The 288,358-nt window shown below is 42.2% G+C and overlaps 3 protein-coding genes across 7 annotated transcripts; 1 reads left to right on the top strand and 2 right to left on the bottom strand.

The window, feature by feature from the left end:
• Positions 1-53,690: 53,690 nt before the first annotated feature.
• Positions 53,691-81,010, bottom strand: MOGAT1 (monoacylglycerol O-acyltransferase 1). Of its 3 annotated transcripts, XM_030576504.1 has the most exons (7): positions 80,487-81,010; positions 66,764-66,942; positions 66,092-66,296; positions 61,074-61,248; positions 57,921-58,120; positions 54,750-54,810; positions 53,691-54,267 (listed from the first exon to the last, which is right to left on the bottom strand). In XM_030576504.1, exons 1-6 carry the CDS (start codon positions 80,578-80,580, stop codon positions 54,782-54,784), a joined length of 882 nt encoding a protein of 293 aa, XP_030432364.1. In that variant the 5' UTR covers positions 80,581-81,010; the 3' UTR covers positions 53,691-54,267; positions 54,750-54,781. The 3 variants fall into 3 exon arrangements, with proteins under 3 accessions (XP_030432364.1, XP_030432363.1, XP_030432362.1); XM_030576503.1 differs by having other exon boundaries at positions 53,691-54,810; XM_030576502.1 differs by having other exon boundaries at positions 53,691-55,130.
• Positions 81,011-94,776: 13,766 nt separating this feature from the next.
• FARSB (phenylalanyl-tRNA synthetase subunit beta) lies at positions 94,777-144,806 on the top strand. 2 transcript variants are annotated; one of them, XM_030574962.1, is made up of 17 exons: positions 94,777-94,872; positions 96,130-96,185; positions 97,123-97,277; positions 98,315-98,387; positions 98,924-99,039; positions 99,572-99,722; positions 100,977-101,085; positions 104,493-104,563; positions 106,525-106,586; positions 106,675-106,726; positions 108,377-108,438; positions 108,866-109,073; positions 109,486-109,566; positions 113,508-113,600; positions 115,324-115,441; positions 125,243-125,395; positions 144,536-144,806. In XM_030574962.1, the coding sequence occupies exons 1-17, from the start codon at positions 94,782-94,784 to the stop codon at positions 144,685-144,687; spliced, it is 1,803 nt and encodes a 600-aa protein (XP_030430822.1). In that variant the 5' UTR covers positions 94,777-94,781; the 3' UTR covers positions 144,688-144,806. The 2 variants fall into 2 exon arrangements, with proteins under 2 accessions (XP_030430822.1, XP_030430823.1); XM_030574963.1 differs by lacking the exon at positions 144,536-144,806 and adding an exon at positions 125,824-125,895.
• A 9,268-nt stretch (positions 144,807-154,074) lies between these two features.
• On the bottom strand, positions 154,075-231,507 carry SGPP2 (sphingosine-1-phosphate phosphatase 2). 2 transcript variants are annotated; one of them, XM_030576547.1, is made up of 5 exons: positions 231,307-231,507; positions 200,055-200,213; positions 172,705-172,878; positions 167,083-167,172; positions 154,075-157,201 (listed from the first exon to the last, which is right to left on the bottom strand). In XM_030576547.1, the coding sequence occupies exons 1-5, from the start codon at positions 231,493-231,495 to the stop codon at positions 156,659-156,661; spliced, it is 1,155 nt and encodes a 384-aa protein (XP_030432407.1). In that variant the 5' UTR covers positions 231,496-231,507; the 3' UTR covers positions 154,075-156,658. The 2 variants fall into 2 exon arrangements, with proteins under 2 accessions (XP_030432407.1, XP_030432408.1); XM_030576548.1 differs by lacking the exon at positions 231,307-231,507 and having other exon boundaries at positions 200,051-200,121.
• Between the last annotated feature and the right edge of the window lie 56,851 nt (positions 231,508-288,358).

Raw genomic sequence — 288,358 nt, forward strand, 5'->3', positions numbered from 1 at the left:
GACATTCCGCTAAGGGATTCACTTGTTTCAACAACTCACTCACTCACTCACTCATGCCCGTCACCCCAATCGGGATATGGGCCGCCAACAACAGATCTCCAGAGTCCTCTATCCTGCACATGCCAAATTAAAGACAATAGATAGGATGTGAATACAAAGGAGAGAATTCAGAGTTGTGATGAACTCTCTGGTTTGAACTCCTGGTCTTTTAAATTTCTCTTCAATACGGCAAAGGACAGTTCCAGGATGAATCAACAATAGCTATTTTATGTAAACAAGACAAGACTTCACAGGGTTCAGACTGCAATCAGCAAGGGAGAGTGTCTCCTGCATTATTATAGTTGGTGTGTGGATGACAGAATGAATCCCAATATTCTTGTGCTTACCTATGAGTGTTCTGTAAGCAATGCTATAACAGAAGAATAGCCACGCTGGGTCAAACCAATGGTCCACCTAGCCTAGGATCCTGTCCTCCGACTAGTGTTGCCAACCCTCCCGGTTTTGCCATGAGTTTCCCAGAATTGGGCTTTATCTCGCAGAGGCTACTGAAATCAAACTGGGAGATTTTAGGCCCTAAAAGTCCGGCAGCACAGCAGTGCTAAGGCAGGCTTCCTGCCTGCCCTGGCCCAGCACTGCTTCCAGAAGCAGCCAACACATCCCTGCAGCCCCTGGGGAGGTGGGGGGCAGCAGGTCTCAGTGCACTGCCCCTGCCCCTGCCCCTGCCCCAAGTGTGACTCTGTAGCTCCCATTGGCTGGGAACTGCGGCCAATGGGAGCTGCGGGGGTGGTGCTTGTAGGCAGGGCACCGCATGGAGCCCCCGTCTCTCCCCAGGGGCTGCAGAGAAGTGCCGGCCACTTCCAGGAGTGGCATGGGGCCAGAGCAGGCATGGAGCCACCATGCCACCGACCAGGAGCCAACTGAGGTAAGTGCCGACCAGCCAGAGCCCTCACCCCCTTCCACTCCCCAACCTCTTGCTCCAACCCTAATCCCCCTCCCAGAGCCAAAGGGTAGGGCAAGGGTGTTTGGGTTCATGTGATTAGACAGTTTGCAAGCCTACTTCTGCCAGGTGCTTCAGAGAGAATGAACAGAACAAGTACTCATTGTGTGATCCCTCCTCTGTCGTTCAGTCCCAACTTCTGGCAGTCAGAGACTCAGGACGCCCAGAGGATGGGGTTGCATCCCTGACCATCTTGGTTAATTGATGCCATTGATGGTCCTATCCACCATGAATTTATCAAATTCTTTTTCAACCCTGTTATAGATTTGACCTTCACAATATCCCCTGGCAATGCGTTCCACAGATTGAGTAGGCACTGTGTAAAGATGCACTACGCTGAGTGAGAGACTCTGTTCCAAAGACTCGTAGGACTCTTAACTTAAAATTAGAAATGGCCCTGACCCAACCCCCTGGATTTTAAAACTACTATTTCCTTAGGAAAGAGAGAGTGAATTTTTTACTCCAAATCTGGATCTCATTCTAAAGTTTGTTTCTTGTCCACGTCTTTATAAAAGGCTGAACTAACATGCGGGATCTAAACTTGCCTCAACTTTGAAATCCAAACGCAAACTTTGTGTCATAGACCCATCTCCACTCTAAATGGAAACTCCTCAGGACAATGCATTTATTATTTTTTCCTCACACCATATGGCAATATCAGGATTTCTAAAGATTACCTCTCCAGAAAAGCAAGTCTGAGAAACTTTAGTAATTTAGGGCCCGATTTCCAGATATGCTGAGTACTCAAAACTCTCATTGGCTTTATTTGGACTCCATTCAACAGAATTTTGTGTACATGCACAGACTGTACTAAGCAATCTCTGCTTTCTGTAGAATTGAAGGGAGTGAGACAGCAAAACTAGCCAAAGTTCCACTCTACACAGCTGCAATACTCTGATCAATTTGCACTCCTAACACAGAATCCAGAGACTCAGAATAGATACTATAGTTGGGTATAGATTGCTTTCAGAACAGTGATCAGAGGATCCAACCCAGACCAAATCTTCTCATGTGCAGGACCTCATGCCTGGCAGGCATCCATTATGAAGCAGCCTTTACATCCCACAAAGGCTGTCCAGCACATTGAGGCTGAAAACTTAGTAAGATTCAAAAAGGAACTACACATCAATAATACCTAGACTTAGTTAATGTTAAATTTTAGGATACTCATACTTCAGGGTTTAAACCAATCTCTAACTAACAGGGATTAAAAGGACAAGTTAGATTATCTCAGATCTGCCTAATGAGAGGTTTCTTGCACTGTCCTGTGAAGCATTTGATGTTGGTCACTGTTGGAGACAGATTACTGAACAAGATGGACTACAATCAATGCATTCTGGCAGTTGCTATGTTCCTAACTCAGTCCAACCTCTGATCAGAAAGATTACCTGGTACAAACTATGCATGCACACAAAATTTCAGACATCTGTATTAAAAAAAATCTGCAGTGTGTTTGAAATGGATTTCTATAGGAACTTAAATTAACTCCCCCTGCAGCTCAGGAACCTCTTTGGAAGTTCATGATACTTTTATGGAGAATGGGCAAAGTTCTGCAGCCAAAAAAGCACTAGATCTCTTTGGGTACATCTTCACAGTGATTAAAAAAAAACCAGTGGTTGGCCTGGATCAGCTGCTTCAGCCTCTGGGGCTCAGGCTGCAGGGCTAAAAATCACTGTGTAGACATTCAGGCCCGAGCCCGAACATCTACATAGTTTTTGAGCTTCACAGGCCAAGACCTGGGAGGCTGAGAGAGCTGACCCGCTCTAGCTACAGCCATGCTGTAGGCCTTTTATCTCTGTGTCGACATACCCTGTGTTGTTTTAAGGCAATTATTCTTATGGCTAAAATGCACTGCCTGCTTATTTTAACAATCCCGTGACTACGCAGCCTAAAAGGTTGATACATGAAATCTGGAAGAGACCTTTGTTCAGTTCCTTGGGTTATACAAAGTAATCAGCTCAAGAAAGGGAAAATGTTAACTGTGATTTCACTCTCCACATGACTTTTTATACTGTTGTCCATTACTGTAGTGTCTGAACACCTTCCATGTAGCAAGATCCCTAGTGGACTTCATGGAGTCTGCCACTTCTCATTGTATGGGGTTTGAACTTTGCTTGGAGTAGCTTCTCTTTTCTTTAGTGAGGACGACAGTAGAATAAAAAGCATGTTCAAAATGTGAGTGTCACTTGTGGCGGCACCACTTCCTCTAAAAAAGAAAGGCTTTGCAGTGTTTCCTAAAGATGGTAAGACTCTGAGCTGACCTGATCTCCTCTGGAAGATATTGATTGCTTTGCAAGTTAGGACCCAGGCCTTACATGGGCATCACATGCTGATTGGAAGCCAGCGGAAGGACTTGAGCACAGGCCTGATGTGTTCATGGGGACTTGAGTTAAGCGGAAGGTGAACAGCCATTTTCTGTACCAGCTGAAGCCAGTGCGTCATCTTCACAGTCACCTTCAAATACAATGCAGCCTGGAGATGAGAAATGCATGACCAGATCCTCATCTAGGATGAAGGGTTCAAACCCACGTGTCAGCCTGTCGGTCCACTGCTTGATTATACAGAGTTTAAGGATTGGTGAGGTAAATGGGGAGTTTTTAGGTTTCTCAGGACAAAGGCCAGGGGCAGCTCCAAGCCCCAGCATGCCAAGCGCATGCTTGGGACGGCAAGCCACGGGGGGTGCTCTGCCAGCGCCGCAAGGGCGGCAGGCAAGCTGCCCTCCGCAGCTTGCCTGCAGAGGGTCCGCTGGTCCTGCAGCTTCAGCGGACCTCCCGCAGGCAAGCCGCGGAAGGCAGCCTACCTGCCGTGCTTGGGGCGGCAAAATTTCTAGAGCCGCCCCTGACAAAGGCAGTTGGGCTTCCCTTTGCTAAAACATTAGAAATGTTCCTAACTTGGAAAGCATCCTGCAGACTGTGCATATCTGCCCAGAGAATCAGAGACAGTAACCAGCTTCCCCTCTCTCTGCTGCACCAAGTGGCAACTGAGCTCTGGGCCTTAGAATGGAAGTGTTAATTTTATACCATATCTGTTATCAGACCCTAATGATTAGTCAGCTTGTTACTTTGCTGTCTGAGGGATTACATTACGAAGTGTGAAGACTTATAATGGATTTAGACAAACTATTTCCTTTTATGTTCATCTGATACTATCAGTCCATTTAGATTAAATATGGACTATATTGACCATGAAATCTTGGATTAAGATTTATTGAAAGATGCTGCTATAGACTTCTGGAATTTTTTTTCACATTCATAGGAAGTGTATGAGCTGTTAATACTACCACAAGAGGCAAACATATTTCCGTGTACAGCTAGATGAAATAGTTACTTAGAATATTTGTGATTCATTTCCCTGGCATCAATGATTTCAAGTACCAGGAGGTGGGAGTTTCTCTATATAAATGAGAACAAAATTGGGATTATATTGTATCATGAAAAGATTACTATATATACTGATACCTAAATTATTGTTTCTTTGTGATGTCAATTTTTCTTTTTCATCATTGGAAAATATTAATATAAGGGGGAAAATAACTGGTATTTTGGTCAGAAATAAAGTTTTTGTTAAGTTTTAAATGTGTTGAATAACCTTGGACATTTTCACTGTATGATATAATGGTTCTATGCTGAATATTCATAAGGAAACCAAAATAAAAAACTGGGAATTTGTTATATTTGTAGTAAACAGAATTACTAATTTTTAAAATAATTGATAATCTGTATTTATACTTAAAAATCTCAGATGTACAAGAGATATGTACTAGTACTTTGGGGAAACTCTGAAACTTACCTTCCTTCACAAACTTAGCAAGAAAACAATGAGAGAAGATCAGAGCTGGATGACAAACTAAGTATTAGCACAATATTATTATAAACCAAAGATGAACATGATCTTGCAAATGAAGAGAGTGAGTGCAGCTCTTATATTATTCTTGAGTATTCAGGCAATCAAGGGATATTTGTGAAAATGTTCATAAATCCCAAAAGTTGCACAAATTTTAGTACAAATATTCATCTATTGGAAAATTTGTTCTAGAAGAGCATTTTTCACTATTCTTATTTCCTGTTATAAAAAGTTTCAGCCATCCAGTCGAGGAGCAAAAACAACGCCTTGTGACTTGAGTGACCAACCACAGAACATGAATAATGAATAGCTAATAGCTCATAAATATTCTTAGATTGAAAATTATCCTGAGTACTTACAAACAACAAATACATTTAAAGAAAGTCAGGATCAGTAAGCAAACAACTTACTCTCCAGAAAAAGGGACAATATAACAAATATTATTTGTTACAAATAATTTGGCCAGCTCTACATTAATACACTGTACACACAAAAAGCAAAACCAGGAGCCGCGTTATGAAACCAGGAGCCACATTATGAAACAGACTCTGTGAATGGGAGAATACACATGAGAAGCTCTCAACTAATTCATTATGAGCAGAGTGTGCTATATCTTGATATAGAGAGAGTTCTACAGTTAGAACTAAATAGAAATCCAAACATCATGGCTGCTCATATATGAGCCCTTAAGTAAAAATCCAATGAGGGACATAGTTGAACAAAATTAAGTACTTTAAGAAAGTAAATAATAACTAAAATTGCAATTGGCAGAAGGCATGTAGAGCATGGTGATGATATCATTTGAAATAACAGACAACTAAGAATGGGTTGGGTTGAGCAGGGCTAAGCTTCAAGCCTGGATAGGATTTTTAATACCCCTGAAAACTTCTGAAGGGAAAATGACTGCTATTAGCAATCTTACTATATGACTCACTGGATAACTGGACAATACAAATGTTGGAGCATTTTCATATAATGTCTCATAGCACCACAACAAAAAAAGCTTAAAAAATGTAACACATACTAAGTAAACATTTTAAAAGCAGAGGTGTCAGATTTCTTGAGATTCAAAAACATCAGCTTTCTCAAATGTATACACATACATACACAATCAGACTCCTATGAAGTTTTCATTTAAACAATCACCCTATTATAAAATCCCATTCTTATGCAAGGGGTCCATTTCCAATAATGTTCTAATAATTTGACATTTTAAATTTTGCATGTCCTTTTGCAAACTTTAGGGGGCAAAGCTAATACTGAGTGTGTGGTATAAATCAATTGGGATGAAAGAGAATGAAGAATTATGGCAGCAGGGACAAGCTGAATTCCCGAACTTCTTCATTTCCAGGAATGTTGTTATTTAAAGGGAGAGAGAGGTTGTTTGTTTAAGTATGTAATTTTTTATAAAGGAAGTAATACAGTTTGTTAGCTGGTCAACAGTGAAATATAAATTCAACTACTTTGCTTGCTTGTTTGGGAAAGAAGTTTTTTGTCTGCAAATAAACGAACAAATGAATGAATCTCCAAGTATGATTTAGAGACAATGAAACATTCTGGCAATATGCCCAAACCAATTCAGTATTTACTATAATATTTAGTAATACTTTCCACATATTCTAACATAGGACTCAGGCTAATCACACCCCTTTATTTTTGACAGAGAAAGACATCATGAGATTTGTGATAAGGTGATCAATGGCTAAGTGCAGAATTTAATAATCACTTGGCACCAAAAAGGAAGAGTTCAGTTTTGATAATGTTTAAGTACTTAAAAGTTCTTTAGGTTCCTTAAATTCATCTCATAGTCTCTAATACCACAGATATATTGCCAGACTAATGCAAATAAATCAGAATGCCATCTGTATAACAATAGTATGTATAGTATACTAATATAACCCAAAGAGACTGAAATATCTACCCAAGGGAAGTATATATATTCTAAATAGGTTGGGGACTACAATAAAAACCTGAAAAGCACAACATGGAATGTTGCCATATTATCAGAAATTTTGTCACCAAAGGAAATGGGAGATGGCATTAAAAATAAGATGTAAACTGTTCGGAACATTTTGCATGAAAGCCTCAAATAGTTATTAAACCAATCCAACTTTATAGTTTGGTCAATACCATCAAAAGCAAAAGAAGAATCAAAGGCATCAAACATGAACATTGACCAGTGTCTGTACAGAGAAGGCAATAGTGACAGTCTCTGGACAAAGACGTTTCTGTTGTATGCCCATCCTGAAAATCTGACTAAAATTTGTCAGATAGAAGATGCCTTTGTGTGATGGGGTAGAGGATGAAGTCCTGAATGAATGGTGTGTGTTATCGTCTGTCTGACATAGTGCCAACTGGCCTGCTTTAGAGAAGGAAAGTGTCCCATTGATGGGATTGAGGGTAACTGGTCCTGAGTTCATCACATGCCAGAGAATTCTAGTTAGGTCTATTAGATAGCTGTTGATTTGCCATTTATATATTGGAGAATGAGGCAGAGTTGGAGACATACCTTCCCCCAGAACACACCTAAACCCACCTATTCCTGTACAAAGCACCGCTTTGCATGATACAAAAAAGAAAGGGGTCACCTGATGAAATTAATAGGCAGCACATTTAATGCAAACAAGAAGTACTTCTTTGCACAATTAACCTCTGGAACTTATTGCCATGGGGTGTTGTGTTGGCCAGAATTACAACTGGGTTCAAAAAAGAAGTAGATAAGTTCATGGAGGAGGTCCATCAATGGTTATTAGCCAAGATGTTCAGGGATGCAATCCCATGCTCGGAATGACACTAAACCTCTGACTGGCAGAAGCTGATAGAGGAAGACAGGTTGATCTCGCCAAAATTGTCTTGTCCTGTACACTCCCCCTGAAGCTCTGGTACTGGCCACTGGTCTGACCCAATATGGCAGTTTTATGTTTTTATGTTCCTGGGCAACCTTGTTCTTTGCTGGACTTTTGACCAGATAAAAATGGCACGGTATGGTAATAGTATTATATACAGAGACGGAGACATAATTGTGTTTGTTATGTACAAAAAAGTTGGTTATAACTAACCAAGAAAACCTTTCCCGCCACAGTAAAGTGAAAGCTGATTGAGCTTTCAATGTTTTGTTATGGGTTTTTATTTACCTAACTACTCTGAGGTGTTTTCCTAAAATAAAAATAGTTTATATGACTTAAATCTGGAATCAAACAATCCTTACCAAGACTTTCCAAAGTAGAAGCCTAAAGTTGATCTCCTAAATAAATAGGTTATTTTTCAACAGTGTAAATCACCGTGACACACTGGGTCCTCAGCACTTCTGAAAATCACACCAGTTAATCAGGTATCAAGGTATGAATTTAACTCTATTGGAAAACTTGGCCTCTGTATCTTACAGCTTTATGCAGACAACCTACAGTTGTGATATATCTGCTTCATTCCAACTTATAATAGAAAAAAAGTCAATTGTAAACCTGTAATAAACCACAGTTCTCAGGAAACTCTTTTTCAAGTGAGGCGTCAACACTATGTTTAGGAAACTCCTTCAGACATTTACATCTAACAGGTTAGTTAAGACTCCTCTTCAGACTTAAATTATACTAGGCGTGATACTCATGAGCACAAAGAAAATTTAGGGCCTGAAGCCAAGTCAACAAGCTATGTCACAGTAAAGGGGATAAATGAATGCATTTCCTCTATCTAGAGAGAAGGAGAAGTGGCTAACAATATAGACACTTTGGAAGTGACAAGCACTAACCCAGATCTCAGATATAAAGCTGTATTATCAGATATAAAAGAGTGGAAACCATTTACAGTGAATTAGGACATTGTGAAAATGAGTATATAGTGAAGTAGAATGAAAGTCTTGAAATTTTTCAAAGCATCAGAATGTGCAAATTGCAGTTCTGATGAACCTCTGATTACAGTGAAGATGTTCCTGGAAAATAATACGACTTCCCTGTCATGATTCAGCTGTGTTCTCTATTTTGTGATGGAGATCGTTTTTGAGTCCCAGCCTGATTTTTAGCCCTTTATAACTTTGACTATTAAAAAAAAAATTGGTTTGGCTTGAAAATTGCCAGTTTTCTGTGAAGGCTAAAATGGATTTTCCTATAAAGTTGGGGGAAATGGTAGAAGTCCTGAACTAGCAGGTCACTAAAAATATACTCGGATTTGAAATATTGGCTTTAATTATTTGGTATGGAAAAGAATCAACATAAAACTAGAAATTGGTATAATACTTGTTTTTTTGGCTGTGCCAGGTGCAGATAGAGAGAGATTAATGATTTTGGAACAAAACTTCCAATATTAGAACATCCTCTGTAGTTCATGTATAGGAAGTACAAAGTGACGCCCTCCTCCCCATGCATAAACCTCCCTTCTCTATATGTGTAAGCAAGTTATTATTCCTAAATTTCACTCTTCCACCTTTCTCATCTAATTTCCTAACTCCCAAATCCTTAGGCTGAACAACAATAATTTCCCACGTCACTGGACAGCACAACTAGTAACACCCAAAAGCCTGGAATGCCTGCCATGAAAATGCTTTAAGAAGTATGTCATAAATCCCGTTCCACAGGTTGGGTTTTTATAAGACTTGAACTGAATAACTAAAAACATGGGAAAGGGAGAGAGCCACACAAGTATTTTATAACCAATTTCTTCTTGTCTCTCTCCTTTACAAGGCAGGAGGCTGACACAGAAATGACACTTAGGTACCAGACTTAATCCATTCGCAAATATCAGATTTTGAATAATGATCCCCACTATTGGCAACAGATAAACCAAAAAAGTTAACCATTTCCTTGCTTTTATTGGACTACATGCAACTTCTTATTTTTAAGTTTTTTTAATATTTAAATAAATGTGTTGCCTTTGTATGAGACCTGAAGTCCTCTATCAACACCACCAGCACAGGCACTTGAAGCTTTCTTCCACCCCATCTGCATCATAGTTGGGACCTGATCCAAAGCCCATTAAAGTCAATTGAAAGACTTCAGTAGGATTTGGACCTGCCTTTGTAGAGGGATTATCTCTAAAAATTAGAGGGCAATTCAGTTTCATGCTCATTTATGGTTTCTCTATGGAAACAGCTTTACATGTGATATACATTTTAACAAATTTCATAGGTGGCCTGTTCCAGCTCCCACTGAAGTCAATAGAAAAATTCCCACTGGAGTTCAGTTAGAACTGGATCATACTCTAAAAGCTCTTTCAGTTAGGCACTGAGATCTTGTACTGTTTTTCATTTGATTAATTTAATCTAGACTTACTGTGAGAAAGCCCAACAGCTCAACCACAAGATATGCAGGCACCCAGTGCAACTGATTTTAAAATAGCCCTTCCTAGAGAGGTGGAAACCACATAGTGCCAGAGCAACTCACAGTGCAAGTATACAACAGTTGTCTTTTAACATACCTGATATGTCAGATTATCCTACATAGTTTGGCTTATGTAAAGTTGCTGAAGGGAAAGATTCCCATTATCAGAGGTATTAATATAAACGTTTTGACTGGCTCACAAATCATTATGGTTATAAAACTTGAAATTTCATAACAGTTTAAATCCTCAAGAGGTGTCTGTCTGGTTCTCTCTCGTGCGCTCTCTCAAAAAAAGTATGTAATGGAAAATACCAGAGGAAATAATTATGAAGGGTATGATCTAAAGCCCATTCAAGATAAAGGCAGTCTAATTTAGGGGGGAAATTCACCTCCTTATCAGTTTCTTTCTTACTTTATAGATTTCCAGTACTTGGGATACTTGTAAAGCATCCCCAGAAGAAGTAGGAAGTGACTATGATCAAGACTATTATAGCCACACATGCTGCTTTCCAGAGAAGAGCTATGCTGGAGGTTAAACTGTGTGTCAGCTCCCTGCCGCACCACTCTATCTTGCTTACCAGTAAATTGCTCAAGGCTCTCCCAACCCAGACATAGCCCAGCAGGTAACAATCAGTAAGCTACAGTCCCAAAGCTTCTTAGAGATGTTTCTCTGCAGTGCACAGCCCCTACAACTGTGCATTCACAGAAGATATTAAATTTGCTGTTCTGTTAAAAAGTCAGTACATAACAGTTTATTATTTTAACTAGGGTAAACACACCCTCTCCTTCAAACACAGTGCTGAATTTGTTTACAGTAAAAGTTAAACAAGTGTATTAACAAAAGAACATGGATTAAGTGGCACCAAATAAAACAGATAAAGGTAGAAATGGTTACAGGCATAAGCGAAAACACATCTATAAGAATCTAAAACTTAATCTAGCAAGATATAGTTTTTGTTTAAGATGGTTTCTCTCACCTACAGTCCCCTTTCCAGCTTTTTACTGGCCAGCCTGACCAGGACCCAACACAGAGATCAAATCGCTTGGTTTCTTTATCTCCTTAAGGTGAAGGAGCAAGATAGAGTCTTTCTCTGTTCATTATATTCCCAAAGGGAATCTGTTTTGCAAGTCAGAAATGAGTCCTAAGGATTCAGTCTCCTGTGTCTCTTTGAGGCGCATGAGCTATGTTAATTCTCAGTCTCTTGAGTTCTGGCTCAGGACAACCTCTGCTGGTTTAGCTTGAGAACTTTGCTTGCAGCTAATATGTAAAGTGAGGTAAACCCACATTCCTTTGTTTAGGACAGACCTGTTCATCACCTTTATCTGGGCTAGGCTGTCTTGTCTTAAACATGTTCTAGTAACTTCATACAGAAGAAATTCATAACTTAACATATGTTAACTTGTGCATTTTACAATTATATTAATAACCAGAGAGTTATTAAGCTTTCATATGGTATTTCACAAGGCATATGTGGTACAAATATTATTGCAGTAGTGTGTAGGGAGAGAATACCGGGGTGCCTTAGGTCACAGATACCAAATACTCTACACATTTTGAATAAATAAAGCATTTGTGATAAAGTCCTTTGCCTTTACCTTTGCCACTTTTAATCTGGCATTTTTAACATAAGAACAGCCATACTGGGTCAGATCAATGGTCCATCTAGCCCAGTGTCCTGTCTTCTGACAGTGGCCAATGCCAGGTGCTTCAGAGGGAATGAACAGAACAGGTAATCAAGTGATCCATCTGCTGTCGCCCATTACCAACTTCTGGCAAACAGAGGCTAGGACAGTCAGAGCATGGTGGTGCATTCCTGCCCATACTGGTTAATAGCCATCCTCCATGCACTTATCTAGTTCTTTTTTTCCCCACACACATCAGTTCTATGTTCTACAGTTTCGGAGCAAGAATCAGGCGCCGTTGGTAGACGCATCCCGATAATTCATTTATTCGAGATTGGACTATGAAAACATTCACTAAATTGATTTTGAATATGGGACACTTCCTAAATCCTACAACTTAAATCTAGTTTCACATTTGAAGCAACAAACAAATCATTTTAATCACTCATCCCACATCACTGGCTTGTTACAAAAGAAACAAGTTTACAAAGAACATTTGGATACCCTTTAGACTAAAGTGATGGAAAAGCTTGTGTAAAGAATACAAATAATTGTATGTTCTGAGATGATGCTTTTCTCTGTGGCTGTCAATGTCTTTTATAAAGGAGGATAGTTATAATGATCCCCGTTCTCTAGATGGAAAACGAAAAGCTAATATTCTCTTCCCCAAGATCCCACAGTGAATCTGTGGAAGAACTGAGAATGGGACCCAGGCCTCTGGTCCTGACTGCGCCTTCATAGACCATGCTGACCACTACTATATTGCCTGCAGCTACTTTACAATGGGCAAGAGCTTGTTGCTTTATTCCCTTTTAGTACCTTTGTACATCAAACCACTGAAAGCACTATTATTTTAGGGACATACTGGGTAAGCAGTAGCAAAATAGTAAGCAGACTGTGTACATGAATTTTGGCAGTGGATGTGACTAATAAGTTAACAATTTCGTTGCTTTTATTGGTTTGCAGATTAACGTTAGATGCATACACACAATAGGATAAATTTAATACTGTTAGTCTGTCTTCCAACAACCTCTTTTGCACACTGATAGAATTTCAGTACTGCTCAAATGTGAGATTATATTGCCCTGTAGTGGTTATATAATACAGACAATACAAGCCTTACTACTGTGACAAGCATGAATGACTCCCATGTTACTCCTAGCTAACGTTAATAGGACTGACATTTATGTACTGACTGGAGGATATATCCACTTGGAAAGCTGAAAACCTGTATCAGAAACATCATAGACAATGGAATATTGCAGGAGTTGGCAACCTTTCAGAAGTGGTGTGCCAAGTCTTCTTTTATTCACTCTAATTTAAGGTTTCGCATGCTGGTAATACATTTTAATGTTTTCAGAAGGTCTCTTTCTATAGGTCTATAATATATAACTAAACTATTGTTGTATGTAAAGTAAATAAGGTTTTTAAAACGTTTAAGAAGCTTCATTTAAAATTAAATTAAAATGCAGAGCGCCCTACACAGGCGGCCAGGAAGTGCCACTGAAAATCAGATCGCATGCCACCTTCGGCACCCATGCCATAGGTTGCCTACCACTGGAATATTGCATTGCTAGTAACTAGGATTTTTCTCAGCCTGATAAATGAGTAACTTCAATTCAATGACTTCTCAGAGCATCTCAATGTAATATTAAAGCGAGGATCTTAAGTTAAAGACTTGAGAGAGAGTATAACGTTGAATCAAGTACTAGCACATTTAAATAGACTTCAAAATTGTACCATTCTATTTAATATTATAAGATATGTCAGAGAACACTGCAAAATATAGAACTGAATGCTTATGGTACCAAGACAAATAGGAAATATATGGACAAAATAGAGAATCTAGATTCAAACACAAGACTCATAAAAGGCCTTTTTTGTTTAACCTGCAGTAAAATGTGCAGAGAGCACTTTTGTATGATCATTATATGCTGACATTATCACCCAATATTTGAGAAAAGGCATTAAAATTGAAGGCAGTTGTGATTTAAATGATAAAGGTGTTGCAACATTCTGTGTTTAGATACAGCATGGCTTGGTCTGACCCAGTATGGCTGTTCTTATGTGTATAACACCCCCCTTGTAATTCTGTGTATAAATATCTTAATGTTCACAACTTTAAAAGTTTCATTACTGTTTTCATAGACTTCTTCACTAAGCATCCACACTGCCAACAGCTGCTGAGATAAAGACTCAAATTTTGGGGAGTCATGTTGATGTAGCATACTACCCCACCCTCTCTGAGGCTGCCTTCAGTTCTCCAGAATCTAAAAAACAAAAAACAAAACCAAAAAAACCACAGCCACAGATCTTTGGTTGTTATGGCTGCAAAAAAAATTTTGAAAATGTGAGCCAAGTGTAACCAATACAGCAATTTGCCTGAGTTTACAGAGAGTCTGAAACAATAGTTCTGAGATATGAAATGCCTGTTCATTTCAGTGGATACCAACTCAGATGCTTATGATGAAACTTTAAGTATCAACATTTTTAACAATTTCAGTGATCATCAAAATATGAAGAAAAGTGAAAAAGTATCATATTATGAAGATCTACACAGTTTATTCTAACTGTAGTTTACCACCAGTTATTTTTAATCCTAGTCATGAAGAAACCAGTGTAGTACAGGGGGAATACACAATCATATTTTGAACAGCTATACAATCAACAGAGAGCACAGTCTTACTTTGTTGTCCCAAATGGATGCAGTTTATGTATGTTATGGTTAGAAGAGTACCATTACTCTGTGGTCCAAATTCAACTCCTGGCTGAGTTTACAAGCACATGTGATGAGTAAATTCCCTTTTTCTCAAAATATTTAAGAACAGACAAGAATGACATTAATATACAAATTCTTTTAGGTTTATGTATTTCTTCACCCAGCTGTTTCACAGCCCACTTCACTGGAAGTAACAATTAATTAAACAGATGGCACTTAAACCATGAAAATAGCAGTTATTTTAGAATGATAGAAACTCCAACTTACAATCTTATTTTTTCAAAGACAGGCTTTGATGAGCTACGCTTTACCCAAATGTTTGTAGAATAGCTTTCATCCTGGTACAGGTTAACTCCTGTCACCATTTCATGTTAGTAAAAATAATATCTGGTATTTACATATAGCATCTTTCATCTTTAAGGATCCTAAAGGCCCGATCCTGCAAGATGCTGAGTGTCCTCAAGTGTCACTGAAGGGCACCTCTCACAATGTTGCCAGCTCACATGATTTTATCTTGAGTCTTGTGAGAATAGGTGCTTTTCCTAAAGCACCAGCTTCGGAGCCCGATGAGTATGAGATACTTTCTTTAAATCTGAAAACAGAGATTAAGTTGTTGCGGCAAAAAGCTCAAAAACAAATCTTACAGAAACCAGAAAACATATTTTAAAAATCCAAAATTTCATCTTCTTGGGCTTGACTCATGATTTTTTGAATGTTTGGGGTTGGTTATGCTGTTCTCAGGAGGCAATCTTTATTTACAGGGCCAGGGAGTTCAAACACACTTAAAATTCAGTCATTCCAGTCATGGCAGCTGTGGAACAACACATACCAACATTACACAACAGCCTAGGAGAGGAAATGAAGAATACTATAGCCCAATGAAACGTAGGAATAGTATCACTTCAATTGGCAATTTGAAAAAGGAAGGACTGTATTAATACAAACTGTCCTTTAAAAACATATGCACAAAACACATGCCAGGAGAGAGAGGCCAATGAATGAATAGGCATGAGGATGAAACTGTGATTATGGCACATGAGAGTAACATGTAGTTATATTCCAAGAACTGGACACACCCAGGAAATTCAGTATTCAGGAGTTGGTAAAGTACATCTTCTTCCCTTAAGTCATCGGCTTGCATCACATTTCAGCTGGAAGAAAACATGGCTGTAAGATGCTTCTTCCTCCTCAATGAGTCTCTGTAATAGCTTAGTGAATGGAGGATGGTTGAGTGATAATTTAGTTACTTAACTCTTGATGTAGAATAAATTCAAATGCCAAGAACACTAGCTGATCTGAAGGGTATCAATCAGTAGGAAGGGGCCTATTTAGATTGTAAGCTTCTACTTAGTTTGCAAGCTTGTTGTGGCAGAGAAGATCATCTTTTTGTTCTCCATTTGTACAGCACTTAGCCTTGTGGGGGCCTGGTCCATGACTAGGGCTCTTAGGCAGTCCTGCAATACACATAATAATGTTATTTTATCTTACAGCTGTTAGGCTTGATTTTAGTCTCACTTACAACAGTTTTACATCAATGTGACTCCATTGACCTCATTGGATTTACTCTTAACTTACACAAGTGTGAATGAACTGAAAATCAGGGCCCCTACCTTTACTCTGGATTTCTTTACAGTCTGGAATGATAGTTGCACACCATCTTGCCTGGAATGTTGTCACTATACACTTCTGTTCTTCCCGGACATGCGTCACTGATGTCACTCTACTATTTTCCAGCAACAGCAAGGGACTAGAAAAGAGAGCCAAGCCTGCTTGCCCTATTCTCCTTCTTCCTCGCACCAGCAGCACAAGCTGCCCAAGAACACTGGATTCCAGGCAGCCCCAGCATCCAATAACAGATCAAGACTAAACGGGGCCTGGATCCAATCCAGCTATAGGATCCCCTACACACACACAAACATGCTCATGGAGGTTCTGACTTCTGCCCATCAAAGCTGTTTCCTGTTCCTTCAGCATTCTCAGATGGTGGGCCCACCCTTGGACCCATACTTTGTGTGTGTACAGACCCCTCTTCTAGCTCAAGGCCCAGATTCACAATTCCTGTCTTCTTCCACTCCAGCCAGCACCTCCATTTCACCCACCTGCATGACTTTTGCTGCCTACTGTACTCTTTTCTGCTCATCTTGCATCACATCCCTTCTGTCCAGTACTCCTTCCATTCAGTTTCTTCCTCTCCATCTCCATCTCCTCTTTAACTCACATGAATTCTATTACTTCTCTCCTCCCAGCATTTTCTCTACATATTTCAACCATTGCAAAACACATTATGATAATCATAAACAACTTTATGAAATGTGGGAGGATCTGGATGCTTTTGTAATTTAACCACAGCATCCACTTGACCTTACTGGTGTAACCCTTATTCTTTTTCCCCTCCTTCTTCCCTTTGTTAATCTGTATCACTTGTATTATGTGTGACCTGGACCTTGATCCTGCAAATAGATGTGCCAATGCAGTTAAAATGGGAATAAAGGTTCATGCCTATATATCTATTTGCAGGAGAGTAGCCTTAGATTGTAAACTCTTTCTAGCCAGGGGAAATATCTTTATACATCTGTAAGGCCTCATGTACACTTGTGGTACTGTACAACTAAAACAAGCTTTCACTAATACATATTGACTCATCGTCTTCATCAGTTATGTCATGTATCTTTATACATCTGTGACACAGAAGCCCATTGGTGGTTCCGTGCTCTGTGTCAGCACCTCTTATCAGGCCTGGCATATTCAGTGCACTCCGACACACTGTTGTCATGACATATACCCAAAAGGTGGCATGTAATATATCATTGGAAAACTAATGACCCACTGACCATTAAGATTCTGACACGATGTATGCATGATCAGTCCACAAAGGACTATATTGAAATATGCTGCAAATATGCTTTTAAAATGCATTTGTCAAACAGTGCCTAAGCCACACTTGTTCCAAACAATGGAATGTAGTTCTGCCTGCTTGAATGGGTTTCCAATGTAAATTAGGCAAGATGTGATCAAAGACAAATTAAAAGACATTTACATACAAGGCAAACAAAGCCATAAGGAGAGCACATGGGGAAAGAACACGACCTAGCAATCTTGATGGTGATTGCAGACAGTACCCATGGGAAACCTTCCTGCCTCTTGAATCAGGGTCAGGGAATCTGGGGAAGATGTAAACAGAGAGAAAAAGCCATTTTGGCATCCTTCACCTGAAGAGACAAAGGAACCAAGCACTGAGATCTACAGAGGGTCCTGGCCAGAAAGTCTGGTGAGCCATGCTGGAAAAGAGACTTGGTTGTAAACACTTCTTTGCAGAAGAGAGTTTAATTTGTTAGATCAGGGTTTAGTCTTAGAAATATATTTTTTATTTTTGTTTGCTTCTAATCCTTTCTATCTTAATTCCTTATACTTGGTGTCACTTAATCCTATGTCCTTTTGTTAAATAAACTTGTTTCACTTTTAATATAAACCAGTTCAGTGCACTGATTGAAGGGAAGGGTGTATTAACCCCAGTTAAGCCAACAAACTGTAATGTGTTGTCTCTTTAAAGGAGCAACAAACTGACTATAATCTGAGTGGGTTCCAGAAGAGGGCTGGACATTGCTCGCAGACAATTTCAGAACTGGGTGGGTGCTGGGGTCATGCTGCAAACAGTAACTGGGTGGTGAAAGCCAGGGTGTGACCTGCATGTTTGTAGGCAAGCTGTTGGTGTCCAGGCTGTGAGTCATATTAGCATGGCATTTAAGGTACCCAAAGATGCAAGGCAGATGGCAACACAATCTCTTATTGGTCTGGGTTGAAGCAAAGCATCGCAACATAAACACTTACGATGGTGTCAAATTAATAATTCCCTTTCCCTGTCACACACACCACTTCCTTCTATTTTTACTTAAACTGTGGGTTGAAATGTCCCAAGAAGGCAATAAGAACTAGCCATGCATCTGCTGAACTGGAGAGCAAGCCTGCATGTGCAGGAAGTGTGATGCTTTTAAAAACAATACCGCAGTGCCCCATTTGTTTCATACTCATGTTCATCAATACTAATTATAATAATAACTCTCCTTCATAACAGGCTTAATTATCAAGTCTAAATGACTATATCTTCTTCCCTTTAACCCTGTTATTCAATTCTCCCCTGCTTGGGCGACAGATTGCTAGGGCTGAAATTAGAAGGAAGAAGGGTTACCAACTGATGCTAGCTCTTTAACTCTTGTTGGCTCAGAACAGCTCTTGCTGTTGGTTTTTGTTCATTCATTCAGTGGATAGTTGAGATGATGGGATAATAGGCCTTTGATTTGTTCACATAAATAAGTTCCTGGCTTTCTGAGACTTGTAGCCAGCACTGGCAGAAGAATATTTTTCTTTGGGGGTCTTGCTGTTCACAGAGTGAAGGTATTGCTGCCCCCAAAGATAGAAATTCAGAAGTCATATTTAAACAGAGAACTATAGATGAGGCCAAAGGATGTCATACTCAACATTTCCTTTCTCCTGCAAGTTCCACTATAAATGACACATACTAACTACAGGCTAAATTCTGTAGTTCTTAATCAATCAAAACTCCCATTATCTTCAGTAGTTTTGCCTAATAAAAAAATTCAGAATGTGGGACTGTTTCAAGACCTAAATATCAAATCCTGAGGGAGTAAGAAGTTCATTTTCAAACATTGTTCTGTTTATTATAATGATCAACATTTTTACCGAGGATGGATGACACACCCCATTCTCTGTATCATCTGCCTGGGACTACTTCTCCAAGTAAGTACTCACCAGTATGAGTAAGAGCTCTACAATCTTCCCCATCTACATTAATTCTCCACCTACACACACACACACACACACACTATTTAAATCAGAGTAAGTTGCACTGGTCACCATTTCCATCATTGCAGCATGTCTATACAGACACAGCGTAACTACAACAGTGACTACAAACCCAGTGTCGACAAGGCCTGAGGTACATAAATAGACTGTAAAAATGTTATTGTACATAAGACCAAGAAGTTTACATATTGCATTTACTATGGGGTCAAATCCCAAAGTCCTTACATTTTTCTCATCCCTAATTTAAGAAAACTTCCACTGAAGTCAGCAGGCCAAACGCTACACTCAGCTACACCAATGTAGGTTTATATTGTAAGTACAGGTAGGGCTGTACATCTCTGACCTCTGCTGAAATATAGAACCATAATTTGAAGCTGGGCTTTCCTTTTTACAGAGCTGAATTAAAACACCATGGGTGAAGTCATCTCCCCAGTGAAATCAATAAGAGTTTTGCTAATAACTTCAATGAGGCCAGGATTTCACCCCAGATCCAGACACCTCCATACTTGACGGAAGTTCAGATCCAGGGCTGACACACCTTTCTGAATGTAAGATATCTCATTTACATCCAGGATAGAACTGTTCAACTTCATTGTAGCTTTATGGTCCGGAATCTAAAATTGCTGTTTCATAAGATTTTGTAGAATTAAGATTGTCTATAAATTGGTGGTTTTGGATCACAGGGGTTCATGCAAACTTTATTCTCAGTCTTTGATTTAAGTGGAATGATCCCCAAGAAATCAAAAAGATCAAGGAGTATTTGTGGCACCTTAGAGACTAACAAATTTATTTGGGCATAAGATTTCATGGGCTAAAACCCACTTCACCAGATGCATGCAGTGGAAAATATAGCAGAAAGACATATATATATATATATATATATATATATATATATATATATATATATATATATATATATATGGAGAACATGAAAAAATGGGGGTTGCCATACCAATTGTAATGAGACTAATTAATTAAGTATTATCAGCAGGATGCCCCATTTCAAACAATTGACAAGAAGGTGTGAGTAACAGTAGGGGGAAAATTAGCATGGGGAAATAGTTTTTAGTTTGTGTAATGACCCATCCACCTGAAACTGCTGCCATTCACCTGGTTTGCAAAACAACTCACATATTCAACTAGCCATGAAGCTAGGATCCAGATCCGCACTTTCACAAAGCTCAAAGGATTGGATGGGGAGTTCCAATTCAGCCTCATCTTGAATTCTTTCTGCAAAACCATTCATTTGTCCAAATGTGCTTGGAGCCAGGTTCATGAACTTTTTGAGGAACTTGGACTGAATTTCAAGTTTGTAATGAAACCCCAAACCAGGGGAGTTTCAAGTAGTTTTGTGTTTCATAGTGAAGTTTCACCCAGCTCCACTCATTATTTAAGTAGAGGTACCCTTGGGACACTAGTACATTCATTCATATTAAAAAGATGCAACTAAGCCAAGATCAATGATAGTTGTTTCCACACCTTTGGCTGATTAATTTTTAATCTTAGAAATAAACCAATTTATTATTACTAATTCAGACTTGAAGATAAATATTTTCCTGCTGCACTCAGATTATTTTAAGGTATTACTTTCAAGCAATAAACTGGGTGGAATCAAGGTATTTTATAAAAACTCATTAATCAAAAGCTCTAAAATTGGTTTGAGAATAGAAACTAGATCAAGATTCCATTCTTTATCATATATCAGTTGGACTATTCACATGCATATAAAGTTGCAAAAGTCTTTGCAGGCTCAGGAGCTTAATTATATCCCCCATATATGATCATTTTCAGCTGTAGATCACTACCAAAATGTAAAGAGATGGCTGAAAACCTCATTTCAAGCATGAAGAGAGCCCAGAAATATGCTCCAACTTTTGTGGCTTTTTTAATTTTTTAAATGTGTTAAAAGAGGAAAGTTGAAAAATCGTGCCATAGACTAAAATATAATGTTATATCCAACCCTATGCATGCTATTTTAACATTACCATTCCAGAGTCTGACATCTCAAAATGCTGCATTTCTAGAGAACCCACAACTGGCACGTAGGCCTTGTCTACACTACTGGGCTAAGTAGACCTAAGTTACGCTACTCCAGCTATGTGAATAACGTAGCTAGAGTCAACTTAGCTTAGGCTGATTTACTCTGGTGTCTACACTGCACTGAGTCAATGGGAAAGCATCTTACTTACCTTACTTCTCTCATTCTGGTGGAGTACCGGAGTTGACCAGAGAGCACTCTGCAGTTGATTTCACTAGACCTGCTAAATCAATTACCATTGCATCGATCACAGCAGCATCCATCCCTGGTAAGCGTAGGCATGGCCATATTTTCCTCCCTGAGTTTTAATTAAAAGCCCTCTAAACTCACAATACCAAGGAGAAAATAACAGTGTTGGAATTTTGCTGGGATTGAGCCATGCTACTTTAAAAACACACCCTTATACCTTTTATGCTTTCATGATAGAAGGCAAGATTAAATTATATGGAGCTCTCCACAGGTTCTAGCAACTGAGTTACAACTCTGGACAATAGCAAGTATGCAGTTTTCACTTGGACTCTGCACTGCAGTTTAAAGGAGCCAGAAAAAAATCATATATACTGTTAGAACTAGTGAGAAAATAAGCATGTAATGTCTTGCAGCAGGTGGCGATGGGGTGGAGCACACTAACTATATCAGGGGCAGGGTTACATTGTACTCCAAACAATTTTCATTTTTAATGTAATAGATTAAAAACACAGCTGTCCAGCTGCTTTCCACTCTCACAACACCAGGCATTGATTTCAATGGCTTGGCCATTCCATCCAAATGTTCATTCTGATGCATGATTTCTAAAGGGGAGATAACACTAGGGAATGTTAGGTGCTCAGATTCATAGATTCCAAGGCCAGCAGGGACCATTGTGATCATCTAATCTGACCACCTGTATAACACAGGCCATAGAACTTCCCCAACATAATTCCTAATGCTTATCTTTTAGAGAAACATACAATCTTGATTTAAAAATTGTCACTGATGAAGAATCCACCACGACCTTTTGTAAATTGCTCCAACGGTTAATTACCCTCACCGTCAAAAATGTACACCTTATTTCTAGTCTGGATATGTCTAGTTTCAACTTCCAGCCATTGGCTCATGTTGTTACCATGTTACCTTTTTCTGCTAGATTGAAGAGTCCATTATTAAATGTGTTCCCCATGTAGACACTTATAGACGTAATCAAGTCAATCCTTAACCTATTCTTTGTTAAGATAAATAGCTTGAGTTCTTTTAGTCCATTATTATAAGTCATGTTTTGTAATCCTTTAATCATTCTTGTGGCTCATCTCTGAACTATCCAGTTTATTAATAACTTTCTTGAACTGTGAGCATGAGAACTGGACACAGTATTGCAACAGCAGTTGCACCAAGGCCAAATACAGAGGTAAAATAATTTCTCTACTCCTACATGAGATTCCTCTGTTTATGCTTCCAAGAATTATGTTAGCTCTTTTGGCCACATTGGCACACTGGGAGCTCATATTCAGCTGATTATCCACTCTGACCCCCAAATCTTTTCACAGTCACTGCTTCCCAGGATAGGGTCCTCCAGTCTATAAGTATGGCTTGCAGTTTTTGTTCCTAGGTGAGTACATTTATGCATAGCCATATTAAAATATATTTTGTTTGCTTGCACCCAGTGTAGAAAGCGAACCATATTGCACTGAATCAGTGACCTGTCCTCTTCATTATTTACCACTCCCCCAATTTGTGTGTCCTCTGCAAAGTTTATCAGTGATGAATTTTATGTTTTCTTCCAGGTCATTGATAAAAATATTAAAAAGTATAGGGCCAAGAACCAATCCCTACAGGACTACACTGGAAACACACCCACTTGATGACTGTTCTCCATTTACAATGATATGTTGAGACCCCTCAGTAGCCAGTTTTTAATCCATTTAATGTATACCAAGTTCATTTTATATCATTCTAGTTTTTTAATCAAAATGTTGTGTGGTATTAAGTCAAACACCTTACAGAAGTGCAAGTATATTATGTCCACTATCACACTATCATCCTTATCAACCACATTTGTAATCTCCTTCAGAAAAGATATTAAGCTAGTTAGACAGGATCTATTGTTCTTAAACTCACGTCGATTTGCATTAATTATATTACCCTCCTATAATTCTTTATTAATCGAGTCCCATGTCAACCGCTCCATTATCTTGTCTGGGATTGATGTCAAGTTGACAGGCCTATAATTATCCAGGTCATCCCATTTACCCTTTTTAAAAATTGGCACAACAATAGCTTTCTTCCAAACTTCTGGAACTTATCCAGAGCTCCAAGACTTATTGAAAGTCAACATTAACAGTCCAGCAAGCTCCTTGGCTTGGTCTTTTGAAACTCTTGGATGCAAGTTATCTGGACCTGCTGATTTAAAAACAAGTTAATGGGAGCATGTGATGGCAACATGGCACCCGTATACTGGAAAACAAGCAAGGGGGCGATTGGGTGGGGTGGGGTGAAGAGTTGTACCTGTGTGTGCACTTCAGAAGGATACATTTTAAAGGTTTATTGGACTATAAGAGGAAAGGAAAAGAACCCCTTTGATATCCATTTCACCAAGGAACACCCTTAGTGGAGTGGGGGAGATTCATTAATGATTCAACTTAAAATCAGCAAGCTCTGCAAAGGACTTTGAGGGTGAGAAACAAAAGAGTGTAGCCCCATGGTCCCCAAACTTTTCACGTTGTACCCCCATGCCCCAGGAGCCACAATCGGGAGCCAAGAGTCAGGAGCCAGGACCCCTCCTGGGAGGGATGTGGACAGGGTTAAGGGGCCCAAGGCTGGGGTCAGATCCACAGCAAGCCAGGAGTCAGGGGCTGAGGCTAGGGCCCCAGCTGGAGATGGGTGTGGGGCCAGGAGTGGGGCTGGGGCCAGGTTATGATTGGGGGCCAAGGCTGGGGGTGGTGCTGGGCCTGAGAGCAGAGCCATGATCACGGCCATCAGCCAAGGCCAAGTTCAGGTGCAGAGCCAAGACCAGATGTTGAGCTGAGGCCAAGAGTGGAGCTGGGACCAGGAGCTGGGGCCAGAACAGAGTTGGGACCAGAGCAGGACTCTCTCCCTGTTCTCTAGATGAGGATCAGCAGCTGCACTGCCAGCAGAACAGGAATTTTGAAAGAGGTAGCAGGCACAACGAAAAATCACTGTATCTTTTGGAGTGGGATCTTTATCTTAGCAGTAGCACAAACTGAAATCATGCATGCTTGGAAAGTTCAGTTTGTATTTGTAAGCAGAATGGTTGGGCTCATTTCAGAAAGTGTTAGCAAGATCTTGTGATCGACAGCATCATTGCAAGCTGGAGTCAATACCATTGCAAATCATACTTATCTGATGTAGTTGTGTTATTTATGTGGCAAAAAATACAATAGAACATTATCAGCAAATTTAAAGGAAAATATGGATAGATAATGTCCACACTGTTGTCAGACACTGTCCTTAATTATACAGCACAATTTTGATCTGCAAAATTCTGCACAGTTAAGATACTAAGGTCTACAGCACAACCAATAATGCTCTACTTCTAATGAAGAAATAGAAAGGATATAGATGCCATTGACAGAATATAATAATGCTTAGGATTTGTCTACACTTAGTGGCTGCTGTAGCACTTCAGTGTAGATGCTACCCACGCAACAGAAGGGGTTCTCCCATGGGTGTGGGTACTCCACCTCCCCGAGAGGCTATAACCAACAGGTTTAGTACTATCTATTCTGGGGGTTAGGTCTCTATAGTTGTGTTTCTCAGGTGTGTGGAGTTTTCACAACCCTGAGAGATGTAGCTATGCCAATGTATGTTCCTAGTGTAGACTAGCCCTTAGTATTTATGTAGTGCTATACAATCATCATTCACAGCACCCCCGTGAAGTACCGCAGTACAGTACTCTGACTACATCTTCACTGTTGGGCACCTAGATCCATCTTTAGGCACCTAAAGTAGCCAGTTTTTCAAAGCTGCTGAGCACCTGCTACTCCTAGTTGCTTCAGCATCTCAACCAGGGAGCAAACTGCAATTTAAACAGCATGTTTGATTGCTAGGCTACCAAGGGGCAGTACCTCCAATTGTAAAGATTCAATATGGAGTAAACAAACTCTAGTTTCAGATTATAGATTAGGCCCTGTGCCTTCAATATACCTGTAAAACATTTAGTACGTTCTGAGTGCTACATAAGTGTCTGAACCTGATAAAGAGAATACTAATTTTTGACTGGGTGCAGTAGGTCAATTTCTCTCTTGTTATGTGGGCGTGATGTTTTAATTTCATCTGAGTTTTCTTCTACTCCTCTTCCCACCACACCTCCCCCTTTCTGTATACATTCCTTGCATCACACTGTAAAGGACAGGCTGTTGTTCCAAGTGCGAAAAGTTACTAAAGTGCTTATGCACGTTAATTACTGTGCCTGTTTAATCTCACATAGTGCAGATTAGTGCTGTCACATACTGTTCCAAGAGTAATTCATGGAGCAGGCAGATGTGCTATCATTCAGTTCTTTTAATTAGAGAAACCTCTGCATTAAAGAGCAGCAGAGTTGCTTAGCTTGAAGTTAGAGAATGCTGAATGATACCACAAATGGAAATGCATCAAATTGAGCTACAAATCAGTATGTGGTGCATGAATACAAAAGGTAGGTCAAAATATTAAGATTGTAATAGAAATAGACAAACAGGAAATTATACAGGCAGGTTTTGGACTCATGTTGGGACTAGAAAACATAATGAACCATGATTCAGTTTTACTGGTTGAAAACTTTTTTTCAAGACTCCACAGGTAGAAACAGAACAGTCATACAGACGCTGCCCATTGATCCAAGGAATTGCACAGCTACAGAAGGCAACATGACAGTCATGTCATCAGTTTCATACTGAATCCTAAAATATGTATTTATCCAACTGGATACACATGGTTGCATTTATTTATCCATTCTAATGGCAAAAACAAGTCACTAAACAAAACAGAGGGGAAAAAAATCAATATCAGCTTTAAATCTGAATTCTTTAGCTTTTGTCAATTTGAGTTACTAGCATAAGTCTATTTAAATATAATGAAACCACCCCGACAGGTAAAACTCCCATTGACATTTTTCTGTATATAGGACCTATTTATTCGTAACCTTTTTCTAAACAAAATGTGCCAAATGCATAACTGTACTTTATCAATGAGCTACAGTATTTTAGGACTTCTAAAAAGTAACTTTTCTGCTTTTGAAGTGCAAACAATTCTACTATTTTTTTGCTCTTAAATAAATGGCAGCTGGAACAGTATTTCACCTCATAATATCTGTAACCCACTGCTATGAGATGGACATCTTACAAATCATGCAATAATAATTCCCAGTTCTTCTCCTCTAATCTCCTGTTACTTAACAATAACTAAGCAGATATTTTCCTCATCAGCAAATGTTTATGGTCAGGTTATAAACCACTACTAATTCAGAGTCTATAGCCAATAAGTTGATAAAACTTTGTTTTAAAAAGTTAATAGTAACAGTATATAATAATATTATTAGCAAATAATGCTAGTTTGGGGCCTTATTAGGTGTGAACAGAAACATGGGATAATACAATGTATGTATTGTTTTTCATTTAAATGTGTAATTCCTTTCCCAGGCTATATATATTATAGTTGTAGTTAGTGGAGCTGCATTCTTTTAGGATAACAAAAATATAAAGAAGGATAAGAAAAGTAATGGTATCATCTACATTTGGGGCAGAGGGGGCCTGGTTTTGGAAACAGCTATACAGTAACGCCTCACTTAATGTTGTGGTTATGTTCCTCAAAAATGCAACTTTAAGTGAAACGATGTTAAACGAATCCAATTTTTCCATAAGATTTAATGTAAATGTGGGGGTTAGGTTCCTAGGAAATTTGTTGGGGGCAGGCAAAAGGCATTATATACTGCTCAGAACTGTACTGTACTATGGTGGGGAGGTGCCCCTGGCTTACCCGTGGGGTTCCGGGTGGGGGTGTGGGGTCAGGGAGGGAGTTAGGCTGTGGGAGGGTGCTCAGGGTGGAGGTGCAGGGTCGGGGAGGGAGTTAAGGTGTGGGAGGGTGCTCAGGGTAGGAGTGCGGGGTCGGGGAGGGAGTTAGAGTGCAGGTGGACGCTCAGGGATGTGGGAGGAGGCTCAGGGCTGGGGCATTCAGGAGGTGCAGAGCACTTACCTGGGGCAGCTCCTGTTTGGTGCAGGGAGTGTGCAGGTGGCTCTGTGCAGCGTGGCACCACCCCTGTGGCCGCGATTCTTGGAGCTGCCCACCCCCCCCCCAGCAGGCAGGCCCACCTGTAATGCAGGGGCTTTAGGGGCTGCAGGGCCCTGGGCTAAGGGGCCTCCGGGGCCCTGGCCTGCAGCTCTAAAGCCCCTTTTGGAATGCAGCCCTGTGAGCATGGGCTGCAGAACTCAGGAGCAGTGGGAGCAGCCAGCGGACAGAGAGAAGCGGCACATTCCCCTTCAAAGTGCTGCTTTCCCCTTCAAAGCACCGCTTCTCTCCAGCTGGCTTTGAAGGGGGAAGTGCTGCTTCTCTCTGGCCTCTGGCTGCACGGCTGGCCCTGCTCCTCCTGAGTCCTCTGGCCTGTGCTCATAGGGCCACATTTCAAAAGGGGCTTTAGCCTGCAGGCCAGGGCCCGAGGGCCCCCTTAGCCCAGGGCTCTGCAGTCCCTAAAGCCCCTGCATTCTGGGTGGCCCTGCCTGCAGGGGTGGGGGGGGCAGCTTCTCCTCTCACTCGCTTCCTCCCTCCCAGAAAGTCCTAAGCGTCGCCAAACCGCTGTTTGGCAGTGGGGGAAGCACTGGGAGGGAGGGAGGAATGGAGGGAAGGGGAGGAGGCAAACAGAAACTTGCGCAATGCTCCCTTGTAAAGTCAGCCAGATGACATTATAAGGGAGCAGTGCACAACTTTAAATGAGTATGTTCCCTAATGGAGCAGCGACGTAACTTCGAAGCAACATTAAGTGGGAGGATGTTAAGTGAGGAGTTACTGTACCAAGTACCAGAACATGTTCAGTGCACCAGCTAATCTCTCTGTGTTTGTACTTATATTGCCCTCCAGTGACTGGCTGTCAGAGGATGTAAGCCTTAATGCAGAGATGCTAAGAGAGATTCTCTTTTCGCGTGTTATAAAGACCAGTGTTGTTGCTGCTTACAGTTTTGAATTCTTTAACCTAGGGATGCCTTGTTTGGAGCATTGCTCTGGGAGTCAGGTGTCCTGAATTTTATTCCTGATTATGCCAGCACATTTGAGCAAGATATTAAACACACCTGTTCCACAGCTGAAGGTGATCTGTAAAGAAAAAAAGGCTTCTGCCTTATATATTTAATGTATTTGTTGTTGTTCTTTACAAGCATAAAGAAGGGATGGACTCTGTTATGGGGTGCGGTTTTGGTCCTCTCTACAAATTGGAAGGAGGTGGGGGTTTCCACTTGGTTTTTACATTAGAAGTTCAGGTGATCTTTACCCTGGAGAACCAGGGCTATTATGACATCCCAAGCAGGGACAGCAAATTTGCTCATGTCTCCTCCCCAACTCCACCCCTTCCCCAAATCCCTGGCCTGCCTCCTCCCCCAGGCGCACCGCACTTCCCTCCTTCCACCTCTCTCCCAGGCTTGCCGCGCGAAAGCACTGGGAGGGAGGGAGAAGTGAGTAGCAGCGTGCTTGGAGGAGGCAGAGGAGAGGTGAGCTGGGGCCCACGGAGTAACCCGGGGAGAGGGGGCGGGAACCGCTCCTCACCCCAGCTCACCTCCGCTCCACCACTGCCATCCCCTGAGCGCCACAGGTCCCCTTCTCCCCCCTCCCTTCCAGGCTTGCCACGTGAAAGCACTGGGAGGGAGGGAGAAGTGAGTAGTAGTGCACTCGGAGGATAGCAAAGGTGACCTGGGGCTGGCGGGCGTGGGGAGTAACTCTTCGAGGGGGCAGGGAATTGCTCCCTGCCCCAGCTCACCATCACTCCACCTCCACCATCCCCCGAGTGTGCCACAACTCCCCTTCTCCCCCCTCCCTCCCTGGCTTGTCACGGGGGAGCGGAGGTGAGCTGGCATGGGGGGGGAGGGACGGCAATTTTTTGAGGGCCTAGGGGCGGCAAATTTGTTAATTTGCCATTGATCCCAAGAGGTAAGACTATAAATGCAGAACAAGTAGCTGGAAATTTTTAGTCTCAGTGTCAGAATGCTTTGCATTTTTTTGGGTAGGGGGAGAGATTAACATCTATTGAACTTCAATGCCTAACAGACAGAATGAAGAAAAATCTCTCTCAAAGGTTCAGCACTCTGCCCCTTAAAGCTCCCAGTACACACCTCCAGAGACTCCCAGGAAAATCTCCAGCTAGACCAAGGAAAACCAAACTTGACACTTCTAATGTAACATCTGCTCAAAAGAGTCCATTTGTGCAGTACTCCCACTCTTTTGGACCTAGTGAGAGTGGCAGAACTTACCAAGCTTTTGGGTGGCATGGGGAGTTAACGGGGGTAGAGCACAAGCCTGTCATTGACATGCCACAACACCCTTCCACTATAATAGGGCTTTCCTTCCGACTCCAAATGGGTTCCCTTTCCTCTGAGAACTTTTCAGTCAGTTCCTTCCTGGTTACACTCATTGCAGGAGCTGCATTTCACTGGTGTCTGTCCCAGCTCTTCTGCATATGTTCAAACTGAATTTTAATACTGCTGCTCCATGAAGAGTGTGTAAAGAACCTGAAATACTTGTTCATTATGTTTAAGCTGAATATTTCCCATGACCCTACAGGCATCAATGTAGTGTATTTCTGTTGTGCAACCATATAATGAGATAAGTTATTATAATACAGAAGGAGGGAAAGTTGACCCTGTTAAAAGTGTGTTAACTAACTGAATTGCATAACTTTTCTCAGTCAATATGAGAAGTTTAAACTACGTTTGTTGTATTCAATAATAAAAGAAGTGTGTATGTCATTGAGAGTTAAAAATAACATTGATTTTATTGCAACTCCCCCCACAAACAAAACTACCATTGTCATCTGGGAATTTACTAGAACATCCCTTTCTCTTCTGTCTATCTTTAAGGGCTAGTCTGTATTAGAAAAGTTACACCAGTATGACTAGGCTGGTTAAGAGTGTGATTTTTTTTTCTGATATAGTTTACTAGTATTAACACCAGTATGGATGCAGCTATACTTGGATAGCTTTTCATTTTCCAAATCAGAATAACATTCCTTGCTAAGCACGTTTACTTTTATAGATATAACTGCTTCCACACTAAGGAGATTTTGCTGTTTTAACTATGCCAGTAGTGTAAACAAGTCCTAAATTCTTAGAAGCAGAGAGTATCATTCTTGTTTTGTGCTGTATAGTGCTGAGTACTTTGTCAGCATTAAACCAATGTATAATATCTGCGCCATCAGTGTGCATGGTGTTTGAGAGAAAATGAGAACTACAGCTCAGATGCTCAGCTTTAGCTGATGTATAGCTATACAACTGCATTTACCGTAATCTGCTAATTTACACCATTGGAAGTGCTGGTCCGTTTTTTATATTTAGCTCTGCTCTAAATAAATGTATTATCCAGAGGGTGCTCAGCTATTGCTTACCTATTCCCCTTTCCCCAGGGCTACAGATTCTCTTCAAAGATCAGAGGTAGGAGATGTGTAATAGTGTGGAGGTCACACTAGCATACCCCCCGTGGCCAAGCAGGGCACTGCAGATAACTCCCTGACTCAGTTTCCCCTCACTCAGGGTATAGATGAGTCTAGGCTGATCTTTCTAGTATTAAAGAGAGCCCTATTTGGAGGGTCTCATTTATCTAATGGATAGCAGGATAAAAAGGAAAACATAAACAAAAGCTTCAGTCAAGCTACTCCACTGGAAATGCTCCGGCCTGGGTTAATCAGACCTATTTCTTCTACCTCTAGGCCCAGAGCACTCTCCGGCTCAATTCCCTGCCTGGATCTAGGGTTTCTGTAGAGCACTCTGCTAGACACCAGTTGTCTCCCGACAGCACATCACTCTTTGCTGAGTCAGTCTCTAGCAACTCCGCAGGAAGTCCCACAACCAGTTCATTCTCCGGGGCAGCTCCAGTACCTTGCCTAGAAGCACAATCTCCCTGGGCCTGTTCCTTCTCTCTCTGTTGGGTGTAGCTTCCCAGCCAGCTTCTTTACATTAATTAGTTGTCTATGTCTATTTGCTCAGAAGCCTCCTCTTCTCCCAGGATAGACTTTCTGAACTCTCATAAGCCTATTTAGGCTCATGTGCTCTTTATCTAATTAACTGCTGCCCAACTACTTAGCCACCTAACTATCCACAGGTGGATCTGGATTGGCTCGTACTGCTTACCAGAGCGTGTCACAAGTAGGCTGGTACTGAAGCCCTCAGGGGCTAGCCCCTCCTCAACCCCATTGCCAAAGTAGAAGGAAGAGTTTAATGGAAGTTTCCAACCAAAAGAAAAAGCAACTAAGTTAAGGTGGTAGAAGGAAACAATCAGTTTCACACATACAGAATGGGAAGAGACTGTCTAGGAAGGAGTATGGCAGAAAGAGATCTAGGGGTCATAGTGGACCACAAGCTTAATATGAGTCAACAGTGTGATACTGTTGCAAAAAAAGCAAACATGATTCTGGGATGCATTAACAGGTGTGTTTTAAACAAGACACGAGAAGTCATTCTTCCGCTTTACTCTGCGCTGGTCAGGCCTCAGCTGGAGTATTGTGTCCAGTTCTGGGCACCACATTTCAAGAAAGATGTGGAGAAATTGGAGAGGGTCCAGAGAAGAGCAACAAGAATGATTAAAGGTCTTGAGAACATGACCTATGAAGGAAGGCTGAAGGAACTGGGTTTGTTTAGTTTGGAAAAGAGAAGACTGAGAGGGGACGTGATAGCAGTTTTCAGGTATCTAAAAGGGTGTCATCAGGAGGAGGGAGAAAACTTGTTCACCTTAGCCTCCAATGATAGAACAAGAAGCAATGGGCTTAAGCTGCAGCAAGGGAGATTTAGGTTGGACATTAGGAAAAAGTTCCTAACTGTCAGGGTAGTTAAACACTGGAATAGATTGCCTAGGGAAGTTGTGGAATCTCCATCTCTGGAGATATTTAAGAGTAGGTTAGATAAATGTCTATTAGGGATGGTCTAGACAATATTTGGTCCTGCCATGAGGGCAGGGGACTGGACTAGATGACCTCTCGAGGTCCCTTCCAGTCCTAGAGTCTATGAATCTATGATGTGGAGGGCACAAGAAAATTCAGCAAGATATGATCTTGCCCTATTAGATCATGTTGCTCTGGACCACTCTGGAGCTAATACCACCTGGGATTAGTTGGAAGTGGTGGATAGATACTCAGAAATCACCTTGCTAGAACACAGCAGTTGTACAAAAGCAGCAGTCATGCTATCTGCAGCTTGCAAGTCTAAAAAGTCACAGCAAGGCAGGGCATAGGTAGTGGCTCAGAAGATGCTGGAAGTGGTGCCCAGAACAGCTGGTTAGGGACACAATTGGCAGGCAACCACCTGCTACTCTGCCTTTATTATAGAAAGCACTAGAAAGAGGGGCTTGGAGGCCAAGAGGGATACTTCATGATCATTCTGAGGGTTCACTAAATAGATGTAGCAGCATCTCTCATACCCTAGAAAGTTTATAGATTAAAAGGACAATATGGGGATTAGGACAGTTTAGAGGAATTAAAGGGGGAGTGGTGAGGCCTAAGAGGTAAAAAGTAAAAGATAAAAGGTAAAAGAGTAGGGATAGAGAGAATGGAGAGTAAATCCTGCCCAATCAACAAATAAGGTTCTAGTAGATGGTGCTGATGAATATGCAGCATCCTTTGTAAGTTATCTAGAACCAAAACAAGTTGTTATACACTGCAAATGGCTTCTAGTGTTGCTTATCAATTAGATCCCACAACAGCAAATGTATTTCTTCAGACTGATAGTGTTAAGGTCTCCCTTTCCAGAAGGAAATTGGCTATAAAGCATTATAAAGAGAGGAAGTTTCCAACCAAAAGAAAAAGCAACTAAGTTAAGGTGGTAGAAGGAAATATACTGGAAGCAGGGAGAGCCGTTCACTAGAGGAGGAACAGCTTCCCCTATAGAGGAGTTAAGATTCAAAACATGAGGAGGGTTAAGGAGTCAGAGTTTACTTACTGAGCTTTACAAGCTGCAGTGAGTCTGTCCCGTGGCCCCTTTAAGCAGAGCAGCATCACAGGCCATCCTTCCCTGTCATCCAGTCTGTCCCACCTCACTTTGTTTCCTATTTCTTCAGGCTCTGAGTATGAAGACATGCACCTAGAATGCAGCAAAGAACTTTCATGACTGTCTGCAAAAGTAGCCTCTGAGTTTGGATACCTCCATTTCCAGGGGTAGATTTTCAAGTACTCATTGCTCTCTCAATTGACGTCAGATTTTCGGATACTCTCAGCACCTGGAAGCTCCCATGGTGATGACAGTTGGTGCCCAAGTGCTTTTTTGAGAATGGGAGTTGAGCACTTTTGAAAAATCTGGCTCCAGAACCTGGTCCTGAGTTCTTCGGAAAATCTGGTCTATACATTGTAATTTTCCTAAATTCTGAGCACCCAAAGTAGCCATGGAGTTCAGTTGGAGTCTTTGATGGCTCACTTTCAAAACATCTGGACCTTAATCTTTCTGCCTCTGCTTTATCATGTGTCAAATTATCTCACAGGGGATTTAAGGATGAGTTGGTATGAAAAGTGTTATGTAAATGCTAAATTCATGCTCTTTAAAGGAGGTATGAGTAGCTACCAAAACAAATGAATACTTTACATATTTTTTCCTTTCCTTCCTCTTCCTCTTAAGTGATTTCAACATAAATTAAATTTTGTAAAAATAAATACAAGCTTGATCAAAGTTCAGATTTCATATGCAAATTTAACAAGTGAAATGGTCACATGGTCTAGTGGAGCGAGCAGACCAAGTCAGGGGACCTGGGTTCTAGTCCCATCTCTACCACTCACTTGCTGTGGCAATGGGCAAGGCACTTTACTTTTCTGTGCCTTGGATCCCCCATCTGTAAAAAGAAGTTCTGAAGAAGGTAGAGTGACCAGGCAGCAAGTGTGAAAAATTGGGATGGGGGTGGGAGGTAATAGGAGCCTATATAAGAGAAAGACCCCAAAATTGGGACTGTCCCTATAAAATCGGAACATCTGGTCAGCCTAGGAGAAGGCTACAAACGTGGAAGTGCTTTGGCCCAGCTCTTCTAAGGTATTGAGGCTCCTAACTTGGAAGTTAGGAGCCTCAATACCTTGGAGGATCTGGACCTTTGGGGATCTATGGATAAGAAGCACTGTATAAGCATTAGATTAAAATTTAATGATATTTCAGAAAGGAAAGTTTAAATGTAAACAATGAGAGATTCTTAATAGAGGCTGTGGTATAATATAACATTCTGCCCTGTTCAGCAGCTCTAATATACTCCACATTTTTAAAGAGTTCTAGCTGTGAGATTCTTTTAAAGATTACATGCTGGGGGGGGCGGAATTCCAGGGGTGAACTGTTATCATACAAAGTTTAGTTACTCCAGATGAACCCAAGATCTTTAGGTTTTAGGTAGTGAAATATGCTTACAAAATATTCATATTGACTTGATTGGCAAAAGAATTCCCATTTAAATCTCCCAATCCCCATCCTCAATCCACTCTCTGGCAGGTAACACTTGTAATACTACTTTGCTTGTACTTCATGAAGTAAACAAAATCAAGGCCAGAGTTTGTGACAGCAATAGGAGATCCCAGCCTCTCGTGATATTTAATAGGTACTGTAGCCGTGTCGCAACACAAATTGGACTTCATATGCGATTTAGGGGCCCCTAAATCTATAGTATCCAAAGGCTTTTTACTACCATAATCCAGCCCTGAAGTAAATTGCACTCAGTGTGTTCTGCCTTAGATATGTACACACATGCATGTGACTCACATTGGCAGCCGGCACTGAGGGTGTTTTACATATATCACAAAGACAAGATTATACATCACTATCTGTGGCAATGAGAAAAAGAGAACAGGCTTAATAGTGAACACCCAGGCACTCTTTGTATACTAGGTTATAGAAAAGCTAAAGCAAACAGAAGCTGCTGCGGGTTTTTACACTGCCAGAGACATAACTCACTGAAATAAAGAAAGGACTCTCTGTTCTCTTAGCCTCAGCAGTGTGTAGGACAAAAACAAGGTTCATGAACCTTCACAAAGTTAAGGCCATGCTATTTGTTAAAGGTAGAGATGACATTTTTGATTGATGATGTGTTGTTGGTGACTATGGGTGTTTGCATATCCTGTCATGGAAACTTCTCTTCTGTTGCATATCATAATATAATGGCCACAGTCTCCTATTAACACAGTATTACAGTTGACTGTTGAAGTTTACACAGGATGTCATGTACCTAGGGTTATCAATCCTCCAGGATTATCCTGGAGTCTCCAGGAATTAAAGATTATCATGTATTGAAACCTCCAGGAATATGTCCAACCAAAATTGGCAACCTTATATGTACCCGCAAACAGGATTTCATTGACTTACCCCAGTGGTCCCCAAACTTTTTACCTTGTGCCCTACATTGCCTCTGTCTGTGCTCCCTCTGGGGGGTGGGAATATGTACATGGGTAAGAGGGCCCAGCCTGGGGCCACAGCTGGCGTGGGGGGAGCAGAGCCTTGGCCGGGGGCCGAGGCCGGCAGCCGGGGCCCTGGGTGTGGGACCAGCAGCTGAGACCAGGAGCAGAACTGGGTGGTGCTCGCTCTCTGCTCCACATAGGGGCTGGGCCAGGTCCCAGCTGTGCCCCCCAAAAAAATTTCCCCTGCCCTCTCCTGTGGGAGATGCCTCATAGTTTTGGGACCTCTGCCTTACCTTGAGGCTTCAAGAAAATGGTACCAGAGGATGAGAAAATAAATATCATTATACAGACATAGCCCCACAATTTCCAGTTCTCTTCTCTCAAAGTCTATTGAATCAGTTAGCAGCAATGATAAGAAATGAAAGTTGAATGAGAGATGCCATCTAGTGGAATTGGAGGGACAATGAAAGAAGGCAAATTTTGTCCCAGTATTTGCACAGAATAATACCCTTATGTGATACTAACCAAGGTCCCCTTGCTCATTTACAATCGTGTGTGCTAACCCAGTTCTCTCTTTCACATCCTTTGCCAATTATACAATGTGTTTAGTCACAACGTGTCACTCCAATCCTCCCTCCCTTTCAGCTGCAAACATCTGCTATTCCTAATCATTCATGTAGAATGTGCCATGCTCAAGGTGCACACACACAATAATCATTTAATGAGGCTACTGTCCAAAACCTAAAAACTTTTCAAGACCCAGTCTCACAGGGCCTGAATCTGATCTCACTTCCTCCTACGTAGCTCCCTTGGCATCAGTGAAGCTACTGCTAGTTTACATCAGTGTTAATGAATCAGATCAAGCCCCCAGTATTCAAGGTCATGCTGAAATCAACAGGAATTTGAGAACTAAATATAGTGAGTAAAGTTTGACAACAAGCCACGTACCATAGTTTCCCCAGTCAGTCTGCAGTACTGTTTTAGCAGCTTTATCACTCTGAGGTGTTCATAATCATATGTATATGATATAACAAGTAAGATAGTATAGTAGGAGAACAAGCCATGCTTCATTGCTTCCCCAGGCAGCTCCAACATTCTCCTATTCAACCCCCAATCTCCTCCTTTACACACCTCTGTTCTTTTTCTAGCTGCCTACATACTTGAAGTTGATCCCTTAGTGCCTCAGTCCACTTTTTACTTACCTTGCTGATTCTGTCCTTTCATTTCCCACTTTGTCATTGTCTTGGGACTCTCAGAGGTGTGACGGTGGCATGTACAAATATATCTGAGCTACCTTTGGTCTAGTTAGCTCAAGTAAAAATAGCAGTAAAGCCATAGTAGGTGGGTGGCAGCACAGGCTATATAAGCCCACCTCGGGTCCTGCGTATGTATTTGAGCGGCCACACTGCTGTTGTTACTCAAACCAGCTTAGACATGTCTGTGCATGCTGCAGTCACACCCCTGGTTGCAGACATACCCTCAGTTGTGCACAATGTAGTATATTTTTACTATATAAACATATCTTGACATCAGTGGGACTCTCCAAACAAATGCTGTCCTATGTAGTATGCTAATAATTATATACTCTCTCTTTCCTGACTGCTGTTGGATGTTCCATCTGGGTCCTCCATTTGCTCTGGGCCTCTCTCAAACAATCTCCTGCTACATACCAATGAATATGTAGAATACAGATACAGGAACTACATTAAAACTTGGATTGTAACAAAGTGAACAAATTCCAACTTGGGTAACTAAATTCAGTTAACCTAGTATTTTGATCAATCTAGTTTTCTTCTTCAGTGCTTGACCTAAACTGTTTAGTGTAACTATTAAATACATGCTGCATTTTACCCTAGAGATGGATGCATTTGTCGTGAAAGAAATATTCCCAGTGTATTAGTGTGACCAACTACCAAGGCATATACACTAAGCTCTAGAGGTCCCCGATTTGATCCTGCCCGCCAACAACTGGGGTGTTGGTGTTGGTGTTACATTAGCTTATAAAGCACTTTGGAGATTTTTCAGGAAGAAAGGTGACACATAAATGTAAGCTATTGCAAAACCTGTACGTGTATCATTTCTTAAGGTGTTTTTTTTAATCAAATCCACTTCTTGTAGAGCTTTTCTAATAGTTCTACAAGCTTTTTTGTAACCTGAGGTATCTCAGTCTTTTTGTGAATCTAGACTACTGCTCTAGACTGAAAAAAGACACTAAAATGGCATACAGAGGTTCTCTGTTCATTGTCATTTAATGGCTCCTGATCAGTTTTGCTCAATTTATTATTAAAAAGATTCATAGAATCATAGATTCTAGGACTGGAAAGGACCTCGAGGGGTCATCGAGTCCAATCCCCTGCCCTCATGGCAGGACTAAATACTGTCTAGACCATACCTGATAGACATTTATCTAACCTACTCTTAAATAACTCCAGAGACGGAGATTCCACAACCTCCCTAGGCAATTTATTCCAGTGTTTAACCAGCCTGACACTTAGGAACTTTTTCCTAATGTCCAACCTAAATCTCCCTTGCTGCAGTTTAAGCCCATTGCTTCTTGTTCTATCCTTAGAGGCTAAGGTGAATAAGTTTTCTCCCGCCTCCTGATGACACCCTTTTAGATACCTGAAAACTCCTATCATGTCCCCTCTCAGTCTTCTCTTTTCCAAACTAAATAAACCCAATTCTTTCAGCCTTCCTTCATAGGTCGTGTTCTCAAGACCTTTAATCATTCTTGTTGCTCTTCTCTGGACCCTCTCCAGTTTCTCCACATCTTTCTTGAAATGCGGTGCCCAGAACTGGACACAATACTCCAGTTGAGGCCTAACCAGCGCAGAGTAGAGTGGAAGAATGACTTCTCGTGTCTTGTTTACAATACACCTGTTAATGCATCTTAGAATCACATTTGCTTTTTTTCAACAGCATCACACTGTTCACTCATATTTAGCTTGTGGTCCACTATGACCCCTAGATCTCTTTCTGCCATACTCCTTCCTAGACAGTCTCTTCCCATTCTGTATGTGTGAAACTGATTGCTCCTTCCTAAGTGGAGCACTTTGCATTTATCTTTATTGAACTTCATCTGGTTTACCTCAGACCATTTCTCCAATTTGTCCAGATCATTTTGAATTTTGACCCTGTCCTCCAAAGCAGTTGCAATCCCTCCTAGTTTGATATCGTCTGCAAACTTAATAAGCGTACTTTCTATGCCAACATCTAAGTCGTTGATGAAGATATTGAACAGAGCCGGTCCCAAAACAGACCCCTGCGGAACCCCACTTGTTATACCTTTCCAGCAGGATTGGGAGCCATTAATAACTACTCTCTGAGTATGGTTATCCAGCCAGTCATGCACCCACCTTATAGTAGCCCCATCTAAATTGTATTTGCCTAGTTTATCGATAAGGATATCATGCAAGACTGTATCAAATGCCTTACTAATGGCTAGGTATATCACATCCACCGCTTCTCCTTTATCCACAAGACTCGTTATCCTATCAAAAAAAGCTATCAGATTGGTTTGACACGATTTGTTCTTTACAAATCCATGCTGGCTATTCCCTATTACCTTACCACCTTCCAGCTGTTTGCAGATGATTTCTTTAATTACTTACTCCATTATCTTCCCTGGCACTGAAGTTAAACTAACTGGTCTGTAGTTTCCTGGGTTGTTTTTATTTCCCTTTTTATAGATAGGCACTATATTTGCCCTTTTCCAGTCTTCTGGAATCTCTCCCGTCTCCCATGACTTTCCAAAGATAATAGCTAGAGGCTCAGATACCTCCTCTATTAATTCCTTGAGTATTCTAGGATGCATTTCATCAGGCCCTGGTGACTTGCAGGCATCTAACATTTCTAAGTGATTTTTAACTTGCTCTTTTTTTATTTTATCTTCTAAACCTACCCTCTTCCCATAAGCATTCACTATACTAGACATTCCTTCAGACTTCTCAGTGAAGACTGAAACAAAGAAGTCATTAAGCATCTCTGCCAAAAGATGTTTCTTTTAGCTGTCAGGACAGCTAACTCAATCTGGAAACAGAAAGTCAAGCTAGATTCTTTCTGTTTCATGCATCAACACTACCTGGCAAGCCAAATTAGGCCTTCAGTTGTAGCTGTGTAACCCACCCCTACTCCCTTCAAACCACGCTCTCAATTATACCTGTGCAACCTATTATTTTTTCATGGGGTCATAACAACCGATGATGTAACAGCGCTGCAATTTAATTGCTAACTTGCTAGCCACTCTGTTAATGTGCAATGAGGAATTAAATCCAGCTCCCTCTGTCTTTACTGTGATGGATCTCAAGCGCTAATAGAAGTAAAAAATAGTTTAACTCTACATCAATAGCTGTTAGGACTTTGAATACATGCAGGGAGCCGATCCATTGAGTAAAATGCTGTAAACTTGTACGTAGCTACTTTTCAGAAGAGAATGTCACATTAAAATTATTCCTCAGTAGTCTAGTGAGAAAATGGCAGGGATAAAATTATATGATGGTACCATTGCATTTGATAATATGACATTTGGAACAGATTACATTTTTCATATTCTCCACTGAAATACAAAGGCGCTTAAAGGAACACACACAATATTTCAGTCCCTATGATTTAAAGTAGTTTCATTTCACTTAACATTCTTCTGCTGATAGGTGGAGAATGTCCATGTTTAGTGCTAGAGTGGGATCCATTTTGTAATACTTAAGGCTAGAATCAGATCCAAATAGAAATTTTCCAAGTTCAGATCCAGTGTTTGATTCAGGGCCATTATCATTGTAGTACTGTGCTTTACAACATCCATATAAATAATTTTTGAACTCTGGCTAAGAATGAAGACTGCATTGCATCTTCCCTGTTACATATCCAACCAAGGAGGAAGAAGGCTGGACAAACATCTCTGGATAAATCTGAGCAGAGAGAGGTCTCAAAGGGACTGGGTCAAGAGAATGGTATGCAGAACACTGAAAGAGGGTGTCTAGAAACAGTAAAAGTTAAAACACCGCCTGCCTTTCCCACTCTTTGAAAATCACCAAAAGATCCTTGATTGGAACGTATGCTCAATGATTTCATCAGGAGATGCAGGAAATTCCATTTGGATCAAGTAATCACTGGAAAACATGAAAATTATTCTACAAAAGAGTTTTGCCAAAGAGCTCTAGCAGAGAACAGTCACTCGTGGAGTTTAGTGAATTAAACAGAAAACTCATCTCATGCTCTATAAGTAGGAGTGTTAGCAACATATGGAAGATGAAATTTTCCTTTGAAAAGGATAGTTGGAGGATACTTTCATGTGAGACCCAAGGATCTCTTGATGCCAGCTGGCAGAGGATATATGAGAGTTACAGGTATCCCCTAGGTCTGGTATCTACATACTAGTCCACCAAAGACTGACACATAAGGTCTCTGTTGAAAGTCTGTGTCACATTGATCATCAAAACCTTTGGGAAATATATGTGCGGATAATATGTAAGGAGATATGTATATAGGAGATCATGTTTTTAACGTGAAGCTAAAAAACAGATCATCCAGAGGTAACATGCCTCAAACAGGTTCCACCAGGCAGGAGGTGGGAGACACTTTTATCTTCCTGGCTGACCAATGGAAACATTTTGCATACTGACTCAAATGCTAATGAAGAAATTGCAGGAACTTCAGGAGCAGAAATTAAGACTAAGAAGTGACCAGGGAGGGAGGGAGCCCTGTTTGCAGATAAAGAACAAAAGACTGGTCTAATATATCTCGGGCTGCAGAGCGACGCTTGGGCATCCTTCGTCTAGGAACACAATCTGCCAGCATGCTGAGCAGTACCTTGTTTAACAAGAGGGCATCTTGTTAGTTGACTTTAGGTTCTAGAATGTGTGTTATGATTTTGTTTTATAGAGAACCATTTGTTTCCATTTATCCTACTTGTTTCTTCTCAAATCTCTAGTCTTTGTTAAAACAAACTTATTCTTGTTTCCACTACAAACATATCCAAGTGCTTTGTGTTAAGCGGAGCTGTGATCCTGAGGTGAAACTGATAAGCTGGTAGTACTGTTCCTTTGGGAACAGCGGACCTGTGAATTCTGAGGGTGTCCAGTGGACCAGGAGCCAGACACACCAGAGGGACACTCAGAGGACTTGGTGTATATCTATGGCTAACCTACAAAGGGACAGTGGAGCCTGCTAAGAGGAGAGCACCCTCCCTTCTTGCATGGAAGGTGTCAGCCATTAAAAAGCAGACAGCAACAATTCTGGACAGAAACTGAAGAATAGCATCTATTGCAACCCCTAGTCTGAAACTGATGCAGCATTCTACTTCAGCTTGGTGCAGAGAGAGGTGAATTTTGGCCTAAAAATATCTTCATTGACATTATTCACTTCTAGACATGTTATTGAATGTATGCTATTTTTTTAAACAGGATGCTTGCACTGGGAACACTATGGAAGACATTTCCAAGCTCATTTCTGCAGTGAAGCTACTTTCCCTTCCATTGCCATCGGACTGAGCACAACAGAAACGTCAGCAGAGGAAATGATTCAGCCAGCATATGGTTATCTGTCCTAGAGAACCTTCTCAAAGGCTTTGAAATCAGTTGCTTGTATGAGACATGTTACTCAAGTGCTGAATAGCCCCAGTCATTTGACTTATTTACTATGGATACTTTTGGCTTAATTTCATTTTGAAACTTGATATGCAAGTTGTCTGACTCATGCTACTTAGTAAGTCGTGCAAATACTCATTCAAATTTCAACGTAAAATTTCTGCAGCTAACATCATTCCTTTATCTTAATGCCACACATACAAGAGAGTCCTTAGTAGTGAGTACCCAATAAAGAAATAATTCTGTTCTCTGTAGTAATACATGTGCTAAGAGAGCATGTACCCAGCTAGCAGATACATAGTCTTGACCAGATCAATAACAATGGACTAAATCTTGGCCCCGTGATTTGTGTCTGCTGGAGCCTGGATGGAGCTATGTGGCTGAGTTGGGCTCCATGACCATAGAGTGCTGTCTGTATTTTGTGAAGTATGTAGATACCCCCATCTCAGGGTTACAGCATAGTGGCTCTGCACTTCTCACTCCCTGCTCCCAAGTGCCTGACTGCACCTGCTGAACCTTTGGGAAGTACATCAAGAAGGACAGGACCTACCTGGCTCTGCAGACTAAGGCAGCTCTCTGCAACTGACCGTCTGACAGTCCACCCTGCAGGACCATAAAGTGGCTGCCTTACCCCTTAAAGTGTGGAATACTGGGAGAAGCACAAAGCCCATTCAGCTAAAGAACACATCACACCAGCAGCTGAGTTACAGAGGGGCAGGCAGGCATGCAAAGATACATGCCACAACAGGTAACAAGAAGGGAAAGAGCAGACCAACTGGGAAACTTGAGGACATGGCTCCTGCCTTTCCCTCACCCCTGAAACAAACAGCAGAGACTCCTGCTGTCAAAAGAGAAGGGCAAGATATTCAGAAGGCTACCAGGTGGGTGCTGAGAAAACTCATCTACATGTGCTGGCTGCTCAAGGGGTTCTATATTCTCCTTTCTGCACAGTTGCTGCACTGCCCTGAGTACTCTGTGCACTAGACCCTAGTGGTTCAGGATTCACTGAGTCATTGCTGAGCTTGGTTCTGCTGGTGCAAAGGGTTACTGCATCTCTTGCTCTTGTTATACCAGGGGCCAGGTTTTGACCCCTCAGTAATACTCACACCTTATACCAAGCTGTCCATTTTCAAAACACTGTATAAAATTAGTCAATCTATAGATATTGAAATGACCATGCGGAAAATTTGCTTTCTGTTCAATATAGTTGAACAGCTTTGATATGAGATTTTGCATGATAGAGAGTCCCTCAAACAGATAATTAATAATATTCTTCTTCCTGTGGAAAGGTAAACTTTGCAGATAAAAAGATCAACATTAAAACAATCAGTTTCCTATATGAAGCAGCAAAAAAGTGTGACCTAAAGAACACAAACAAATAAATATTCATTTTTAATTTTCAGTTATAAATGAAAGGACATGTAAATGGAAAGAGAGAGAATTCACCCTACCTAGCATTTTCCCATTATTTTGTTATGTTCCTTTTATTCATTGGAGAAACAGTTCTGTGCTAACAAGGAAACTGGAGAAAAAACAGTCTCAAGCTTGTATAAAGACAGCAACAAGTCCCTGGCACTTAACATATTCTCAGATATTAACTTCTACAATAACTTTTTTTTTAAATCAACATTGTATGTTTTTCAAAGCCTCGTAGATGTCACACGTCCATCATATCTGGTTTTGACTATTGAACTTCCCCAAAATGTTGTTGTGCTTGTGAAAGATGTCAGATGTAAACCAGCGAGCCTGAAGTCCTCCATTTATCTACACCGTGGGAAATGGCAGCGTAAGCTTCCCCTGTCTAGAACACGTCCCTCCAGGAGTGAGAGAGTAGTTTGGTCTCCATTCAGCCTTTGACTTATTTACTGAGACTGGCAACACCACTGCCTGGTACTGCCCAGGTATTGCCTCTTGTGATACAAATATGTGTCTAGCAAGAGGTGAATTAAGGCTACCAATGAGTGGCTGCCTACTTAATAAAATGGTGTAATATTTACTTACCCACCACAGAGGATTAACGTTTTTACAGCACTTTGACAGTATAAGACACCAGTCACCCTCACTTCCCCATTTTTCTCTACTTCCCTCATTCATATATACTGCTTACTTTGTATTTATACAGAACCAAGACATGATGTTGATCCACTGTTGTTAAAGCTGAGTGTTTGGTACTGTAATACCACTGTTGTTTTCATCCATCCAAATAGAATGACTCAGTATTTCAAATTGACATTTGAAGGCATTTGTTATTGTTGGGGTTTTTTTTAGTTTTATCAAATCTTTCCTTTCTTAATGTGCATTTCAGCTTGCTGTATAGTCCAATAAAAAGAATACTGAAAAAGACAAACACCCAAATCTTAAGCGGACCCTGAGCTTGGGAAATGTCTACACATGAATCTGGTAGAATGGTTGCCGCTATAAAGAGCTTGTAATTGATATTACAGTAAAGCAGCAGTCCGAGAGAGACATGAATTTCTGTCTCTTTCTTCTCCCTTATCAGTAGTAAAGAGTATGATTACAAAAGGTCTTATCCAAACCTGTGTCAAACCCTGCTGCTTCCCCACTTCCACAGCTATACAAAATTTCCCACCTGATGCTTTGTAATGACTCTCCCTTTCAAGCACTGGTTTATTAACCTAGAACAGTTCAAACGATTTCCCAGCCCACTTCTCCAGATTCAATAGTTCATTAGGTGCTTCCTGGGTTCTGCAGGCCATTGCACTTCTCTAAGGGGTTTTGTTCTTGAGTCTGGCTACAGATTGCTCCAGCTATGGAGCTTATATGTATGACTCCTTCCTTCTTTGCCTCTGGATCCCCTGCAGGAGCCTCACTTCAGGTCTTTCTCACTCCTCAGGCCACCTGTCTAGATCCTAATGTGCCTTTAGGGCAACTCGCACACCCTCACGTGCTTCTTTGTCTCTTCCAGAACCCAGCAGGCTTGGTTCTGTCATATCGGATGACCATTTGACTCACTCTTTTTCCCTGGGGAGGTGGGCTAAACCAGGCACAGGTGACAGCAAGATAACATTTAAATTCAGCTAAACACAAGCCTACTTTTGTACAAAAACAAGTACTTCCCCATATCTCCCACCCAGTGCCATAAATTATAAAAGAAACAATATAGGGGCAACTGAAATTCATATCTCAATTTCCATGACACACATGATGGGTTAAGAAATAAAATCCAGTAGGGGGAAGAAGGATCAAAACTTACATTCAAAAGTTTTTGCAGCTTCTGTTGGGTGAACTAAGATGTTATGACCACCATCCACAAGGGAATAATGGGCATTAGCAACCCGAGCGAGTAGAGAAACTGCAGATTTTGCAGTACTTACTTCCAGGGTATAAAGGAAGGCAGGCTGTCCCCTTTATAGGAAATAGCCTTCTCAGTTTCAATGAGACTACTTGTGCAAGTAAGGGTTTGGCTACACTGGAGAGTTGCAGCGCTGGTGGTGGGTTTACAGCACGGCAACTTACTCACCGTCCACACTTGCAAGGCACAATCAGCGCTGCATCTCCCTGGATGCAGTGCTGGCTGTACTCCTGCTCTGCCTGGGGTATAATGATTGCAGCGCTGGTGATGCAGCGCTGCTCCGCCAGTGTGGCCACCAAAAGCGCTGTAACTGGCCTCCAGATTGGCCACCAAAAGCACTGTAATTGGCCTCCAAATATTCCCGAATGCCTGTTCAGCCACTCCCAACAGCGCTGCAAATGCTACAAATGCAGCCACACTGCAGCGCTGGTAGCTGTCAGTGTGGCCACACTGCAGCGCTTTCCCTACACAGCTGTACGAAGACAGCTGTAACTCCCAGCGCTGTACAGCTGCAAGTGTAGCCATACCCTAAGACAAGCAGGATTTGTCTGCTAGAGTCAAATCCCCATTGCATTCACCTGGAATACATTTCAGCTGCTAGCCCTGCAAGGTTGTTAGCAGAAGCTGTCAGTGAGTGGGGACTTTTATTCCAGCTCTGGAGCCTATTCTTAGAGAGAGTGGGACTGATGCCACCTGTTTGGACCAGTATGGTATGCAGGATAACTGTCCTGGCAATCTGCAGTCCACTCATGCATGCTAAAGCAGGCTGTGCATGTTCAGGGGTGCATAAGAACTGAGCAGTACGCACACCTGTTTGGAATATGGAGGCATCTTACTCCTTGAAAGAAAGACCAGTTTGTTCATTGGAAGTGGTAAGCAAGTGGCTTAGGACCTAGGGATTCAAAACTTTCCACAGTGCTGTATTGTATTTGGCTGGGTGCAGAAGAACAAGTGTGGAGATAAGAAAAAATGAGGTGTGTCAGGCAGATCTGAAAACTCCAGCCTGCTAAGGTGTAAAAGGAAATAGTGCTAGCATAAGAACTGTGGATAAGCTAATAAGGACCAGAGAGGGAAAGGGAGAGGAATCAGAACTGCAGACACCCATTAATGGAGCAGAATCCTTGGGGAATGACACCACAAAACCATGCACAAACCAATTTTTTTTCCTTCATACACCAAAATCAATGCTTTCTCCCTACTCTTCTCACTTATCGATTTGCGGATCACTAATTTTCTTATTTGGCCTCCTTCTCTTCCTTTTTTGTACCAAACCTGCAGCAAACTAACAAGGAAATAGCAAAACTCCCATTGACTTCAATGACAGTAGAATCGATGCCTGGATTTATTTTACAACCCTGCACTTAGAGTGACTGTTCTGACAGCTAGCTTGGCTGGCTGAGGAGCAACAGGGCTGACCATGCCAGGATTACAGGGCTGTTGTACTGACTCAGAATGGCAACAGGCATTGCTTACATGCTATAAGGTAACTTGCAGATTATTTTTAAGAGAATAACATTCTGTTTACAAATAGCTTGGGGGAAATTTGGCACAAATTAAGTGGAACGTGTGTTAATCAATTGTAGATAGAACAGGATCTGCACAGTTCATGTGGCTGTCAGTGAACAGCACTTGATAGGATTGATTTTATTTACTCCTCTCTCCCTTCTTGTTTTGTAATTAATGGAAATACCCTGCTGCCCAACTGCAGTAACCTGATTCCTACTTAGTCTGATTGTGCAGCTCCCACCAGCTCTGTTGTGCAGAGTCCAAGATTAACCTTCTGATTTAAGTGAGAGGTGAATCTGTCTCTTATACCATGCTGATCAGATATATCCATTGGAACCAGTACTCATGTGTCATAGAATCATAGAAGATTAGGATTGGAAGAGACCTCAGGAGGTCATCTAGTCCAACTCCCTGCTCAAAGCAGGACCAACCCCAGATAAATCACCCCAGCCAAGGCTTTGTCAAGCTGGGCCTTAAAAACCTCAAATGATGGAGATTCAACCACCTTCCTAGATAACCCATTCCAGTACTTTACCGCCCTCCTAGTGAAATAGTTTTTCCTAATATCCAACCTAGACCTCCCTAATTGCTCCTTGTTCTGTCATCTGCCACCAACTGAGAACAGCCAAGCTCCATCCTCTTTGGAATCCCCTTCAGGTAGTTGAAGGCTGCTGTCAAATCCCCCCCGTCACTCTTCTTTTCTGCAGACTAAATAACCCCAGTTCCCTCAGCCTCTTGTCATAAATCATGTGCCCCAGCCCCCTAATCATTTTCATTGCCCTCCACTGGACTCTCTCCAATTTGTCCACATCCTTTCTGTAGTGGGGGGCCCAAAATTGGACACAATACTCCAGATGTGGCCTCACCAGTGCCAAATACACTGCACTGAGTTCGTTTATAGTAAAAATAAAACAAGTTTATTAACAATAGGATGTAGGTTAGGTGATGTCAAGTAAAAAGAATAATGTTAGAAAGGGTTACAAGCAAAAAAAAGTGAAAATGCATCTAAAAGCCTAAAACAATCTAGCAAGATACTGGCTTTGTTCAAGATAGTTTCTCACCTATATTCAGGTCCCAGACTTCAAACCTCCCTTGGTTGAAGGACCCACCTTTCTCAAATCACAAGAGCTCTTTTCCCTTGTGTCTGTCTAGTGATGGATGCCAAAAGATGGCTTCTGTCCATGCTTATATCTTCCAAAGTTCAGTGACTGTTTCAAGAGGCAGGATGACCTCCTGTTGTTCTTCTCTTCCTGTGGGCTTCCCATCCCCCGGTACGTAAATGGAGCGTCCATTGTTCTGAGTCCACCATGCTTATTTTGCATAGGAGACGGGTATATAGCTGCCTTTGCTGCTCCTGTCTGGGAGAGAACCTGTTTCTCCCTGTTCAGCCACAGGCAGTAAAACATAAATATCATTAAATATCCATATTTCCTCATATAGTGTGAATACACACACTTCAGAGTTATATTAATCACTAGTGTGTCATTAGCTTTCAGAAAAGACCTCACTCTACACACTTTTATAATACAGTAATATGGCATACAATCATTCGATTCAATTGCCTAGCACATGAGGTTTAGCCCCTGACTTTATAGTCCAGTAAACCTTTGCAATATAGTCTTCTGAAGTTTATCCCTCAAAGTAAAGATTATTCAAGCTGTGAGGAAGATTACATGGAATCCGGTAGTGAAAGACGCTCTATGCTCTTCCTTCCCCTACCTGTGGTTGCTGAAATGAAAACTGTTCTGTTTCTTGCCATCTCCTCCCCCTGCTCTCTTGATGATCCTGTTTACTGCTTATATCCTTTGTTTATGATAAACATGTCTAACAACTCCTCCGACATACTTGGTTTACACACACTTTTGTCATATTTCCAGCATATATTCGTAACTCTGACTACCCACCACCTACATACACCTCTACCCCAATATAATGTGGTTGTGGGGAGCCAAAAATCCCTACCGTGTTATAGGTGAAACGCTGTTATATCGGGGTAGGGTTGCAGCGGTGATATAAAGGGCCCGGGGCTCCCTGCAGCAGCTGGAGCCCCACAGCTACCACGCTATATGCAAACCTGTGTTATGTCGGGTCGCGTTATAGCGGGATAGAGGTGTACATCACAGAAGGATATTAATGAACAGTGAATTATGAGTTTTCAAATGATACTTCACAAGGCATATTCTGTAAACAGATTATTACAATAGTGTATATGGTGTGAATACAGGGGTGCTTAGTGTCACAGAATTATACTGGATTCTATTAACTAATTGCAGTCGGTTTGATGCTGGGTGCTTCTGTATTTGTAGTCCCTCATGACAACATGTGTCTTGAAAAGATTTTCTCTCTTTTCCTCCTACTGTTTTAACCCCCACATGAATCACAGACGCTATATGGGAGGGATAGCTCAGTGGTTTGAGCACTGGCCTGCTAAACCCAGGGATAGGTTGTTGTTAGTTCAATTCTTGAGGGGGCCATTTGGGAACTGGGGTAAAAGTCTGGCTGGGGATTGGTCCTGCTTTGAGCAGAAGGTTGGACTAGATGACCTCCCAAGGTCCCATCCAACCCTATTTTTTTAAAAAAAAAAATCCTTTTGCTGAGACTCCTTTCTGAGCCTGTCAAGCAGCTGCTTAATTGTCCAGTGATACGATGCATTCCCTACTTTTGCCCACCCCAACAGCATTGCCTCCAGAGCATATCCGACGGCAGACAGTCCCGGAAGCAGAAGCCTTGGACTGGAAATCAAACTCAGGACTCATGCACAGCTGGTCAGAGCTCATGAATGAGGTCACTAATTTATGTTGCAGTTGACATCAACAAGTCAGAGAACTATTTGCATTGAGGCAAACTCTTTTCAACAAAACTGCAAACAAAGGCTTTCCTCCGTGTACATATAGAAAGCATTTACAAATATTATATATATATATATATAAAAACTTTCTTAAATATCAAAAATATTAATATAATTCTCTCCACCAAACATCATTATTTTTGGGACCCAAGCATTAGGGTACCGGAGAGTTAGGCCAAGATTTTCAGTAATTGGTGCCAAAAGTAAGGCTTCAAGTATACAGACACCAAATATGTGGCCTGATTTGTGGGGAACATATCTCTTCAATCTGATTAAACTCCAACATTGTGCTCACGATGATTAGACACTTACAAAACCACAAGACATCGAGATATTACAGCATTCAGATCATGCCCAACCCCAACTTTTTTGCTGTCTCATTAGTACTTTTTTTCCTATACCACCACCACAGAGACCTAAAAATCAGACTAATTCTGCAGTATATAGAAGCCTGCAGGCTTACATTTTATTAGGAAGAAATTCATGCATCCATGAAGTGCTAACCTTTTTTCCTGAAGGATGAATACAACATATAGCATGGAAGTGAATGTCACGGCTCTGAGATTGTGGGAATGGAGCAGCTTACACTTTCCCAGGATCTGGACATGATGTTATACCAATTATATTAGATCAATAAAAACCAGCAGGATCTTATTAAAGGGGACAAGACATTTGTCACATTTATTGTAAATATCATAATAAAACAAAAGTTAACAGTAAACAACATTGTTTGGCTACTTATTCCTATTACTACTTACTTATTTCTTATACACTTTGTGCAAATATATATATATATATATATGTATATATATATATATTCGCACAATCATTCATACACGTTCTGCATAGATGTTATAGTTACCAGCCTAAACATTCCTTGTGACAGAATACTGGCCAGGTATCCTGTACAAAGAGTGGAGCCGAGTCCGGGTCAGGTGCGCACCTGATGCTCCTGGAGGGTGATAGCAGAACCAGAGACTCGAAGACTTTATTCTTCAGAGTCCAGTTTTATAGGAATTTATCCCTATGTCAGTCCACGAGAGTTGCTTCATTCTGCTGCTGTTAAATCAATCAGCAGGTGGCTGGCTCCATGTTGTCAGATGTTTGTTTTTTCTTCCTTTGAGGTGGTGGGGTGGATTCCAGTTTGCCCTCCGGGGGTCATTTGGTTGACCCCACTTGACACCTTCTTCGGTGGAAACTGAATTTTTCAGGCTGGTAACTCCCTAACCATTCATTCATTATTTAAACTAGGCATTCATTCACATACATTCTCTATCTTAATCCCATCTAGTTCACTGTCTTTTTACCTTTCAGGGTGTTACCAATTTATGTGAGACTCCCTGTCTTTTATCATTCAAAAATAAAGTGAGATGAAAACTTACAGAGGGTGGGGGTTTCTATCTATGTACTATAACAGCTACTGTTTTGGCTCATAGGCTGTTACAAAGTAAAGTAGCGACTACAAAGTGTCACTTAGAGAATGGGCACTTAGAGTCAATTAACGTTTAACAAGTTTTATACAAAGTATTTCTTTGACAAGGCTTCACACAGACACAGCTGGTGGCTTGCAGGTTAGAGGCTAAATCTCGGGAATTACATTTATTTCTAATATAAACCTTTAGTTATAAAGTATTAATTAACAGTAAATCATTTCTAACAATAAATCATTTTTAACAATAAATTATTTTTCATATAAACCATGTCTAATATAAACCTTCTTTAATATCCCTGCAATGATAAAAAAAGATTTCCATAAAATTTTGATGATGCAAGTTGGGAAAGGCTCACTAGATTATCCCATTTTCCTTCCAGTGCAGGCCTTTTGTGGGGTCAGGATTTTTCTTTCAAAATATAAATTAGTACAAGTCATCCCCATTTTGCTCAGCACACTGTTCCAAAAGGTCACTTCTGGTGACAGTTATGTCCCTAAAGTTAAGGCATTATACTTTGATAGTAAGACACATGACTAATGTAGGAGTTTTACTGTTCATAACTCAATTTCAAGGCTACCTAGCCAGCATTTCTTTTAACTCCCAGAGCCCAGTTGTCAGTTCTGGTTGAGCACTGTTTGGTGCAGGGAATGTGTGCGCTGAGCACTGTTTGGTGCAGGGAATGTGTGCGCGTAAAGGGGGACGGGGATCTCTTTCTCTCCAGCTCTCCCGACCATCAGTTGATTCCTTGATCCACAGTCAACCCCATCCAACTGATCCTCTGCTCCTCTCATCGACCCTTCCTCCCAGGTTCCCCCAGCAAATTCATCTTCTACCTTCCCCCCTTCCTCCCCAACAGCAAACAGATCCCCTTCTCCACTCTCTAAAAATTCATCCTCGCTTCATCCCCAAAATTAATGCTGCACCACCAACCCTAGCAAATTGATCCTGTATTCCAGGCTCTCCCCAAGACAGAGAAGGAGAGGCAGTTTTCATCTGCCTCCCATAAATTGGCTGCCATTGCTCTGTAAATTGGAGAAACATCCTGTGCTGGGCATTCTCCTCTCTCATTGGGTACAAACAGAGCCAATGGAGCAACTTTCCTTGAGCACTGCCCAGCAAGAAAGCAGGTAGGTAGCAACTAGAGTAGATCAGCCAGACCCTCCCTTCCCTCCTTGCTCCAAATCCAGGTAATGGCAGGCACCCAGTGGAGTCACATATCGAGCAACTGCAGCAGTGGAGAGAAAGAGCAACTTTTCAGCATGATCACCACTCACACAGAACCAACGGCAGGGGAGGAGAAAGTGGCAACCCTTATTGCCTCCCTGTCTAATGGGCCTGCCACTTTAGATGGAGAAACTGAGGCACGGGGCAGTTAAGTGGCTTACTCAGTCAAACAGCAAGTCAGCAGCAGGAATAATATTTCAGGATCTGATTCCTGGTCCCTTGCTCTAGCTGCTGAACTCCAATCTTTTTCATCACCCAAAATAAGTATAAACCAATATGTTCTCTCAGTTATGTTTCAGAATTGTACTGAGCAAAATGGGGGCAGTTTTTCTTCTCTTAAAGATGCCTGACCCTGACCTAAGAGTTTGGTATTCATTTGTAACAGTCACAGCCTAGTCATGCCAAAATTGTTATGATTCCTACAGGTCTCCTTGGTAAAGTAGCTCCCAAACAAACAGCTGTTTACAGTATGGTGACTGCCTGTTCCTATAAAGTTATTGTATTTTAGAAACCGATGACCCAAATTTCAACCTTTACTAAAACTTACTGTTCTCTCCCATCATGCAACATATGCATGTACATGTACACACACACATACGCAATACTAAAACCCCACAAAGCCCTATCAGCCCTTCAAACTGAGGGTTGAATCTGTTAAATATCTTACAGTCTGGGTGAACCACTTTAGGTAGGGCCCAATTATAGGGTGACCATATTTTCCAAAAAGGAAAATAGGGACATCTCTGGGCCAGCCCAAGCCACACCCCACCCCTCCCATGCGGGGCTGCCCCTGGCCACCCTGCTGCCCACCCGCAACCCCCTCTCCCAGTCTGAGCCCCTTTGCTGCCCTCCCTGCCCCGATCCTATTGCTGCCCGCTCACCCACAGGGGCTGGTGGTCTAAGCCCCCACCCCCTCTCGTCTCCCTGCACACAGGGTGGGGTGGGCTGGCCAGCCCAAGCCACTCTCCTTAGCTCTCCCTCCAGCGCAGGGCTGGCATTGCCACTCAGCCTTCCTCCCGTACCCCACTAGGGGTCCCATGTGCAGGGGGGTCAGCAGTGAGGTGAAATGCTGCTTGCAGCCTGCTCCCCCCACTAGGGGGCAAGTAGAGCCCCTCTATTCAGGAGATTAGAGATCTTCCCGCCAGCGCTGAGCAGGGACCCCCATCCCCACAGGCTGCCCCAAGCGCCAGGTAGAGAGCAGGGGTAGGTGCACAGAGAAGGGGGAACATGCCCTGCCCCTGCTATTCACCTGTGCAAGGCGGGAGCTGATGGCAGCACAGCGGGGTTGCTTCCCAGGAGGCACGGGGCACGGCAGGAACCCAGGCTGCTCCTTTCTGGGCATGCTCTCACTGTCCATCCCGGCACTGCTGCTGGAGGAGGCAGGCAGGGAGACTCTGGTGCTGGCACGCGCTGGGGAGAGTAAAGGGGGGGGGCACAGCCACTTGCTGCCCCCCACTGCCGATTCTGTTCTGAGATCCCAGAAAATATGGGACAATATGCCTGTATTTAACAAAAAGTCAAGACACCTGTAAGAAGGCTTAAATACAGGATTGTCCAGTTAAAAACGGGACATCTGGTCACCCTACCCATTTAGGACAGCAACCTCAAACTATCCGTGGTTTTGCATATTCAGGTTCTGTTCTTGATGGCCAGGAGCACTATACACACAGCTTCATTTCTGCTGAAGATTAAGATGTGTTTTTCTTTGTATTCAGAGAAAAACTCAATGTCACACTGAATACAAGTTTTGTAAATCCTCTAACCTTAAATTACACACTCCTTGAGTAAAAGATAGGAATAAAGTTGCTGCAATCAATGGTCTTGTCTACACTAAAACTTTTCCCACTATTGATCTAGCACCAGTGCAGCTCCACCTTCTGAAACTAGAGCTGGAACACATGATGGTAAAGACACCTGTGTTCTGTCTACACTAGCATTCTCACCAGCAGAGCTGCTAAGCAAAGAGTGAGAAAAGTACTTACATTTTTCAGTGCTGATGAAGCCAAAGGGACACTCACACAGATAGGTTTGCAGGATCAGATGCTAAATGAAGAAGGATTTTCCATGACTAAGAAGATAGGAAGGAATTCTACTAATTTAATCTATCACATGCACACATTTTTCTTATAGAAGAGCGGTTGCAAATTGAGAAATGTTTTGTTTCATCACAAGGCCATTGTCTTATATCTGGACATCCTGAATTTGCAGTTATTTAAAGATGAGCGATTCATGGTCTGGTATCCCATATTTTTCCTTGTGGTCTTCAAATAATTTACTTAGTACTCGCAGGTATGTTTGATGCAACTGCTCAATCTCTTCAAGAGTAGGATTCAAATTCTGTTGTACAGTGATAGGTTTCCCCACTGCAAACAAAACAGCAATGACATTAGCTACACTGACATCTATTTGCTGCAGATAAAAGTACTCTTCTGTATTGGCCAGATGCTTAGTTTTGTTGTTTTATAGATGGTGGATGAAATACTGGCTGTATTGAAGTAACCAGCAAAACTCTTTGATTTCAATGAGGCCAGAATTTCACCTAGTATTAAATCAGCAAGCAGGAAGTCTTGATTTAAATTGATCTTAATCTTGTTTTGCATTTGTACTTTTTAGTTATTTTCCCAAGAAAAGCTGATTTTCAATGGTTGGGAACCACTGAGACATGCTAACTTGCAAATAAATATAGCGTTTGCACTAAATTTGGTGCTTCTTTTTGCTAATCATGAAGATACACATTTATTTATATAGCTTAACTTACAATTGTTCAGATTCTTAACTTTACATTTTTTATTCTTAGAAAATGATGAATTATTCATTTCTGATTTACTAGATGGATCATTTTTTACTTATGATTTGAGTTAAGCTCTATTTGGATGAAAATTCAAATTCAATTAAAAATGCACAAAACCATCATTTTAAAGTTGTTTTTTATTAATTGAATAAAACTAATCAAATGTGCTGGACACACACAAAAAAAGGTTAATCTAAACATATTTTGCATTTAAAACTAATTAAACAGAAGAAGTATTACCTGTAGTTAGTGAATTGAACTGATTGTTTTGGGTCACTATATCCTTCAGGATTTTAGAACTAGTAGATTTCATCATCTCACACCTAGTTTTTATTCATACATTGGAAGAGAAAAACAAGTTTCCTGATTTTTAAACTCTCAGTTGGTTGGGTTTTTTTAACTTTGAATGAACTAGTCATTGCACTAAACAAGTAGATTATAGTCTTCATTTCAGTTTATTTTCTCTCATCAGCAGAAGAGGATACTGCTGTCCTAAGACAGTTTAGCACTTGAACAAACTCTGGTTCCAGGTGATTAGTCAGTGACTTCCGCCAGCGCAGTAGTCTGATTTTCTTTAAAATCTGGCAGCCAACATACTGCTTTTCCCCCCCTTCATTTAAATGAATAGATTACAATAAGTTTTGGTCTCAACATGGGTTGTCATAACTACAAGTTTAAAAATAAACCTATTTAAAATTAAGAACATAAACCTCTGTTTTATTTAAATAAACAAGTCCCCTTTTTTTTAAATGAATCAATCCCCTCCCACCCCACCCCCTATATGGGCAGACAGAACAGGACACAGGGAAATACAGACTGACTTGTACAATGGAATTCAGTCTTTATTCCAGAGGTAGGCAACCTATGGCATGCCAAAGGCAGCACGCAAGCTGATTTTCAGTAGCACTCTCACTGCCCAGGTCCTGGCCACCGGTCTGGGGAGGTCTGCATTTTAATTTAATTTTAAACGAAGCTTCTTAAACATTTTAAAAAACCTTATTTACTTTACATACAACAATAGTTTAGTTATATATTATAGACTTATAGAAAGGGACCCTCTACAAACATTAAAATGTATTACTGACACGCGAAACCTTAACTTAGAGTGAATAACTGAAGACTTGACACACCACTTCTGAAAGGTTGCCGACCCCTGCTTTATTCCAACACCCTAGAAAATGGCTTTACCTGATAAATATCTAGGTTTCCAACCATTGCCTTTGGGTAGCTTGCAACATGACCATGATTTAAGGGTGGGATTTTTCAAAAGCATTCAGCATTGGCTTAATTCCATTGAAGTTCATAGCAGTTCAACACTCTCTTTGATGAGAGAAGAGTTGGGCCAATTTTGAAAAAAATCCCCCAAAATTTGATCTGTCAACACTTTATATAGGTTTCAATTAACCATTAAATCATCTGTCCATTAAAAACTCTTTTTAAAAGAAAGAGATGATTCTATGGAGCTAGAAATCCTGCATACCACATGCATCCTGCAAATGTGGAAGAACCTGAAGATTCAGAGAACAGAGATCCAGAACAGAGATTGCAGGGGCTGGAGGAGGCATGTACCCTGCCCTGGGGCTGTGCTGTGTGCTGGCTTCTGTGTTTTACTGTGGATGGGGTGGGGGCCTGTGGATCTAGCTGCCAAACTTGCCCAGGGAGAGAGATGAGGGGCTAAATATCTTCTGATGAAACTGCATGGCTATGGAGATGCTCCATTGCTCTTCAATGGATTGGAACATCTCCCTGACTTCCTTAGGAATTCCTGAGCACTCAGCCGTCTCAGGTGGGCTGCACTGAGGAAAGGATTTGGGCAGAGACTGAAGTGAAGGGGAGTGCAAACAGCAGAGGGAAGTCCCCCTTTCCTCATTTTGGTTTGTGTAACCAGTGCTCCCCCACACCCCACCCCATGGCTGATGCAGTCAAAGTTCCCCCTCCTGTTTCAATGTATTGTAATCACTTATTGTGGCCCAGTTGGCATAAATCAGGGTGACGTCATCAAGAGGCGTCGCTGCTGAAATGCCGCAGAAATTCGGCGGCATTTCGGCAGGTGCTCCACTGGCACCACGGTCCTTCGTCTGGCGCCTGCCAGACGAAAAGGCTGGGGACCACTGGCATAAATTATTTATAAAGACTTTTTCCTTTATCTCCTCCCCCGGCCAACAGAACAGAAAAGAACAGGATAAAGACATTAGGAAAGACAAACATTTATTTCAAACCCCACCTGCTCGTGTTTAGATGCACAGCAGCCAGTTCTGTCTGGCAGAGCAGATTTGTAAAGGAACACCATTACTGAATTCAACTACAAATAACACATTTTAAACATTCCCGTAAGAATGACAGAAGCCACTAAGGGACTTACCAACAGTGTGAATAGGTTTCCTGTAAGGCATCAAGCCAAAACTGTACTGAAATATTCCTCTAGCATGAAACAGAGGTAAAGTAAACCCCACCATCTTCCTCAGTCTCTCCTGTAAAGTTCTGAGCCACGATCCTTTGGGGTTTGCAACTTGCTTAAACAATTCATTTTCACCAAACGAGAATACTGGAACCAAGTGAGCCCTGTAATTAAACAGAATTAATAATCACAGGGCACTCAATGAAGCATGACTTGCAACTCACATCTACAGCATGAGGAGTCACATTAATCAATGCAGGTAATTTCCTCAATGCTTATAAAATTCATCAGTATTTGCATTATGCATTCAACTCTTCACTGAAATGCAGGTGAAATGCTTCTTTGTGCAGCTGGAAGGGGGCACAATATTTATTAAAAACAAAAACCAGGCATCTTCTGCCTTCTGCGCAGTGTTCACACAGTAGCAAACCTAAGTGAAGGTTTCCAATAAAGACAGAGGAATCCCTTTTTTCTGATTTTATGGCAGCTGCTAAAATCTTATTCATGACAAACAGCTGTTGGGCCTAGACCATCACAGTTTCACTGAGTTTTCTGTAGTTCCATAGCACCTTCTATCTTATAGGTGACATTCAATGGGGGTTGGGTGTCTAATTCCATGTAGTGCCTGTGAAAATCCCAGTGTTGATCTTATAACACTAGCAGCTGAATCTTGTTTGCAGGAGTTGCTCTAGTAGTCTATTTCAGTTTAGAACTCAGCCTCTTCGCATCATAAGTTCTTGTTCTTCTCAGTGGGGATCTGTGGCTTGGAAGGAGTTATATAGCACCTGCAAAAACTCTCCAAATTCCACCCCATTCTAAGCGTCGGAATTGCAATGGTTCTGCTGTTGTCGTCAGGGTGAAAGGGGAAACCTTTATTGAAAGCCCTGGCTACTACAGCTGAGGTGTCAGTCTGGTAAACTTATGTGGCTGTTAGAAAGCATGGGGAACCAATACAATACTATTGTATAGAATTAAAATAAAGAGTTATCTTAAGTGGTCTCTCCAGAAGTTTAACAGCTCCCAGTTTTCTTGCACTAAAATCCTAGGCAATCGCTACGTTTCCTAAACATTTTCATCTTACTCTATGTTTGACAATCTGTCTCTATGGTGCACGGCTGTTAAAATGGTAGTATTGCAGCAAGGTTACTCAAGGTGAAGAGTACTTGGAATGCATCAGCTGGATATGCTAATAAGAGTAATGAAAATTAATCCTCCTGAAGCAAGGATGCAGCTGTCTGGTCTGTACAATGGATAGTCATGAGTTGCTTGCATGAAACTAAGATAAATAGTTATGTGGCTTTTTAGACTCTGGGATTCATAAGAAATACCATTCCCTACCCCACTTCTGCTGGCCCGTCGAATGGTGTCTGCCTGGCCTAAAATTGTGTGGCAGGTTTCTCAACAATGACAGTTCCGCATCATACAGCTGCCACTGAAAGAAACATCTGAAGACTCTGTAAGCAGAGTGGATGTATAGGCTGCCAAGTTTTTGTTAGACCATTAATGATGATGAACAGGAAACCCTTGTGGTGCAATGGCATTTCTCTACATGCCCTGTGAATCTATTAGCTTTCGTTTTCATCTGAAAGACTTCCTATAGAGGGTTGATACACTGAAATAAATAACATGGAGTTTTGGTTGTGAAACTCAGAAGAAACTAGCTTACCCTCTACTTGTGCTGTGTCATTATGATTTTTCTATTTGTATTTAACGTTTGTATGATCTTGAATCAACTGTCCTTGCCAGTAGACCCATTGGAGTGAATGGAACTACTGAAGTGCTTAAGGGACTTGATTCATCTCCCACTGAAATAAGTGGAAAAAGATTCCCTTTGATCTCCATAGCAGTTGGACAAGGAGAGCCGGATTTGGCTTCTTATCTATAGTCCTGTGTATCAGGTAAATAGTGGTACATTTTGTGAGCTGCTTTGGCCAACTCACCGTTGTGAATGAGAACACAGAGCCACACTGTATCACACAGAGCTGCTATTGGTTTAAATGAGAGCTTCATATAGGAGTAGGACGGGTTCTCAAATTTTATTGCACCGCAACCCCTTTCTGACAACAAAAATTACTACATGATCCCAGGAGAGGGGACCGAAGCCTGAGCCCTGCCACCCTCGGGGGGAAGGGGGCAAAGCCCAAGCCCCACTATCCCAGACTGGGGGGGGGGCCAAAAACAAAGCAGGCAGGGGCCCATAACCTGAGTCCCGACACCCAGGGCCAAAGCCCAGGGGCTTCAGCTTTGGCCCCAGGTGGTGGGGCTCGAGTTTTAGTTTCAGTTTCAGCTCTGGACCCCAGCAAGTCTAAGCCAGCCCTGGCAACCCTATGACCCACTTTGGGATCCCAACCCAGAGTCTGAAAACCACTGGAGCAAGAGGATAGACCTTGGCCTCTATTTTTGATGATTTCTTCTGGTTAAACAAGTTATTAATATTACTACTATACAGACTTATGAAGAAGGCCTGAAATGAATCTGTATGCTTGGCTTTTCCCTCCCCCACTTTGTGGGTCATCTTTAAGTGAAAAGGAGGCCCTTTTTTCCCGAGATTGCTCTGTTTCTCCAAAGCACTTAAATCCATCCCTATTCATCAAACACAATGCTGAATCTGGACCTAATGGTTACCACATCTCTTCCCCTAAAATCATGAGCAAATCAAGTCAAAGAGAAGAAATACTCTTTGAAATCTGTAGTGTTCTGAAGTACAGGAACAGTAGGCTCAGCAGAACTGCTATGAGACAGCCAGTAAATAGTGTGTCTGAATGATTCAGCAACACAATCTAAGGAACTGGAAAATGTTACTACATAGAGAGTTGCACAGTTTATTTGCTGCTGTGGTTTAAAACAAGTCAGTCAAATCACCAGGATGTGCCAATACCTCCACATACCACTAGATTATTTCTGTAAATGATAAGAAAAGGGATTTCACATCTATCCCTGTATTATTTCTCTATTCTGTTTTAATCAAGATATATCAGTTCTGGCTCTTATTTTAGACATCTGCATCCCATGTCAATGCACAAATAACCTTCTCAGATTCACACAGTTTCTATGCTGTATTAACACTACAAGAAGTGCAGTTGCAGTCACAGCCAACAGTGCTAATGGAACACCTACCCATACTTCAAAGCCATTTTAATAAAACCTCTCCTCTTGAGGATATTCAGAGTTAAACTTCCAGGATGGGCATCCAAAGACTCTTCTGCTCCTCCAATCACAATCACTGCAACGTTTCCACCTCTGTCATTGTTCAGCACATGAGACACACTCTTCTTGGAGGCTGACACCACTCCTTAAGGATCAAACGTTTGTAACAGAGGATCAGTAAATCATTTGTATAATACCAAGAGAAGCCAGAAATAGTTTTAAAATATTTTGAATGGCTAAGGCCCAGGATGGAGTCAAGAGACACAGGATTTGATCCTGGTTCTGTAACAGATTTGTATTTGACAAAGTCCTCTGTGCCTCTTTCCCCTTTGCGCTAAATTCTATTTTCCTGCCATGCTGGAACATTGTGAGATCTTCAGAGGGGAGGGGTCCACACAATGTCAATACAAATTCTTAATAATCAGGCATTTCTCATCTCAATGATTCTAATAATACATTTCCTTCTCAGAAATGCGAGACTACAGAATCATGTGGAAAGAGTTACAATGGAGAGAGTCGACAGGCTGAAGCTAAAGCCATGGCAGGTGGAGGGTTTAACTGGGAAGCAGGCGCATATAAACAATAAGAGAGAGTTTGGGAATGTTTGGGAGTTTGAGCAGGGGGGATATAAGATGTTGCAATCTAAACTAGGACCCATAGTGCCAGAACTGAAGTCAATAGAATGACAGTGTAATAAGGACCAGAATCAGCTCACTTAAACTACTTCATTAGCTCTTCCTTGAGGCACCCTGGCCATGCCACCTCCCAAGCCTGTGCTGCCCATCCCATTACTTGGGCTGCACTAACTCTCTATATAACCCCTCCCAGGCAAAGAGGAGGCCTTGCCTTCTTCTCTGCTGACACAACCAACCCCTCTTCCATGGCTGACTTTCTGCTGCATGGGCCCATCACAGCAGCTGAAGCTGTGATAGACTTGGACTGAATCTGGCCCTTTGAAGCATGAGAATTATAGAAATTACAAAGGAAAACATACCTCTGCCTAACTCATCTCCTGCAGGATTCTGCCCCACAGCATTATTTACTAGTACTTTGTGCAATCACGCTATTTTAGAGTCATTTTTTTTAAAGAACAGTCTAGGAATGAAATCCAGCTTGTTCTTCTTTAAAGCTGGCATTGAATGCCTTTGCTTCTGGATTCAAATAAACAAATGGCCCAGACTTGAGCTGCTGTTTCCCATCTTTTCTGCTGTTGGGGAAGTTAAAATGTGAGAAAAGTCATGCAATTGTGTTGCTACTCTGGGAGCTATATACTAAGAGAAATATCTTGCTAACAGACACAGAATTAAGTTTAACTAATGTTCCAGAGAGACTTGCAAATATGACCAGAAATAAATTATCTGAACAAATGTGCTTCAAACACTGATAGGAGAGCTCAATGTACAGATTTTTCTGTATTCTAGCTGTGACTTCACAGAGTACGCAGCAGTCATTACATTGTTTGAAATGGGGGAAATTCTATGGCCTGTATTATACAGGGGATCAGACGAGATGATCACAATGGTCCCCTGTGGCTCTAAGACCTGTGTGTCTATAAAATCACTCAGACTATTCTACAACACTGGCAGTTTTGGAGCATGTCAAAATTACTTCTCATCGAGAAAGTAAAAGGATTGTCCCTATGGGTCAGAATGGCAAAGCCAGGTGGAAACACTTCTGTATTGACCTATATTTAGATTGTGGATAATATTCTGTCAGGTCAGATACGCTCAGTTTCCACTATCACCAATTCCTGACCTGTGCAAGTGTAACAAAAATCCCCTGAAAAATTCTATTTTGGTGGAAGGTGATTCCTTTCTGATGTTATATGATTATAATTGGACGTACATTCATATTATGTGGTACTGTATATTAGGTGTTTCTCTTCTCACATTTAATAATTAGTTCATTTCATCTGCAGATCTCAGCAAAAAAGCATACAGATAGTCTCATTTTAGCAAAGAGTGAATGGAAGCACAGCAAGGTTGAACCACCAGCCTTAAGTCACACACAGTGAATTAACATCAGAGCCAGGAATAGAACTTAAGTCTCCTGGCTACTGGCACGGCACAGCACAGCACCCTGCCCACTAGGCCATTTTGCCTTCCTGCTATAACTTCATGAACTTAAATAAAATAACTCCTGATATACATCATGGCAAGAGGAGAAGCAGGGTCATGCTTCCTTCCATTCCTCCCACTTTTACTATTATTTACTATTTGTATTGTGGTAACACCTAGGAGCTCTAGTTATGGACCAAGATCCCATTGCACTAGGCGCCGTGCAGACATGGGGTGGGGGGGAAGATAGTTCCATCCCCCAGAGAGCTTGGGTTTATGGTGTAATTACATATAAAACAAAACAAAACTGGAAGTGAAGCCCTTCGGACCCAGGTAAGTAATCAAGTCCTCCACTGGAATGATGTTTGTACAGAGCAGGACTATAACGTTCTTGGGAGAGGAACCATCTCCAGGCTTGTTCTTCAGCAGCACAGAACATAGTATCACTGCTTAATAAACAATACTGTACTGAACTCCACTTGCCCTATTCTTCCCATGTAACCAGTACTAAGTACTAGGGTAAAACAGCTCATGGGTAAGCATGGGAAAAGAAGAGAGAAATCTTAGTAAATAGTCAGAGAGGAAGGATGGTCCAATAGTTCGCACTTAGCCCAGCACTTGGGCTCAAGTACCTGCTCCATCAGAGACTTCCTGTCTGACCTCAGGCAAGTTACTTTAGTCCCTCTCATGCCTCAGTTCCACATCTGTAAAATGGGGATAACAACACTGCCCTACCTCACAGGAGGATTTTGAGGAGAAATACTAGAACTGACTGGAAAAATTCTGATGAAAAGTTTTTTTTGTCAGAATTTGTCAAATCATCGAGATCAAAATATTCTGCGGAGACCGTTTCATTTTGATGAAGTTCCTCTGGAAACCAGGCAGAGTTCCGACAGAAATCTGACTGTATTCTGCCAACCCACCTCCTCAGTAGTCAATGTGGCAGGTTGCTGGGAAATCCACATTTCCAGAGTCCATGGCCCTGGGGCAGCCTGCCCTGGAGCTCCATCCCTTATTGAGGAAAGTTTTGAAATTTTTGGTTTCCATTCTGAATTGGAACAAACCCAAATTTAGAAATAGCGAAATTCTGCGTGAGACAGGTTAGCTTTCCCTAATAAATAAAGCTCTGATAAATACATCAAAAGTTGTGAGGTACTTAGATATTGTAATAATAGGGAGGCCATACAAGTACCTAACATAGATAGTTTCTCCTTCAACTCAAAAATTGATCCCACCATAAATAAAAGCTTTACACTCCTATCCTGCAATCCGATCCTTGTTGATGGACCCCTAAGCCCTGCCAGAGCGCCACTAATTTCAATGGGCAAAAAGGTCTCCATGCATAGAACAGATTACAAGAATGTGGCCTTGTAACAGGCTGGCTGACCCTTTAAGGGGAATCAGGCCCAGCCTCACCTGTAACAGGTCACCTACCTTCCCAGCTGATCCTGATCATCCAAGGATCAAATAGCCTGTTCAGTTAGACCTAGCTGGGGAAGAGGGCCAAGGGATGCCTTTATAGAGTGAGAGAGCTCAGATAGTAGGGGAAGTTGCAGAATGGTTTCTGGCTCCTCTGGTAGACCCTGAGGAAGAGTATCTCTGAGGTAGATGGCCTGGAGGAGGGAGACAGGCTGCTACAGTAGGCCCTGAAGCAGGAAGGACAGAGAGGCAAAGGGGAAAAGCCCTTGGGACCTGTAGCACAGAGTGGGCTGAGGAACGGTTCTTGTGTTTGATGTCTGCCTAAATCGTACGTCTGGAGAATAAAACTGTGTCTGGAAAAAGACTCTAGGTGTGGCAGTGAGTTCTTCCTGTGCAGGTGAGACAGGCCTAACTTATCAATGTGCAGAAGGTGCCCAACCCTGCTACACTTATGTATGCAGTCATATTGACCACGATGGGGATTACTTTGCAAAGATGACTCAGTTTAGTAAGGGTCTGGATGAGCCAACTGAACCTTGTGTAAGCCAGTGCAACTCAATAAAGTAAATGGACTTGCACCAGATCTGAATTTGCAGCTGTAGGCAACTGGTTAATTCTTTTATGGTCAGCGCCCTGCTCCTACATAATGTGAAATATTATGGTATTCATATATTATGATTTTATTTTTTTGAATACTAGCATCTACTGCCATTATATTATGAATGACATTTTGCATCTAAGTTTGTCTCTTTATTTACAGACAATGCAAAAATACTAAATAAAAATAGCTCAGTGGTTTGAGCATTGGCCTGCTAAACCCAGGGTTGTGAGCTCAGTCCTAGATGGGGACATTTAGGGATCTGGGGTAAAAATTGGTGAATGGTCCTGCTTTGAGCGGGGGTTAGACTAGATGACCTCCTGCGGTCCCTTCCAATCATGATATTCTATTAAAAGAAATATTATCTATCATGACCGGTGCCTACACAACCTGTAATGACTTCTTGGCTTTCACTAAAATTAAGTTTTAAAAAATTAAAGATGCATTGCTCAATCAAAAATTCTTCTAGCTTAGCTCCCTCATCTAGTATAGTCACCCTTTCACCAAAACAACCTCACTGCATGATAGACTTGCTATGGGCCTGATTCTGCTCCCTTGACAAAGCTCTCATTGACTTCACTGGTACAGAATTGGGCTGCATAACTGGAATTACAATTCCCACATTATAATGTATTAAAATAATTCAGGAATTTCATTACAAGTCACTTTCAATGATGATTCACTGGTTTATTAAAAGTACAACAAAGCCTTCTGAATTGCTTTTGAAACACTCGTTCACTGTGAACAGATTTTCTATTGGGCCAGTCCTGGTCCTATTGAAGTTAAATGGCAGAACTTTTCATAGACTTCAGTAGATACAGGATGAGGCCCTATATCGGAGACCACTTTATACAACTCAATTTAAATATATGCCATATCTGAAGCAGTGGCTAAGAGATCTTAGTTCCACCTACCAGTACTCAAAGCATAATCTCTGAAGAAAGGGCATCCGAACCAGAAGGGCAAGATGTGAAGATATGGAGTAAGACCAGGGAATAATTCTTTAAAACCTGTATATTCTGTGCAAAAGTTTCCAAAGGCTCCAGCAACAAGAATACCATGAGGGTGAAATCCAAACAGATAGTTTTGGCTTGGATCCAAATCTGACGTTTTTATGAGCTGAAAATAATATAAATGGAGTCTGAGTTTACAACTATTTTAATCACAGTGGTTCATAAACACAGGAAGAATTTCAAGAGTAGGGAGGCTGCATGTAATAGCGTGTATATCACTGATACTTTATTTCCCTGTTATGAGCATCTTAAGTGATCCTAAGCGAAGTAAGTATAAAGAGCTCAGTTCTGTCTCAGATTAATAGTTCTGTAATCTCTACAATATCTGAGCTTCCATCTTGTGGCTAGAAAGGTTCAGCTCAAAAGAACCAGTCCCCAACTATTCTTCCTGTCACTAACTCCAGATTTTCTTTATCTAAGCTTGATTTACAGAAGACAGGTCAAATTCACTCCTGGTATAATTCCACTGACTTCAGCAGGGCTATGCCGGAGATGAATCTGGCCCAAAGCATTCATGATAAAGAGCCACCTTGATCTGCATTTTCACAATTCGGTGTGAAACTTTTTACTCACATGAATTGGAAAGTAATCGGTAAAGTACTTCCAAATTGTCCAGTTTCTGACCCACTTTGATCTTCTCCCTCCAGTTTGGGGGGTCTCCCAATCAAGATAGAGCCACAGTGCATAGAGGACAGGTAGGAACCAGTAGTTTCCCAAAAGCAAGATGATGAAGACTCCCCAGCAACACTGTGCTACAAGAAACAAAAAGAAAACCACAGTGAAGATTATTCATTACTATCTCACTATAGGAAAGAATCCTTGGACCCAGTTTTGTTTTCATTTACACCTGTGTAAAACCAAAGGAATTCCATAGAAGTTACTTAAGGGTAGGGGGAAGGAGGGAGCAAAAGTGAGCAAAGACTTCATATATTCTGGTTGGTGAGGGGATGGAGCAGGGCCGACTGAAAGGGAGACATCATGGAGGGAGTGGATAGAGCACTGGGCTGGGACTCAAGAGACTTGAATTCTATTCCCGGCTCTACCACTGACCTGTGGGGTGACCTTTGCAAAGTGCCTTGAGATTTACTGATGAAAAGAGCTAGGTATTGTTACCGAAAAGGAACCTAATTTAATAAGAGTCTACAGTCTTGCCACGAGGAGCAAAAAATCAAACCAAACCAACATTTCTGTGGAATCACAACAGCTGTCCTAACCCAGCTACTTTCAGAATAACAGACACTCAAATTAATGAGAAAGCAATTGTAACATCCTAATATAATTGCCACAGATAGGAGCCATATTGATACCATTTCCTAGTTTACTGAATCATGTGGATTTATAATATGGTATTAGTCGGGATATGTTAGCGTTAGTCCAACTCTTGCAATCTTTACTCAGGAAAAAGTCCCAGTCATGTCTATGGGAATATTTCCTGTGTAGAGCCTGCAGGATTTGTCCCTGTATTAAGCAGCTCTGGGATAACTCTGCTTGTGATGTACAAAGCTGGTTAAAAGGAAATTCGGGGCCACATGCTACCCTCTACTACCTGACACAAAGAGTAGCGAATTGTGGGAGGAATTTAGAGTACTCAACAAGACTTGCACAAAGGGCATTGCTTATAGAGGGTAGAAAGAGCTAAACTTGGATTGTAAACTCTTTGGCCAACAACTGTGCCTTTGTATGTGCTTGTATGGTGCCTGGCACCATGAGGCCCCAATCTTGACTGCAGCCTCTAACCATTACTGTGGTATAAAAGAAAATAAGCATTACCTTGGCTGAACAAGGGTATTTTACAAACCAATTTTTATATTTCATCTTTGAAGAGTAAAATAGTTTGTGGGAACTACATCAACCTGGTTTGAAGCCTGGCACCTTGAAGGTGAGGATTTCACAGCAGATGGTGAATCACTCTAGAGTAAATAGGAAAAGTAGATAACAGTGAGAAACGTTGAGCTAATTCAGGTTACCAAATTCAGTCTGGTCTGGAACCCCGCTGTGCACAATGATGACACTCACACTGCGGGCAAATCAAAGCTTTAACAATTTTATAAGCATAATTAGTAAGGTCACAAATGCTCCAAACCATATGAAAAGGGCGCAGTAAACATAGACTTAAGCTAATGTTTTGTATCATTCCTTACATGTACTCACACCATCTCAAGGAGCTCTAGTGGTAAGAGACAAGTGGTCATCCATGAAGTTCCAACCCTGTCCCTTGTACCCCATAGACCTAGCTTAGCATTTCATTTGGCAGAAGGGCAAGAAATCTATGGGCCTATATCCTGTAAGGCAGTGCTTCTCAAAGTTGGGTTGCCGCTCATGCAGGGAAAGCCCGTGGCGGCTTGGGCTGGTTCATTTACCTGCCACATCCGCAAGTTCGGCTGATCGTGGCTCCCACTCGCTGCAGTTCGACGCTCCAGGCCAATGGGGGCTGCGGAAAGCGGTGCAGGCCGAGGGATGTGCTGGCCGCCCTTCCCGCAGCCCCCAATGGTCTGGAGTCGTGAACCGCAGCCAGTGGGAGCTGCGAATGGCCAAACCTGCGAACGCAGCAGGTAAACAAACTGGCCTGGACCACCAGGGGCTTTCCCTGCATGAGCGGTGGACTGGCTTTGAGAAGCACTGAAATAAGGCATTATCTTAAGCAGCAGACTTGTTTGGCATGCCATGGACAGAGAAAGATCCCTCATGGATGACTGTCTCTTACCACCTGATCCCCAAGAAAGGGTGTGAGAATATGTAAAGAATGGTACAAAATATTAGCTTATTATATTACTGCTACCTTTTTATGTGGTTTGGAGCATTTGCATCTAATTGTGCTAATAAAAATTGCTTAAAGTTTGGCTTTGCCTTCAGTGTGAGTATCATCATTGTGTACTTCGGGGTTCCCACCCAGACACTGACCTTAACCTGAATTCTGTTGTGCCTGATTCTGGACTAGAACCCTCAGTACCCATTTCTTTAGACTTGTAATTAACTGGAAACAAGTAATAATCAATAACCACTAAAGAACTGGGTAACACCCTGGCATGCCAAACAAGTCTGAGAGCCCAGATCTCCCCCTTACATGGTGGTGTGGCCTAATATAGGGACTAGTGGTTATCATGAATATTCATACAAATGCCACCCCTTTGTCCATATCTAACTTCCTCACCCTAATAATGTCGGGGTGTCTTTATCCTCCTACAGGTTAGTATGTTAATAATTTGAACTTACATACATCAATTCATCCCCAAGGCAAGTTTGTTGTTAAGCATCTGCCAGTATTTCTATCCTAAAGTATCTGTCAAGCCTGATTCCCCACTCTGGCACTTTGAGTAAGAAAGTGGGGGCCCGCAAAGGATCTAAAAAATTAATACTTGCCACTCCAGGCTTGTATTAAACTCCCAAGGTTACAGTTTTTCTCTGACCTTGGATGGGAAGATGCTGCCACCACCCAAGTGCAAACACCCCCATTGGAGAACCCAGAAAGGCGCACTTGGGAATTCCTTCCTGTGGGGTACCCTCAAGCCCTTTCACACACACCCCTCTGGGGAACAGCTGAGAAAGAAAAACAAAGGAAATCAGCTGTTGCCACCAGGGCTTTGGAGCTGTGCTCCGGCTCCGCTCCAGCTCCAGGCAAAAAGCTGCAGCTCCACTGCTCTGGAGCTGCTCTGGGCTCCACTCTGAAGCCCTGGTTGCCACCAGCGATCAAACCTCTTAAGGACACAAAAATTCAATCCTGTTCTTAAAAAGGGTAAATTTTATTAAAAACAAAAAGAAAGAAAATACATTTGGAACTTAGGGTTTTTGCTAGGTTTAAATAAATATATAAATAAAATCACAATTACAAGAATTAAGCATCAAGATAGATTCTTGAGGTCCAGCTGAAAGGTTACAAGCAAAACAAAAGCACCTGGGGTTAGCGCAGAGGAGTCCGCAAGCCATAGAGAAATAAGAGAGAAACCTAATGGCATCTTCCTAGACACTTCCTGATCTACTTACATATCTGGGGTTTCAAATGAGCAGTTTCTAGGTATGATCTGATGATTTTCCATACCTGGCCAAAGCTTTTTATAGCACAGTTCCAGCCTGTCTCTGCTCTGTCCTCTCTCTCTGGAGACAAAGGGAAAGTTTTTTCCCCCAATTTTAAAAAATTCTAGCCCTCCCATTGGCTCCTTTGGTCACGGGCCCACTCCCTTTCTTTTACCTACGCAGGGAGACTTTTTAACCCTTTACAGGTTCTCTACTTGCTTTACAACTACTAAAAGGGATTTTATAGCTAACTGGCTGGCTGGGTGACCCTCCCCCCAGTTCATTTATCACAATATCCAAGCCTAGTATCAGTGCAGTACTCCTGCAGTTACCTGGTATTGTTTTGTACAAACCCTCCCCCGAAGCACAACGTTCCCTGTTCACCAAAACTCAGGGTTCCTGCTGGTCCACTTTCTTACGCTAAGGCTCAAAGGCCTTAAAGCCTTATGCTAACTGCTTACGCTAATGCTTTACATGGCATAGATCTATAGGTTTCTTGTGTTACTTATAAGTAAAATGCCTTTAAGCTAGCTCTATGGCTACAGTAAGAACGCTGGAAAACACTGAAGACAATGGAAATGCTCCCTGTAACAGAATCCCTGGGCTGCAGCCTGGGACTATTGGACCACTGTGCCCCCTTAACTCTGCAGTCTGGGCTGTCTCTCACAATGCTTTCCTAGTGACAAGCAGCAAACCCCTCCAGGTGCTGTTATCACTCAGTGCAACAGCATGTGGAGCCCTGCACCCAGCTAGATTGCAGAAATGCTCCCAGAGCCACTCATGAATCACACAGAGAAAAGCATCAGCCGAATCCCCCCAGCTCCCAGCTGAGGAATACACCATTTTGCACTGCTCAAGATGAGCAGTACAAATTTATTAATTGGTTCTCCACTTCATCAATGGGAAGTGGATATACATCAGCTTTTGCAAACTAGAGCAGATTTACCACACACTTCAGGCAAACTCACTGGTAAAGATAAACAGTAAAACAAATGTATTGAATCCAAAAGATAGATTTTAAGTGATTATAAATGATAGGCAAAAAGTCAGAGTTAGTTACCAAAAGAAAATATAAGCACGCAGTCTAAACTCTCAACACTATTAGACTAGGCAACATCTAGATTAAGCAGTTTTTCTTCACTCCAGTGGATATTGCAGTTCTTAATATACAGATTTGTCCCTTAAACCTGGGCCAGTCTCCTCTGCTGGAGTCTTCACTGGGTGTCCTTATTGCTTGCAGCATAGGTGGGGGAAGGAGAAAAGGCCCAGCAAGTGGCTACTGTGTTCTGTTTTATACCCTTAGCCCCTGTGCTTGGAGAACACAAGTCCAAGCACATCTAGTGGGCACTGCTGGACAATGGCTGTTGATGGGTTGTTTGACACCCCACCCAGGCATTGGTTACTTTCCTTGCTGTTGTCTCTGAGGGGCTAATATCTGGCTTATTCCTCAATTTACAGCATGTTTTAGTGATAACCATACAACACAATCTCATAACTTCATATGGACTAAAGATATACATATTTAGATAGAACAGTGACTTTCAGCCAATCATAACCTTTCCCCTCCCGGCATGCTTTATATGCAATATCACAATTATATATAGATGAGGAATATGGGGGTTACAAGATGCTCCCCCAAGATATAGTATGTCACACTCCCATTGAATTAAGCCCACAGATAGCAACTGTCATCCAGGACAATTCTAAAGCACTTTCTAGAAAGAAAGGCAGCAACTTCTGAGTGGGATGAAGGGGCTATTCAGCACCAGCAACATTATGCAGCAAGGAATTTAGATGCTTTTAGGAAAGGATGTGAACATGTCCTATTCAACATATTCATAAATGATCTGGAAAAAGGAGTAAACAGTGAGGTGGCAAAATTTGCAGATGATACAAAATTACTAAAGATAGTTAAGACCCAGGCAGACTGTGAAGAACTACAAAAGGATCTCTCAAAACTGCGTAACTGGGCAACAAAATGGCAGATGAAATTTAATGCGGATAAATGCAAAGTAATGCACATTGGAAAGCATAATCCCAACTATACATATAAAATGATGGGGTCTAAATTAGCTGTTACCCTCAAGAAAGAGATCTTGGAGTCATTGTGGATAGTTCTCTGAAAACTTCCACTCAGTGTGCAGCAGTAGTCAAAAAGGTGAACAGAAAGCTGGGGATAATTGAGAGATAGATAGATAATAGGACAGAAAATATCATGTTGCTTCTCTATAAATCCATGGTATGCCCACATCTTGAATACCGTGTGCAGATGTGGTTGCCTCATCTCAAAAAAGATATATTGGAATTGGAAAAGGTTCAGAAAAGGGCAACAAAAATGATTAGGAGGTATGGAACAGCTTTCATATGAGGAGAGACTAATAAAACTGGGACTTTTCAGCTTGGAAAAGAGATGGCTAAGGGGAGGTATGATTGAGGTCTACAAATGACTGATGTAGAGAAAATAGATAAGGAAGTGTTGTTTACTACTTCTAATAACACAAGAACTAGGGGTCACCAAATGAAATTAATAGGCAGCAGGTTTAAAACAAATATAAGGAAGCATTTCTTCACACAATGCACAGTCAACCTGTGGAACTCTGTGCCGAAGGATGTTGTGAAGGCCAAGACCATAACAGGATTCAAAAAAGAACTAGATAAATTCATGCAGGATAGGTCCATCAATGGCTCTTAGCCAGGATGGGCAGGAATGGTGTCCCTAGCCTCTGTTTGCCAGAAGCTGGGAATGGGCGACAGGATGATCACTTCATGATTACCTGTTCGGTTCATTCCCTCTGGGGTACCTGGCACTGGCCACTGTCAGAAGACAGGGTACTGGGCTAGATGGACCTTTGGTCTGACCCTGTAGGACCATTCTTACGTTCTTAACTTTGCCGTCTGAAATGACAGGGGAATTTTTAGGTACTGTGATCAGAGTTTGAGTCTGGCTAAGCAACATCGTTCCTTTCGCAAAAACGTCATAGGGGTCTTTAATTACCACAAGTGGATGGGATTCCAGCTTTAGGTCTCATCCAAAGGGTGATAAGCAGAAATATTTCTCAGTGTTGTTCCTGAGAGGATTCTTGGCACAGTAATGACCCTGTGCAGTAGCATAAATAGACTTGGTAACTTTTCACCTCCTTGGCAAGCTACTCTATGTCAACTGTATGTAAGTTAGAGCAATTATGAATATCATCACGTAAGACTATTCAACACTATGCAAAAGATCGTACCCTACAGAGATCAGTACGCTTACTGCTTTGCGTTTTCTAAAGCAGGGTCCAATCCTGCAAGGTGCTGAGCACTTCGAGAGGTACTAAGCACCTCTTCTCCTATCAAAAGCATTAAAGAGTGGGCCATGCCCAATGGGAGTTGAGAGCGCCTGGTCAGTACCTCTCCTGCTGCACCCTGTGTTGGTATAATGCCTCTTGTACTTACAGTGGGATAGAGCACACAAATACCATCAAACCACACCTGCTACATTAAATGCACTAATGGTCTATAAAGAAAGTTAATGTGTAAACCACAATGACTAAGAATTCTAACCAGTAAGTCTCTAAGCACAAAAAGGGCATTTTTCTCCAAGGGCATTGGTTAGAAGGAAGTCAATGAACAAATGACAATGACCTTAGACAATCTCATAAGCACATTCTTGGCAGAAGACAGCTGGCTGTAGGACTTGCCATCTCGATATAGACTCATAGACTAATAGGTCAGAAGGGACCAATCTGATCATCTAGTCCGACCTCCTGCACAAGGCAGGCCACATGTCCGAGTCCAAGTTTGCTGGCCTTCACAGAGTGGTGTAACTGTTTGTTTGACCTTGGATATGGAAGGTTTTATTTATGAGGTTAATTGGAATGCTTGGTAAAAGGGAGGATGTGTTACCTAGTGGGTACAGTACTCAACTGGGGCTCAGGACACTGGAGTTCTATTTCTGGCTCTGCCAGTGGGTTTCTAGGTAGCCTTGAACAAGTCACTTGACTCTCCCTGTGCCTCAGTTTCTCCATCTGTAAAACTTTATAAAGTGCTTTGGGATCTATGGATAGGAAACCCCCACACTATGTAAGAGCTAGGTGTTATTATCATCATCACTATCGGTACTATCCTCTACAAGCAATACTGACTGAGTGGTTGATATTACAGTGTGTGTGTGTGTGTGTGTGTGTGTGTGTGTGTGTGTGTGTGTGTGTGTGTGTGTGTGTATACATACGTATACATATATAATGTGCCCAAAGGCTACAGCAATAGGAATGTAATAAATTGTTAAATAACCAAATATCACCAAGAGATCTGGAAGCAGGAAAGCAGGACAGCACAAATAAAACAATGAGAAAGTAAAGGTGACCCAGAAAATTATTAGCCCAATTAGTGGCTCAATAGTAGGTGTAAGACAATTATCCTTGCTTGGATGACAGTTTGTTTAACCTAAGTTGCTCTTCTTTTTACACCACTTTCTACATGGTTTATGAGTGAATAAAGAATTTAAAAGAGAAATGCAAGAATATGAGCAAATGAAATAAGTGAACGGCATTCTAGCCAGACACTGGGAAAATGCTGCCATTAAAAAAAAAAAAATCACGTGCAGAATCTAGTGAGAAATAATCAGAGCACCCTTACCACTTTAGTAACATAGAGATGGGCCCGGGATGCAAAATTCAAAGTGGGAGTTGCCTCTCTGCAAAGCTGGGGCTGTTTGAATCCCAGCTTTCAGGTTTGTCTGTTTTTTTTAAAGAAACATAATCTAGAAATGAAATGGACATCTCTGCATTAACATCCTAAAGAAGTTTCTTTGTTAAACCCAAGTCCTAGGCACTCAGGCCTGGTCTACAGACAGCTTACGAATTGGTAAAACTATTTCAGTTAGGGCTGTGATTTTTTTGACCAAAATAGTTATATCAGTTCAATGCAGATTTACCAGTATAAATTACCTGATACTGGTGTATCTTATTCACCTACCCTTACCAGAATAAATTATGCCATCGTAAAGCACCTTATACTGGTATAGCTATATCCACACTCAGGGTATATCTACTTTACCTGCTGGATGGGCAGGCAGTGATAGATCTATCGAGGATCGACTTGTCGCATCTAGTGTAGATGTGATAAAATTGATCCCCGCTCGCTCTGCTGTCGACTCCAGAATTCATGGCCAGGTAAATTGACCTAAGATACGCCGACTTCAGCTATGCTATTCGCGTAGCTGAAGTTGCACATCTTAGGTCTACCCCTTCACCCCCAGTGTAGACCTAGCCTAAGGGAGTTGTACCACTATAACTATACCAGTATAGCAAACATTGTACCACGTTACCATGTAGATAAGCCCTCAGATACAAATGGTTTATAGTGTAGTATAAATGCCTAGATTAAATGCCTAGATTACTACAAAATTGGTTTCAGAGCTTAACCAAGCACATTTTCCATTGACATAAATACCTGTAGCTAGAAGTACAAAGCTGTAGACTGCATGGCCCTGATTCAGGAAGCACATAAGTACATGCTTACATACCCATCCTGAATACGGATGCCTTCCTGAGTTGCCGCTTAAAAATTGGCAATGTAGGGAGGCAAAGAACAAAATCAATACAAGACAATAAAATGTTGTGAACAGTTGGTGAAAGGGGGATTGTTCTTTGCCTTAGAACATAACATTGTTAGCCGCCTTCTTTGCCAGTTAAGGGAATTATTGTTCCAGCAGCCATAACCAGCTCCTGGGCAAATCTTTCATCACTTTCATCATCCCCTTTTATGGACGTCAGAGCCACAACACTGGACTCTGTTTCCAGCTAAATCCAATTAGTGTAGTGTAGTTTCATTCTACACTCTACCTGGCTGCCCAAAGCCAAGTCTCATCGTCCTGCGCTGGGGGCCGCTGTGAGCATGCTCTAGGCTCCTGAGGAGAAGGGAGGCACAAGGGGAAAAGGGATGTAGAATGGGAGAGGTGGGGCCTTAGGCACAAGGGGAGGGGCCAGGAGCAAGCTTCCCCTAATGGCTGGGTCACCGGCCACTCATGGAATTAGGTAAATTCACGAAGGATAGACCCATCTGGGGCTATTAGCTAAGACCGTCATGGATGCAACCCCATGCTCTAGGTGTCCCTAAACCTCAGACAGCCAGAAGATGGGTCTGGATGACAGGATATATATAGATCACTTAAATTGCCCTGTTCTGCTCATTCCTTCTGAAGCACCTGGCATTGGCCACTGTCAAAAGACAGGATACTGGGCTAGATGGACCATTGTTCTGACCCAGTATGGCCATTCTTATGTTCTTAATGTCTTTTCTGCTTTAGGATAGACTTTGGCAGCTTAAAATACAGGAAAAGGGAGACAAAGAAACTTGGGTCCAAAATTCTGAAGAGGTTTCACTGGCTTAATTAAATGGGTTAAACTAGTGGTTCTCAAACTTTAGCAACCTGAGGACCCCCATTTTGATTTAAATTTTTTTGCAGACCTCCAACCCCCCCAGCTCAGCCTGAAGCCCCAACCCTGCCCCACCTCTTCCCAGCATCGCTCCACCCTTGCCCCTCCTCTTCCTTGTCTCTTTCTGACCCTCCCCTGAGCATGCCCCATCCTCGCTCCTCCACCTCCCTCACAGCACCTCCTGTGCACTGCAAAACAGCTGTTCCGCGATGTGCAGGAAGCGCTGAGAGGGGGAGGAGTTGATCAATGGGGCCAGTGGCCCCAGACATGATTTGAGAAACCCTGAGTTAAACCATATGGTATTAGCTAGTGTTGGGCATGGACAAACTGCTTTATACAGGAGAGGTCCCGTCACTGCAGGATATCTGGGATGACAAAACCTATCATGTGACCAATAGCATGTTACCCAGTTTTAAACCTACCAATAAAGTAAAATACGCCACTTGTTCTAAGCATGGAGGATGATTCATTTTAAAAAGGCATTTTTGAGACATATAGTTCAAGAGCTCTTGAATGATTAGCTCATGGCATATCTATATTTGTTCAGAAAAAAATTATCTACTGGACATTCAGGACAGGAAAGAATGAAGACTGTACTCAACTCTATGCCTCATTGTTGGCCAACCCATTATGAACTGTCTCTCCGCTCTCATACTATCCACCCAACATTTTTAGATGGATTAGAGACATTTGATTAAGATTCAACTCAGATAAGACCAATATGATGCTCCTGGGTAAGGTGAAATATTTTGAGGATAGTTAATAACCTGTGCTTCCATTATGCAGGGAGTATGGACACAAAATGTGGAGGTTACCTTGACAGCTCTCTCAGCATGGAAGTTCTCCCGGCATGGCACACAGTGGTGAACTTCTATTATTGCCACCTCCAATTTATCCAGAATATCAGATTGATTCTTGCTAGCATGACCCTTTTCACAGGCATGTGTGCATTTGTTATATCCAACTGAGACTACTGAAATAGAAGTCTAACTGGACTTCCCCTAAAATTGATCCATGGGGTGCAGCAGTTGAAGAACACAACTGCCTGCTTGTTCATAGGATTGCAGCAAGGAAGTTGGTTATACCTCTGCAATCTACACTCGTTTCCAGTCTTAGGCGCTGACTTCCCCTCTGCCTGGTGGGTGCTGGACCCCCCCAAGCCCCACCCCTGCACCGCCTTCACCTCACTCCCATTCCACTCTTTCCCCAAAGTTCCCGCCCCACCCCGCCTTTTCCCCACCCCAGCCCTGCCCCCATTCAACCCCTTTCCCCAAAGTCCCCACCCCTGCCCTGCCTCTTCTCTGCCTCCTCCCCTGAGCATGCTGCGTCCCCGCTCCTCCCCCTCCTTCCTGGAAAGTCCTAAGCACTGCCAAACAGCAGTTACTTTGCAGGGTAGGAGAGGAGTGGGGATGTGGAGTGCTCGGGGAGGGGGGAGAAAGAGGTGAGGAGAGGGGAGCTTGGCTGCCGGTGGGTGCGAAGCACCCGCTAATTTTTCCCCGTAGGTGCACCCACAGTCAGCACTATGTTTCCAGTATGCCAAAAGGACGTGATCTACTGTATCTGTCTTGGAGAGTGACAGATCCTCATTCCATGGCCTTGGACAGAGAAAGGATTGTGGATTCCTCCTACAACTCCAGCAGATTTCCACTGCACATGACATTTATACTTGGGTTGTATGAAGGTTCAGGGATTTGGCCCAACGCTATAAAAGATGCACAGACAATGGGCAATTATGCTAATATAGGTGTAAACTGTTCTGTCATAAATAGATAGCTAAGGGTTAATGTTCTTTTACCTGTAAAGGGTTAACACAGGGAACCAAACACCTGACCAGAGGACCAATCAGGAAACAAAACTTTTTCAAATCTGGGTGGAGGGAAGTTTTGGGTGTGAGTTCGTTGTTCTTTGTCTTGTGTCTGTGCCCTCTCGGCTCTGAGAGTGATTTTTCTATCTCCTGCCTTTCTAATCTTCTGTTTCCAAGTTGTAAGTACAAGGATAGTAAGACAATAGGTTTATATTGTTTTCTTTTGTATTTACATGTGTGTAGTTGCTGGAATGTGTTAAATTGTATTCTTTTTGGATAAGGCTGTTTATTCATTTTTTTCCTTTAAGCAATTGACCCTGTCTATTGTCATCTTATTACAGAGACTATTTTTAATGTCTTTTTCTTTCTTTTTTTATATAAAGCTTTCTTTTTAAGACCGGTTGGAGTTTTTCTTTAGTGGGGACTCCAGGGAATTGAGTCTGCAGCTCACCAGGGAATTGGTGGAAGGAAAAAGTCAAGGGGAAAATCTCTTTGTGTTAGATTTACTAAGCCTGACTTTGCATACCCTCTGGGTAAGGGGGAAGAGAGATTAGCTCTCTTGGTACTTGTGTTTCCAGGACTTGAAACAGGGAGGGTAGAATCCCTTTGTTTAGATTCACGGAGCTTGCTTCTGTATATCTCTCCAGGAACCCAGGGAGGGAACACCTGGAGGAGAGGACGGGGAAGGGAAATGGTTTATTCCCCTTTGTTGTGAGACTCAAGAAATCTGAGTCTTGGGGTCCCCCAGGGAAGGTTTTGGGGAGACCACAGTGAGCTAGGCACTGTATAATTCTTAGCTGGTGGCAGCAAATACCAGGTCCAAGCTGGTAACTAAGCTTGGAGGTTTTCATGCTAACACCCATATTTTGGAGGCTAAGGTCCAGATCTGGGAAAAAATGTTATGACATGTTCAGACCTCAAATACATTTTTAATGTACTCTCCAGTTTACAAATAATTGTAAGGGGCTAAAGGCAAATATGTAAAGGTTAAAAAACAAATAATACGTACACACACAACTGGAAAAAGGATTAAATTTACATTTTTTCTTCAATCCCTTTGTTTGTAGGTAATTAGACCACACCAAATGTCTATACTGATCCAGAAACAATTTTGGGAATTAAAATAATAATAATAATATACTGGCAGGATTTGTAAGGAAGATGTTTTTGTAAAACTCAAACTATGGGAATACTGAAATCACCCAGTAACACATAGAATTGTGAGCCTTCTCAGTGGAGGCATCAGTGTACTCCATTGATTTCAGCAAAGTTATGCCAATTTATATTATCTGAGAATCAAGGTTTACCCACATGAGTAAGATTTACTCCTATGGTTAAACATTTAATGGTGGGACTCCTAACTGAAATATTAGGGGGAAAATCACCATACAGTAACGTTAGTCTGTGGAACTAATTTAGTAAAATAACGAAGTATCAACAACTAGGTTAATTTGAGATAAAAATAAACAAGCACGTGAAAAACATGAGTCCCATCTCCTGAAGCAGCAGGTTAATGACAGAGTAGTCCCTTATCAGTGATGATTTAAGTTTGATTTGCACGGAGATTCACCACAGCAAATTGTCCTACAAAAATAGTTAATAATCAAAGCTACATTAATCATAAAAATCTTTACATCTGAAATTCTGAATTGTTTTTTGTTGTGGGGGTAGCTATTAGTCATCATAAATCTAGCTCGGAGTGGGGAATTTGTTTTAATGGAAAGATACTGTCATTGAGAAATTCATTTGTAACTGTCTTTTAAAAAAAATATCCATGCATAACAAAAACACAAGTAACAGAAGGAAAACAGCAACTGCTTTTCAGACAGCACAGAGCCAACAAAATCAGAAGTGATCTCCTTACTCCTTCTACTCTGAAATGCCCTGTCTATTTGACTGTGAGTAAAATACTATAGTAAGAAAGCACCGTGGGAATTCACCACGTGGCGACTCAGTCTGAAGGAATCCTGCCTGTTGCTGCTTTTTTACCAAAAAAATAAAAAATAAAAAATAAAGATTAATCATTTTTCCTCGAAGACGTAAGTAGGAAAAAGGCTGTTACCTAGTAAGAGAAAGGAGAAGAGCCACTGAATCACTGCAGCTGTCTGAATTCTCCTGGCTAGGGGAATGTTGATGGGAGCAAACTCGACCTTCATGCTGTGTCTCTGTCCTGCAAAGGTAAAACCTTCGCTCTTCCCCGGGGAGGTGAATAGCAGCAGAACGAGGAAAGCAAACGACCGACTCCCAGCTCCGATCCCGTCAGGATTAGAACAGGTCCTCAGTGCTCCGGCTGGCCAGCGCTGCCAGCAAGCTGAAGTCCGGGGAGTGAAGGTTCAGCTCCGGGGCGGCCACTGAGCGCGGCCAAAGCCCCGGGGCCTGCGTGTGACTCAGCCAGGCAGCGCAAGAGTGGCAGAGTCAGAGCAGAGCCCGTACTCACCCCGCCTTACGGGAACTCGCTGCCCTCGCCCCGCCCGGCAGAGAGGGGGCAGTCCCGGGCCAAGAGGGCTGCCCGCAGCGCAGGACGGGACAGGCTGCAGTTCAGCTAGGCTGGGGGAACCGCTGGCTGCTGTGCAACACGAGAGCACTTCAGGCCAAGAGCCGAGCCCAGCGGGGAGGGACAGTGCCCGGCCGGGCAGATCGGAGAGGAGATGGTTGTGATAAGATCTGCCTTGTCAGTGCAAACAGGAGCCAACAGGTGATCCCTTCCAGTGAAGCTCTACCCCCCACCATAGAGTAACTGTGAAAAAGGTGCCTCATGTGAGGGGCCTGGAGCCAACAAATATGAGCAGAGTAAAAACAGCTGAAAACAGCATAAGTCTTTCCCCATAGCTTTAAGCAGCCGCCTCAACATGTTTACGGTCACTGAACAGTATTGCCAACCCCAAAGGTTCAAAAATCACAAGTCAATCTCCAAAAAATCATGAGATTTGCCCAAATATGATTTTTTTTTAAATTACACTGTAATTTTGGTCTGTCTTTAAGTTTTTTCAACTTCCTCTGCCCACCCTGGTGTGTGTGCATGCAGGCATGTCCAACCCAGGGGGTCTGGGTCCATTACAGTATTAACAACTCTCCCTAATTTACAGCTTGGCTATGTAATGCTGTCAAATGAGGGCCCAGCTCTTGCCAAGGCTTTAGGCCCTAGCCAAGCACTGACAAATTCATTGCAGGAAGTCAGGCTGTTTCACCTGTGTGTTAATATGGCTAAGGTGGGTATTGAACTCATAAGGTTGTGTTTAGTGTTTTAAGCTTTATGAAATGCTTGTAAATTGCTGCATGTGTTAATCTCACTTCTATCTTTATCACTTGCTGTAAGGTAATTAAGTTTTTGCTTTATAACTGTAAAAAAAGTTTGCTCTGGAACTGTGGACATGTCAGGAAAGATTGTCTCCTGCTCATCAAGAAAGCTATCACAACTAAATGGGCCACTGTGGGACATCACAACACAACGACTTTCTTAATTGCCTCAACACCCAGGAAGAGGCTAAATGAAATAGGGCTCCTCCTATCAGCTTGAATTCTGGAAGAAAGAAAGAAATATATCTGGTAGGAATTTTTTTTCAGTTTCTCATCTCTTTTGTTGTTTGGTCTCTGACAGGGTCAGAGCCACGAAACAGAAGCAGAGACCCCCAGGGTCAACCTGGATTAGCCCTAAAATACATTCAGAGCTGACAGGTTACTACAACATTGTCACCTTTTAAAACCACAGACGGTAACTCATTTGTGTATATAAATTTGCTTGCTTTAGCCTTGTGGTTACTATCTCATCTGATTACATTTTCCTAATTAATAAATCTTTAGTTAGTTTAATACTGGCCTGGCTACAAGTATTGTCTTTGGTGAGAGATCTAAAGTACAAATTGAACTGGGTAAGTGACTGGTCTCTTAGGACTAGAAACTACCTGAATATTTTTTGATGTTTGGTGTATAGTAACTATCAGTAAATCCAGCTTGCCTAGGTGACAAAATAGACTGGAATGCCTCAGGGGACGGTCTGTGACTCTATGGTAAGCCTGTTATATTGCTTTAGGAGTTCACATTTGTTATTGGGTTGGTGAAATCTAATTATAAAACACAACCAGTTTGGAGTCTCTGCCCTACTTCTTTGACAGTCTGCCCTGAGGGTTAGGCACTAAGGTCCCTGAGCCAGGACGGTTCCTAGTTTTCTGGGGGTATGTCTACATCTACAATTTTGCAGCGCTGGTTGTTACAGCTGTATTAGTACAGCTGTATAGGGCCAGCGCTGCAGAGTGGCCACACTTACAGCAACCAGCGCTGCAAGTGGTGTTAGATGTGGCCACACTGCAGCGCTGTTGGGCGGCTTCAAGGGGAGTTCGGGGAACGCGAGAGCAAACCGGGGAAGGAGACCAGCTTCGCCGCGGTTTGCTCTCGCGTTCCCCGAACCTCCCTGCAAACCGCAGGGAAGGAGACTTGCTTGCTCGGGGATTCGGGGAACGCGAGAGCAAACCGCAGGGAAGGAGACCTGCTTGCTCGGGGATTCGGGGAACGCGAGAGCAAACTGCAAGGAAGGAGACCTGCTTGCACGGAGGTTCGGGGAACGCGAGAGCAAACCGGGGAAGTAGACCAGCTTCGCCGCGGTTTGCTCTCACGTTCCCCGAACCCTCCTGCAAACCGCAGGGAAGGAGACCTGCTTGCACGGAGGTTCGGGGAACGCGAGAGCAAACCGGGGAAGGAGACCAGCTTTGCCGCGGTTTGCTCTCACGTTCCCCGAACCCCCCTGCAAACCGCAGGGAAGGAGACCTGCTTGCACGGGGGTTCGGGGAACGCGAGAGCAAACCGGGAAAGGAGACCAGCTTCGCCGCGGTTTGCTCTCGCGTTCCCCGAACCCCCGTGCAAACCGGGGAAGGAGACCTGCTTGATTACCAGAGGCTTCCTCAGGTATGCTGGGATACCTGCTTATTCCACGGAGGTCAAGAAAAGCGCTGGTAAGTGTCTACACTTGATTACCAGCGCTGGATCACCAGCGCTGGATCCTCTACATCCGAGACAAAACGGGAGTACGGCCAGCGCTGCAAACAGGGAGTTGCAGCGCTGGTGATGCCCTGCAGATGTGTACACCTCCTAAGTTGCAGCGCTGTAACTCCGTCACCAGCGCTGCAACTTTGTGATGTAAACAAGCCCTGGGGCCTTAGGCTAGCTACAAAACAGGAAGAGAACTAGTTTAGCTTGCCATATATTTCCAAAGAAAGAGAGGGGATTATTTCTGTGCAAGACAGACAGACTTTGACTTCTTATGTGGGAGAGACATTGCTGTTATGTTGTCCTCTATACAGAGCCATAGCTTTTATAAAGGATCAATAACAGCTTATCATTTTTATGGATAAATGATAAATCACTATTGGAAGACCTAATTTTTGCCAATGACATTGTTCGGCTTAGTTTAACATGTAACTTAATGGAAGAAGAGACCCAGCTTTGGCAGGTACGACAAAACAAATTGGTCTGTTCAGCATCAAGGGGAAGACAAAAGGAACATAAGAATAGCCCTACTGGGCCATCTAGCCCAGTATCCTGTCTTCCGACACTGGCAAGTCCCAGGTGCCCCAGAGGGAATGAACAAAACAGGTAATCATCAAGTGATCCATTCCTTGTCGCTCATTCCCAGATTCTGGCAAACGGAGACTAGGGACACCATTCCTGCCCATCCTGGCTAATAGCCATTGATGGACCTATCCTCTAAGAATTCATCTAGTTCTTTTTTGAATCCTGTTATGGTCTTGGCCTTCACAACATCCTTTGGCAAGGAGTTCCACAGGTTGACTGTGCATTGTGTGAAGAAATACTTCCTTTTATTTGTTTTAAACCTGCTGCCTATTAATTTCATTTGGTGACCCCTATTTCTTGTGTTATGAGAAGTAGTAAATACTTCCTTATCTATTTTCTCTACATCAGTCATGATTTTATAGATCTCAATCATACCTCCCCTTAGCCATCTCTTTTCCAAGCTGAAAAGTCCCAGTCTTATTAAACTCTCCTCATATGGAAGCCGTTCCATACCCCTAATCATTTTTGTTGCCCTTTTCTGAACCTTTTCCAATTCCAATATATCTTTTTTGAAATGGAGCGACCACATCTGCACACAGTATTCAAGATTTGGGTGTACCATGGATTTATAGAGAAGCAACATGATATTTTCTGTCCTATTATCTATCTCTTTCTTAATTATCCCCAGCTTTCTGTTCACCTTTTTGACTGCCGCTGCACATTGAGTGGATGGTTTCTGAGAACTATCCACAATGACTCCAAAATCTCTTTCTTGAGTGGTAACAGCTAATTTAGACCCCATCATTTTATATGTATAGTTGGGATTATGCTTTCCAATGTGCATTACTTTGCATTTATCAGCATTAAATTTCATCTGCCATTTTGCTGCCCAGTCACCCAGTTTTGAGAGATCCTTTTGTAGCTCTTCGCAGTCTGCTTGGGTCTTAACTATTTTTAAGTATCAGAGGGTAGCCGTGTTAGTCTGGATCTGTAAAAGCAGCAAAGAATCCTGTGGCACCTTATAGACTAACAGACGTTTTGGAGCATGAGCTTTCGTGGGTTAATACCCACTTCTCAGATGCATGAGTCAGATGCATGCATCTGAGGAAGTGGGTATTCACCCACGAAAGCTCATGCTCCAAAACGTCTGTTAGTCTATAAGGTGCCACAGGATTCTTTGCTGCTTTAACTATTTTTAGTAATTTTGTATCATCTGCAAATTTTGCCACCTCACTGTTTACTCCTTTTTCCAGATCATTTATGAATATGTTGAATAGGACTGGTCCCAGAACAGCTCCCTGGTAGACATCACTATTTATCTTTCCCCATTCTGAAAACTGCCCATTTATACCTACCCTTTGTTTCCTATCTTTTAACCAGTTACCAGTCCATGAGAGCACCTTCCCTCTTATCCCATGGCAGCTTATTTTGCCTAAGAGCCTTTGGTGAGGGACCTTGTAAGACTTTCTGAAAATCTAAGTACACTATATCCCCTGGATCCCTTTGTTGACCCCCTCAAAGAATTCTAGTAGTTTGGTGAGGCATGACTTCCCTTTACTAAAACAATGTTGACTCTTCCTCAACAAGTTTTGTTAATCTATATGTCTGACAATATTGTTCTTTATTATAGTTTAAACCAGTTTGCCTGGTACTGAAGTCAGGCTTACAGGCATGTAATTGCCAGGATCACCTCTGGAGTCCTTTTTAAAAATTGGCATCACATTAGCTATCCTCCAGTCATCTGGTACAGAAGCTGATTTAAATGATAGGTTACAGACTACAGTTAGTAGTTTTGCAATTTCACATTTGAGTTCCTTCAGAACTCTTGGGTGAATACCATCTGGTCCCTGTGACTTACTGCTGTTTAATTTGTTACAAAACCTCCTCTAACGATACCTCAATCTGGGACAGTTCCTCAGATCTGTCACCGAAAAAGAATGGCTCAGGCTTGGGAATCTCCCTCACATTCTCAGCTGTGAAGACCAATGCAAAGAATTCATTTAGTTTCTTCGCAATGGCCTTATCATCCTTGAGTGCTCCTTTAGCACTTCAAACGTCCATCAGCCCCACCGATTGTTTAGCAGGCTTCTTGCTTCTGGTTTATTTTTTAAGAAAAATTGCTATTACTTTTTGAGTTTTTGGCTAACTGTTCCTCAAATTCATTTTTGGCTTTCCTAATTGTATCTTTACATTTCATTTGCCACTGTTTATGCTCCTTTCTATTTTCCTCACTAAGATTTAACTTCCACTTTTTAAAGGATGTCTTTTTGCCTCTCACTGATTCTTTTACTTTGTTTAGCCACAGTGGCTCTTTTTTGGTTCTCTTACTATGTTTTTTCATGGGGTATACATTTTAGTTGAGTCTCTATTATGGTGTCTTTAAAAAGTTTCCATGCAGCTTGCAGAGATTTCACTTTTAGCATTGTATCCTTTAATTTCTGTTAAACTAACCTCATTTTTGTGTAGTTCCCCTTTCTGAAATTAAAAGCTCCAGTGTTGGGCTGTTGCAGTGTTTTTCCTGACACAGGGATATTAAATTTAATTATATTATGATCACTATTACCAAGTGGTCCAGCTATATTCACCTCTTAGACCAGATCCTGTACTCCACTTAGAACTAAATCAAGAATTTCCTCTCCTCTGGTGGGTTCCAGGACCAGCTGCTCCAAGAAGCAGTCAAGGTGTCAAGAAACTTTATCTCTGCATCCCGTCCTGAGGTGACATGTACCCAGTAATTCCCCATTATTATTATTGAGTTTTTTATTTTAATAGCCTCTCTAATCTCCCTGAGCATTTCACAGACACTATCATCATCCTGGTCAGGTGGTCAGTAATATATTCCTACTGCTATATTCTTATTATTCACCATTACAGTAGATGAAGAAATACTAGAACACATTTTACCCATATAAGGAGTGGTATGTGCAATGATGGTGAGACCATGTTAGATGTCAAACAACAAATATCAAAAGCAGCAAAATGAAAAGATTTGGAAAAGCAGCATGATTGACTGACACAAATATACATGTTAACACCTGCATGATGTCTGTCCTCCTCTATGGAGCAAGGTCATGGAAATCTACAACAAAAATTGGTAAGATCAATTAATTCCAAAATAAATGCCTGTAGAAGATCTTTGAAGTCCACTGGAAAGAGTTTCTTGCAACATCAGAAATTCTGAGTAGAGCAAACCAATCTACGGCATCAAATATGGTCAGATGACAATGGACATATTTAGGATATGCTTTAAGGATGCCCCAACATAACTTCCACAGCAAGTTATAATATGGGCCAGAGACACCAGCTTCTCCAGGCCCCAAGGGTGTTCAACTCCCTGCTCTGCCCCAGGCCCTGCCCCCACCTGACCCCTTCTCCCAAGCCTAAGCTCCTGTCATAAACAGATAGTTAGGGGTTAATGTCTGTTTACCTGTAAAGGGTTAACAAGGGTTACCAGAGGACCAATCAGGAAACAAGATACTTTCAAATCTCGGTGGAGGGAAGCCTTTGTTTTTTTGGGTTTTGCTTTGTTCTCTCTAGGCTCTGAGAGTGCCCACACATACCTACACGCTCTCTAATCTTCTGTTCCAGTTTTGTAAGTACAAAAGTAGAAAGACAGTTTAGTCTTTTTAATTTTTTTTTCCTGTATTTGCAACTGTGTATCTAGCTGGTAGAGTTTTAAGGTGTATTTGGGTGAAAGTATTTTAAATTGTATTTCTGCTGGAGAAAGCTTTCTATTGTCTATAAGCTGAAAGACCCTGTAATATTTGCCTTCTAAATTGCAGAGATAGACCTTTTACTTTTTTCTTTCTTTTTATTAAAAGTTTTGCTTTTTAAGACCTGTTTGATTTTTTCCCCAGTTGAGGCTCAAGGGAATTGAGTCTGTACTCACCAGGGAATTGGTGGGGAGAAGGGAAGGATAAATTTCCTCTTTGTGTTAGATTCACGGAGCTTGAATCTGTATTGCCCCTGGGTGAGGGGAAGGAGGAGGGGTGAAGGGGGAATCCCTTTGTTTAGATTCACGGAGCTTGAATCTGTCTATCTCTCCTAGTGTACCCAGGGTGGGAAGAGCTGGGAGGAAGAAAGGAGGGGGAAGGGAAATGGTTTATTCCCCTTTGTTGTGAGACTCAGGGAATCTGGGTCTTGGGGTCCCCAGAGGAGGTTTTGGGGGAGACCAGAGTCTATCAGGCGCTCTACCTAAGTCCTGATTGGTGGCAGCATATCAGATCTAAGCTGGTAATTAAGCTTAGGGAAATTCATGCTAGTACCCATATTTTGGACGCTAAGGTTCAGATCTGGGAATTATACTATGACAGCTCCCACCCCGCCTCTTCCCACCCAGTTCCATCCCCTTCCCCGAGTTTACCCCATCCCTGCTCCTCCCTCTCTCCCCCCAGCGCCTCCTGCACACTGCAGAACAACTGATCGTGGCAGGTTGGAGGTGCTGGAGGGAGGGGGAGGAGTTGATTGGTGGGGCCGCTGGCAGACGCTGGAGGGGAGTGGGGAAGCTGACTGCCAGTGGGTGCTAAGAACACATTAATTTTTTTCAGCCCTGGAGCACCCACTGAGTCGACACTTATGATATGGGCACCACCTGGAAAGAGGAAAAAGAAGGCAAACTAGAAAAACATTATGTAGAACAATAGAGAAGGAAGCCAAATCCATCAACATGACACTCAGAAGACTGAAAAGACCAGCATAAGACCAAAATAAAGGTGGAAACTGGTGAACACCCTATGCATCCGAGGATGTGGGAGGATAAAGAAAAGAATGAACACAAGTGTGGGTGAAACACCCTGAAATATGAAAATAAAAAACACCTCTCAGAAAACAGTTATAAGGAGCGTCACAGATATCTCCATGATAGCATAATCCATTCATAACAAGGCCATTCTGAAGACAGTTTTTGTAACAGTTGAGGGTGACAGAATGCAAATACTTTAGTCACTTATCTGATTTAATTGAAGAGTGTTTAAAAGGGTGGTTACATGTTAGGCTTCTTTTTCAATTTTTGTATATTCTTATACACACTAAATGTAGAACATAAATGTAGGATGAAACAGTAGGTTAATTAATTGATATATGCACTAAAATGAAGTTTAAGGAAAAGTGGAAGAGAAGTAAAAACAAAGCAACAAACCAGGAACAGGTAATAAAAAACAGGGTGAGGGGATCCTCAGAGTGCAACCTGGGACTGTGGGACCACTCTACCCCTTTACTCACTATTCTGGGTAGTCTCTCACAATGCCTTATTGGTGGCAAACAGCAAACCCCTCCAGGTGCTGTTAGAACTCAGTACAACCGCATGTGGCGCCCCCTGCCCAGCTAGATTGCGAATGCTGCCAGAAACACTCATGAATCACACAGAGAGAGGTGCCAGCCACATTCCCCCAGCTCCCAGCCTTGTACCCTAGGAATATACTGTCTTGGGCAATGCAAGTTTATTAATTAGTTTGCCACTTCATCAATGGAAAGTGGACATGCACCAGCCTTTCATAAATCTGTTCAGGTCACAAACACTTCAGGCAAACTCACTGGTAAAGATAAATAGTAAAACAAGTTTACTGATTACAATAGATTTTAAGAGAGTATAAGTGGCAGGCAAAAAGTCAGAATTAGTTACAAAAGACAACAAAATAAGCGCACAATCTAAATCCTAAACCTGTGAGACACTAGGCAGTATTTAGATCAAGCAGTTTTCTCACTCCACTGGATGTTACATTTCATAATACACAGGTTTCACCCTTGAAACTTGGGCCAGTCTCCTCTGTTGGCCATCCTGACTCTTCTGAGCAATCCTGCTGCTTGCAGCATAGGTTGGGGGGAAGGGGGAGAAAGGAGAAAAGGCCAAGCATGGACCACTGTGTTCCATATATGTGGAGAGCATAAGTCCAGGTATGTCTGGTGGGCGTTGCTGAGTCAACAGGCAAGGTAGAGCCATTCCCCTGGTGAGGCCTTGTGCAAGTGAGTCATTGAATTGTATCTCCTTTGCTGGACAATGGCTGTTGATGGTTGTTCAACACCTGCACGGGCATTGATTAGCTTCCTTGTTGTAGTCTCTGGGGATCTAATAACTGGGCAATTTCCCACAGCACACTTTAGTGACAACCTATCTATCTTATAGAACTGGAAGGGACCCCAAAAGATCATTGAGTCCAGCCCACTGCTTTCATTAGCATGATCAAGTACTGATTTTGCTCCAGATCCCTAAGTGGCCCCCTCAAGGATTGAACTCACAATACTAGATTTAACAGGCTAATGCTCAAACCACTCAGCTATCCACAATCTCATAACTTCAGATGCACTAATGATATACGTACTTAGATAAACAATGGCTTTCGGCAGATAACCTTTCCCCTGATATTTTATATGGCATGCTTTATATGAAATATCTCAATTATATATTAATGATTAATATGGGGGCACTGCCCTGAGGTCAGAATGTCACAAAGGGGCAGTATGCACAAGAAAACACTAATATATGAAAATGCAATTTTTGTCTGAGTACTGACTATCTGATAGACAACTAGACTCATTTCTTCCATAATTATAATAATGACAACTTTTATTACCTGAGTTGAGTATTAGTCTAACCTGTAGTAACTAGTCCTCACACGTTTCACTAACCTTTTTTAGATTTATTATGCTCATTTCAATGGCTACTCAGATCAATGGAAAGACTCACAGACTGGCAATTCAAATACCAATATCCAGGAGAATATTCCCTGGTAAGGGTTCTCTGCAAGAGAACACTAGGGGTCTCATGCTATTATTTACACCTGTAACACATCAGCATAGCTTTGACTTCAATACAATTACTCTTGATTTACACCAGTTTAATTTAGAAGAGCATCAGGCCTATTGATTTCACTGGAGTTACTCTCAATCTATACTAGTGTGAGAGGAGTCAGGTCTCAACTCCTCTCCTTCCAGAAAGAAGTCTCTCAGTTCCTGGGGCTTGATTTTCTGTTGCCGTGCTCTTTGTGCACTCATTTACACCAGTGCAGAGTGCAAAATGGGCATTAACACTATCTAATCACTTACATAAGCAGATGGATTTCTTCACCAAGTAGTTGAAGAACCAACAAGAGGGAATGCCATTTTAGATTTGGTTTTGGTGAGTAGTGAGGACCTCATAGAAGAAATGGTTGTAGGGGACAACCTTGGTTCGAGTGATAATGAGCTAATTCAGTTCAAACTAGATGGAAGGATAAACAAAAATAGATCTGGGACTAAGGTTTTTGACTTCTTGAGGGCTAACTTTAAAGAATTAAGGAAATTAGTTAGAGAAGTGGATTGGACTGAAGAGCTTGTGGATCTAAATGCGGAGGAGGCCTGGAATTACTTTAAGTCGCAGCTGCAGAAACTATCGGAAGCCTGTATCCCAAGAAAGGGGGAAAAAACCACAGGCAGGAGTTGTAGACCAACCTGGATGAGCAAGCATCTCAGAGAGGTGATTAAGAAAAAGCAGAAAGCCTACAAGGAGTGGAAGAAGGGTGGGATTAGCAAGGAAAGCTACCTTAGAGAGGTCAGAACATGTAGGGATAAAGTGAGAAAGGCTAAAAGCCACGTAGAGTTGGACCTTGCAAAGGGAATTAAAACCAATAGTAAAAGGTTCTATAGCCATATAAATAAGAAGAAAACGAAGAAAGAAGTGGGACCGCTAAACACTGAGGGTGGAAAGGAGGTTAAGAATAACCTAGGCATGGCCCAATATCTAAATAAGTACTTTGCCTCAGTCTTTAATAAGGCTAATGAGGAGCTTAGGGATAATGGAAGGATGACAAACGGGAATGAGGATATGGAGGTGGATATTACCACATCTGAGGTAGAAGCCGAACTTGAACAGCTTAATGGGACAAAATCAGAGGGCCCAGACAATCTTCATCCAAGAATATTAAAGGAACTGGCGCATGAAATTGCAAGCCTGTTAGCGAGAATTTTTAATGAATCGGTAAACTCAGGGGTTGTACCGTACGACTGGAGAATTGCTAACATAGTTCCTATCTTTAAGAGAGGGAAAAAACGTGATCCGAGTAACTATAGGCCTGTTAGTTTGACATCTGTAGTATGTAAGGTCTTGGAAAATATTTTGAAGGAGAAAGTAGTTAAGGACGTTGAGGTCAATGGTAACTGGGACAAATTACAACATGGTTTTACGAAAGGTAGATCGTGCCAAACCAACCTGATCTCCTTCTTTGAGAAGGTGACAGATTATTTAGACAAAGGAAATGCAGAAGACCTAATTTACCTCGATTTCAGTAAGGCATTTGACACGGTTCCACATGGGGAATTATTAGTCAAATTGGAAAAGATGGGGATCAATATGAAAATTGACAGGTGGCTAAGGAACTGGTTAAAGGGGAGACTCCAATGGGTCGTACTGAAGTGTGAACTGTCAGGCTGGAAGGAGGTTACTAGTGGAGTTCCTCAAGGATCGGTTTTGGGACCAATCTTATTTAACCTTTTTATTACTGATCTTGGCACAAAAAGCGGGAATGTGCTAATAAAGTTTGCGGATGACACAAAGCTGGGGGGTATCATACAGGAAGATCTGGATGACCTTGTAAACTGGAGTAATAGTAATAGGATGAAATTTAATAGTGAAAAGTGCAAGGTCATGCACTTAGGGATTAATAAGAATTTTAGATATACATTGGGGACACATCAGTTGGAAGCAACAGAGGAGGAGAAGGACCTTGGAGTATTGGTTGATCACAGGATGACTATGAGCCGCCAATGTGATATGGCCGTTAAAAAAGCTAATGCGGTTTTAGGATGCATCAGGCGAGGTATTTCCAGCAAAGATAAGGAGGTGTTAGTACCGTTATATAAGGCGCTAGTGAGACCTCACCTGGAATACTGTGTGCAGTTCTGGTCTCCCATGTTTAAGAAGGATGAATTCAAACTGGAACAGGTTCAGAGACGGGCTACTAGGATGATCCGAGGAATGGAAAACTTGTCATATGAAAGGAGACTCAAAGAGCTTGGTTTGTTTAGTCTAGCCAAAAGAAGGCTGAGGGGGGATATGCTTGTTCTTTATAAATATATCAGAAGGATTAATATTAGGGAGGAAGAGGAATTATTTAAGCTTAGTACCAATGTAGACACAAGAATGAATGGATATAAACTGGACACTAGGAAGTTTAGACTTGAAATTAGACAAAGGTTTCTAACCATTAGAGGAGTGAAGTTCTGGAACAGCCTTCCAAGGGGAGTAGTGGGGGCAAAAGACATATCTGGCTTTAAGATTAAGCTTGATAAGTTTATGGAGGGGATGGTATGATAGGATAGCTTAATTTTGGCATTCGATCTTTGATGACCAGCAGATAAGTATGCCCAGTGGTCAGTGATGGGATGTGGGATGGGATGAGATCTGAGTTACTGCAGAGAATTCTTTCCTGAGTGCTGGCTGGTGAGTCTTGCCCACATGCTCAGGGTTTAGCTGATCGCCATATTTGGGGTCGGGAAGGAATTTTCTCCAGGGCAGATTGGCAGAGGCCCTGGAGGTTTTTCGCCTTCCTCTGCAGCGTGGGGCATGTGTCACTTGCTGGTGGATTCTCTGCAGCTTGAGGTCTTCAAACCACAATTTGAGGACTTCAGTCAGGTTAGGGGTTTGTTATAGAAGTGGATGGGTAGGGTTCTGTGGCCTGCTTTGTGCAGAAGGTCAGACTAGATGATCACATTGGTCCCTTCTGACCCTAAAGTCTATAAAGTCTATAACATTTTCTGTTCAATTTACTACAGAATGTGCAGGGGTACAGGAGAAGCAGCCTTAGCTCTCCAAATGCAAACCTGACACAAAACCCGCAGAGCTTCAAGCAAACAAACTTTCTAGAGTGCATCTTCTGTTTTCCACTATTTCTCGCTTGAAATGTCCAGCTAAAGATGCTGCAAACTGCACTTTACTGTTACTTCAACAATCCCCCTTTATCATTACTAAGGAAGTTTCAGGGTTGCAGGCTAGCACAATAGCTATAACATTCATTGCAGGGCGGGGGGAGACCCTCCATTAGATGTGGTCTGTTGAGAAGCAGGTGTTAGTGGGTTGCATAGCTAAATTGCACATTGATTTGGGGGTTATATTTGTCCAAGGCACAGCTCGTATGTCTGGAAACTCAGCCTTTTGACTCTGACTGGGTGAGCATCACTTTAACAACCCGGTACAAGCCTTTAGTCTCCTCCCCTCCAAGTCATTAGCGCCCAGCACAGTCACGGGGCGCTTTAGCGGGTGCAAGGCCGGGCCCACAAGTGGCACAATCAGGGCTGGGAAGGGTGGCCCCGTGCTTTGTCTACCACGGTGCCCCAGCCCCTATAACGCGTCCCCTCCCGCACCTGGGCGCTGACAACCCCCGGGGAACGTCCCCCGCGCCCCTATTTGGGGCGGAAGTGTCACGTTTCGAGCTACCCAAAGCCACGCCGCCCAGCGGCCCCGAGCCAGCGGGCGGGCGGGAGCCGCTGAGTAAGGCGCTCGAGATCACCGGGGAGGGGGCCTGGCCCTGCACGGGCGAACAGCAGGCGTTACCACAGGGGCCTACGCGCTGCCCGTTCACCATCCGGAGCCAGCTCGGCCGAACCGAGCCAGCTGACGTATCGGCCTGTGTCCATAGGTGTCCTGGCTCTGCCTGATCACATCAGTCACATCCTTTCTTTCGTTTCGCTCGCACGCCGCGGGTCCCGCATGGGGAGAGCGTGTGCGAACCGGACACAGGGACAGCGTGAGATAGCGAGGGGAGCAGCGCTGATACAGAAGCAGAAGGGGACTCGGAAGATCAGGCGATGCTTTAGGACAGCCCCAACGCCTGGTTAGTTTGGGGGAGTCGGGGTCCTTCCAGCAGGCGTGTGCGGAAGGCGCATGCGCAATGTGACTGTAGCTCAGGCTTCTGACATGCCGACGGTCAGTGTGAAGCGGGAGCTGCTCTTCCAGGCGCTGGGCAGGAGCTACAGTGAGTGCGGGCCGGCGGGGGGCCGCGGTGCTGGAGCGGGGGCGGGGCAGGAGCTGGTGGGGCCTGGCGGGCTCTCCGTTGCTCCGGCCTGTCACCAGCTTTCAGGTCACTGTCACCTGCGGACTTAGTTGCCCTCCCGCCTGTTCCTGGGGGCTGCTTCCCACCGAGTACCAGCTCCGGTGCCGGTCTCTGCCCCTGCTCGGTGCTTTCCCAGTTGGCAGCAAGATGCTGCCGATCCGATCTGAGTGTCCTGACTCTAATAGCGGCCAACAGTGAAACTGACAAGACGCTGGGTCGATTTCATTGGGGGAGTCTAAGGAGCAGTATGTGCCGCGTGGAGTTGGCTGTAGGCAGGGTTAGACGTCACTGCAATAACTTACACTTAATTCCCATGTGGAAGTGTGTTTGCACAGCCATAAGGGCTAAAAACGCTTTTAATCAAAGCTTGGGTTCTTCAGAAGTTCATAGCATTTGCCTGGGAAAGCCTCTTGCATGCCGTGGCTTGGTGGATTTTTCGGGTTCTGTGTGCACATACATGCTATTTGAGTCCCACTTACTGATAAAATACAGGTATGCACTTAGAAATTACAAACTAATTTTAAAACAGCATATTGGGGAAAGCATTTTTTAAATTGCTTGGCTTCTGAACCCTGAGGTCTGGATTTTTTTTTTTATTGTAATAGTTGATAGATTCAGAAATACATTTTTTAAAAATTAGGGAAGATAGGTAGACCTGGCAGATAAAACAGCTTAGCCAAATTGCCTTTTTCCTCAGCCCTTCCTTTCCCCCAATTTCTCTGGTAGCCTAGACCTCTCCATAAGTCAGAAGGTGAGTTATGCATCCTAATTTATACCCAGCTGACTGAATGAGAAGGTAATTGTTGATGCTACTGCACTGCTTCTCATGGGCTTGTCTGTTCTTTTGCTGATGTGATGTGTTCCTGTTCTGTTATACTGTGTGGAGACTGAAAAAAGCTAATGGTACAACCAATTGTATTCAAACTAACTCTGATATATGGTGTTCTAAATCTTTTGCTATGAATTTCACAAATCCGTAAATACAATACAAATAGCAGAAAGTGTTACTAAAACAAAAGTAAAGACAAAATTCTCAATCCTCCCCCCCCCCGCCCCATCCCCCTGCAAATAGCATTTAGTATTCTATTCAGGGCTTTTCCCTGAGTTATCTTCAGAAGTCTGAGGTCTGTTTATTGGAAACCAGAATTAACCAGAGTGTTTGTTTTTCTTTCTTCCTAGCTGATGAAGAATTTGATGAACTTTGCTTTGAGTTTGGTCTGGAACTTGATGAAATTGTAAGTAATATGTTGTCAGTTATCACATTTACATTTGTCTTTAGCCCTTTGGCTGTGGGGGATTGATTGCAGTTCTGTTTGATAGAGGGGACCCAGTCTGCTGTGTCTTTGGCAGTTTACCTGCCCTCCACCAGTAAAAGAGCCTTCTCTCTGAACATCATAAGTAGTGTATCTGACCCACAGACACTACTATCTGCTGCAGTGGCCAAGAACTTCCAACGTTGGTATCCCAGTTACAGGTTCTGTGTTGCAAATACTTTACAAACTCTGCTTTGGCTTTATTTTTTTTATGCAAGCTTGTACAACTTCCACAAAAACTTAGTGTTTTGGGCATTTTATGTAGTGACTGAAAAGTAGTGGTTGAGGTCTTGATCCTGCATCAGAATTTTCTAGTACTAGCACCTACATCTTTGCAGAGTCAAACTGAATCTGATATTGTCTTTGTGGTTTTTTGATTTCTGGTTTAGTCTGAAGTGATTGAATACATAAAATGATCTGATTTGAAGATTAACAATGGTTCTTTTTTTGTATGCTCTATTTCAGAATAGACTTCAGACATTACTGATGGGATACTGATTTACAGCAAAATGGAAGAAATAATTAGGCCCAGTACAGAACTGGGATCTATTAGCCTAGCCACTTGTGCCTGGGCTAGTCTTTGTTTCCAATAATTCAGTTCCAATAATAAACAAATATTCCTTTGGGTTATTGTATTAAGGCTTCTGAATCTGAGAGGTAGTACAATTAGGTGCTTCAATTAGTACAGTTTCTGATGCTTTAAGCACCCATTTCACATGTAAACCAACATTATGCCCTTCAGACCACATTTGTTAATGAATACTATTTATTTTTTACATTTAAAATTATGCTATTTTTCTAAGCTTTTTCAATGCTCATTTACTCCATTATTTGTGACTCAGTTTTCGTTTAATTGTAGACATCTGAGAAGGACATAATAAGCAAAGAACAAGGTGATGGAAAGGCAGAGGGTGCATCAGATATCATTATCTATAAAATTGATGTTCCTGCTAACCGATATGATCTTCTTTGTCTGGAAGGATTGGTCCGAGGGCTTCAGGTCTTTAAAGAAAGGTACTCTAGGACTGTGAGGTTTTTGTATTTCAGTATTTGATTAGGCTAAACTCGTACATTGCTTATTAATATTAAGCAGTTGATTAATAAAAATGCTATTTGCTTGGCCTGTGAAGGATCTCTCATCTATAACTTCACTGTATTTGCCAAAATGTTTTCTACACGCCAGCAAATCTTGTCCAGAGAGGCTCACGGCAGTACTCTTTCACAGAGTAGAAGGCAACTGTGTGTGATATGCATAGTTTGAGAATGACAATGATGATTCCTTCTCCTAATTGAGGTCTTTAAGGTTGTTGTTATTTAGTAGTTGTTTGTTTGTTTGTTTGTTGATATTGTTATTGAAATAATATGTAATGTTATCGACATTTTCCCTTTTCTCAATTCTCGATTTCTCTGAAATTTTCTGTGCAAGTAATTACCATTACCATTAATGATTGATCTGGTTAGACAACCTGGGATTGATCCTGCAAGGTGCTAAGTGCCCTCATATCTGCTTGAAGATAGTGGAAGTTGAGGGTGCTCAGGATCGAATCCCGTGTGATAGAACCAGTTTTCTACAGGTGTGTTCTTGTTTTCTTTAAGTCTAAGTTTTTTCAGGACTCTTTGACTGCAGTGAAGTTGTCTTTTGGAGCATATATATTTCATAGTACACTATATTTAAGTAAGTTAGTAGGAAACTTTACATACACCGCTACGTTGATATAACGCCACCTGATATAACACGAATTTGGATATAACACGGTAAAGTAGTGCTCCGGGGGGGCGGGGCTGTGTACTCCGGTGGATCAAAGCAAGTTCAATATAACACGGTTTCACCTATAGAGCGGTAATATTTTTTGGCTCCCGAGGACAGCGTTATATTGAGGTAGAGGTGTATATGTTAACAGTTTTTACAGAATTTTAAATGCTAATAAAAATTGATAACATTTTCACCATAAAGCGCATTGACACTTTTCTAATGTTTCGTCCTTGTGCTCCTATTGGAAGAACGTTTCATCCTCAATTGTAAACCGTTTTTATTTCCATTTTCCTTTTAGGATAAAGGCCCCTAGATACAAAAGGATTATGCCGGCGAATGGTGGTGTTCAAAGGCTGATTATTACTGAAGAGGTGAAATTTGCCAAACCTTTGTCCGTATCTTGAAAGCTTCATCACCATCAAACATACTCTGTAATAACTGAGTTTGTTTTAAATTTTAAACAGACTAAGGCTACAACTTATTTCCTATGCAGTAGAAGTTTAAATGTTTTCTCCATCCAGTGATGTACATTGTAAATAGTGGTCTACATTGTAGCTGATATGGGAATACTGTACAAATTACTTTGTAAAGGATAACAGACTTCGTAAAGGATAAGCATGTTATTTCAGGAAAATCCATAGCTGTGCATCTCTGATGGTCTTCTGAAACCGTATTCTCTGTAGAGAAAATCCTCTTTCCTTTACCAAACTAAAAGTAAACTATTTCCTTTGGGGATATCGGTACTCTTTGTGCGTTTTCCATTGTACTATACATTTTTGTAAGCAAGTGGTTATCACTTCAAGAAGTCCAAGACTCACATTGTTTTCAATGTGAGAATTTAATTTTATAAATTCTGCATATATGAAATTTTTATCATTTGTAACTGTACCACTCTTATAAATTGTAGACTGCCCAAGTTCGTCCTCATGCGGTAGCTGCAGTCCTTCGTAACATAACTTTTTCCAAGGATCGCTATGATAGTTTCATTGACCTACAAGAAAAACTACATCAGAATATCTGCAGGTTAGTTTTTAAATCCAGTGAGAATAAAGCAAATGGAACATCGCCATTTAGGTTGGCTTAATGTTTTTTATTGTGAAATATTTAATTTTATTCTTGATGTGGACTGCTGTTCACTTTTCCAAAGAGATGTTATGTTTACGCTCATGCTTAGACAAATATTTTTCAGCAGTGCTCTTTGACATTCTTCATTTGTCTTGCTTGATACTGGCAATTCTCAGTGCATTTTGCCATAAGGGGGTGACATCTGCTAGATAAGTAGTAGAAGAAGCCTCTTGGGTAAACTCTCTGCCACAGTCCAATTAGATTTACATTTGACTGTTGTGTGTGTTGTTACAAAGTCAATGTACCATGCATACTGCAGTCAGAATGCTACTACCTCTACGTGCTTCCACACTTGTAAAAATTGCTATTCTGCTTCAACAATTAGCTATATGCATGTTTGAGACAGTACTGCCTCAGAGGATGTTATCTCAAATGAACTCCAAATACCTATAGAAAAATCATTGTTTGTTTTTCCTTGTTTCCTGTGTAGGAAAAGAGCATTAGTAGCGATTGGCACCCATGACTTGGACACAATCTCTGGTCCATTTACTTATACAGCTAGACCTCCTTCAGAAATTAGATTCAAGCCCCTGAATCAGTCCAAGGAGTATACGGCTTCTGAAATTATGGATCTATATAGGGTAGGTGTCCTTTCCAAACTCTTCACATGCAGTGCTGAAATCTCAATTTCTAGAGGGATTGCAAGATTTGGGATTGACACCTCTGCAGATATTGCCAATAGCAGTGGTAATTTTATGTTGTAGCCACCTCTTCACTAGGAACTGGAACTAGACCACATTGTTTTGAATTGAGCAACTCACATTTCTCTCACATTTAGTTGACATTACTCACCTAATTTCTGCAACTAGCTCTTGGGGTGAAATCTGGCCCCATTGAAGTCAATGAGAGTTTTGCAATTGAGTTTAATGAAGCGAGCATTTGGTTGTATTTGATATTCAGAATTGTGCTGTGCTATTCAGTTTTTATTACCCATGTAAATTGCATGGTATTGGGGTTTTTTTTTTTTTTTTGGATAAACATAATTCTTGGAATCAGGCTTCTGATGGAAATAGTCACATTTATCAACATAAAGATTGCTTTCCGTGAACATCATCCCTTAATGCTCATGTTTCTGGAATGTCCCATGAATATTCTAGGAATGATCTTACTGACAGGAAACTGAACACATGAAGGGTGAACGCACAACTGAAGCAAATGCTCTATCTGAACTGATGTGACAGGACACTGAAGGAGAGAACAAGCAAGGAGGACTAGAGTGGCTAGAAGGAATACACAGAAGAAAACTGCATTGTCTAGTAGAATGTTTCATGTTCTGGCAACAGATGTTTATATTCAAAATAAAACATCTCCTCTCCTTGACCCTCCCCACCCCATCATGGCTCTTTTTAACACAAAATCATTTGAATCAGATGCTGGAGAGCATTTCAGTGTAAATCCATCAGTACTAAGAGACTAGAATATTTTCTTTTCTTTATTCTGCAGCTAACTTTTGCCACCTTTAAGACCAATTGCTGTAAAGCTGGGACACAGTTACTTTAGCATGCTTAGTGCTCTGTGCTTAGGACAAGAAATGGAAGTTCCTTTACGATGAACAATCACAGTGTTTGGCTTGAGTAAGATAGCGTATCTGTGATCCTCCTACTCATAGATAAAGAAGTAATATTTTGACATTAGTGTTAAAATGAGAGAATAGAAAATTTGTTTCTTGGCTTCCTTGCTTTTTTAAACAACTTTCTGTCGTGAAGTAATATCTGTGAGCCTAATCATTTACTCAGGCAAAATTCCTGTTAATGCCACAGTTGAGGGATTATGTCATATGGTGATGGTTCATGATTAAGATAATGTGAAATTCAGCTTGTGCTTTATTTCTCCAGACTGACAGTCAACTTAAGCATTATCTACACATAATTGAAAACAAACCACTTTATCCAGTTATCTACGATAGCAACGGTGTCGTTCTTTCAATGCCACCAATCATCAATGGTAGGATTACATATTATTATTTTGTCACTATTATTTTTCTGATGATGTAGCCAACAAACTTTTGAGTATACATGGGTTGTTTCATTTTTCTTAAAATGGTGTCACGATTTTTTTCATTTATTCTTCACTATAAATGCCATGTGTGTTTCTGGTACCCTTGCCACTGAAAATTAAATGACGGACTTCTTTGGTGGGACTTTCATGAGCAGCTATGAGATAGGCATAACAGGTACAGGCTTATTACTCATTGGTCATTTGGCTGAAGAGTTTAGTTCAAGGTGAATCTATAACTGGTAGAATTTGTATCTCTCATTGTGTTGTAGGTAATAGGGGATGCTGATCCATTTGCCTGGGCGTGAATCCAGTGTAATTGTCAGCACCATGAATCAATTACTGTGAGAGCATTTGGTATACAAAAAATGAATTCAGACGGCTTTGATTAAATAAATAAATATTGGGGCTGGAATTTTTGTTGGCATGGTTTCTAATAGAGTTTCCTCTGAATATATGAGAGGGACTCATGGATGATTTGGGGAAGGCATTTCTGGTGACTGGTGAAGTAAATCAATGATACTGGCAAGAATATTTCCTTAGATGAAAACAGATACGTAGTTTCATTGTGCCCATAATAAGATTTTAGCCCAAGAGTCAATAACGCTTATGTAATCAGAATCTGACACTCTCTACAGTGACTGATCTGATGGCCAATGACATTCTCACTTTGGATGTGTTTCTCTAGTCATCCCTACAAATCTTAAACAGCTGACCTGAATCTTAAAAGGCTATGTACTTTTATCTATCTCTGATGTTTAACAGCTGTTCTAAATTTGAATGTGATTTGAGCCACAGTCTCTGATCCTTTTGGAAATGTTCTTGATTAGGCTCATTGCAGCTTCAGATTATTCTAGCTCTAAACATTCCAGCTGCTTGCGTTTTAATAATTCAAAAAGCTGATTTAAATTTTACATATCTTGGTGTGTTTTAAGGGATGATGTCTCAAGGTTAAAGTTGATGCATCTTATAGTTCTTGAAATGTAAACATGTGAATGCTAATTTTAGATTATTGTGGGAACATTAACTAGAGCTGGGCAGGAATTTTCCAATTAAACATTTTTTCATTGGAAAATGTTGAAACAGAACTTTTTTTGCAAGTACATTCCAGTTTCAACAAAACTTCTGTAAGGAGAAGTTTCTCAGACCAAGGATGAATGGGTGGGACTGAAGCTAAGAGGCAGAGAAAGCAGAATAGCCAGTAGGCTGGTGGTTAGGGTACTCACCTGGGATATGGGAGAGGCAGGTTCAAATTTCTGCTCTATTACCCCAGGTGAGTGCCCTAGCAACTAGCTGTTGTAGGGTGGAATTCTCTCTGGTTTATCACAAAAAAATTCAAAAGGTTTCAGTTTGTCCTTATATGAAATGGGAACATTTTTTAAATCTGAAAACTTCTTGTGGGATAGGAAACAGTTTCCCATCCAGGTCTGATTGCAACGTGATGTTATATTTGCCTTGAACGGATCCTAGAACAATTGAGTGTATTCAGCGTGGAGAGGGCATGACGGAGGCAATTTGGTAAAGGGATCACAAGATACACTGGTGTGTAACTCCTCAATCCTCCTCAGTTCTTAACATGACCTCATTGTGAGGAATGGGGCCACATACATGATATACAACTAAGCATGGGACATCAGTTTTTCTGGAGCTTTGGTGCTGTTCCTGTTGTATTCACTAATAAAATTCATAGCCTTTCTGGGGAGAAATTGTGTGCTTTGGCCATGGCGCTCTCTGCATTGTGGAAGCTTCAAATCCTTTATATCAATCTGAGAGAGCTCCAACATTTTACTTGCTCTTTTTTAGCTTTTGTGCTGCAAGTTGGAATCCTTCGAACAGTGAACTGGTCAAAAAACAACCCCCTCCCTTCCCTTAAAACTCCAGGGACCAATTCTTTCTTCTTGAAGCCTGTCTTGTCAATGTTGTTCTGCTATCCATGTTATACAGCTCTTATTACCATGGGATCTGAGCACTCACAACATTTTTACATATTTCTCCTCTTACCACCCTGTGAGATAGTTTAGTGTTTTTCTCCCTTCCCTCCCCCAAAGGGGAACTTAGACACGGACTTGACCAAGGTCACACAGGAAGTCTATAACAGAACAAAGAATTGAACCCAGGTCTTCCAAGTCCCAGGCTAGTGTTCTAACCAGTGGGCTGTCCTTTCTCTCCATCCATTAGGCAGTTTTGGGGGAGGGGCAAAGGTGGGTAAGGTTATTGAATTTTCACAAGTAAGAAGTGTCTGGCAACTAGACTGATAAGTAAATATTGACCAATGTTTTTGGTTTTGATATGGGCTGTTTGTTTTCTCTCTTATTTTAAAGCAGGGAAGACCCTGTGTATCCCAATGTGCTTCCCATTAGGCTTTACCTAGGGCATGTCAAGAAAAAGCCCTCAGTTCTTCAGAGTAGTGACTTAGACCTTGCCTACCTTGTGGCGGTGTGTTGGTATGTGAAGCTACAAACCCCAGTGAAAGACAAGCTGCGTAGCTAGACGTGGCAGTGAAAGGCTCCAGCAGGGTGGGGGCAATGAGGAAAGGCTGTGGCAGCAAGGCACTGATGGAGCCTTCTACCTCTGCCTCCTCACTGCTAGATTCTTTCTCTGCTGCCGAAGTCTTTCACTGCAGCAAGGAAAGACTCCAGCAGGGGGACTGTACACTGCTAAAAATAGCCATGTACATGTGGGAAGCACTGCTTGGTGTGTAAACAGCCATGAAGGGTCTATACGCTAGGGTTCAAGCTTGTCTCTGCTTGGCTCATCCAAGCAATGCCTTACTGTCTACACTGCTCTTTATACCCATGTTAGCTGGGTGTGCAATTTCTGTACTCTACACATCTCCACAAGTGTAGACCTACTCTTAAGCTGTTTGTCAATCTGAGTGGTGTTTAAAAACGTTCAGTCTCAGATTCAGGGGTGCTTTCCTAACCCGCAGCCTAATAAGCCACAATCATGATGTTGGCTCGTGCTAGAGCAAGGAGAGCAAATCACATCCTCTGAGAGACAGGTGGGCATTGTTTTGCTATTTTACCTTCCCTGACTGGAGGCTGATATTGCCTTCGTAGCTTCCACAGACCCGTGCAACCTCCCAGAAATGGGTATTCCAAGTTCACTTTGAACCCCGGTTTTCCACACAAGACTGTGTATCTCTGCTATTATGCCTTCACGCTTGCCTCTTGATGTATGAGAGGAGACTCGAATCTTCTATTTAAGAGCTGTCGGTGCAGCAGGAAAAGTGACTTTCTGGCCAGTGGAAGAAGACAGCAGTGTCACTAGATTATGAATAAGGTGAATCAATATGTGTTGTTCTAAGAACTATGCTAACATCTTTTAATATGTGTGTTTGTATCTTTTTATTGTAGGAAACCATACAAAAATAAGCCTAAATACCAGAAATGTGTTTGTTGAATGCACAGCCACTGATATTACAAAGGTAAATGAAGCTTTACTGTCTTTGATATGCTGTCATATATGGTGTACATGTAGCTGTTTTATTCTGGGGTAACAGGACCATCATACAAACAAATATAGTAGATGGGAATATATTATACATTTTGGAGCAGGAAAAGTTGAGGGGCCATTTGGGGATTGTATTAACCAGCTTCTCCTCATGCTTCATTTTTATGACTGCTCTGGGAATAACTTACATTTTAAAAAATGTTTCTAGTTCCATTTGTTCAGGGCTAGGCATATTTGTTCCTGCATGGATACTGAGTGTTCAGTTTGAGAGTAATTCAGATTCAGTACTCTTTCTTGTTGATAGTTGTTCTGTGCTTGAACAGCTCTGAAAAGTGAAAAATACCTTGATTATTATATGTTAGCAGAGTTCTCTTTACAAAGAATCATTTCCCCCTTGACCTCTTAGCAATAAAACTTCTTGGGGATGCCTTTCTTCTTGATAATTCTATTCTAATTTGTTTAAAGAGAGTCATATGAAATTAAAGATCAAGTTTCCAAGCATGAGTACACTTCTTTGTAGGGGTACAATTCTCATTGTGTCAACCCAAAGGCAGCCTTTCCCCACCAATTTAGGTAATTGCAAGTCCAAGCAACTTTTGTGGATGCACATTCTCTCCTTTGAGAATTTTGGCAGAGTCTAACTTATGTTGTAAAAGCAAGAACACTTTTAAAATTAATCCATATACTGCAAGGGTTAAAATAGATTTTGTGTGTGTTGGGAGGGCATTCTCAGGGCTGATAAATGTAATTAACACATTGAGAGATGCCTCATTCTTTTGGAAGATAGAATTAGGGAAGCTAATGAATCATCAGGTTGAAAACAGTGTGTTTTATGCTAAATAAGATGAGTGCATAGGTCAGCAGGCTAAGAAGACAGAGTGTCTGAGCCAGCTAAGAAGAGGGAGAAGACCCATGGAACTATTTACTATGAACTAGATAACAAGGACAAAATAAGTTAGAAATGTGAAGATGAGGTAAAGAGGAAGTCAAACCATTGACAGTGCATGCTGCAAATTAACCAAGCCAAGACAAAAACATGTGGTGCAATGTATAATAAATACAATGAGATGTGTAATGTATATAAAGGGAGAAGGTTTCTGTGTAACTTTGGAGCTGTGATGTATCCTGCATGCATCACCCCCTGCATTTGAGTCTGATCTACTCAGCCTAGCAAATAAAATTACCGAGTGACAAAGTCTGGAGTCGAACTGAGTTCTTGAAGTCGAGTGGAAAGAGGTTTTGGAGGGAATCCCAACAATAAACACCTTTTATAGTGCTTTTTTTACTTCTTTACAACTTATGAACATTAAAATGGATGTTGTTCAGTATGTGTAACGAAAATGTCTGCCTCAGGCTAAATAGGTTTTTTGATGTCTCAAAGAAGCTGATTTGAATCTTATGACTCATTCGTTACACTAACTTCTCGAAATATCCTCCTCAAAAAAACAGATTTTACATTTTAGGTTGATCTGATAATGTTTTTTTAATGCACAGTCCTAGAGCTTATAAACTCTTACTTGCTGTAACTTCAGTGGAACAGCTCATTAGACTTAGTTTTTTGCAAGATCCAGACCCATATTGTAATAATGGCTCTCATGTCTTTGGGAGCTGAATTTAGTTAAAATCTTGGTCTACTTCAGTGCCATCCAAAACCTTCCATTTTTCATGTCTTTGAAGGGACTTCTTTGTTACAGGAACCAAACGTTGTTTTTGTTTTTTTTTTTATTTTAATTGAATGTGAACCATGAGATATAAAGTTGTATTTTGCATTCTAGATTTCCATTTTTTTTGTTAAAGGAATAAACAGAGCAGTGTTCACTCTATTCTAAGTTAAATATCCGAAGCATGACAAAGAAAATATGATATTTTGCATCATTTAAAATAAATAGCAGAACCCATAAATTTTAAAGTGGTTGTATTTCTTTATCTTTGTAGGCAAAAATTGTCCTCGATATCTTGGTCACGATGTTTAGTGAATATTGTGAGAAGCAATTCACGTGAGTAGTACAATCCTTTACTGTCAATGAGATCAGACTTGTTGGTCTAATCCCACATTTTACACACGCTGACTTTTTCCCCCCTTAGTGTTGAAGCAGCAGAAGTAACTTATCATAATGGAAAAACCTGCATCTATCCAGTAAGTATTCCAGAGATGACTAGGGGAAAAGGATTTCTATACCCATGAGGGTTTGGTAAAAGAGAGTGGCACAGTCCTCATTTCCTGCAATCCCACTAGCCTTTTCCCTGTAAACATTCCATTTCTGTCAAAGCTAAAAATGTAGGACTGCTAAAGTAGTCTGATATCCCAGGTTTGAAGGGGGAAGGTTTGAAATGGGTTTGAGGTCACTGCTGTAGCTTAGAACCAATTTGAAATATATTATGTCTGATCCGGTAGTAAGTATAGCTACAATCAAGGCATGTAATCTAGGTCAAAAGCCCATAGAACTTGCTTTTTCCTGCAATCATTGTTTAGCTTGAAGTTTTTCCCCCCACAGCTTTCACCCACTATAAACTAATGGGCAATTGAAATCATCCCTGGCTTAACTTTTTTGATTGATCAGATCTGGAAAGTTTTTGATTCCTTTCAGTTAAATAACTTTAATGTTGCTTTTTTGGTCCTTTGCTCTTGGAAGCTCCAATCATACAATGAACTGCTCATGGGCAGATGCCTTCACAGTGACTTCAGAGGGGCTCTGCATAAGCTTGGGTGCCACTTGTGCATTTCTCTGTAGGATTAGGGAGATAGCTAGTGCTTTTTTTGTTTGCTTAAAAATAAGCAGAATGGAAATGATCCCACGTGGTCAACTGGGGATCTAGTTAGGCTTAACATAGATATCAAGCAAGTGAAATTTGGTTAATTGAGAGGGGAAGTGACTTTTATTTAGATTCAGACTTCTTATAGTGCTATATTGGTATCTTTTGTTTTGATGGTGTCATTTTGATTCAGTGCAGTAAATGAACAGGGGAGGGGGAGGAACCTCTTCAGATCCCTCCCCTTCAGATTAAAGATCCAGTATCTACATCTCTGGGTCAGACATCCAGCAAAATGGAGAAACCAGACATCATTCCAGATATTTCTAAAGCAGAACAAAAACTTTTAACCCCTAAAGCTTCCAAGCCCTTATACAACAAAAAAAGAATTAACTCACTTTTTCCCTCTTGAGGCAACTGTTTAGGAAGGTTTGTTTTGTATTTAAACAATTTTACTAATAAATTTATCACAGGATCTTGTTTTATTTTTTGGTTTGTGTGTGTTTTCCTGCTGCTTTCTGTGGCTGCAAGAGCTGCATTGAGTTTTACAGAAGGCTGTGTCTGATCTGATTTTATACATCTGGTAAAACAAGGAAGAGAGTTGTCAGATCTCTGCTCTGCTCAAGGTGTCAGGAATTGCTACCTTCCTAGTAGTTTGATTTGCCCTACTCCCAGTAGCAGAATTTCAAAGTCAATTCTAGAAACCTGAGCTCCCATGCGTGACCATTAATTGTGTCAGTGCTATGTTTTTGGTATTGTCTTTTTGTCAAATATTCACTTGAAAGGCATTTCAAGGTGCCTATAAACTTACATCTTAACTAAAAGTAACTTTATTCTAGCATATCAGGATGTTGTTTGTTTAAAGCGTATTACAATTATTCTAAAATATTATGCCCAACCCCACATTACAGACTTGTCTTCTGTGGCTGTCAGTGGTGTCAGCAGTTGGATTAGAAAGATGTCACAACTGGATTTTAGTAGACACAAATGTAACTTTCTGTGTAATATGCTGCGCAAACCTTTTTTTCCCTTGTAGGAACTGGCTTACCGAAGAGAAAAAGTGAAACCTGATTTAATTAACAAAAAAATTGGAATCAGGTATGTTGTGCAAACCTAGTTTTTTCTTAATTTAATTGAAATTAATGAGCTGTGGTAAAATACACTGGTTATTGTGATATTTTTAAATGTGTATATATTGTGTGTTCAGTCGAATTTTAGAATGCACTAAAAACTGGTATGTTAACTTGAGTAATTATATCAGCTACCTAAAGATGCCGTTCAACTAAGTGAGTGATTCTTCATTCCCTCCTATAATTATTGTGTAGTCTTGCTGGCAGAGAATTGCTGTCAGATGTTATCTCAGAGGTGGCACTGATAGATGATACATATAATATATACAGTTTGAAAGTACTTTGAGATTCTTTAGCATAGAAGGCACTGTGCAAATTAAAGGTTGTATCTTATTTAAAAGCTAATCAACGTGATGTAGAAGTCCCCAAATACTGACTCCATTGTCTTGTTTTAGTGAAACGCCATCAAGTCTTGCAAAGCTGCTGACCAGGATGTGTTTGAAGTCGCATGTCACAGGGAATGGGAACAATATAGAAATTGAAATTCCTCCTACCAGAGCGGACATTATCCATGCATGTGATATCATAGAAGATGCAGCAATAGCTTATGGTTATAACAACATTCAGATGACTATTCCAAAAACATACACCATAGCTAATCAAGTAAGATTGTCCCCATAAATAAATCCTCTATATAGTCAGTAAATGACTAGTGTATGCCAGAAGGGTTTTGAGAAGAACAGAGCCAAAGAATTAAACAATATTTGGACGTGCTTTGCTGCGAGGCATTTACCATGGATTGGATACAAAACATATGCCCCACTGATTTGAGTAGAGCCAAGACCAGTGGTGGTTGGTGGTTGAAAAAAAAGACAGCGTTTAAACGTGAACCTGATATTAAATCTTTAATTGAGAGATTCATTTTTTCAGTCAGCTGGTTGATGCTTTCTGTTTTTTAAAGCATGCAAGCAACCTTACTAGCAACATTCACTGTAAAGTAACATGCAGAATTATCCAGGAAAAGAATAATAAATATTTTCAGATGGAAGATGAAAACTGTCTTATTTTGTTTTAGTTTCCTCTCAATAAGCTCACAGAACTTCTGAGACAGGACTTGGCAGCTGCTGGATTCACTGAAGCACTCACTTTTGCGCTGGTACATTTTATTAACTTTGGGATTTTTTGGTTGTATGCTGAAACAATTAGGGAGCCAGATCAGAACATAATAGTCTTACGGTGTCAGGCAGTGTAAATGCAGCAAATGTTATGGGATCTTGTTTTGGGACATGCATGTTTGCTAATGTTTTGGTATTACAATATAATGTGTATTGTGTGAGCTCGTGTCCTCAGAAGAATTGAATTGCTGATTGGCATATATTTCAAAATATAGAGGTGAAATATGGATGCTGAAATGGACTGTTTTTTAAGTTTAACTTAACATGAATAGGACTGAGTTAGAAGACTGTACATGAGTATCATAAGGCTGTCAGACTGTTTCTCAAGATTGCCAGAGTTTAATAACAAAATGTATTTTTTACAATTTAATAATGTTTAAATAAAATGAATGGTGATACCCCATACATAACACTGCAGTTCAGAGTTCACAGCCGTTCCATTCTGAACCCTTTCTTGAGTATTGTAACTTGTCTGTGAATGCTTGCTTGAGCTGTAATAGTGGTATGCAGAGCCTCAGTCAGCAAAATTGTTTTTTTTACAGATCTTTTAAAAGCATTTTAAAAAGTATAAATTATGCATTAATTGTACTCTTATGTCCCCATACAACAGTCTCACTTCCAGCTTCCTGTGCAGATATAGACTGTTATGGTTGTTATAGTAGTACTCAGACCCTTGCAAGGGATCAGACTTTCACAGCAGAGAGTACTTCTTACCACTGTTATGTCCGTAACTGCAGTCAGTGTAGTTTTGAAAACTGGAATTGTGCAGACAATTAGTTGATGATACAGACTAATGTTTTTTTAAAAAATATTAAATGTACATGACCATAATTAGTTTAGCAAATCAGATATCAATGCACAGGAACTCTTCAGAATAGATTTTAAAACAATTTTTAGTATGCTAAATAAGTTCTTTATAATAAAAGTACTTGGGTGAACATAATGGCAGGTCCCCATGTGCTAATGTGGCCACAGAATTTGTACCAAATTGTGCCCTTAGATTTGAGTAGATCTAATTGTAGAAAGGATTTTCAGAAATTCATGAGATTTATATAACTAATAGCTGACCCTGTATATGGTGCAAAAAATACACACACTTGCATGCACACGGACCCTGAAAGAACACTCATCCTGCTTTCAGAGACTGTTATCTGATTCACAGTTAATATTTGAATAATATTTTCAAAATCCTCTAAGTGGTTTATGACACTGACTTTCAATTCGATTTAAGTTCCTACAGCACTTAAGCACCTTTGAAAATTTTGCCCTTTGAAACCAAATTCTATAATCCTAATGCAGGGGTGGGCAGACTTTTTGGCCTGAGGGCCACATCTGGGTGGGGAAATTGCATGCAGGGCCAGGGCAGGGGGTTGGAGTGAGAGGAAGTGCAGTGTGGAGGAAGTGGCTCAAGGCAAGGGTATGGGATCTATGAGGGGGCTCAGGGTGGGGTGCAGGGAGGGGTGTGGATTTTGGGAGGGGGCTCAGAACAGGGGGGTGCTGGAAGTGTGTGGCAGGGGGCTCAAGGCAAGGAGTTAGGGTGCAGGAGGGATGCGGACTCCGGCCTGGCGCCACTTACTTGGAGCGGGTCCGAGGTGGCAGCGGTGTGCACCGGGGCCAGGGCAGGCTCCTTGCCTGCCTGCCCTGGCCCTGCATCACCCCCAGAAGTGGCCGGAACCATGTCCCTGCAGCCCCTGGGGTGGGAGTAGGGGGCACAGAGATCTCCGCGTGCTGCCCTTGCCTGTGTGTGCCTCTCCCAAAGCTCCCATTGGCAGCAGTCCCCCATTCCTGGCCAATGGGAGCTGCGGGGGGTGGTGTCTGTAGGCGAGGGCAGCGCATGGAGCCCTTGTGTCCTCCTCCCCCCCCCCCCAAACACATCAGGGCCGCAGCGACATAGTGCTGGCCGCTTCTGGGAGCGGTGAGGGGCCTGCGGTGCTGCAGGGGTGACAATCCCGTGGGCTGGATCCAAAGCCCCGAGGGGCCAGATCCAGCCCACAGGCCATAGTTTGCCCAACCCTGTCCTCATGTAATGGAATAATGTAAAACTATAAAATTGGCTTCAGACTTATGTCTCCTGACTTCCAGGGGGTTCAGATGTGATTTTTTTTCTTTCCAACTTTGGCCCGTCTAACTAGTGGACTATCCCTGTGGACTATCCAGGATAATAGCTACCAGTTATTTCTCGCTATACCAGTATGCAATGTAGTAAGATTATCTGTAGTAGTGCAATGATAGGGGCAGCACAATATGTGTTTCTGTGTTCAAAGCTTTCACAGGTTTTGTTCATATATTAATTCAATGAATGTCTCTTCAGTGTTCTCAACATCAAATAACCGGGATGCTCAAAATGCTGAATTTATGTGCATCCCAGCAGTACATGTCATCTGACCTTTATGAATTGCAGCAGTGTGCAGAGGTGATTACAATAGTAAGGGCTGTTCACATAGGTAGGGATTTGTGGGATCGGACACTTACATCATGTCATGCGTGTTGCACATCTGTGTTTCTGCTGTGGCATTGATATCTGAGCTCCGGCACATCAATGCCAGGTTCTTAAAACACAGATATGAAACACACCTATCATTTCAGTATCCTACCTGCTGCACCATTCCACAACCTCATGTTACATTTTGTATGAAAAATGTCCATTAGTCATTCTTACATGTAATCCATTCTTCGGTTTGAGCCCAAAACTATAGCTTCAGAAGAGTAACACTAAGTTCAGTGTGATTTAGCAAGTGTGTATTCAGTCATGTCATAGTCAGCTAGCACAGTTTAACTAGACATCTGAAAACACTTGATCATAAAAAAATCCTGCCAAGGTCAGCAATAATTGAAGATCACTTTTTTTTCCATTCAGAAGCCCACTCTTTCCGATGGTGTCAGTTGCTAATTTTACTCACGTTTGATCAATCAACACCCCTTTTGGAGCACTGCCAACCCAAATAGAACACTCTGGGAAAATTGCAGAATACTAGCAAATCCTCAATTACATGCAGTGTTCATGTATCAGTTTCCTAATGCATTAGTAGAGCTATAAATTCTGAAAATCTGGACTGTGAATCTTAGGCCAGGTCTACACTAGCATTTATGTCTGCAAAACTTTTATTGCTCAGGGGATATGAAAAAACACACCGCTGAGCGACATAAGTTTTGTCGGCATAAGCGCTTGTTGGTGGGAGAATCTCCTGGTAACATAGCTACTGCCGCTTGATGAGCTGGTTTTATTATGTCAGCGGAAGAGCTCTCTCCTGTCGACGTTACGCAGCTACCGGAGTGTTCTTTCAGCAGCACAGCTGTATTGGTACAGCTATGCCACTGTAAGCTTGTACGTGTAGGCATGGCCTTAACGGTAGTTTCTGTCACTCAGTGTGCACAGATGATCAGTGAGCTCAATAAGTCACTTGTACTATTTTAGTAACTAGCTTTTTAAAGACAGCTTGAGAGCCTAATGGAGCTGTGATAGTGTAACGCTTATCAATGCACAGTAGTACCTTATTCTGCAAGTAGTCCCAGTGGGATTGTTTTTCTCTGTTTGAAGGCTCAGTGTAGGACTGATTCCACTGGAATCATTTGCACAGGAATTTATTATTCAATGGAAATCAGAGTGGAAGAATCTGTCCTCTTATTTTTAAAATAGATAATTACCCATGATAAAAGCTGATACACTCTTGCCTTTTCCTATTAATCTAGCATTATTTTGGTTAATAATTGGTGCATAAATAAGCCACTTAGATATAAGGCTGAGGCTTCACTCTTCACTTTCTTTTGTGCTTGCAAGTGAGTATTGCCGATCAGAGAGAGTCACGTTAAGGGGCATCACAGCTATTGCTGATCTTGCATTGTTCTTGATATCAAGTTCTATCATTGGTTCTCTGTATATTTTAACCATTTGACTGTGTTTGTTTGTTTTTTCTCCCTTCAGTGTTCCCAAGAAGATATTGCTGATAAACTCGGTGTGGATATCTCTTCAACAAAAGCAGTACACATAGCTAATCCCAAAACGGCAGAATTTCAGGTGAGTAGTTTAATTTCAGCTCTAATTGTTGCACTACCAGCTTCCCTAAACATCTGAGAGGGTAGTTACCAATCAGCAAGATAACATTACAAAGAATACATTTAAAGCCTGCAATTTGGGAGGGAACTTAAATATCAAAAGGAAAGAAAATACGTAAAATGCGGTGGCCACTTTCAATGTAGTTAGAGGTCAATAGACAGATTATGCACATGTAAAATACAGTTGCTTGCAGTTTCCTCTGAGGGCCCAGTTCTATGCCCCTTATACTTAGTAGTATTTTAAACAGTATAAATTTAGTGGAAAGAGGTACTACTCAATGGGATTAGGGGCGACAAAATTGGGCCCTGTTTTGTTACAGTAATTTCCATCTTTAAATCCTAAATCTCTAAATGCCCATTTGTATCTGCAGAATGTAGAGTAGTTGCAGAGTCCAAAATTCAACAGAGATCCTGTTTCACTCTAAAAATAGGTTGTTAAAGTCAGGATTTTTGAGCATCTAAGTTCAGTAGAAGTGTTTCCGTGATTTGTAAATTCCAGTGGAAAGTCTAGTCCCACTGAGCCAATTTGAAAACAGGGGCACTTTATTAAGACAACATTTGAAGGCAGGGCACAGTAAATGTGGGTGACTTGCATTTGAAAAAACACTAATATGAGTATGTGGTATGTGTTTCCTTGTGTATCTATCATAAATATTTCTGGTTGTCCATTACTGTAGTCTCTACACATATTTTAAGCATATTACTGTGCAGTATCTTAAATATTACCTGTTCTATTGATAGTCACCAGCAGGTCTCTGGATGCCTGTTCAGAAGTCACCTTAGTATTTACCTTCTGTGTCAACAGGAAGTGTCTTTATATGTTTAAACTTCATATATTTATGCCCTCACCAGCTTAAATCCAAATTTCAAAATTAAGTTTTTAACCCATATTTTAACTTCCCTGTGTACCTGGCTGCCACCTAATCAGGTCTCTTAGCCGTTGCTTTTGCACCACTCATCAGTCATCTGGCTAATTATTTGAATTTTTAAGATTGGTTCACAAATAAATAGCTTTCAATTGTCCCTTATATATCCACTATTGCAAAGCAAAGGAGGTGCTGAGCTCCTAGCCATTAGATCCTCTATTCTGGAGCAAGAATCACTGGAGCTCACACCACTGACAGTGAGAAGTAGAGGAAGCATCCCATCCCTTAGCTGTTCTCTTGCTTATAAATTCACGAGGACCCTTGCAACATGATGACACATTGCTTGAAAGTGTAACTGATGATACATGTCACTATGCATCAGAAATATATATGAATTGTTTTAGTTCCTTAGAGAATTTCGCAATCTATTTATTTGGAAGCAGCATTACCTTGTAGTTAGAGCTGGAGACTGGGAATGAGAAATCCTGGGTTTTTTCCCCTTTCTGTGTCATGGCTGTGTTGTAAAAACTCAGAAAAGCCTGTGAAGTGCTCTGTGCCTCGGTTTCTCCTGCAAAATATGGGTATGAATATTCACGCACATTCATAAGGTACTTTGGGATCCTTGGACAGTAAGTGCATGATATCTACATTTTCAGGTTTAATAATTCTAAAATAGAGAGCAATAAGCTTCTGAAATTACTGCATTACTTCACCTGGCTGTTTTAAAACTGATTTCAGATAAGCAGACCCAGAAAAGATAAGGCACAGAAGCAACCTGCCAGGTTGTTTTACACATGCAATTTCATGTTTGACCTGTAGGTGGCACGCACCAGCCTTTTGCCTGGCCTTCTGAAGACCATTGCTGCTAATAGAAAGATGCCTTTGCCTCTGAAACTTTTTGAAATCTCTGACATTGTTGTAAAAGATTCTACCAAAGGTAAGAGAACCCCATTGAGCACACACGAGTTTTTAATATCCTCTGTGCAAGGATTCATCATTATCTGAAAGAATCCTGGCCTGCTATGTTTTAAGTTCCTCCATTTTAAGAGGTGCTACTTCTATAACTGTTCTTCACTTTCTATTAAAACAGGTCCTGCAGTGTTACTGACTTTAATTTTTATAATGTCCAACCCATTAGCTGTTTTAGCCTACGTCCTTCAGGGAATCTCAACTGTACCCAACTTCACGGGCAAGTGCCTCTCAAGAAATGCTTATTTACTTGATAAATGGTAATAGAGGGTGAATCTCTGTTCATCAAAAATATTTTGCTACAGAATTCATTCTCACTTGGCTCATGCTCACAGCACCAAGATGGAACTCCCTTGCTCTGAAGGCCAGATTTTTAATGGTATTTAGGCAGCATACAGATAGGTGCTTAACACGCACTGAAATCAATGGGCATCAGGTTCCTGTGTGCTTTTGAAAAGCTCACAAGGCACCTAAATCAAGTGATTCCAAAGTCTTGACTTGTCCCCCATAGAGACTAAGTAGGTCAGAGTTCTATAAGAGAAGCTCAACTCATAGCCTTCTTGCCCTAGGGCAGGATCCAGGGTATAGTAAGTTTGCCAGTGAGGATTTGTCAGTCACTCATCACGCAACAGCTCAGACCATGCTACAGAAGTTGAGTTTGATGATTGCAATAGTATTTTTAAATCTCTATTGCACTTCTCTACCTGGGACAGCCTTTGTTGGTGCTGAGATCCCGGTGGGAGGCGGGGAGTCGTCTCGTGCTGAACTACTGTATCTGAGGCCCAGGTGGACCTGTACTGGGAGCATGAGACATAGGAGAGAATCCATCAAATCTGCAGAATTATAAGTAACTTTTTTTCCTTTTAGGAGCTTAGTAAACAGTGATGATCTGACCTGAGAGATTTGTCTAAGTACTCTTTATTTTGTGACAGCCTCCCTCCCTCAATAGCTAATGGCTCCTTTACCATTGTAATAGATATGTAACCTATGTTAGAGCAATACTGGGGCTGTGCACATCCTCCCCTTGTGTAAGTGGGTGTCTGGCAAGTGAATTGCTCTTCCTTGGTGAAGACTGGGGCAAGTCCATGTGCAAAAAAAAAAAAAAAAAAATTCTCGATGTCATAAAATTCGCACACATCTATCAAATCATCTTGAGAGTATGTTCCCATTTTATGAAACATGCTGAGAAAAACGTATCTTCTTTACTATCAAGCTGCAGTCTTAGTTCGGTTATATTTTAAATAGCCAAAGCAGCCAGTTCATGTTTCAAGGATTTTAATGGGATTCTGCCTAGTTGTAGGGGTCTGATCCAGGATCAGGGCTTAAAACAGCATAATTTTTATTTGGAAACTATATACAAGTGCTGTAAGGAAAAAAAAAATCTAATGCAAGCTACGGAATCTGTTTTTCTTCACATGGTGGCTTGGTGAGGAAGTGTATATAGATCTCTTTCTCTGCTGGCAAGACCTTGTGTGCTGAGTTGCAACCCTGGTGCAAAGTTCTGCCACTTCATAATGAAAAATGCTGACACTACCTTAAATACAGTAGCAGAAATGAGCACTGCTGTGTTATCTGGTTTCAGCTTTTAATGCTGTGTTTAACCTATTTGGTGTCTATGAAACAAAGGTTTACATAAGAGCTAAACAAAATAGCAAGTAAATTGCTTTGTTGATGGACTTAATTTGTGGATTATATTAAAAAATTGCCAGGAAAAATAAGCAATTTTAGCAAAGCATGCAGACTTTTTATTAAATGCAGACAGTTTGGTGGTCCAAGCTCATTACTTGTTGGGCAGGGAGGCTGCCAGCATGCACAAAACGTGGTATAGATGGCAGAATAGCTTTAGCGTTCTTCATAACTGGTGTAAGGTTATTTATGTTGGAGGGAAGAAAGCATGCCTTCTGGCTTCGTGAAATGTACTAGTTAAATAAATTACTGTTATTTCATGGGTTCTCACTGTAGATTTTTTTTTTTAAGCTTCCACTTATACAAATGGCCACTTAACAGTGTTATGAAAACCTTCTCTTACAGTGTACTTCAAGTTTAGCAGTAATCATTGCTGTAGATTAAAGATAAATTCTTTGAGATAAGGGCTTTGTACTCCTATGTAATTTGCACAGTGCCCGGTACAGTTTGAGAATTACCAGAATACAAAATAACATTGTTTTTTGGTATATATTTTCAGTAAATCTGCAAAATGTCTTTCCCAGATTAATTTTCGGGCCTTAAATCTAAATGTGCCGTAATTCATAGTTTCAAAGGAAAAAAGGAATGAGAAAGCAGCAAAAGTTCTGTAGACATTAAACAATATGAGGTTGTCCAGTTTTCACACAGGGAATGAGATTATCTTTCTGACTAACTTAATTTTACTATTTCATATTTTTGGCATGCAAAATTTCCAATTAATTTAAAAAGTATGGGTCAGAAGAGTACCGACACTCACTGAATGTGAAGTAGTCATTTATATGTGAATGAATATAGCTGTATAAATGCATTGTTCTTTAATAAAAAAATATCTTTTGCACAAACCTCACCTTTACTAAGGTGAACAAAACATGCTTCTCGCCCTCACATATCAGACATAGATTTTGATTTACTACATTTGAAAAATGCATGCCAGATTTAATAAAAATAAATCCAAATCTGACTCAAAAGTTTCCTTCTCAAAGGATGAGAGAGAGAGAATGCAGGGTTGGAGTATGTGTCGCACAGGACTGTGCACCCTCTGCAGAGTTGCATAGAATATTGTCTTGCGGTTTGGTCTTATTGTTAGGTTGGTAAAATCTTCTCTAGTGCTATTACTATGTTATTGCAGCCTAGAAATCAGGTTAGACCAGGCACAGAAACTTCGCATCCTCCCTAATCATGATGAAAATATACATTTTAACCCCTCAAAGAGTTATCTGACTAGTGACCTAGTAGAATTTTGCAAGTATGCAGTAGTCTCCCTCTAACATGGTTGAGATAGATTGCAAATGCATTGAAGTTGTTCGTGTGCATTTTCTTGCAGGCCTTACTGTAATTATATACAAAATGCGGATTTCTGTGATATTGATTGTGAGACTAGTGTTTAAATAAGCAGGTGTACTCTTCCAAAATCCCATCTTTTCTAAACCCCTTTAAGTTACTAGGGGGCAGCATGCACCACTGCTCTATCTTTCATTACATTGTTTTGGTTTGCAAAGTCCTAGCCAACTGCCCATCCTTTAAGTTATTTTAGAGCAGCATCTCCAGGCAGTGCTTTGAAGTCGGTGAAATACATATATAATTTAGGCTGACATATTTGGCAGGCCCACAGAATTGTTTCATGGAATGACACAAGTGCTCTCTTAAATGATTTACAGAGAACTGAGGCACTTCCAACAAACCCCAGCTCTGGCATAAAGTTCCGAATACTTTTTTTCCCTGTAGTGTGCCGTGAATGAATTCCCTGTGATGTAATGTATTGACTCTCTGAAAGACTGAGCATTACAGCACTTCCAAAAGCTTGGAAGGGTTGAGTGAACACACAATGTACTCATTAGTTAAGATTTGTAGTGATTTTGAAAATTTGAAGTATAAGAATTCGAAGTATTTTTATCATGACCTCCTTTTTGTTCAGGATAACGATATGAGAAAGTCATAAGTTACCTGAGCAATTGTGAAATAAAATTCAAACTAGCTTTTGTTGCTGTTGTTTCTAATTACACCTACAATATGCTAAGCATTGTACAAAAAAGTATCTCCAAAAAGCTTGCATTCCCAAAGGACATAACAGATCAAGGGAATAGGAAATAGTAAACAAGGTTTTCTTCTTATCAGTTGTTTATATATGGCATATGTATGTACAAATTATCCTACTACCATGATGTTATAATTACTTTATAGGCATCAGGGAGAGGTGGGATACAAATGAAGAAAGTATTGGGTTGGACTGGCAAACCTTGGATACCCAGAGAAGAGAGATTAGATGTACCAGGCATCTGATCTGTTTTGTCTAGATTTGCCATTCCCGCATTGGGATTTAACCCTAGTGAAACCACAGTCAGTTTTTACAAGCTGAAAGCGACAATTCTGGTACTTAAAAGCTTCTTGGATAACAGAGTACCCTTCACTGAAGGCAGCGTCTGCAGAGGCTTGCATGTTCAGCTTATAGTATTGGTGACTGGGCCGCAGGTTGGGAGCTACTATTAGAGTCTAGCCAACATGGTACTAGATCATCTGCCTGCTGCTTTGTAAATATCTTCTGAAGACATGAATGACTTCTGGTCTGCAAGGATGAGCTTTGATCTTGCCTGTGAGCTTTTACTCCTGTACTTTGTATTCCTCTTTAATGTGATACATTAGCCACCTAGGAACAAAGAGTCCTGTGGCACCTTACAGACCAGGAGTAGGCAACCTATGGCACACGTGGGAACGCGAGCTGATTTTCAGTTGCACTCAAACTGCCTGTGTCCTGGCCACCGGTCCTGGGGAGGGCGGGGGGTCTCTGCATTTTAATTTAATTTTAAATGAAGCTTCTTAAACATTTAAAAAATCGTATTTACTTTACATAGAACAATAGTTTAGTTATATATTCTAGACTTATAGAAAGAGGCCTTCTAAAAACGTTAAAATATATTACTGGCACGCAAAACCGTAAATTAGAGTGAATAAATGAAGACTGGGCACACCACTTCTGAAAGGTTGCCAACCCCTGTTATAGACTAACAGACGTATTGGAGCATAAGCTTTTGTGGCTGAATACCCACTTCATCAGACGCATACTTCGTCAAAAGCACTCTTCGTTGCTTTTTACAGATTCAGACTAACATGGCTATCCCTCTCATACTATCAGCCACCTAGTAACTGGTGGTTTTAAATGGCATTTTGGTTGTTCAGTGGGAGATGGTACAGTAGGTGTAGGTTTGCTATATGCCTGAGTTCTTGCCTTGTCGATATTAACCACTCTGAGTATGTCCAACATGTGGCAGAGTTTCTATTTTGTTGTGTTTTGGCTTGGTATAGAATAAGGAAAGAAGTGTCTCGTGAGATCTTTGGAGTGCAGCACAGATACTCTGCATGCATATGTGATAGCTACCAGATTTACTATTTTGTATTAGAAGAAGAGTGACACTGAAGAAACAGATTTAAATAGTGATTTGATAACTTGTACCAGAATCAAACCAAAATCCATGGGACCTACTTTCAATTTCCAGTGGATTTTTCAGTGATATTGTCCTCATGAGTCACCTAACGTGAGGTGAGATGAAATCCACCTGGGTTCTACTCCTATTATTGAGACGACTGCTGACAAATATTTCTTGAAAAAAGCTTAGTCATACTGTAGATATTCCAAGACTTGAATAATTTTCATCCTTCGTCGCTCTACTTGTTCTGTGCTATTTAGTACATGAACTCAGTAGAGATCTGGGAGCATTCTGAGCTTGGAAACTTTTCCTGAGCCCATCAAGACTCTTGGAGAATAGCTGATTTATTTTTTTTAATTGCTCAACCTCCTGCTGTTAGGAGATTTTTCAAGCTTCCCTTCATCTAAGTGCTTAAGGGAGCCTTGACACAGATGCTCTTCCCACTTCAAGGGATGAAATAGGATTGTACAGGACAGCTCCTTCATGCCAGACAGCCAGGGCCTGTGGGGCTGGCAAGATGGTGTTAAAATTACTCTCCAACTGAATTGTCTCCACTAAGGTAAGGGTAGAAAGGGATGGAAAAGGCTGACTGGCTTCATCTGGATTCTAGTGTGGAGGCTGCTGTCCTTGATCCCAACATCTGGTGAAGAGACATGAACTTCTAGTATTCTGTCTAGGCTTGGCAAGCTGATCAGTTGACCACAAGCATCATCAAGAATGCCCTGTTGTAGGCCGTGGCCTACCTTTTTAATTGTGGTATGGTAGTATCTGTTAGCAAACCTACAGAAATGTCTAAGTCATTAACTTTGCTATACATTCATGTCACCGGCTGGGAAAAAGATAAACTGATTGAAAGTTGAGCATCTTAATTGTCCTAGAAGATTCCAGACAAACACTATATATGTCTTTATTTGTACGCCAAGCCATCAGTGCAAAGATGTAGATGAAGCAGTTGAAGCTGATAAAGAAAAAGAAGATACTCTTCAAGCATCCTGCTTTTCATTTGGCCTGCTGCCTACCTAGCATAACTGCATTTAAAAATAACTTTTTTCTTTTATAGTTGCTATGGATTTCTTTTATTTGTTTAATTTTTCTTTTTTTGTAACTCTTCAGCCTTGAATAACATTGACATTTAAATGCTAATCTAACATTGCTAAAAAAGATAATTATTCGTTCTTTTGTAGAACTTGGTTTCATTGTGTTTTACATTTTCCTGAGGTTAAAATAACTCACTTAAGTAACTTGGTTTTTGTTATTAGACATGAGTATCTACCTTACCACTCAGGAGACCATAAAGTCGTAGTCTGTTTTGTAACTGTTGTTACTGTTCTAATAAATTACTCTTTTTAAAATACTTGGCCATTTTGGACATTATTTGACCAAATTTGCTGAATTGACCAATTGTTTTTGAAGCAGTCAAAGGCCCAACTCTAATTCTGTCTGACAGGGATTCCAAATTGGGGTTCCAAATCTCTTTAAGAATGCACCTGACATTTGAATGGCAGCGATGGTAGAGAGTGGAGCAGGTCAACCCAGTATACAGAAGTATGCACTAATCAAATTTAGAAATGATAAATATGTGAATCACTGCTGCTAGGTCTGCATCAGAGATAGATGGACAGAGCTGTCTGGTCAGTGGATGGGCCTTAGGGGAGAGAGAATACAGTTCTGCCTACTGCTGCTATTTGGGCATCCAGGTGCAAAAATATTTTACCTATGGTAACCCTACCTGCTCTTCTTCTTTCAGGCTTTGTTTCATATTGAGAACACTGTTGTCCATTTTGTTAGAAAACAGGCTCAGATCCTGACGTTCTGTGATTCCTCCGAAGTCTCTAGCATCTCATGAGCTCTCCCATTGGCTGCACACAGGTGTTGAATGAAAGGCATGAGGGGAAAAGCATCAAATATATTTTGCAGTAAAATGAGTCATCTTCATAAATAACTAACTTTAATTTTGGAGGCTTATAAAAACATGACTCATAACGTATTTTCTCCAAAAGGAGGAGAATTAAGGGAACCCTCTTCTCACACTTTAAGGGAGAAGAGATGGATTTGGAGGGGAGCAAAACCTAATCGGTAGGGGAAATGTTGTATGGATTTTTTCAGACTGTAGAGAGTCATCCAACTTGTGTGGTGCTGTACAAATGATCAGGCTCTGGCTGGTATTTTGTTGGGAGTAAATTCTATTCTAGAAGAAAGGGACTGCCAGTGAGGGAGAGGCTATGCTACAGCACTACATTGGTGCAGCTGCACTGATGCAGCTGTGCCTCTGTAGTGCATCTGGTGAAGACACGCTGTGCCAACAGGAGAGAGCTCTCCCATCGGCATAATTATTCCACCTCCACGAGAGTCTGAAGCTTTGTTGGCAGGAGAGGTCCTGTCAACATAGAGCTGATGTGGACGTGCTTAGGTCATAACTTGCGTCACTCGAGGGGGGATGCCTTTTTTCACACCCCTGAGGAACGTAAGTTAGGTCTACTTAAGCAGTAGTGTAGACCAGCCCACAGAGAGCCCTTCCTGACTTCTGCACCTTTGGTGCAGCCAACCAGAAAGCCAAGGGGTTTTTGCACCATAAGGGGAGAAGTGACTTCTGAGAACTGGGCTATAGATAGGCTTGGGAGGATTAGATCAGTGTGTCTCAAACTGGGGTCGCTGCTTGTGCAGGGAAAGCCCATGGCAGGCTGGGCTGGTTTGTTTACCTGCCCCATCCGCAGATCCAACCGATCACGGCTCCCACTGAATGTGGTTCACCGCTGTAGGCCAATGGGAGCTGCTGGAAGCGGCAGCCAATATGTCCCTTGGCCTGCAACGCTTCCAGCAGCTCCCATTGGCCCAGAGCAGCGAACCGTGTCCAGTGGGAGCCACGATTGGCTGGACCTGCGAACGGGCCAGGTAAACAAGCCCAGCCCACCAGGGGCCAGGTAAACAAGCCCGGCCCACTAGGGGCTTTCCCTGCATAAGCGGCAACCCCAGTTTGAGAAATACTGGATTAGATTTTCATTAATAAATGCTGGTAAATGTTGATTTCACCAGACACACAGAAATTGACAAAAAAATATTTCTATCCATGATGATTGAAATGTCAGACAAAGTAAGGAAGATGCAGTGTGAGAAGTTATTCTTTTGATTTAAGGACACTTACTCTGCATATCTCAATTTGAGATTGACAGTTTGTATTTTAATGGTTAAAAAGCTTTAACTTTTTGAATCTTAACATCTACTGTCATTAAATTATTCTGTCCCCTGTATTGTCCATCCCCCCATAATTTCCCATAACTGAAAGTTTTAATTGATGAAGATAAAAAAGCATAAAACCCATTTTAAATAACTGAAAATTGCAATCAATAAAAAATAGGGAAAATGCTTAAAAATAAACATTGATATCTGTTGAAAATATATTTTAAAAAAGAAGTCTGCCAAGTCTAGATATAGGCAACTTAGCAGGGTGTTGTTATACTAACCAGTACCTTGAATTTCACCATAAGTGAATTGACAGATGGTGAGAATGCATGTATTATCCTTATTCCTCTAAAAAAAATTAAAAAGCGGGATTCTGCATTAGTTGAATCTTCTGAGTAACCTTTGACAGGCTCAGACAGTGCACTGCCCTGGTCTAGTCTGGAGAGGCACAGGTGTATAATGATCCTGTAATACACTTGTGTGTCTAAAATGTGTCCATGTGACATGAAAATGACAAATTATTCTGGTGAAATGAGTAGTCTAATCAAAACTAATTTCAAGTAATGGAGGGAGGCTCCTGTAGTTGTAGTGCTTTGTGTGAACACATGATATATGGTAATTAATTTTGGAAATGACGAAGCTTTTTAAAATATAGGTCTGAGCTCTTGTGAGGTGTTTGATTTGACAGTCTGAGACTGATACCCATAAAACATGTGCACCACATATAACTAGTGTCTCTGCTCCACCAATATTTTAATCCTGTCCTCAAAGCTGATGTGAAAATACAGTGCACTCTCATTTGATCTTTGGTGCTTCTAGGGCTACCAAGGAAGGTTTCAGTTGTGTGGATGGCTTCTGTGATGTGGAACCCTGTCTGCTTGGAGTTAGACTTAGACTAAGATCTGTGTTCATACAGAGCCCCAAACATCCATGAGAGTATATCTATATTTGGCTACTTACAGAAGTGAGCTTGTTTTGTACTGGTAAAAGGCTCTGTCTCCCTGTTTCATAAATAATCTATTTCACCACCAACCTTAAATTGTAAATGTTAAAAATAATAGATTCTAGTATCAGGATCTTGTTGATTCTTGTTGAATGTACATATTTTGGTTAATCTGCTTTTGAATTCCTTTAACCTTTTCATAATATGTTGGAAATATACTGAGTTCTGCTGTTTACTTGGCAAGATATTTCTCCTTACCACATTTCTTCTCCATTCCCATCCTAATAAAGTACAGTATTTAAAATCTATGCAACATGATTTTTTCCAAATGATGGGAGACCTATGAGTTAAAGCATGACCAGTGTCTATAATTAACTCCACAGAGTTTGGGATGGATGTTTGTGGGAGATGCCATTTTGCATTCTCAATTTCCCCCTGAGGTACAGATATCTCCTTGCACAAGTGTAAAAACTGATGCAAAAGGGAAGGATAAACACGTGACAAAACCCAGAAGTACAAATGTTTGTTTCTTCTACAGATGTAGGTGCAAGGAACCAGAGGAATCTCTGTGCCATTTACTACAACAAGAATCCTGGGTTTGAGGTCATCCATGGGTTGCTGGATAGAGTCATGCAACTGCTGGCTGTGCCACCAAGCAAAGAGAGTGGATACCTAATCAAGGCAGCTGAAGGTAAGAGAGAAGTAGTGTGAGGAGGGACCTATAAAGGAATCCTGCAATCTCATTACTGTGTGGATTTAATTGTATATTGCCATTAACTGTTGGCACTACAGTACAAGAGTTGTTTTGAATGTGTTAGCATGCTGCAAAATACTGTGGGGCAAATGGGACTTTGTATTTTCATTGCCCCTTACACATTAGGGAGTGGAATTGGACTTTTTTTTTCTAGTCTCAGTATTTTTAGCCAGCTTCTGTGGTGACGATCTTTACATAAGAGAGAATCCTAGTACAGTGGATATTTCTTACTTCATGTGAGTAATCTTCATGTGTATGGGAATGTGTTCTTCACAATGAGTTAATCTAGCAATTTAAGGGTTAGATGTCAGTTTATTGAACGAGTTTTAATTAACACCGGGTATCTACTGCTTTCCTATTGCTAGAGGTGCCTGGAAACAGACAGAAGATGACCTATTACTCCTAAATATATTGTAGCTTGAAACTTCACGTACTTACAGTGGAGCTAGAGCTGCTGCACAAGTGTGCTGTCTTCTAGACTAATGAACCTGCTGCTGTATTAGTAATATTCATAAAATAGGCCTCATGCTTCTTTATGTTAGGTTAGTTACATGTAGGGGACGGGACATGAAATCCTTACTTATTCTTTATTGTGTGTGTGTGTGTGTGTGTGTGTGTGCGCGCGCACACACAAGGCAGGGAGGTGTGCTGGCCCACCAGCAGAAATGGCTGGGCTATAGTCCCTTATAGAAAAATTGCTGGAGACCCTCTCTAGGGGAGGGATATGAGGGCTGCCCATCCACAGCCCCCTAACTTCTGCTCCAGCACCTGACCTCCCATATCTGTGCTGCCCCTTGGCCATGCATTTCCTGCAGGAACTGTACTGGCCAAGGCTCCTGAAAAGTCTTTAGTTGCACTCAGTTACTTGCATAGTTGCAAGTCTCCATCTGTTATGAAATAGAAACATCTAAAGTCAGATATTACTCACAGATCCATGCTCCTCAGTTGCTTGGCTCTGGTGCATGCATTGGAAGGGTTTCCAAAGCTTCTAGAAGTTTTGAGAGAGTTTCCAGTTCAGGAAGAAATTATGAATTTTATGGAGAATTCTGTGCCAATTTCTAACTACTGTAACCATCTCTCCCCCTCCCTTATCTTCTACCTTGTCTCCCATGTGTTAGAGGAGGCGGTGTACACTCAGTGCCAAGCTGTCTACTCATTCTGATTCCACCCAGTTACCAGAATCCTCCAACCTTATAACCCCTTTTACTTTTTTTGTCTTTCTTTTAACACTGTTAAGGAGCAGTTTAATTCCTATACAGAGAATCCTTGATTGACAAAATTAGAGAATGTACCTCAGCCCCCCAAACCTTTCATAAATATATCTTTAAGGAGAACTTTACTCAAAACTTTCTCCTTGACCGGTACCATCAAACTTGCAAAACTCTGATGTGGGAGAGGGGGTTTAATTAAATAGGTGAGCAAAGATTCATCCTGTACATCTGCACCAAAGCAATTAATAAACCATCTTGGACTTGCAGCAAGGCTGTCTCAATGCCAAAAATTTGAGAGAATTTTTGTGCTACATTTTCCTAATTTTTGAATGAAAGAGGTCATGTCCCCAGGATAGCACTGTATATTTCAGGGAAAGTGGGGATTGCAGCATTCCCAGGGCAATGTTGCTTTTGGGACTGGTATCCCATATTCAGCCCTTGTTCCAATATACTTTTATTAGCTGGAAACATGTTTGCTATATAAATGACTTTCTGGGCTTGGAAAAGGCCTAGAATAGACTGAGATCTCTGCCTGCTGTATATTCTTTTCCACAAGAATTGGAATCTACTTGTTCCTCAATTTCTTGCCTAGGAAATTTACAGTGGAATTTTAGATTAAAAAAAAAATTGTTACTTGAGGGTGATAGTGACTTATCTCCACCCCGCCACTCTTTTCTGGTTTGTTGCATGAGTGTGTGTTTTTTGTTTTGTTTGTTTGAGAGGTTTAAAGGGGCCTATGGACCAAAAAAATCCTAGTAGTTCTTGAGAGTACTCCTGAAGCAAGGGCTAGTTGTCTTACCCCCTCACCCACCAAACAAAAGGCAGCAGCAGGAATATATACAAAAGAACAAGAACAGGCAAGTCATCCATTCTGTTTCTTAAAATAATGACAAAATCAATATGGTAGAGAAAAACAAGACTCTGGCAATAGCAGCTGCTATTTTGTCTACTCACCATTCGTTAGTATACAAGTATGTGAGAGAAATTATGACCTCTGTCCTGCTTGAGGAGAGGTCTGAGTTCTGCATTTACTGTAACTAGTGACCCTGACACATCATCTTTGGCAGTCCATAAGAGAGCATGTTTGTGTCCAAAGCTCTAAAGCAACTTTGTTAGATATACAGTAGAACCTCGCAGTTACAAACACCTTGGGAATGGAGATTGTTCATAACTCAGAAATGTTCATAACTCTGAACAAAACATTATGGCTGTTTTTTCAGAAGTTTACAACTGAAAATTGACTTAGTAACATTTCAAAGCTGTATTATGCAGAATTAAAATGCTGCTTTCTCTTTATTTTTACATTTAACATGGAACTGTACTGTATTTTCTTTTTTTATTTGTCTCTGCTGCTGCCTGATTGTGTACTTCTGGTTCCAAATGATTGACTGGTCAGTTCGTAACTACAGTGTTCGTAACTTTGAGGTTCTACTGTATGTGCTGATTTTCTAGTTGTGTGTTGCTGGCTTGTCAACTTACTGAATATAACAGCACATGCAGTCTCCTAGCGCTTATCCTGGATGAACATATATATGCTCACATTTTTAATGTAGCTTTTTTCCATTTTACTAAGTAATGCCCTTACTTTTACTTCTTGCAGATTTTCAAAAGATTTTCTAGCTGAAGTACTGAAAAATACAGTAAGAGCTGATTGTTGGCCAGTGAAATGTAATGCTGAAAGTACACCCTTCAGATTGACCATATGGCTGTGCCATCAGTCCAGTTCTTGTTCCCAACAGGGATAGGAGCAAGACTTCTAATTTCGTTTGTAGGCTGGTATTTTCAAAGGATCCTCAGGGAGTTAGGTGCCTAACTCTTATTGCGTTTCAGTTGGAGCTGAGCACCTAACTCCCTTAGGCTGTATTTGAATATTCTAGCTGTACATTGTTATTGAACAGACATGTTGAAAGTGTGTGTGTGTGTTTTATAGCTAGAAATATTTCTAAATGTCTTGCATTCTATGCGGCAACGATCACCATAATGTCTGAGCACCTTACGAAGAACAGGAAAAAGATCACAATAAAGAATTCTGATACAACATATAATTGATTTCTTGATAGTAGTGCCGTTTAGTGTTCCTTCTGCCTCGGCACATATTGTGTCCTTTAATAATTCCAGCACCCCCATAATATTCTTCCTATATCTGCTTACTCTGGAGACAGCAAGTCTTAATTCATTCTTAGGTATGTAGAAGAGGCTGCAAACACTTTGTAATTTTTGGAGGTGGATGAGTAGAATCCTGTTCTGTATGTTTGAAAACACTTCCCTCCTTCCTATTACAAGAGAGATCCAGAAACACTCGGAATGACTTGTAGATTCCATGCAATTCTACTGACATTGGAATTTAACCTTGGTAACAGTGCAGATGGCTGATACTCTGGTGCTAGACTGAATGCATTGTCACTGCACCAACTTACTTGGAAAGTCCTTGACTTTGGAAAAAGTTGGAAGTCAAAGTAGCTTTTTTTACTTGCCTTTCACCCTGCCAATTAAGCATATATCAGAGATAGAATATCAAGCCAGTGATGGAGTAAGGTCAATTGTGTGAAAAAAAGATATCCTATAACATCTTAAGGCTGCAGAGGATTCAAAAAAGAGTCAGTGCTCCTTGCTGTAGAGGTTTTAAATTAGGATATTATATCATGTGTAATCTTTATTTTTATGGAGCAAACAGTTTTAGGAGCTACACCACATGAAAATTTGTACCCTTTAAAAATGGGTTTATCATAGAAAACCATTTCTGAGCTGGAAGGAGTCAAACATTTTTTGTTTGTGTAGTCTTCAGCCAAATCTTGAAACTAATTTGTGGTACAATATAAAGATTTGTGTTTTAGTTCTCTGATAGGCCTGTATTCCTTGTTTAACTGATTGCAGTGGTTTTGATTTAATTTGGAGCATAAAGTCCTGAGTTCATTTCAGAAAGTGTCTGAGAATACGGTTTGTTGCATGTTTAAATATAATTCCCATAAGGCTTCAATGCTGCGTTGCCTCCTTTCTGAATTCACCGAGTAAAGTGAAGTGCCTGTGTGTCTGTTCAGTTCTTTACCATATGTGCAAACCATGGTTATTTAAGCACCTTCTGTTATACTAACACCTTAATGCCCATTGACTTGACCTTAGGGTCATAGCCTTTTTGCCCCTGTACCAACACCTGTGGAAAAATTACAGATGCTGGAAAATATGGGTGAAATTGTGATGTTCCTCTGGCCTTCACACCACTCTTTAATGTAATCCGAGCTGTACAATAAATGGAACAGAAAAGACGTGAGCAGCCTTGCGGAATAGGCTGTTTTTAAGTGACTAAGTTGAAGGATTTCAACCTGTATCTGATTCTTAGTGATTTCAGTTTCTCAAAGGATGCTATGGCCAGTTAATATTTTCTTGCTACTCCTAGTACTCTTAAAATGATACATTCCTAAAGGAGGAAAGTTGAAGTTCTGCCCCACTTTGAAAGTGTACAATAGTGACATGTCTGTAGGTTAATGGCTCCTATAACTATTGGCATAGAAAAAATGTTTTACTTCCTTTGTAGCAGGTAACAATTCATACATCTATAAGCAAACTTTAAATAGATTAAAAATAGCAGAGTTTTGTATTGGTCCTATAATCTGTTAGCTCTTTAGTGCTGTTTCTTTATATAAAATTCCTTTATTGATATTTTAGCCAGTTCCATGTAATTAGTAATGTAAAGATCAAAGTTTATGGACTATACAGCCATCACAGAAAAAGAATCAATAAACAGTCTAAACCCTTTTAGGTAACCAATCTATCAAGGAGAAGTAACAAAAATATATGAGCTGAGAAGAGCCATCCAGTGAATCTGGACATGAAATGCCCTCATTCCTGATTCATTTCTCTTTGTTATGGTTTCGTGTCTTGAAATGGAAACTAACGGCATTTAGACAGATGGATTGAGAGGTGGTGTAATGTGAATGCAAACTTGTAATCTCTGCTTAAACCTAAAATAACACTCTCCGATAATATTGGTCATCTCTTGTTCCTACTGGACCAGTGTACTAGAAACTATTTTTTCTTCCCTCTGGTAGCTGAGGCCAGTATCGTAAAAGATGATGCTGTACTAGGGCTCCAGCCCATGCTAGTCTGTAGTGGAGTTTTGAAACTTAAAAATACAGGGTTTTTTATCCTTAATGAATGTCAACATAATGTTCTGCTTCGAAATCCTCAAACACAAGGTGCAATCGTATTAAAAATGCAAAGTATTTACTTGCCAGGGACACCTATTGTACTATACTGAGTGTTATTAAAATGCAAATATTTAAGATTTGTGTGTGGAAAATAACCCTTTTTTAATGTGCCCCTCCAGCAACTTTTATCTGATTCTCCAAGCATATGACAAACATCAATGTATTAAACTTAACAACCTCTGTTTGAAGAAAAGTATTGTTATTTACAACTTTCACGTGGGTAAGTGGGGCACAGAGGTGAAGCTACTTGCCCAGTCTCACAGAAAAAGTCAGCAGCAAAGCTGGGAATAGAAACTAAATTGCTTGACTCTTCGTCCCATGTGCCTTGATAATGAGATTTATCAGAAAGTCTGGGAATAGCATTTGCTTCAACAAAAACTTTTTAAAAAAGCCTGTGTGTGTGAGAGAGAGAGAGAGAGAGAGAGAGAGCCCACAGCACACTCTGCTTTTGTACTCTCTAAAACTTGTGTGATTTTTTTGGTGTGTATTTCAACAGCTTTTGCAGGGCCTTTTTAATAGTTCAGTTCAATTCATGTCAATCATTCTTGTAGGGCATGCAATAGCTTAATACTGTAGATATGCTGGGAAACGAGCCAGTTTGGATTCAACTTAAAAATTACATACTTACAAATCTTTAGTTTTGCTTCTGTCACTAATTGACAGTTGTGTAATAACATTTAATCTTTACAAAGACTGCACTACTTTCCTTCACCTGCCCCCTTTTAATTAAATGAAAGGTGTGTTGTGTAGAAAATTTTAATGACACAGTAAATCATAGTAATAGCTTTTCATCTAATAAGATTTGGCTGTGAAATTACAGAGGTGTAAGTAGCTATCGCGGCATAACTAGAGATGAAGATTTTTGTTTTTTTTTCATTTTTTACAATAAATTATGCAACAGACCTGAATCATAGAATCATAGACTTGAGCTTAGTTGACCCTAATTCACAGTCTGTCCCCTATCTGTAGTGGGATGCCTACAAACCTCTTTAGAGAGGAAGGATGATCCAGTGATTATGTATAATCTAGGCCTTGGGAGAGCTAGGTTCTGTTTCCTGCTCTGCTACAGACTCCCTGTGTCATCGTGACTAAGTCATTTAGTCTCCCTATGCCTCAGGTCCCCGTCTGTAAAATGGAGTAATCACACTTCCCTTCCTCACGTGTGTTGTGAGCATAAATATGTTAAAGATTGAGGGGTGCTCAAATGCTACTGTACTGTGATGGAGGTCACATAAGTACCTAAAGTATTGTAGGTATGTACAATAGCTAGATAGCTTGTGTGCAGTGACCACTGCTTAATCTGCAGTTCGTAATCATCTCATTGTTACCTTGTGCTCCCATTTGTTGGTGGTATTTGCCTATTATTCTCATGACTGCAAGGTATTTGAGGCAGGGACTGTCTTTTCATTGTGTGTGTATGTACAGTGCCTAGTAGAAAGGACCTTGACTTCTGACAGTACATCTAGGTGTTGCTGCAGTTTTATGCTGTCGTGTTTATGCCTCTACTAGTATAAACTATGCCCTTTCTACATAGTTCATCTTGTCTATTAATATGTAGAAAATGTACAGTTCCAGTGTTGAGACTATCAAATAGTACAACGTAAAGGAACAAAACAAAGCTTTTCACAGGTACTAGATGTCTATCCGCTATTAATGAGGTGGGGTACAGGTGGTCTCCACCCATAGCTTGACAGTGTTCAAATAACAATGACCTTCATTATTACGAACGTGAAATCACTAGTTCTCAAACCTTCTCCAACTGTGGGCCACTTTTTAAGATGGAGGTCTTGCATACCACTGCCTCTGCTAACCTCACAATCTAAATCTCTTGAGCAACTTTCCTTGTGGAACCAAGAATGCTTGGCTACATGAAAAAGGAAGATTTGGACCGTTTTAAGAAGATAAGATGAAACTAAACTCACTTTAATTAGATGGGTGTGGCTGCTCGCTTACTGTCCCATTTAAAAAAAAAAATCTGCTTATGTCCTCTTTACATTTACACTTCAGTACCAAATTTTCCCTTCTTTCTTCATGCCCCAGCTGCTCTAATCTTTTCAGGTTGCTGTCATATTAATTTGACCTACTGTTTGTGTACTGTTGCTCTGGTTTGGTGCTACAGATTTAATCAGGGTTGAATTTATACCCAAGGAAACACCAAACAAAGATGTGAAGCAACTGCACTGGGTGTGAAAAGTTGTTTTTATGTTTTGTTGAATTGGCTGAAAAGTCTCTGGACGTTCCAAGAGAGACCTGGATTACTGCAAGTAGCAGGAAGCTTTGCAACTTGACTGGCAGATGTTTGAGTATTGTAATGACTATAGTTATGTCAAACTCTGTGGAAAGGGCAGTGGTCCACTGATCACAGCCTCAGAGCCACTACACTATAAAATTATCTGTGGCCTATAGTCACTTTGATTCTGTCTGTGAAATTCAAAACTTTCAAGGTGTGTGAGAACCTAATAAAAATATGCACCATCCAATGCAAAAAAAACAAAACAAAACCCTGCATTTAGTAGCTTTATACTATCCAGCCAGTCATAGATACACCTCTACCTCGATATAACACGACCTGATATAACACAAATTCGGATATGACGCGGTAAAGCAGTGTTCGGGGGTTGGGGGGGGTCTGTGCACTCCAGTGGATCAAAGCAAGTTCGATATAACGTGGTTTCACCTATAACGTGGTAAGATTTATTTGGCTCTCGAGGACAGCTTTATATCGAGGTAGAGGTATACTCCAAAAGAAGTACAGCTAGGAGCTAGTGAGATTGTTTTTATCTTGTTTCTAGTCTGCCTCTGAAAGTTTTTGATTGAAGTATTCTTGTCCTATGCTCTCCAAGTAGTCTGGCTGTAGAGGTCTCATCTCAGAAAGGAAAGCTTTGTCAGGTAGGGGAGAGGAAGAAAGGTTTTTATCTCAGCCCAACACAGAACAATAAAGTGCTCTATGGAAATTTTAAAAAGACAACGCTATCAGCAATTTCTTACAATGATATACGTGAGCATACCACCATTGGTGGGGTGGGTGGGTGTTGTGGGTTTTTGTTTTTTTTTAAGACTAGGGGACAAATGTGCAAAGGGAGAAGAAGAAACTATGCCAAGATAGTTTCTCTCTTAAGCTGAAATGCTGTCAGTTGAATTGGCCTGCTGAGTAATATCTTTTTATGGTCCGGCACAGGAGTGGCAGTGGGAAGCATCTGGGCCAGGACTTCTGGTGAAAAGTCAGTGGAAAAGGTGTTTTGTTTTTTGCGTTTCATTGTCAAATCACCTTTTGAGCTGAAAAATATTTTTCTGTCCCCCTTTCTTCTGTCATAAGTTTGGCGATTACCTTGTTCCTGCTCCCATCAGGTTTTCTGCATGACTTGGTGGAAATGTTCAAAAATATAAAATTCTCCTTTACATCTAAATACTCTGAAGCAGTGATTTCACTGTCTACCAGTTCCATGTGAGAGGTCTTCCTTAAGAACATCTATGACCCTGGTATTTGTAGCTCTGACCTGGTTCTCAAAATGTTTTTCTTCTCTCTGCCCTTTATTCGTTGCTTCATTTCTGTTTCTTCATTGTGGAGACTTCTGGGCTTAATCCCTTGCTTTCCTAGTGTGACTATCTTTTTCTAATCGTACATCATAAGTAGCGTTTATTCCTTAGTCTCAGAAGTCTAGAACCTCCAGCCTGACTCTCATATTAAAACATTAGCTTGTCACCATCTTCCTCCTTAAAATGGCAAACTATTTCATACCTAGACCAGATACTGTATTTTCAACTGTTTTGTGTTCCTCCCCCTTCCAAAAGATGATTTATATAAGTAGTTAACATCAATGATAGACTCCCGATTACAAACCTCCATTCTTTGGGGAGGCAGCATGGTCCAGTGACTAGGACAATGGACTGGGATCCCAAACACTTGGGGTGCAGTTATGTCCCCATTTAAGTCAATAATGAAACTCCTGTTGACTTCAACAGAGACAGAATTTCATCCTTCAGTTCTATCCCAGCTCTTGCACTAATTTGCTGTGATCTTATGCAAGACGCTTCCCCTCTCTGTGCCTCTGCTTTGTGCCCCCTCCCTTTCCCTGCCCCCCATCTCCAATCCGGTCTGTCTTGCCAATTTAGATTTTAAGCTCTTTAGGACAGGGACTGCATTTATGTATTTTGTGCATCATCTAATACAATGGGGGCCTCCACTGATCTCAGCTGAGACCTCAGTGGTCTATTGCAAAACATGTGTAAATAATGGTCATTTTTATGTATCCAAATTAAAAGTCCATAAAATGGGTGGATGTAAAAAGCAGCCGTGTAAGTACTGTTTGTTAAAATAGTTCTAATTTTACTTAGCCCTGATTATTCTGTGTTTTTTTTGGGGGGGTTCGGCGAATCTTTTTAAGAACTGGTGTAGACCTTTTCCCACGTATGCATCTGTTGTGACAGAAATGTAGAGACACATTGCTTGCCATCTGTCTTGTGAGATTCTGATTTTAGAGTTTGGGGCTCATCAGCCTGAAGTATGCTACAAAACACAGCGTTAGGCTCCTTGTAGTGCAACATACAATTAAACAGTTGTTAGCATTCAAACAAGATTTTTTTAAAATAAATGTCTGAGGAAAATCATTCATCTTGATATTGCTGTAGAATTCCAGACCTAAGCAGACCCTTCCAAATCTCTCTCTTTAGAACACACACGTTTCTCCTGCAATTAACTGGCAAGTGTTGAGTTCAGGATTCTGTTCTCCTTGCACAGGTGGATGCAAAAGACATCCAAAACGGAATAATTTTCAGGAAAATCTTCCCTTCAAACTTGTTTTGTAAAGAGTAGGAAATGTGGACTCCTGTGACTGAGGAATTGACTTTACGTTCACTTAGAATCACTGAATTTTCAAGTTTGAAAATGGTTTATTTTCATCCTTAACATAGCTAAAAATCTTAGTCCTAATAATCTTAAAAATTCCCCTTAAAGATGAGTGAAGGCTGAGGTCTTCAGTGTAATGATATAGTATTCTGCAGGCTAATTGGCTAAGCCGTTTTCTAAATAGCAGGAAAAGTGACAGTCATGAAAGTCAACTCACAAGTGGTTCTATGAATTTCAAACCAGGTAATGTCAGCAGATCACAAAAGAAGATGACTTACTCTGGGGCTTGAAATAAAATAAGCCAAGTAAAATAGCATTTATTTAAGATAAATAGAAGAAATGTCTTTCTGATGCACATGTAGACTGTGACTTGACTCAAGCCTTATTATTATTTAACATTTATATTTGGGTCATGCCTAACGGCCACAAATCAGCTGGAGCCCCGTTGTGCTAGGTGCTGTACAAGCATATAATAAATTACAGTCTCTGCTCCAAAGAGCTTTAGAAAATTAGACTTAATAATACTCTTTGTTCCCCAGTCTGTCTGACAGATTCTAAGGACTGTCATGTTTTGGGAGAGTTTCCTTCCTTTTGATGATCAAAAGGGGATGAAAGGTAGCCATTGAATTGGGGGATTAGGCTTTCCAGTGTTAAAGACTTTAGGTTCTCGAAATATTTCATTTCAAGTGTAAGTTAAATGGTTATACATCTGAAAAAAGTCCAGTCTTTATATTGTTTGCAGTTAGGAATTCTCCTGTCTTATAAATGAGCAATGACATAAATAATACCAGATTAACGTTTGGATTAGACCGGATGTAAGATTTCAGTGTACTTCATTGCTAAACCACTGCTTAATCATGTACACTATTACTGAGATCTGGTTTTCAGAATGGTCCTTAAAAATAGACAAAGGTGTAGCTGCTTCATAAAGCTAGCTTATAACGCAGGTAAATTCTGAGCTAGGCATGCCATTTTTCCTAATTGCTGCATCAAAGCAAATGCAGTGAGTTCAGTGCATTTGCTATGCACATGTGAATTCCTAAAGAAACATACAGAAGTGGTGCGAGAATTCTCCCAAGGATTTGTATTCAATATATACTATACTCAGTATGCATTTTTCCATTGGCATATAATTTTAACACTCATTCTGTTCCACTTTCAAAGAATAAATTAAATCCTGTCATTGAAATCAGTGATCTGAATCATTCATTTCCCTTAGTCATCCTCAGCATTCACACAGATAATCAGGTTCTTGTGGGAGTGTATATTATTTTTACAGATAATTTTAAATTACATTGGAGGTACTGTGTATATATGTATAACACTGTTTTACTGCTCCTATTTTGTCTCATGTCTGTTATAGTTCTAAACTACAAAATGACAAAGTTAAAATTCCAGCAGCCAGTTTATTCTAGCACTCCAACTATGACTGCCATAGGGGGAGGAAGAATGAGCAAGAATTCTTGACTAGAGTTTAGTGTAGATGGGATGGAAGCTGCTTGTGTGATCCAATACAACTGGAAGAGAAATACTAGTATAGAGACGTCTTTGAAACCTACATAAATAACATGATTCCTTGGAACGGTTGTAACCATTAACTGTGGGGCCCAAACAGTGTTATGGCTATGGACTGCAACTATGTTTGAAAACTATTTCAGGCGTTGTTAAAAACCAGAGTATGGACAGGAACAAAATAAATTTCAGCCAATGTATTACAATAAAATATACCCAGATCTGCTGGGAGGGTTTTAGAGCAGACACATCCATAGAAAGAAAATTATTACAAGTAACAGAGAGATACTGTTATATAAAAGTGTAAACTTCTATTTTATTTTAAATATGACTTTCAAATATATTATACGGTTGTGTTTGTATCTTGGGGGTCTGGTGACACATACAATTAAGAGCAAACAAAAATATTCTGTTCACAAAGCACTCGGACAAAAGCTAAATCATTTGTAAGTATGTCCAGGATTCTACAGTCCCTGGGCTTATTGTCGTCCTCTCAAGGGTTTCCAAGCTGAGCTCTATTTGGGGGTATCCAGTATACCACAGAAGTAGATAATTGACTGTGCCATTGACCTTCCCTCCAAAACCTTTGGTACGAATACCTGTGAGAATGAAAGATTAAACCAATATGGTAAATATACATTTAATTGAACACACCAGACTGTGAACCTGCTAGATCAGTGTGTAGGTGCAGGTGACTATGTTGATATTTAAGTAATTGTAACTCAGTAATTTTTGTTGCTTTGCCTTTTCCCCTCTAAAATTTTTACATTTGATTTTACCTCTTAAAAAAGGGAGGTGGGGGCATGTGAAGGAACACACTTAACGTGATCATATTGATTTGTTTGCCCTATTATCCAGGTTTTACAGTTGTGTCATTTGGGGCATCCTGTGTAATGAGACATCTTGTCAAGAGAAAGGTCAAGTTTTTTGAAACCAGGAGCTTAAAGTTGATGGATCCCCCTCTCCCCCCCCCCCCCGAAGCTGCCATTGGCCTCAATAACTAACTGTATTCACTAGCTGTGACAGAGGGGTTGGTGACAATGGGTTGACTTTAATGGGAGCTCTTGAAGTCTCAATACTTGTGAAAAGTCAGGTGGAATTTGGGAGCTTCATTTTAGGCTCCTATTTTTGGACACCTTGAATTGTGTCATGGCAAGATGTAGCCATGCAGGATAGTGTATTTTGAAGTCTAATTAATATTTATGCAGTTTATACTACATACAACTATACTAATTTGTGGCAATAGATTGTGTATTGTTATATAGATCATGTATTGTCTTAATCCGATGATCAGAAAAGCTACGATTTTTAGAATAAACCGAAATAGAGATGAGTATAGAAACGTATTTTTCTCCCTGAAGTAGGGAAGATTATTTCCACTGACTTTGTTATAGTTAGGTCTAAGTTCATGGGGACTGAGCCTGCACAGAATGCGCAAGGAATGCCAGTTTCTTTTCAGATGTTGACTTGTCAGGTACTGGATCCATGACTTTTTTTGTATATTTGCAAGAAAAAAAGCAAATCTATAAAGTAAAGAACATGATTTAAAGAAAATCTGCAAATATAGAGAGCAGATGAGACACTTCAAAAGAGGAATCTAGGATAAGCAAGTAAATGGGCAAATAAAGTAACCAATGGGAATGGAATTAAGATGAAAGACTTTAGATGCCACATGCTCAAAAACACAGCTCTGCTGCTTTTAGAATTCAGGGTCCACTCAGTTACCCGCTTAAGCTTCGACTTCCGAAGTTCCCTCAAATTATAGGAATGAATTAGGATAAGCTTTAGAACATACCAACTCTAGGCCTATAATATTACCTTAATCTTTTTTAAAGGAGAGAGGGGCCAAGAATGGGCAGTGAAAAGAAACTGTGCAAGGTGTTTGACAACGAAGAGCTGAGAGAGCTCACCAAGCCTTTTGAAGGTCAATTAGCCAGAAAATGTGCTAAAGACTAGGTTCTTCATTGGATTACTGGCCAAAGAATTACCCCCAAAGCAATCAAAGTGGCCCTACTGTCTGAACACAGAAAGACAATTATAGATTTTGAGGAGATGCTACAAAAGCTTTAATTAAAGGAATTATTTCCACCTCACTGAGTGCTGAAAATTAAATTCTTGTTTGCACCTATAAGATATGGCTTTTGTCTGTTGCTTGCATGTAGTATGCCTAAGACATTACTGGCTTTAGAGTCTCTTTTTGTCAGAAGGCATTGTATTGCATTTCATCCCAACCCCTTTCATAGCTGCTGGTTATAATGTTGACATATTAAAAGATGTTTTTATCCCACTACCACCCTTGTTTGGTTTCTTCTGACCTGTTGGGAGTCTATCAGCAATGACAATTAGATCTCTAACTGGATTTCAAGGTGAATGTTAGACACTTGAACTGGTATTTGCAAGTGAAGCTTTTTGAATTTCTCCTAGTTAGATGTTTTTGTTTATGGAGCATGAGGGGATTAGTTAAATCAGGAGACCCTGTTTTTTCATCTAAAGTTAGTCATAAAAGTGAATGGAGTAGTAAATTACAATCTTTAACCTAATGTGGGCTCTTAATAAGCTTTTGGCACAAGCCAGGATCTCCTTTAGGAGACTTACAACATAATTTGCTTCAGTAATTATTGATGTGAAATCTCACCTAGCAGCAAAGGGTTAAGGCCTGATCCGTATGCTAGCTGATCATTACAGGTAATTTAGAGGTGAAGTTTAGTGACTGCTTAACTAGTAAAACCTCTCCACTAAAGAAACTTGGACTTAACAACTTTTCACAACCATGAAACTCTTGAAGTGACTATGTAGATAACCTTGCCACAGATATTACTGTTGATTCTATATGTCCACACAAAGACCACAAGTTGCCTGCTGCTAGCTTTGCTGGGAGAATGCCATTTGGACCCTTTTCTGCTTTGAAGCTGTATTAAAATTAAATTGAAGTCAATTTTCAACTTCATATGTGAATAGTCCAGTTTAATTCAAACAAAACAGGAATCTGTGCCTCTCCACTGCAGAATTCAACAGTTGACTGGTCCAGGAGAGATCCTGAAGCTTATGTCCCCGACCCCTTTGTTCTCATTTCTTATTTACTATAGAATCTCATCTGTGTTATGTGATTTTCTTGTTTGTAAAGTAGCCTGCACATCTATTGCGTTTGACAAATAACAGACATCCCTGACTGAGTATGAACAGAAGTAAAGAGCTAGTATGGAGGGTTGAATTCTCAGCACCATGCGCTGGGAGTCCATGGCATGCCTCCTGTTAATGGGAGTTTTATGTCTAATTCCTCACACTGAAGGCTACATGGAACCTCAAAGTAAGATATGAAATCAGAGTGCATTCTCCAAACTTAGCTGATGGGGAACAAGAGCAAGACACTGACAAACAGCCTGAAAGAGAGAACCCCCAGAACCATAGTGAGTTCTCTTCTATTCTCAGCCTGTGATGGCTAGTGGGACCACACCTCTATCTGATCTTTTTTCTTCCTGCTGGTGCAGCCAGTGATGGCTAGTGGGACCACACCACTAGCTGATCTTTTTTCTTCCTGCTGGTGCATTCCTTTACTACGTTATTTCTCATTACCCATGTAGCGCTAAAGAAATGCCTTTACAAAACAAGGATAAACTCCCTGCTCTAAAGAGTTTACAAACTAATACTTGTACAATACTGAATTTTAGTTATTGCTTTTATAAGAGGTTGATTATGGCAAATTACATATTATTGCTTGTTAGAAAAAAGTAGCCGTTTTAGCTTTTTTTCCCATGGCATCCTAAAATTTTAGAGTTTAAAGTTTAGGATGTTAGTGTTTTGGGGAATATCTTTCTAAAAACACGAATAATTTCATTAATACCACTGTTTTGGGTAGGGCAAAGCTGGGCATAGGTGGGAAAAAAAAGTTTGCTAACTGCTGACTAGGTTGTGTGCATATTAGAAATGCCTGGCTAGTAGACTATTCCTGTGTAAACCAGTTTCACACAATGGCAAGCAGCATAAAGCCTGAGAAATGTGACCACTCTTCATTGTGTCCATAAGCTCCTCTCAAACTTACAACAGCAAACACTGTAACAGTCTCAAAGAAGTCCAAATAAAATATTCTACATGTAGCATGACTTACTGCTTTATATTCTGAAGAAAGTGTGCCATCTTCTAGAATGTGTATTGGTCACAGGATTCTAACTCTTCTGAGGCAACAGTTTTAGAAACAAAACAAAATACTGGCGTGGCAGTGGATTACTTTCTGGAAGCTTTTGCTAATAACTTATTTAACTTTGATACCAATAACAGCCCTCTTCCAGTAATGCAGCCATTCTGAAACCAATTAGTTCAGCAGTCCCACTCGTTATGACCTCTAACAAAGGAGTATCCAATATACATATGCCTTTTTATAGTTGGGACTCTATGCGACTACTCTTTGCTGCACAAATGAATAAATCAGAACTTCCAGAGAGAGATGTGCTATAATATGATCCTTATTAAGCCCAGTGATGATCAGGTCCCTGCATAAATATATGGCTTAGTATTAACTCATTGAATACCATAGGTTATATATCCCTCTTCTAATGAAGGGGCAGTTTGTATAACCATGATAATGATGTAGTGACAAAAACTGATTTCATGTTAGGGTGACCTCAGTACAATATTATTATAGCATGATCCAAAGGTCTCAAAGCATGTTAAAAACAATTAAACATAAGGAGAGAGGGTGGTGTACCCAGAAAACTGAGGCACCAGAGGGTTAAGTAAGACACGTTCCTACACACTGAGTGGCACAGACAGAAATCGACAGAATAGATATCGGGAGTTGTGACTCTGTCTCCTGACTATCCGCTAGGCATATTCTTAAACAGCGTTTTTGGGATACAGTTTAATGACTTTGACACAGTCTTTGCTATCAGACCATATTGACACATTGCTCTTCTGCTTGTTAAATTTAAAACTCAAGTCTTGAAGAGAACATCACTGTATCCTATTCAGATAAGTTGGTACAATACCAGCTTTATATACCGAATGGGCAACTGTCGTCACTGACAGCAAGCATATTTTATTTCTTGATTAGAAACTTTGTCTATGACCACTGCAGGGGGACTTTTCAAAATAAGTTCCCATTGATGTTTTAAAGAAGAAGAAAATTCGGGACCCCATGTCTGTTGGCTCTTTGAGTTTCATAAAAGATGAACCTGAGGTTCAGGGCTGAATTTGACCTGATATTGCCATTTTAAATGGCTCTTCCTAAGCACATTATAATGACCTGAGCCTATTCCTGCCAGAATTTTAATAGCACTTCAGAGAAACCAAAGAGAAAACTGCCATTAGGGAATCTGTCTCTGGCCTTATGCAGGGCCCAGAGCACGTTGGCCCAGGGCTCTGCACTGACTCAGTTCCCACCAGTGTCAATAAAACTGAGACCCTCCCTGCCACAGAGGATGTCTGCTGAATGACCCCCTCAGCACAGCATCTGCAGAAGTGAGTGGGAGGGAGATGAGCTTCTCCCTTGCTGTGTCTTCCCCTGAATCTCACCGTACAAGGAATGCTCCATTGGGTTTTCTGGTAGAAGGTGTTTTGTGGGGTTTTTTTTTTTTTAATACAGTGAAGAGAAGCGTAGGGAGCAGTAGAGTTTGGGATTGACCACTCTCTGTGGTACTGTCTCCTGGTGACTCACCAGAGTTCTGAGTGGAGATCTGTTCAAATATTAATGTAGCTGAAAGCTGGACCTCCTTCTGGGTAGCAGCAGAACAGTGTGGGCGATCAATGGAGTTGAGAGGCCTTGCCTACTCCTTATACCCTCCCCTCTCTTGAGGGGACTGTACACAAGGAACTCTGCTAGAGCTACTAGCTACCGTTCTTCTTGTCCCATTGGGTAAATCACTCTGGTCCAGAGTTATATGCTTTGATTCCAGGAGGTCCCAGTACACTGGGACGTGAGTCACAGGTCTCATTTTTAGTAATGTAAGATGGGATCAAATAGACCCTAGACCCTTGCAAGGTTCCTTCTGGTGTAATAAAATAACTCCCATCTACTGATGCAGTTTAGGGCTTTGTTTGTGACTGACCTGACAGGAAAAGAGAGGGAAGAGTTGTTTCTCCCAGTATTTTCCCTCCCTTCTCCACTTCTCCCTAGAACGTATTTTTCCTGAATCTAAAAAAACATTTTTGGAATCTTAAACCTTACTAACTTGGAAATACTATCCAGTAATGTTTGCCTACAGCAGTCACAGGGAAGAACTGTTGTTGATGTGTGAATCCTGCACTTAATTATTAGAGAAAATAGAAGGAAATACTTAACTGTTTCAGAAGTTTGTTAGCAGAGTAGAACTTTCTGCATCTGTGGCATTTAAGGCTTGTGTACACAGGAAAGTTTTACCAGTTATATTGGTATAATTGTATAGATATTGTAAACCAGTGTAGTTATACCTACACAACTCCCCATGTTTATACTATTTCCAAGTATGAGTGACTCTCTTCAATGTAGCTTAAAACCCTTCCAAAGTAACATGAGCTAATCCAACGTAAAAGCCACTTTTATAATGTGGGGTATAGACCTGTGTAACTATATTGGTTTAAATTCACTATTTAGCTTATATTGGTATAACTTTCCTATGTAGACAAGACCTTAATGTCGGTGTATAAGTTCCCAGACAGTAAGGGGCTCCCAGTGAGAAATCCTCATGTTTCTTCCTTTGCTGACTTCCTCTATTACTGTTACAACTATTTTTTTTTTTAAACTACCAAATAACATTTAAAAACTTGATGCTTGATTTGAGATATATAGAGGAAGATCTCAGGCTTCCTTTGAGTCAGTCATTGCTGTGGTTTTACAGTATACATGAAACTGCTTAAAAGCTCTTCTCCAGATAAGGAATGTAGGTCATGTTACAAGTAATGTGGCATGTAATCAAGCGTGACATTCCTGCTCACCCCTTAGATGACAGCAAGCTTTATTTTCCTAAACATAATAAGGTGGGAAACATTCAGGTTTTTGGATAATACTTGAAGTATGCTAAATTTCTTGTTAACTTCAGTGTCTCTCTGCTGACTTTACTCATCTGCGCTGATTTCTATTATAGGAAAAATGCTTGTCAAAACAACTTTAGAGTGGGGGGAAATGTCCACGTTAGGGCTCCACGTTTTATTTTTAACTCGAAGTGTTTCCTTGTTTTGTCAATCATTGCACATCTATTAATGCTAGAAAGTGAGAGAGCCCATTCTTTGCAGAGAAACCGGTTAAATAATAAAAGCTTTGTTCTCACTGTTAAATGTCTATTAACTTTTTTAGCCTGAAGAAATATTGATTTTTCTCTCACTTTCTTTTCAGACTCGGCTTTCTTCCCTGGCCGTTGTGCTGAGATCTTTGCCAAAGGTCAAAGTATCGGAAAGCTTGGAGTCCTTCACCCTGATGTTATCACCAAATTTGAGCTCACCATGCCATGCTCTGCCCTAGAGATCAATATTGAGCCCTTCTTGTGAAGACAAAACTGTTATATCACCTCCAAATATCCACTTCACATGCAACCATGCCCTTTAGTCTCTCTCTGCAGAGAACATCCACTTATACTACAATGTTCTAATAAACTAGAAAAACACGGTCTGGCTCCATGTGTAAATATGTTCCTTACATTACAATTAGGCTGGCATTTGCAATGTAAGAACGTGGTAACTAAGGCTAGAATGTGCCATCAATGTGTTTACTCCCCCCACACACACACAAAAAAAGTTGGGTAAAATCCCAATGTATTACAAGAGAAATGCAATGGCAAAGCACATGATTAGTTTTCAAAATCAGAAATGTTCCACAGACAGAGCTTCATACTGTAACTGATTATGGCTGCATAACAGGAATCTCATTCTTTTCTTATTGCATGAAATAAGATAATTGATTAGCACAAATGTTGAACGAATGTGAGCAGAACTAAGGAATTGAGCTTTTATTCTGTACGGTTGTCATTTGCTCATTGGTGGTTGGGGAAGGGAAATAAACTTTTTCATGAAAACCAGAACTATTTTGTAAGCAAGACTTATACAATATCTCCTTCAATGCAGTAAGCAAAACCTTTGATCTCTTATCATTCTAAAGTCAAAGAAAAATCAAAGTTGGAATTATTTCGTGGTAGATATAAGCCTTATCACTTTGAAGTGCTGCACTAACCAAATTGGAGAGAGAAATTTAAAAAAACAAAAAGCAGACTGACCTTTTTGCTTAGAGTCCAAAAATATTGATCAAAGGTTTTATGGGATGGAGGCTATGATGTATGTCTGCAGAACTTGATACATTTCATGCTGCACTTGCATAGCCGTAGCAATGGATTCCAACTCCTGCCGCAGCATTTGAGAGTGGGCATTGATATAGTTGTTTTGCACCTTCTTACCCAGCCTTGTGTGTTTGCTGTAATGACTGACCATTTGTGTTACCTTCCTTGTCTTGCCAAACCTCAAGGCCTCTCAGTGTGGTTGTCGTTTGCTCTCATCGCCTATTGGAACCTCTCAGTATGACAGAGGTATTGCTGTTTATGTAGGTCAGTTTTCACAAGGGGGCACAATAGTTTTCTCCTTCATGGCCTCCACTAGCTTGGAAAATGAGCCTGCCCCAAGCTGCAGCATTTCTCCAGATATCCATTCCCACGTAGAACAGCTGAGTCTGTAGACTTCTTGTGTTGCTTTTAAGCAAGCTCTTTACTCATGTTATAATCTTGACAGTTGTTCACACTTCATTATAGCCAGTTCTAAAGTTGCCGGTTATGACTGTTACATATCTTGCACCAATACAATGTACCCTTATTTCTACTGGGGGAGCCTGCCAGATCTAGTCCTGTAGGGGAAGGACAGTATAAATGTAAACAGCTGAGTGGTGGTGGACAAGAGTGTTACAAATGCCAACTAAATAACAAGGGAGATGTGTAGAAAATGGTGATGGTAAGGTCAACTGTCTTCCAAGATATATTACTTCAAAGCACCCATGAATGGAACCATTAGGTCTTTTTAATGGTAAATCTTTCATTATTCTTAACAGCTGGGGGACTGTGTGTTAATATATTATGAAAAAATGCATTACAGCTACCCAAATGGAAATCCTATTGTCAGTGAGTTACAGTTACTATCAGATGGAAGTGTAGATTTTACTTCTCTGCATGACAAACATGAAATGAGAAGATATTACATACGTAAAGCAACTGACTCTACCACGCATAGAGTGAGAGAACTGCAGCTTGCAGTTTAAAGTCCCTCAGGGATTATCAAGCCTTGTCAGTTGAAAGGTATATTCTCTGTGATGCCTACACAGCTATAACCAGGCAAGCTTTCAGTGTGGGAAACAAGCTTGAACACAGATGGTAAGTATTAAAAAAACCCTTTTTATTAGTGGGTCATATGTGGGGATTAGAACCACAATAAGGCAGATTTGCATTTCAGCATAGCGCAGGCATACTTCTGTACATTAAATATACTTCCATACACAAGATTTTTGGACACTGTGTCCCAATTCTCCTTTGAGCTTATCCTCTATTGAATAATGGCCTGGTTAGGTTGTTACTAATCATTGCGCTGCAATGGTCTCTGTGGGAAGGGTTATGGGTCAAGTTTTTTTCCCTCTGGCTTTATATCGCCTTGGCATCTGAGTGCCTCACAACCAGTGATGTTATCCAATAATTCCTTGTGACAGAGGAAATTACATTTAAGTTAGAGAGGCAAACTGAGGAACTAAGGAGCTGCTTTTTAGAGTTTCTGGCTCCCCACAACTGTACTTAACATAAGCGGGAGCTGCAAGTGCTCAATAACTGGAAGGTTCTAGTAAGTGATTTGCCCAAGGTCGTCTGAGAAGTCTGACATCTGGGGATTGAACCCAGATCTCTTGCAGTTTGTTCTGTTCATACTGCAAGAGTTTATACCTTTCTTGCACCAGCAGTAAGTCTCCAGTCCATATACCCATCTCCCTCTGCAAAAGATACTACACTTACTCTTAGCCATGGCATCCATTGCACTAATGTAGCATTCATTACCAAAGGAAACCACAGTGATGAGGCTTATTGCAGTAGATTATTTTTCTGTTGTCCTTTACTTAAATACCTCTTTCTGACACCATTGGAATCCAATAACAAGGTGAAACTTTCGGACTGATTGAATTTTAGAGAGGCTCAAAATTAGTTTGTCTCACTACTGATCCCAAACCATTATTGCTAGTACAGTCCACTGGTTGTGAATAGAACCTCCCTTCGTTGGCTTTGAGCTCTGGCCATAAGTGGGGGCAAAATGGATAAATGACTTGCAGCATCAGGAGGGAAGGATCTTGAAGATTTTGTGTTTTGTACAAGTGAGAGATGAAACGTGCTAAGGGTTGAAGGTACAGACTTGTCTATAGAGTAGAACTGGCCAAAACATGAGAAATGAAGAAAAATTGTTGTTTTGTGTTTTTTTCCAGATAACTGTTAGCAGGCTGAGCCCTTTTATAACACATTTTAGAATTCAGTCAAGCAGCAGTAGTGTCTTTGCAGCAAAATGATTAGAGATCAAGGCTCAGCTTTTTGAGAATGAGCTTTTAGTTTCCAGGAGGCTCTTGTCAAGGTTAAGTAGCCAGTGATGCGAACAAAACAGAAGAGGTGATGGGCTTTCTTGCTTCTTAGACAATTCAACCTCGTAACATGGGTTCTGGGAAGGAGTGTCTGCAGAGAAATTGTCAGCCAAAATTAGAGCTGATTGTATTAGGAGATCGGAGTCTGAGTAATGGAGGATTTACTATTGTCAACTGAGAGGCTTACCAATGGGTCACAGTATTTTACTGTTACCTTGGATTTCCAAGTGTTTAGACCAGTCTACTGTCTTTGGTCTAAGTAAATACCAATTATGCAAACTCTAGAGGGGAAGATGTTACCTTTTATCTTTCTCAGTGTATAAACCCCATACTGACCAGTACAGTGCATATTTCTTTACCAGTTAATAAGAAAAGAAAAGAAACAGGCTTTAACCTTAAGACATTGACAGAATTTGATACTAGTGCTGAGTATGAAAGAGCTAGAAAAATACTGACAGACCTCTGCATGGAGAAAGGGAGCATAGCAGCACCTATTCATGCATTCTCCTTACTGCTAACATTACTGTCACTACTGTATTCATCAGAATACCTGCACTTAACATTTTGTTTTCCTATCAGCTCTCATAATTCAGAGGCTCGGTGGCACTGTTTGCTAGGGTGATGTCTGTATTTAAGGTCTACTTGGAATGTTTTTCCCTAATCTATTATGAGGTCTGACGGACGTGCTTTTATTTGTTTTTACAGGTTGAAGTGGGGTTGATGAACTGAGGGGCAGAGGAGCTTGGGATTCCCACTAACCTGCTGGTTGACCTTTGGAAGGTGGCTCATTTCAACCATCTGTAAAACAAGTATACAACTTACTACTCTGATGTCTTGTGAGGTTTAATAGTTGAGTTCCTCTGAAATTTGCTCTATACAGTAAGTGGGAGGAACTAGAAGTTATCTGATGTATATCCCTCTACCCTAGTCTATGGTTACAATTACTATTTCTATTACAGATTAATGTCTAGATTAAGGCAGCATCTCTCCCTGGGCAGTTTCTGCTTTTGGATAGATGCCACTGTTGTTTACAGTTTCAATGATTCTTAGCTTTGCCGAGGGGCACTAAATAAGCACAGCAGGAAATCAGTGAGCCAGGCCCCAGGTTCCTGCTTCACCTGAGAGACTGCTGTGCACATTACAGAGCTTCTTGTAAGCTGGCAACCTCCGACCGCCACACGTCATGTGACAGGAATTGCCTCAGACTAGTTGTCCTCTGGGAAGGAACACCAATCAGGATGGGTAAGGGAGGAATTGGGGACCATCACAGCTCTGTACGTGGAGTGACAGCCAGCATAGCTAAGGCTGTATGGTAGGGGACTTGTGTGTGTGTGTGTATATATATGTGTACACACATTTTATATATGTGTGTGTGTGTATACATGTGTACACACACACATGAAGTGTCACTTTATTTGGTTGTTTTCTTCTCACTGTCAAACACAGCATGTGCTAACCCTCCACCCACACACACTCACGCACAGAAAATGTAGTTAGACAAAAGTAGGTTTAATTGAATTTTTGTGCAAGCAAACTCTGTACATGCAAATCTCCACCATCTTGTTATTCTCTCTTCCCCTTCTGGTTGTTTTGTGAAGCTCCCTCTAGTGTCTGTATATATTGCATGTCCTAGCTTCCTCCCTATTCAGAAAGCATAAGGGTTAGAACTAGAATGCAGAACAGAAACGTTGGTTCCCTTTCCTCCTTCCTCTTGCCCCCAAATCAGCAAGGGGCTAGAAACTCCTACCAAAAGAGAAGGTTGCTAATTTTGCATATCGGTTGTAGAGAGAGTGGGGGGGTTGGGCCCATAAAGAGAGTTTACCCTAGGGCAGGAGTTCTCAAACTGTGATGCAACCCCATTTTCATGAGGTTGCCAAGGCTGGCTTAGACTTGCTGGGACCCAGGGCCACAGCCTGAGCCCTATCACACCGGGCTGAAGCCGAAGCCTGAGGGGCTTCAGCTCTGAGTGGCGGGGCTCTGGTTATGGGCCGTCTGCCTGGGGCTGAAGCTCTTGGGCTTCGGCTTTGCCCCTCCCACCCACCCAGGCTCGGGCTGGCTCAGGCTTCTTTCCCCCCTCCTGGGTCATGTAGCAAATTTTTGTTGTCAGAAGGGGGTTGCAATGTAATGATGTTTGAGAACTCCTGCTGTAGGGAACTGACAACAGTAAAGTAAAAAGAGACAGCTAGTCTAACTCATGTAGTAATTAGAATAGAGGGAACCATCATGCTGGCCCAGACCAAAGTATATGGTGGGAGGAAACCTCTTCCTAAGGCCAGCTAGTGATCACCCTATGCCAAGATCTACTGGGATTTATAACCCATCTCCTAGTCTACCATCACCAGAGAGGCCAGATTTTGTTTGTCTATCGCAGGCCTGCACAACATCCGACCCAGGGGCCGCATGCGGCCCGCATGAGCTTACTGTGCGGCCTGCGGGGGGTGAGTAGGTGGGCTCACTGTGTGGCCCGTGGGGGGTGAGCAGGCAAGCGGCGGGTGAGGGAGGGAGGCTGAAGAGGCGGGTGGGCAGTGGCGGGTGGTGAGGAGGCAAGCGGGAGGTGTGGGGGGTTGAGGAGGCGAGTGGGCGGGCAATGGTGGGGGGCAGGTGAGCCGGCGGCGGGGAAGGGGGGGCTGAGGTGGTGAGCTACGAGTCGGTGGCTGACCTGTTCTTCTGATCTGGTCTGGCTCCCATCCCCTCTCCAAGGGTTGCAGCTGTCTGGAGGTGCTGCCTTCCACGTCTTCCTCATCCACACCTCATTCATTCAACAGGGCAATTGATTACAAAGTTGGGAGAAGGTCTTATTCTACTTCTAGCAAAAAGACATTTTTTCTTTTACCTTAATTATACTGCCTTAGAGGCCTGCTATATATCAAGGTTCAATACCCCTGTTTCGGTGGGGCAGCGCTAGGGAAGGAGGGTTTGTTTCTGCGGGGCGGGCAGTGCTGGAGGAGGGGTATTTCGGGGGGCTGGGAGGCGCTGGGGAGGGGGGATTTTGGCGGGGCCAGAGGGGGGGTTCGGCCCTCGGCTTTTTTCTTTGGAGTAATATGGCTCTCTCTGCTTTATGAGTTGTGCAAGCCTGGTCTGTCGGGCCCCAGCAATAGTCAGCAGGTATAGTTACACTATTAAATGTATATTAGAGATGAAAAACTGACAAGTCAACTGAAAACGAACTTCCTACTGTACAAAATCCATTTACCATAATTGCACTTACTTCTGATATGGTGCACAGGGAGACTCCGCTCTCTGGTAGCATGGATAGAATCTTTACAGATAAATACCTTAAACTGAACCTGGAAAAAACAGACAACATGCTCCATCCACAGACCGTCTCTTAGTTGTAGCCAGCTGCTTTTTGCACTAGCTGAAATTTCTGAATAGGCCTCTGAGATAGCTCAGAGGCATTTCCAGTAATCCAAATATATGTCATTTAAGTAATATTAGTAACTACAAAAGTCCAGGAGCAGTTAACTTTCAGATGGAAAATCAATAACTGGGAGATCTAGCCCCATCATCTCTGATAAATAACTCATCCTTTTTTAAATCTTGGTGACTCCTTCTCAATATAATATTCTGTGATTTATTGGAATTCACCTTGTAATTGCATATGCTCGTTTAAAACCAGTGGGGCAACCCAGTGACTGTATAGAGCAACTTGATGTAGTCATTACAAGCAATAAACCCATGGACGGCTGCTTGGTGCCCTCCCATTTGTGATGTCACACATGGTAACAGCCACCACAAATATTTTGAAAATAATTTAGTAATCTTTAGCTGGCAAGGCAAGAATGACTGGCCACACTGGCACTACTTGTCTAATCAAAGAAGCCAGCCTGTTATCTAAGCCTATGAGAAACAACGCAACAGCTAAGAGAGACTTATTTTGGGACACGGTATTGATGTAAAAATTGTACATACACATATATACCAAACATAGAAACCTAACTTCTCCAAAATGAAGCTTGCACTGCTGCAATTCTGGGTTCTCTGACTAGTGATCCCTTTATCAATACATTTGTGCAGAAGAATGGGCACAGTGAGGCAGGGAAAGCATCATGTATATGCACACACATGCCTACACTACAGGCACTACAGTGGCACAGCTGCAGCTATGCCACCCTAGTGCTGTATTGTAGACACTTCCTAAGATGACAGAAAACTATCCTGCATGTTGGTAGCAAGGGTGATAGAAGAATTCTAGACGGGGGGGTTAGATCGCCTTAAATAGATCACTCAGAGGTTATGAATTTTTCACACTTCTGAGTGCCGCAGCTAGGGCAATCTACATTTTAAATGTAGAAGACTCTGCCAAGAAACTACCATCATTTGGGCTAAGGGTTTGACTGGGGATTGTGATCAGGTGGGGGTGGAGGGATGAGAGAAGCACAGGGAAAAAGCAAGAAAGCCAACCAGGAGCCTGTGAGCATAGTGTGACCCTGGGAAAATCTAAAGCGAGAGCTTTTGGGTCTGTTGGCTAAAGAGGCTTGGAGCTGTAAGCTAGGAACCTGTTCCTTTTGTTCTTGGTTCCTCCTGCATTTGGAGAAGGTGGACTTTGTATATTCCTTGTAAATAAGATTGTATCGAATATCAAACTATATCAATTTCTATTTCCAACTGGAATATCCAAAATTTGATAAGCACCCTGGCAGGCCGGGACAGTTTGTTTACCTGCCACATCCACAGGTTCGGCTGACTGCAGCTCCCAGCGGTCACAGTTTGCCACTCCAGGCCAATGGGAGTGGTGGAAAGCGGCGGCCAGCACATCACTTGGCCCCCACCACTTCCTACAGCCTCTATTGGCCTGGGACGGTGAACTGCAGCCAGTGGGAGCTGCGATTGGCTGAACCTGCAGACGTAGCAGGTAAACAAACCCCCTGGCCCAGCCCACCAGGGTGCTTACCCTGGCGAGCCATGTGCCAAAGGTTGCCGATCCCTGGACTAGCTGCTCTGGTTGAAGAGCGGCAACACTATCCTTGGCAAGATTACCAGCAAGCAACAAAGTCACGTAGCATCATCGACAGAAATAGTGTTTGCAGTGTGAACATTTGTTGAGCAAGAACTGGACCTTCTACATAAGTCACCAAACAGTTATTAGACAATTTTTTTCCGTCACAGACAACCAAATGTGGATCTGAATCAGTGCCACAAGATATTAAACTCAGGTATGTCTTAGGTCTGCCTGTGTTAGGAAACCTTTCCCATCTCTAATGCCTGACATCCAATCACAGAGAAGTAGTTGCATACTGACTACAGGAGAGGTTCTAAAGAAGGCCTCACTTCACAGTAGGTCACATACATTGCAGCAGGCCATGTGAAGTCATAACAGTAAGCATGTGTGTTCAGCAGAGCAGTAGAGGGAGGGTGCAGGATCCTTTCCAAAATTATTTTTAAATACAGAAATGAGAAGGTGTTTTTTACTATTTTGACCCAATCCTTTAAAAAAAAAAAAAATTTAGTACTTGGACTAATGGCTGTAATGTCTCACTGAGACACTGGAAAATCAGTACCACACAGCAGAGGCAGAATGTTTTCACCTGACTGTGCCCAACAGCTGTGCAGGAGAAGAGCACATGTAGCTTGAGAAAGAGAAGGGATTTACTCGAGGCTTTTTGGAACCCTATTATGGACTTTTTAGGAAACACAGTTTATTGATCATGAGATGTTTTTGTTTGTTGCTACCATGTTCTTGGCTATAAATTTGCACTAACCTCATGCTGTTTTACACATGAGGGCCCATGCAGCGTTGATCGTGACTTGATACCACAAATGTATAAGTGTTAAACCTCAATTATGCTAGGTTCTAAGTGGCATTTAAAATTGTTAGCTAGTGCTGTTTAGTAAAAATAACCATACCTTTTTTCCAAATCTATACTGGTTATGCAGATGGATTTTTCTAATCTCTGATGTTTAGGGCCACTATTAATCACTGCTTCTCCTGTAATTAAAGGTTTGCACACAGAATTAAAAACATTTAATTTCCTGTGGATAGCATATTTATGCTGTTTTGGTAGGCTTTTAAAATTCTTCCCATCTTTATTAACACCTTGGTGGGATAGTTGTAACTACAGAACGTTGACATTAATGACCATAACAGGTCTACTATGGGAGTTTACAGGTTTACTGCAGATGGAGGTGGCAATCGATTGCGCAGGTAATGGATGTTTCAAACTTCAAGCCATTCCCCTTCCATATCAACCAGTTTCAAAGATTAATAAAGATGTGACAAGCTACAAAGTAAATAAAACCCACCAGCTTTTGGAAATAAATTTATTTTAAAGTTTGAAGCAAACCAGGTAAGACTTCTGGAAGAGAACAGTTGGTAGGGGTTGCATAAGTCACATGCAACAGAATGCTACAAAAAATAGAAATGTGCACATACTTTATAAATCCAAGCTTAGATGTATATTATAAAAGTTTGATAGCACAGAATAGCCACAGTTCAGAAAAGCAATATTTTAACTAAAACTGTATGAAAGACCCAGCTAAACTTAAGCCACTTTTTGAGTCTAGTTGACTTAGCGTTATGAGTTAAGGAAACTTCCACTTATTGTACCTTTTTTCTGCTTTAGTCTCTTTCACTACGACATGAAATAACACCTCTACAGGGCTTCAGATCATTGCCTTCATGCAGCCCTATATTATAAAACACCTTTATTGGAAGGTATTTTAAGGTATTCTGGTGTAGTGGTGAAGTGCAGCTTGATTTAACTACAGTCTTCTATACATTTTGGTACTAAAGTGTTCGTATTTACTAAATGGCTATTAAATTTTGGGTCGGTTGTATGTGTGTACTTAATGCTATATTTGAAATGTCAGCTTGTATCTTGTATTCTCCTGGAGTGGTTGCTAACTTTTTCTAAAGGCAAGCATCTCTTCCAAACCTACTCAGGGGTGAGCAGGGCAAAGCCATACTGTCTGAATACATGAATCTAAAGCTAGCCAACACTGGCAATTCACCCCGTTTACATTCTTCTTCCACATTTAACGCTGCTCACAAATTACACATTCATTTTACAGGGGAAGATGGTAGCCTTTGTAATGGCCTAAAAGCTCAAACCTACACAAATTTTTTTAAAAAGCAGTGGCCAGCAGGAAAGAGTGATGGCTCTACTTCTCATAAATTATCTAAGAAAAGGCCCCTAGCCCCTGCTTTCAGCTATAAATGCAGCAGTATAATATATAGATTGGCACATTCATTATATGATGGGGAAGTGTAGGAGGAGTCAAGGTCTAACAGCATTACCTATTTTTTTTTATCTAACTGAACTACAAATCACAGCTGAACTTCTAGCAGCTTCTTGGTGCAATTGCTAACACTTTTTAGTGTCCTGGAAGTCACAGCAGCAGCCACCCTTAACTATTAATGGTTAAGAACATGACTATTCTTGTGTACTAATGCAAGATGCACAGAAGACAAATCATAGTGGAGCTTAGCACCAGAAAATTATGGCCATTGTATCACTGTGTTGGTCACTTGACTGTTTATACTCAGCACTTTCCATAATACACTTGAAACACTAATTAGTCCTCACAACATCCCTGTGAGGTAGGCAGAAATTATTGTTGCACTTTTAGGGATGGAAGAGCTGAGGCAAGGTAAATAAGTGGTTTTTCCAAGAGGGAATCCATGGCAGCTGGGATATTGATTCAGGAGCACGTGGCTCCCCGTTGTGTGCTCACTTCCCTAGTTGAAGCATAGCCAAGCAGAATTTTCAGTAATACTTCAGTAAGATTTTTGGTATGAAACACAAAAGAAAAAAGTTAGTTTTCCGATAGGTAAAACAAGTCTTAACAAGGAAAGCTGTTGGTATACTGAGAAGATGGATTACATCAAGTAACAAGTACAAAAAGTGTCATAAAATTTCAGCATTTAACAATTAAGAGCAGTCACAAGGGAAACACATATGTGTAACCTTATCTAGGTTTATGGTTTCTGTGCATGTTAGTTCCTAAGGGCATCTATTCAGCCTGACATCTTAGTCAGCAGGACACTTCCACTGAATCCATGCCAGTTTTAAAGCGCAGCTTCATGGCAGCATCAGGCCCTATGTCATTTCAAGCCATTCTCATTTTGTTTTTGGCTAGCCACCCACTTAGCCAGGCTTATCTCTTTCTGATCACTTCTAATTTCCTGCTACCTTCCCTGTGGATTTCCTCCCTCAGCAACTTCTTCCTTTGGCTGCCCAATTACCCAAGAGAACACAATATTGAGCAATGATAGGCTGGAGAGTGGAGCTTTAATACTAGGTTGGCAGCTTCTTCCCCATGTGAGGGCTTTTCAGCCCTGCTGCTTACACATGCACACTTTTCTTGTTCTCAGTAGCAGTATTTATACTAACCCCAATTCCTGACCACTGTAGAGCTGATTCTGTCCCTGCAGCAGAATTGCTCTCTTGTATCTGCTACACCCTACATGGCATGCATAAAACAGAATCCCTTACTTGAAGTGTGGGAGGCCATCAGAGATTGCAGGATGCAGTGAGGGAAACCTGTATAACATATATCCAACTGTGTAAGCATCACCTTTGTGATGTTTCCAAAACAGAGGAGCGAAGTACTGAGGCTGAATCGTGAGTGATACAACACTGCCACTGTAGCACATGCTAACTTTTTGGAAAGTATACAAAACAAACAGGAGTTCTTGTTTTTGTACTCATCATACTAACCACCTGGATCACAGATCTGTAGCTGTGGGTACAGACTAGCCAGTAATTTCTAATCTTAAAATTACATTCAATGATTCCCTGGGATATTCAACAGTAGATATTTTAGGCCAGTGCAGAAAGGCACAACACACTTTCTGGTGAAGTCTTTTCCTTTGAGTAAATTCTTTGCATCTTCAACATGGTTTTGCAATAAACTATTTCTAACAATGCATCACACTCATATTAATCCTAATAACTCATGTACTAATGGCACAAGCACTGTAGCACTGAAGCCAACAGAAAAATATGTTATAAATTTGTAGGGCACTTCTATTTCCAGTCGTCGTCTGACTTTTAGATCGTTGAGAGAAACCTGGTACTTAGAACACAACACACGGAGGGCCAGGCCTTTGATGAAATAACGTGTGACCAAAAGAATAAATATCCCTACTAAGAACTTTGCCAGCACCACCATCATCATTTCAGTGATTGGAGGAAGGCTGAGATGAAGACTTTCGTTGGGATAGTTTGGTGCTTCATATAGGTTATTCAACCAGAATCCTGTGGTTGCTCCAGCTCCTGCTCCAAGGACAGTCGTCGTGTCTGCTCGAGTAGGGCTGTAATCCTCTAGTTTGGGATAGTTGTAACATAGGAGAAGGGGCACGACTATGGAAAGTATAGGGCAGAATGGACTGGTTAACATCAAGTGGTCTATGATATCCCATGCAGGATATGTGAGTACAATTAACGCAGCTGAAATCAGAGTTCCACCAATCACATCCTGTAAACATGGAAATTAAAAAAATAACTTGTTAAAACATGGAAGTATAAACAGGTTATCAGACTATCAATCCAATTTTTCAAAAGGGGGAGTAAATTAGGAAGATGCAGTCTTTACATTTAAATTCTCTTTTTTTATTTTTAAATGTATACTCTAAGATTGAACACATTATGGTTTTTTTCACCAAAATACAGTTAACTATGAAGTAAAGCATTAATGTAGTGAGAAACAATAGGAACATTAATAGCATCAGGTATCTTATTTTTTCAAATGAACATGCAGACTGTCCTTCTCCCCCCACTACAGTGCACTAATAATGAATTACTTGCCAAAAAGAGAGGTGTCAGAATGCTCAGCTAAAAATGTGATCTAACTGGCTGCAATTCCCTCAGGGCTTCATGAGACTTTATATAGCAAAACAGACCTTTTATCCTAGCCACATAAAGATTCTACTACCCAATTCCCTCTGCAGTGTCAATTGGCTAGTGTTTTTCACTTATTGCCCAATGATAAACTGCAGCATTTCAGTACTTGCTGAAGTCAAAATTGCTGACTTCCAAATTCATACCCTAAGTACTGAGCTTGCTGTCTTAACCAGCCATCCTATGTGTTTTTACTTGACATGTCTGGTCTCCACTGCGTAACAGGCCACCATCTTAACTTCTGACAATCAGCAATTATTTTCTGAGTTTACTTTCCGTTAATTACTATTTTTCAGTTACTCCATGATGTAACAACACTTAACATTGTTATTCTGGACTTTCTTAGCACATTTCAGACATTGGCCATAACTCTGCAAAAGCCCATTGATTTGTACACTTCTTTTTAAACAAGGGAGGTAGGAGAAGCACTGTGAAGAGCCAATGTAATCAGTGGGCAGAGCTTTGCAGGCCCTACATTCTAGAACACTGCTACAGGTGATCAGGATGAACCAGGCTGGCCACATTCAGTGCACATTTCAAGCCCCATTTCTTTAGATATGTTTTCCTGCAATACGGAAGTGACAGTAAGTCAAAGAAACCTTTCCCAGAGCAAAGGAATGTATTGACTGAAACAGTGTCCCCCTTTCAGGCTTAATTCATTGTTAAACTTAGTGTTTTGTAGCCAGAGTCTAGATCCTATGCTGATGAGTGGATGTATAAATACAGATTAGATACATAGATTTATGATAGACAAAACAAAGTATACATTGGCCCTGATCCTTCTTGCCTCGCACATGTGCGTATTCCTCTAGACTTCAGAGAGGATTTTTTCCCGAGTAGGATAAGCAAGATTTTACCCCTTGTAAACTTGTTTTTTGAGGGCCAATTAACTTCTGATAATTAATTAAATGGGAGAAACTATTTGCATGACTTAGTTTCAGGGTCTCTATTAAAACAAGTTTAAACAGCAGATTTCTATTAATGCAAAGCTTTCCCCACCCATAATCCCAAAGCTAATTTCATTCCATGGCAACAGGATTATGATTTCTTCGTTTGCACAAGCAGGAGAAAGGTTATATGGTTCCTTTAACAAAAGAAACTTTATATTATTAAATTTGAGGGAGGAAACAACTGCAGAGATATGAGACAATGTAAAATATTTAAATGATGCATTTCTCTAGTTTGGCTGGGCACAGGCTCCTTTAGGCAATAACAATGCATAAGAACTCTTGTTATAGCAGTAATTGAAGTCTGGGTTGTTAGTTAATTGTCTGAGACAAGACCATGGAGCTTAAAACCTAATTTATTAACTGAAATAAATAAGCTGCTTTGAGGACTTTTATAAAGCTGTTGTCAACAGTGATACTGGGAAAGGAGACACATGCTACTCTGTGACGTGCTCTCGCTGAAGTTTTTCAGCCCGCTGCAGGTACGGAGGTCAAAAGCAATATAGAACCTGGTTTCCTCACAAACACAGTTCTATTATCATTATCTAGCTGAAGAACCTGCATAAATAGCAGACTCAGTGTCATACTGCAAAAGCTCTAGTCAAGTAAATGCTAAAAATTCACAAGATCATAACTTTCTGAAAAGTTCTTTATAATTGAAAATTTCTATGCTTGGTCATAGCTCATAGGTGAACTGTTTTTGAGCAAACTCCATTTAGAGTCATCAAGGCTGGATTTTTTTTTTTCCCCCAGAAATATTTTGTGATAAGCACATAACTCAAACAAAGGTGAATTTTAGATGCTGAGAATTTTCACGTGCTAGGTTCAAGCAAATTTGAAATTAAAAAAAAAAGTAATTCAAAGAATCATTTTTGCATATGATCAGTACAAGTTTCCCTTAAGGTTAGCATTACAATTACAAGAGAAAGATGTAAACACATAATATTAATGTTGCTTACCAAGATGCAACTTGGGACTGCTGTTTTACTAGCAAGGAGTCACAATTCTGTAAGTGTAAACTGTTACCAATAAAGGGATTATTAACACTTAATATGCTAAGGCTCTACTCGATCTAGCAAAGAGGGTCCTGGCCTGGGAATCAAGAGGCCTGGGTTACATACCCAAGTTCTGACTTGCTGTGCAATTTTCCTCAAGATCACTTTACGTCTTAATGCCTTTCTTTCCCCTCCTATCCTTTGTCTGTCTGGTGTATGTAGGATGTAAGCTCTTTGGGGCAGGGATTGTCTCTCATGTTTGTAAAGTACCTAGCACAATGTGGCCCCAATTTCTGTTGCTCAAAATATAGACTCTGATACTGAAATTGCAGCGTTACCCACTCTTACAATTTTAGTCATCAATCTTGCAACATTTGATGCTTTTCTAAAAGCTCCAGGTCCTGGAGTCTTGGAATTATCTTAGAATCTCAGCTTTCGTTTAAAAAAAAAAGTGTTTAGGAAAAAAAAGCTTGGAAAACCCAGAAAGCAAATAAAAAGAATCCAACATTTGCTTAAAAAAAAAAAAAGACTTTTAAGCCAATCATGATTTTGGGGGCATGACTCATGATTTCTTTTTTTTTTTTTTTTTTAATACTTGGGCTTGGCAATACTGAAGCAACTATAAAGTCACCAAAGCCATTCAGTAAATTCAATATTGTTGTTCTTAAATAGTTGTAGCTTAATAAATAGCCAAAAAAGAGAATCAAGCATCAAAAGCAAACCCAAATTCCACTTCATTTTAGTGGCATGCATCTCACTCCCTGTCCTCAGGTGAATTACATGAAGTTCATGATCATGCTCACTTATTGCTGTCAAAGCTCCAAAACTGAATGTATGTGAACACAAGTAAGTGGAGAGAAAATCACCAGAGGACCCCTTACTAACAGACCCTTTTATTAGACAACAAGCTAATAAAAGCAAGGTAGGTATGATCTAAAGGTCTGAGTTAGTCTAGCTTGCCCATGCTCAGAGAGTCTCAATAGTGTCTGCACAGGGAATGATTAGACACACTACTTGTCTGATAAACATGCAATGACTTTCTGCATGGCAATAAACACACATCTTTCTGAGCCATTCAGTCACATTAGGGGTGCAAGTCTCTGCTCTAAAGCTGGTGCTTTGGACTGCTATTAAAAGGTGGTTGATAAACTCAGCAATATTGGCTGATGTTGCATTGGCTAATTAACCCAACTCATAAACTGTTAACCAAGAGAATATTATTTACTCATTTGGAACATGGGGTTATTTCAGACAAGGTGTTCCTACTCAGATAACTATATGTGCACCAACTGCAACCTACACAGTGGTGCAAGCCTAATCTGAACAATAGATGCATGGGAGGGAGAAAGGACCTAATGTGATATTGACTTTGGCAGCATTCATGCCATACAAAAATCTGTAAAACATTTGCACTGAATAAACTTCCCTTTCCTCCATCCCCCACCAAAAAGAGAGGCTATGATGTGGCTTTAAAGGATGGCTTATAGAAATCTTAATTCTCCTTCACCTTTTCCTCCTACATTCATTTTATTTGTAGTTTTTCTTTTATGAGTAAATGCAATTTATTTTTGTCTCATTTGTCAACAGTTAACACTGCATAGAAAGCCATCCTGGATACTAGATTTCAGGGGCTGAGAGGAAAGAAAGGAAGGTGCTGATGGAGAAGGGTTTAACTGGTTGCTTTAAAAAAACCTGAGGAAATACTGAATTCAGTTTCTGCATTCAGGTGCTGGTCATTCTGCTCAGAGCACTCTTATTTAGAAATTTCCCTTCACCAATGCCACGTTTGATCAGCATCAAGCTAGGTGAAACATCATGGAAAATAAATCTTAAATTTCAAGATAAATGAGGTACAAGGAGAAAGTTATGCACTTGTTTATGGTTCTTCATTAACCCAGACTGTCTTTAATTAGCTAATTAGCTACCTAAACTGCAAATATTAAGGCTTATTAGCACACTTAAATCCAAAAAGCTTCTTATACTTTCCAAGGTACATTTCTCCCCCAAATCCTCAGTGGTGATTTCAAGGACTACCTTTGTAAATCTGAGTGTGGATTTCATTGCTGCTGTGTGAAGTCAGAGAATCATTAATTCTTAAATAATACAATGTAAAAAGGAAGGACTCAGCCTTAGCAGAAATAAGTATATGGTAAGATTCATCCATTTTGCATATGAATAGCTTCTCTTTCCAGTTAGTACCTATTTTGCTACCTACACTATATGATCACTTAAGGCTGCTTACATTTGGATAATAACTCCTGAACAGAGAACCTCTATTTACTGGGTTGATTAGTTAAAGTTTTCCTTTGTGCACATTTTTATTCTGTCAGTCATTTTTATAATGGAATAAAAGAGTTTTTTGTGTTTTGTTTCTTATGGGAAATTGGATTTTTGTTTTAAAAATTTAGACTGAAACAATTTGGCATGCTGCACAATAGTGCACATACCAGATGTATTTTCTTCCACTATACAGTTTTGGTGGGTTTAAGTTTTATGACTAACTTGAGATTTACATACATGCATGTGTGCAAGCACACACAATTGCTGCATGACAGACAAAACTGAACTCCCTCTAAAATGATAACAAAGATCTTAACTTGTAAATGATTTTTCTATGTAAACAGAGAAAGTTTTAAATTTTGATCCCAAAGGCTAATAAAACTGAGTAAAAAATTTTAAGCACTTAAGTAACTTAGGAACCTTTCAATGAGTCTTGAGCTCCTAAGTGCTTAAGTCATTTTTGAAAATGGACCTTATGCTCCTAAATCATGTAAGTGCTTTTGAAATGTTACCTAGAGTCAACAGGAATTTCTTCTAAATATGAGCAATAAACAAGTGAAGCTAATCATTCAAATTCATTCTCTAAAAGCTCAACATTATATATAAAAAGATGTTTGTTACTATTCTGATAATTTTTTATTGGGCCAACTTCTATTGGGAAGGAGAGAGAAAAGCTTTTGCGCTTACATGGGGCTCTTTTTTTTTTTTTTTTTACGTCTATCTTGTGGGGGAGACTCATGTCTCAAGGAATCTAATCCTATTTCATCTTGGGATTCTTTTGCTTATTTTAATTCCTCTGATTGTTTTGTTTGGATATGATATTCTACCACACTGCCTATCCTAAACGGTTGAATAATATTTGCTGCATACAAATATTGGACTGCCTTTCCAGGGTGGGTGAAATGACCCTGATATATAGTTTGTATGTCAGTTTGTAAACCATTTAAAATCCCTTCAGAACTAATGGTGTTATTGGGGGGAAAAAACCAAGGTATAACAGAGAAGACAGGTGCACATTGTGGGATGCGTATTACAGAACATAATCTGCTTCTTTTCTACGCCTTTGTAATTGTATAATCAGCAATAAGTGCATCGATCCTAGATCTATAGTTCTTAGACAAATTATTTACTTTGTTTTCAGAGGAAACTTTTTCAGAATTAAATAACAAATTACCTTTAGACTTCTCCTTATATACTGGCCAATGTTTAGGGTAGCATAAGATATATTATTGCTTTTTAAATCATGGCTATGTACATTGTGAACTGTAGTACTGATAACCTGTCGCAAGATTAAACGTGGCTCTCAAGTGACTGTCTGCCTCTACCATCTCATGTAGCTTCTTGGACACAGGAACGTGTGCGTTACGGTCAAGGGGAAACTGAGCTCTGCTGTGATCACTAATGCAAAATGGGTTAGTTTGATGCATTAGGAAATTCCTGATGCTGGCACTGAAGGGTTAAAAGGATAAAAGCCTTCCCACTGTGTATTTTTAGTGTCTGAAGTTGTGATGTGGTCAGTGATGTGATTCCTTATGCCTCGATGTTATACTGTCCCACAAATGAAAGTCAGCATGCATAGTTTTCAAATCCTAGTAGATGCACACTAATTTTGTCCCCTCTCCAGCACCCATTCTACTGATCTTTAGACTATGCACCAAGTCCTGTTTGCCTCATGCCTGCAACTGAAGTAAGTGATCAAAGATATCAGGAGTTGGCTCAGAGTTTTCAGGCAAAGAATCTGGGGGAGATTTTCCTAGATACCACTGGAGGTATGCCCCAAACTCCCACTGACTCTTGAATGGAGCACCTAATTGGCCTTTATGCCTTTAAAAACCTCCTCCTAATTATAGAATCTCTGCCTCAAAAGTTAATCAAGTGTTTTGGTTGTGCCTTTGAGTGACAGTTTCTCTGATTTACATACAGAGTGTCATTAATTCCCACTTTGCTAGCTCTTCAGACTTATAATTTGCAATCCCCACAAAAAGTGGTATCTCCCCACTTTTCAACCAAGGTTCATTATTAGCAGATGTTGTAGAAGGTTCTCATAATAGTAGGGGCCCTGGAACAATTTGTATAGTGATGGTACTAAAGGCCATTGATCCAAACTTATTTAAACCTTGTATATGATGGAAACCACTTCAAGCCAGGGAGTGGCGACTCTATGTATTTTGCTGCCCCAAGCACAGCAGTCAGGCGGCTTTCAGCAGCATGCCTGTGGGAGGGCTGCTGGTAACGCGGATTCACCGGCCTGCCTGTGGGAGGGCTGCTGGTAACGCGGATTTGGCAGCATGCGGGACTGGTGGACCTCTCACAGGCAGACCGCCAAAGGCAGCCTGACTGCTGCCCTCACGGTGGCCGGCAGGCTGCCCCCCCCAGCTTGCTGCCCCAGGCATGTGCTTGGTGCCTGGAGCTGCCCCTGTGCAGCAGTACCTCCAGCACCCCTAATTCCAGCACCCATGCATATTAGCTTGTTAGTGTAGAGAAGCCCAACTACTCTAGTTAACCATACTAGTTTAAGCAGTACAACCCCCTAGAGTATAAATTCAATTACTAGTAAAAAGGTGCTTTTACACCAGTATAGCTATACCTATCTTACATGGGGAATAACTATAATTAAGTAAGTCACCATAATGGCATCCACATTAGTCCTTTTACAGATATAACTATTTCAATCAAATAAACACACACAAAACCATGCTCCTAACCAAAATACTTCTACCAATAAAACTGCAAGTATACATCTGACCCTAGATTTCCTTACTTTTACAGCCTATACTACAATACATGTACCACATTGTGTGCTATTATTAAAACTCAAACTAAGTAAATTCTGTGTTGCAATATTTTTGCCAATTTTTGTAAATTACATGTGTTCGTTCACTTTCTAAATCTGAGAAATTCAGTAAACCTCAGTGAATCAGCATGTTTTGTGTGAACATTTGCTTGAAGAAACTTGATTTCACTACAGATGTCTTCATGCACCTTCAGTGTTAATTTTTTCACTAGAGTATTGATGGAAAATTAGGTGGACAAAATCTTTGAGAGGAGTAAACTGAGCTGAAATGTGATCATTTGTACCAGAAAGGTGATTTTAAGAATTATTGTTTCTGTTTCCTGATGAGCATATGATGTGACCTGTGTCCAAACTTGGATTTAGAATACTGAATAATTGCACTGAACTGCTTGAGGAGCAGTTTTCAGACAAACTTATTCATAGAAATTTGGCAAATTGTTCTCAATATTTTACTCATTATTCCATAAGAATCTTAAATTGCAAGTGGACAATTTGTGAACAGAAAGAGGTTATATTTGTGAAATAATTATTCTATATGAATTATTTCCTGAGCTCCACTCACTACTATGCCATTTTTTAAGATTAAGACTCTCTACTAAAATATGTTTCTCACTGTTAAACTAAGGAGTTGGGGGAGGTTAGAGGCAAAGGGATATACTGCACAAAGGGCTTTTTCTTCTTTACCCCAAACTCTATCTGAATTTAGAAAAGTCTCTTTCATTATCATGGAACACCAACAGAAATATGCTAAGAATTTTTACTGATTGACTTAGGGTCACTAGTTAAATCTAGACTGGAGACATCTTCTCTTTTTTAAGACATTGTTTTGATCTAGTGAGGTTGGAAGGAAAGGTCAGGCCATATCTCATGGACAACCACTATTTTATTAGCAATTTCTTTTTTTTACAATGCATCAAATTTATGTCTTCATTACAAGTAATACAATTACTTTATTCATAATTCAGAATATACTTCATTACAACTAATACAATATTTCTTCATATACTATTAATGATGCATTATGTAAGTTGAAAATATTTTCATACAGTGAATTTCATATTTAGGAAAGTGCTGCACAGCTCTGCTAATTACATACCAATTAAGATAAAGCTTCCTGTTATTATGGAGGCCACTAATGACTCCTTAATTACGGAGTCTACACTGACATGTATACTTAACAGAAAAGTGCTATTTCCCTTATGTCATAACCTAACTTAGCTCCACGTACACAAACAGTTTTAACTAATTTCTGCCTGCACTGGAGAAACAGAAGTAGGTGTCCAGCATGCCTCACTGACTTGGCATTTCTGCACATTACATATACCTCCTGACTAATCAATCCCTACCTAATAGTTCTGGAATGCAACAGGAAACTACCACACACACAATACTGTTAACTTGCTTAAGGACATTTCGTATCAATGCAATCACTGAATGTCCAGGACATCAACAATTAAATCAAGATTCACATTCACACCAACCTCATCTCACCTCACCTGCCTTTTTACCCCAACACCATAATACCCAACACTCCACCAGGCTCCTCAGCTGCACAACAACTTCCCTTTCAGTTATATATTTATCAGCCAAAGTGCACCCATCCAAATTCTCAAATGCACTGAAATATACAAGCTTAACCCCAACTTCAGCTACATTCAGATATCTCCCTAGAGGAAAATGTATAATGAGTCATTTGTACATGAAAAAGCATGTGGTCAGAATTCAGGTTGTGCATTTGTGTGTGATTATGAGAAACTGGATGTGTGTATTACGGTTGGTTAGGTATTGGAGTTCAAAGGGAGTTTCTTGTGGAGCTGGAGAGTGTGTTTTGGGGGGAAGGTATGCACAATGAGGTTGGTTTGGATGGAAATATTGCTTAACTAAAAATTTCCTGGATTTTTAATGATTGTGTTTGAGAAATGCATTTGAGAAAGTTTAAGTTGAAGTTCACAATGCTTTGTGCAGGGGATAACCACGGTGACAAGCGCTGGCACTCCTCCAGAAGTATTAGCTATTGGGCTAGTCTACAGCCACCTTCTACTCGGTCAAACTGTTAATCAACAGAAAATAGCTTATGACCATAGGAGACAGAGCTTCATGGGAGCGGGATCCACAGTATGGAAGTCACTAGCAGTTAAAATAACCACTTGCCTTTCCACATTCAGTGTGAAATGCCAATCCACCTTTTTGTCTTACTGTTCCTATAAGAGTACCATGTATGCACTGTCACTGCAATACTATTACACACAGCTCTAGGTGTGTGTATGTAAAAAATACCTTTTTAAACTATATTTTTACAGAAAAAATCCCAACATTCCCTCTGGTTGGTAGGGAAGGAAGCCAGAAATATATTTTTTCCCCACTCATCAGAGTACTTAGATACTAAGGGGATGGGTGCCAGTAAAAGAACACAGACAGAAGGACAGTATATCTTTACCCTTACCAGTACAGTGTGCATTCCAGTGTAAAGTCTGCTGAGACACACCAGGGTAGAAAATACAAATGCTGCCATTAGTCCTAACACAAGTGAGTACTGTAGAAAGAAAGAGAAATGTTACCAGCATTCAAATTAAGTACATATATTGTCTGTCAGTACCTAAAATAAATTATCCAATGGCCATCACCCACATGGTAATCTAGAATCAGAACGAGAGTTCTAATGTTCCAGAGAGCTAATGTGTATCAGAATTATGCATTCAGATATTCTCAGGCTGAATGTTGGCAGTACTGTATCGTGCTGAAAGCTACGTTATTACTTGTAGCCTGTGGAAGGTCTTAAGGTTCCATTTTCCCCACTGAAAGCTAGGTCTAATGATGGCATGAATGAGCTATGGATGATATGGCATCTGTAGGGTTTTTTTTTTCTTAATGTACAATAGAAGATCATCCACAAAATCTAGTCGTTCTGGCACTAAGTGATTATGAATTAGAGATAAAAAGCTTTTTATCTCTTAAAAAAAAAAAAGTACAGAGCAGTTGTTCAAGTGATTGCCTGAGGCCACATCCAGACTACCCGCCGTATCGGTGGGTTAAAATCGATTGCTCGGGGATTGATATATCGCGTCTAATCTAGACGCGATATATCGGTCCCCGAGCGCGCTTATATCGATTCCGGAACTCCATCAACCCCAACGGAGTTCCGGAATCGACAGGGAGAGCCGTGAACATCAATCCCGCACGGTGTGGACGGGTGAATAATCCGATCTTAGATATTTGACTTCAGCTACGTTATTCACGTAGCTGAAGTTGCGTATCTAAGATCGATTTCCCCCCCGTAGTGTGGACCTGCCCTTAGAGTGAAATGTGATATCCCTACTGTCTGACACACACTGTGATCAATAGTTCTCGGGAGGGGGATATGAATGGCTAGCCTAAAATTGTAATCCAGTTGTTATAGCAGTCTAACCGTAATATCAAACTTTCTTGTGTCATCTAGAGTTTATATAAGGTTTATTCATTTTATTCTTTCTCAGAATGGCCTTACCAACATGGAATCAACTATTTTAAATGAATTTGGTAAAGTATTTTCAGATTATAGAGAGGGGAGAGATCCTTGGAAGATAACTAGGTTAACGTATTAGTCTTTCACCCCTGCATTCAAATCCTGGCTTAGGTCATCCATAAAAATGAGGCCTGGTCTACACTACGATTTTAGGTCAAATTTAGCAGCGTTACCTCGATTTAAGCCTGGACTCGTCCACATGACGAAGCCCTTTTTTTCAACTTAAAGGGCTCTTTAAATCAATTTCTTTATTCCACTTCCAAGGGGATTAGCACTGAAATCTGACTTGCCAGGTAGAATTTGGGGTAGGGTGGATGCAATTCGATGGTATTCACCTCCGGGAGCTATCCCAGAGTGCTCCATTGAGACCGCTCTGGAGACCACTCTCAACTCAGATGCACTGGCCAGGTAGACAGGAAAAGCCCTGCAAACTTTTGAATTTCCTTTCCTGTTTGGCCAGCATGGCGAGCTGATCAGCACAGATGACCGTGCAGAGCTCATCAGTATGATGTGCACATTGCCTGGCCTGTACTTTGTGAGAAGTCTATGACCATGTCCCTCTCGTCACCGTACTGCCGCCGCCGCCACCTCCTCACTTGGTTTTGCTTTTGGAGCTTCTGGTTCTGCGCTGAAAAAAGGCGCAAAACAATTGTCTGCCATTGCTCTGACAGAAGGAGGGGCGACTGACAACATGGCTTACAGGGAATTAAAACCAAAAAGGGATGGCTTTGCATCAAGGAGAAACACAAACAACTGCCACAGAATGGCCCCCTCAAGGATTGAACTCAAAACCCTGGGTTTAGCAGGCCGTTAATTTCACAAAGCAAATCGGGTCAATTTCTTGTTTTGATCCACTCCATCTATCTTTTACATCTTAGGTTAGCAGCAGACAGTGCAGTTCGACTGCTAGCCATCATCATCTCCTGGGTGCTCACCAGAAGATGCTGCATTATGATTGCTAGCCATCATCATCTACTGGCTGCTCGCCAGAAGACGGTGTAGTATGACTACTAGCCATTGTCATCTGCTGGCTGCTCGGCAGAAAATGGAAATGACTTGGCTGAGTCACTCCCATGTCTGCCCAGGTGCCCTTGACCGACCTCACCAAGATAGGCTAAAAGAGCATCCAGAAGTATGATGACAATGACTACCAATCGTAATGCACCATCTGCTGCCAAAAGGCAATGAGCTGCTGCTGTGTAGCAATGCAATCCCATGTCTGCCAGCACCCAGGAGACATAAGGTGACAGTGAGCTGAGCGGGCTCCATGCTTACCGTCTTATGGCGTCTGCTCAGGTAACCCAGGAAAAAAGGTGTAAAACCATTGTCTGACGCTGCTTTCATGGAGGGAGAGGGGGGCCTGATGACGTGTACCCAGAACCCCCCGTGACACTATTTTTGCCCCATCAGGCATTGGGATCTCAACCCAGAATTCCAATGGGCAGTGGAGACGGCGGGAACTGTGGGATAGCTACCCACAGTTCAACGCTCCGGAAGTCGACACTAGCCTCGGTACTGTGGATGCAGTCCACAACTTAATGCACTGAGAGCATTTTGTGTGGGGACATGCACAATCGACTGTATAAAAACGATTTCTAAAAAAAAACTTCCATAAATTCGACCGTATGTCTTCATCTTAGCTACAACAGGACATTTGTCTGTATAACAACAATCATCACTCAATTGGCACAATTGAGTCAAGAGAGTGCCATGACTAGGTGGATGGTATGGGGTGATTGTAGGTCAGGTAAGAAATGCTTTTGCAGAGTTATACGTTTGACAATTTACTTATGTGGCCTCACAGTCACTGTCGTGTCCAAGACCCTCCTGTGGAAAGCTTGATCTGTGACTGCACACACTGGTCTGATTCCCTTTAATGATGTTTTCCCCTCACCCTCCTGAGCCTCACAGTTACCTCCTAAACAGAGTATTCCCAGTTTGTTCCTTCCTCCTAACACAGCTCAGGGGCTGATGAAGGATTACTAATGATCAATTGCAGCTCTAGATGACATCAAAGGAATGTACCAGCAGATATATTATAATGGAAACAATTTTAAAAATTGTTTTACGGTGGTTTGTATTTTACAGTAAGTATAATACAGCTATTCAGAAGATATAGGTTGCAATATTAGTGCACAAATTCATATATGGGTGAAAATAAAGAACTGTAATGACTAAGCTAGTATGGATGTGTACCGCTGCCCTCTGCTGGGCAGGGTCAGAAATGCCTAATTGGGTGCCTTGGCCCAGTACTGCTAACAGATAAAGAAGTTTTCCTTTAGTTCAAGTAGTAGGGTTTAGTACAAGGGTGGGCAAAATACAGCCCGTGGGCCAGATCCAGCCCATCTAACATTTCTGTCTGGCCATTGCCCCCTTGCAATCTTCGAGTCTGGGCCACTAAAAGTCCCACGGCACAGGAGAGCACTCAGGCAGGCTGCCTGCCTGCCATGGCCCCACGCTGCTCCCGGAAGTGGCTGGCTGCTGCTGGCATGTCTCTTTGTGCCCCTAGCAGGGGGGAGGCAGCTCTGCCCCTACCCCCAGCACTATCCTCACAGCTCCCATTGCCAGGAAACTGGCCAATGGGAGCTGTGGCGGTGGTGCTTGCAGGCTTGGGTAGCACACAGAGACCTGCTGTCCCTCTTCCCCCAAGGGGCACACAGAGATGTGCTAACAGTAGCCAGCTGCAGCCACTTCCTGGAGTAGCATGGGGCCATGGCATGCAGGCATCCTGCCTGAGCTCTGCTGCGCCACCAGCTGGGAGCCACCTGTGGTAAGCGCCTCCTGGCCAGAGCCTGCACCTCAAACCCCTCCTGCATCCCAATCCCCCCTGCCACAGGTCAGAACTCCTTCCTGCACCAAAGTCCCTCCAAGACCCTGCACCCTCTCCTGCACCCCAACACTCTTCCTCAGCCCAGAGCTCCCTCCTGCACCCAAACTCCCTCCCAGACCCTGCATCCCCTCCATTAATATAGTGGAAATGTGCGGCCCATGACAACTTACCAAAATTCATGGAGTGGCCCCCATGTGAAAATTCTTGCCCGCCCCCGGTTTAGCAGGAGTAAGACCAGAGCTCTAGGCATGCTGTCATTATGAACTCCTGGTAGCCATGTTATATAACACAGTGGCAAATGTGGAGTTCTAACTGGTCCTAAGTTTGCGACAGTTTCTTCATTTTTATAGAACAGTAGCACATGGCCTGCTTTTCTAAGGTGCTCAGCTCACACCCCCACTTGAAATCCATGTTCTGCAGCTTTGCCAGTTGGGTCACTATACTAAGATTACGTCCTCAATAGAGCAAGAAGAAAGACATGTTGTGCCTCATGCTCACATTAGTTATACACCCTCACTATGCACTATTTGAGTGAGTTTCTCTAGTCCTTGTCAATATTTTAAAGATACATGGTAACAAGAGGAGGAAAATCTACGCATAGCCTGACTCGTCAAACCTGACTTCCCCAATGAGTCCTTCTGATCAGGATTCTCTGAGTAGCCCACAATAACAGTGAGTGTGCAGTGAACTGGTAATATTTTCCAGTAATAAGTTATAAAATATTTTAATTACTATTAATTGAAAAGCGCAACAGGACCATTAAAGAGATCAAATTTTTGGAGGAATTTCACAAAAATATTTCTTCTGCATCTGACGTTATCATTGTCAATGGCAGTAGAAAGCCCTTCTGGTGTCCATGGGACTTTGCAATTCCTCATATGCAATGTTGAGCATTCTTAAAACATTAAATGTGTACACTGCACCTGCTCTAATGTAACTATTTCAATGTAACTGTACAATACAAGACATACTTCCTACTATGACTGTTGTGAAGAGTTCCTTCTGAGCAATGCAGTTTAAGTGGTCAGTACTTAGTGAAAACACAGAACATTTCCCTGAAGCTTAACACAGTAACAAAACCCAACAATGACACTGAGCTAGTGCCATCCCAAATGAGTTGGGAAATTTTCTATAACAGTTCTTGTCATATCTAGTATTAACCCATTACCAGGGCCGGTGCAATCACTTAGGCGACCTAGGTGGTCGCCTAGGGCACTAGCATTTGGGGGGCAGCATTTTCTTCAGTAGCGACTGTGGCGGTCAGATCTTTAGCTGCCCTGGTCGCCGCCGGCATTTAGGCAGAGGGAGCTGGTGCAGGGGACCGCGGGGAGGGCCGCCTGCAGCAAGTAATGGGAGGAGTGGCGGCACGCAGGGGAACTCCCCTCCCCAGCTTACCCCTGCCGCACCTCCTCCTCCCCAAGCACGCCATGGCTGCTTCACTTCTCCCGCCTCCCAAGCTTGTGGCGCCTAAACTGATTGGCACCGCAAGCCTTGGAGGTGGAAGAAGTGAAGCTGCGGCGGGGGGGGGCCCTCAGGGCAGGGGTTTGGAGATGCGGGAGGGTGCAAGGTGGAAGTTTCGCCTAGGGCACGAAACATCGTTGCACCAGCCCTGCCCATTCCAACAGCGGAAGGTAGGAATGAGTGAAGATGGAAGTCTTGGTGGGTAAAGGCATTGGACCTTTTCATGCTCACTGCCATTCAATGGGATCAAACACATGCTGCTTCCTCCTTACCTTGTTTTGGTTTATTGTTGCAATACAATATGTGAAGGAAATGGATGTAGCTGCCATGGCATGGGTGGATGGCATTCCATATTCTGCTCTCATTTCCAGCTTCACAACAGGAGGTGAATGAGGACGAGGCCACTTCAGGATGTCCTTAATGACTTGGCCTATGTACATAACAATCTGGGGGGAAACAGAGCAAACAATTAGCTAGACCTGTTAAGGTGAGGAAATTCTCACTCTACTCACACAAAGGCCTAATTTCAATCTCAGCTATATGTGCAACTATTGCAGCATATTGTGTCAAATCCACTAGTCTGAGATCAGAATTTGTCCCAAGAATAACTAGAGTACTTCATTATACTCACACCCGAGAGGAACAGTGGTTTTACTGTACAGTGTTGTCAGCGGATCAGATGTGGGACCAGAAGCATGTTACTCAGAAGAGGTACAGCATGGATAAGCAAGTCACAGTATGAGACAAGTGGCTCCCACCCTCTGGTTTCCTCACCACTAACACATTATTAAACATTTATTTTAAATGTAAAGGTTTCTCCTCCTCCATTCACAACCACTCGACTCTGAGCAAACACGCAGATTAGAGACTTCCTTATTACATATTTTTCAGGCCCATGAAATTATCATGTTTCATCTTTGAAACATACACTTAATTTTTTTTAAGTTCTCTGCAAGGATTAATTCCACCCTGATGTCTGGCATTTTTCAATTCTGCCAGTTACACAATGTGCCATCAAAATACCATCTAGAGGCACCCACAGGCAGTGATGGGTATATTGTTTTTCCATCCTTGGATGGACACAGTGGAGAAAGCAGGATAGGCAGTACTATGTTTGCAAAGTTTCTCCTCCTGCCAGACATCCTGGTAACAAAGTGCTTTAATGCACTGCTTGGACAATTCCAAGTAACTGAGCCACTTTATAATACCAGAAAGAGTTAGGTCAGGGAACTATTAATATGTTCTTAACCACTGAAGCACAGATGTTTGAAATAACTTTTTTCTTCCCTTTGATTAATAAAAGTATCCTCTCAAGCAGTTATTGCAAGTAGACAGACTAAAAGAAAAGACAGAGCTGCTGTCAGTGAAGTCCCCCATCTCCCCAAATAGATAGTACTCGTGATCAGAAAATAAAATAAGTTAACATAGCAGAAGACAAACAGACTCCAACTTTAGGCTTCAGCTCAGCCCATGGTCCTGGGTGTAGTGTGTGCTCTTCCCAAAAACAGAATTATAAACCACCACTCTTCAAGCCACCTGAGCATCTGTGTAAGAGGAAGAAGCTAAGCAGAAGTTAATTCTTTACTCATTACGGATCAGGTAGTGCTTCAGCACCCTTTCCCAATTACAGTGATGGAAACCTGAAGGCCCTGTGCTCTCTGCGCCACTGACTGAGGTTACTATATAAAATACTGCTTTTGAAACAAGTCTGCTTAGAATGTTAGTATGTCCTTTGCTGCTAGGTATCAGCCTTTTTAAAGAATAGAAAACAAACTTTCTTTAGCCTTTTTGCCATGAGAATGGTGCACCCAGAGACATGCAAAGTAAGTCTCATAAAACAAAATAAAAACTCTACATAAAAATTAGATTCAGCTGTGACTATCATGGAAACTATTCAGTTACCGTATACGATGATTCTTTGTTCTGCCTCTAGCACTGCATGACGAGAAGTTTCCTTAAAAGCATAATTTTTTTAATCTGGTCTTGGTCACGAAATATTTATAATAGTGTTAAGGTTGTTTATATTTCATTTTCTATTTCAGAAGTGATTTCTCCTTATAAGATGAGGCCTTGAGACTCAGGAACCTGCACTCAATCTACTTTTGAAAACAAAATCTGGCCTATACAAGGTAGCTATGAGGCCAGACCATTATGTGATCAAAATGTCATAACCAAACATCCCCTGAACTTTGAGGAAATAAAGATCTGGGTCCTCTCTCTGTTGGAGGGGACAGACCCTAGTAAAAATGATTCCCTTGAGATTTTGTATCATTTAACCCCTTTGTTGTCTCATGAATTAGTATATATGGCCAATTTAATACCATCAGTATGGCCCTACTGATCTTTTCCATTTCACAGTAGCATTCTGGGAGTGGGTTTTAAACAGTCTGTGCCCCAGACTGTTCACAGCATGCAGTGGGTCAAAGGAGACAAAATCTTAGTGGATTTCTGTAGTTTAAAATTCTGTGCCATTTCCAAGCAACAGAGCATTTCCATGAACTGATTAAATTCCAGAAATAGAAGCAAAAATTCTCTCTGATGGGTTGGGAAATGTATTCCACTATTATTATGAAGCTACTGTTTTTGGCATTAGCCTAGAGTTAAGGCAGGGCAAGCCATGCTGAGCTGGATTATTATTGACATGAAATCAGAGGTTGGAAGTCCCAGGCAAACGCAATATAATGAATAGAAGTATTAAGTTTCATCTCTAATGTTTTTTAAATGGCAGCGTAGACTAGAAAACACGTCATTTTAAAATTTAAAAGCTCATGCTGCTACCACTATATATTAGGCAGTGGAAGGCATACACTGAGCCTTTGGGCATGTGCCTAAGAAGTCAATGTGCCTGTACTGCCTAAAACAGTGTAATGATGACAACAGTGTATTGAGGGCAAAGATACTGCAAGTCTCTCATAATCCAAGCTTTCTTAGGAAGGTTGAGGGTGATGTGGGTAAGTTAAGATAGCGGGGGTGGGGGGAACCTGGCGGCATGGGAGTGGTAGTACTAAGATAAAAATCTAGACAGCAGGGCACTTCATTTTCAATCCTTGACTTGATTCACTTATTTGCAAAGTGTCTCAGAACCCGTGATGGCTGTGGAACAAGTTTAGCATAGCTAGAGATGGCCACAACCATAAATCAAGTACCTTTGGGATTGGATAAAGTCACACGATCCCAGAAAAGTGTAACAGGTTCCTTTGTGAAGGCTGGGAATTGGCATTTCTGTGGAGGCTCTCCAGTTGTAGTTCTTTTTTCACTCTAAATAAAAACCATTTGCTCACACTTCCAGAGGCACCTCAGACTCCACACAAGGACAGCTCTTATAATAACTGTACGTCAGGTTCTGTTCTTGGTTACACTGATATACATCAGTGAAAGAATTTGGTCAAGAGACAGTCAAGTCTGAAAAATATTCTACAGCAATGACCAGCAAATATAGATGACTGCAGCAAGATAGACATGTATGGTTGGTTTTATAATTAAAAAGTATACACCGTAAAAGTAAGCTTTTTATATACTTTCTCAGAGCCTTCCCATGAATTTTCAACATATCTCCCAGTGGTCTTCACAAGCGTAGAAAAAATTAGGATGTTGGTGGGGCTGACTATAAAACATTCCTACTGTTCCTGATCTTGCTTATGGCAAAACTTCACCAATCTCACAAGAATCTTTAGAACTTCTGTAAGCAAAATCCATTACAACAGACCCCACATGCCTGCAAAACTTTCCATCCAACAATCTCTCCTGGAAAATCTACCTACAGACCCCCACCTGAAAGTTTAGAAAGGAAAAAGGAACAGGCTTTGAAAAGTTGGGTGAGAAGACAAAATTTGTCATTATACAAATATACAGAAAAAGAATTAGCCAGAGCCTCACAGAAAGAAACCTTTGCCCAAGTGAAGTATCATTTTCCTGCTTTAGTGCTCAATTTTGTTTCTTTCCTGTGTGGCTAGTGTTCAACAGGTAGCTAGGGAACAATTGTTTTGGCTTTAACTGCTCTGCTTCTAAGTTTATTTCTAGGACGCACTCTGTTCTGTTCAATTTCTGAGTGATGCAGATCAATTGCTTTTTTTCCTGCAGTTCTGGTGGAAAACATCACACAGGCAATTTCAGCATAAATCATTTTAATTTGCACATTAATAAGTTTATTTTGTTTGTCTTGGCATGTGGAATTTGTCTGAATCTAAAGACTCCTCTTTTCCATTACTGAAGTAACAGAATCAAGAAACATAATGGATTGTGCAAGACATAATTAACTTGAGGAGACAGTTACAAAGCAATGCATGGGGATTTAAATTGAGTGATTCATGAAATGTGGTGGGAGGAGCATGGCTAATTCCCTTTACGTTGTTTTGAAAACTTAAGGAAGTGTGTCTAAATACAGGGTACCTCACAGTATCAGGCTGTTTTGCTTTTACAGCATAGTGTTTTTAACTCTTTCATGCCTGAATTATTTTCAAGCCACGTTGGGATGCAAGTTCTTAAGGGGAAAATGGGACTGCTGAGGTTAGTATGGAAACAATAGAGACTGGATGTTGGCAGGAGGGAGGGATGAAGAGCAGAAGGAACTCTGAGCATCTGGCAAGTGAAAAGGTAGGATGGAGTCACGTCCAAAATCACAGTGGAAGGAGTAAGGCAGCTAACGGTTGGGCCCGGTGCATATTCAGAGGCAGAGGGGGAGGCTTGAGTGAGCAGAGTCAGGCTTTTGTGTCTCCTCTTTATACAGTAAGTACCACTTCTTGGCAGTATGCTTAACTGCCTGCCTCACAGGGGTGTCATGAGGCCTCATTAATGCTTATTGTATACTTGAGAGGAAAGATGAGCTTGTGGTTGAGGCACTGAACTGAGATTCAGGAGATCCGAATTCATTTCCTCTTTCTGGCACATATTCCCAATGTGACCTTAGCCAGATTACATAATCTCGCCATGCCTCTGCTCCTTATCTGTACAATGGGGATAACACATCTTTTCTGTCTGAGTTTAGATTGTATGCTCTTCCAGGCCAGGCCAACTCTTACTATGTGTTGTACAGTTTGTAGCACAGGGCCCCAATCTATCATACTACCCCTCAAACTCCTACCCCTCCTTCTCCCAAATAGATCAGTTAAAGGTAGTAAAGAGCTGGACTGAAGAAGAGTATGTTGCAATTACAGCCAAAGAAAGTAGATGGTCTAGCACACCTTGCAGGACTACTGTATTATAGGTAGCTTGTTCCATAGTCAAAGCCCAATGGGATCACAACAATATCCTAGTTCTAGATTTCAACAAGTGGTATCATGACTAGAGACGTACTTTGCCCAGAAGGTGAAATGTCAAATGGTCTGGCCTAGATCTTCACTGAAGCTTGAGATTTAGCTTATGACTCCCATAATTCTACAGCTGCAATATTACAGTGTTTTATACTATTAGCACTGCATTTGTACATACTGCTGAGAAGGGGCCTGCTGAGGGTTACAGGAAAGAGAGTGGTTTTCTCCCTCCCTCTCCCTCAAGCCAAGTTTTTCATGTCCTTCTGTGAAAAGGAGCTCTTCTCCCTCCATGCTGCAATGCAGGTGTGAAGACACTGAGCACCACATTGCAGTCATTTTATTTTCCTGAAGTCAAAGCACGTTCAGCGTGTTCTTACTGAACATTCACCTCTGCTATTTCAAAGCCAAATTTCTTCCAACTAGCTCTCTCTCACACACACCCCTCCAGATTCAGGACTATGTATTAGGTCTGCACTTTTTAAAAGTGAAAGCTGTTTGAACTGGGTGCAAGAAATATGAAAAATTACTTAGGTGAAAGTTGTACCCTTCGCTTCCATTCTGCACTGAGAATTCAAATAGCTGAACTAAGTGAGAAGAACACTTGAAAACTTCCCCTGGCCTTGGGGCCCAAAATGTCTAGTGGGCCTGCTTGACAATAAGCAGCAACAACTAAAGGATAGTAACAGCAAGTTGACACATCCATCACCTCTAGCAGTCCCTACCCCTTCATCTGAAACAGCCACCTGACCAGTGTCAAGAACAGAATGCAACTCCACCGCAATTTGCATTTATAAATAGTGATACCACGAAGAGTAAATCGGCCTGGATTTGAAATTTGCATTGTTGTAGTCACATTAAGGTACTCTCCTCATCTACATCTGGGGACTTTCTTATCTGTGAATGTTCCATTCCTTCACCATTTGTCGGATATCCCAACTATGGAGTGACCTACTGGTCTACCCAACCCTTATGTGATATGATGGTACCCCAGGAACTCATCTGCAGAACCATGCCATTAGATTTTTCAGATGGTGGTTGAAACATTGGCCTAATTCTGTCCCATTTGAAATGGAAGCAGAGTAGGACAATAAGTACTCTTGAAATCCCCCACCCTTAGAATTTAGCCATACTCTAGGCTTTGCATTAATGCCATTCCACACATACAAACCTTGGAACTCACAAGATCCTCTGCTGTTTTAAGAATTGCTACTTAAAAAAAAAAAAAAAAGACTAGTGCTAGTTCTAACTAGTAACTGTGAGGTCTGTTGCAAAATACTCCCAATCTTTCAAAATTCAGTAATCAAACCCAGTTCAAACACAAATAACGTAACCCATAATGTACTACTAATTTTGACAACTCTTGTTTTAATACACAGTGCCTCAGTGCACTAGAAATGGTATTTTGTCTTCAGTAGAGGTTATAAAGCCCTAGAACCCCCTTTATTACATTGCTGCTAAAATAGGAGACATCACAGTGTTTGCTTATGAATTTGCTGAGTGTGGGTTTCAAGGCCTACCACTGTTTTCAAATATGTATGTTACACAAAAAGGCACTTATTTTGAATTTCTGTACAACATCCAACATATTTTCTACACTGTATTAAATACGCATTTTGGGGGGAAAATTCTGCCTTGAGATGACCCTCCCCCTTGATCTAGTGGAGCAGGTACATTGTGTGGGAAGACAGGATGGACCCTGAGGGATCCATTACTATGCAGAAGTACTGGTCAGTGCCACATTTTAAAGGGGGAAACAAAGTGGCTGAGAGAGCCATTACAGCAGCTTAATTTGCAGTAGTAGCTATCTCCAAAGCTTGAAAGGCAGAGGATTCCTCCCACCCATGGGTGCCAGAGTTCTCCATGGTGCAGCTGGCTGCTTGACCTTTATGCAGGATTAGTTTTACCACTTCTCATGAAGACAATAACGAGTGCATGTCTTTCCATCATTATTTACTTGTAGGTTTTTTTGTGTTTTCAGCATGTAGATCAATGTTGATATCATTTCAGACCTGCTTTATGTAACCAAAAAAGGGTTCTCGTGCATCTTAAGTTCATACTCAACTAAATGATCCTGCATTTTAAATACTTCTCTCTCATACGTCACCATATCAGTCATTGCCTTTAACCGTTCTTCCTCTGCAGGATGTATGCAAATTGTATCGATACACATGAAATCCGTTAAATACCTCAATGAGTGTGAAGTGCTTTTGAGAGCTACTAATTTAAAAAGAAGCTATAAAAGAGCTAGGTATTGTATACACACTCCTACACATGTATACAAAGTGTGCATGTTTCTGTGTGCGCGCGCGCACACACACACACGATATATGGTGTGGGAAGAGATATGGAGTCTGTTCTCATCCCTCATATCGTTACACTGGTTCCACAGAATCATCACAAAACTCCCACTTGAGTAACTATTGAAGGAAAAAAGTCTGAGAATACAATAGAGAAAATAATTCGTCTAGACAGTGGCTTGGTACCTTAATATAATAAGTGGCACTATTTTTGCTGCAGTTTCTTCTGTGAGAATATGTAATTTCCCATTTGACAATATTTGCACGGTATTGCCAGGTTTCTGAAGTTGGTTGTTACATTTGCGAACTCTTAGGTGATTACATCTAATCCTAATCATTCTGTGGTTCAGGCCATTATCCTGATATAAAGACAGCAACCTACTTCTAATTGAGTTCTCCAAGAAAATCTACTGTGAGAGCTTTAGTATGTGAGCTAGAAAGGCCCATTGTTCCTCAGATGTCTGAAGACTTGGCAGAGCACTTTGATCAGTCTTTTCTATTTTTATACTCTGAAATATTCTTTTGCTGTCTAACAAAGGAGCCCAAATGCAGCCATTATATTTTATTTATTTTCAGCTTTCTATTTTGAGTTCTTCTTATCTGATCTATTGATCCATTAATGAAAGTCGAGAATATACATGGGGTCAATGACATTGGTGAATTTTATCTTGAGGCTTCTACTTACTCTGGCTGCCTGACTTTGAACCTGTCAGTTTGCCTTTCTTTCTAAAGCATTTGTGTAGACTGGCACCAGAAATCCTGCATATTCACTTTCTTTCCTAGATTAACACACTGCTATTAGCAAGCAAGCTGCTTTTGTTTTAACATGGCTGTTGTATCTGGACAGAAATGGCATTAGAGTGTCAAGCACATTGGAGGGTGAAAAGGTAAGGACTGGCATTCTTTGCAAGTGATATTTGTTACAGGAGAAGGAAAGGTAGAAAGACAAAACCCATGAAAGCAGTATTTATTTTTCAGACTTATAAAATGGATGTCTGACTCTAGAAATTAAAACAAAAATCTAGGATGCATTGTTTTACAGATCACATATCCAGCCTCCTCTGGCAAAAACCTGAGTGAACAGACAAACTGCAACCTATACATTTAACTGCTTGATTCATTGAGAGGGAGACCTGAAGCTGTGGAAAGACTAAGAGAGTATATTCTTTCAGGGGTATATCTGATTCTTTGTGCCAAGCCCAAGAACAAGGGGTTAGCCTAAGGAGGAAGCCTATGGTTGTAGACCTGTTGTGTTTTGTGAGTACACAGCTATTAGTCTCTGCACTGCCTACCGCCCTCCTCCTCAGAAAGGGAATGGCTGGCGGATCCACTTAGGAGTAGATCCACTGAATCCCCAATCATCCACCTACAGATCTCCAAAGAAACAAGCATGGTGTCCTCGTGGACATGTTCTCCATGATGCCTGCATAAACTCTGGCATTCTTTCCCCTGCGTGCTTTCCTCTTCCCACCTGCACATCACTTACTCTGCAAATTCCTACATAGGCAGCGCCGTCAGTGGGTGCAGATGCACCAGGATTGGTCCTTCAGTGCATTGTGCATAACATAAGATATATTGTAACATTAAAGCAATTAGTTTATTTAAATGGACCAGATCATTTTAGAGACAGACACAGTACTTTGCATTAGGGTGACTAGGTGTCCGGTTTTCGACTGGAACACCTGGTCAAAAAGGGATCCTAGTGGCTTCGATCAGCACCACTGACCGGCCACTGACTGTCCAGTTGGCGGTGCTGCACAGTGGGGCTGGCAGGCTCCCTGCTAGCCTCCGCGCCACATAGCTCTCGGAAAGCAGCCGGCACGTCCCCCCTCTGGCTCCTATGAGGAGCCAGGGGGCTTTGTGACCAATGGGAGCTGAGGGGGTGGCACCTGTGGATGGGGCAGCACACACAGCCACCTGGCCGTGCCTCCACATAGGAGCCGAAGGCAGGACGTGCCACTGCTTCTGGGAGCTGCTTGAGGTAAGCGCCGCCCAGAGCCTGTACCCCTGAGCCCCTCTTGCCCCCCTGCCCTAGCTGATTCTCCACCCTCCAAACCCCTCAATCTCAGCCCAGAGGGTTGGAGTGAGCAGGGCAGGGCCTCGGAGAAGAGGTGGGACATGGGCATGGCCTCAGAGGAGGGGTGAGGCAGGGGGCGGGGCAAGGGTGTTCGGTTTTGTCTGAATAGAAAGTTGGCAAGTTTACTTGGCATGAGGGTTTTCTGGTACAGTGATTTCCACAGACTGGCTACTTGAAAAGGTGGTAGTTTCTTTTAAATCAGTTCTATATGCAATACTCATTATTTTCCTCAGAATGGCACAGTCGCCTCCACAAAGTTAATTATAATTCAATATTCTTCCTTATTGATCATACCAATTTTACACACAACCCCACTTACTAATTCATTTCTCTCTCCCATCTCATCTCTTCCTTGTTGCCCAAAGCTTTACCTCCTTTTTAAAGGATGATCAGAAACCAACAGTATTACTGAACCATGTAGCAGCCTCAGACAACTGTGTATTGATGGGCCATTTCCTCATGCTCTTTTTAAACATGTGCCCTGCCCTTGCAACAAAGAAACAGAGTGCCTGGCACTTGCTACAACTGCTGAGACTGCTGGAACCACATTTCTACATCTCACCCTTATTCATTATCCAAGTTAAAATAAAAAGGCCTGGAAAAAAAAATCAAAGAAGGGAAAGCACCATTGACTCTTTCAGTAGCTCCAGTTCCCTAACTTTTGTAATAAGCATGGAGTTATTAAATATGATCATTTCATAAGAGGGCTATTTATCACACATAGTAGTCACCGTCTAGAGAGGCGGAGCGGTAACCTCTCCATGATCTTTTTGCAAAGAATGTTTTACCACAGCTAGCTAAGAGCTTCAGGGCAGTTAACCAGTTCAAACGGTGCAACTGTTGCTCATGGTGTCTCTTGAGTTTCCCTATCCCACTGTGAAAGGGTGAACTGCTTTAGGCATAAAATTACAGCTTCTGATGAACAGAAGATAAAAAAACAACCACCTTTTTAAGCTACATTCTTTTTTTGGATTCCTTTATTCATGAATCAGAGGTAATAGTTTAAGCAAACACTCTCAAGGGTGTGCAATATATAATCTGCTTCCTGTACACATTTATTATGTGCAGCACAGATAACAAAGACTATATAAAAGGTTAGCTGACATTGTCCATTATACAACCCTGTTTTCAGTTGCTTATAACTTTGTCAAACCATTTGGGGTGGAAGTCTTCCTTGCTGAGTGTCTGCCTCAGGTATTTTGGTTTTTGTTTGTTTGAAAAGTTTCAGCTAAAACGGTTCAATTGTTTCTAAGACTAAGTTTAGAAAAATATGTTTTTGCCCATGGTTGCATGTGGGTTTTTTTTTTTTAAAGTCTTCCAGCTCTTTCATTTAGGGTATGTCTAAACTATGAGATTATTCTGACTTTACAGAAACCGTTTTTTTAAAACAAATTGTATAAAGTCGAGTGCACGTGGCCACACTAAGCACATTAATTCGGCGGTGTGCGTCCATGTACCGAGGCTAGTGTTGATTTCCAGAGCATTGCACTGTGGGTAGCTATCGCGTAACTATCCCATAGTTCCCACAGTCTCCCCCACCCATTGGAATTCTGGGTTAAGATCTCAATGCATGATGGAGCAAAAACAGTGTCGTGGGTGATTCTGGGTAAATGTCATCACTCGTTCCTTCCTCCGTGAAAGCAACGGCAGACAATCATTTCACGCCCTTTTTCTCTGGATTGCCTTGGCTGATGCTATAGCATGATAACCATGGAGCTCATTTAGCCTTTTGTCACTGTCACCGTGTGAACTGGATGCTGCTGACAGACGTGGTACTGCAGTGCTACACAGCAGCATTCATTTGCCTTTTCAAGGTAGCAGAGATGGTTACCAGCCCTATTGCACTGTCTGCCGCTTTGGAAATTGGCGATGACGGTTATCAGTCATATTGTACCGTCTGCTGCTGTCACGGGTGCTCCTGGCCGGCCTCGCTGTGGTTGGCCAGGGGCGCATGGACAAAAGTGGGAATGACTTCCCAGGTCATTCCCTTCTTTATGTTTTGTCTAAACATAGAGTCAGTCCTGCCTAGAATATGGGGCAAGTCTACCAGAGAACCAAAGAGCACAGCCGCTCCAGATCCGAGTCCCAGATATCCCGCAGAAATGATGAGCTGCATGCCATTCTAGGGGGTGCCCCTGCAACAACCCCACCTATTGCTTCCCTCCTCCCACACCCTTCCTGGGCTACCATGGCAGTTGTTCCCCCATTTGTGTGATGAAGTAATAAAGAATGCAGGAATAAGAAACATTGATTTTTAGTGAGATAAAATGAGGGGGAAGCAGCCTCCAGCTGCTATGACATTCCAGGCAGGACATCTCCATTACTCATTAAAGGGTGGTGGGAAGAGGAGCTCAGACTCCAGCTGCTATGATGAGGACGGTTACCAGCCCTATTGCACCATCTGCCAGGACTGAATCTCCAGGACACAAAGCTTAAAGAAGGGAATGACCGGGAGTCATTCCCATTTTTCCCCAGGCGCCCTCGGCCAACCTCACTGAGGCCAGCCAGGAGCACTCACGGCATGATGACAAGGACGGCTATCAGTCATTTTGTACTGTACCGTCTGCCACCAGGGAGGAGAGTGGAGAGGATGATGCTGTTTAGCGCTGCAGCACTGAGTCTACCAGCAGCATCCAGTAGACATATGGTGACATTGAAAAGAGGCGAGAAATGATTTTTTTCCCTTTTCTTTGAGGAGAGGGGGAGTAAATTGACAACATATTCCCTGAACCACTGGTGACAATGTTTTTGACCCTTCAGGCATTGAGAGTTCAGCCAAGAATGCAAATATTTTTCGGAGACTGCAGGAACTGTGGGATAGCTCAAGTCCTCAGTACCCCCTCCCTCCCTCCATAAGCGTCCATTTGATTCTTTGGCTTTCCGTTACGCTTGTCACACAGCACTGTGTTGAGTCCCTGCTGTGGCCTCTGTCTATCATAGCCTGGAGATTTTTTCAAATGCTTTGGCATTTCGTCTTCTGGAACGGAGCTCTGATCGAACAGATTTGTCTCCCCATGCAGCGATCAGATCCAGTATCTCCCGTACAGTCCATTCTGGAGCTCTTTTTGGATTTGGGACTGCATTGCCACCCATGCTGATCAGTGTTCTACGCTGGGCAAACAGGAAATGACATTCAAAAGTTCGCGGGGCTTTTCCTGTCTACCTGGCCAGTGCATCCAAGTTCAGATTGCTTTCCAGAGCGGTCACAATGGTGCACCGTGGGATACCGCCCGGAGGCCAATACCGTCGATTTGCGGCCACACTAACCCTAAGCTGACATGGCAATACCAATTTCAGCGCTACTCCCCTCGTTGGGGAGGAGTACAGAAATCAGTTTTAAGAGCCCTTTATATTGATATAAAGGGCCTCGTTGTGTGGATGGGTGCAGGGTTAAATAGGTTTAACGCTGCTAAATTCGGTCTAAATGCGTAGCGTAGACCAGACCTAAGAAACACTAGTACCTCTCTGTGTTTTGGAGTAGGGACTTGAAAATTTGGCAGTGAGATCCACCCTCACCTACTCAAGATTTTGCTGCAACTAGACAATAAAGGTGTGTCAACACTGGATCAGTTGTATCATTCAAGTACATTCAAATTTTTCATCTGAGATTAGTTCATAGTTGGTAAATGTCTTATTCCCCATTTTTCCTCATAAAAGGGGGGAGGAGCGGGAACGTGGCACGCTCAGGGAAGGAGACGCAGCTGAGAATTGGGGAAGGAGTCAGAATAGGGGCGGGAGGGGTGGGGCTGGGGGTAGAGGGGGGGTCGAGCACCCACCAGTGCCAGTAGAGGTTGGCGCCTAGGAGACCAATGATATAGTTCTGATGCATTAGATCTTGGGTTTACCAGAAGAGCTAAACTCAAAGTAGGTAAGATAACTGGTTTATATATAAAAATAATACTTTTTAACAATCTAAAAGTAAAATATTTTTTAAAAAATACCCACTCTGAATACCTTTTTTATTCCTTAGCTGAGAAAGAGAAGAAAAAGCAGGAGCTATTTTGTGATTGTGTGAAGGAAAGACAAAAATAGAACCTTTCTGCTAAGGAGACGTTTGTAGCTGTTACACCCAAAGAGAAAGTACTGTCCTGGGAAGGATCTGAACAACTATTTCCCAGCTGTACATTACGGTGGAAGCCTAACTCCACTGTAGTCTATGAAAGCATCAACACTGTCTGCAAAAGGGCCAAGATTTCACCATAACGTTATAAGCAAGCAGCCACTACTTTCTGTCCTTGATTTTCCCCAGGGTGCGTAGGGGGAACAGACTTTGGACAATAAAAGAAAAATACACATTTGCGATATTGCACTTATAAATTATGTGTGCAAGATCTGTCCATGACTGAAACAAAATAACCAACCCATTAAGAATTGAATATTTTCCCTCAGGTGTTTGGCTGGCTGGTTCTTACTCACAATCTAACTGATTGCCATGTGTGGAATTTTCCCTCAGGTTAGATTGGTAAGAACCTTGGGGTTTTTTCCCTTTCTTCTGCAGCATGTGGGTATGGGTCACTTGTTGGGATTATTTTGGTATATCACTACTGGTGCACCTTGGTCCCCCCTATTATCTGCCTATAGCACATAATAGGCTTCTGTGGGCAGAGGTGAAAGTAAGCCAGTCCAGTCCAGCGTACTGGAAAGTGCCAAACATACCGGCAGGGCTGCTGAGGGGGGGGAGCAAAAGGGGCAGCTGCCCCAGGGCCTGGCGATTTAAAGAGCCCCAGGCTCCCAGCAGCAGCCAGAGCCCCTGGGCTCCCAGCCTCCACTATTACTACCTCGGGGCTCCGGCAGCGATTTAAAGGGCCCGTGGTTCCGGCCTCTGCTGTGGTAGTGGCCAGGAGCGGCTCCAGGCACCAGCATGCCAAGCACGTGCCTGGGGCGGCAAGCCATGGGGGGCACTCTGCCGGTTGCCGCGAAGGTGGCAGGCAAGTTGCCTACGGCTGCATGCCTGTGGAGGGTCAGCTGGTCCTGCGGCTTCGGTGGACCTCCCGCCGGCATGCCTCCAAATCCGTGGGACGGGGGACCTCCCACAGGCAAGCTGCCGAAGACAGCCTGCCTGCTGTGGTTGGGGCAGCAAAATACCTAGAGCCGCCCCTGCTAGTGGCAGCAGTGACCGGGGCTCTGGTGACAATTTAAAGGGTCTGGGTCTCCTGGCTGCCACGCTTGTGGTCAGAGCCCCAGGTCCTTTAAATTGCTGCCAAAGCCCCAGGAGGTGCAGGCCGGGCAGCGCTAAAGGGTTGGCTGGGGGATTTTGGCCCCAGCCCTGCTCCTTCTGCCCAAGGCCCCGCCCCAGAGTGCCCCCCCCCACCTTGCATAGGACCCTGGCCGCCCTGAGTACCAGTAAGTCATTTAAGTTACTTTCACCCCTGTCTGGGCTGTAATACTTTGGTCTCATTTCAGTTGTTGAGTTTAGTGTGCACTGTGCAGGTGGTGGTGGCAGCAGTCTTTGATATACAAAAGGTCAGGCTAGATGATCTGGTGCTCCTTTCTGGCCTTAAATAAGTTATACTAATTATTACTACATCTAATAAAGCAGGACAAAAGCCATTGTGAGACGAAAGTAAAAAAGCGGGATACCTTCCTGGTGTACTTCAGACAATTCTGAAGCTATATCTTACTACACAACCCTCTAAAGGAAATTTAGTTCTTTTGAGTTGTCATTCAGTTGTTTCACTTTCTTTAAGAAAGAGCATCTTAGTTGTGAATATGAAAGAGTAACTTATCCAGACAATGTGCTCTAACACAATTTACTCAAAATGAAGAATGTTTTCAAAAAATACAGTCAAACACTAACAAACCTTGTGTTAAAAATAACTAGGTTTCAGATTTGCATTAGATTTGGATATGCTAGTTTTCTTTAGGGGACACAGAAGCCATTCAAAAAAATGCAAGGAGACTACTGAAATCTGTTAAACTCTGCAAGGACTTTTAGACATTAACATGATTTCTGACCTGTCTGATCCAGTAGAGTTTTTAAGCTACCATGTCTCTGGGACTCTGTATTTCAAAAAACTTCTTCATTGAAACAAGCTATTCTTAAACAAAAACACAAAAAACCCACCTCTTTTCATAGCCACTCAGATGAGAAATTTAAACAAAGATGAGGAAGGCTGACCTCTAGCTGTGTGGATTTACTTTGTTTGATCAAAGGGACAGACAGCTGAGACTAGGTTCTATGAAATGTGTATGTGCAGATTTCTAGTCATCAAGACAGAGTCATTTTTCAGATTATAGTAGTAATTCCAAAGAACCAAAATCGTGTGTGTGTGTGTCGAGGAGGGCAAAAATGGGAAACTTCCCTTATTGTTTCACAGTGATTCTAAAAAGGCCAAACATTTTTGTTTGCAGCATATCCGCTTGGGGATTTTAAATTTAATGTTTAACCAAATCCAAAGTAGAGTCTACCTGGAACCAGAAAAAATCAAAAGAGGAAAGAGTGGCTCTGGTACACAACTATATAGCAAGAGCTTGCGAACGCTGCTATTTTTCTGTTCTTTGTTCATTTTAAGGGAGCACATATCCAAAGTGAGAACTTGCTCAAGTGCTTTGCAAGCAGAAGAATAGTCTGGTTCAAGGGAGACTTTTCAGGAGAATATTCAAAAGAGCTTTCTGTAGAGGATTCCCAAAATCAGACACTCAGACAACACGTTGAATTTTCATAGGAGGATGTGGACGCTGCTGCTCTTTGAAAAATACTCACAGTAGTAGATACCCAAGTTGTCTATCAGCTCATGCCTAGCTGGGTCCCCAGACACTGGGCTTTTCACCACCTCACTGGTATATGATGTTATGTTCTCAAGCAGGGTGACCAGACAGCAAATGTGAAAAACTGGGACAGAGTGGGGAGGTAATAGGAGTCTATGTAAGAAAAAGACCCCAAAATCGGGACATCTGGTCACCCTGTTCTCAAGGTACTAGTGTCCTCCCCCATGTACCACTGTCTCCCTGGGGCACAAGCTCACCCAGTACTCCTGGAGGATGTCTGCACAATGCTACAAGTCTCTCCAGCATCAGAATGGATAGAAAAGTGTCAGGGCGGTGTGTGTGTTTAAATGACATTAAGGCTATGTCTACACTATGAGCCAAGGGTTTGATCTCCCCTGCTTGTGTACACATGCTTGCTGAGCACAAACTGAAACCAGTGGGTACGTACTTGGCACAGCTAAACTATGTCTCCACTGCTACTGTCTGTGCTACTGTGGCTACGCTGCTATTTATTCTCATGCTGGTTCAAGGAGAGCTAGGGCTAGTATGTATACATCAGCAAGACAATCACATGCAAGCTCATAGTGTAGACACGGCATAAAACGATTTCACCCATTTGCTGGGCTGGAACATGACTGAGACTGAACATGAAGCAGATAAGGGGGGCGTTTCTGCACAGCGAGGCCAACATTTTCAAAAGCTTTGGCAGGATCAGCGTCACTTAGGAGGCTGAGAGTTGGATTCCCATAAGACTTACAAACTGGCACTTGACCACACTCAAGTTGCCTCAGCACATACTGTTCGATGGGATTTTCAAAATTATTCATGCATTTTACATACAATAGTGAAGCCTAGACACCCCAGTGTGATGTACATTTTAAAAAGCAGGCTATTTTCAGACACAGCCAAACAGATGATGTCAGAAAGAATGAGGAGGAGCAGTACCTGGAACAGCCCATGAGCAACCCTGGGATTTCCTGAAAATACTGTTTGGGCACCCATTTCTCAGACCACACCTCCAGCCTGCCTCCAGTGCTCAAGCCATTGGGTTCTCAGACTTGAGCATGACCAATACCAGCTTTGAAAATTCCCTGGACTGCCACAAAGCCATTTCCCACACTTTTTTGAAAAATTCAAATTCTTCCAGCTCAGAGACCTAGAAATAAACTAGAGGAAAAATCAGGAAATATGGAAGAGAACAGACAAAAGTCTTAATCTATAGATTATTAGATCTGTCTTTCCTTGGATCCTCTTGAGAACAAACTGAGGTCTTACAAAGTCTTTAAAATTCCGTTGCAAAAAGTGATGTGCTACATTCATCCCTGATGTATTTTGACCGGATTCAGTGGAGTTACACCTAACAATGAATCAAGCTCAACTTCAGGAGAAGGCTATATAAGTTATTGTACCAATAGTTTTGTATATTATCTGATCTCTCCCTCAAACTGCAAAACTCCTGCAGTTTGCGTACCAACTGTGGTGAAACAGTGTCTTTGTTCCAAGAAACTTTTTTTTTCTTTTTTCCTTTCTTTCTTAAAGAAAAACATAGCAGGAGCCTGTTCACCAAGGTCTGAATCTCTAGCAAACAGCTTGCTGCACTTCAACACGCTGGACATGCAACATGAGGCACACATTGTATGACGACTGATAAAGCATTATTTGCTTCAGTTGTGAGAACTTTCGTTGCACTTTCCATTGCAAGCAGATAGTAATTCCCAGCACTTGCAGAATCATTTCCAACCCACAGCTTTTTACTATTTTGAAGATAATACTACTTTACTCTGTGATCACTTATTTTGATCCCCAAGTACTATGGAAATGTAGTAAACCCAAGCTTGGTATTACTTTTTCTTAGACTCTTCACTTCTTTGGGGAGCTCAAATTTCAAATATGGGCAGCAAGGTGGATGCCCAACTATCACATCTGGATGCTCAATACTGCATTTAAGGTATGCAAATGACTATGTACGTGGGAGGTGAAGCAGTTTTACACATCTAAATGCAGGATTTGGATGTCATGTCTTGGGACCCACATTTGAAAATTAGGCCCACAATATTGAGGTGGAAGTGTTTTTCAGTAGCAAATGCAGTTGCATTCATCTGTTTGTGAAAGAGTCTCCCCTAGAATGCTGAGGACACATTAATATGCAATAAAATGTGTTGGCTTGGCAGAATTCAATTTTAATTTTATTATTTTGACATAATACTGGTTTGTTTTTAAAAAAAATTAAAAGTGATTTGCATCAATTTTACACTTTCACAGTTGTACAAAATTATGGGTTTTAAGCATTTTTTCTGATTTTTATCTTTTTCACGGTTGTAGGAAATTAATCGTGTGTGTCTGAAAGTAATTTATTTAATGATAGTAGATGGTGAGATTAAAAAAGTTAAAACTTTATAACTGTTCAGACACAACTGTCAGCATCACATGTCAAAATATACAAAGTAAACATCAAACTCTAAATTCTCAAGCAGCATTTTTCTTACTTTTCCTATCTGTAAATTCCTATCGATGGAAATATATATATCTTTGTTTGTGTATGGTGAAATTGACATTTATTGACTAAAACTCTATTCTTTCCAAGCTAAAACATATATCACAATGAAATCACAATTGATCAATAAATAAGTTTTCAAAGTGGTGCCCAAGAATCCAACAGCAGTAATGTCAATTGGAACCACGAATACAGTTAAATTCCAGTGTGTTAATAAATATTTACCCTTAAAGTCAAAATACATCATCATTTACAAGTCTTGCAAAAACCAACAGCTTTCAACTACTGTTCCACTGCAAGGCAACATGTCATGCAAATTTTCTCATTAATTCAGAGTGGGAATCTTCTCCTACCACCCACAATACCACACCCACAAACCAAGGACCAGGTCCTCTGATAGCATAAATCAGCATAATCTCACTGATTTAAGCATACAACTTGTACAAAATTCCCCAGATAAAAGCCATGTAAAACTAGAAGCAAGACTGAATACGTATCTCTAACTCAAAGGTAACATTACAGGGATGGTTTAATTATTGCAAACCTAAGCTTTACACACCCAAGCAATTCAGAGCTAAGGTTAAAGCTAAAAGGAATACAAACAAGTTAAGGTATGGAAATGCACAATTAAGGCACCCGAACTTTAATTCTGTTTGCCACCTTCCTCCTCCCCTCCACCACTTTCTTTGGCACCCCAACATTCTCCTATCCCCATGTTCCACAATGCAGACACTGATTCGCCGCTTGCTTTCTCTCCTGTCTCCTCTATTCCTCTGTAGTTCTGGTGCAACAGATGCTTTTTAAAAAAAACATTTAGGATTAACGGTTACTTTTTGCTTTCGGTTATGAAGACTGACAGAAAAAAACTTTTTCAATGAGCACTCACAAATATTCTACAGATAATTCCATAAAGAATTGTCTTCACTCCCACTGAGAGCAATAGGAGAGAGAAGCAGTCTGAAATAGGGCAATTCTTAATGAAATTCTTGCAACAAATGAACATTAATCCTAATTCCCCTCTTCATCCCCTACTCACCCCTCTGAAATGTAGCCGATATACAAGAGTTTAGGATATCGATCTGTATTGCTAGTCATGTTGCTTAATCCACTGCTGGAAGGTGCTCAGGTATTAGTGATGAGGGCGGTATAAGAACCTACATACAGTAGAGATTAGGTTTGGGTGAGGGTTCAGAATCTGGGTTTGAAGTCAAACTGGGACTAATGGCTCAAGTGTCACATCTCTAAAGGCTCATTAACTATTTAAACATTATTTGAGACTCAAATTATGGAAATATCTTGCAAGAAATACTGATCTTATGATAGCTATACTGTTTTATATCTGATTTGGATATGGGCCAAAAAAACAAGACCACCTGGTTTCAGGCATGTTCAGATCAGGGTTTTGAATCCAAGCCCTCCTAAGTTTACCTAGGGACAGAGTGGATTTTTCATCACTTGAACTCTGGATAGCTTTCTAATAGATGTATGCTCTAGTTCACATAGAATGGATGGGTTTGATGCAGAAATTCTAGATGAGGTTCTATGGCTTGCGTTTTGCAGGTGGCCAGACTAAATGATCCCAGTGGTCCATCCTGACCTGAGAGGAAAACCTATTTTTTTCTATTAAATTAAATCTATTAAATGAAAGATTTTATCAGGAATTCAGATCTGAAGTCTTAATTGCAACCTCTTATTATACTATGAAAAATAAGTTATTTAATCTAAATAATAAAGCAAAAACCATTTTAAAAAGTAAGTTCATTTTTAATGTGATTTTTGTGGATATTTTTGTTCCAATTTGGCATTAATGATCTTTATTTAATAATCAGTTTATATAAATATGAAGCAAGATTTTCATTTTTGGCAAGTCTGGTCCCACTCTGCATTCCTAAGGCCCCCGGTCTTGCACAGAACTTTGCCCCTTCTGAAACCTGATTCCATTTCTCCAGTTCTACTCATCATAATACATACTGTATACTGATTAGGAAGGCTAGCTTGTTCCTGAAATGTCAGCTCTTCAGTAAATACCAGCTTATCTCTGTGACACAAAGGCAATCTCAAACGCTCCCCTGGCAAAGTCCACATTGCTCACGTATTCTGTATACTGCCATAGGTGTCAACATACTACAGGGTCAGAAAGCGAATGTAGTACGTGCACACACACGTATATATGCATTGTGTACACATTATACACCCACACGGGTGTGCACATAACACTCAAATTAAAACACAAAAATAAAAAGTACTTGGGTAACTGAGTTAATGGTCTTCCTTTGTTTTGTTTAAATGTAATCTTAAGCATACTGAATGACAAGCAGGAGGGGGAAAGTGTAGCAAAGTAGTTCCTTGATCTGTCTCTGAATGAGCTGAATATGTACCAATATGCAGTGTTCGTGCTGCGAGTAGTGATGGGCACTTTCCCCCTATAAACTCAAACCTGTGGTGAGACTCAAAGAAGCAGGTTTGTTTGTTTGTTTGATATGTCTGCTTCAGCCAGAAATTTAATCTCACGACAAATGCTGTTCAGATTTCCAGCCCAAGCTGTGCGGATTGAAGAGAATTTGGATGAATCAGAGAAGGATTTCCAGGTGGTTATAGCTTAAGAATGGGAGTCAAGACAGCTGGATTGTTTTCACAGCTCTTCCAGCCTCTTGCTGTGTAATCTTGGGCAAATAATTACCTCTCTCTTTAAAATGGGGATAACACCTATGTATCGAATAGGATGCTGGTGATTAATATTTTGTCAAGTCTTTTGAGATCCTCAGGTGGATGGTATTATAGCAGTGCAATGTATTGTTTTACTCTCCTAATGATTGATGGATCATTCAGATGGATGGGTGTCCAGCACACTATCTAAACCTTACTGTCCTAGAGCACCTTGCAGAAGAACTTTGATTTTTTCCACAACCACCATCAGCCTCATTGTTAATTGCTTGACTAAAAGAGGAGAATCGATATAGCTGCCCAGTAACAATTGGTGGAGCTGCCAGGAAGATTTTATCCCTCACTGGCATTCAGCTATGAAAAGTATGTTGAAAACTGCACTGTGAATGAGGATGACTTGTGATTAAAGCTGGTCAAAAAAACAGGAGGTGTGGGGAAATGTTCCAAACATGTCAAAGTCACTGTTCTGCATGTCTCAAAAAGGGACAATTTTTCATTTATTCGAAACTTTTCATGAGAATTGCTGAAAATGTTTACTTTCAAAATGTGTGTGTGTTCTTTCCTTCTCCCTTTTCTCATCACTGAAAAAGGGAGGGAAAAAGAAAAAAACTGAGGAGACCCAATTTTTTGTTTTTCCAATTTGTTGAAAAAAAATGAAATGTTTTTAAAAAAATAACTTTTTTTTTTACAAAACAATTCTATTTTCGACAAAAGGCTGTTTTTGACAAAATAGTATTCAGTTGTAAAACGTCGAGCAGCTCCACTCTTTTGTGAAAAATGCACACTGTGTGGCTTCATCAGCAGGGTGGCACTGAATTTACAAAAGACATTGATGATGGTTTTGCAAGATCTTGACACTGTAGGCTGATCACACTACTGTTGCACTCTCTCCACTGGAAATCTAATTAACTGAGACCTGGAACCATCCAAGGGCAAAACTGAAAAATGATTCAGAGAAGCTACAGATCATTTCAATTTCTTAGCTAATGACTGATCCTGAATAGAAAAAGCATAGGCTGGGCATAGAAAAGAAGATGAAATGATGGAACACAATTCTCAATGCCTTCCATCTACTCTAGCATTCAAAATTGAAGTTACCCATGACTGTGTTTGGGAAGGAGGTTTCATCACAGATTGTTGCATCAAAATAGTGGGAAGTTTTTGGCAGTAAAATCATGAAAGACAAGACAATGGGATTTGAAACTGTCAGGTTTTAAAAGATCTTCACTCCTGCTCAGTCAGCTCAACACCAATTGATTTTGTTTGCTGCATAGTCAGAGTGGTTTGGTTAAAACTTTGTAACAGGCCCAGTGCTGAAGGCGATAGTAAGTAGGTAAAAATGTACCATTATCTAAGAGCTGATACAAAAGAGTGATAATCCTAACTAGTTAACTAGGGCTGAAGTCTTAATTAGCATGTCTGTGTTTTACTTACAGAATTGAAAGTGCTTCATTTTGGCAACATATGCATCATTTTTGTGGAATAAACAGGTGGACAAAGTGAATCACATAGTATGTGTATTCTGTATTTCATTTAATAAAACACTCGTGCTTCCCTGCCCTCCCCCACCACCCCGGAAGGGAAATTTATTTATTTATTTTTTTTGGTCTAGTTGGGAAAAAGTAACAATCCTGGTATATCTCATTCCTCTAGGCTACCACAGATTACAGGAACAAGCACCCCTAGGACAAGTTACAAAGGCTGCAATGAACACTGCATATTGTTCAAAAACTGTATGGCTTCAGCACAGACCATCCAGTTGCATTTGCCAAATTGAATATATAATAATGCTCAGTATTCATACAGACATTTAACTCTTCAACTAAATAGAAGGAAAATGTTTAAAAAAAAACCTGTGAAAATCCTTAATTTAAAATAAGCTTCCTTTTCCCTTTCATTGCCAAAGCCACTGTGTATCTCACTTAGCAGCCAGAAACAAGCAGTAATGATAGCCATACAACCTAGCATTCTGACCTTGAAATATCTCTTGAATTCCACAGGGCTAGACCTGGTTAGTACTTGGACAGAACCTGGTTTTCCTTAAAAGCGTCCCATGAGAAGAGATGTTAGCACTTCAATAGGAATCAATCTTCTCTCTGAATATCAAACCAGTGCTTATGTGTGGTGTTAGAAAGTATTGTGATGCTGGAAGTGTTATCTTCCAAGTGGAGCAGTCGGGGCAAAAAATCTAACTGGCTTCAAGACTGAGCTTATTAAATTTATGGAGGAGATGGTATGACAGGACTACCTATAATAGCATGTGGCCCATTGGCGGCTTTCAGTAGCAAAAATCTCCAACAGCCGGAGATGGGCCACTAGATGTGGAGGGCTCTGGGTTACTACAGAGAATTCTCTCTCCGATATCTGCCTGGTGGGTCTTGCCCACATGCTCAGGGTCTAACTGATCGCCATATTTGGGGTCAGAAGGAATTTTCCCCCAGGTCTGATTGGAAGAGACCCTGGGGCTTTTCTGCCTTCCTCTGCAGCAGGGAGCACAGTCCACTTGCAGGTTTAAACTAGTGTAAATGGTGGATTCTTTGCAACTTGACCTCTTTAAACCATGATTGGAGGACTTCAGTAACTCAGCCAGAGGTCAGGGGTCTATTACAGAAGTGGGTAGGTTCTTGGTCTGCAATGTGCAGGAGGTCACACTAGATGATCGTGTTGGTCCCTTCTGACCTTAAAGTCTGAGTCTATCTTTTGAGTGAGATGTAAAAAAGAGGCACTAATTACTTATTAAGATTCCATGGCACTTTTCCAAAAAGAGGGGGAGTATTTCTGACCAGAGCCCAACTCTAATTATATGCTGTCCACCTACTCCTAGTTCCAGTTGGAGAATTTATTTCTTAACTTGCCTTCATAAAATTTGTTATCTATAATTATAGGCAAAGAATGACTGTTGTCTTCCATTCCCAAAATGGTTGTTTTAGTGGAAGACATACATAAGTCAAATTACTTCAGATAATATTTTATGGTGCCTTTCATTCAAAAAATATCAGACAGCAATGACAAAGACATGGAGAACTCCCATCACAAGGGACTTAAACTATATCAGTAGTTCCCAAACTTTTCAGGGTTGCACACCTCCTCCTCCCCTTACTCCAGTTCACACACCCCTCAGCCAAGGCCAAGAGCGGGGGGGGGGTGGGGGAGAGGGGAATGTGGATGGGGTAAGGGAGCTGAGGCTGGGGGCAGGGCTGGGGCTGGGAGCAAGACTGGGAATGGGGCCAGGAGCAGATCTGCAGATGGTCTGCAGTTGGGGACTGAGGCTGCGGCAAGGGCCGGGACCGTGGCTGGGGGCAGAGACAGAGCAGCACAGGGAGCACAGCAGGCTAACTTGGGCCCTGCTGCGCCCTACCCCCCAAAATGTCCTTCCATGCCCTTCTAGGGGGGTGCCCCCTACACTTTGGGGACCACTGCTATACATCACAGACAAGTTTTCACTGACACTACATTTCTCCCAAGCTAGTCTGGATGAGTGACCGGATCCACTGATCTGTCTGTAGGAGATACTACAGAAAATAGCTAGATTTAAAAAAAATCCTCACCTGCAATTAAGCAAACCATTCACAATGGTAAAAGGTGAATTTCAGACCTGGTTCGGCGTCACGCCTAATCCGGATAATACATTTCTCAAAAGTTACTAACCAATTTCTTAAATGCTCTACTTTCATGTTTAAAATGAAAAGATGTCCCTCCCTCCACCCTGATCAGATTACTGCTGTACAAATAGGATTATAGTATTACACAAACAGAATTAACAATATCAACAAAACTGCAGTTATTAATGGGTAACCAGGCACGTTGTTATTCTTGTATTAACTCTTGTTAGCACTAGCCTGCAAATGAAAAACACAAAACACAGTGATGCAAACATCTTCAGAAGCTGTCAGACTGAAAATGGCGTTAAAGCCTGCTCATTTGGGATATGATCCTATATTGATCCTGCACCACTAGTCACTTAACTCTTTACCACTGGACTCTTTACTTCAATGGACACAGAATCAGGGCCCTTATTCTTTGTCCAAAGTGAGATTACGGAGATTTCTTTATTCAAATCCAGGCTGTGGATTCTCATTTCTCAGGCCTACAAACTGGATTCTTCTAGCATGAGTTGTTGGATATGAAGAAGGTTAAGTGAAAGAAATAAGAGTAACTGAGAGAAAATACTGCTATACGAACTGGAAGGTTCTTAGACTAATCTGTCATACTGAAAAAGGAATGTTTTCTAGCTAGCCCTGCTGGAGAGCCTGTAAAAAGGAAGCAAGTTGGTTATCGAATGGGGGCGAAATAAACTAACTAAAAATGTAATACCTTTAATAACTGGTGTTGGAACCTTCAAGACAGTGACATTTCCCCCCCCCCCCCAAAATGATACCTACCTCTCTCAAACTTTCCACTACCGTTGCTTCATAAACTTATTGTAATGACTTATTCTGTTTTACATACCATGGTATTTAACCACCTACATGACACTTGTGGTACCAATTAGAAACGTTTCTTGGAATTGTTTCTTCAGCTGGCTCTCTTGAAAGAACTGTAGTCCCAGTCTACTTGTTCCAGCAGAGGTCACAATTACACCAATACCAAGTCAGTTCACTACACTAAAGTATAAGAGGTTTTAAAAGGGAGGGTAGTGTTGGAGAGTGCAATTCTACTTTAAGCAGGTCTGTAAAAATATCTCCTTACTCAACAGCTCTGCTCCCTGTGTGCACTCAGTCAATCTGATTACTATAGTGATTAAAACATGTTAAAACAGGTATGAACTGGAATCCTTCCTCTCCTGTGCATCAGATGAATTGCTTACCAGGTCTCCATTAGAGTCAGTAATTTATACTTGTGCAAAGCTACTGATGGCAATGTGACTGCATGGATATAATAAAAAAAAACTCATTTGGCCTTGAGAATCTTTATGATTGGTGATGATGCGTAAGAAGGAAAGAACCCATCTTGACTCTCAGATCCCAGGCTTAGTTTGATGTATTGGCAGTTTGAAAACACCACCAGGTTTTTGCTTGTTGACTTGAGTATCCGAGACACAGAATCACTGTGTGAAAATAGACCTGGAGCTCCAAAATGCTATTTTTACAGCTACTTTTACTTATAGAACCTCACTTCTAGAGTGCTGGAACAGCAAAGAGAAACAAGTATGAACCTGGCAATAAGAAGATCTTCACTCTTTGTGGTCTTTGATTAAAATTTGTAGCCATATATGAGCACAGAAGTATTTATCTCTGTCACTCTGGCCAAAACACAAATAATGTGCAATGGGCTGTTGGTGACTATGGTGACCACGAACTTAAAATTGAGACATCAGATAAGGTAAAGCCTTAGCTAGAATCAGAGCAAATTAAGAAGAGCAATATTAAAATGAAATCCAAATGATAATTTCACGTTTTAAATTAACATCAATAGTATAGTGGGAGCTTGGGGTCAGAGGCGGCTCTATGTATTTTGCAGCCCCAGGCACGGCAGTCAGGCGGCTTTCAGCAGCATGTCTGCGGGAGGTCCGCTGGTAATGCGGATTCGGCGGAGCGCCTGCAGGAGGTCCGCTCGTAATGCAGATTTGGTGGAGCACCTGCAGGAGGTCCGCCGGTTCCACGCCTTCGGCGTACCCGCCGCCAAATTACCACCAAAACTGCAGGACCGGAGGATCTCCCGCAGGCACGTCGCCGAAGGCAGCCTGACTAACGCCCTCACAGCGACCAGCAGGCTGCCCCCCGCAGCTTGCCGCCCCAGGCACAAACCTGCTGTGCTGGTGCCTGGAGCCGCCCCTGCTTTGACTAGAGAGAAATAGCCAAATATTTTAAACCTCTCATTGCCACTTTGGGGGTAGGAAGAGTAGATGCACCCAATATTTTATTCATAACCTTGGTCACCTCTCTTCCCAGTTGCAAGCACAACTGCACTTCCAATAAGGAGTGATACAAGGTTGATTGTGTCTTTGAAACAGTGTAAGTAAAATCCCTTTCTAAAATTAGTTTGAAAAATTACACTTGTGCTTCTGGAAGCACAATTCATCTTACTTTAGTTTTTAATAAAAACAAAACAATCAAAAACCAGAAGAAGTTGATTATTATGGTGTTACAGTAATGGAATTAATAAATGTTTTAATAATCACATCCGTACTTACACACCACATCATTACCAGCCTCCTCGACACATCGTGATTGATGTTCCAGTAGGTGAATGGAAGGAATGTGATGTAAAAAATCTCTTCACCCAAGGCAGATGAAAACTTGAACAGGTAGTAGTAGAAATAATTCTTCACAACATACTTCTGTGCACAATCCTGAAAGTAAAATGTTTTTAGCATGTTTCAGTGAACTTATTGAATTAAGTTGTTAGCAGTGCAATTTAAACTAGGGCTACAAACCACTTTGAAATTCAGACACTTTTTTTGCAGTGAGACTCAAGAACTGTACATTCAGCTTTTCATATAAAAGTGAATTTTATAACTAACTGATATATAGATGAAATGTGTTTCTCCTCCTCCTCTGTATATCTTAGATTATGACAAATCTATGATAAACAGGAAGGCAGACACACACATGCATGTGCAAAGGTTCAGACCTGGACTAGTCTCTGTTTTTGGAGGGTCAGATGTGGAACCCTCCTGGCTCTAAATTTAGGGAGCTTAGGCAGTTTTAGATAAAAGGAAGAACTATTGCTCTTGAGAAAAGAATGTAATGAGACAAAGCAAAACCCCAAAATCAAATAGAATAGTAAATAAAGCAACTTGTGTTTTTGAGATTTGCCTCACTGGCTAGGGAGACGGGATTACCAGTTGCCTTTATACATCCTGAAATTTGTCCTAAGATAGCAAGTGGCATGTCACTTGCTTCATCCCTCCTTTTAAAATTTTTTTTTTACTTTAAACCTCCATTTTCCCCCAACTCTCTTATCCAGAGGGCCACAAACTCTGCCTCTATCTCAATGTGGGGATTAAGCAACTGTAGAAACAGCATCTCCTCTCCTGTCACTGCAGTGGGAAAAGACGACTGACATAACCTTTTAAAAATTCAATAAATGCTTCATGACGGGTAATTTATATGCTAAATTGCTTAAATTTAACTTGATTCAACTTTCAAAAGGGCTGCATGAGCAGATTGCAAAATGAGGTGGATATCCATCAATCAAGGGTAAGAAATAGTTCTCCTATTGTTATGTGCTTTAATACTTCCAATTTTTCATCCCTCTCCTACTTTTTGTATGTCAATACGCAACATGATTCAACAGAACGAAACCTTCCACCCATCTCTTATAACAGGTTATTACCTGTAATTGCTCTTTGAAGATGTACATCTTTAATGTTTGTTTATTGCGGTAGTGCCTAAGGACCAACTATGAATGGACCCCATTGTGCTAGGCGCTGTACGAACATGGAGTTGCAGATGGTCTCTGCTCTGAAGAGCTTACAATCTAACTCGACCAGAGAAAGGCAGGGTGGGGGAAGGGATAAAGCAGACAAGCAGAGTGAACAATGTGATGCCAAGTGTTCTATTAGTTCCACCATGGCGGGGGCAGGGGGGAAGAGATCAGCTAAATGGAAAGAAAAGTGATGGGAGAGGGGGAGATGCTGAAGGAAAGAGAGCTGAGGCGGTGGCAGTGGAGAAGAGGGGCAGGTGGGGAGTGAAGCTGAGATGAAGAGACTTTGCGGGGACAGGGGGGAGAGTTGGAGTAAACAGCCAATCAGCACAAGGCAGAGAATGCCCAGTCAAAACTGAAGTGTTCTGAATGTCCAAATGTTCCTGCTTTGGCTGCTTGTGCAGCTGCTCCTACCTGTTGGAGTCTCTGCCTAGCTCCTCTCTGCATTTTTTCCTCCTAAGGCCACGTGGCGAGGGAGGAGGGGAGAAAGGGGTAAGCCCCACCTAACTGCTAGTTTCCCCAAAATGGGGGGTCTCCACTATACAGTTCTGAGTCCGGAAAGTGCTGGCTGAGGTGTGGCTGCTCAAGACGATCTACTGCCCTAGGCAAAACGTCAGTGTGCCACTCCCCTCCCATAGGCCTAGGGCAGCAGAAATTGGTCCAACCAGCTCTCCATCATGATAGTGGGGCAGCTGGGCCAAATTTGAGTAAGTGGCACTGTGACCTGACACACTGGGTCACACCACCATACAAATTGGGTCTGGGTGCCCCTCTGTCATAACAGAGAAAACCTATAATAAACAGCTTACATGTAGGTCTAACTTATCAGGCCATCACCCGTTTTCCACATGGAGACCCTGATTGGACTTATAGTACTACAGGCTCTGTCACAGGGCCTGACACTTGGTCACAATCTTATGTCAGTTCTTGCATTAAGTGTAAGTGACCTCCCTCCCTAGGTCAGGGCAGTTGCTTTACAAAGTTTCTAGTCCTTTGTCTGCTTGACTTCTTGACCCAGGTCACACCAGTATATGATATTCTCTCTAAGCATAAAACTTCCACAGGTGTATTACCTGCATTTTTTCTATAGTAGGGATTTGCATTAATTACTCCTTGTTGTCTTTAGCTCCTACAGAAGCACTGTTTAGCTTTAGCTCACCCACTGGACAATACAATCACCGACAAGCCCATAAACATACACATAACTTTTATACATTTGATACAGTCTTTAAATATAACATCTGTCACATCTCTCCACATAATTGGGATATTTCATATTCCCAAAGCATTACATACGTCACACATAGCATCCAAAGCCCCTGACATTTGTCACCAAAACTAGCTTCCAGAAAACAAACTGAGGACTAAATTGATGATCTATTAGTGGATCTGAAATAGTCATGCTATTCTCACTGCATGACGATACAATCCAGTGGAAGGGAGAGGTCCACTAGGGGAAGCCCCTCATACTTCCTCAAACTCAGTCCATGATGTCTCTCACCCCTAACTCTGTGGGAAACTGACAAACTAGCCACACTGCAAAACTCTGGAAATAAGAGAGTAGACAGTGTAGTCTGGAGACTTAGGACTTGTAAAGGAGAGAATTAGCATAAAAAACAGATGGATGCACAGATTCATTTGAGCAGAATAATGGTCAAGTGTCAGGTGATATTTGTTTTAAAAAGTTACATCAGGGAAATGCACAGACTGAGCAGGCAAAGATGTGCAGAGCTGGGTTAAAAATCTCGTTCCTGACTGGAGTGAAATTAGATTTCAGAAGAGAGATAGTATCTGTGCACCTTTTATCTATTAAGATTGAGTCAAGTCACTACACATTGCGTAAATGGAGTTGGGCAAGGGAGCAGAGGCTATATCTGTGCAACTGAACTCAGCTTACGTTAAAGGATTAATCAATTATGTCTGAACAACCAACACCCACCTATACAAAGTAGGCTTAAACATCTGTGTGGTTGTGAAATGGTATGAGGATCAGTTTTCTGATGGTCGAATTAGTTGGGAAGTTTCTAATGAAATGATTTTTCATCAGAAAATGCTTATTTGTTGAAACCAAAGATTTTGCAGAAACATACTAGTTTCGATGAGACTTTCATTGGGAAAGGTTTCTCAGATATAGGGAGGGAGAAAAACAAACACCGACCCCAGAATAGTCAATAGCCCAGTGGTTGGAGCACTCACTTGAGATGAGGCCTTTTGGCTTTTCTGGGGTAGGTCTCTCTCAATCTCTCCTGTTTGGAACTGTTCCACTTTCTATTCATTTACTGAATCTAGGTCTCCCACATCCCACATAAGTGTCCTAATCACTGGGCTAGTCAACCTCTCTTTGGCTCAATGAATAATTATTTACACAAAGTGAAACAGCTCCAACCTCTAATCCAGGAGTCTCAAATATGCGGCCCGTGAGGTTATTTTCTGCGGCCCACGAGCTCCTCCCCCCTCTCCACTCCCCCCCAGTGTTTACCTAGAGTGGCTCCAGCCTGATGTGCCCCAGGGGCAGGGCAGGGCAGGCTCCCAGCTTGCCTGTCCTGCCCCCATGCTTTTCCGGGAAGCGGACAGAACCTGGGGGAGGAGAGGAGCAGGGGTGTGTGTTGATGTTGCTTCAGGGCAACTGCCCCCAATGGGAGATGCTGGGGGCAGTGCCTGAAGCAACAGCAACGCACACCCCCATGTCCCTTCTCCCCCATGTTCCAGCCGCTTCCCGGAGCGGTGTGGGGGCAGGCAGGCAGGGAGCCTGCCCTGCCCCCAGTGTGCACCGGGCCAGAACCCACCCCCCAAATCCCTCATGCAGTTGAAACCCTGCCCTGAGCCCCCTGTCGCACTCTGCACCCCTCCTGCATCCCAACCCCCTTCCCTGAGCCGCCTGCCACACCCTGCACCCGACCCCCTGCCCTGAACTCCCTGCTGCACACATCACTCCTCCTGCACCTCAACCCACTGCCCTGAGCCCCCTGCTGCACCCTGCACCCCATCCCCTTTCCCTGAGCCGCCTGCTGCACCCTTTACCCGACCCCCTGCCCTAAACCCTCTGCCGCACCCTCCACTCCTCCTGCACCCCAACCCACTGCCCTGAGCCCCCTGCCGCACTCCTCCTGCACCCCAATCCCCTGCCCTGACCCCCTATCACACCCCTCACCCCTCCTGCACCCTACACCCCAACTCCCTGCCCTGAGCCCTGCCACACCCCTCCTGGGGGCAGGGAGGGGGTGGAGTTGGGGTGGGGATTTCAGGGAAGGGGTTGGAATGGGGGCAGGGAAGGGGTGGGAAGAGGTGGGGCAGGGGCGGGGCCTCATGGAAGGGGTGAAGTGCGGGTGGGGCATCAGTAATGCAGCCCTTGGGCCAGTGTACTAGTCCTCATGTGGCCCTCGTGGTGATTTGAGTTTGAGACCCTGCTCTAATCTGTCAGCCACCCAAGCACTCTCCTCGTGGCTATGCCAGCCCCTACTTTGCCTTGAAGGTTAATAACAGGTGCACCTTAGTCCCCAAGTCCCTCTGAAGCATACTTCTGTAGTAGTCTGTTTCTTAGCTACTGAACACTCACAGAATTACCGGGTCAGCTGTCATCCAGGGAACCATGTACACACCAGCTTGAATGACCCAATTCAGGGTCAGTTCCTTGTATAGTACCACAGCACTGAGTTATATTTGTAAGGTCATTATCAAAGATTAAGATTTAAGCCATAGTGAGTAAGGATAATGGAAACAGAAGGGTTACATATAAAGTAAAATCATAGTATGATTCTTAGAGACTAAGCTTTACTTTAACAGGGGAATCATTTGCTTAAGAAGCTTATCTCATCCCAAATGTCCTTTGCAGCATTTGCAATCAAGGCTAGTTGGGATCCCATTTTCATGAATGTACATACGCTGTCCATTTACTTCCTTGGTGCAGGATTAATGGTATCTCCTTGCCCTCTACTTTTATTACCAGAGTTCACTGTCTGTCCTCAGAGAAAGCAGAACCCATCACTCATTTTTTTTCTGTTGATTTCATATCCTCCTGTTGACTTTGTATGCAAATGACTCCCCACTGTGTAACTTTACAAAGCTTACTTTACATTTGACAGAGAGATATACCTCTTACTTCCTATCTGGAAGAAACCTGTTTTTCTCTGTGGTCGGTAAGATACTTTAAAGAATACTTTTAGTACATATACACGACTCAAATATCCATACATATATCACACAACGATTATGAGGATCAGTATGACAAGAATTTTTTAGAGACCTCACATGACCCTCTTTGGTGAACTAGAAAGTACATGCCAGACTCAGGAGATACCTGTAACCACTATGCTCCTACTGTGTGTGAGGTTATTGGCACACAGATGGTTTGTGGAAGATGATGTTTGTGGACAGTAAGTAGTTTAGGTTACAAGCCAATACCATTGCCATAGCTAAGACCCCACAGATTAAACAACTGGAAACTAGGGAGCAGTTCAAAATTCAATTCTGGCAAAGATGCACCTTCTCGATAGTGTTTAGACTGAGATTTTTAAAGCTCCTACAGAATCTGGACATCCAATTCCCATTAATTTTAAAGGAGAATTAGGCGGCCAAATCCCTTAATCTGCTTTGAAAATATCAGTCTGTGACTGAATGCACCCCTATATTCACACCCTACAGTCTATTGTTATAGTCTTTGTATAACATAGGCCTTGTGAGATATTTTTTGAAAACTAATTAACTCAATGGTCAATAATATCATGATGAAATGTGTGTAGCAATGTTATATGTAAAGTTATTAATTCTCTCAGAATGGTGTTGGTGGCACATGTTCAAACCCACATAACCCCCAGGAGGCAGAACTGGTCAAGCAGGCATTAAACAAGGGAGTGTGTGTTTACCCCAATTTACATAAAGTTGCAAACAGAGTCCTTGGACAGTGAGAGAAGGATGACAGGAAACAAGGAAAATCTGCATTTCAGCAAACAGAGGTAAGAAGAAACACCATGCATCCTCTTTCACTACCAAGAACTATGTTGCCTTCTTTTCTGTTTGAATAAACTTTGCTTTGAGGGGTAACCTTCAGGAAAATGCATCTCAAAGGGGGACTGAACTAGAAAAGTGAGAGGGAAAACCATGCCAAGTTCTCTCTCCCTATCCATAGCTCTCTCTTCTCCTAGGAAGACATAAGAAACAGTCATTAGACTTTGGGAGCAATCCTAGCCTGAGAGTTTGGTCAGCAAAGTTACTGGAAACGTGGTTACTTGAACCACGTCTAGATTGTTCAGTTTAGAAAGACTTTAATCTTTATTTTCCTTGCAACCATTTCTGACTTTAATGCCTCATTACTTTTACTCACTTGAAATCTCTCTCTCTATAAATAAATGAACTTGTTTTATTCTTTCATTAAAACTAATGCAGTGTTGTGACTTGTTCGGATAACTTCATTTAAGGTAGCAGACTGTTGTATGTTGACCTCCTTAAAGGGAAAGGAACCTACATAACTGGACTGTCCAGGAGAGGGTTAGACAATGCAAAGCACACAGTTTTGTAGGGAAATCTATGACTGGGAGTTACTGGGGGGTCACTTGCAAGTAGTAACCAAAGCTGGTGGAAGCCAGAGTGTGGCTGGTGTTTACTGACAGGCTGCTGGAATCAGAGCTTCTGGACCAGGGCTGTGACTGCACGCAGACACTCAGGGTGTGACCTGCATACAGGCTGGGAATTACAACAGCAAAGCAGTGGGAGGCACCTCAGGTTGCAGGGCAAGTGGTGAATCAGGCCCTCACTGGTGTGGATTGCACCATGGAACATCATGCAGCTGTAATTCTTTTAGTAATTATCTGAGGATGATAGTAATAAGACACCTAAAGGAGCCACATCCATTCACCTAGCTAGCCAAAGAAAAGATAATTTATTTAAATTCACTTTAGACAGACAAGAGACAGAAAAGAAGAAGTCAGTGTTCTTGAAACACAAATTTGATGGGCTTATTCCCCCTGTCATGGTATAATTCCCCACTCTGAACTTTAGCATCCAAAAGGTGGGGTACCAGCATGAATTCCTCTAAGCTCAATTACCAGCTTAGTACTTGTAGCGCTGCCACCAACCACGAATTCCAGTGCCTGGTACGTTCTGGTCCCCCCAAAATCTTGCCTAGGGACCCCCAAGACCCAGTCCCTCTGGATCTTAACACAAGGAAAGTAAACCCTTTTCCTCACCGTTGCCTCTCCCAGGCTTCCCCTCCCTGGGTTACCCTGGTAGATCACTGTGATTCAAACGCCTTGAATCTTAAAACAGAGAGGAAAATTCACCTTCCCCCCTTCTTCTCTTTCCCCCTCCGAGACTCTCCCTGAGAGAGAAAGTAATCCTAACACAGAGAGAAATTAACCTTTCTCACCTCCTTTCTCCCCACCAATTCCCTAGTGAATCCAGACCCAGTCCCCTGGGGTCTCACCAGAATAAAAAAAATCAGGTTCTTAAACAAGAAAAGCTTTTAATTAAAGAAAGAAAAAGACAGTAAAAATTATCTTTGTAAATTTAAGATGGAATATGTTACAGGGTCTTTCAGCTATAGACACTGGGAATACCCTTCCAGCCTAAGTATACAAGTACAAATTAAAATCCTTTCAGCAAAATACAAATTTGAACTCCTTCCAGCCAAATACACATTTGCAAATAAAGAAAACAAACATAAGCCTAACTCACCTTATCTACCTAGTACTCACTATTCTGGACATATAAGAGACTGTATCAAAGAGATTGGAGAGAAACCTGGTTGCACATCTGGTCACTTTCAGAACCCAGAGAGAACAACCACCAAACAGGAACAGCACACACAAAAACTTCCCTCTCTCAAGATCTGAAAGTATCCTGTCCCCTGATTGGTCCTCTGGTCAGGTGACAGCCAGGCTCACTGAACTTGTTAACCCTTTACAGTTAAAAGAGACATGAAGTACTTCTGTTCTATTATCCCTTAACTATCTGTTTATGACACCCCCACATATTAGTATTAGAAGTCACATATTAGTTACAGACATCTCTATAAGTAAACTTAGCAGTTCTGCAGCACTGAGTGAATTAAGGAAGAATCATACTAAATATCTTGAGTCAAGGATGCCAATTAGCACACAACATGGACTAATTAGCAACTATGGTGCTTTGTGTCTAATATCATTAAACCATATTTGGACATACTTATGCTTATCCCAAAAGAATGCTTACTTCTCAGTGTGCTAATTTTCCAATTAAGCAACAATCTTTGTGTTAGGAATTATGTGCTCATGTGTCTTAAATCAAAAATGAACAGCACACTCCCAAGATCATTCTATTCTTAAGAAATCAGATAAAGACTTGTAATTAGAAGTTATTTAAAAACAGAACTGGCCCCAAAACGGACACAGTTCTGTGAAAACTGTTGGTTTTATTGACTTTTCAGGATTTGAAATTGACTCATCTGGGGATTTTTTTTCCCATTATTATTTCCTCATCCCCAGTAGAATCTGCTTGAGGTATTTATTATGTCATTATCTTTCTCATTGTCACACACATTTTCTGACTAACACCCTTTAAGATAGAGTAGCATAGGGCATGGGAACTTGTTACTCTGGAGGTTTATTCATCTACTGCACTGTTTGTTACTTTCCTTTCCTTAGATAAACATTTTAAGTGTGTGTGATAGTTCTATCTACACCTGTTTGCTTCCTAGGGAAATGGTAGCTTACAGTAACATGGTCTGTCATGAGTAGTAATAGACTTGAACAAGTTTTGAGCTTTATCAGCAATTTATCACTTCATTAATACTTTATCGGTACTTCTCTGGAGGCCCCAGAAGTTTCAGCATAGGTTAAGCTTTTTTAAAAAAAATAGTTTCTAATCCTTATGGTTATGAAATACTCTGAGCGTGGGAGGCTCTAAGCAAAATTAGACCAGTCCCTTTAAGAGGTGGAACTTTCTCACATTCATTTCCACAGGGTGCTAACTATGATAACATTTACTATTTCTTGACAATCATTTCAGAATAAAGCTGGGATCATGGCAAAAGCTTTGATAGAGCACACTCCCCTTTTTACCTCCTGCCTAACCCTGGCATAGGATTTCTGTGGGAGTTAATCACATTTTAAGATAGTTGAAGCACTTTTGAATCACTACTTTATGCAGAAAGTTATTGCAATTAACTTCAGTGAACATTTGACATTCTCTCATGTTTATAGCAGTTTATCCCTCCAACCTCTTATTAAGAATAGCTCATTTAAATAATTTGTGAGTCTCCTGAAATAGTCTAAAAATTGTTTGTACTTAACCTACTGAAGTAATTTGATGTATTTAATATTCTATAAGGTATGTTTAATAATTTAGGCCACAGCCCGCTTAGCTCAGGGAAGGAGAGGCATCCAGCTAAGTTACAATCAGTTTTGCACAAAGACCATGCACAAGAGCTTAGTGGAAATGGGAATTTTTAAGAACATTTTTGGAAAGGGTTTGTGAATAATACCCCAGGACATTTACAAACACAGAAGACACATAGTTCCATCCAAAAAACATCAACCAGAAAACAAAGCTGCACATTCATAAGATGCAATGTTACCTGAATATGTAGCTCTGGTTAAGTTAACCACATTCTAAGAATATTTAAATATGAATCAATTCACCACTTGAGTCCTTCCTAATTCACTGGCAGGTAGGAGAGGGGAAAATGTACATCTATTTCTGGCTGCAATGCAACACCAGGTAGCTACATTGATATGCTGATGTTCCAGTGGAACATCTTACTCTTCAGTATAAGGTTACTAAATTCTGCCACTAGCCAGAAACCTGCAGGGAAAGGATAGTGACAAAACAAATTACAGTAGAGCCACATTCAAACCATTATTACAGGTTATCAGGACACACTTCTGTGTGCAAATGGTAAAATATATCAGTAGTCTATAATTAGAGATCAAATATTATTTTTATCCCTGTTCATTCAATATTTTCTCCCTAAATTAAAGGATTATAAATGAATTGAAGGCAGTTTCTCCCCTTCAGGATAAAAAGTCTCTCTTTTTCCATGGGAGCAAGGAGAAAATTTCTGCTATCCATGACTGTAACCCACCTGAAATGCATTATAGATGTAGTTTATTTACATATATCATGATTTGGGAAATCTATGTACAACTTATGAATTCCTGTTGAGGATTCTGAACTCTACATATACAATTTTACCAGTCTATAAACTCCATTTTGAATAATGAGCTCGTCTGCCCTCTCTCTTCTCTCTTGTCTTTTAAATTCCATGTTAGACTGAAATTCTAAGGGGTAATGACACAGGACTAACAATGAGGGTTGCTAAATCTTGATGATCCTCTATTCATGTAGAAGCCTCCTTGGACAAAGAGTTGGCTACCACCCAGAAAAACCAGTCAGCCCAGGTGTGCTGATAACTAAGCAACAAATTGCCTGATGGGGACTGGTCACCTGAAAAGGCTGATCAGCAGGTCACCTGGCAAAGGGACTGGAGGTTATAAGAGGAGAAAGGAGTCTCCCACTAGCGGTTTTAGAAAGAGGGAGAATAGACTAGAAGCAGAAAGCCAGCTTACAGGAGTGAGAGGAGAGTCCATGTTCCAAAGGAGAAGTTATATGCAGGAGGAAAGGGTTAAAGGAAAGATGCTGGACTCTTTAAAATACTCTGACCTGAGCTCAAGGGTGGTGAGGAAATTGAGAAAAAAGCATACAGGTGTCTTGTCTAGATCTGTATATTTATTGTGCTAATTGTGATAGGGCCTTTACAAAGCCTGTGCATTATGTGCTTCAACTATCACAGCTCCCTGGAAAGCTAACTGGAAAGCCCCAAAACTTGGAGCACTAGGGAAGGCTATACTTATACTACTGGGGAGACTGGGGAATCCAGCACTAGTCTCCGGGCTTAAGCAACAGAACTGTGGGTCTCAGCTCTGTGAAAGGGGACAGATCCTCCATCTAGCACCTAAGTGTGTGCCTAGAAACTCAACATCACAGGCAGTTCCTGGACTCTGCTCAGTCTCAGGAACCCTAAAAGTGCATAGATCCAATGTGGTAGGACCCAAACACAGCAGTCTAATGAGCACCCACCAGACAAAGATTTACCAAGGATGTAACAAGATGTAATGTAACTACCTAATTGAAATACTTCTGACCCAGGTGTCAGGGATATGTGTAATTATACATGAGCAGGGGGGAAAATAGAGCATAGTATAAACTCATCTGGAAATCAAACTAACAAACACTTTTACTTGTAAATTGAGCAAGTCTGATTCAGACTCATTGATGTCTTTGTGACTAAGACTCCTTTTTCAGCCTAGAATAGAGCTTTATGTTCCATGTGACTGAGATTCAATCAGCACAAATGAAGTGCACATACCCATCATTCAGAGTTAAGCACATGGTTCAGAAAAAAATCAGGGTTATGCTGTAGGCTCTCACACCTTGTGGTCTGGCCAGCCCTGTAAGGCTGTGACTCTACCGCCACATACGTTGTTTTGGGTCTAGATATGCCCAGGATGTCAAAAGCATTGTTCTATTTGTAACAATTTAAAAGTTCTTTTCAAAGTAAAACTTCAACTATTACCAGAAAGTTTAGGACTTAAGTGCTAGTCATTTTAAGACAAATGTAAAAAATCAGTTTCTCCTTTGCTTACCGGCCAATGCTGAAGTTTTGTGTGCCAGTGATAGCTTAGCCTGGGGAGGAGAAACACTGACTACTGAACGCAGCTCATAATGCTGTTTTATGCAATTGACTTCAAATTCTTAGGCAGCATAAAGATCCCCATTTGCTACACTTGCTATGAGATGTGTTATCAAATGCTGAGCGAATAACTGATTTTTCAGTTCAGAGCCAGAGTGCCCCCAGCCCCCCCCAATCAGTTCAGTTAAACCAAATATATATTTTTCTCACTAATATGAAAACAAATAGTTGGGGGTTGAATGAAACATTTTGCTCAACCCAAAAAAATTTAGATTTTCATTTAATTTTGAGTATTTTACCAAATTTTTAAACTGATCATTTTAGCAAGTTAAACTATTTTGACTTTAAAAAAATCATTTTTCAGCCATATCTATTTGATAAATTCCTTTGGTGCTCAAGAAAAATGTATTTTTCAGCACATTATTATTCCCACCTCCCACCCCAAATCATTCAGTTCTAATTGTCAACAGTTGTAGCAGAAATGCACTACCCTGAACTTAGCTCTTGGCAGATAAATACCTTTTAGAATTCATCCTGGCTTCTATGCATGTTAATTGAAAGGATTTTTGGTAGGAGGTAGAGAATGTTAAATTTACAAAAGTTTTTATTTTTTTAAACAGTGAGTTGAGGAGGGAAGATATGTATGGAAACATATAAAAAGACGTCTGAAATCCTGGAAACATGTATGATAGGAATATAGCTTAGGTGACCTAGCTGGAGTCTGCCAAGTACTTTGGATGATTACAATTTAGGATGGCTGGTCTGAAGGTCGTCAACATTGAAGGACAACTTATTCTTTACACAGAAGTCTTAGGGGGACCCTGCTAGGAATTTGTGCAAAGGATTTTCAGATATTTAGTTAACATTTGTCACAAGGTTTTATTCTTTGACTAGTGTGACAGACCCAGGCCAGTGAGGTACAGGAGTCTGGTAGAGGGCAAATATACTGGTCACTGGATGAGTAGTTTTCTGTTCCCTGAGTGACCAGAGCAGGGGCTGTAATCAGGAACCTGCTAGAACCAATAAAGGCAGCCAGTCTGATTAGAACACCTGTGGCCAATCAAGGCAGGCTAATCAGGGCACCTGGGTTTTAAAAGGAACTCTCTCCAGTCAGATGGGGAGGAGCCAGAGGAGCTGGGAGCAAGAGACACAAGGAGCTGAGAGTGAGAGGGTGTACTGCTGGAGGACTAAGGAGTACAAGCGTTATCAGACACCAGGAGGAAGGTTCTGTGGTGAGGATAAAGAAGGTGTTTGGAGGAGGCCATGGGGAAGTAACCCAGGGAGTTGTAGCTGTCATGCAGCTTTTACAGGAGGCACTATAGACAGCTGCAATCCACAGGGCCCTGGACTGGAACCTGGAGTAGAGGGTGGGCCCGGGTTCTCCCCAAACCTCCCAACTCCTAATCAGACACAGGAAAAGTTGACCCAGACTGTGGGGAAGATCACTGAGGTGAGCAAATCTGCCAAATAAGCGCAGGACCTACCAAGGTAGAGGAGGAACTTTGTCACACTAGTAATAACATTAACTTAAATGAAGTTTGAATCTAGCTTATAGTAAACCATTGCTTTGTGCTTACTCCGAGAGGGCTGCTGCCATTTATCAGCTTCATCCTATTGTACAGCAGTTTGGAGGCAGAAATCAATTCTATCCTCTCACTTACAATATGAGACTCAAGTCACTGTGATGACCATGAAAGAATAATGAGATGACCCTGGGTAGGTCATCTGCAGCTGTGATCAAACCTCAGACCTCTGGATTTAAAAAAGAGACTCTATTGCTAGAGCTAAGAAAACCAGGACTTTCGGCTCAAAAGCATAAATTATTATGTAGATTACAAAACAATTTGCTGTTTAACATTGAGATCAAATATCTAATGCCAAGATAGACGCTGGACAGCTGAAAGTCTTACTATAGGTGGAGCTGGTATCATAACTATAGTTATGTTTACCTATCAATTCCCATGATAAGACCCCGTTATGGTTACTTATACATATTCCAGACTTTAACTATTCAGGCTGAAGTTTCCTATGCTGGGTGTCTGCCTTAGGCTGAATGTTTTTGGAAAGTTTCTGCTAAATGTTCAGCCATTTCAGAGAATGAGACTAGAGAAAGTGTTATGCCCAGGTGAAATTCTTACACAACCATTTCTTTGGACAGCGTCTAGAAACTCCACGCACTAGAACAAGAACTCAAAATGTGGTGATAGGGAGGGTGTCAGGGATATATCTTTTCATGTCCCATGTAAATCTGCCCAAATTTGGCCAAGTTAGAAGCCCTTGAAGGAACTCCATTCATACATAGGCAATAGAGGCTTGTTAGAGAGTTTGGCAACTAATTTTTTTTTAAAAAGAGATTCTATCTGCTTAAAAGTGTGGGTTGAGCAAACTTTCCCTGATATTGATCTTCGTACCTACCACAGGGTGCTGTGGTGCTAGTCACAGCAACTGAGAGCAGGCAGACTAGGGTGACCAGATGTTCCAATTTTATAGGGACAGTCCTGATATTTGGGGCTTTTTCTTATATAGGTGCCTATCACCCCACATCTCAGTCCTGATTTTTCACACTTGCTCTTTGGTCACCCTAAGGCAGACTCTCCTGTACTTTGTGCTGTTGGGTGAGGGTGGAGAGCAGGACATGGAAGAGCAGAGAGCAGACAATGAGTGTGAGGGTGGCTAGGAGAAGGGAAAAGGGAAAAACAGAAGCATAAATACTAACTCTTAAAAGCACACTCTCTATCAAAACCTGGAATTTCACCCAATGTCCGGAGTCTCTACATTCCTCTGCTGTGTCAGCAAATAACCATGAAACCCCCTGGCAGGGCCGCCCAGAGGATACAGGGGGCCTCGGGTCTTCGGTGGCGGGGGGCCCCTGCTTCGATGGTAATTTGGCGGCAGGGGGTCCTTCTGCCCTGGAGCGGAAGGACCTCCCCACCACTGAAGACCCAGAGCGGAAGAAGCTCTGGGGGCCTGGGCCCCGCAAGAGTTTTCTGGGACCCCTGGAGTGAGTGAAGGACCCTGCTCCAGGTGCCCCAAAAAACTCTCATGGGGGCCTCTGCGGGGCCTGGGGCAAATTGCCCCACTTGTCCCCCCCCAGGTGTCCCTGCTTCCTGGTGGTGTGTGTTAGGGCTGACCAGAAAACAAAAATCAGTTTTGTGAAAAACCTCTTGAGCTTTTGACACTTTTCTTTTCAATGAAAAATTAAACTAGACTGATTTGTCTAAATTGAAACTTTTCACATAAATAATCTCTTTCAACAGGAAGACTTCTCAGGTCCAAGTTGGAATGTCTGGTCTCACTGATACAGCCTCCAAGAATAGCCAAAGATCCAAACACAGTTAGTAACCCAGGTTTGGATTCCAGGCAATGGAATTCCTATTTTAGTGTCTTTAAATATTAGGAAACTAAATAAACCCTAAATTAAATGAAAACATTTAGGTTGCAAAGAGAGGCACTCAAGATAGGAAGTGCTAGAACTAAGGTTACCTTAATTTCGTCCTTTCTCTTTCTGTAGTAAAGAGTGAAGCAGAATGCAGGTTAATTTGAACACATGGAACTTTATTAAACCCTGTGGGCTATTCTAATCATGGTATTGAGTTAATTCCAGCCTAACTCCTTGCATTCCCTGGTCCACTGGTGTCCCCTCAATAACAGTCCCTTCAGGGAACATGGGCCTTCTGACTCCAGTTCTACTCATGATGCATCTTCCCTATTTTAGACAGCTTAATATCAACATTAAAACAAATAATTGATGCCCAGATCCCACCTCTACCCTTTGTGGAGGTAGCCTCCAGATGATTCTCTGTGTGTTCTGTGGTGATCCCTGTAGGCTTTCTCTGGGTGTTGTCTGCTGGTTTGTAAGTGTCTTCTGTTCCTTAGATCCTTAGTCACCCTGTAAAACCTGTGGGCCACTGTACCCCTCAGGATTCCCTTAGTTCACTTCACTCCTCCTGGTGTTTTTTCAATGGCTGAATCCTCACAGGAATTCCTGTCTGCATGGCCAGTAGATAAGGCTGCAATTTAGTCACGGAGGTCATGGATTCCATGACTTCCAAAGACCTCTGTGACTTCAGTTAACCCTGGCTGGGAGCTGCAAGGTCCCCTGGTGCTTCTCCAGGCAGGGGGAACCCTGCTGCTCTTTAGCAGGGGGACACCCACCGCTGCTGCTCTCTGGTGGGGGAGACCCCCAGAGTTTCTGGCTGCTGTGGGGGGGCAGAGGGGATCCCTGCACCTCTGTGGGGGTAGGAGGGACCCCCCAGAATGGAGCCAGCAGCAGAGGGGGAGCTCCCAGCCCACCCACAGCTGTCCAGGCTTCTCACTTTATCATGGATATTTTTAGTAAAAGTTAGGGACAGGTCATGGGCTTCCATGAATATTTCATGATTCCTTGTGATCTGTCTGTGACTTTACTAAAAATATCAGTGGCAAAAATCTTAGTCTTACTGGTAGGTCATTGGCTAACCTGTTGTACTTTAGTGCCTGATTCTTCTCATTGTTCTCTGTCTCCTCTCAGTGTTATCACCATTCTTCTGGTTGCCACAGGCCTCCTCATTCATAGCAGGGCTTTGTCCCCGCATTGGACTGTTCTGGTATTCCTGTGTGCCAAAGATGCTTGCAAGGGATCTGAATCAGAAGAAACAGCCTTGTATAACACTCTTAGCAGCTTTCACAGCTGATTCCACCTTTTCATTACTCTGTGAATATGCTGGGGAGGAGGTGTGGTTGTCAAACTCTCATTTTCATGCAAGTTCCTTGAATTCTTCCAAGGCAAATTGAGGTCTGTTGTGGGTGAGTATTGTGCCCAGAATGCCATCTCTCTCAGTGAGCCTTCAGTTTCCCAAACACAGACTTGCTTCCAGTATCAGGTAGGGCATCAGCCTCCCAAAATTTTGAATAGTCCACTGTAATCAAGGTAATAAATCCATTCTGACTTTTTCCCATGGTCAAGTGGGCAGCTCATGGTAAGTTTCTGGTGGCTATCACACAACTGGCAGGTTCACACCCTTCTATCATGAAGTGGAGCTGTGTATTCATTCCTAGCTTGTAAGCATGCTCTTGAGCCCACATTAGACCACTGTCAATGCCCACGGGCAAGGCACATATTTTTTTGCATTATCTCCTTATATAATGAGCCTGAGACAACAGACTCTTGGTGTATGGCTACATTTGGAATTTCAAAGCGCTGCCACGGCAGCGCTGTGGGAGTGCTGCCGCGGCAGCGCTTTGAAGTGTGAGTGTAATCAGAGTGGCAGCGCTGGGAGAGAGCTCTCCCAGCGCTGCATGTAAACCACATCCCTTACGGGTGTAGCATGCAGCGCTGGGAGCCGCGCTCCCAGTGCTGCTGCCCTGATTACACTGACGCTTTACAGCGCTGTATCTTGCAGCACTCAGGGGGTGTTTTTTCACACCCCAGTTGCAGCGCTGTAAAGTGTGAGTGTAGCCAAGCCCCAAGGGTCTTCAAAATATGGTTCCATTCTGCACGCTCAACTCATCTTTAGTTTGAAAATATGGTTCTGCACCTACTGGTACATGGTACATGGCTTTTGTCTGCTGGCCACACTGCTAGTATTGTCTTGACTAGTAGTGAGATGTCCCTTTCCATAACTTCTTTCACTTTCATTAGCTTCACTGCTGAAACTGGGAAATAATGAAGCACATCAATGGATTCCATGTCCTGATCTCCTTCCCACAACTCATGGATGCTGAATATATATGTCCTGCTCAGGGTGTCAACTACCACCAGCAATCATCCTGGACAATATCTGAGCTTCACCTGGTAGTGCTGGAGGTGTATCAACATGTGATGCAATCTCTAGAGCACTCAGAAGGGGCTTTGCCATGATTGTCTCCAGGGGTTTGTGGCCTGATTGCACTAGTACTGGATAACAGATGTTCTGATAGAATCAGTCCTCTCCCAATACCATAGTTCCATCATTCAATCTCTGCCAGGGCTCTGCCAGCATCAGTGGCCAACTGCTCCTGCAAAAGAGTTATACCGGTCCTTTCTCTAATGCATCACACTGGAGTGTCAGTGGCTCTCCTAGCAGGCAGTACTTCAGGATAGGGGCATCAGTTATCATTTGGGGCTGCTGGGGACCTTCCCAATCCCAGTCAACATCTGTGAACTGATGTATGGATAATGCTACTGCAGCCAGGTGTTGACAGAACTTGGACAGAAATTGTATCATTCCTGTGAAGTGCTATACCCCTTTTCACATACACTGGAGCTCCAGTGTATCTTACTACTTTCATCTTGTTGGGATCTACTTTCAGTTCATCTGCTGTGAACAGATGTTCAGTGTATGTCTCCGCATGGTGTTTGAGTTGTTTTTCTGGGTTGAGGTTTGTTTTTGTCCCTGCATTGCAGCACAAAAGCTTATAGTTTTGTGTCAGTCTTGTTCTGATTCTGTATCATTGCTCCCTTCACCTTCAGTGAGGGACATCATATGCAACTAATTTTCAGCACAGCCAGTACTTCAGTGCTTGGACGAGTCTTTTCTGAAATACGTCTGCTGCTGGGCAACCATCTGTAATGAGCAAATGTTGTTGCAAAGGTTGTCAGTATGCTGGATTCTTTATCCACCTGTATGTACCAAAACCGACTCCTCACATCACAGACCCAAAGACTCTGGCTTTGGAAAGTTCTGTCAAAATGCCATCAATTGTGCGCAGTGGATAACTGTATCTTTTCAAAATCCATTCAATGGCTGTATCTACACAGATGTGTAACTTACCTGATGGCTTCTTTACCACCATGCTACTTATCCAGGTTGTACTCTCCTCTACAGATACAATACCCCAGCTCTGCAGACTTTCACATACTGGATTATATAGTGTCACTTGAATTTTCTTCTGTAGTAAGCATACAGTTTCCACTCTGGGGTCTACATCAAGTCACAGCTTTCCTTCAAGGCAACCATCAGCTTTGAAAACATCCCCATATGCATTTAAAATTGTCTCCGTTGTCCACGGGACTCCCCTTTTTGTTACTTGCACTGCAGCCATAAAATTCAGACACTGCACCCTGATCAGATCCATGGCTTGTATGGCTATATTCCCCAAGGAGGGTCCATGGTGCTTATCATCCACCACCACAAACTTAAGTAGGTACGCTCTTATTTTTCAGGCTATTTACTATGAGGTCACATTTTCCTAGCAGCTACATTGTGCTTCCCTTGTACATTATTAGACTAAGACTGCCCTTTCTTGTGTGTGCATGAGTCCAGTTTACCCCAAAGATTCAAATTGCAGGAGGCCCCACTATCAAGCTGATATCACACAGGATGTGTTTTCCCTATTAACGTTGCATACACAGATGTTTGTTGCTTTCCTGTCCCAAAAGCCTGAACCTGATTCACAATGCTATCTTTGCTGTCAGATGTACGAGAGTGGTGTGGCACCAGTCTGACAAACTCTGCTCTTGCACACATTGCTAAAATGGTTCAGCTTACCACTTTCCTTGCAATGTGGTCCTGGAGTGGGGCACTTATTTGCCAGCTCATGCACAGTAAATGCACCTCACGCTGGGTATGGAACTCAGGCCACCTGCTTTCCTTTGCTGTTGTCTCACTGCACGTATATCTGGGCGGTGGGGAGAAACTGTGCCTCCTAGGGCTTTCATCTTCTTGCGGCTTCTGCTGCAGACATGTATAAGCATCCATCTAATATGAGAGTGCCTTTCTGGTGCAGTGCTTCCACAAGTGGTGATCCCAAGTGCTACAGACTATCCTGTCCGGAATTAGTCTGTCAAGTACCCAAATTTGTATGTAGCGGTCACTGTGCATAAGGCTCTTGCATAAGGGTCCATCCCTTCCCCTTTTGATTGGTAACGAGTGAAAAAACCTGTGTCCTTCCATAGCTTTGTTCTGCTTTGGAGAGCAATAGGTCCTCGGGGCTTCTAGGACTGAGGCCGTGGTGAGTTTGAGTGGTGCAGACGTCTCTGTCTTGTTCCTCAATAAGGCAAAATAACAATTTTACTTTCCTGCTGTTATCTTGCAGCATGACCAGGTCTTACAGCTCTAACTCCTCCTTCTACTGGGGTCCATTGCTGGGCTAGGTTTGTGTCTGCAAAATCCAAGGCTTGAGAGGGTGTCAGACCAAGTTCCATAGCTCATGCTGCCAGCTGCTGCACTTCAGGGAATGAACAATATGAGCGTGTTGCATTCACAGAGTAAAACTGAATACAGGTTAAGCTGAACAAGTGGAACTTTACTAAACCCTGTGCACTGCTCTGTCCATGCGGCTGTGTTGCTTCCAGCCTAACTTCCCACCTTTTCTACTCTTCAATATGTAATATTTTCTCCTCTTAATCAGTTCTGAGATTTTCCTTCATTTCTGGTTCCACTAGAAAAAAACCCACAAAACTCAGGCCTTCAATGACAAATTCATCCCTGAGCATGGTTCTTTTAGATAGAAAATTGCCAACTGATCCAACATAAAAGCTAAATTTGGAGAAGTCTCTAATGATACCAACTATCTTGTCTATCAGGTCATGTGTCAGGCTAAGGACACAGCCTGTGCAACTAAGAACATGCCCCACAGTCATCTTTTCCCTGAAACTCCAGTGTGAAAACAAAGCTATACAATGGCTTCTTTTTTATTGCTAATTGCTATCAATCTCTTGAATTGAGTTAAAGAAGCTGCGTGTGTGTGTGTGTGTGTGTGTGTGTATAAAAAGCTATGTATATTTTTGATAAGCGTGGAAGGTGCATCCCTCAGCCTCGTGGGAGGTATCCAATGTGATGTTTGAGGTCACAAAATTTGAACAACCTTGTTAGACTGTAGAAAATAGCATTGCAAAGAAGGCTTTCCACATTCTTAAGCACCAAGTGGAAGGCAGATGCTTGTTTTGGAAGGAACAAGAAAGGAGTTGAATGATTTATTTGCTCCCTACTTGCCTTGTTACTTCCTTATTGCACAAAAGAACTATTCCTCTGTATTTTCATTAGAGGAGAAAAACAGGTTTTTCCCACAGGCTGAGGGGTACTGAGGAACCTACATTTGAAATGTTTTAGCAAGTCTGATTTTCCTCATTCCTCACACTACTACTGTTACAGCCAAAACATCTGAGGAATGGAAAAAATCCTGTTTTAAGAGAAATTAGATATATGGAGAGAGATTACAGAATTAGACTAAAATCTCCATCATCCTGATTTCAAGATATGGCCATCAGAAGAAATTTGTGAACTCAGTTGTGCTCCAGACATCTAAAATGAAAATATCACCAGTAGCATATTTGGACAGGAAAACTACTTGCCTTAGACCAGTGGTTCTCAATCTATTCTCTAGCAAGACCCACTCTTCCAGCTCCCCTCCCCACATACTTTAATGTCTCTCATCTCACCATCCCTTTGTTTTTATTTTGGCAGGGATTGAGTGGAAAGTTGACTGGTCTATTGTGGAGAACTGTAAGGCTGCAAGTTACTTCAGGAGAGCCTGAGGGGGAATATATACACTCACCTTTTCTAATATGTCCAGGTGTTTGCTATTTCTCAGTTTGTTGGCTTCTTGTGGGTGACACAATGCAACTGTGTAAGAGGATCATCCTCATTCACTGGTAGAAAAACCAGCATGGAAGGTAAAGGTTTGGGGGTGGTGGTTGTTGTTGTTGTGGGTTTGAGAGAACTTTCTGTACTTACAAACAAACAATGTTTTGGCTTCAGAAGTCAACTCAAGCTTGAAATTTCACTATGAAAGTTTGTCATTTGCTACCAACTGTGATGTATATTTAGCCTGTGGCTCCATTAATATTGTTCATCTGCCTATCACACAAGGGGTTTTTTCCAATGACAATTTGAGTGGCACAAGGCAGCAAGATTTCAGAGAAACCAGCAAGGCAAAATTTGATAGTGTCACATTTCCACTTTCAGGTAGGTAACTAATTTATTTCCTCCAGCGTAGTGCAACAAATTTTGTAAGTTCATTGATATGGGTGAGGGGAAAATTAGTTTCCTTTGCAGCTGAATTTAAAATCCTAAATCAAAATTTTTCTATGCTTGAACTAAGTAAAGCTTTAACATGGTTTAGAAAGATGGTCGTGATCCCAGGTAGACTCTCCTGGGCAAAGCCATGTTAGTACCAGGTTAGTGAACTGTGCTTTAATTTTAGCTGTGACAGTAGCATTGATGTGCATTAACTTCATATACAGTAAGAGTGATCCATTGTTGATGATAGTTGTAGACAGCAACATAGGTGCTGGAACTGAGGGTACGTCGACACTACAGGATTATTCCAATTTTTACACAAACTGGTTTTGTAAAACAGATTGTATAAAGTCGAGTGCACGCAGTCACACAAAGCACAATAATTTGGTGGTGTGCGTCCATGTACCGAGGCTAGCGTCAATTTCTGGAGCATTGCACTGTAGGTAGCTATCCCGTAGCTGTCCCATAGTTCCTGCAGTCGCCTCCGCCCATTGGAATTCTGGGTTGAGATCCCAATGCATGATGGTGCAAAAACAGTGTCGCGGGTGATTCTGGGTAAATGTCATCACTCATTCCTTCCTCCGTGAAAGCAACGGCAGACAATCATTTTGTGCCCTCTTTTCCCTGGATTGCCCTGGCAGACGCCATAGCATGGCAACCATGGAGCCCGTTTTGCCTTTTGTCACTGTTACCGTATGTGTACTGGATGCCGCTGACAGAGGTGGTACTGCAGCGCTACACAGCAGCATTCCTGGGCTACCATGGCAGTGTCCCCCCCATTTGTGTGATGAAGTAATAAAGAGTGCAGGAATAAGAAACTGAATTTTCAGTGAGATAAAAGGAGGGGGAGGCAGCCTCCAGCTGCTATGATAGTCCAGGCAGTACAGAATCTTTCCTTTAGACATGAAAGGGGTGGGCTGATGGAACTCAGCCCCCAGTTGCTATGATGAGGATGGTTACCAGCTGTTCTGTACCATCTACCGGGAATGACTGGGAGTTGTTCCTACTTTTACCCAGGTGCCCGCAGCTGACCTCACCTGAGGCCAGCCAGGAGCACTCTCAGGATGATGAGGACAGCTATCAGTCCTTTTGTACGGTACCGTCCCCCACCGGGGAGGGAAGGGGAGAGGATGCTGCTATTCATTTCCCCAGCACCGTGTCTACCAGCAGCATGCAGTAGACATAGGGTGACATACAAAAAAAGTCAAGAAATGATTTTTTTCCCTTTTCTTTCACAGGGGTAAAGGGGGAGTAAATTGATGACATATACCCTGAAACACCCCAGACAATGTGTTTGACTCTACAGGCATTGGGAGCTCAGCCAAGAATGCAAATGCTTTTTGGAGACTGCGGGGACTGTGGGATAGCTGGAGTCCTCAGTACACCCTCCATCCCTCCCTCCCTCCATGAGCGTCCATTTGATTCTTTGGCCTTCAGTTATGCTTGTCGCACTGTGCTGTGGACTCTGTGTCATAGCCTGGAGATTTTTTCAAATGCTTTCTCATTTCATCTTCTGTAACAGAGCTGCGATAGAACAGATTTGTCTCTCCATACAGCGATCAGATCCAGTATCTCCCGTATGGTCCATGCTGGAGCTCTTTTTGGATTTGGGACTGCATGGCCACCCGTGCTGATCAGCGCTCCACGCTGGGCAAACAGGAAATGAAATTCAAAAGTTCGTGGGGCTTTTCCTGTCTACCTGGCCAGTGCATCCGAGTTCAGATCGCTTTCCAGAGTGGTCACAATGATGCACTGTGGGATACCGCCCGGAGGCCAATACCATCGATTTGTGGCCACACTAACCCTAATCCGACATGGTAATACCGATTTCAGTGCTACTCCCCTCATCGGGAGGAGTACAGAAATCGGTTTTAAGAGCCCTTTATATCGATATAAAGGGCCTCGTTGTGTGGACGGGTGCAGGGTTAAATAGATTTAACGCTGCTAAAATTGGTTTAAAAGCATAGTGTAGACCAGGCCTAAGAGTGCTGCAGCACCCCCTGGCTTGAAGTGGTTTCCATTATATACAGGATTTACGGTTTGTTTCAATGGCTCTCAGCACTCCCACTATAAAAACTGTTCCAGCATCACTGGAAGCAAGTCGTTCCTTCACTCTTAGCATCATCATTAGTTGCTAGTATAGACCAGCCCAAACTGATTCAAAAAGTTATAGGAAGTGTCACTGAGGCCAAGAGAGCAGCAGTTAGCACCCACTGTCAGTACTGAGTTATCTACCTACTGTCTAGAGACCCTAATGATCTTTCAACACTGAAGAGATGCTATTAGAACCACAAATTCAGGCACCTGCAAAGGTGGCTAGACCCTTCACATCCAGGAGTGCTCATAACTAAACAGTTCTGCCATTAGCACTGAGTGCACCTTCATCAAGGCTTAACAATACATCAATTCACTACACATCAGTATGCTGCCAGGTTCAAGAAAAACTGGCATTGCAGGTGCACTGTTGTAACTGAGCCTCCCAGTTCCTTCCCCTGATGCTTAGAGCATTGTATCATCTTCTCCATACAGCAGCTTCTTTCCCCCTTTTAAACAGGCTAATCCTAACCAAGGAACTCTGTCATCACTGAACAGGGCTTATTGGAAACAGACCACGGAATGCCATGCAAATGTTTTTAATGCATATTTTAATACAGTATAATTGGACTGGTGAAAGCCATGGTATTATCTTCTCCTGTAAAATGAAAAATGACATTGATTAGACTCCTCTTATATACTACATAAAAGAGGGCAGGAAACGAGAGAATGTAGTTTGATATTGCAACATTAAAAACTTAATATGAATCAGAACTGGTAGACATCAGGTAACTGACTGCAGCAATTTACACATCCCAGACACCTTTCAGAAAAACAGAAGGAACATAGCAACCTCCAGTAAGACAAACAACAAAACTGTCACTAAACAATGACCTACACATAGTTGCGCCAGATAAACTAAACCATTTTTAAACCAGCGCAAATCCCTATATGTAAATTTTATTTAGGTTTAAACCTGGATTTAAATTTAGCTAGTGTAGGTAGATTTAAATATGCAAGCTACACAGAATCATTTTAAACAGGTGTTTCCTACAAAGGGTTTTGCATCAGATTAAGCTAAATTGTTCTTTGCAGATTTTAATTAAGCCTGGTGCAACTTGTACATGTTTAAACAACACTATCCACCCAACCTTAAGAAATCCTAGATCTCAGTCTTACCAGCAGGTGAGACTCTAGCACTCCGCAATCCTTCCCAAGATGAGTAGTAAGTGTCTTGTAGGGACCATTACCACATCTAGCAAGGAGAAAAGAGTAACTTGTTGGGGTCAGATGACTTTCCCAAGGAGGTCCTTATTCCTCTATACCCATTCTGTATAATCCATTTCTGTGAATCTCTGGAATATGGGGGGAGAATGACATATGAGAAACCATTAATTCAGTTACAAGGCAGAAAACAAACATAAAAGATTAAGACATTCAGTAAAATTACAGAGCCAAGCAACTTACCTCCTCCACTAGCAATGCCTGCTGTAATCGTTGCCAGGATTCCAGGACTACAGATATGGTGTTAGGATGAGAAGACAATGGTGTTCAAAGACAGGCAAGAAGATGAACAATGGCCCTGGCAGTGCTGACTGTGATGAGTCCACCCTTCAGTAAAGTTTTAGATTACCATATACTTGCCATTGTTACCAGTGCTTGGTAGTCTGACTTTGTGGCTGGTCCACAGAGGATAGCTACCTATGGCTGGTCCCAACTAACAAATTTAATCTTAACTCAAGTCATAGAGGTCTGTGCTTTGGAACTAAAGGTCCTGTATTCAGTGCCCACTGACAACCCCTCCAGGGAATTGTTACACACATACTCCCCTTGAAGAATCTTAGATGCAATTCAAGACTTCAATCCTCATGTTCAAAGTCCTCCATAGGACTGGCCCAAGTTACCTAAGGGACCCTCTCACCTTATTCTGCATGATTAAAACTTCCCATAACAGCGGCTTTCCACAGAAACAATGGAACCACCAAACTTGATGAGAACAAAAATTAGGTACATACCAAAGGGACAAGTTTCCTAAGGAGACACAGTGGGTTGACAATAGCCAGAAAGGAAAGGATGAATAGATAGCTTAGGCCCCCAATTTTCAGCAGTACTAATCTGTAGGTGCTCAGCAGCCCCTCAAGGGGCGGGGGGTGGGAATCAGACACCAGGTCTCTCAAGAAGCACACTCAAATCTGAGGCTGTTTTTTAAAAATGTGGACTAAATTACAGCAATTGTATCTCTTTGCCCTATCCAGCTAGGGGAGTTTTTCTTTGTTCCTGTTTTGCTGATGGCGAGAAAAAGTGCCACATTTGAGGCCTGAAAGCCCATCATGAAATAAGACCTTATATAGCAAAGTATCTGTTTGAATTTCAAAAGGGTAAGGAAATATATTGGGGGAGGACAGAGGCTAAAAATCTATTGTGTGTTTAAAAAAAAAAAAGGCATTTCAGATTCCAAAACATAATCCAGCTACCTTTACATTAAGCAATATCTTAGTCTGCAAGTAGTCAATGCATCTAGGATTAACAGATGTGCAATTTCTCCTAGCCCATTCCAGCTATGGACAGATTTCATCTATACTAACGTCTACTTACGAGACCCCTACTAAGAGATATAGCTTTATCAGAGGTCAGCACTATATTCACTTGCCAAAAAAAAAAAAAAAAAGGACAGACAGGCTGCTACCAATATGGAAATGTTATACCAGTCAGGAGTCCCTTAGACAATTAATGTATCTACAGAGTAAATATAGATATCCTTCCAGAGTTCAATGAGATGCCCTTGAGCATCTGTTGAAATGTTAAGACATCATTCATTCAAACCATTTATTGGGGACATTTATAACAATAATTTAGAGATATGTGAGAAATATAACTTACAAGAAATGTAGGAAGAATTTTATCTGAGCTTATCTACAGAAGAAAGAATCATCCAGAAATTGGGACACCGTTGGTAAGCAAAGGGAACCTTATTTTAAAATGCAGTTGGTTTGTCTAGAGCCTCCGTTTGATTTGGAATCTGAACACTTACTTGCAAAAATAACATGGGGCAAGTTTTTCAGAGGATTGTGTAATGTTTTTGTGTTCAACTGCCAGAGACTTCAGAAAATCTCATGACTAAACTCCCTACAAGCAAAAAAATTCAGAAATGAATCCTCAGTTAGTCTGTTACACTAAAACCACAAAGAAGTTCAGGAAATCAGGAACTATTAAAGGTTGGTTGGCCCCAATGTAATCAAGACTAGGGGCAAGTCTACACTACAGTGCTACATCAGCGCAGCTGCACCACAATAGCGCTTCTGGGGAAGATGCACTATGCCAATGAGAGCACATTCTCCTGTCGGCATAATTACTCCACCTTGACAAGAAGCAGAAGCTATGTCATTTGTAGAGTGTCAGTGCCAGTGTGAACAGTGCAAAACTTGTGTAGCTTGGGGGAGGGGCTTTTTCATATCCCTGAGCAACATAAGTTAGAGTGACTTAAGCAGTAGTGTAGACGTGATCATAGGAAATGTTTAAGCACCTCTATTACTAAAGCTCCTCATCTCTTCCAATCCCTTCCAAAGACCACATCCATCTTTAGGTATTTATCTTCATAACACTTCTGCAAGGCTGGGAAGTACTATTAGCCCCATAGTACAGATGGTGAGGTGATGTACCCAAAAGAAAAAAAAATGAGACTTGGCCAAAGTCTCACACAGACTGTAGCAAAGCAGGGAATTGAACCCTGGTCTTCTACATTTCAGGATAGTATCCTAACCACCATGTTATCCTTCCTCTATCATTGTTTGTTTCAGAATCTGAAACAATGTCAGAGGGGTGAACTGATCCATTCATGTTGGTGTGTATTAACTCAGAAAACCAATTATTTTAAATGTCAAGATAGTTATAAAACTTTTTTTGACATTTAAAGTAACTTTCTCTGTATTAACTATTTCTGGAAGGGAGGATCCTATTATAAAGCTCTGCATAATTTACTGTAACTGCAGACTATTTGGCATTACAAGGGAGCAGACTTGGAAGAGTACCATGAGTGAGTCTTCCTGACCCTCCAGTCGAGAAAGAGCCTAGCAGAGACCAATGGGGTAGCTGAGGTCTTCAAAAGGGGAGCTGAGTGCAAGAAGCCTCTAGGAAGAAAAGCCATGCAGGGAGAAACAGCAGACCCCACATATTTAGACCCCAGTGAAAGGAAGCTAAGCCCAAAGAACTAAGAACATGAGTGAGCATACTTGGAACACTTGCACAATTTCAGGTGGGTGAATTTATTTTGTGAGCTGAGCTTGAAGGATTACAACTCCAAGTACACACCCTGCCCTTCCTGAATGACCTGTAACAAATCCATTTTGATGCAATGGGAGATAAGCAAGTTATGAAAACTGTATATGCACCCTGCACCATGCTCTTCCTGAACTTTGTGTGTGAGATAATACAAATGCATAAGACTAAATACGTACATTGTAAATTTCAATACTTCTGTGCTTTTCTTGCTTGGCCAAGATAAGGAAGAGCAAGGAAAGCACAACCTGTATGCAGCCACACTCATAATGGACAGAGCTGACTAACGTAGACTAATTACACTTTGGGGTTAGCGGCATTGTAGCTACTCCAATGGAGACCTCTAGTGAGTTGTATCAGTCTTGCTCAGTGACCTTAGGAAGTTTTTGCTGGCTGCAACCTAGAAGGGGTCTAGAAGCAACAGGAGTATCAATGTCTCTCAATTATAATAATAGTTGGAGGGAGACAACAGCCTTCTTAAAAATTAAGGTAACTTAGACAACATCTCTCCTCAGAATGCTTCTTTTAAATTTAGAATTGGAATAAGAACTTACAAATAACTTCTTGAATTAGTCTCCCTAGTTAGTGCTGTGCACCTCATTGACTCAGGCTTTATTTTTAATTATGAAGTCATCACTCTGATTTTTACTTTAAAAATTCTCCTCTAAAATTTGTCATCTATCCCCGCTCCAGCTCTTTAGTTCCCTTTTCTGGCTATCACTATTAGGGATTGTGTATACACACATTTGCGCTAGTTTAATTCAACCAATTTAGTTGAAGAAAACTCCCGTGCTGAGAGACTTTTAACCAATTGTAAAATCAATATCCATTTAGGTTGAATGAATTTACAGGAGCAAGCAAAACAAATATAAGCCAGGTTTAGACTGATGTGTCTACACAAAGTTGCACTGATTTAGCGAAATGTTTAAAAATCACACCTTTAGTTAAACTGGTACAACTTTGTGTTTAGACGAAAACTTTATTTACGTTCTATTCTGTTCTCCCCATCCCCCACCTGCTTAACATTTATCGTATATCTATATATCAATGACTGGCTTTTTGACCTGATAGACATCCTCTTACTTATGGGGTCAGATCCTCTGCCATGTAAATTTGCATCACTGTATTGACTTCATTGAAGTCAATACAGTTCACACCAGCTGAGGATCTGGCCATGGTATCTTTCTAACTTCTACACAGAAACCAGCTATATTTGTTTCCTTTCCCAACACCACTTTTTCTCTATAACATCCCCAGTACTTTTCCTTGTTATCCACCTTTCCTTCTTCTGACATAAACTGACAACCTTGGCCATGCTCCACAAATGATATTTTCTTCATATCTTTAAAAAAATTGATAAAACGAAAACCAGACTAGTTTTATAAACAGCAGTATCCTTAGGTGATTTGAAGCTTCAGATTCATCAATAACCCCGTGATCTAAGCATAGGCACTATTACCACCTTAATTTCAGGAAGTGGCACTTCAGGGGAACTTTTTACATTTTAGTACATCCTTCAACTTTTCCACATTTGAGGCTTCTTCGGGGGGAATCCCACCAGCAGCAAGTGCCACAACCTTTCTATTTGTTCAGACATAGCCAGCCAGCATTCCATCTGTTTTGCAGTTTGTACACAGACAGCACTGGTCTCATTTTCTGCTTTGAGCTGTACAGAAGTCACTGCTGTCTTTGATCAGTTTGTATTACTAGAACATTAGCCCTGTCCATGGCAACAAATAACAGCATAAACACAAGAAAGCAAATCATGAATGCAAATCTAAACTCTAGGTTGGAATCAACTAAGAATCTGATCATACAATTTCAGATGTCAAATTCATTTACTCATGCTTGTTTTTGAAAGTCACTAGCATAAACAGACCTAGCAAATTATAAGAATAAAGTTTATTTTGATTTAGAAAGTAGTTTGCAACAATTATACAAGGTTTAATATGTACTTTTGTCTGGGTAGCTAGTGACTGCAAGAGTCAAATGACAGTTTTACCTCATATGTACAAAACTAAGTCACTGAGAGAAATATTAAAAAGCAAATTTCAGTTGTTGTACAAAGAGCCTGATCCTGCAAGCTTAGGCCTGTCATAACTCCCATTGACTTTGGCTAAGTGAAAGCTGAAGGTTCTTCCTAACAGTGTCTGTATTGGTAAATTAAAAATCTTCCCATGTGCCCCTCCTTGATTTACTCAAGCTTGAATAATTGTGATTTTTTTCCTCACATTGTTTTCCATCCACTTGCAAATTCACCACCTGTTTCTCCAGGTAAGTTTATAGGAAGGGTACAAAAAGGTCTCTTTTTTTAGTCTAACAATTGCAATCTTAGGCCCTGATTCAATAACTGGATCCATACGGAGAGCCTTTATGCCCACACAGAGCCCCACTGAGTTCAAGGGGGCTGCCAAAATGAATGCGACTGCAAGATTTAAAGAGGTTACACCCTTTGGTATCAGTGTGTGTAAAGTAGAACTGATCAGACAATGGAAACACCACCAGAACCTCTTTCACTTTCATTTGAAATTTCATTTTCTAACTATCTGACTCACTCTTGCTTTTAGTGACCCCTACAGTCCCTCAGGGCCCCTTTCCAAAGTTCCCAGGCCCTCAGTAAAGCTTCACCCTTTTAAATCACAATGAATTTCTGCATCCACCTACACAAGAATAAAGTACCTTCTAACAGCACAAGGTTATTAAGGAATTCCCCTAAGGGTACAGGGTCCCCCTCCCCCTCTCACGCTCTTTGGACTCCGGAGTAAGGAAGGGAAAGCAGAGAATGAGATCAGTGAAACACTCCCCTCCCCCCAGATTGCAAGAGAAGTGAGATGGGGGAATACAGAAACCCATAAATATCCCAAAGCCACTAATGCACCGGGAAACGGGGGAGGTGGTAATGGGAACCGTCCCCGGTCCCCTTTACCCCACTAGGGGAAGTGCGGGTAGAGGGGGGATGAGAAGACGCTGCTGAGCCTGCCGGGCTGGGGCGGGGGCGGGGGCTTCCCAGGTGCCTAGCTTGGGAGTTACCTGCGGCTGGGGCTGGGGCTTCCTAGTGCCTGGCTGGGGAGTTAGTTACCTGCGGCTGGGGCGGGGGCTTCCCTGGTGCCTGGCTGGGGAGTTACCTGCGGCTGGGGGCTGCTCTTCACACCGTTGGCCTCTGGCAGCCGCTGCCGGGCGGGGCTTCCCCGGGGGCAGGTGTCCCGGGCCAGGACATGGTCCCCATCGCCAGCTCCTTCCTCCGCGGCGGGGAAGAGCCCGCAGCAGCGCTGGAAGCGGGCGACGAGCTGGGAGCTGCGCAGCACCTGGGCCATGCTCCAGGGAAGCGAGCGCCTGAGCTGTCTGCGCGCCCCGGCCGGCGGCCGCGGGTCACGGAACAGGTGCAGCCGCCTGCCCCGGCCCGAGCTCCGCCCCGCGCAGGTGGGCCTCCCACGCCCGGCTACAGGGCCGATCGCGGCGTGCCAGCCCCGTCGGGCTCTGCACAGGCGTCAGCGCCCGCGCCGCTGGTTCAGACAGCGGGCAGGGCGCCCCTGCGAGCCCCCGGCCCCTGCACTGCGGTGTGTGCGCCCCTCTGAGCCCCCGTGCCCACCCCCATGGGGTGTGTGTGCCCTTCTGAGCCCCTGTCCCCAGTACCAGGATGAGTGCGCCCCTATGAGCCCCTATCCCAGGTACCAGGGTGCGTGCGCCCCTGCGAGCGCCCGTTCCAGACTCCAAGGTATGTGCGCCCCTGCGAGCATCTGTCCCTGGCACTGGGGTGTGTGCGCCCCCCCGAGCCCCTATCCCTATGGGGTGTGCGTGCCCTTCTGAGTCCCTGTCCCCAGTACCAGGGTGGGTGCGCCCCTGCGAGCCCCTATCCCCGATACCAGGGTGTGTGCGCCCCTGTGAGCCCCTGGCTCCGGCACTGGGGTGTGTGTGCCTCTCTGAGCCCCCGTGCCCACCCCCATGGGGTGTGTGTGCCCTTCTGAGCCCCTGTCCCCAGTACCAGGGTGGGTGCGCCCCTGCGAGCCCCTATCCCCGATACCAGGGTGTGTGCGCCCCTGTGAGCCCATCTCACTCCTGCCCCTGTCCCAGATTCGGGTGTGTGCGCGCCCCTCCGAGCCCCCGTCCCAGACCCCGGGGTGTGTGCGCCCCTCCGAGCCCCTATTCCCAGCACTGGGGTTTGTGCGCCCCTGCGAGCCCCCATCCCCGGCCCTGGGGTGGGTGCACCCCTGCGAGCGCCTGTCCCTGACCCTGGGGTGTGTGCACTGCTCTGAGCCTCACCCCAGTGCACAGGTATACGTGTGCTCTCCCATCTTTCCACCTTCCTCCCCACACACCTGCGTGTGCTCTTCTGAACACCAGTGGCTGGCCCTGTCAGCCCCAGCCATTCTACACCCTCTGAACCCCAGTGCCTCTCCCCGCCCACAGGTACATGCACCCCCTCTCACTTCTGTCAGTGCTGATCTTCACTCCTCACTCTCCTATCCACACAGATGAGACAACCTCCCACTCCCACACACACACACCCCAACGGCCACTTTCAGGTCAGGGCAAGACAAACTTCATACAGTTTCCCCTTTAGACCATCAGTCTCTCAGTTTTTCCTGGGTTTTGTTAGAACTGGTCTCCAGCTAGCAGCTAGTCTCCTGTATGTGCTGTGAGATCCTCCAGAGGGCAAAGGAAAAGTGGAGATGCAGCTTAAGTACCAGTGTTGCAGAGATGTAAGTAAAGTCTTGGAATCTCTCCACCTTCCTAAGATATATCATGTTGATTTTGAAGAGGAAGGGAGATAGGCTGCATGTGAAGACAAAGAGAAGTAGTTGCCCATAGCTACACTCTGAATCCTGGTAGAGAGGACTTAGGAAGTGGTTATAGGCAATTGTGCCAAAATTGAAGTCTTGTGTCCTGGCTGATTCAGCGTTAAGCATAGATGATTAGGTAGCATCAATAGTGGGGGGAAGCCACAGTTACAAGCTGTAACTTGCTAGATGTAACTCTTCCTGGATGAGGTCTTGGCCATAGCTATCCATGCTTTTGTCATGTCCAGATTAGATTATTGACACTCGCTCTATCTGGCACTGAACAAGGATGCAATGCAGAGGCTCCAGCTTGTATGGGAGGTAGTGACTGCATTATTAATGGTACAAGCTGCTGTGAGTGCATCACCCCTGTGCTCTTATCCCTTTTGAGCTCCCAGACTGTTTCCATTGCTCAGCAAAAGCTTTGCTCCTGATCCTCAAAGCTAACAACAGGTTGAAGACTGAGATACACCAGTGTCCAGGCTTCTAATCATAACTGCAAAGACTGCTGTGCTCCTCTGGGACTGTGCAATTTACAGAGCTCCAGCATGGTAGCTGGAGATAAAGTATTTTTGTTCAGCGGGGTTTGGCTGTAGAACAAACTTCTAGAGGGGATCAGACTAATCTAGATCCTGACCACTTCCAGAGCACTCTCAAAATCTTTGTATTTGACAAAGCATTTCTACCACAACGATTGAATATACAGTACCCAAGCAGGGAGAGAAGAAGAGAATGAACCCCCTTGCATTTCACTGAGGAATTTACCTGAAATACACTTAATGATGGATATTATAGAAAAAACATAGAGAGCTGTATGTGTGAGAGAGTCCCAGGCCACAGTCTGGCCCAGTATGTCTGCCTCACAAAGATATATCCATACTCCACTCCTCAGCAGTCCTAGAACCTCTCCATCCCGACCACGAGATGTGTACACTCTGCAACAATTCTGACAACACTCTGGCCTCACTCTGACCTAGAGCAATCCCATCCCCATACAGGTATGTTTACCACATCTCCCTCTGATACCCCAGGATCTCCCTCTCCCTGTCCAGGCAGGTGCACGTTGCACCCTACTCTGGGCCCAGCATTAACCCTCCTCTGCACATGTATATGCAACACATTCCAGCCTCAGCATCTCCTCCCTCAAACAGGTGTATGCTGATCAGCATCCCTGTGCTGCACCAGTGTAACATCACCTACATTACACCTAGGTCTGTCTGTTCCCCACAGTAGCCCAGGGAAATATTAAGTAGAGGGGTGTAGCCTAAAGCTAACCAGCAATTAGGCACTAAATCCCTTTGTGAATATTTGTGACCTTCTGGGTTCCCGAAACTGAGACACCCAGGGTCTGATCATTAGAGGTGCTGAGCTACCACAAATCCATCTGAAGTCACTTTTCAGGTAGAACTGCATTTTGAATAGTTCATGTGTACTCATCTGCTCTCATGATTAAAGAGTTCAGCTTGCTTGTCAGCATGATTTCCCATTGGCTTTAGAGTGCAGGACATCCATTCAGGCATTATTATGTGTAAAGGCAGGTGTTATGCAAATGATTTTTATGAAATGATCTTTGAGGCTGCATAATACTTTGGGTGCTTTCATAAATATCTAGGAAAACTGTTTCCCACTGCCTTTTCTCTCTTTAGGACTCAGGAAACCTCTGTGGGGTGGAATACATCTGTATTTCTCAATTCCAGATATAGGGCTAAATTAATCCCCGAGTGACTTCAATAAAGTTGCACCAGAGATGAATTTGCCTCATATGTTTATGACTGTTTCTTCATATTACAGGAAATATCCTCCAGCACATTCCATTCCCATTTTATCCATCAATATGAAAAACGTTGTGAAAAGTTGTAAACATATTAGTTTCAAAGGGTGAAATCTCAGCCCCACTAAAGTCAATGCAAATTTTGCCATTGACATCAATGAGGCCAGGATACCACCCAAAGCTTGCAACAAGAACAACAACAAGGAAACTATCTAATGACAGATAGATATAGAATAGTTTTCAATATTGACAGCATGTGACTGGCAGGACAGTTCTGAACAGCTTGTTTTTTTTAAAGCTGTCTTGCAGGCACAAAGCCTATATCTATTTGATCGGCCTATCCAAGTATTTAAATTGTCCTTATCGTAATATGTAAATGCCTACCACTTATTTTCAAATAGAAATAATAATCCTGACATCTTTACCCAATTTTTGTTCAGTCTTTGTTCAGACAAAATGCCCCCTGAAATCAATGAGAGGCTTTCCTGAAGACAGCCCGCAGGATTTGACCCATGAATTTAAAGGTGAGTGAATGAGCTTGTATAAGAATTGCCCCAAAACCTGTATCTTAACTTTGAACCTAAACTTTGTTTGGGGCTAAAAAGTATTGCACTAATTTATTTATTTTTTAATTATTATTTTGCACTTCTGGTTTTAGCTAAAATATTGCAAGGAAGGCTATTGTTATAGTAGTTCCAGCTAGAAGGAACCCAAGAATTGCTGGATGTTTGTGCTTGTAGGAATTCCAGCTTTATTTTGCAACTGTATTTGTGTAGAAGCTTTTCATTTCAGTTCCTCTCTGGATGGTTGTGGTTGGCTAAGTAGCAGTAGGACTAATTAGGCAGCCTGAAAAGTGGCTCAGTAACTCCAGGGCAAACAGGATATCTTCAAGAAATATAACTGGAGAACTATTAATAAAGAAAAAGGGGAAAATACATGTATGGGGCAACTACAGAAAGCACCAGCCACTGAAGACCCTAGTAGGCACTGGGGAAAACAAACTGAAGATCCCCTGAAGAAAATGCCTTGGGGAAGGGGGGAGCTGTATTTATTTCCTTCCTACCTTTTCAGCATAAACTTTACTCAGTCTTTGTTTGCCCGCAACTCACTACAGTTCCCCAAGAAATTTGTGTCAAAGCTCTGTTTTGCTTTAGGAAATTTCAAGGTCAAGTTTACTACTGGTGTAAGTAAATTAACATCTACCCACCTCAGTTTCACCTATTTATGCAAGCAGTGAATTTGGTCTATTTGATCTTGATCTGTTTCAAAACAAGACATTACCCATCTTCCCCTTGGGTGTCAGCTACAATTTAAAATAGAGGTGTAGTTAACTGCAGCCATAATTTGGCACCCAAATGCAAGTGTAAAATTGTGCTTACAGTGCTGGAGGCCATTGCTGAAAATGGAGGTGGAAGGTGAAGGGCATAAGGGGAGACTAGCAACTAAACTCAGACCTAAAATTTAGGTGGTAATGCTTGTTTTCAAAAACTCTGTTAAAAATATTTCCATTATTTTAGAATCATAGTGGATGCAATGTTTTGTTGCTAGTCAATATTCTACTGTATTGTTTGTGCCCAACACAAACATTGCAGGGAAATGTATGCATGCATGCGAAATCATATGGTCCACAGCAGGAGCACCTCTGGCACTGGACTACAAAGAGGAGAGGAGCTGATGCTGCCAGGAGATGCCCTCCCCTTTGAGTGGATGCAGAGAGGCACCATTGCTTTGCTCCCTCTCCAGGAAGTGGCTGGGTGGGTAGGAGGTGAACAGGAGCTTCCCTGGGAGTAGCCTCCCTTCCCAAGGGGTAGTGAAGAGGCATCATTACAGAAGTCATAGTGATAGTGGGCATAATATAAGACCCCCATATAGATAGATCCAAGCCAGGCCTTCCCCTGGGTGAGGTGGGGGGGCATGAAGAGAAGTGCATGATCCTTCAAGTCAGTGCAGTATTGGAGTAATGGGGGAAATAACATGTGGGGTTGGGTATTAGGACTTGCAAGTGGCTTGTGTTTATGGAGTAAAGAGTCCTGTGGCACCTTATAGACTAACAGACGTTTTGGAGCATGAGCTTTCGTGGGTGAATACCCACTTCATCAGATAGCTCATGCTCCAAAACGTCTGTTAGTCTATAAGGTGCCACAGGACTCTTTACTGCTTTTACAGATCCAGACTAACACGGCTACCCCTCTGATACTTGTGTTTATGGGTATCTCTGTATGTGTTTTATGTTGTGTGCAGGCAAAGAAGGAGGGGAAAGGCTGCCTGTATGAGTGCTGTGCATGTTGTGATATGGAGAGCTTGACTGCCTATGTGAGTGTTATGTTGTGTTGTACTCTCTGTATACAAGGGGTGGCATTTGTGTGTGGTGTGGAGAGGCTTACCAGAGTGTAGGATGTGGATGCAGAGTGTGTGTGGTGTTTGGAGCAGAGCACTGTTGAGGGAAGGGTCAGAAACAGAGTGTGGCATGGGTTGTAAACTTATACAGAAACAGGAAGTACAATTTAGAAAAAAAAATTGAGTGGTACAGTTCATTTAACAATAAGCATTTTCTCCCATTCCTAACCGTAATGCACAGCCCTGAATATCTAATCTCCTAGAGCTCTAATAGATGGAGGAGAAGGTATATGGCTTCCAGAGCAGGGCATGAATATCGACACTGGAAATTTTCAGCATTTTTTCTACCATTGGTGTAACACCACTGCAGTTCTACTTGTGGTAATGACAGTGGAAGTGATAGTAAATACACTTAAATACACTGGACTCATGCAGTTTTGCTACTATGTTTTCTTTTGATAGACCAATGGTGGCAACAATGCTAACTAAAACATGGCCCATGATGTCACTGTGCTGTTGCGTGAGACAGAAATCACTACAGTGATTTGCACAGAACTCAACATATACATAATTAATATTATGGACATGGAGAAAGACAAATCCAGAATTTCAGTCTAAGTAGTAGGATAGGTAGGGAAAACTGGTTTTTAAAAATATGTCAGATTTTCAGAACTTTAGAACACCCCCCCTACCTCCACTGAAATCAAAGGGAGCTGCAGATATTCAACACCTCCGAAAAACAAGTCTTATGTGTAGGACTATCGGCCGCCATCTTCAGTTTAACCACTGTGTTGATTAGACCTGTTCTAAATGGAGTTAGAAATGTGGTCAGATTTACAAAGCTATTTAGGTACTTAAAGATGTCCAGTGGGAATTACAAAAGTGTCTAAGCAGGTATGCTGTCATATACTACGTGCTAGATCATACGCTAAGTAAATGTATTTTAGAGAAAAGCGTTGATGATAAAAACCTCACCCGTGCTGATTTTTCTGATGACATTGCTCTGGTTTGTCAAATCAACAGCTGAGCTAGTTGCAACACCCGCCTCTCTCCCTGAAAGCTAATTGGCAAAATTTGGCCTGCAAATTAATGGGGATAAATTCTTCCTATCAGTAATTTTGAACATCCTGACGGCTCTAGCATCTTAGTGGGTAATCATCCAGTCGAGATGGGTGATGATTTCACCTCCCTCAGCTCCGCTGTTGATAATATGGGCTGAATTGAGAAAGAACCTAAAGCCTGCATTGCAAAAGTGTCATCAGTAATGGGGTGTCTCATCAAGAATGTTTTTTGTAAATCAAACATCTTGATGAATAGACAAAGCTGAGGATATGTAATGCATCAGTGGTCAGTATCTGACCAAAAAATGCCCCATCACTATCAAGATGAATGAAGAGATCCGCTTTCTAAATAAACAGGTCCCACTCTCTTAAATGGTTGCCCAGTGCTCTCTAAGGGGGTATGGTCATCTGCCCCAAAAGCCTACCAACTTCCCTGTGAGAATCATCTTTGACTTTGACCCAAGGAGAAAGCAGGACAGAACACACATACCCCGGAACACCTAAAACATGATAGCTGTGGATGGCATCAACAGACACCTGTCCCTCACAGGAATTTTACTCTGTAACACACCAAATTTGGCTTAGAACAGGACATCATGGAGTCACATAATTAGGGCCCTATCAAACTCAGGGTCCATTTTGGTCAATTTCATGGTCACAGGATTTTAAAAATAATATATTTTATGATTTCAGCTATTTAAATCTGAAATTTCACGGTGTTGTAATTGTAGGGATCCTGACCCAAAAAGGAGTTGTTGGGGGGTCACCAGGTTATTGTAGGGGAAGTTGTGGTACTGTTACCCTTACTTCTGCACTGCTGCTGATGGCAGCTCTGCCTTCAGAGCAGATCAGCTGGAAAGCAGCAGCTGCTGGCCGGGAGCCCAGCTCTGAAGGCAGAGCTGCCAGCAGCAACACTGCAGGAATAAGGGTGGCATAGTATGGTATTGCCACCCTTACTTCTGTGCTGCTGTCTGCACAACTGGGCCCTCAGTCAACAGCTGCCACTTTCCAGCTGCCCAGCTCTGAAGGCATCAGCGCAGAAATAAGGGTGGCATGGTATGGTATATTGCCACCCTTACTTCTGCACTGCTGCTGGTGGGGCACTGCTTTCAGAGCTGGGTGCCCGGCCAACAGCCACTGCTCTCTGGCTACCCAGCTTTGAAGATAGCGCAGATGTAAGGGTGGCAATACCACAACCCTCCTAAAATAACCTTGTGACCCCTTCCCTGCAAATCCCTTTTGGGTCAGGACCCTCAATTTGAGAAATGCTGGCCTCCCCGGTGAAATCTGTACAGTATACGGTAAAAGCACACAAAAGACCAAATTTCATGGGGAAACCAGATATCATGGTCTGTGACATGTTTTTTGTGGCCATGAATTTGGTAGGGCCTTACACATAATGTATTCAGTGGCCTCTACGCTGCCCAAGAGACAGTAGTAGAACTAACATAAGCCAGTTATGCACCTTACCTGCTTAGACATTTTTGAAGAGCCCACTATGTACCTATCTGCATCTTTTAGCACCTAAGTACCTTTATAAATTTGGCCCACGTTGGTTAAACTCTTGGTAGAAAGCAGTCGCCTGTACACGCAATGGCCCCCAATGTCGCTTACACTGAGAATTTTTTGAAAAATATTTCTAATATAGACAGGACTGGAGATTTGTCCACAGAACTCTTTTGCTAGAGCTCTGAAAGTTGTTTCTTCATCAGTGTAAGATTTGCCTTTGTTTTTATTCTTTTTATTTATTCTTGTTCAAAGCAAGAGTAGGGATACTTTGTCCTTATTTTGGCAAAATCCTGATTAGTGTTAAGTTCCTGCTGAGTCCCTCCAATTCCCATTGTCACCAATGGCATCTAAAGATGTGCAGCACTGAATAAATTGAGAGTGAATAAATTGAGGGGAAAAAACTTCAAGATTTGACCCAGATTTCACATACATAGTACAAGATTTTCTATTATTTAGAAATGAAACTTTCTACAAATGTATTAAAAACAATGTCATGATGGAGGAATGGCAAGTCTGAAATATTAAAAAGAAGCTACTGATGTATTATCCAGATGCAAAGAAAACTTTTAAAACTGGAGAAACTACCTCCTTTTTAAGTATCAGAGGGGTAGCCATGTTAGCCTGGATCTGTAAAAAGCAATGAAGAGTCCTGTGGCACCTTAAAGACTAACAGATGTATTGGAGCATAAGCTTTCGTGGGTGAATGCCTACTTTGTCAGACGCATGTAATGGAAATTTCCAGAGGCTGGTATAAATATGCAGGCAAGAATCAGTCTGGAGATAATGAGATTAGTTCCATCAGGGAGGGTGAAGCCCTCTTCTAGCAGTTGAGGTGTGAACACCAAAGGAAGAGAAACTGCTTTTGTAGTTGGCTAGCCATTCACAGTCTTTGTTTAATCCTGATCTGATGATGTCAAATTTGCAAATGAACTGAAGCCCGGCAGTTTCTCTTTGAAATCTGGTCCTGAAGTTTTTTTGCTGTTAGATGGCTACCTTTTCATCTGCTATTGTGTGGCCAGGGAGGCTGAAGTGTTCTCATACAGGTTTTTGTATATTGCCATTCCTAATATCTGACTTGTGTCCATTTATCCTTCTGTGTAGGGACTGTCCAATTTGGCCAATGTACATAGCAGAGGGGCATTGCTGGCACATGATGGCATATATAACATTGGTGGGCGTGAAGGTGAATGAACCAGTGATGTTGTAGCTGATCTGGTTAGGTCCTGTGATGGTGTCGCTGGTGTAGATATATGGGCAGAGTTGGCATTGAGATTTGTTGCATGGATTGGTTCCTGAGTAAGAGTTGTTATGGTGCGGTGTGTGGTTGCTGGTGAGAATATGCTTAAGGTTGGTGAGTTGTCTGTGGGCAAGGACTGGCCTGCCTCCCAAGGTCTGTGAGAGCAAGGGATCATTGTCCAGGATGGGTTATATATCACTGATGTTGCGTTGGAGAGATTTAAGCTGAGGACTGTAGGTGATGGCCAGTGGAGTTCTGTTGATTTCTTTCTTGGGCTTGTCTTGTAGCAGAAGGCTTCTGGGTACATGTCTGGCTCTGTTGATTTGTTTCCTTATTTCCTTGTGCGGGTATCATAGTTTTGAGAATACTTGGTGAAGATCTTGTAGGTGTTGGTCTCTGTCTGAGGGGTTGAAGCAAATGTGGTTGTATCTCAGCGCTTGGCTGTAGATGATGGATCGTGTGGTGTGTCTGGCGTGGAAGCTGGAGGCATGAAGGTAGGCATAGCAGTCAATGGTTTTTCAGTATAGAGTGGTGTTAATGTGACCATCACTTATTTGTACTGTGGTGTCTAGGAAGTGGACCTCCCTGGCCAGCCGAGGTCAACTAAATATTTACAAGGAAAAATCACCTTTGGGCTGAGAATAAGCGTAAAAGATTAGAACTCAGTGGTTTACAAGAAACTACTTCCTTAACTATAGCTAGTGTCATTACTGTGATGCTATAGAATTTTGCCTCCAGCTTAGTACAAATTCCAGAACTGGGGCAGATAATGATGATGTAAGAATTCAGCTCAGTTTTCAAATACCAGCTTGAGCTTGCAGTCCTGGCAGTTAGACAAGTCTTGTTTTGACTTGTAAACTAAAAAACCCACAATATTTCAGGGAGAATAAATATGGATGCCATTTGCGGAGTCACATTTCAGACAGTAACTGTTTTATTGGAGACGATAGTCCTTTCTTATAAATATCAGTGAATATCCAATCCAACCAGCACCATGTTCTCTGGATTCAGTAGCAAGCCTATAGTTTTGGGTTGGGTGAAACCTCACTAAAGCTGTTGGCCATAGTAGCCCTCCATTTAAGATAGTTGTAAGACACCAGTAGGCTACTTTATGGAAGTAGGTAGCTGAAACAATAGGAGCAGTGGTGTGTGGGGGAGGAAAGGGGTGTGTGAAAGAGAGAGAGCGAGAGAGAAAAGCAGGGCAGAACCACATGAAACAGTAGAAAGCCAAGGACACAGCCAGAACAAGCACTGGGAACATGGTCCTGAGGATAGCCTAAAAAGAGAGAGCTTCTTGGGCTGAATGCTAGCTGGAAAGGGGCTTGGAATTGTGAACAAAGAAACCCCTCCTGCTGTTTTATTTCTGCTATGTTTGGGGAAACAGCTTTGTAAAGAAGCAGGATTGCATCAGACTCCAACATCAGCTTCTTCTCCTAACTAAACAGCCCATTAGACCCTGAATTATGGCCAACTGCTTGGATCAAAAAAGGGTAACACTATCAATTGTGCACAGAAGCAGTAGAATTGTAGATTTCCAAAATAAACTAAACTAAAATATTTGGGGGTTCATCTGGACATGGACATAAGTGCTACAAATACAGCAACAATCAGCTGATGTGCTTGAGAACAGGCCCAGATGAACAGTGTACATCAGATGCCTTTGTTCAGCACTAGAGAAGAGGGCTCTTTTACGTCTTTCCTGTCAGACCCAGTGTGCTGTGGAAAATTTGGCACTATGGAGCTAGAGTGCACTAGTCTGGGCACTACAGACCTACTTCTGTGGGGTTTGGGCCTTGACCAAAGATCATCCATTCATTCTTATCCTGAGTCAAAGGCCCAGATTCAGAAAAGAAGCAGTCTCACCAGCCCACATCTGCAATGTCCTGTTATAATAGGGCTGCTTGTTGGAATTCACTTCATGCTTTTGTGACTATGTCAAGCTTGCTGCTTTTGGGAGGGCAGTGCCGCAAGCACTGTTCAGCTAGCAACTCCACTGCTTCATCATCTGATGAAACTTATTCCCAGTGCTGGAATCTAAGGCAATATTTTGAGTGAGCACGAAGTTCTTTTTCCTTACTCTGGAGAAATAGTTTGGTCCCTTTATGAACAAGCGTTTTGAGGGATGTATACATTCCATCACAACATGGTTAAAACAAATTTTCTGTCTGAGCTTTGTATCATGTCTTTTCTCTCTCCTCAACTCTTCCATATTTCAGAGCCCCACTGTTTGTTTTTTAATCTTTTTTCCTATAGCTTGATAGTTTGTATCTTAAAAGTACAGTGAAACCCCGCTATAACACGATGATCGAGGTCCAAAAAATTGGATCGCGCTAAATGTGGGGTCGCGGTATAGTGGGGTTTACCATTTCAAGCTGGTCAGTTTCAAGCCGATTGATTTCTCTTGGGGAGAAAACTACTTTCATTTGCGAACTGCCCATAGCAGTAACTGAAAGGGTGCAGCTCCAGCAGCGGGGGCTCTCAGCCATACAGCAGGAGAGGGAAACACTTGGGGAGAGCAGGGGAGACGTCCAAGGGGCAGAGGACGAGCAAGGAGCAGCTGGGGAGGACAATGGTTCTTCTCACCAAAAGGGGAAGTGGGGGTAGGCTGGAAAAAGGCACATTCCATTTTTTGTTTTTCTTTCTTCAGGGGCGCTCCAGCCTCATTTTTTTCTTTTTTGCGCTTCAGCGCCACTCTGGCCTTTTTTTTTTTTTTTTTTTAATGCTCTTCAGCAGCGCTCTGGCAGTTTTTTTCTTTTTTTTTCTCTTTTGCGCTTCCGCGGCGCTCTGGCGGTTTTTTCCTTTTTTCTTTTTCTTTTCTGTGCTTCTGCGGCGCTCCAGCTGCTTTTTTTTTTTCCTTTTTTTTGGCCTGGGGCGTCCGGAGCCACCTTACAATCGCGTTATAGCCGAATTCACGTTATTGTGGGGCATATTATAGCGAGGTTTCCCTGTATTTACATGTCAAAAGAACATAATGAGATTTTATTATGTACTTTTATGACCACAAACCCTGAACACTGATTTTTGTATGCCTATTGTAGATTTCTTTGGTTTATATACCTGTTAGGCTATTCAGCACATACATTATAGGTGTGCCCATTTTCCAACTAAAGTCAGCGCCAATGCTCCCATTGAATTAAATGGGAACAGCATGGGGTCTTTAGTAGTTTATGCAGAAGAATTGTAGAGTTTATAACATGAAAGATGATGTTTAAAATAGTGTGAAATTTAGTGGCTGCCATTCACATGGGAGTGTGAACCTCTGTATTTTCATCTTCATGTGTTCACACCTCTTAAATATAACTTTGAGCTTCTGATTTAAACAAATCCAAATCTGAACAGAAAAAAATTGATGAAAAACAGTTTTCTATGAAAAATATTTTCCATTTTTTGACCAGCTCTGTCCAAATCTCAAAAACTAAACACAACCAGAACCATCAATTTTCACCTAGTTTTGCAGCATAACCATGGACAATGTTCAGTTTTTCATGTGTACGATGCAAAAAACATAAATAGGCCCAATTCTTGGTGAATCTCTTAACAAGTTTGATCTCAGTTTTCAGCAGGTAATGACATAAAACCAGGCTGGTTTAGTAACAAAAGTCTTGCACAACTCTAATGGGTCTCAAACCTGCATACTCTGTGTTATGCTTTTTCTTAATAACAATAAGCAAATCCTTTCAGGTAGACTGTCCTCTATTTTAGATTAAGAGAAGAGCAAAACAAGATAGGAATAAACTAAAATCGTCATGACCGAGCAACAGAGTGTATGTCCCTCCTAAAACAATCTGCAGTGAACTGAACACAATGCGACTGACTGTGTGGCTCCACAAAAAGCAGAGTCCTTAAAAGTTTTAAAGGTAAATGGGAAATAAATGTGTATTATATACATCAGACCTAAACCTGGCCTTGCAGGTAACATTCTGTGAACACCAGTTCCTGAGTTCCCCAGAGACATCTTTCTGCAGTATCTAGCCCCTATCGCTGGACACTCGTGGAAATGACCAAGTCCACTGCCTCCAAAGGGACAGCGCACACACCAGTCTGTTAGTTTAGCTGAAGACCCCACTTTATTTTAATACACAGCACTGAGATGGTCTATAGCAGTGTTTATCAACCTTTTTGATACCAGGGACCAGCTTGCTGCTTTCTTAAACCATTTCAGGGAGATCTTTGGGACCGGTGCAGTCCATGGACTGGTCATTGAGAAACACTGGTCTATAATAAAACTAAGAATAAGTTTATTCATAAAGAACATAGATTTAAGTGATACCGAGCAAGAGAAAAAGGAAACAGATAAGGTTACAAACAAAACAAAAATAACATGCTCTCTAGTGTCTAATATTTAATCTAAAAAAGCTGCAATCTTTGCCTAAGAACCTTTCTCACTTACATCAAACTGTCGGCATCTCCAGTCCTTTAGGCTGGAGGATCCACCATTCACAGAATCAGAGAGCATTGATCCCTTTTTTCCTTCAGAGGTGGATAACAAAGGAGTCCCCTTTCTTCCCTCTTAAAGCCTTTGAAATATATCCCTTGAAAAGTAAGCCCAGACAATGTTCCTCTCCCCTGCTGCTTGTTTTTCAAGGTGCAGGTGCCAAACCCCTGTGTGACAGGGTCTCCTTACCCCGCACTAGCCCAGACAAGGTTAAGCCCATGGTATTGACAGCGGAAGTCCCACCTCCCTGGCAAGACTGAGCATGCTCCAAGTGCTCTAGTCGTATAAAGGGAGGGAGAGCAGCTCATCCTGGGCAGGATGCTGCAGGGGATGGACCTGCCTGGGAAGCTCCTGCAGAGGGCCAGCCACAGCCTCTGACTGCACTGGGAATAGAAGCCGTAAATGGCCCACCGGCACGCCAGCGACTGGAGGAAACCCTGGAGATGACTGGCCCTGCTGAACACTCATGGGAAACCCCAACACAGACTCTGGTAGGAAGTGACCCAGGGAGGATGATGGAGTGGTATCTCCAGGGGTGAGCTGGAACAGGTTCGCAGGAACCAGTCGTTAAATTTAGAAGCGGTTTTAGAACCGCTTGTTAACCGGCTTCCCTGCGAGGGAAGCTTTGATGGGCTCTGGCTGGGAAGCTGTAATTCCTCCTCCAAGCCGCCAGGGGGCGCTGCGCTGCGGGAGCGATGTGGGCAGCCTCCTGGCCCCGTTGCTGCTGCTGCTGCTTCTTGGACCCCTGGGCCTGGGGCTCCTGCTGCTGCCTGGTGGGTCCCCAGCTGCGTCCTGCTGCTTGGGCTGCTCCCAGCCACTCTCGTGTGAGTACCTGCACCCCCTGCCTGCAGCCACCCGCAGCCAGCCCCTGCCACACCCCTACCCCCAGCCACCCCTTTGCCACAGCCAGCCTCTGCCCGCAGCCACCCCCTGCCTGCAGCCACCCGCAGCCAGCCCCTGCCACACCCCTACTCCCAGCCACCCCTTTGCCACAGCCAGCCTCTGCCCGCAGCCACCCCCTGCCTGCAGCCACCCGCAGCCAGCCCCTGCCACACCCCTACTCCCAGCCACCCCTTTGCCACAGCCAGCCTCTGCCCGCAGCCACCCCCTGCCTGCAGCCACCCGCAGCCAGCCCCTGCCACACCCCTACCCCCAGCCACCCCTTTGCCACAGCCAGCCCCTGCCACACCCCCTACCCCCAGCCACCCCTTTGCCACAGCCAGCCCCTGCCACAGCCACCCCCTGCCCGCAGCCACCCCCTGCCTTCAGCCACCTGCAGCCAGCCTCTGCCACGCCCCCTGCCCACAGCCACCTCCTGCCACAGCCAGCTCCTGCCACAGCCCCTGCCCCAGCCACCCCCTGTCCACAGCCACCCACAGCCACCCCCTGCCACAGCCAGCCCTCCTGCAGCTACCCCCTGCACACAGCCACCTGCAGCCAGCCCGTCTGCACCACCTGCCCACAGCCAGTCCCTGTTGCAGCCAGCGCGTGTCACACTCCCTGCCTCCAGCTAGCCCTGCCCCACGCCCGTCTGCAGCCAGCCCCATGTCCACTGGTGCCCTGCAGTTCTCAGGGCAGTAACCCTGCACACCTGCTTCATTGGGGGAGGAGGGGCAGGGAGCAGCTGGGACCCACACATGTGCATACCCTAGGGTGACCAAACAGCAAGTGTGAAAAATCGGGACGGGAGTGAGGGGTAATAGGAGCCTATATAAAAAAAAGACCCAAAAATTGAGACTGTCCCTATAAAATTGGGACATCTGGTCACCCTAGCACACCCCAAGGGAGTGTTGGGGACCCACACATGTGAAAAGGAGCTCATTTCTAGTTCAGGCCCATCTTTTTTTAAAAGAACTTTAGATAGGGTTAATATACATCTGTATTTTCCTGGACATGTCAGGCTTTTCGGTTCTTAAATCGCAGTCTTAACTAAAATTTAAAAATTCCTCCCGGGAAAATACAGACGTATGGTAACCCTATTGGTACAAAAAATACATACAATGGCACATCCCTTAAATCAGAACTTTTTACAGGGAACCAGGTGTTAAGATTTTAGCAGCTCATCACTGGGTACCTCCTACCTAGGGAAACTCAGCATGTTTCGGTAGGACACCCCAACCCCCCCGCTGAGTCAGTGGCAAGCCGCTACACCACTGTTAGGGGCCTGGATTGGGGCCTGGTGGATTTGGGTGGGCCCAGACCCCTCTGCTGGGGCTGACCCACCCCATAAGGGGCGCCCCAATGCTTTGTAGCCTCTGGCCATTAGGCCACACTGCCTGCACCCAAGGGCCACTTTTTAGACCCTGGCCACTAGGCCAAGCTGTCCTGCACCCAAGGGTGGTGCTGCAGACTCTGGCCGCTAGACCGCGTTGTCCTGCACCCACGGGTGACGCTGTAGACTCTGGCCACTAGGCCATGCTGTCCTGCACCCAAGGGCAATGCTATGTACTCTGGCCACTAGACCATGCTGTCCTGCACCCAAGGGTGGTGCTATAGACTCTGGACTCTAGGCCATGCTGCCTGCACTGAAGGGCTGCTTCATAGACTGTGATGGATAGGCCACACGGCCCTGACCCTAGGGGCGTGGACCGTCACACCCTTCTTCATCCTCTGGTCAAATTGCTTTCTTTTTTGCCTTGATCACTTCATTTACCTTAGATGCAAATGTACTTTCATTGTGCTTTGCTTGTAATCAAGCCACACTCTTTTCTCATCTGTCTGTTAGCTTGATCCGTGCAGGCAGGTAAATCCATATTCCTTTATCTAGAGCAGACATGTTTGTTAGCTGCCTTCAGAACATATTTTAAGAACATATTTTCAGCACACAACCCATAAATACATCACACAATGATATTCATGACCAACATGTCACCACTTATCATAGATCTCTTACAAGACACTCTTTGGCTAAATATTCTGACAATAGTTTGTTGGGTGCATCCTTTGCCAGTTGGCATAAAGAGGCTCTTCAGGTCACACCTCCCCACTGCCTGTTCAGGTTTGTTCCTGCCACCACTCCATCATGACTCAAATTTGAGTGAGTGGTGTTGAGACCCAGGCACGTGCTTGTGCTTTAATCTGACCCTGACTATAATAATTCTTGATATAATTTTATTATAAATACACATTATATATTTAGTTCCAAATTTTATTTTTAGGTAACAGGCCCAAAAGCAGAATGAATTGTAGAACACAGTGGGATGAAAGCACCTTCGTGAATTGCTAACAGAGCATGCGTCAAAGCTTCTGCCCGCTGAAAATTTATCTTTCTTGGGTAGAAGTAATTAACTTTCCTGTTTGTAGTGTAAGTAACCAGATAATGCTGTGTAATTGCTTGTGATTTGCATTGCTTAAAATAGGATTGCTAATTTCCATTGATGATTAGCATAGCATTTAAATAATTACTCTTCACCAAATGATTTTAATTTTACAAGAAAGTTGGGATGGTTCAGTTTCACATAACTCTAATACAGAAATTCCTGCACACTTGCTAACAGTGTACAGCTATTCATAGGATGTTCAATATCATGGCTGTTCTCAGTGTTTGTGGGAAATAACATATGAATTTAATGACAGTGTAGTAATTATTGTCTTATCCTCTAAGAGAAATACAGATAATGTTATGCTTTTAGAAATGTCTGTAATAGCTACACCATCTGATTTGTTTCCAGTTTCTCTCCAATCCCACATCTTAACCCGTATCTCAGACATCCTGGACAATCTAAGATCAACCTGAGCTAAAAACTGAGCTCCTTCTTGTTCCACATAAATCCTTTCCTCTTCCTCCTGTCTCCCTGATTTATAACCAGAGGATCATCTCCAACTTTCCTCTTTCATTCTCCCTACACATTCAAATTGGATCCAAATCATGCTCCTCCCTCCACAACACCTTTCTCAATAGCTAATACTCTCATTCATTTCCTGATCATTACCTGCACTGACTATTGCAACCTCCTCCTGGTTGACTGTCTTGGCATCCATATTGCCCCTCTCCAGGCATCAGCCAGTGGCGACTTTTGTCTTGATGTGCTTGGAACCATGTGAAATGATTCCTAGAATCTTTCTTTTAGTGGCTCTGATGTTGTCATCTAGCTTAGGCAACCTATCAGTGCTCGAACTGCAGGGGAACACCACAGAAATGGTATCTTGGTCAAAGCTAATCTCCTGGATTAGCGCTTTCAGCAGCTCCAGGACTTGGTTTACACTGTCTGTGAGACTCTTGTGGGATGGAAGCAGGAGGATGGTGTAAAGACAGTGGGAATTAAACCAGATCATTAACAGCTCGAACTAATTACCTTTGTTTGCTATGCAGTTAGGGGATATTGGAGAAGGAATTTTTGAAACAGGTGATCAGCTTCCAGCTAATCATAATCAAGTTCCCCATGAATGGTGGTTCTGATACTGCACCATTGACACAGAATTGCAGTGTGTGAGTGAAGGAGCTCTCGCTGTACCCACGTGTTTGTTCTCTTGGCTCCATTCTCTCTGAGCACCACATGGATGCTAATAAACTGCCATTTATTCAGCATGCTGAGAAATGCCTACAAAGTGGCAGATCCTGGGCAGCTGCTATTGAGAGACACAAAATGCAGCACCTCTTGTCTTCTTATGAGCACTTATCTTTCCAGAATGCTGTTAAATCCTGGAAAGGCCAGTGTTGCTTTGCATCTATATGCCAACAGTAAAGAAATAGCATTTTATGTGTGAAAGATATCAAAGATAAAACATTGCTAGCACAAAATTTGTGGGAGGGGAGCTGCTAATGAAAATCCACTACTTTCACAAGCCCCTCAAAGTGTATGACTTCCACAACAAAAATAGGTTGGTTATCTACAGACATGAACTCACCTGGAGCACTGTGGATTTATTTTGCTCTGGGGAAGCCAGCTTCCTAAAGCCTCCGTTGGGTTGCAGAATCTTCCATAGTTCTTTAAATGGGTGAACCTGAGGTTTGATTACTATTCTGAAGATACAATGTTTCGAAGATATCTGCTTGTCTATGTCACCTTCAGGCAACTCTATGTTTTCTCTTATGTTGCCCCTTATACTTGGGGAAATCTTTCTGTTAGCATTATATAGCTGTAACATTACCTGTTTTAAAAATCCCTCCTTAAAATCTACCGCTGCTGTGAGTCAAGCATTTGTTTTCTGATACTTCTATTTCCCTGGTAAGCTCTGTTTAATTATGTCACTCTCCTTCCTTCTTCAACCTGTTTGTCTGTTTGGTCACCAGATGTGTCCTGTTGGACACCTAGACTGTTAGCTTTGTGGAGCAGAGACTGTCTTCTTTGTATGGGGCCTAGCACAATTGGGCCCCGAACCTCGATTGAGGTTCCTAGGTACTACCATAATGCACATAAAAAGTGTAATAAATAATAATGAATAATGCTGGATTTTTCCAGAGTATCTTGCCAAACCTCAGGGTGCCTGTTTTCTACATGGCTAATGTGGTACACCAGGTTGCCCAGGGAGATTGTAGATATGAATGCCATGCAGTCATCTTTTGCTGAAGAAGGCCCTGATCCTGCAAAAAGTTCTACATGGCGCCACGCTGACTGTAATGGGACCCTGTGTGTGTGTGTAGACATTCATCTATGCAGAGTTCTTTGCAGGATTGAAGACATAGGCTCACCCGGCCTGATCTTTACTCTGCCAGAGTAATGTAAAAGTTTCTTAGTGTAAATGAGAGTCAGACTCACAGAGAAAATCTCCTAAGCAATACTCTGCTTTTTTTTCTTTCACTGTGTACCAAGCAAAGTAGAAATAAAGCGCCTCACTCAAAAAAACTACCTGGTTGACTTCTTTTGAATACTGATTGATCAATCACAGGACTTGGCAGGTATCACTGACATATCATTGACTTATTTGTATTACATGAGTAATGTATTGTGAGCCCAGAGCTTAGACAAGATTTGGGTCTCACTTTGCAAGGTATAAAATAAAATAAAATAAAATAAAAAGAGTCACTGCTCCCAACAGCTGATTTAATTAGGAATAAGATGTAACAAGGTATATTTTTTTTCAAGGTTGGGGCCTACTAGCCTGCAAATATGCCCCTTGACCCTTGTATAAGCCACATAAAGGCAGGACTGAGTCCACAAACTGATTGGGCTGTTGAATTATTTTTCTACTCGAGCTTTTGTTTCTATTGTACATATTACTTATCCTGATTTTGGAATACAAAAGACATGTTTTTGTTTTTATTTATCACTAATATTTTTAAATGTTCATGACTAATATTTTCATTTGTTCTGAAAATCTTTTACCAGCAATACTGTAATTCGTAGTTTTTATTTTTTGTTTCCACACACAAGATTAGTGTAACTAATATTTTTAAACCAATCAAAAAAACAAATGTTCAGTTGATTCATTTAAATGAGAGAGAATCGCAAAGCTCTCTTTACTTTTCATTCTCAGAAAAGCAGGCAGCTCTGAGCCGCCCACATTACAGATGTCATCTTAAAACAGCCCATAGCAAGTGACTTTCAGCTTTCTGTTATTTGCAACATTTGGACTTTTTTTTTGAAAAAAATTAAAATTCTCTTCAATGTCACTGATCCTGTTAAAAAAAAAATCTCACATGTCAAATATTTTTTTGAACACTCATAGACTATTTGGCAGTAAAAACCATTTTTCGTATATATGTAAGGAAGGTACTGTAGGAAGAACTGGTCATTAGCAAATCTAAAAATGTCAATCCTCGTCCATTAGGAACAATGTAAATCATCCAATTTGATTGTTCATAATAAAATATCCAATGAACCATACAACACAGTAAACCTTGTCTACATTGGGAATTTGTCCTGATTCCAGCAAATGATAGCCAGCTAGCACTGTTGCTGGACTGGTACAGCCTACATATGTAGACAAGGAAAGCTGTGATTTTCATTGGTGTCAAGAATGAAACCAAGGTAAGTGCTAGTGCTGCAAACTGCAGTTTTTCTTCTCTACACTGGGGCTGCACCAGTGCACCTCTTTCAGTGGCTGGCCATTGATTGAGAATTTCCCCTAATTCCAGCAATGTAGGCAAAGCCTGAGATATTCTCTCACTTTTTGAACACAGTTTTGCATACTAATGACATCATTCATATCACTGTAATTAGGGGTTGAAGTAAAATAGAGGAAGGTAGGGGATTTCCTTGCCTCTTCCATCCCCCTCTCTGATAACTGGCCCTGTGAGAGTTGTCTGTTATCCTTGGTTCATAAAGATACTTCCAGGAGCAAACTAGAGAGACTGTTTCCCTGAGGACCCTATATACCTTTCTTGAATCAGCTGGATGTAACCTCGCCTGGATTGGCTGAACCCTGGTTGCATGGCATGCGGCCTAACACAAGACATGCAGGTAAACATTCTCTGGTTCAGGGATGACTCATCAGGCTTAAGCAGGCTCAGATGCAGAGGTCACTCAGGGCTGGTCTACACTACGGGGGGAGATTGATCTAAGTTACGCAACTTCAGCTACATGAGTAACGTAGCTGAAGTTGATGTACTTAGATCTACTTACCGCAGTGTCTTCATGTGCTCTCCTATCAATTTCCATTGTGCTTCTTGTTGAGGTGGAGTACCGGAGTCAATGCTAGAGCGATTGGCGGTAATTTATCGTGTCTATATTAGACACAATAAATCAACCCCCGCTGAATCGATCGCTGCCCATCGAGCTCGCTGATAGTGTAGACATGCCCTCAGGTTTAAACAGGTTCGAGCTCAGAGGCATCACAAGACTACAGAAGAGTCACATGCTGTGTCTCACAGCTCGGCATGTATGCTAATCCCTAAGAGGTTGTCTGTGAGCTACATGAACAATGAATTACCTCTCTCAATTGTTGTGGTTGAGAAAATTGTTTAAAGGTTGTTTTTAAATCATTGCCATGACATATTTGTTTTCTACTAGTTTTACTATCTGCATATTAATCTTAACGTTAATGCTGAATGGTACTTTAACCTGGCCTCCCATTGTTTTCCTGCAATTCTGCAAGTGAAAAAAATACTGAGTGCATGGCTAGATTCTATACTCTAGATTTAAACCTGTGTGAGTAACTCTAGTGACTTCAATGAAATGTTTGTGGACCCAACGTGATGTAATTAGTGGCATAATTACCTCATATGCCCTTACAGTTATTTGCACCCTCAAAATGCCAGGTGCTATGTGGGAGGATGTTTATAAAACTCAGATTATTTTCTTTGAAGAGTATTTAGTTCCTATCATTCAAGTCTAGAGTGTAGGAGACTCTTCCTGAGTCTGCTGGGGCTACATCTTTTGCTAATTATTGGAGAATTTTTCTTTGTAACCTTAGAAACCTTAGTTTTCACTCTCATAAGAAAGTCATTCCAGTTGTTAATTTGGTTTGTATTAGGGTATTTAATATCAAATCAAGCCACTAGAAATAAGTTCCTGTTCTTCATTTCAGATGTGAAATTTAGTGGGCTATTACAGCAGAGTATGAAAGGAATGCATGCCAAGTCTCTGATCAGATGTCCTTCTCCGTCCAGAATTATAGACCTTCTTGGTGGGAGAAGGTTGAAAAGTTGTTCTGACATTTATTCTGGCAATTTTCAGCCCCTTATAATGTTGGTGTTTTGTTAGCTATATCAGAGTTGCTAGGCTTGTCTAACAGAATCAGAAGCACATTGTTACCTTTGCAGAACATGTCTTGTTGGTTTTATAAGGGGTTAAAAAAGGTTAAATTATTAATGTCCATAAAAAGTCATACACTTCTGTAAGGGTGTAACAGGGTGTACCAGGCCTTCTGCCAGAAACCCAATTGCCTTAGTGCAATAAGTGTCCCTTTAAGGAGAAGGGCAGCAAGTTTGGACCTCCAGAGGCTACCTAGAAAGGCCTCCCAGGGTCAGTTGCTGGTGGAACTAGCGACACTTGGTCCTCCAGCGACTAGAAGGGCTGGGAGGAGACAGAGGCCAATCAGGGTCCAGCAGACCAGATAAAAAGGTCTGGCTGCTTCTATCAAATGGCTGTTCTGGGTGAAGCCAAGAGGGAAGGACCTTCCCACTGCCTTAGCACAGGGAGCCAAGTCTGAGAAAAGACTGAATGCACTTTGCATTTAGGTCAATGAAAGACTTTTGATTTATTTTGTGAACTGTAAGGCCCAGATGAGCAGTCCTAAGTTAAACATTAATTAGACTTCTGAAAATTGGATGAGCCAGTGACATAGGAGTGAAGCAGTGTTTTCTTAATAGCTATATTTTATGGAAAGCAGCATGGTCTGATGAATTTCCCAGTGGAGTGGGAGTCAGGAGATATGGGTTCTAGTCAGCTCTCTGAACTTGGGCACATCATTTCCCCTCTCGGAGTGTCTGTGTCACTCCCACCCTTTGTCTCTTTCTGTTAGAGCTCTTCAGGGCAGGGATTGTCTCTTATTATGTTTGTACAGTGCCTAGCACCATGGGTCTCTGATCTAAGTTGGGGCCTTTTTCATTATCATCATAATAATTTAAGACCAGTCATTGAAGAATATCTCCACAGTAAATGGTTTATATGTAACTTCTCCTGCTGGTCTTTTGTGATGTTTTGGGAGTATCAATCAGGGGATTAATAAAGTTATATCAAGCCATTATCCTCTACTGTTGAAAATCACAATATCAGAGCAGTAGTTTGATCCAGATCAAGGTGGTAGTGGCTGAAGGTATGTCTTTGCTGCATGGTTAACCCCAGGCTTTTACCTGTGTTTTAGCCCAAGCCTCCCTACCGTGCACACAGAAATATATCTGAGGCAGATTCATAGATTCTAGAACTGGAAGGGACCTCGAGAGGTCATTGAGTCCAGTCCCCCGCCCTCATGGCAGGACCAAATACTGTCTAGACCATCCCTGATAGACATTTATCTAACCTACTCTTAAATAACTCCAGAGATGGAGATTCCACAACCTCCCTAGGCAAATTATTCCAGTGTTTAACCACCCTGACAGTTAAGAACTTTTTCCTAATATCCAACCTAAACCTCCCTTGCTGCAGTTTGAGCCCATTGCTTCTTGTTCTATCCTTAGAGGCTAAGGTGAACAAGTTTTCTCCCTCCTCCTGATGACACTCTTTTAGATATCTGAAAACTGCTATCATGTCCCCTCTCAGTCTTCTCTTTTCCAAACTTCCTTCATAGGTCATGTTCTCTAGACCTTTAATCATTCTTGTTGCTCTTCTCTGGACCCTCTCCAGTTTCTCCATATCTTTCTTGAAATGCAGTGCCCAGAACAGCACACAATACTCCAGTTGAGGCCTAACCAGCGCAGAGTAGAGCGGAAGAATGACTTCTCGTGTCTTGCTCACAACACACCTGTTAATGCATCCCAGAATCACGTTTGCTTTTTTTGCAACAGCATCACACTCTTGACTCATATTTAGCTTGTGGTCCACTATAACCCCTAGATCCCTTTCTGCCGTACTCCTTCCTAGACAGTCTTTTCCCATTTTGTATGTGTGAAACTGATTTTTCCTTCTTAAGTGGAACACTTTGCTTTTGTCTTTGTTAAACTTCATCCTGTTTACCTCAGACCATTTCTCCAATTTGTCCAGATCATTTTGAATTATGACCCTGTCCTCCAAAGCAGTTGCAATCCCTCCCAGCTTGGTATCATCTGCAAACTTAATAAGACTTTAAGCCTGACCCAGTTGCAGCAGCAAGTCTCAGAACCTAAGTCAAGGAGGGAGAGGGTTGCTGTGTAGAAATACCCCTAGAGTGTTTCAACACAAAGAACTATGGGATACACTCCCAGACACATGAGTGAGTTCAGAAACCATGAAGACACATTAATGTGGTAGGGTTTTGGTGTGGGGATGCTTACCTGTGGGCTAGGCTAACCCAGGTGCTCAGGCCCATCACTCAGATTCACTGTGGAGTGAAGACATACCTGAAAGGTTATCACTGTCTGATGATTGCTTAAAGGCAGAGGTGAAACCTTAGTGGCAAAGTTTCCACACCAGCGTCATCACTGATACCTACTGGCACTCCTGTTGGCAAGCTCAGCAAAGGCTACGGATGGAGTGGACATAGAGCATGAATGCTCTATTATCTCGAATCCCTCCAGGTCAGAGTATAGAGAGCCCAGCTCTGTCACTCCCAGTGACCCCCCCCGTTCTTTGGATAGACAGGATTTTAGTCTTCTTGGTTGACCATCTTTCACTTTTTGTGATCACTAAAAATGTGTTAAAAATAAAGTATTTCAGAGATAGGCCTCAGTTAACTAACCTCCCCATAATTATTTTGTGAGGTATTTTCTAAAGCCCCTGTGCTCCCCTTTATGTGTGGGAACAAAAGGAAATCAGCCCCTGTGGAGGGCAATGCGTCGTAAGTAACTGCAGACAGTGTCAAAAGAAATTTGAACAGCTTCCCATCAGGATAATCCAGGATCAGCCACAGTGAGGCAGGAGGGACTGACAACATAGCTGGTGCAAGGAACTGTACCTGGGCTGGCTGCAGAGACCTGGCATGGCAGTGCAGAGATTTCAACACTTGCCTTTGGCAGGTCCCATAAGACCTGCAGACTTGAGGAAGGGGGACACACTCTCTAACCTTTTGGAGGTGGGGCAAATCCTGTGTCGTCTTCAAACCTCACAACTGAAGAATCAGAAAGGAACGCAGCCAGGTCAAAGTTGGGGGCGGGGGAGGGTTCTCTATGAAGACCCTTCTAGAGTACAAAGATAGTGAACTTCTACAGTATAAAATAGGTTCTCAGAGGCTGATCCAAAGTCCATTACAGTCAAAGGAAAGACTCCCATAACTTCAATACACTTTAGATCAGGCACTCAGTGCTTAATCCATTTAAAATAATTTTTAAATCCGGTATTTTTTAACATATTGGATTTTTGGTGGGTCAACACAACATTTTAAAAAACACAAACTGTCATTTCAGCTCAAAACACAGCAATTGTAATTATAATCCTTGACTAAATATGATAGTATGAGTCCAAAAACCCCTGAACCCTTCACTGTTTTCTCTCTTTTGGACAAAATCTGGTTGAACATGTGTACATAATTTGTAACCTGACTGGACAAAACATATTTAAAAGAACTGTTTTAAAAAAAACCTCTGAATAAGTATCTTGGGTGAAATCCTGGCCGCACTGAAGTTAATGGCAAGACTCCCACTGACTTCAGTGGGGCCAGGATTTCACCCCAAATATAATCCCTATCTTAGTTCAACATTGCTAATGATGGGTAGTGATGATAATAAAAACTGACATTTATGCAGGGCCTTTCAAGCAGATCTCCCACAGTGCTGAACAATCTACTCAGTGATTACATACAGAACAGCCTCATGCAGCTGAGAGTAGAGCTTTTGATGGTGCCTGTATGAAGAGCACTGAGACTCTGATCCTGTATCATCAAAGTCGATGAGAGCTTTGCTATTGACGTCAGTGAGTGGCAGTTCTAGCCCCTGAAGGATCAGGCCTAAATCAGTGCCAAAGTGGACACTTAAATGCTTAAAAATACAGGCACCCAAGTTTGAAAATGGGCATTATAAGGATACCTAGCTCTTACCTAGCACTTATCATTAGTAGGCCTCCAACACACTTTACGAAGGAGGTCAATATCTTGATCCCCATTTTACAGACAGAGAAACCGAGGCATAGACAGGTGATGAGACTTGCCAAAACTTACCCAGTAGGCCAAGCCAGTAATTAGACCCTAGGTCTCCTAAGTCCCAGTCCAGTGCTCTATCCACTAAGCTATAGCAACTCATTATTATTTTAGTGCTGACAGCATCCTTGGTGCTACACAAAACAAAGGGCTGGTCTACACTCAAATTTTGCACCTTTTTAACTAAACTGTTTGAAATAACTTAATTAAATCAGTGCAACCTCCAAGCATGTGGACTCTGTTATACTGATACAAAGGTGTTTCGATCAGTATAGCTTGTTTCAGTAAAAGCTATACTGACGTCAGTGCATTTATGTTAGTATAACTGCATCCATGTTAGAGAGTTTTACCAATGTAACTAAATTGGTTTTTCTACAGTTTTAGTTAAATCAGTACAAAAATTGAGTAGACCAGCCCTGAGACAAACACATGGTCCCTTGCCTCAGGGAACTACTGTCATAAACAGATAGCTAAGGGTTAATGTCTCTTTCACCTGAAGCACCTGACCAGAGGACCAATCAGGAAACCGGATTTTTTCAACTTTGGGTGGAGGGAATTTTGTGTCTGGGGTCTTTGTTTTCTGGCTGCCTGCTTTCTCTGAGCTTTGGAGGAGTAGTTTCTACTTTCTAGTCTTCTGTTTCTAAGTGTAAGGACAAAGAGATCAGATAGTAAGTTATATGGTTTCTTTTCTTTGGTATTTGCATGAATATAAGTGCTGGAGTGCTTTGATTTGTATCCTTTTTGTATAAGGCTGTTTATTCAATATTCTTTTAAGCAATTGACCCTGTATTCGTCATCTTAATACAGAGAGACCATTTGTATTTTTTCTTTCTTTTTTATATAAAGCTTTCTTTTAAGACCTGTTGGAGTTTTTCTTTACTTCAGGGAAATTGAGTCTGTACTCACCAGGGAATTGGTGGGAGGAAGAAATCAGGGGAGATCGGTGTGTGTTGAATTGGCTAGCCTGATTTTGCATTCCCTCTGGGGGAATAGGAAAGTCCTTTTTGTTCCCAGGACCGGGAACGGAGAGGGGGAGTCACTCTGTTTGGATTCACAGAGCTTGTGTCTGTGTATCTCTCCAGGAGCACCTGGAGGGGGGAAGGGAAAAAGGATTATTTCCCTTTGTTGTGAGACTCAAGGGATTTGGGTCTTGGGGTCCCCAGGGAAGGTTTTTCAGGGGGACCAGAGTGCCCCAAAACACTCTAATTTTTTGGGTGGTGGCAGCAAGTACCAGGTCCAAGCTGGTAACTAAGCTTGGAGATTTTCATGCTAACCCCCATATTTTGGACGCTAAGGTCCAGATCTGGGACTAAGGTTATAACATGGTGGCAGTGGGTGGGATATAGACAGAATCCAGAAGCCAGTAGGAATATTATATTTTTCTTTTCTCTGCTAAGGGCTTTTTAGCAGAGAGAAACAGTTTGGTTTTAAAAGGGAACCAGAGAGAATTTTTGTTTCTTCTCTGCTCTCTCTGGCAGTTTGTGGCTTGCATGTTAAGCAAGAAGTCGTTAAGGTGCTATCACAAGTCTTTTGTCACACAATAGCACTCCCATTGAGAGTCATACCAGCACTATATAAATGCAAATAAAGTGGTTTTTCAGGTTTACTTAACATTGAAGATTAGCTAAAGGCACTGTTGCTAGGCAGACTTCAGGAGGCAACAGAGAGCCTGCAGTTCAGAAGAGAAACACCGGAGGGCACCCCAACACAAGAAAACAGGAACCATGTCTACTAAGGCAAAAATTGAGGCCGAAGGCCAATTCAAAGAAGCTGAACATAGGCGACAACTGGAGCTAAAAGAAAAGGAAGAAAGCATCAAACTGGCAGCCTACCAAAGAGAACAGGCAGCCCAAGAGGCAGCACACAGAAGAAAACTAGAAGAAGAAGAGGTGGCCTACCGAAGGAAACAAGCAGAAGAAGAGTTGGCCCACAGAAGGAAACACGAAGAAGAAGAGGCGGCCCACCGCCGAGACATGGAAAAACAACAAAAAGAAAATGAAGAGAAGGAAAAACAGAGAAAACATGAACTGGACTTGGCAAAAGCTGGGCTGCATGTGCCAGCCAACCCTAACAACCCGGCGCCAATTATTGCTCCACAGCACAGGAAATTTCCCACCTACAAGGCAGGTGATGACACCGAGGCCTTCTTGGAAAATTTTGAAAGAGCCTGTCTTGGGTACAGCATCCCCGAAGACCAGTACATGGTAGAATTAAGGCCACAACTCAGTGGACCTTTAGCAGAGGTGGCAGCTGAAATGCCTAAGCAGCAAATGAATGACTATAAACTTTTTCAAACCAAGGCCAGATACAGAATGGGGATAACCCCAGATCATGCCCGTCGGCGCTTCAGAACCCAAAAGTGGAAACCAGAGGTGTCATTTCCCAAACACGCCTACTACATTGCAAAAAACTATGAGGCCTGGATAACAGGAAACAACATTCAAACCTTGGAAGAACTGAACCTTCTCATACAAATGGAGCAGTTCTTGGATGGTGTTCCTGAAGACATCACACGGTACATACAAGATGGAAAACCCAAAGATCTCGCTTAGGCAGGGGAGATTGGAGCCAAATGGATGGAACTGGCAGAAAGCAAGAAAGCTACTGTCAAGGGGAACGATTACCACAGGGGGTACACAGACCATAAACCCTACAACTGAGGACAGCCAAAGACCCCACATACCACCCAAGTAAAGCCACAGACACCCTACCCTTCCAACTCATCAGTCTCCAGTAACTCACCTCGGCCCAGTGACCCATCAGATGGAAGATGCTTTAAGTGTAATGAACTGGGACATATCAAGGCCAACTGTCCCAAGAACACCATGCGAGTGCAATTCATTACACCACCATCACACCAAAGATCCCCAGGCCCGGATGCCTCTCAAATACCCTTGGAGCGAAGGGAAAATTTGAGAGTGGGCGGAAAGAAGGTTACCGCGTGGAGAGACAGGGGGGCACAAGTGTCAGCTATCCACCAATCCTTCGTTGACCCCAAATTCATCAACCCAAAGGCCAAAGTTACAATTTACCCCTTCATGTCACAAGCTGTAGACTTGCCTACAGCTCAACTGCCTGTCCAGTACAAAGGCTGGTCAGGAATGTGGACTTTTGCAGTCTATGCCAATTATCCTATCCCCATGCTACTGGGGGAAGACTTGGCCAACCAGGTGAGGCGGGCCAAGAGAGTGGGAATGGTTACACGTAGCCAAACCAGGCAAGCTTCCGGACCCATTCCTGTTCCTGAGCCGTCCACAGAGGCCCCGTCTGTGTTACCAGAGACCCAGACAGAGGTAGTGGACCCGGATTCCATGCCTATCGCTGAAACAGCCACAGCATCTCCAGTCCCAGGCCCGGAACTGGAACAGCAACCAGCACCAGCAAGTGCAACCACATCTTCAAACTCAACGCCAGAGGGCGCCAGCAAGCCAGAACTGGCAGAAGCAAAAGACAGCCATACCCAAAAGGCTCAGCCAGAGCCTGAAATACCCTCAGGTGCACCAGCGGAGAGCGGTTCACCAGCAACGGAAACAACCCCATCACCTACATCGCTTCCAGAGGGACCAAGCCCAAGTCCACAGTCTGAGGAAGAACTGGTAACCCCAGCCTCGAGGGAACAGTTCCAGACTGAGCAGGAAGCAGATGACAGCCTTCAGAAAGCTTGGGCGGCGGCACGGAGCACCCCACCGCCTCTCAGCTCTTCTAATCGATCCCGGTTTGTTATAGACCAAGGACTTTTATACAAGGAAATTCTTTCTGGTGGACACCGGGAAGAATGGCAGCCACAAAAACAGTTGGTGGTTCCAACTAAGTACCGGGGGAAGCTCTTAAGCTTAGCCCATGATCATCCCAGTGGCCATGCTGGGGTGAACAGAACCAAGGACCGGTTGGGGAAGTCCTTCCACTGGGAGGGGATGGGCAAGGACGTTGCCAAGTATGTCCGGTCTTGTGAGGTATGCTAAAGAGTGGGTAAGCCTCAAGACCAGGTCAAGGCCCCTCTCCAGCCACTCCCCATAATTAGGACTACTAATAAAAATGTATAGGCAAAACAATGCTTAGAGTCATATTAACTCCTTGCATTGCGTGGCTTAAGACAGTGCAACCCAGCGTGTAGGTCTTCCTCCCCTGCCCCCTTGCAAATTCTTGCAGTGATGGCTGCAGTCCACATGAAACTGTAGTTCTGAGGGGTGAATATTGCTTTATAGCTCATTGGGATGTTAATTCTTAAACCTAAAGATGACAATCTAAAGATCAGCATTGTTAACTATTCCACTGCCGACCACTGTAGGAGAAATACTCAACTTATTCCACAGTTCCAAACTGCCCCTTGTGCCATAAACCAAAGCTGCCAAACCTTCAGCCTCTTCCACGCAACTTTTGCAGTGTAGTTACACACTCTCAATATAAAAGCTGTGACACAGTGAACACTGTAAATGTAAGACAGTGTAAAAGAAATGGAATTGAATATAACACATTCCAAGGATCACTGTACTGACTATGATTATTGATTTCCATATTTAAATCAATAACCCTTGCCCGTCCCCACCCCACCCATTTTAATGAAGGTGCTGCAGAATTTCCAGATTGAGGTAGAAATAGAATGGCAGGGGTTGTCATTGCATTTAGGACCCACTTGCTGGGGAGCCTGTGGGGCAATGGGTATGTTGATAGTGAAGAGGAGAAGCTCAAAATTAATGCAGAAGAAAAGGGGAAACCAGTGTAGAAATCTTCAATAATGGAGGAATGGAATGGTCAGAGTGGTGCGAAGAGTATGTCTATGACTGGAGTGGAGCATTAAAGTTCATTGTGGATGTAATGGCTCAGCTGTTTAAAGGCTATGTCTACACTATGTGCTAGGAGTGTGATTCCCCTGCTTGTGTATGCATACTCACGCTGGCACCCTTTGAACTAGTGTGAGTATAAATAATAGTATATCCATGGTAGCAGGGGTAGCAGCATTGGAGGCACAGCTGAGCCATGCCTGAAACTAGCAGGTATGTACTCAGCACAACTCAGCCATGCCTCCACCACCGCTACCCATGCTACTGCAGCTACACTACTATTTATGCTAGGGCTAGCTCAGTGAGACCTAGTGCAAGTATGTGTGCACAAGACCTAGAGCAAGTATGTGTACATCATAGTGTAGATCTATGCTAAACAGCTTGGAAGGTTCCAAGTTTTAACCCTAGGAGAATAAAAAGGTAGTCTTTTAAAGTTCATGAATGTGATGACTCTTCAGCTAGAGACAGGCCCAAGCCAAAATAAGAATCATCCAATTTTGAGGAAATTGAGCTTTTGATGCAATTCTGAACTCAGCAGCTCAGGGTCTGTCTCAATCCTTAAAACAGTCTGTCATGACTAAAACAGTGGAGCCAACCATCTTTTGTAATAAAGAGCCAAGAGGTCAAACTTTGATACTGAAGTTTTACCTGCACCTGTTGCACTGGCAAAATCCACATTTGCACATCCAGTCCAGTTACTGCATGTGCAAATGGGTACTTATCTGGATGCATGCATAAATTCTGGGGGAACAACTTGCTTCTAAAAACACCCAGTTTAGCTTTAAGTAGCATTTGGAACTTTTAATCTGTTTGTGAGACAACTGATACAGAGCCATATTCAACAGCTACAGTACAGTACACAGCTCTGGGGTAAGGATCAGGCTTATACTTATACAAGCTTCATCTGTACTTGAATATCATGGTGTTTCTCCTATTCAATGAAAGGAATGACTAATGTTAATTTTTTCAGAAATCTTGGAAAACTGGGGAAATTCCAAAAGCTTGGAGAACTGCCAGTGTAGTTCCAATATTTAAAAAGGATAAAAGAGATGAGCCAGGGAATATAAACTGGTTACCCTCATGCCAGTCCCAGGTAAAATAACTGAACAGTTATTTCAGGACTCTAGCAGCAAAGAATTAGAGGCTAATGTGTGATATAATAATAAAAATATAATTAATGCCAGTCAGCATGGTCTCATGGTCTTCTCAAACTAATCTGTTCTCTTTTATTTTGAGAAGTTTACAGGTGAAGTTGATAAAGATAACAGTGCTAATATAATATACTTGGATTTCTCCAAGGCATTAGTACCACATGGTATTTTGATTTTAAAATGTGCATTATAATGGCCCCTTCTTGCGTTAGATTCTGTAAAAGAGGATCTACTATAATGGGGCTATTTGTATGTCTCAAAAGTAAGGCATGAAGTTAGACTGAATTATTGCTAAATTAGGCCCATAGCCACTTGCCTTCCACTGATTATAATAAAGGAAGTGACTAAATCCTTTACACTGCAATTAAAATCTCAATCTCAGACTTTAAATGTCAAAGAGGGGTAACTGGGTAAAAATTAAGGGAGGTCAGATTAGATTATCTAATTGTTCCTTCTGGCCTTAAACTCTGAAAGCTATGAATGACACACAGGATTGGTTATAAATGTAATCTTTTTCTTTCTTTACCTTCCCACCATGGAGTGAAAACATTATTGGAAATTAAAATTCTTTTCTGGCATAGTGCATTCAGTATGCAGCATTTCCACTAGTTTTTGCAACATCTCCAAAAGGGAAAAGGTAGGAAGGCACTTTAACAATAAATTATTCAGGACTACAATGCATTAAGTAAAATGTTAACTTGAAGAAGAAAGCAGGAGCTGATCTCTTAAAGCTTGTGATATGACATGTCATGAAAAACAATACACAGTTTTAGTCAATCCTCAAAAGAGAGAAGGAACTGGATAGGAAGGGGAAATTCAGGTCTTCTTACTAATGTAAATGAATTAGTTGTGTGAAAAGATGCAAGAGAAGAAGAGTTCTTTGTTAAATATTTACCATGTGAGCCATAGGTTAACTTACTTAATATAGCCTAGAAATATAGACAAAGGAATACAGTAAAAAACATTTTTCCCTTGATATTAAAATGTCATCTGTGCACTTTTAATACCACTGGAAATAATTTTTAATTATTAAGGGTCTTATCCAATGCAGATTGAAGTCAATGGAAAAGCTCCCATTGACCTCAATGGGCTTTGCATTTGGCCCTAACGAAGCTACTTAATAATTAAAATATTCTTTAATTTTTTATTAATTGTAATCATTAAGAAGTTCAATTTATGAAACTGCCTGCTTTGTTAAAGTGAATGAGAATGTTTTTTTATTTTTTTCTCAGTGTGTTTTTTTTTTTTTTTTTTTGGTTACCACTTGAGTCATTTATGTGTCTGACATAACAGATGTTACAGCACTTATTTTTACTACTGGCCCTCATTCTGAATTGTTGAGACACCATACTGGGTCTGATGCTACAGTCCTAATTCAGGATCAGTACACATGGATTTATCTCAATGGAGATTTACCTGTGTCTGGGCTGGATCAGGTCCATTCTTGGGTCATGTGTTCATCAGTTAGCATTTGCTTCTTTCATATATAAAATAAGCCAGATATCAAACCTAATCTATTTTAATATGTCGATAGTACAACAAACATGGAGACTGTGTATAGCTGAAACGACGTAATGATAGATGATTGCTATGGAGATTTATGCCAACACAGGCTGGGTGGAAAATGTGACTTCTTTTATTACATTTTGGGACTGATTCACCAAATGCATTACTTCATTTTACACCAATGTAACTCCACTGATCTCAGCATAAAACTGGAGCAATGCGCTAGTGAATCAGGCCCAACATTACAATTCAGTTCATCCAGTCTGCAGGATGAAAAATATTAAAGATTATTGCAACATGAACAATCTGTATTTCATTAAAAGTTGTTTGCCACTTCTGCTCAGAATTGATAGCAAGATTTATGCTGAATAGCATCCAAAGCCTTAGAGACTGGTTCAGCCAAATGTCAACTCGTCCTTTCTTGTAGATACTTAAATTTTGATTTTTTTTCTTCAATTAATATATTTTGCCCCTAAGAACTGGTCTTAACAATCTGAAAGCCCAAATAAAAAATAAATAAATAATATAACTGAACCAGGAAAAGAGTGAGGAGCATATCCAACTCTTTAGAAGAAAGAGAGATTCTTGTAGTGCAAAATCTGAAACATTTTCACTATTGTTCAGAAAGAACACTATGGGGATGCAAGCTATGTGTGGATCTTTCCAATTTTGTGAGAGAGGTTACTTGTGATGGCTTTGACTCCAACAACACTCTTCCCTTTGGATGTGTCAATGGAGCAGCAATAGATGCATCTAGAAAAGCTATGCTCAAAAATTTAGAGAAATACTAACCAAAAAAAAAGTAGTAACATTCATTGGTGGATAGAGGTATACAGTCACTTTGGATAGTCAGGAGACATAAAAAATGATAATTTCCCATGGGTTGTTCTGTATCAGAGTATCCCTATATATACAAGGCAGGGCACTAGAATTGGACTCAAGATACCTGGAGTGAAATCTTGACTACATCGAAGTCAGTGGGAGTTTTGCCATTGACTTCAGTGGAGTCAGGATTTCACCCCTTAGCTCAATTCCTGGCTCAGAGATTTCTTGTTTGATCCTAGGCAAATTACTTAATCCATCCTGTCTCTCAGTTTCCTATTGGTAAACTGAGTATAGCACTTCTCTACTGAATAGAGGTGTTGTGAGGATAAAATCCATTAATGTCTGTGAGGTACTGAGATGTTAGGGCAATAAAGACTAGGTGAATAAGCAAGCAGATAGATAAATATCTGAATTGCAATGTTCCTGTGTACCATTTTTTTTTTCTTAGCCCTTTAGCTCAGGGATGGCTGCATTTCAATGGTGGTGTTGCATATAGTCCTTAATCCTGCAAATATTTTCACACACATGTCTTTACATGTGTCCATAGCCTCACTGATTTCAGTGGGGCTCTCATTTGTGTAACATTAAAGCATGAGTGTCTGCAGGACTGGAGTCATAATTTATAAAGTATTTTGGGATTATGTGAAATATATATATGTAAAAGATGTTTACTGTGTATCCATGAGTATTGATCTTAGAACCAGCCAAAATAATGTGAAGCAAAAGAACTAGTTAAGTGGAATAGTCAGAGTGGTATATAAGGAGTCTGGGTCAGTAGAAAGAGAGAGAGACAAGTCAGAATCAAGAAGGCCAGGATGGTGGAGACTCTGGAGCCAGAAGAAGGGCCGGGGAGTGGCCCTATGGCCACTGTCCTGTATAAGGGGTAGAGAACTGGGAGAGAACCAGACCTGAAAGAAGCCAAGGGGCTGCAGAACAGTAAAGGGGAATTTTCCTGCAAGTCTCTAAGTGCAGGAAGAAGGAATGCCTAGGGGAGCACCCTTGTGACTAGTGTCCTGGCTAAGGGCAGACAACTGGGAAAGCATCCAGGAGAGATCAAGGCTGGGGTGGGTGAACACTGTATGTGTAATTAATTTGTGTGTCTGAACTGTATTGGAGTGCACAGGGATACTTCCCTTTTGAGGGAAGATTGACACTGAAGAAGAGTTAAGTGTGATAAAAGATAATAGAGCCAGAGGTGTTTGAGTTAAGACAGTTGTTCTGAACCAGGGGTGCACATACCCCTGTGGATACACAGAGGTCTTCCAGAGGGTACATCAACTCATCTAGATATTTTCTTAATTTTACAACAGGCTACATAAAAAGCACTAGCGAAGTCAGTGCAGACTAAAATTTCATAGGACTTGTTTATACTGCTCTATATATTATACAATGTAAGTACAAGATTTATCTTCCAATTGATTCATTTTATAATTATATGTTAACAATGAGAAAGTAAGCAATTTTTCAGTAATAGTGTGCTGTGACACTTTTGTATTTTTATGTCTGATTTTGTAAGCAAATAGTTTTTAAGTGACGTAAAACTTGGGGGTGCACAAGACAAATCAGACTCCTGAAAGGGGTACAGGAGTCTGAAAAGGTTGAGAGCCACCGAGTTAAGATATGCAGGACCATCCTTAGAATTTATGAGGCCCTACGCAGTGTTATTAAACTGGTGACCCTATTCCCGACTTGCTCTTAGCAACACAAACATAAGCTTACAGTATTGGAAAACTTACCACGTGCACTTTATTAAAACCAGTTTAAACAAATTAAGCACACTATAGTGCTGATGGACTATGTCGTCCCCCCACCCCCATTGCTGACACACACATTGAGCTTCAAGCTTTGTATGGAGCAGACGCTGCGGTGGCCGGGGAGGGGAGGGATGAGACAGCAAAAGATACTGAGCTGCCCTGCTGGTGGGAGGGATGGGGCAGGGGGAACTGGGTCTCCAGTTGCTCCGTGGGGCCCAGGCCGAGGGGGCTTACCTGGAACAAGAAGCACCCACTGGTCGGGGTGTCCATCCAGTGGGTTCCGGTGCCGCCTCCTGCCCAGCATGGTCCGGGAACCCCATGCTCCCCAGCCTCTGCATTTGAATAATGGTGGGGCTGGGGTGGGCGTACGAGGTGGGGGGGGAGCTGCATGCGCAGCACCCTCCCACCAGTGGTGCCGCAGGCCTGACTGGGACCCCAGAGCGCAGGCAGGAGGCAGGGGCCTCACCACAGGAGAGCCCAGCTGTGCGTGACGGCACAGCAACCAGAACACCCTAGGGCTGCCGCCAAGCCTCTCCCTCCCCCACTTGCACCAGCAAGTGGTACAAGCCTCTGTGGGGAGGAGGTGGGGCCAGAGCGGAGCTGCAGAGTCTGAGAGCTCCTCTCCCCCCCCTCACTGGCAGGAGCCCTCAGCTGGTGGCTGGCTGGCGAGAGGAGCAAGTGGGTAGGGGAAGGGAGAAGGTAGCCCTGCTGGGCCCAGCGGCTGAGAGCAACTGGGGGGAGGGGCTGGGCCTGAGAGGAACCAGCGCTGCAGTGCTTGGCTGTGGTGCACATGGCTCATCGGGCCAGGCTAGCGCATGGTGCCCTCCTTGGCAGACCACCCTGGGCACCTGTCCCAGCCGCCGACCCCTAAAAGGCCTGGTCTCAGTGGTGCCCTACGCAGCCATGTATGCCTAAGGATGGCCCTGAAGATATGGGACTTTAGTTGATTCCTTTGAGATGTGTATAATAAATTATCCTGTGACGAGTCCTCAGCCCAAGAAAGTGTTTGGAGGGACTCTGAGAAGGGAGAAAACTGAGACTGGATGCCTTCTGGCACTTTCCTGCTATCAGGGGCCCTTGAGGAGGGCTAACATGTTATGCTTACCAATATCCTTGTTCAGATTAGGGTGACCAGACAGCAAGTGTGAAAAATCGGGGCGGGGGTGGGGGGTAATAGGCTTCTATGTAAGAAAAAGCCTCAAATGTCTGGTCACCCTAGTTCAGATTAACGTATGTACTAGTTATTGTGACGCTGGCAGGCCAGGTGCCAGCTCATGCCAAGGTCCTCATATTTCTCCTGAACACTGACAGATGCATAGCTGGAATTAGTCTTCTTCATTTGTGGGTTAATATTGATAAGTAGGTATTAGATTTATAAGGAAGTGTTTTGACTCTGTTGAATGCTTATGAGTTGCTGCATGCATTACTCTTACTTGTAATATTTGCATTCCATATGGTAATGTAATATTTGAGCAGTTGTATTGTGAGCCTCTGTGACTGTATTCATCGCCATACAGGAGAGGGACATTAACTAGTGTGAAGAGCTGCTCTTCTACATAAAGTGTTATGCCCCAACACAAAAGGAGACCTATCAATACCAGATGAGCAACTGTAAACTCCCTACATCTGGATTGAGAAATAGTCAACAGAAGAACTGAAGACTCTTATTGTTCTACTCTTCTCCAGTGAAGATAGGTCATGATAGTGGACTTCTCCTATCAGCTGAGTTTGTAGCTCAGAGCACCTCGTAAGAGGGGGATAAAACCCCCAAACCAAGGAACTAAGCATGTCTGTGCTGCTTGGACTAGGGGGGAGAGGGTGGCGGAAGCAAGGTATTTCTAGACATAAGCAAGAGATCCCCAGCTGCTTAGCCTGGGTTAGCCCTAAAAGTCAAATAATGCTTGCTGATTATAGAAGCCTATATTACTTCTTTGACACCTAAGACTGTAACTCATTAGTGTCTATGTTTGCTTGCTTCAACCTTGTAAATAACTCTCATTCCCTTTTTCTATTTAATAAATCTTCTTTTAGTTTACTATAGAATTATTTTGAGTTTTGGCTTTGGTGTGAGACCTAAAGCACAATTGACCCAGAGTAAGTGACTGGTCCTTTGAGATCAGGAGTAACCTGAATATTGCTGTGATTCTTGATGTAAGGAGCCATCTATCACAGAGATATGCTCAGCTGGGTGGCAAGACAGAACAGAGAACCCAGGGGGACTGTCTGTGACTACATGTATAGGCTCCTAAAGATGACTACTAGCAATTTGCATCCCTCCATAGGTGAAAGAATATCCCATAGGTCGTACACAGAGAGATATCAATAGCTAATATGATTCTCCAAGTTGCTTACATTTTTAATACACTAATGATCTGTGAGAGAGCATGTCACAATAAGCATTGCTTAAATAGAATGTGTCTATACATCATCATAGCATTCACACTACCAATCATTACAGCTAAGGTGAAGAAGCTTTTACCCACTGAATGCCTCTTTTCACTTGTTTTATCAAGATGTGAATTTTACATATTGCCCATTATCTAATTAGAGTTTCTTTCTGTTGATAATTATGCCCAAATTTCTCAATTTGTTCCATGTGTTTTTCAAGCCAAAGTTATAACAGGCTTTCCAAAGTTTTAGAGCAAGCATATCCTTATTAGGTGTGGCTTCAGTTGACCTCAAAGCAGATATAAATCAGATATGAGAAATCAGGACATATAGATGAAGGCCAAGCAGTTAAAACAAGAGAATGCAGAAGATAGATCTGGACTTCATTAAAACATTTGATACAGTGCCTCAAAAAAATCTGATATGAAAAATTAATTCAAAGTGACTTGGATTTGAGCACTTTCAGATGGCTTGAAATTAACTGAAAGACAGAGTAATGCAAAATGATGACAATATCAAGTTGGTGGTGTCAAGGGTGATTTTATTTACAACTGTATTACAGTTCTGGAAGAATGAAACAGTGCATTACTTGAATGTGTAGATAATACTAAACTGGGAGGTGTTGAGCCACAGTGAGGAAGAAAAAGGTATATGAGTAAACCATAAGAATAAATATGTACAGATAATAAAATGAGATTCACTGTAGGAGGAAAAAGTAAGCCAATGCATCTGAGGGAAAATAATCTAAAACACAGATATTCAGTAGAAGAGAGGATGCAACACTGGAAAAACAATAATACTAAAAAGACCTGAGGGTAATTACGGATGGCAGATTAGCTACAGGCCTGCAAATCAATATGGCATTTTTAGAAAAGTGTGAGTGGTGGGACACACATGGAAACAGCACACTGTGGACTATGAAAGCAGTGGTCTATCTCTGTATTGCCGAAGGGAGGCTGAACCTACAAGTCTATAGAATTCAGTAGAGTGATCTTGAATTTACATCTTGAGGTAAATAAGCAAAGAATATAACTACTGTTGGAGAATAATAATATGTAGCTGTTATATAGCTCCTTTCATCAGTAGATCTCCAAGTGTTTTACAAAGGTCAGTATCATTATTCCCATTTTACCAATGGGGAAAATGAGAGACAGAGGCACAAAATGATTTGTCCAAGGTCACTCAACCGGCCAAAGCCAGCAATAGAAACAGAGAGAACGAGAAGTTAAAGGTTTACAGAACATGCCTTTCATAGTGATGGACTCAAGAAGCTCAAATCAAATTAAGGACTAACTTGATTACAGTCTATACATACCTACATGGGAAACCAATACTTAATAATGGGCTTTTCAGTCTAGCCGACAAAGATATAGCAAGATCTAATGGCTGGAAGTTGAAATTAGGTGAATTCAGACTGGCAATAAGGTGTAAATTTTTAAAAGTGAGGGTAATTAACCACTGGAACAATTTACCAAGTGTGTGGTGGCTTCTTCATCACTGGCAATTTTTAAAGCAAGGCTGGATGTTTGTTTAAAAGATATGCTCCACTTCAAAAGGAATTATTTTGGCGGAGTTCTATGGCCTGTATTATACAGCAGTTCAGGCGAGATGATCTCAATGGTCCTTTGTGGCCTTGGAATCTATAAGCCCAGACATCCTGAGTACCAGTACAGTGTTAAACTGCTTCATTCCTTATATTCAGACTACTCTTTCCTCTACTAAATTTTATCCCATTGCTTCAGATTATGTTATGACCACTGGGATAGACCCAGGCCAGTTGGGTACAGCAGAGTAGCAAAAGGCAGATATACTGGCCACTGGATTAACAGATTTCTGTTCCCTGACTGACCAGAGCAGGGGCTGCTCTAGGCTAATGAGAACACCTGACTCCAGTTAACCTGCAAAGAGTCAGGGAGGCCATTAAGCTAATGTGACCACCTGACTCTAATTAAGGCCCCTCTGATACTATAAAAGGACTCACTCCAGTCAGGCAGAGGAGAGTCAGGGAGCCAGAGGAGAGGAAGTGTGGCTGAAGGGCTGGTTAATGAAGACACCCTCAAGTCATTGGTAAGGGAGCCCTAAGGTAAGGGAGAAGCAGGAGAGCTACAGGAAAGTGGCCCAGGGAAATGTAGCAACTCTGGCAGTGGAAGGTTGGCTGCCAACAGCTGCTACCATTAAGGTCCCTGGGCCAGAACCCGGAGTAGAGTGCGGGCCCAGGTTCCCCCCAAACCAGCACTACAGAAACACCTCCTGGGAAGGGAAGACAAGCCCCTATCAAGATGGGAGGCTAAACTGTTTTGGTACGAGGCCATAGGAGTAACAGAGACTGTGGGAGTTCTCTCACCAACCTCCTTGCTGGCCTATAATGAAAAGGGATCAGTAGACTGTATCCCTGACCCTAGAGAGAGAAGGGCTAAGTGGAGGGTTGCAGTGAGCCTCTGAAGCTAGCATAAATCGCCTGGAAGCATGGGACCCACGGGGACTAGGTCAGAGCTCTGCCACAACTGGTGTCAGTGGTGAGATCTTGATTGTTCACAGCGTGGTGGAACCAAGAGGTTTTTGGTTTTTTTTTTTAAGTGCACTGGGGTTTTCGGTTTTTTGTTTGTACCACAATGGAGGAGGTGGTGAGATGCTGGTGCAAGCCACAGTGGCCCAGCAGGAGGCATCCCAGGCTCAGGTGATGGTGCAACAGGAGTTCATGAGGTTACAGCAGGAAACCAACCAATTATTGAGCCAGACAACCCAAGATCAAGCCCTCCTGCAGGAGGTAGTGGACCAGTTGAAGATCCTCACCACCCAGGCCTGGGGGCTGATGGGATGCGAACCCTGAGGGCCACTGGCCGTCTGCCAATGACAGCAGAGGATGACGTAGAGGCATATCTCCTCGCATTTGAAAGGACTGCTCAGCATGAGGCGTGCCCCAGGAGCAGTGGGCCAGCATTCTCGCCCCTTTTTTGTGCGGAGAGTCCCAGAAGGCCTACTTTGATCTGCCCACCAAGGACGCCGCTGACTATTCCCAGCTGAGGGCAGAGATCCTAGCACGATCGGGGCGGTGGCAGCGGTACGGGCCCAGAGACTCCAGGAGTGGTAATACCAGGAGAACAAAACGAGGTCCTAACTGTTGGACCTCATACACCTTGCTCGGAAGTGGTTACAGTCCAAGGCATGCAGTCCAGAGGAGATTTTGGAGACTTTGGTCATGGACCATTACATGCGGGGACTGCCACCAGATCTCCACAAATGGGTATGCCAGAACAATCCATCCACCTACGATGAAATGATCACATTGGTGGAAAGACAGATGACAGCCAGGGAATTGACCCAACTACCCAAGGAAGGCCCCTCACAAAGCAAACACTTGATCCTGACCCTAGAGGATCAGGCAGCCAAAACCCTAGGGAGTACTAGGTGGAAGAAGAGAGGGACTGAAAACCATCCGGGAAACCAGAAGGAAGGAAAAGGCCTGAGTTGGGGGGACCCTGGGACTAACCCCCCTAACCCACGTGATAGGGGAGTGACTAGAAGTAATTATAAGTGTTACGGGTGCGGGGAGTTGGGGCACATAGTGGCCCAGTGCCCCAATGTCGTAGAGTCCATGCAGTGTAACCTGGGTGACAGGGAAGACCCATGCAGCCTACTCAGTATTGTAGGGGTTGCAGTAACCCCACATAAATATACAAGGCAGGTAAAGTTGAATGGGGTAGAAACCATGGCACTCAGACTCGGGGAGTGCTGTTACCCTAATTTCAGGTAAATTAGTGACGCGCAGCCGGTTAATTCAGGCTAAGTGTACGGGGGTAACCTGTGTCCATGGGACTGTTAGTTACTACCTCATCATACCAATGAAAATTGAAATTCAGGGAAATGTCACCAGGGTGAAAGCAGGGGTAGTCTCAAACCTCCCATAGCCTGTGCTCATAGGTTGAGATTTTCCCGAGTTTGGAAACTTGCTCCCACCAGAGGAATTGGAAGGAGAGGAGCTCCCAGAACTTCAGGAAGCTTCTGCGGAAGAATGTCACCTCCAATTTTTCACGGAAATGACCCAGGAGCTATTTCTTGTCCTGGGGAAAGGCAGGAAGACCAAGAAAGAAAGAAGGGTGGCCAAGGCCTTGGGTACTCAAATCCTGATACAAGGACAGAGGGCCACCTGTGTAGGCAGACGTACATGGGCAACCGAAGGGGAAGACCCCGAGACGGAGGAGGGGTCAGAGACCACTTCCAACCCCAACCTCATGGAGCCAGTCGAGAGGGTAGAGAGAGATCCCTCAGAATGTGGGCTGATAAGCCCCGAGAGAGAGACTTTTGGATGGAACCAGATGGAAGACCCAAGGTACGAGAATGCCAGGAAGGAGTTGGCTGGGATAGATGGGGTACCTCTAGAAGGAAAGGCCCAGGGGCCAAGGCCTTATTTTGTGATCAAGAGGAATCTCCTTTACCGGGTCGTGCAAATGCAGGAGCAAGAGGTAAACCAACTCCTGGTACCCCGGGAACACCAGAAGGCAATATTAAGCCTTGCTCGCAGTCACCTTTTTGGAGGGCACCTGGGAGTGGAGAAAACCCAGGTGTGAATCTTATGTAGGTTCTTCTGGCCGGGGTTACATGAAGATGTCCGGCGGTACTGTGCCTCTTGCCCCGAATGTCAACTGCACAGCCCTCATCCACATCTAAGAGCTCCTCTGGTACCCCTGCCGATCATTGAAGTTCTGTTCGAGCAGATCACCGTGGATCTTGTGGAGCTGCTAGAGAAAATGATCTGAGGCCACCAGTATGTGCTTGTCATCCTAGACTATGCAACCAGGTACCCAGAAGCTGTCCCCTTATGAAACAACTTCTAAGAGCATTGCCAAAGAATTAGTGGCAATCTTTGCCCGGGTAGGGCTACCAAAAGAAATCCTCACAGACCAGGGAACACCATTCATGTCCAAGTTGATGAAAGACCTGTGTTCCCTGCTCCATGTCCAGACCCTGTGGACCTCGGTTTACCATCCACAGACCGATGGTCTCGTGGAAAGATTTAACTGAACCCTCAAGGCCATGAAAAGAAAGGTGGTAAGCAAGGATGGGAAAGATTGGGACAACCTACTACCATACCTCATGTTTGCCATTCATGAGGTCCCCCAAGCTTCCACCGGATTTCCCCCCTTTGAGCTGTTGTGTGGATGCAACCCCGGAGGCATCCTGGACATAGCCAAGGAAATTTGCGAGGAGGAACCCAGTAAAGGGAAGAACTTTAAACATCATGTGCTACAGATGAGGGACCGGATAGCCTGGGTCACTCCCATAGTGAGGAAACACCTAGAGAAGGCCCAGAGAACCTACTACAACCATCAAGCCAAGGTTCGTCAGTTTCAACCCAGTGACTGAGTAATGGTATTGGTACCCAGGGCTGAAAGTAAGCTGTTGGCCCAGTGGCAAGGACCCTACGAAATAGTCGAACCCGTAAGGGAAGTAAATTACAAGGTGCGACAAAGGGAATGTCGAAAACTAGAGTAGATATACCACGTTAACCTTCTGAAACCCTGGCATGCGTGAGAGGCATGCATAGTGGTTCAAGAACAGCTGCACCCGGAGAACAAAAATCCTGAACAGGTGAGGGTGTCTCCTGATCTAATGACAGCCCAGAAGAAAAAGGTAACTGAGATGATCGCCCAATATCAAGACGTATTCTCAACAAAGCCAGGTCACACAACTGAGACATATCACCGCATCATCATGAACCCTGGGGCCAGAGTAACTATGAGGCCCTACCGTGTGCCAGCAGCCAAAAGGGAGGAAATAAAAGCAGAAGTCAGGAAAATGCTGGAGAGGGAGATCATCGAAGGGAGATCACCCAGCCAGTGGTCCAGCCCCGTAGTGTTGGAGCCCAAACCTGATGGCACCACGAGGTTCTGCAATGACTTCCATCGACTAAATGAGATATCCCAGTTTGAAGCCTACCCTATACCCCTCATAGATAACGAGTTGCCTGGTACTTGACAACCCTAGACTTGACAAAGGAGTACTGGCAGATTCCCCTAGCCGAAGAGCAAAGGAAAAGATGGTGTTTTCTACACCAGAGACTCTCTTCCAATATACAGTCCTCCCTTTTGGACTACATGGGATCCCAGCTACCTTTCAGCGCCTTATGGACAAGTTATTACGCCCTCATGCCAGTTATACTGCGGCCTACTTGGATGACGTGGTGATTCATACCCCAGACTGGGAGACCCACTTAGAAGAAGTGGGGGCAGTCCTTGATACCTTCAGGGGAGCTGTCCTTACAGCAAACCCTGTTAAGTGCGCCGTAGGGTTCACAGAGGCCAAATATCTTGGCTATGTGGTAGGAAAAGGTCTGGTAAAACCCCAACTGAATAAGTTAGAGGCTATCCAAAATTGGCCACGGCTAAGTCATAAGAAGCAGGTCTGAGCATTCTTAGCGGTGATGGGGTATTACTGGCATTTCATCCCCAATTTTGCCATAAGGGCAAGTCCCCTAACAGACTTAGTGAAGGCCTGTGGTCCTGATCCAGTCAGATGGTCTGGTGCAGCAGGGAGGGCATTCACGGACCTATGGACTGCCCTCTGCAGTAACCCCATACTGATAGCCCCGGATTTCACCGATAATTCATCCTACAGACAGATGCATCCGAGGTGGGGTTAGGGGCCATCCTGTCGCACATGGTTGAGGAAGAGGAACACCCAATTTCTACCTCAGTAGGAAACTCCTTCTGAGGGAACAAAAATATGCAATGGTAGAGAATGAGTGCCTCACCGTAAAATGGGCCATGGAAACATTGCGTTATTACCTGCTGGGGCACAGATTTATCCTTGTAGGTGCCAACAGCTACCACCATTATGGGCCCTGGGCCGGAACCCAGAGTAGAAGGCAGGCCCAGGTTGCCCCCAACCCAGCACTACAGAAACACCTCCTGGGAGGGGAAGACAGGCCCCTGTCAGGACAGGAGGCTAAACTGTTTTGGTACGAGGCCATAGGAGCAACAGAGACTGTGGGGACAAGGTCACAGCTCTGCCACACAACCTACTTTAAATAAGTTTCTCTCTCCTGGTTTCACCATTCCGATATGTGTAGAGAGTTTTCTAATCTGCCCTTATCATTTAGCAAATAATATATCTACCTTTTTGTTTTAATCTTCTCTGATAAATCAGTCCCTCTGAACAAGTAACAATGTATTTACCTCCCTCAATTCCCTCCAATTTGTCCAAATCTTTCTGGTACTAAAATATCCAGAATTACCAGCAGTATTGTGCATTCTTGAGGAACTAAGTGGCCGGGTCCATAATATAATAATTAAAGTCAGAGGAGTTACTCCAGGTTTACACAAAGGTAACAGAGCAAAATTGTTTAGTGAGACTGTGGAATATAATCTCATTGGAAGTGGTGAAAGCATCATTTTAAACGAGACCAGACAAAGCACTTAATGCTGTAATGCAATGGCGGAATGTGAACAAGGAAACATTCACAGCTACTTTCAGCTTCAGATTCCATAATGCATGAAATATCTTGCATTTCCAGCATCCACAAGGAAGGTGAATCATATTGCTCTGTATGTTCCTTGTAGCTCACCAAAAAGAAAACATTGTGTACTGGTAACTAAGCGTTATTTAACAATATGTATCTGCAACTGTACACATTATACTAGCACTAGTTAGCCTTACTCAAAGCATAATGAATAATTTTCTAGAAAGCCAGATCAAACCTACTAATTCTAAATTGTACTCCTCGCTGGAGTATCTTTGCCAGAATCAATGCAACATCTTTTAACACAAAGATTGTGAGAATTTATCCAGAATTCTCCATCATGAACATTCTTTCAGATTACTAGAGGTTCAAAGAACCACTGATGATTCTTCACATGATGCTAGGCAGTTAGTAAAATGAGTATTGCTTGTAAAGAATAGACCATTTGGAATTTTGAAAGCTGATGGGAGGGACATTGGAGGAACAAAGACAGATAAAAGTACATAGAAAGGCAAAATTATGGGTAAAAGGGATCATATTTATTGTAGTAAATTTTCTACATGGCTCTTATATGTGGATTTCATGCAGCTAATATTTAAATACGTAAATATCCATGACAGCTCCGCAAAATATTTGATTTTTTTGAAAATCAATACAAACCACAAATTGTAAAAAGTAATAGCACTGCTTCCTCTATAAGAACATGGGCCAAATCACACTCTGCTCACTCACACAAGAAGTGCCATTTAAGTCTATAATATTACATTCAAATGAGTATGGTAAAGAGGATTTGGTCCCATATTTGGTCCTGGCAGAAAATTATGTGAAGAGTTAGAAAACGTGGCTAGAGCCCAATCTCCTGACAGTGATCTGAAGGGAAAAAAAATTGGAGCAACATACCAAGCTGAAGCTGTCCTTGAACCAGACCCACACCCACAAACAAATCGGACTTCCACAGAAGGTCCTCAATAAAGTCAAAAGATGGAAGTAAATGAAAGGCTAGTAATGTGCTTTGGAGGGAAAATCCTATGTAGGGGATCTGATACTGCTCTCAGTTAAATAACAAAAATCTAATCGACTTCAGTGGGAAAAGCCTCATAATTGTATTTCTAAAACAAAAAAGGAGTACAGTGAGAGAGCACAATTGTTTAAATGTCTCTAATCTAGTAATCAATTCCTGTTCTGACTCTCAAACAGACCCATATCAGGGCTCAGTGCTGGTCTATACATTAGATCTCAGTTCAATTCTAACAAAGGAAAACCTCCTTCAGAATCATCATCCTCAGCAGGGCATTTGTAAGCAAACCCCATTCTCTCTTTACGGTTCCAGCCTGGCCCTGGGCTTCCTAATTACAATCAAAAGGTTAAGCTGGCCTTGTGATCAGCGGGCTTTCGTCCTTGAACACAGAAATGAGCTCACAGCTGATCATGCAGAGGCAACCACTGGTGTGTGTCTGTCTCCCCCCTGCAGCCCGAGCCTGTTCGGAGTAGGAACCCCGCATTACATCACCGGCTCGCTCGCTCCTGGGGAGGGAAGGAGCAAAGCGGCGACTCCGGGGGGCTGCTGATGAGGGTGAGAAGGGAGAAGCTCAGGAGCCCAGGGGGCGAGGCGGCTCCTGCGGAGGGGCGGCCGCTCACGCAGCAGAGGCTTGAAGCCCGCAGCTTGAGGAGGATGCAAGAGTTACGAGACATGCATTAAAGAGGAGGGTAAGGGGGAAAGAGGGAGACCAATCCCCCGGTCCAGCCGCCTCCTTCTTCGGCATCCTCCCATGCGACGGTGCCTGCACCCCAAGGGCAGCCGGGCAGCGGGCCGGGGGCTCCAGCTCCCAGGCTGAGAGACAAGCCGGTGGGGGAGGGTCGAGCTTTTCTTTTTCGGTGGCGCTCCCTCCCCCCCGGCTGAGAAGATGTTATGGCCGAGCTGGCGGAGAAGGGCAGCGGCAGCCTAGGGACGGCGGGCGGGCAGCAGCAGCAGCAGCAGCAAGATGGGGGGGCGGCGGATGGTGGGGGGCCGGGGGAGGAGGCGGCAGCCGGGGCCGCCAACCCCCCTAACTACGAGGACTACGAGTGCAAGATCTGCTATAATTACTTCGACCTGGAGCGGCGCGCGCCCAAGCTGCTGGAATGCCTGCACACCTTCTGCCAGGAGTGCCTGAGCCAGCTGCACCTGCGGGCCGCGCAGCGCCCCCCGCCCGCGCCCGCGCAGGCCGGCCCGCCCGGCGCCGCGCCATGGCGGCCCGGGGCCAGCGGCACCATCTGCTGCCCGGTGTGCCGCCACCGCACCGCCCTGCCCGACCAGCGCGTGCACAGCCTGCCCGTCAACACCAAGCTGGCCGAGGCCTTCCCCCTGCAGCTGCGGGCCCGCGACCCGCTGCCCCAGGACCGCCTGCCGCCCGTCCCGCGCCCCGCCGCCGGCCCCCAGTCGCGCCCCGCGCCCACGAGGCGGGCCCAGCCCCGCGGCCGCGCCCGGCCCGCGCTCCTCGGGCGGCGGCTACGAGAGCTGCCAGAGCTGCAAGCGGGCGGCGCTGAGCGCGGGCTGCGTGTGCGTGGTGTTCTCCTTCCTCTCCATGGTGGTGCTGCTCTTCACCGGCCTCATCTTCGTCAACCAGTACGGGGGGGAGCCGCGGCCCGGCAGCCCGGCCTCCCCTTCCCCCGTGGGGCCCATCTGCCTCTCGGTCGCCAGCATCCTCGCCCTCTTCTCCGTCGTGGTCACCTGGCTCATCTGCTGGCTCAAGTACCGACCCGAGGGGGGGCCGGGGCGGCCCCCGGGAGCGGGACCCCCAGGGGGCGGGCTGCTGCTGCTGGCGGCAGGAGGAGCCACACGTAGCGCTGGGGCCGCGGCTGCCTGTTGCTGCTGCAGCCGCCGCCTGAGGCTGGGCCCCCCCCCCCCGCGGGAAAGCGGGGGCCCTGCGGGGTACTCGGCCCGGGCGTTTCCAAGCACGCGCTTGCCCGGCCTGGTCCCCTCTGGTCTCGGGGGACAAAGGGAGGGCAGGTGTTAGAGGAACTGGGACCACAGAGCCTCGGTGCCTTTGGCCTGGTCTCTTCCCTTCCAAGCACCCTGCACTCCTTATCGCCTCTCTGCCTCCACTGGGGAATACAAGGGGGCGGGGGGGACCTGCTGGCCCGCCGTGCACTTGGCCTCTTCTCTGCACGTGTAGGACGCACCTTACCTTGTCTGTGCTCCACACTTGAGGAGGGACCCTGCAAGAGGCTTGGAGGAAGTGGGACCATTGCACCTCAGTGCACTTGTCCTGCTACTTCCTCCAGGAAAGTCATGGACACAGTCCTAGATCCCAGCCTGTGAATGCAAGGAAAGACCTTGTCATGGAGAGAGGTGAAACGATTTTTCAAAATTCACTTGAACTGTTACCTGCTTCTCACTCACACATGCAAACTCCTTACCACCCTCTCCCTTATGTTCCCAGCCTAAGGGGAAAGATCATGGGTGGGAGAATTGGAGGAGATGGGTTTGTTATTTTGGTACTCAATCCTGAAGTGCAAATCCTTCTTAGGATCTTATTAGTGGATAAGGATGGAGGGCCAGCATTTTGCGTGGCAGTGTTTTCTCCTCTGTAAAATGGGAATAATGATTCTTATTTACTTATTTCAAAGGGGGTTGTGATGACTAATTGGTTAATGTTTGTAAAGCACTTTGAAAATGTCAAGTGCTATATAAGTGCTTTTATTATTTATTTTTCACGACATCAAGGAAGGGAGGAGAATAGAGGGAATGATATCTGGACAATTAATAAGTTTGAAATGAATGCATTATGTACATGTATAGAGGGACGGGGGATGTATGATGGAGGAAGCAAAGAAGGTGGGAGAATTAAGTAAGATCTATCAGCTATCTTCTTGCCAACTGGAGGGTAAGATACATGTCTCTAACAGATATACAATGGCCTAGCATCTTGGGAAATTAGGAAAAGTCAAGGTGTAAGAAAGGGTCACACACCATTTCCCCACTTTTATCATTTATCAGCATACCCTTGTTTCTGTGCTTGCTAATACAGAGGGGATGAAGCCATTTATCAAAGAAAACTGGCTTACTGTTGCCCCCACCTGGAAGATAATTGAAGAGATGCATTGTTGTTACAATCAGAATAAGATGACTGTGTTCATTGTATTTTGTTCTTTTCCCTTTTTAACCTTAAAAAAAGGAACTACAGTACATGTACAAAAGAGCTGTCTTAAACTCCTGCCGTAAAGAGGCTGCGCCAAAGTATCCCCACGTGTATCGAGTACCCCTCTGTTCTCCCTGTATAAGAAAACTGCCTCTATAAGGCAATTTACTTTTTGCCAGGCCCTTGAGTAGTTGTTTAAAATAGGCTTTGCTATTTCATTTTTAGAGATTGTTATTTAATGTGGATAACTGAAACACTGTTTTGTGCATTTTAAACAATTTACTGAAGATGGTTTAATTAATGTAATATAGCTCTAAAACTGGGATGAGAGATTTCTGTGGCACATAATAATGATTGATTGGCCATTCATTTATATGGGGAAAGGAATCCCACATTAAAATACTGATTTTCAACAGCGCAGTAAAAGTGGAATATGATAGTATCATTTCTGTATTGATAATTAGCCTTCAGTTACAATAGTTACAACTAGAAAGTGTTTTCCACCCTTCTTGATATGTTTCACTTCTGTATTATGAATTTCTCTAGAAGGCCAGGAGAACACTTTTTGGATATGTCAGGTTGGGACTTTAATGCATTTCGTATATGGTGAGATATTCATAATGTGAGATGAAAAGTCATGCCATATAATTTGTTTTGTAACGTACAAAGGAGAGCACTCTATGTAAGTACTATTGTATGTTGCAGGATAATTTTGTTTGGTGCCTGAATTAAAAAAAAAAACTTAATTAGCTGTTATATCTGGAATGAGAAACTGCCTCTTCCATATTTCTACATAATACTGTATTGGAATGAAAATGATTTTTGTGCTTACAATTGGAGAATTTAAAGGTGGTTGTATATTATTCCCTGTATTTATGCAAGCTTTCTGCATGATAGCCTGACAAGTATTCTATTAATACACCCTTATTTGACCACTTCTATTTATGACAAGTGAAAAGAAATGTACTGGCTATTTAGGAGCAGAAAGACAGCAACTGAAGACTTGTTTTAAGTGTGATGTGTTTTATGACTGCACAAGTGATGTGTAGTGTGCATTGTCTTGATTATCACAGACCTGTAAAAATGTAGTATTTGTACAAAGATCCATTATAATGAAAGTATTTGATGAAAACAGTACGTGATCTTTGTCTCACTTACATTCATAAACACATAAATGTGCGCCAGCCTTTTCACACAATAGAAAATGAAAATATTAAGGGGAGATAAATTATTGGATTCTGTTCTAGCTCTGCGCTAACTTTCTGCATGACCTTGGTCAAGTTATTTAAGATGGTATTTTCAAACTTGGATTAATAAACTAGGCAGCTAAATAAAAATATACCTTTGAAAACTGAGCATAGCATTGACTTGAGTAGTAGATGTGGATACTTTGCACGTAAGAAAATCAGACCGCTTTTATTTAAGTTTCTGTATGATAATTGAGGTGCCCAACTTCAGATACAAACATTTGACAGTTTTGGCTCTAACCTCTCTGTCCCTTTGTTAATCCATGTAAAATTGGATCACAGTACTTACCTCCCTAACATGTGGCTTCTAAGGCTTTATTCATTACAAAGTTTAAAGCAATTTGAGATGCTGAAATAGAAGGTGTTACAGGAGTGTATAAGGCATTATAAATAATAATAAGAATAAATGTACATAAATTAGCTCACATATTCCTCAGTAAGCATTACCAGAAAGCTCCTGGTGTGCCAGGCCCGTTTGTTTATCTGCCCCATCCGCAGGTCCGGCCGATCGTGGCTCCCAGTGGCCGTGGTTCACTGCTCCAGGCCAATGGGAGCTGCTGGAAGCAGCGCAGGCAGAGGGATGTACTTGCCGCCATTTCCAACAGCTCCCATTGGCCCAGAACAGCAATCCGTGGCCACTGGGAGCTGCAATCGGCCAGACCTGTGGACAGGGTGGATAAACACACCGGCCCGGCCCACCAGGGGCTTTCCCTACACAAGTGGCAACCCCTGTTTGAGAAATGCTGATGTAGAAAGCAGAGTATGCACAATTTCTAACTCTCCCCTCCCCCCAATTAGAAATCACATAAACTGGGTTGTATTATAAACCCAGAAAAAAATTTAACAACTATAGCAGGTGTATTTTAAGTGGTTGAGGAGGTAGCAGACAGAACAAGGCAGGCTACTAAGAAAATAAAACAGAGCACGCAATCTAAGCTTAATATCCTAAAAAAAATGGTTACATGTGAGTTCTCACCCTAAATGTGGTTCTAATAATCTTCACAGGCCAGACCCCCTTCCAGCCTGGGCCCAGTTCTTTTCCCCCTGTTCAGTCTTAGTTGTTTCCAGCAGTCATCTTGAGTGGGGTTGCTGGGGAGAATTGAGGATCTGGATTACCTCACTCCCCACCCTTAAATAAGATAAATAAGATTTGCATAAGACGGGAGTCCTTTGTTTCCTAGTTTGATTCCCCCACTCCTTCCTTTCCAGTGGAAAGTTACAAGAACTCCCAGGTAATGTTTTAGTATCAGGTGCCAAGACCACCTCACTCTGTAGGGCCTCTGTCGCCTTTCTTCACAGGCTGACCCACACCATTCACAGGAAGACTAAACTCTTTTACAGTCCGTTGTCTCTGGCTGGTGGGCCATCAGTCCTATCGGGCTTTTTCATTGTTGTACCTGAAGTGTTAGCAGGGGACATCACCCAAAGTAACATAGTTAAATATAGATACATAGTCAATATTCCTAATTTCAGATACAGAATTGATAAATGCATACAAATAGGATAATCATATTCATTAAATCATAACCTTTCCAATGATATCTCACGAGCCATCTTGCATAAAGTATATCTGTTATGTCATTCATATCATAAGCATATTTTCATAAAGAATATGGAATGACATGTCACATTGTCAATGGTATGTACAACAGCTAGAAACTTTTAATTGTCTTTGCTTTCTCCTTTGAAAGGGCCTGAAAATACTCTGACTAAGCAAACATATTACAGGGGAGAAATTATGTTCTTAAATGTGATCTTCACACCAGTAACCTGCCATCAGTATATAGTCACACAATATTAATTACTTAATTGCAGATATGAATATTCTAAAAGACATGTTTGTCAGAAAACCGTGGAAGATTTCATAAATGTATCTAATCTATTTCTAAACCTCTAAAATCTACTTACTGAACTAATTTTCTATTCCTTTGATATTACTCAAAAATCAACATGAGCAGTGAGGTTAAGAATCCTTGGTAGTTACTTTTATATTCATATAAAATAAGAAATAGCCACTCTTTGGATGTTTGGCATCAATCATGGAAGTGCTCTACCAAGGTACACTTATACAAAGGTAGCAATATTGCTTTAGAACTTAAATTAATAGCTTACATTTCCAAAAGTCACTAGTGATTTTGGGTGCTTCTATTTGCCCAGTTTGAGGTACCTTAAAGGGGTCTGATTTTCAGAAAGTGATGGGTCTACAAAGGTCCTTAGGTCTTGTAATGCTCAGCATTGCAATGCACAATTTGTAGATCTAGCACTGCCTAGCATTGCAGTGTATAGCTTTTAGGTGCCTTGCCACCCATTAGAATCCACAGGCCTGAGTCAGGTCCCTCGGCTCCATATACAATTAATGGGGAGAGTTAGAGCCATAAGAATAGGATCCATGAAGGGTAGCATGCTGAGTAGGGAGCTGCATAAGCAATGCTCCAATTATAGGGAAGCCAGGAACCCCTTACTACTTTCAGGGGTTACCTCACTTCTGTCTTATGGCCCCCTTACTTCTCTCTACTGTTTAATTTAAAGCAAACCACTTGACAGCTGCTTTTTCTCCATAACTGGAGCACTATGCACAATTTAGCCCATAAGAAATGCTAAGGAGAGGGGCTTAACTTGATTAATTTGTCATTTTCACTCTTTTTGGCCTTATGCATATTAATCATTTATATTCAGTGGAACAGCTTCAATAGGAGAGATTGAGACGCACCCCAACATATCCCATGCTCCTATATTTAGGACATTCACCTGAGAAATGGGAAACCCAAGTTCAGATCTCTATTCCACAGTAGGGAGAGGGAGACTGAATGCATGTGTCCCACATCCTGGGTGAGAGCTCTAACCACTTGGTTAAAGGTTCTAAGAGAGGCTGCTTCCTCTTCCTTTCTTTAACTCCTTCCTTCCCCATTATTTTATGTTGGTTTCAGCATGCTCTGAAAGTGACAACAGGATTGGGCCCCACAGGCAACAAAAGGCAGCAGTACTCCTAGTTTGATGATCCCACTTAGGTGTTTATGTTTCTATGCTAAGGCAACTGTGTGCATGCTCACAGTCAGAAACTTAGGTACCTAGGGAAAATTAACCATGGAAATGCCAGCATCTAGGGATTTTAGGGCTTCCAAGGTTAGGCAGCAGCTGAACAGAGGTTTTGAGACTCTCTGTGGTACCTAAATGTTGGCCCTAAAGTGGCAGTTAGGATCTCAAGTACTTTTGTGGATCTACCCCAAAAAGCTTCATTACCCACCCGCTGAAAATCAGGCCCCTTTAGGAGCATAGGGCATAGGAATTTCCTGGGTTTCAAGACTAGTCCCCAGCTATTGCATGCAATCCTGTCTCATAATCCTCATTCATACATTCATCAAACTCCATCTTTAAACTGGTTAATTGTTTGTCCAAATCTAACTCCTCTGATAGTTAGAAACCATCTAATTTTCAACCTGAATTTATTCATGGACAGGTTATACCCATTTGTTCTTGTGCCAACATTATCCTTCAGCTTTAATAGCTTTTCTCCCCCTGGTGTTTACACTCTGATGTATTTATAAAGAAGTCATACCTTTTTTAGTCTTTGGCTAGGAAACAAGCCACGCTCTTCCAGTTTCCTCTCACAGAGTAGGCTCTCTGTTTCCTTGATCATCCTAGTAGCTTTATCTGTGCCAGTTCCAGTTTGAATTCATCTTTCCTGAACACGGGTGACCAGAATTGTACACAGATTTCAGGATAAGGTCTCATGAGTGCCTTGTACAATAGCATTAATTCTTCCCTCTCTCTGTTGGAAATACCTTGCCTGATATGTCCTAGGCTTGCATTTGTCTTTTTGTTGGTTATATCACATTGATGGCTCATGAACATCCTGCCATCTACTAATATACCTACGTCTCCCTCTTTCCCAGTCATTTCCAAGTGAACTCCCACCATGTAGCAGGAGTTCTTCTCAATAGCCCCTAAATGTGTGACCTTGCACTTCATACTATTAAATTTCATCCCACTTCTATTATTCCTCTAAAAGCCATCCAATTCTTGCTATATAACAGTCTGATCCTCCACTGTATTAACGATGCCTCCCAAATTTGAGTCATCACCAAATTTCATTAGCACACTCCTACTTTTTGTACCAAGGTCATTAATGAAAATAAGACGGATCTTGAGGAACTCCACTAGTAACCTCCCTCAGTCCGATAGTTCACCTTTCAGCACACTCCATTTCATCTCCTTTAGTTACATCCTTATACACCTTACTATTCTTGAACTAATTCCCATCTTCTCCATCTTAAATAATAACTTACTATGTGGTACCATGTCAAATGCTTTACTGAAGAACAAATAGATTAGCTCTACTTCATTTTTCCTGTTCAAAACATCAGTTATTTTTACTAAAGAAAGATACAAGATTAGTCTAACATGCTCTATCTTTGTTAAACACGTGTTGCATTTTATCCCATTTTCTGTTTACCTTCATATCTTCAATTATTCCCTTCAAAATTTGTTCTAAAACTTTGTGTACTATTGAGATCAGACTAATGGGTCTTTGGTTGCTCAAATCACCTTTTTTCCTCTTTCTTAAATCTAGATATGGGGGGGCATGGATCAGCGTTCATGTCACACTTCCTGTCAGTACCCTGCGTAGGCTGGGGAGGTTAATGATCCGACCAATGCAGTGAAGAATCCTGGTCACATGCCACCTGAGGCACTTTGCACATACACTAAGAAGAAGAATATAGGTATGACATTAGCTATTCTCCAGTCATACAATATCACGCTCAAATTAATAATTTACTAAAAATAATTGCTATCAGACTTGCAATTTCATGGGCCAGTTCTTTTTATATTCTGAGATTGAGATTATCCGGTCCCCCCTGATCCTCCAATTTGAGCACATTAAACTCTCTGAATTTTGCTTGCACCTTGTTTCCATTTCTGTACATTCATTCCTGTTAGCCATTCTCCTCCTGCCCCCTCCACCCCTCATTGTCATCCATATTGAAAAGTGAGATAAAGTATTCATTTGGTTTTGGGCCCATACATAGATTATCCTTAATCTGCATGTAGCGGGGTGATTACCCACTCCTGCCCTTCGGGGCTTAAAACAGCCCAGGACAGGGCTGTGGCTGGGGCAGGAAGCCTGGGCTGATTGGGGGAAAGGAGACTCAGTTGTGGCCAGGTCCCAGTCGGGCCCAGCTGGCTCCTATAAGAGGCAGTGAGCCAGAAGCCCACTCAGTCTCCTTCTGT

Source organism: Gopherus evgoodei, chromosome 9 (genome assembly GCF_007399415.2).
Source record: "Gopherus evgoodei ecotype Sinaloan lineage chromosome 9, rGopEvg1_v1.p, whole genome shotgun sequence".
Taxonomy (NCBI): domain Eukaryota; kingdom Metazoa; phylum Chordata; order Testudines; family Testudinidae; genus Gopherus; species Gopherus evgoodei.

Coding starts and splice junctions, on each gene's coding strand:
- MOGAT1 (XM_030576502.1), bottom strand. CDS start 80,580: ATGAAGGTCGAGTTTGCTCCCATCAACATTCCCCTAGCCAGGAGAATT. Junction 61,249..66,091: donor AGATTATGCTTTGAGTACTG/GTAGGTGGAACT, acceptor TTGATCCTTAAG/GAGTGGTGTCAGCCTCCAAG. Junction 58,121..61,073: donor AAAATGGCTTTGAAGTATGG/GTAGGTGTTCCA, acceptor GTTTAATTACAG/GGCTCACTTGGTTCCAGTAT.
- SGPP2 (XM_030576547.1), bottom strand. CDS start 231,495: ATGGCCCAGGTGCTGCGCAGCTCCCAGCTCGTCGCCCGCTTCCAGCGC. Junction 200,214..231,306: donor AGAGCAGCCCCCAGCCGCAG/GTAACTCCCCAG, acceptor TTTTACTTTCAG/GATTGTGCACAGAAGTATGT. Junction 167,173..172,704: donor CAACAATAAACCAAAACAAG/GTAAGGAGGAAG, acceptor TTCTTTCTACAG/TACTCACTTGTGTTAGGACT.
- FARSB (XM_030574962.1), top strand. CDS start 94,782: ATGCGCAATGTGACTGTAGCTCAGGCTTCTGACATGCCGACGGTCAGT. Junction 115,442..125,242: donor TGTAAAAGATTCTACCAAAG/GTAAGAGAACCC, acceptor TTTCTTCTACAG/ATGTAGGTGCAAGGAACCAG. Junction 125,396..144,535: donor CCTAATCAAGGCAGCTGAAG/GTAAGAGAGAAG, acceptor CTTTCTTTTCAG/ACTCGGCTTTCTTCCCTGGC.